General features: G+C 36.0%; 1 protein-coding gene across 1 annotated transcript; it reads left to right on the top strand.

The window, feature by feature from the left end:
- The first annotated feature begins 69,283 nt into the window (after positions 1-69,283).
- ANGPT1 (angiopoietin 1) lies at positions 69,284-219,374 on the top strand. Its single transcript, XM_058833639.1, has 9 exons — positions 69,284-69,855; positions 136,967-137,122; positions 138,013-138,134; positions 146,862-147,094; positions 163,364-163,491; positions 168,889-168,990; positions 183,274-183,440; positions 207,366-207,496; positions 217,058-219,374. Exons 1-9 carry the CDS (start codon positions 69,559-69,561, stop codon positions 217,216-217,218), a joined length of 1,497 nt encoding a protein of 498 aa, XP_058689622.1. The 5' UTR covers positions 69,284-69,558; the 3' UTR covers positions 217,219-219,374.
- The last annotated feature ends 572 nt before the right edge of the window (positions 219,375-219,946 follow it).

Genomic DNA, 219,946 nt, shown 5'->3' with positions numbered 1-219,946 from the left:
TTGAGCACAGATAAAGATTGCCCAGGGACCAGTGGAGTCTCCCTCCTTGGAGGTACTCAAAAGCTGTCTGCATGTGATCCCAAGCATCTATCTTATATCTAAGTGTAGAGGCTTGGCACCAAGGGGCGTTGCACCAGATGACCTCCAGTTTCCTTCCCACCCCAGCTATTCTCTTGATCTGTTATATATATTAGAAATGTCACTTGCAAAGGAGTTATGAAGGTTTACATAGACCATGATGCAAAGCTCCGTGTAGAGAAGGAGAAATTATTGTTTTGAGTACCTTGACTATTGCCAATATAGTTTAGATAAATATATATATATGTGAGACTAGATATTTGTGACATTTTATTTGAACCAATAATAGGATAAAAACCTTCTCTTTACTCAGTTTTTTTTCCAATTCATTTCTGAAAAAGATGAGCTAGATACCTGAAAAGAGAAAAAAAATATTTTGATTGTAGTTCACTTAGGTTTTAATGATTGACATGATTTGGGCTCAGCTTAGGTTTAGAAGGTTCAGTTTTGCTCTGAAACTCACTCTATGGCCTGTCTATGCTTCACAGCATATGAAAACGATAACTTACCATATGGTAAAACTTTATTTTATAGCTATTGTTGACCTTTCTTTCAACTCCCAGTGTTTGCTGCAGGACAATCCCACCACTCTTCACCAAGAGAGCAAGTACTGCAAGTTGGACCTGCTTAGTGCACTACGGATGTTTCACCTTAGCGTGTATAAACTATTTACAGTGTGTTTATACAGAGATTATGGAAGCTCTGTGATACAGACCATTCACACATTATGAGCAGATTCTGACGTGTTTCAACCCCAGCACTTCCTCAGTAGAAACACTCTCACTGAAATCAGTGGGGTTCCTCTGGTGTGATTGAGTGTGACTCGACATGAGGAAAGGCATTTGGGGCTGACCTTGTGGTTTTTTTATGCTGAAGCTAATTATTATCTCTATAGAACCTTTTGAGAATTTTTATTTTTTTTGGTTTCTCCTTTGGAAATGATGGTGATTTCAGTACAACCACAACTGCAGTATATTGAACAAGTATTAAAATTACCACAAGTACAGCAAAGGTAATTTACTTCTTGATACAGCCCTTCTACTAACCCCAGCACAGAGTGGCTTCTCTTTATTTTAGTGGAAAACATTACAACTCTTTTAACAGAAACAGAAAGCTGTTTAAATTAAGTAAGTAAAGTTACGTTAAGTAAGTAAAGTAAGTAAATCTTAAGCATATTCACAGACATATATGTCGAACTTTGATGAAAGTTTTTACAATTAAAAAAATCAATCACATAATTTCAATTCTTCTCTACATCAGCATCTTAGAAATTTATTTTCCTTCCTTTTAAATTAAATTCTTAACAAAATAGTAAATGCTTTAACTGCATCAGAAATATTTAATGTTATGTCTTTCTTTCTGAATATTTATTTCATTTATCTTTTTGCTGGAAAGTGATTACTACTGATACCTATCACTACAGAATGTCTATGATGTGCTCCCAGTCTTCAGGGGGATTTGAGGAGGCATATAACCTGGAGGGCTTCCCACTTTAAAGCATGCTCATTTATCATTCTGCTGTCTCCTACAGACAGAGATTTTGCAAGTTATCCAATTTAAACATCCCTTTAGAAGCAATCTAATTTTTATTCCTTGCTAACATCAGCACAGAGACTGCGATGAACTCCAGTAAAATGGTTGAAATTAAGAAGAGGTATTCAACAGGAGAGAGACAGAAGTGTAACGAGATTCCATTGCAGAAATAATTGTAGCAAATTTTGAATGCAAATTTACGGCTTTTTTGTTGCCATGACACAAAGTTTTATTGCAATGAGTTAAGGATGTCAATATTGCCTTTTAAAGCAGTTTTGGGAATTAAAAAAATAAATGAAAGGCTATGCACTAATTTGTCATTTTAATTTGCCAATAGGAATTAAATTTGACAAACAAATCTACTGCAAAATGAAAAGCAGTCATATCAGAACAAATTTCCACATTGCAACTTTAATAAATATTGTTTTGCCATAAAATTAGATAAAATGCTGCACTTCAATGTCAAACTAACATTTTGTCACTTGGTGTAATTAAACTTTGATGTCAAAGCAGTACACTGTTCTCATAGAGGAAAATTGAAATATTTTCATGGTCATACTTAGATTATTGTAGGAAGAGAGCTAGAATGACAAATATGTTGTGTCTTTCAAACATATAACACTCTCTTGAAAGCATGTGCTTTATTCTGAAATAACTTTATGGTAACTACTCTAGAGACATTGAAAGTGGATTTTGAATCAGTTTTGGACTTCATGCTTCTCTCAGGTTTTTAGGAGAATGGTGGGGTTTGGACTTTAGAGGCTAATTTCTTGCCATTTAATATGCTGAATAAATGACCAGGAAAGTTGCTTGAAAAAAGATGAAAGACACTTTCAGGAGTCATTTAGGAACCTTGGCATTCTGACCTCAACAGGTCTAGACAATACAATTTTAGATTTAATTCAGTAAATTGAATTCTCCATGTTCCCAAAAGTCAGATTTCATAGAACTTCTTGTAATTATTTTTTTAATGCAAAGGTGTTTGTAAGAGCTTTTTCAAGTAATCCTGTTCCTTTCATTAAATTCTACCATTTAAAATTGACACCCTCCCCATTCCTGCAGTTACTGGAAAAGCACTTCAGATTTATTTTATTTCCTCAGTTTAGTCTGTTTTCAGTTTCTGAAGTTCTCCCTAGAGAAACCCGAAACTTTCAGAAGGGTTTTGTTTCACTGAGACAAGCCTGCAATAACTTACATTCATGTTCAAACACACACACCGTGAGGCACTGAATTTATTAATCACATTGACTTTGAAGGCACTAATCCTAACACACAAAGCCCAGAACAAGTGCAAGTCTCTGCAGGACTGTGGCCACAGCAGTCACAGAAAATAGTGATTTTCTAATCATCGGAGCTCAGTAATTTCCTCTTGACAAATACACCACTCTTGATAACACTTCTGGAGCTGAATAAGTTGAGCTTTCTAAGAGATGTATCTGAAAGAAGCTTTTATTTGTTTATTGACATTTAAAACTGTGTTGATTGTTGAGAAAATGTAAACTGTTATATGCCATCCCATCTTCCACAACTATTTCTGGTCAAAGGCAAAGAAATAGAAGAGAGAAATAGATGTGTCTGCACAACACAGAATAGTGCTATAAATGGGAATTCAAAATATTCATGGAGCAGCTCTGAATTCCTCTTACTCTTTTCTGAAATATCTGTAGAAAAGACCTGCAGAGTGATCATCTCAGCTCTCAGTCAGAAAGATAGATACAGTGTTTAAATATCAAACAATAGACTTTTGTGAAGACTTTTTTTTACTTGGTGATTATTGTTGAATAGGATAATAGAATTTGGGTACTGTAAATGAAGTTAAGCCCTTTATGAGAATTTTATGTTCCTAATTTCAGGCAGCCAGATGCAAAAATATCTTAAATGGGTGCCTTATTTGCCCAGTCTGTGAGTATGTGTAGATACAGATGGTTTTACATGAAAAGTGATCAAAAAATTTGTTTCAAACATGAAAAGTACTGCTAAGAATGACATAATTGGTAAATCCACTTATTAGTCTCTCTGACATTAAAACAATAAAACACATAAAAATACACATAAGTATGTACCATTTTTAAATTTATGTTTTTAAATAACACATTAAGTTAACATAAACAGAAGAACTTGACAAATTTAGGTATTTTACATAACCTGTAGTTTATAAAGTTCAGGAGTTTTAACACACTGAAGGCTGGTTTTGTGGGGAGTTTTCTGGCTTGTTTTTTTTCTTTTAATATGCAGTCATAAATGGGGGGAAAATTTGACACATATATACACAGAGCAAGACTACAGCAGTTTCACCTTAAGGGGATACTAGAGTTTCCACAGTTGTGTGAATTGTATGTGTTAATGACATTTTTTAGACAGGGTTATACATTAAGTAATAGTGGACTCTATCTTTTCAGAGTTAAGTGGAATTTAATCACACAACCTTTGGATTTTGTGGGAGTTGAGCACTTAAATTCTATGAAGCTCTGAAAATTTAGGGTTAAAAGGGTCTGGCAGCCATAAAAATAAGGAAATTCATAATGATGTGTGACCCCCCAAAAGACTTGGAATTTGGGTAAGCCATGGACAAGTGTCTGAAGGTTCAGATGTTTATCTGATCCTCTGGAGCCTACAGAGTTGGGCTGCAAAGGCTTGTAGGAGGATAATTACTTTTAAGATTTCTAGCACTTCTGCTTCTGGTCATAGCTGAGTATAGACCCTAAATAGGTTTTTTTCTTAGTACATTCATTTTATTTGCTTTGGGAAAAGTGATTTGAAGGGAAAGCATTTTACAGTAGTGGTCATCTTTTCTAATTAAATCAGCATTTCTCAGGTAAAACTGCAGAAAATAGACCTTAAGATATAATCTAAGGTTATAATAATATAATCTAATATAAAGTCATTAATAAATACAAATAAAGTTAGAAATATTACAATATTAGTACCTTACATTCTGTCTCGTCAAAAAAGCTGACTCCAGGGTGTTGTGCTGAACAGGGACTTTGGTTGAGCTCTTAAGGACTAATTTGGGATTAATAATTTTAAATATTTCATTTATTGACCTGAACACAGTGGGTAGAAGTTTTGTAGTGAAAATCATTCATGTCACAAAACTGGCATTATTGGTATGATGAAGAATGACAGAAGAAAATTTCACTGTGATATGAAATAATAGATTGAGAAGGAAGATATATCCACAAACCTAATGTGCTATTTAACTAAAGGACAAAGCAGGAACAAGCGAAAATTAGCATGTGGATAAATCTAGAAAGGAAGCGAGAAAAATATCCTTAAGCATCAGAACAAGATTGTGTAACAACTCTTCTTCAGAACAGTGGAGGCAAGAAATGTAATTGCTTTCAAGATGGAGCCAGAATAAATATTACAGGAAATTATCAACTGTGATTACTTGCGATTGCAAATGGGAATCAATGGTCCCCAGAAAATGGAGTTACTTTCCATTTTTAAAAAACATTCCTGTTAATTCTTATAACACACATATATGTTTTAATATTTGAAAAGAGTTGATAGAGTTCAGATATAGTGGAGCATTGCAAGTCGACAATTAGAAAAATAATTAAACACACTGACCCTGTCTCCTTGATATTTGTCTTCACTAAGAAAGAAAATGTTGCTGACATTAGCTATAATATGTCAACGTACCAAAAGTTCATTAATAATTAATATAGAAATATAATCTGCCTCAGCTTACATGTCCTCTGCTTTTCTCATCTGACAATTGCTAAAATTTTTCAGACGTCTTCTGGGACTTGATTTGCCTCCTCAGAGCCTAGAAAATGCAGAACACAACAGACATAATCTAGAAGAGCATTTAAATCCAATTTTCAAAATATGAATTAATCCCCAAAAACTACACTGTGTCTGGAATGAAACCTGTTGTCCTGGGGTAAATTTATGGTCCTGGTCCCAAACCAGGACATGTGTGGATTAGGCCTAACCATTAACTGGGACTATACATTTCTCTGGCATGGGCAATTCAGGTTGTGGTCTTTTTTTGACTTTTTTTTTCCAGACAGATATATTTTCCAGCACTTCTCAACATAGGATCTGAGGATTGGCAGGAGAGACAGCTCAAAGCAATTCCAGCTTCAGGTAGGATAATTATCCTTTAAGTGAATATTTTTTGTCTGTTATTTGATGCTAAATTTTCTCTCTTTGCTATCTGAATGATCTATTTTGAAAAGCATAATAATCAAATATGATGACATTTATAGTATTGTTACCTGCTAGAAGAAAAACATAAGGACCCAAGAGATACAAAAAGTACTAAAATCTTCCTGTAGTAATTAGTGCTATCAACTAAAAAGAAGATATACTAGAAAAAACAGAATTAATTTTTTCAATTTTTAGTGCTTTGAAACAGCAACAGCCACACAGAAAACACTGATACGTGACAAAGGGTAGAAGAGTCTCTTTTTCTCTGCATATCTTGCTTTTCTTTTGGGATAAAAATGCACTGTCAGTTTCACAATACTCTGAATTTGATATACTAGAGCTCATTCAAAGGCAAAAATTATTCATATTGTCTATGGATGTTATAAGCTTATGATATCAAGTATTACTTCAGTTCTTAAGACAGATACAGATAAATATACTATCTTTATTTATGGTGTCATTTTACGAAATTCATCACCCCTTAGGTTCCTAGATGGGAAGCAGAATGTCTGTGGTGGGAGTAAATTATACCTGATACTGAGATCTTGAAAATTACAGTTCTTTGAAAGTAGCATGGTTGGAGTTTGATCTCTTTCTCATTTATTTTGGACTTTGTGCATTTCCTCTACAACGTACTAAGTGGTCTCAAATGTCAAGGTCTTTTAGATTTTGACCTTAAGTGCCTGCACTACTAGAGAAATTTTGGCCAAGAGAATGGTAGTGTCTTTTAGAGAAGGTGAGCAAGAGCCTGATGGAAGAAAAATTGACCTACTCGAATATTCTTTATTTATATTTATAATCTTGTGCTTCATGTAATTACCGTTCAGTGAGCTGGAATAGTGTGCAGAATGGAAAATAAGATGAAAAAAGTGCTATTGAGGTAGAAATTTTATATTTAAAAAGAAAAATTGGAATATTTCCTTGATTATTTGCAGAATATAGTTGGGTTTTTTTTACATAGTTCAAGGATCTGATCATTTATGTTAAAGCATAAATAAATATTATGTCACAGTGACCTTGCTGACACAAAAAACATTACCTAGATTTTGACTGCAACCCTCTCCTCAATAAGTGTATGAGGTTAAAGTTCAAAGCTATAAAAAGTTTTGTTTTTATGAGAATTATTGGGTGTATTAATTTAACAATTTTATTTGAGTCATAACAGTAGTCATTCATGTACAGATGAACACGGAAAAGAGTAATAACATTCATTAGAGACAAAATAATATATAACTTCTAATCCACAATTTCTGATAGAAAGCAAATGTCACTTTATCATGAGTGAACGATAAATGTAATTTTTGTAAAACTAATGCAGCTCAGTTTAGAGCCACTAAGACCATGAACTGGAATCTTAACTAAGAATTTAATTTATAGGCTAAATGTCAAGAAAAACATTGTGTTCAAAGAAATACTTTGATTCAATTATTTTTTTAAATGATAATTTATAATTGGTATTAGTGCAATTGTTGTTAGTCCCTTTATCAGTTTTTTTCTCATGTGGAAGAAATACCAAATAATGAGTTAGGAATGGGTGAAACATCATGCAGATTTGAATAGTTGTTTAAAATTGGAGCTCTTTTTATTTTTCAGCAACAAATAGTACAATCTTAATAAAATGTACATGGGTCTCCTTTTATTTCTTTTCTCTCTATCTATAGCCTTGTCTATATGACTTACAGCTGGTAAGGAGATCGAATATTGTGAGATTGTCTGAAAAGTCTAATACTTGCTAATACTGAGCAGGTATTAGAAAACTCAAAAGAAAAACCATCTTGCCTTCATCAGTGTTTTAAGGGTCATCTTAAGGGTCAGATGAGCCTTTCAAATGCAAACTCTTTACCTCTGGGACACTTTTTGCATTTCACTTGTGAATAACCTGTACAAGAGACTAGGGAATGTAGCCTTTGGTAGCTGACAGAACCCAAGTGAGTAGAGCTCATTTTTGAGACTGACAGAAAAATGTCTTCTCCATATGGGCTTTACGTTTTGGAAGATGAGAAAATAAAATCTCTTGGCAATCTTTTCTTGCATTTGTGCCAGACGTACAATATTTACATTAAATTGATGTTTATATGTTTTTGTGCAGGAAGATTCCTTCCTTGGTATCAAATCACTCTCTTTCAGACAACAACCAGGAAATGTTCAAACACATGATTAAATTAATGCATTTTTGCATACTCACAATGAGTTAATGGCATAACTTGCTAGGTACAATATTGCATCTTAACCTGGAGTCTTTGCAACTTTGTAGCCAAAGGTATTTTATACAACTTTAGTAGTTCTGTCAAAATATTTCAATTTTACAATTAAAAAAAGCAACAAACCCAAAATTTCACTTGGAAGTACAAAAAGAAGTGTTTTTCTGTGTGCTAATGATTATTTTATGTATCAGAAAGTTGTATAAAATTAATCTCAAGATGATACAATATAGTGTTTTATTCAGGCTATTCAGAATGGATTGGAAGACAAACATTTTCTGATCCCATGGATATTTATATTTTTATTATATTTAATTTTTATTATATTTTTATTTTTTTCTGCATTCAACACCTGAATTAAACAAACTCAATGATTAGTAAAAAGAAGATGAATTTACTCAGAATATGTGCTTTTCCATCAAATGCAAAAATTTTTGTTATCTTTAATTCTCTTTGTAAAAACAATGTACTCTGGACTTCAGACAGGATTCTATCAAATACTATCAAAAATGATGCAATTTAACAAAATATTTCAGTTTTGGCAAAACAACACATTTTAGGAAAACACATTTTTTCATGTTCGCCCACCAACTTTATTGGTGAAAAACATCTGTTTAAAAATGATTTCTGGAAATATCATATCCTTTCAAAGAGCTCAGGTTTTTTTTTCAGTTTTATGCACACTGCCTTTCCATTTTCAACTAAAATGATGCAGAAATAAATAGGCTGTGTTACAAAGAAGCCCTTGTTACAGTATATCAGTCTTGGAGCAGAAAGTGCTGGATTTATTGTGAAACAATTCTCAAGATTTCCAGCTTAATTTGGAGGCCCAAGGGGGGCCACATTGTTTAGATACACCATTTAAGGTTTGTCCAAAGCCAGCCTTGGGTCACTTAAGAGTTCAGGAGAAAACTTCTCTTACATGAGCAATTATTGTTGTACTCCTGCAATCTTATCTTCTACACAGAGACTTAGCTAGAGTGGTCAAAGATTAAAAATAAAAAATTCTAATGATAACATTTTTACCATGGCTGTACACAGTCTCTACCCTAAAGTACCCATGCAAAAAACCCTGTGAGTCTACAGGACAGAAAGGGGCTAAGACTTGCTATATGATAGATAAACAAGATCAGTCATTACAAAAGCCTAGCTGTTAATTTGCTTTCAGAAGTATCTGTACAACGCCTGATATATCCTCCTATTTATGCAGATGCTTCTTTTTTTAATGTTGCATAGTTTAGGGCAGTGTGGCTGACCCTTTAAGGCAGAAAATAGGCATCAGTGAAATACACTTTCTTTATCTTTTGGGAAATGTGGAGGGATGATTAGGAAATACCTCTGGAATGGCTTATATTTTGATCAGGTGCATTTGCAGACACATCTCTTATCCTTCCCCAAAATTACAGAAGGATTTACAAGTCTTACTGTGAAAGTGGTGTCAAAGACATCTCTAACTCAAGAAAGACATTCTTCAGAGCTTCAATCCATATGTTGAGAGCTTTCTTGGCAGGCAGCTCTCATCACAACAAGGTGTTCAAAGAGAGGGATTTGCTCTGAACTGGCAAGTTGTAATGATGCTTCACAGGCATCATATGAATTATATTTAAGTGTGTTGGGATTTAAAGGAAACTGCATTGCCTTTCTATGTAACTGGTAAATTTAGGCAATATGCTGTTTTTTAAATTCAAGAATATAAATGTCCACAGAGGAAACTTTTGCACACTACATTGAATATAATAAATTTCTGAATGATCTCAAGCTTACAAAAGAAGAGCTTATTTTAACCCACCTGTTTGCTTTTTTATTTTATCATGATGGCAGGATATTCATAGATAGAACATATATATATAATGGGATTTTTGCTGCTCCTACTGCTACTGGTATGTAATGCAGAAGTGTGAGAACTAGAACTGGATTATTCAGAGTATATTTTCAGCTCTGTGCTTTCTTGTTGTGTTGGGTATAGGAGGGGAAACATTTGTGAGATTTGTAGTGGGAATTGTCACAATGATCCACATCATCATGGAATGATCCAAAATTCAGGAATCCTGCTGCTGATCCTGATATGCTTTCAAAGAGGTGGATAAAACAGTTTTATCTGGGTAAAACAGTACATTGTAGTTTCAGCAGTTGATTTTGCCCTAAACCCTCACAGTCCTCCATCCTACAAGAATATTAAGGTGAAAAAATAAAAGATACTCAAAAGTCATGCTAGGCAAGAATCAGGATTAATGTATATCCTCAAGGAGTAAGAATTATCCAGGTTCAATATTACCCTTGGGTTATTGCAACCCAGGACAAAATTAAGAGCACATGGCGCTGCCATTCTCAGCAAAGTGGCTGAGGGTATTTGCGCTGTTGGCAAGGAAATGGGGTTGGCCTGCCAGCAGGAAACAGATCCAAATTTGGATGAGAGCTAAAAAAAGTGTTATTAATTGGTGCTGAACAGCAGTAACAGATGCCTTGAATTATTGCACTATTCCCCAGACATTTCAAGACAACTTTGCATAATTCAGGACCACTGTATTTCACCACCCACAGCTATTGCATGTGTTCAAAAGATTTTACTTCAGCTTTTAAGATTAGTCCCTGAGACATCATTTTTTTATGAACTGCATACATGGTGAATTTTACTGACATATTTCATCCCACTGAATTTTTCATCAGTTTTCAGTAGTCTAATATTTAGGAGGAATCATTTTGTCTTAATTTTGGTGATCTAGAGGTATAAGGAAAAAAATGATGTTGGGAGAATTCCAGCTAGAAACAGTTTAATTTGCAGATCCATTTTGGTTCCTTAAGTTAGACATATGCACCGAAGTTCTGCAGAGATGGGGTAGGATTCATAGAAATTTAAGAAATCTAAAAGATTATATAATTTGGAAGATTTTTAGAATTTTTCTGAATTCTGAGGGAATTATGTTCTCGTAGTTTCAGAAATGCTTTTGATATTTTTAACACCTAAAGCTGTATAAAACACCTTATTGATTAACTGTAGATTAAAAGAAGTAGCTTTTTGATAGAAATGTTGAAAAGGTTTTATGTAATTATTTTTAATTGTCAGTACAAACCACTTTTTAATAGAGCTTTTCAATTACACTTACATGTTACCATTGAATTTACTATGGTTGTATTTTGACTAACATTTTCTAGGTGGAACAGACCAGAATTTATTCTTTACAGATGAAAATCATGGAGGTAGTCCAGTTATTCAAAGGTACATTTTCATATAATTTACACAGTAAGATTTCTTATCTTGCCCCTCTCAAAACAGTCCTTTCCCCTCTGTTGGCATGTCATGACAAAATGTTCATCAAAGCAAAAATGTTTTACACTAAAATACTGTGTCTGGTTCCAATGAACCAAAAAAACCAAATTCCTTTACAGAGGTGAGGTTGTGTCTCTACCTTAGCTTAACTGTTGATGGAAAAATCTTGGGAAGGATGAGTTTATCAGAACATATAAAAAGTTGAGTTTATTTAATTTAAAAAAGCACTGCTATTGAATCCAAAACACATTGAATAATGTATCAGTTTGAAAGAGTTTCAGCATGGGTAGATCTTTAAGTCCAACTTTTTTTCTGGAAAAAATGCTAATTTATATACTAAGGCACTGTTTGCAAATGTGTCTTATGGGCTTTGTTTTCATACAAGTGCAAAGCAAAACCATATTTCACAGCCTCGAAATTTATCATGAAAGGCTTAATTTTTGTCCAGTTTTGTCCAAAGTTTGTCCATCTGTGAAGGAAAACTTATTTTATGGGTATTTGCGAAGAGGATAGTCTCCAAATTCCTTACCTCTTCTTGAAAATACTGGAATTACTTACCTTTTTAGTAAGTATTTTATTAGCAAAGTACAAACAAATAAAGACTTGTATTTCTCTGGAGAGAAAAATTGATCAGATGGGTAAAAATTGACATGAAGAAAAAGAGTGTTGTTCAAAACCCACAGCTGCTCCATTGCTGAAGAGCCCTGACACATTTTTCTCTACGTTTCCCCTAAATAGTGAACAGCCAACATATATAGATCCAGTTCTACAATACATGCTGTAATTATGTGGTGCTAAGATATGCACTGTAATTATAGTGTTATGGTAAATCCTTCTCTTATGCATAATGTGCAAGGAGGGTTTCTATAGCTTTTTGAATTTCTATGCTGATTTACAACTTAGGAATTTTTTTTCTTTTGTAAACTGCAGTATATAATTTTTTTAAGACTATGTATATTCTGCACTGATTGGTAAATTCCAGTTAATAGTTTTTCACATCACTGAGAAGATCTTAAAACTTATGCTACTTTGCTATTCTGCTACTTTTCCTTAATGCAAAATTCTTTAATTTGTTTCATTGTAGGTCATTGCTTTTTTTCCCCATAACTCCCTGCCTTCATTCAGCATTCTTTTTTAATAATTTTAATCTTAGTTTGGGGTTTTACATTTATTTTTGTTCCAAGTAGTCAGTTTACTTAAAGTAAGGGGAGAAGTAGAATCCTGTTTTCAGCTTTAAAAATGAAAAGAAACCTACAGGTTCAGTGGAGGTCTAAAGTCACACAAACTATGTTGCAAAGCACTTTCTCCCAGTTGGGGAATCTGTTTTCTGCATTCTTAGTTCTCACCATACCTGTAAGCTGACTTTTCGGTACTACTACCAGATACAATATCTGTCTATCAATCACTGTTTGCTTTGGTTAATTAAATGCAGATGGCAGGTGCTTAAAAAAAAAAAAAAAAAGAAAAAGAAAAAAAAAGGTATGTGGCTGTTGATGAAGTGGAAAGGAAAAAAGTCTATCTTGAACATGTTACATCAAATACACACCAGTTTATAGACTACAGCTTTTTGGAAAATACTCAGTTCTATTAAGTAAGAGTTAATGAAGTTGCTGTGTCCACAGAACATTCAGCTTTGTATAAAAAAGGGAAAAAAATGTTACTTGTGGTTTGAAATGAAAAGACTTCATTAAGTCAACTGAATTTTTTTTTTTGCTTTGTGTTAACCCTGGATTATCTCTATAAATCAAATCAGCCCAGGTTAAGACTTAACAGAGTCTACCTGTACCAGGTCAGGCCCCCTGGACAAATAAGACCTATTACATTCTCTGTTTGTTCTGCTGCCAGTAGAGCTTGTGGTGCATTTGGCTGATAATCTCCGTTCTTTCATCTATGAGGAAATTTTCTGCAACTATTTTCAGATTCTGTTGGACACAATCAGTATAAAATACTCAGATTGCAATCTTCTTCACTGGAATTCCAAACTGTGGATCAGGAGAGACAACTCCCTTAACTGCAGTGGCAGTGCTTCTACAAACAAGCATGCAGGTTCCTCACTGCATTGTGAAATGACACGTTCTCATATAAAAAGAACACTCTTCCAGCAGCCAGACTCGGAGTCAAATTAGAGTCATCCCTGCTCAAAGAAGGACTCTACATCAACATCCAAAGCTATGCAAAAGGACTTTGCTCAAACTAGATTCTTAACCATGCAGATCAAACGTTATCTCAACTTCCAGATCATATTTGCTCGGCTTTGAGCTTGAAATGCCTTTGGAAGCAACTGGAAATTCTGGTTTTCATCTGGCATCAGAGCTGAGTCATCCACATTTTAAAGTCTAATCTCAAGAGAATTTATTCAAGCTTTGAAATTAATAGTATTTCAGGCAGTTTGTATGAAGGTTGATAACTACCTAAAACCTCAAGTTGCTTCTCTTACTCCAATGCAAGCTCTAAAAACATGGTATTTGCTCTTATGCAAATTTTACTGCATGGGCAACATCAGCTTAGTTTTGAAAATTTTTTTTTTGGATTTTCAGATTTTTTTTGTACTATACTCTTGTTATCCTGGTTTAAAAATATAAGTCTATAACAATAATCTATTCTGCAGGAAACCAGAAAACTTTTCTAGGAATGTAATTGTCTTATTATACCTTTTTAAAGTGTAAGTATGTTACTATAAGCTGGAAAAGAAAAGTTTGTGAAGATTAAATAGCAGGATAGAATTTCAGGAATGAGAGGAAGGTAGGAAGAACAGTCTCTTTGTCTCATCCTATTTCATATTATTCCTGAGTGAAATTTGAAAATGTGCTGGTGGTATTTAAAATGCCTTAAAGGGATGAGAAAAAGTCTTAAATGAACATGGCCATACATGTTCATTTAAGTAGATGAGCTTAGTGTTGGGGTCACATTTTACTGGTGAGCCTGGGACATGGTAACTTTTATCTTTTGCCTAATGCAGAAAATATACATGAAGATGTACTGAAAAAAAATACAGAAAATGCTCTCCTTTGTGAATAATATCTCCTATTGAAAGTGTCAGCCACCTAGAAAAATTCAGGTATTTCATGTATATAAATTGTTGTCGTTAAGTAGTTCTTGCAGGGCAAAAAATAAAACAAGGGAAAATAAATCCATCAGTTTATCTTTATCTAGGCAGTTATTTTGAGCACATAGGAAATGCAAATGATCCTACCTGCTGCCCAACTTGCTAATTCCAGTTCAAAAGAGCCAAGTATCCATTTTATTTCTCTTGTGCACATTCAGACAGGCATAACACAAATACGCACATATGCACTTTATTTGCCTGTTAGTTGTACTTTTTAGAGAAATAAGTTGAAAAATTTCTCTTCTTCTCTCAGTGTGGGAAAACTCAAAAAAACCCTTCCAAAACACTTTTGAAATGCTGGCAGCCATGGATATAAGCCAGAATAGTCAGCTGGGCTTTATTTTTCTTTGAAGGGTGCAAAGATGTGCGCAAACTGCTGCACTGCCTCTTCTCATGCAGGCACTGAGTCCCACAGAGGGCCCAGCAGTGTCTAAATTGTCTTGCTGACCCTTACCCTCAGTAATGCTGTGACTACAGCACTTTATATTTGTAACTTTCCAAAGAGGGAGTGGGAGTACAGCTGGATTTTGAAGCAAACTATTTTTCCTGCAAGACCTTAATGTAGAGATACCAGTGAACTTTCTGGGCAGTACATTGGCTCTGGCAAGCAAGTGCTCAAGATGAAGTTGGAGCTTTCCCCTCGTGGTGCATGTTAGCTCTGCACCAAACTATCAGAGTTTGGACCCTGTGTATGAAGCCACCACCCATTCACAGGTAAATGACAAGAACACTGGGATCAGTGGCTTTTTGTCCTTCTCCCCGATGCTATTGAAAGTTCTTGGGTTCTTCCCAGTGGAAAGTGAAAAGCATTTATGAAACTTCAGTATTCTCTGGGATGAGAAAAATATTTCCTCCCTTAATGCAGGCTGAAAGTCTTCATGTTACTTCCTAAAGTACATCTTAAGGAATGGTGTGCTTTGAGGCTTGGGTTTGAAGCTATGCATGTATTGATTCAGACAACTGCTGCTTCAGGTCTCTTTTCAGTTATTTGCTCATTGTGGAGTGTATGACAATGTAATAAAATGTTAAATGGTAGTTTGAAAAACATTTAGATATAAATAAGTAGAAGGTACTTGAAGACAAAACTATTTTGTTTTATTTCCCATGTGATATAAATTTCCTGTGTGAATATATGAGACAAATGCTCTGTTAGATGTACAAACTCAAAGCCTGTCTCTGAGTAAAACAGAAAAAAAAAAAGTTCTTTAAGCTGTCCTCCATCTAGAAGGGGAAAAAAAAATTCTACTTCTCTTCCAAGATGAATCTCATGCTTCAGTGCATGCCCTACAGGAATGTACACTTAACATTTCATATCCAAGTCTTCCAAATCCACAACTGTGCAGGAATTTAAAAGGTATCTATAATAAAAAAGCTGATTGGATTTGTTCATGTAAAAGGCAATTAGTTAAAAAGCTACTGTTTTCCAGTTTCTCAAAATCCATGTGTTGAGGTGCTTGTGAATAACACTTTTTCTCCTTTTGAAAATCCTGTAAACTCAAGTCACTCAGGGCCATCAGGGGAAAAAAATTCTGCATATAATGTGATTTCACACCACATTAATCCATGTACAACAGATTTTTCCTTAGGAATTGCTTTTCTGTGTACACTTGGTCACTTTCAAGAGATGACCAGAAGACTGTAGAGGAACAATAGGTAAAGAATTGTATTATTAATCTAAGGCTGCCATATGGCATCCTTGCAGGTCTACTGGAAATAAAATGTAAGGTTTAAAAACAAACTGGTATGGTCTCTAATCTCCAAGATAAAGATTAAATGCTTCAAGGCTGGGCTGTATAGACAAGACCTGTTCTTGAAGACTCTGAGAGTTATCTCTTACAAGGAAGAAAAACAGCAAGTATTTTTATCACGTTTGTGAAAGCATGAAACAGTGGAGCTATGTGAAAGCCACAGACACTGAGAAAGAGTATGTGAAAATATGCTTCTTATTATAGATTTATAATAAACTGGGCACTAATTCTATTATTTTATAGGTGACATTCAGTTGTTTTCTACTTTCAGGGAGAATTGATGTGGGTTTTACTGCGGATTTTTCTAGAATTTCTCTGTTCAAATATACTGTTTTCAGCAAACCAAGCTTATAAAAATGAGTATTTATTTCTGGAAGGTTAAGGTGTTGTTTTCTACTAGGTGTTCTTTTCACACTGTTAATTGGTCACTGTTTTACTCCTCTTATTACTGTACTGGATCAAAAAATCCTCTTGCAAAGGAAAACACTGTCCAGTCATTTGGTGGAAAGACACATCGGTATAAAACTGCTTTCTTAAGGCCCATGGCTCAAAGTAGCACATAACTGTAAGATTGACTGACGAAGATGAGCTCAGGCGCCAACTCCTAGTTTCTGGCTAAGGTTGAATGTGGATGTTTTTAGGAATAAACTGTTCATAGCAGAGTTGTTGGAGAACAGTCAGAGCCATGCTAGATTACCAAGAGGTGGCTCAGAGACCATGGATCTCCTGGGCTCTTGAATGGGTCAGCAAACCCCTCAGCCTCCCAGCCTGCAGTGCTGGGTGGGCTCAGCTCAAATACCTTTCAGGATTTCACTGCTCACTGGGGGCTGCTGGGGGAGACAGTGGCTGTGATCCTTGTCAGCAGCACAGAGGTACCTGCCAAATTCACAGCACTGTTCACTTCACTGGGCTGCAGGCAATCATATGCTTTTTATCAGGCTAACACACACACCCTGCTGGTGGTGACACTTAATGTCCTCAGCACTTTAGAAGGTTTGTGTAGTTTGCAATGCACATGGCTTTTTATGAGAGGAGATCTTTGTTTATTTTCCACTGAACTGAGGCATACCCACACTTCTGTCTATAATTATGCCTCTAGTAAGTGTTGTTCACTCCTGGCAAGATTTACCTAGGTGGGAGTGCATTTTTGCTGACTGTAGGTTGTGTAGGATTTAGTAGCAAAGTTGAGTCCACGATATTCCATAGCTCACATTATTTTATCACTTGTCAAATACTTCTAGATTTACTCCAAAGTAAACATTATTCTTGTTGTAAGGTATTTCCCATACCTATGGCATTTCAGAGTGATTTATCCATATTGGAGAGAATGGGAGGCTTGGATTTGGACATTGTCAATCTGTAGCATCTTTATTAGCATTGTAGGAAAAGCAAATTTCTGACAGTAGCCATACACATTTTACCAAAATTTTGGGGAGCCATCTTCAAGGGGCTAATACTGCTGCTCAGGAGACAGTGTAACTGCCCTTCTTTTGATGTGAACTTCAAGCAGCAGATGTGCTTGTTTGTTTCAGAAAAAGGTTAGTGAAAGGACACAAATCATATTCAAGGTAGATTAAATCTTGTCAGTGAGTTGTGAAGAGGACCTCCTGAAAGTACAACAGAAAAGCAGAGGCTGCTCTATCAGGACACAGAATATCTTGCTGTGCCTCCTCAAGCTCAGCAGGAAGGAGAATAAAATAAGCAGCAGACGAAGTATGGCTGCAGGATACTTATTTCTTTCTCTTCCCAAAGTGTGGTCTTTGACAAAAAATGAAAGAATGCAATTATTCTTTTGTAGGCTGCAAATAACTTATTTTTTCCCCTTTTAGGTTCTTTGATGCATTTTCTTTGTCATTGGTGAGACAAAGCTCAATCTGTTTAAATTCTTCCTCCACTAATTCACCAGTCATTTTAATGGCTTTTTGATCTCGTCTTAATCCTGACTCTGACTCCACTGTGTGTGTATGCATGTGCATGCTTGAGCGCAGGTGGGAACCAAGAAAGCCAGTCCTGACTTCCCCTTTACCTGGGGTTAGGACAAGGGCCCGAGAGCATGGGCCTGAAAACAAGACTGCTCTAGTCCAGCACAGGCATTGTAGACTTTACAAGATGTGTACAGAAGAAAAACCTGAAGCATCACATTACTGCAGCTCTCAGCACTTAATTCCACTGCACTATTTTCACTCATCTGTTCCAGTCACCTTTGCCTGAAATTCAACTCTTTCTACTATATATATCTCAGGCACTTTATTTCTAACACTTGAAATATGTGTTGTTCAGGATATTAAAAATAAATATTATTTTAGAAAATGTAAAGATTTCTAATATCTCATTGCAAACCTCAGTCATTTTTGGCTATGCACAGTGTGGATGATTGATTATATTTGCCTACAATAAGTCAGAAATCAACAAATTTTATGTAAGGGATACCTGAAATGTATTTATTTAAAAATATATTTTTCATCCAAATTAATAACTTGAATGTTTAAAACAATTATTTGGCACTTTTACATAAGATGCTGAAAGGTCATCTTGGAAGTTTTTGTAAGCATTAATATTTTATGAAAAGATAATGGCTGATGTTTGTTGCTTAAGGCAGAAATAATGTCATCAGTGATTGATATAAAATGATATGGCAAATGGGATACCAGCATCAACTGATAGAGATAAAACCCAGCAAACTTTGTTCAGCTTTTAAACCCCTCTTCTAACTTTAATCCAATAAGGGACTCTGGAGAACCTTTGTTGAAATGATGGACTTGCTTATAATTCAGTTGACTTTATTATATGAAAAAACATGCAGATGAGTAAACTGATAAATTTTACTTATAAACCATAAAAGTAAACCTGACATATAAATGATGGAAAGTGCAACATTAAAAACAATCTAGGGAATGGGAGAATGATGGAGGCTGTGTTTGTGTGTGAGTTAAGGCAAACTTGTCTGCATGGAACAGCCACTAGGAGGGATTTTGCCCAGACACACATTCTGCTGTACAAGTCCAAGAGTTGAGACCAGAGAACAATAATAGTATTTTCTGGTGTAGAAATACTGATGTCCTTTCCTTAAGGATAGAGGTGGAGGGAGAGGGAAGGGAGAAGCAGCTGTAGGTGGGAGACCACAGTGAGGTTTCCAGGGCTGGACTGACACCCAGCCTTTAACAGACAAAAAATGTGTAAATGTGGTTTTTCAGCTAATTGTGCATGTAGAAGCGTGAGTTAAAGCATGAAGTCATAATCTTAGTGTTCTACCCAGTCATGTTTAAAGTCTACCATTTGGTAGGTCTTCGCCTCCTTTACAGAGTAACATGCCTCCCTGTGAGCAGCTGCTTAACCTAAATCATCCATTCTGTATTTTGTCTTCTGACTCCCTAATCAGTTCTTTTTTCTCTGTCCCTGCATTTACTTGTCATTTGTACATGGACTGCTACAAGGCCTCATCCCTTTTTGATCCCTCTCCAAGATGAATAAATTTAGACCTAGTATTTTGACGTATATGCAAGTCATGTTTATTTTTCTTTTTAGCAACTTTTAGTTGCCATAAAGTTCCAGATGATTTGCTGCACCCCAGCTGTCTACAGAAAGCCTGTCTCATCTTTGGTACCTCTTCAAAGCTACCATACAAAAATTGCTTTTACTTTTAGTCATTCATTCAGCTTCAGAAACATCACATAGTATTTTGTAAGATCATGTCTTTGTTGCTGTCAAAAGACTAATATGCTGTAATAATTTTCCTAGATTTCTTTCTACTTCTATAAAGCATGACATCAGTAAGTTTTCCCCTGGGATTTACAGTTCTTCAAAGAAAAAAAATCCTGCTCCTATTCCTCCACTTTCCAGATTGTACTGATGCCTTTTCCAATTCAGTGCTGTCTCAGAATTTCATCCACACTCCCCATACTACAACTTCCACATGGAGACATCCCAAAAGGCAAATTGCCAATCTTATGTGCCGTTTCTTCCAATGTGATAATACTTCTGTATTACAATCCTTTATTTGCTCCTTTAGCCAGTTCTAAACCTACATTTATATCTCTATTAATTTATATTGGTTTGGATAAATATGTCAAGCTAGATTTTTTGACATAGAATATCAAATATTTTATTAAAATTTAATTATAAAACACTACATATTCTGTGGGCCTTTAATATCTGGTAATCAGTTTATGGGGGAAAGGGTCCTTTTTCTTCACGGCTGATTATTTCTTATCAATTCTCCTTTATATATTTTCTCTCTGAAGCACACATTATTTTATTCCTTTTTAATTTATTAGCTGATAAACACTGCTATTCTTTCCTGTTATAAATCAGTATACATGTTTTGTGTTAGAACAGACATTGGATCTATGTTTCAGGGTCTTTGCAACTTGATTGATTAAATGGTGTCAGCATGTCCAAAATTTGCTGCTTTCATTACAGTTCTTTGCAAAGATTTAGAAAGATTTAAAAAGGCCTGAAGACAAGAAAATGAGGAAAAAAGGAGCACATGAAAAGTATAGTATTATTCAGGAGTGTATTTGTTAATTTAATTTAGTCAAAAATATAATCAATTTCTGGTATCTACTAGAAAAAAACCTTAAAATAGGCCTTTAAGTTTTTAACAGATTGAGACACACTTGGCAGAACTGCCCATTTTGAAAACACAAGATCTCATATTCACTCATGAAAATGTTTAATATTTCAATAGGAAAAGATAAAAAAACAACCCTGAAAGACAGGAAGGAAAGGAGAATGGAACATATTGGAAAATCTTCTGCTGTAAGTTTTTAAAATCAGACCTGGGCTACGAATTGGTTATGACAGGTAGCCAGTTTCTGCCACTTAGAGCTGCCACAGTAAAGTGTATTACGCTGACTGTGGGAACAATGAATGAATCCCTGCAAGCGAACACTGCCATTGCAGCCATCCCAAATCAGCTCAGCATTTCAGAGACAGTCTGTGTGAAGAACACATGCCTTCAGGAGAGAAGATAATGATGGGAAACAATGGCCGTTTAAGGGCATGCAAATCTATGTGTACCTTTAAACATGTCCTGCCTACCATATCTTTATAGGAGTTAGTTCAAAGTGCAGTGGTGACTGTTTCACATCTCCAGTCTTCTAGACTGGAATCAAACTAGGATAATAAAATTAAAACAATAGAAGCTTACATTGGATAAAAGAAGTGGGATATGCAAAACACCATCGTAAAAAAATAGTAGAGATATATTGCATGCAAAGATATCTGGAGGACAAACACAATTTTTTCAGTGAATGTCAAGGTTTAAAAGTTTGATTCTATTTTGGAAAAAACACAAACCCAAGGCTTTGGAAAATTTTTTTAAAATAAAATTGTGGAGAAATATGAGTTTTTGAGTCAAAACCAGAAATTGTTTTATATGAGAGGGTTCTTTTGACTTCACTGTGTATGTGTTTTTCTCTCTTGTGATCCCAACATCTGGACTAATGCAATGTGAGGATTAATCTTAATATTTCTCCTGTTTGCTGCCTAGAATAGTCAGAAGGACTTGGATTTTCGAAAGTGTTGTTGAAAAAGATACATTTATGGAAGACATTTGCTTCATCAAGACATTTGCTTCAACAAAACTTCACTTCTTAAAAAAATCTGTTTGGTTTTAAGCACTGTCTCTTTTTCCTCTTCTACTACTATGGCTATCTACCATTTACTAGGAGACGTAAGGACTTAAATGTTCAAATGTCATTTCAGTGCTGTGGGAGAGTTTTGAAAATGTCAGATATCCTTTCTTTATCAATTGAGTTTTTAGAGTGTCCTCTGACTGACTGTTTTCTGCTGTTTACCTACATGTTTATCTTGAGTACATACATGTCATAATTGTATTATTATTGAATTATTGTGCTCATGAAGAATTAATTGATAGAGCCTAATTCCTGCAGGCAAAGTTGTGCCCAGAGAAAGAAAGGCTTAATTGTAGACTGCCATGTAATTTCGCCAACTCCTGATGATTACTGTTCTTTTTTCTGATGTATATTTACTGCTATAACCATCTGCTGTGTGCAACAGATCAGAACAGAACTGAGCAAAGCAGAACCGAACAGCACAGGATAAAGTAGACTAGAATAGAGTAGAATATTTCAGTTGGAAGAGAACTATAATGATCATCTAGTCCAACTGCCAAACCCTGCATTGCAGGGTTGACCTAAAGTTAAAGAATATTAGTAAGGGTATTGTTCAAGTGCCTTTTAAGCACTGACAGGCTTGGGGATATCACCCACCCCTCTAGAAAGCCTGTTACAGTGTTTTTCTACCCTCTTGGTAAAGAAATGCTTCCTAATATCCAGTCTGAACCTCCTCTGATGCAGTTTCGAACCATTCCCATGTATCCTGTCACTGAATCCCATGGAGAAGAGATCAGCACCACCCTCCCCATCTCCCAGAGTGGTTTATGTTGAAAATGAAGCTTTGCATAAATAAATATTACGTAACATAACATAACATAACATAACATAACATAACATAACATAACATAAATGTTACAGAAAGCTGTAGTTTCTGAAACAAGAGGGCTATTGACATCACAGAAGGAAAAGGAAAGTGGAACACAAAAGAATAATCCAATGAGCATGATTCTCCCAAGAGCAATACATCTATTTGGTGTTATTTACCTTGACCCAGGTACCTTCTGAATCAAGGAAAGACATGAGGAAAGAAAGGTTACTTCTGAGATGTGGGAACATTTGCTCAAAGTCTCTAAAAAGTCTGCACTTTATTGGGACTGTCCATGGAAGAGTAAAGAATAACATTTGAAAACCAGTAGTTAAGACTTTAACTTGGCCAATTAAATAGGAGGAGCACAGGACAAGATTTATCTCAAGAGTGACAAGTCTAGACTGACTTTGGTCTCTGGTCTGTCTAGTGGCTTTCTTATGAATGACCTGTATTCACCTCTTCTTGTCCAGAGAGAGTTTTTTTCTTGGTCCAGAAATTTCATGAAATGAAATTGAGAAGTAAACCTGTGCTTTTTGTGAGTTACTTGAAAACATAAATATCTTAGGTCTTTGTAAGACTGCTTTATAGGGAGGTTCACTTGGCTTTCCTGACGTATATTTAGAGTCACATAATACAATACGACATAATCTTTCAAGTTGTACCTGTACTTCCCCAATATGCTGTGCATGATGTACAGTGTGACCTCTGAACCCACAACCTTGTATAGAAATAGCTTAGAGAGAACTATGAGAAACATAATGAATCCTCATGAATGAGAGGTTGTGACCAGTATTTTTTGAAGTCCTAGTGGGAGTTATTTTTCAGATGGGAGTAGCTGTATAGTTTTGTCCTCACAGAGTGACCAAAAAACCCCCCTTTTTCTTCCCTTTATTGATATTAGTGATAACACAAGAGTTGTCAACATTAAGGTTAAAATTTTGTTTCCATTATAAATCTTGTTTGTAGAGGTTTTCACATCTGGCTTATTTCAAGTTACATCAAGCTTCAAGAAATTTGGTGTCTAAACTGTCAGCATGAGTGTGATTTTTTTAAAAGCAAAAATGTTTAAATCCATTAAAATATTAGAGCTATGGAGTGGGAAAGTATAGCATGTGTTCCCATGAGATCAATGAGAGTTTTGCCTTTGACTTCAATGGAAACAGGAAGTGGGCTATAATGCACAATCAGTCTGAGAATTTACCAGCCCCATTCCATGCTCCAAACTTTAGCTAATATTTAAAAGAGGATTCTGAGGTGTGTAGGTGATGTGTCATTTCCCTTTGCCAACCTTTTAACAATATTTTTGTGGTGTTTTAACCTGAATTCACATCTGGTCACGGAGTCAATACACCTATACTGAAATAACACAGTCAGAACAACAGCAAACAAGCCACACAGTAATCTCCAGTGCCTTCAATGTGAGAGACTGGTATTTTGTTTAGAGTCCCCTGAAATGTGAAGTCACAGAGTGAGAGTAACTAGAGATGAAAAGCTGAGTATTAGGTTGCATGTTACTCTCCCCTGCCAGTCTAAAACTGTTCCCTGCAGCTTGCAATCTAGTTTTAAATGACCTGAGTATTAAGGGGCATCTCCATCTTTTCTCAGGAGTATGGACTATTAACAGGCCTTGATTTAGGAAACATATCCAGATAGCTACTAGATACTCCCTGAACTCAGTCTAAGGGCAACCTCTTTGACCACACATAAAATAATCATGTTGTCTTTGACGCCCTCGTTTTTCACTTCTTGCAGACAATGAGGTCTATTACTTCTCACCTCCTTCTTTACTTTACCTAGCTATTCACATATTCTTTTCATATGGCCTTATACTATTGTCTTTTTTATTTTTGAATATGTAAGTATTTTTTTTTCAGCAACCATAGATAATACAGGTATTTCAAAATGTGTGTGTGTGGATGTGTGTGTGTGTGTGTGTGTGTGTGTGTGTGTGTGTGTGTGCACCGCAGATTGTGGTATGGTAGAAATATCCACAGCCTATTTCTGAAACTGATAACATTTCACAGCCCACAAGAAATTGTCTTCTGTTTTCTATTTGTTCTTGCACAAACACTGTCTGTAAAACTTGATGTCCAAAAATATGCCTGGCAGCTGAAATAACACTCAGCTTTCCCCGCATTTGGGAATGCTGCATTTATATAATTTTAGGCTACATCATGCAGCATCTGATATATGTTACCTGAAATAATGCAGCTTAAACAGCAAGAGATTTTTGTGCTTTCATCTTTAGGATAAGATAGCTCAACTGATTATAAGATTATAAGAGAAAACGATTTACCAGAAATATGGTTTTAAGTTAGCTTGTTGCTCATGATAGGGTACTGCTGCTATTAATAATAAATCATATGCACATGATGTGCATCCCAGCTCATCCATTTCCAGACTGCAAAACATTCAGCTGTGTATCTGAGAGTCAGTAAAGACTGGTAGCAAACAAAATGTGGTAAAGTGAACAATCCAATTGATGTAATCCATGGGGAACTTGCTGGATATTTCCTGTATTTTAGAACAGACTATTTCACTTGGAAGTTACTTACTATGTTATCATTTGTCCAACTGCCTGAACAATTCAGGGCTGACCAATGTTAAAGCATGTTATTAAGGACATTGTCCAAATAACTCTTAAATACTGAAAGGCTTCAGACATCAACTACCTCTCTGTGAAACCTTCTCCAGGGTTTGAGCACCATCATGGTAAAGAAATGTGTCCTAATATCCAGACTGAAACCCTCCTTTTGCAGTTTTGAACCATTTCCATGCTTCCTGTCACTATGTCACTAGGCTATGAGGAAGGAGAGATCAGCAAGAGATCAGAGTGAGCCTGGTGAAGCCATGGCCCCACCATGATCGATGAAATTTCTCCCTTGATGTCAGTGAAATTAAGTATTTATAATATTTCAGTATAAAATCTGTATTTAGCTGTTATTGTGATAGATAAAAATAGATCCAAAGTGCCTAAGCTTATTTACAATAAAGGCAACTGCAGAACACAAAATGAGTATAAAGGAACGGTTCCCAACAATTCCCTCAAGAGCAGTACAGAAAACATGCAATAATTCAGACTCCTTTACAGTTATCCCCATTCATACTGGGCTGGTTGGCAGCTCAGATATTACCCTGTGAACATCTTTATTTCCACAGCTCTGGCCCAAACTTATTTGTTCTTCCAGCCCTTAGCATTCCAGGCCTGTCACCAGTAAAGAGAGTAAAGGAATATTAAATTAAACTGGGAACTATGCATTTATCAGCTTTGCTTCTGTCATGAAGAGGTCTGATCTGGCACCTCTGGAAGCCTCCTCTTTTTATGTTGTGAAAGCTGAAGTGGCCCATATAACACACAGCCAAATTCTCAGTCTTTTAGTTACTTTCAAACTAAGTTTTAACAGGACTGTCAAGCACCACATGCAGTATGTCAGTTAACACTGTAGAGTAAAATTGACAAAGAGCACTTTGTGTACCTTCAGAGCAAGTATATCTTTACCAACACTTTTGAGCTATTTTAGGTTTGTAAGCTGCAAGTATCTCCTATTCTCAGATTTGATAACAGAAGAACCAAGACTAGAGATGAGTAGCACCTGGCAATTAATAATCTAGCTAGTCTGCAGTCTTTAATAAGCAGAATGATAAAAGTTTAAATTTTCCTGACTCTGGCAATCCCTTCTCCAAATACTAAGATGTGTTTGTTTCACAGTTGAAGGCAGGCTTGCCCCTCTCTTTATTTCTATGTAAAGATCTCTTAGGAGCATGTGAAAAATCAGAGAGGGGTTAATACTGAGATAAAATACATAAAAGTAACAGAATTCTTTGTATCAGTTGCTAAAAATGAAAATCCTCTCATAATTTTGTGGAAGTATATGACTTTCAAAATGCTTTAATTGTTCCTTCCAACATCACTTTCTTCTCATTGTGTCCCAGAACAGCAAAGCCTCTGCATATACTGTGGTTAGCTTTTAAGAACCAATCACTGAAATGAAAGTGAAATGAGAAAAAGGGCATTCTAAGAATTTTCTAGCTTGTCTTGTAGTGTTTCCATTTAATAACATCTGCTACTTATAAATCATGAAAGAAACCCCTAACAGCCTGTTAATGCCAATACATGTTTGAAAGCAAGATTCTTTCATCTCTTGCAGGTAGGCAAATACTTCAATCTTACAGTGATTTAAGATTAAAAAAAAAATAATTTTAAAAAAAGGCAAAATATTTTGTCTCTTCCTGCCCATTTGGTAATGCAGTCTGGCCTCAGTGCTCTTGTCACCAGGGTCTGTCAGGTGGCCCACCCTGACTGTGGCCACACTGACCTGCAAGTCAGCACCACGTCCACGCTCAGCCTGCTGCACCTCACGTACCAAACGTTATCTGTGCTCGCCTTGCTCCACCAGCAGCCTGCAGACCAGCAGCTGCTGCCAGGACTGGGCCTATGGCACTGGGTGCTGGGCTGGGACTTCTCAAGTGCTTTCCACAATACATGAAAAAAAGTGCTCTTTTTTGAGCAGCACATGGGAAAGTTCTGCCCATCACCTTTTGTCTGTGGCTGAGTGACTTGCCTTGGCACACAGGTCTGTTAGGTGAAAGATGATTTTGTTTCACTCACCATCACGGTAATTCCAGCAGATATTTCTTTTCTTTTCTTTTCTTTTCTTTTCTTTTCTTTTCTTTTCTTTTCTTTTCTTTTCTTTTCTTTTCTTTTCTTTTCTTTTCTTTTCTTTTCTTTTCTTTTCTTTTCTTTTCTTTTCTTCTCTTCTTTTCTTTTCCTTTTCTTTTCTTTTCTTTTCTTTTCTTTTCTTTTCTTTTCTTTTCTTTTCTTTTCTTTTCTTTTCTTTTCTTTTCTTTTCTTTTCTTTTCTTTTCTTTTCTTTTCTTTCTTTTCTTTTCTTTTCTTTTCTTTTCTTTTCTTTTCTTTTCTTTTCTTTTCTTTTCTTTTCTTTTCTTTTCTTTTCTTTTCTTTTCTTTTCTTTTCTTTTCTTTTCTTTTCTTTTCTTTTCTTTTCTTTTCTTTTCTTTCTTTTCTTTCTTTCTTTCTTTCTTTCTTTCTTTCTTTCTTTCTTTCTTTCTTTCTTTCTTTCTTTCTTTCTTTCTTTCTTTCTTTCTTTCTTTCTTTCTTTCTTTCTTTCTTTCTTTCTTTCTTTCTTTCTTTCTTTCTTTCTTTCTTTCTTTCTTTCTTTCTTTCTTTCTTTCTTTCTTTCTTTCTTTCTTTCTTTCTTTCTTTCTTTCTTTCTTTCTTTCTTTCTTTCTTTCTTTCTTTCTTTCTTTCTTTCTTTCTTTCTTTCTTTCTTTCTTTCTTTCTTTCTTTCTTTCTTTCTTTCCTTCTTTCTTTCTTTCCTTCTTTCCTTCTTTCTTTTTCTTTCTTTTCTTTCTTTTCTTTCTTTTTCTTTCTTTCTTTCTTTCCATTATCTATCTATCTATCTATCTATCTATCTATCTATCTATCTATCTATCTATCTATCTATCTATCTATCTATCTATCTCTAGATAGGGAGAGCTAGCTAGCTAGCGAGATATAGATATGAAGAATATGAGAGTTGTGAATTTTAGAGCTTCTTATAACCTTACAGAGACCTTAATAATTTATTATATAATAGATTCAGATGTAGGTAGGCAAGACTGCATATCATCTCCGAAACAATCTTAGAATTTGGGGCATCATCACAAAAAAAGTGCATGAGAGGTAATAAAATATAAAAGGAAAGTCAGGTCCATGAAAATAAAATCATGACAAAAAAGATGAATAAATACAGACAAAGTAGTAATAATGACTTAAATTTCCATGGTTGCCCCAGGAAATTTTTTCAGAATTTTTTTTTTTAACCAAAGCACTAAGTTTGTCATTAATTTGACTCAGTTTTGATACATAAATTTAGGAGGAGCATTATTAGAAGTTCTGTGACCAATATAGCAGTAGTAGAGGAATCAGTTCCAGTGCCCCATACAGGCAGGTTACATAACAGCAGCTCAGGCAGGGCTGGTTTCCAGCTGCCCCTCCATGATTTGCACTCCTGGGCTGTTGTGTGGGCTTACCTTACCTTGGGTGCAAAACAGTCAGGCTGCAGCAAGGGCCGGGGGGCAGCAAGGGGGCTGGGACTGCAGGGACAGAGTCTGGCAGCCTGGGACTGTCCCACTCCCAGGCAGAAGCAGGGTAGCCTGGGGACACGGGGACAGCATCAGCCCTGACAATCAGGTACCTCTCTGGGGACAGGGGCAGGTGAAATCTGGGACAGAACACGAGCCCACATTTACAGGTCAGTATGAAAACCTTGTATTTGTCTGTCTTCATGTATTTTCTGTTGGCCCATTCCTCAAGTTCTCAAGAGAGTCTGAATTGAAGCTATATTGATTGGCATATCATTTTGTCCCCTTATTTCAATAAAATCCACAACACTGCAGAGGATGTGCTTTGACTCCTCATCCCAAAGATAAAGATACTGAGCAGCATCAGCATAGGCCTTGACTTCCTGACCAGCCACAATGTGGATGTGTCAAATTGCTGTCTTCTGAGCACAGTAGTTTTAGGCAGCTTTCAACATCTCCAAGTGTATCCATCCACCCCTTAAATATCCAGCTTCCATTTGAGAATGCTATGGGAGGTGGTGTCAAAGGCCATAATGAAGTAAAGTTATGACACAGCCATATACGTACCACCAATAGATGCTTTCCATCTGTTTTCACATATGGTCACTTCATCACAGAAGGTTATCAAGCTGATCAAACATGATTTATCCCTGATGGATTGCCACTAACTGGTCCTAACCACTTTGTCATCCATGATGACAATCAGTTCAGCATCTGGGTGAATCCTACTAATTTTAGGCTGACTGTATCCAAACCATATGGCATTCTTATTAAAACCTTTGAGTCTCAGAGACAGGTATCAGCCAGGCCAGAGCACTGCAGGTACCTGTCCTCACCATTTGGAGACACATTTAGGCTTCATCAAGTTTTATTTAAAGTTCACTGAGCCCATTAGGCATTTTTTAATTCTTGAACTGAAATTCCATTCTGACAGTAATTTCATTTCAGTACTTTTAATAAGATTTTCCTTGTTTACTATTTGTGTCTGTATTTTCCTTCCTCTGAAATTTCATTTACTGAAGAAGTCTCTAGAACAATCAATATTTTTGTAGTATAAGAGATGCCTTTTTTAAAACACCAGTAGCCTTGGAAGAAAAAACAAGATTGGTTTTCAGAAGAGCATGAAGTTCCCATTGCTAGGATCCACAAATACTAATTTACTCTACGACATTAAAATTCATAAGCTGCTGCTGCTGATGATCAAATTCCTGTTTTTATTAGAAATTTGGCTGACCAAAGTCCACTTAAAAAAATGTGACTTCCCATTAGAGGAATAGTTGTTTTATCAATTAAGTACAAAGGGTTTTATTGAAGAGAAACTGGTTGGTTTTATTGAAATTCCGGTTTTCATGAAGTTCTAATCTTTCAAAAGTGTTCCTTAATATTATTCTCCTGGTTTTTGCAAAGACACATCTGCTGCTTCTTTCCTTTGACAGCTGCATGTGGCACAAAAGAATGTTTAAAAAGAGTTTAATCAGCAAGAGAAAACAAAAAGATAAAAGGTTATCCGTGTTTATCATGCTGAAAATAAATTTAAATTAGCCCTTGCGTAATCCTTTAGCCAAATGTTCTGTTGATGGAAAAAAGAATTGATTTTATATGTCTTGTGCAACTTTTTTCTTTGAGACTCTGAAATCCATGCCTACCTATGTTCCTATAATACAATTTTCCTCATTAATCTGCAACTGTTAGCAAATCATATGCTGAGGTTCTTAATTCAGCAGGAATCCATACAATAATATGTGATATGTTGCCAAGGGACACTGTAATACTGAAAAAATTGGATGCAGAGATGGGTCCTGAAAAGGTTTTGGAGAGTGGATAGACTTGGTATCATTGGCCATGGGACCACAGGCTGCTGGATGGTAGTCAGTATATAATCTTGGAAGTTAGCAGCCAAGACGATAATAATATAGAATTCTAAAAGTTTTAAGGTTTCTCTTCGTAGAGTTATTCTTTCTCTGCTAGCTGCATGAAAAGCTTCTCAATTAGTAAAACAAAGGCAGCCAGTGCCTGGACTTAGGCAGAGACCTGGGGTTGCTCACACTGTATAGTTGTTGGCAATTAGCACCTGTCTGGACTGGCCCTGGGCCTGGTAGCAATCTCTCAAAAACTCCTTGACTTTAACCTCTAAGATGGGTCAGAAACTCTTCTGGGGAAATTTTGGTGCAACCACCCTCTTTTTAGAGGTACGAGAGTTTGGCTCTAAATATATAAAATCCCATGGTGGATGGCCTTGGGGTCTTAGCTGAGTCCTTTTACTAGCATATGATCTTTCATAATGATTTTATGCAAAATCTTATAAAAGATTCATTAGAGAAATCTCCACCATGAAGATTCTTTTTAGAGCTGTCATGATGTCCATATTGAAGGTCACTGGCACAATACAGCACCCTCATAACATGCCAGTCCTTGACACTGGACACACTTGGGCACTCCACTTATATCCCAAACCAGAGAAATATTACCAGCAAGGTTTTTTCTGCATTCCTCCTAGAGGCTACTTGTCTGCAGCCCAACTCAACCAGCCATGCTCCTCTGCTGTCTGAACTGGACAGTTCATCAATGAGTAGCAAATGTTTGGTATTTTTCACATTCAAGAACAACAGATTGACTGAATCATTTTTAATTACTGCCAGCTTGATGGAAGTCTGCAAATAGTCCAACATGTCTTATCACATATCACAGGCATTGTAGGATCAAATTGCCATCCATATGAGGGCAACTAACTTCCAGATGTTAAAGGAGCAACTCAAACTTTCATGACTATACTGGGATTTTTTTCCAAATTAAAAGTGACCTTTTTTTGTGTGGGCAGATAGCAGCAAATGATCAGTTGGGGTGAATGTGCGAAGCTCCCTTTAATTTGGTGAACCTGTGCCAAATTACACTAGAAAAGATTATGGCTTCAGGAGAGACAGAATAATTTTAAAGCAATCTCCACAGTTATAATTTGTTTGTTTTAAAAAGGAAAGCATTACTTCGTACTTGGTAGGGATCATTTGACATTATTATATTTTAACAGTAATGTTTTCCACTGTGACAAGCAGAGATAATTGGAAGTATCTTAAATACCCAGCTTGAAATGTCTTCTTGTTTTCCTTTTATGGGAAAAAAGAACCTTTTAGAAGAGAAATAGATAAACAGCTCTTCTTCTTTATAGGGGTATAGAATGAAATAACCCTGTAAGTAAACTAGTTAGATAATCTTTTAGAGCTTAATTAGAATATGGAATCAACTATTATTCTTACAAGCCAAGTAATGTAAAACATATGACTTCCCTAATTAAAAACATAGAGAAATAGAGCTATGACTGAAAAAATTAAAGGTAGAAAACTTAGTAAGAGTTTTTTGTGGAACTTTAGATGAAAACCCTGTTTTAACCCACATAAAAATAATGCTATATATCCTAAAATGTAGTTTATATAATATAAATAATGTTATAAGATTATTATAAACGCTTTGATTTATTATTGATGAATGCTGTATTATAAAATATAGAAGTGGGATTTTTATTTGATTTTATAAAATAAAAAATAAATAAATAGAGTTCGCAGTTTCTTAAGCACTGCTGTTTTATCCCATTTCCATCTTTATTTTTTTTGTATGTCAAATCATATCTTGTGCTTTCAAAACCAGGCATGCCACCAATGTGGTCTTTAAGCCTGCAGATAATGTCTTTATTTGAAAAATAGCACCAAAGATAATCTCTTATCTGCTGGCGGCAGAATTGCATTTTCACTTTACTAGAATTCAAAACTGCCTAAGAATACAAGAATGGCCACACTGGTTCTCATTAAAGCTCCATGTAGGCCAGGATTCTGCCCATAAGTGAACATCAAGGAAAAAAAAGGTATATACAAGCCTATTATATAGTATTTCCCTTTCAAATTTTTTCAGCCTCTCCCTACTTCCACTTCAGGGAATTTTTTTGTTTGTCTATTTTGTTTATCTCTACATGGATAATTTTACTTCACTGTGGAGCAGTCAGAGCTCCACGGAGCTAAACATATTTTAAAAAACATGTCTATTTGATCTTCTGATTATGAAGTTTTGCATGCGTTTGTCAAGACATATCTGCTTGTCATGCCTGTTAAATTCCTTTCATGTTGCATCAGATACAGCAAACCTGTCAATATCCCTGACTGGTGTGGCCCATAAACAAGTCAGAACTGAAACTCATATTGCTCTTTGAGCACGGAAGTGGATGATATGACTTGTAACAGATAAAAGTGATATAATTTACTTTTTTTTTTTTTTTTTACTTATACACATATGTAGCACAGTAACAAAAACACAGTCTCAATTATACTATATCTTCCCTTAGTATTTGTGCATATCTTCCCTTAGTATTTGTGCATTACAGTTGTGGTGAAGAAGGTAGGTCTTTCACAGTCATGATAAGAAACTTCATCTCTGAGGGAGAAAAAAAATACAGAATCCCTTACTGTGGTTTTTGTGATTGATCTTTTCAGGGTATTTCACTGAATAAAACTGAATAAAAACATTGACAATCTCAGCGAGGGGAAGGAAATTATGTTGATATTAGAGCAATTGACAGACTTCAGAAGTAGAAGAAAGTTAGATGGCTTAATTTTTATCATCTTCAACTGTCTTTTAACCTGCTCCTCTAGCTCCTTTGCATTTCGTTTCCATGAGCTGAAGTATTGCTACGCTCCAAGGCAATGTGCAGGGGTGAAGGTGGGGTATGGATTGTGTGGGTCTGTAGAACTAACAACCTGCCTTGGGGGATTTAAGATTTATAACATCAGCTTAGGGCACTCAGCCTGCAAAGAACAGCAAATCTTAAAGCTAGGCAACAGGAAATACCAAACAAAACACTAAAATACTAAACAGCTCCTAAACTCTGTTAAAACCTGATTTCACCTAGAACGAGAACCTAGAACCCTAAGCATAAATCCTTGATAGAAGAAGAAGAGAGGAGCTTTCGGGGGGAGCTTGGTGAGGGTGGTGACCTGAAGCCAAGGTGGAGCTTGTCCTCACTCTCCTGACTCTGCTTGTGCAGATCCAAGCTGGCTGCCTGGGAACTGGCTTGTCAGGCTCCACACCGGCCGAGTCACCATTGCAGAACACCAGGGTGGAGGAGTGGCCACTTGTTTAACCTCTGCAGGCTGGATTTTCCCTGTAAGCTGTAACTATAGGTTGGGGCTGTACCCTACAGGTATCAACACTAATTCCTTAGTGAAATTAAAAGTGGCAAGGAGTAAGAAAACTATGGAATTCATAGAGAAAAATGGCCAGTTATTTCAAATTGATTGGACAGCAGCTCAAAAGACAGATGTTTTTTTATTTATGTTGTTAAAGGTAGCTTAAACATTTACAAACTATTTTGCTCAGATACCGTGCTGTCATTTTCACACGAATTTTGTAAGATGATAAATTAGAATGCAGTTCTACAATAGGGCCATTTGCTGAATCCTGGGATATAACAGACTTAAAAAACAAATTTCAAAAACTGTTTCTCATCCAACTGCATCCATCATGAAGCAGACCTCATCTGGGTGTCAACTACAAGGAAATAGGAGAATTAATTAAATTACAGATCTGCACTACCTTATTATTGTAAAGAGGAGCTATATAGATATAATTAGATAAGACTAAGAGCAAAGTTGGTCAAAAAAAGAAGGGATATTTGATGAGAAAATCATAAGAATAAAATTTTTCTCTGAATGCTGGGAAAACTGTAAATTGTATGAGATTTTTATCTTTGATTAACAAATATTCTGGCCTAGCACCTCTTAAGTTTCCTAGACTTTCCCTGTATTTCTATGCTTTTTCTGTTAAAACTATTCAGGAAGCTAAAAGGAAAAGGAGGCTAGCATTACCTTTTTTTTCATTCCATTGCAGACAGAAATATTACTAAGACAGTAAAACTGTGCCTAACAATGGGGTGTAAAACTGGACACTTTTTTTGTAGATAGCAATAATGAGGAATAGGAGAGGCATTCATAACATTGACTAGATATTTTCTCCTTCTTCTCCTTCCTCTCCCATCTTCCTTGGAGAATGGTCCCCTGTTTTCCACTGAAATGTTGCTCTATCACATACTAAACTGCTCTAAAAGATAGAGTAAGTCTGCTATTACCTGGTTGTCTCAGTAATATGTAGTAAAGACATTTTAAAATTCTTTTAACTTTTAGTTGACATTAAAAAATTAATCTGGATTCTTGGCACATTTCTGTGCAAAAATTATATTCAGTTCCTTCTTTGACTTCTGTAGAAATATTCCAGATTTACAGTCAGCAGATGCAAGAAGAGAATCTGGCCGAGTATGTCAACACATCAGGGAAAAGAAACATCTGGACTCTAAGCTGATCTATAAGATCTTTTTCACAATGCCCAAGAAAGTGAGGAAACACTAGTAGCAGACACCCCCAGCCTGCCAAGATTCTGCAAAAAATGATGGAGTATTTGTTTCTCGGTGAAAAAGATTATGCAGTGGCTGTAGTGCAAAGTACATATTTTATTATCTAAATATGAATTTTCACATTAAAGAAAAAAAAGGAGCATGTGAAAACTGGCATGCTTTATCTTGCAGAGGAACAGATTGCTGTTTTGGCTCACTGCAAATTTAGCATTACAAATCACATTAAAGGCAAATTCATTATCAGCTGATTTGTGTACATAAAAACAAGGGCATCCATACTTTGCTGCAGGCATTTTTTACAGCTCTTAAACTAGAAGCAACCATGGATATAGCCACATACCTTCATTTTCTGTGTTCAAATTTAGAAATTGTAACCTTTCTTCCTCCTTTAAAACAAAACAAGAGACCTCCTGCAGCTCTCTTTCTGATAAAAGACAGAACAAACAGCAATTTGTCTGGATAAAATGTTTAGTAATTTGTAAAATCAGAATTGATTGAAAATTTTCACTCGATAATTGCTAAAAGAACATTGAACTCTTGAATATGTTCCTTGCATGTCAGGAGAATTGAATTAGCTGCAATTCGAAGGAGTCAGGCTAAAAAAGAAGCCATGTTTGCAGACAAAATGCTAGCAGCAGAATTTTTTCCTGAGTTCTGGTGAAATGCTTCATACTTTATATGAGATTGCCAACCTTGCTTGACTAAGAGTTTTGTCAAATAGCTGCATCACATCCTATTTGGACTTCATGTAACCAAATCAGGGATGATCAAATATATTCTATCAAATTTGGGTTTAGCAGAAAATTGAATTTTATAAGTAACATTTACATACTGCAATTGTCTGTTTTCAGTGGTAAACCTGACCTTTTGCCAAAGCTCCCAAACCAAAACCTTTGTTGACAACCCCCAATTCTTCTTTCTCAGGTGATAGCTGTCTGAGTTTTAAGTTCTTACACAAAGCTGATGTTTTCCAGAGATGTATTTTGCTTTTTGTTATGAGACTGACTATATTACAATTATTCCATTACATGTTTTTATCATGTCTCCTCTTATCTACCTCTTTCCTAAACAACTCCAAACTTTTCAGTCTCCCTCCACAGAAGTTTTCCATGGCCCCAGTCTCTCTCAGAATAGTGCACATGTTGATGCTAAGGGTAGGAGCAGTACAGTACATCTCATTGGCAAGGTAAATCAGCCAACTTGTGAAAGTTAGAATAACTTTTCTTTAGCATTCTCCAACGTTACCTCTTCAGGATTTTATCATCTCAACTGTCTGTTAACTTCTTTTCCACAGAGAGGTATCTCCTGAATACCTACATTCATCTCCTGAGTTTGACATTAACTCAGTAACACGTGCTGCAAGTAATTTTCCTTCAGTTTGCATTATTGCACTTGTCAGCACTGAATTGTTCTACATGTCAACGTGCTCATTCACAAAGCATGATTAAGACACAAGGAGAGTAAAGATTTTAGTTTGGGCTCAGTTTAACTCCCCCCGAAACATTTTGAAATGTGGCTGTATGTATTCAGTGTAAAACTACTTTAGTTTAGATGTCTTCTCTATGCTTGGATTTCTTGCCTGTCTTTCCAGACTGTAGTCCCTTTATGGGGACGATGTTTGTGTAACACTTTCACTGTAAAAGAAGTAATCATACTAAAAGCCTACTTTAAAAAATGTGGAAAGAAATACAGGAAGCAGCAACAGGAATGTTGTAGAGAAAAAAATTTTTATTTTAACACTAGGCAATTTTTGACAGATTGGACGGGGAATGTTTTTCAGGAGTGCTAAATAATGAGTAACCATTACTGGGTATGTAATACTTCACCCATTAATAATTTAATTGCTATTTATTTATTAATTATTTCTACAACTGAAACTTATTTCAAGCTAGGAATTGTATCAAAAGAAATAACAGATATAGTTTCTGGATTAAAGAATAAATTTTTAAAAGAAGGTTTTGAGGTTTTTGTGGCAAGAAGAGAGTGTAAAGCTGTTGGTAATTCCTCAAATGGACCCAAGAATGTCTGCAGTAGTGTTCCATTTCAACCAAATACTTAAAACTACAGAGAATAATTTACAGAGATTTTTTTAGCATTTTAATTAATACAATCATAAAAAGAAATCTTGTCTTAGCTTCAGATATCAAAATGTAAGACATTTTGTGATTTCTTTGATATTTCATATATCTTGTTTCATCTACAAAAGAGTCTGCTTAATAAAATTTTAATTGACATCTATAAGAAAGATATTTATAAGTTCTCCAACCATGTGTTATTAAACCCACCAATCTACTGATCTTCTCTATGCCACATCTTATGGCATTCAGTTCTGTTGTCAGCATCCATTATTCTTTTTTTAATAATGAGATGCAAAGTTTTACATTTCAGTTGCAGATGTCTGTATAAAAAAATTATGCTGAATTGTTGTGATATGAATTTGAAATAAAAATCTTTGTCTCTCTTCTTTCGGTTCCATGGATAATATTTTATCCAACACCCTTCTGATATTCATGGCACAGAAACTATGCCAAAGTCTGCTTTTTTTCCTTTTTGACTTCAGAAAGAAAGGGGTCTTTTGGTTCAATTGTTATTAAAGAGGTTTGACCATGACCATGACTGTGTACCAGCTGATGGCTGGTATCAGCTAAAACAAAAAAGTGATAAAGCACAAGGAGATACCAAAAAGCTTGGATTCCAGAATGATCTGGATTATACAATTTTGAGTGAACAACAGTAAGCTTACCTGATTAATTCTAGGATAATACATGTAAACTTAATATTTAAAGGTATAAAAAGTGACTTAATTATCAAAGATATTGCCAACATATATTTCAGTTCAATGGAAATTCTAGGCCTTTGGGCTAAATTCACAGAACACTCCTACCTTGTGATCAGGATACATCTGTACTGCACATTTGGCTGCCACAAGCAATCCAGCTGCTGAGGAGTTGGGCAAATTAGCCTGTGTGGGACACCCCACTAATGAAGCTATTTTGTGTCTGATAATCTGTAACACACCACAGCGTGAGGTGCAATGTTTATGTTCCCTGGCACTGCAGTGTACAGTTTTTAGGCTCCTGCCATCTCTTGGGATATCACAAGACATGAATTAGATATAGATTGTCAATGGAACATATGGAAAGAGAGAAGTGCCAGCACTCTACATAGATAATAAATAACCAGGCCAGCCAACAGGAAACATTACACAAAATCCCCTGCTAAGATTTAGACATTTTGGCTTTGCAACAGTGAGGGATTTCACTTCATATATGATTCATGGACATTCCTGCTATTGAGACCCTTTGCTTAAGGAATTAGTGAAGGATCAAGGTCAAAGGAGAGGTGTGGTTGTAGCTGACTGTTTCCATGTAGCCCATATTACAATATTCACTTACCATCGGGAGACTTGGCTACAGGTTCATATTCTCCCTAAATTGATTTAAATCCACATCACCTGTTTCATGGGAGTCTTTATGCTACTGCTAGAAGGTACATGCAATGGATAGGGACTGTTCATGCCTTACCAGGACTTATAAACACCACTGATGACACATGGCCCAAGTGGTTCAGTAGCTGATAGAAGCTAAAAGCAATTATCTAGATGTGAATTATAAAAGTTTTTCACCAAAAAGCTCCTAGTTTTCAATTTCTTACTGCTCATGACATTTGTGAGCAGACAAGATATCTACTGAAGCTATTTCTCTTTCTGGGAGTAATTAAGTCCTCATCAGGATGGGGCAGAAATAAAATGCACATATCTTCAGGGCTTTCTTAACCCACATTTCCTCTTTCTCAGCAAAGTCAGACTGCAGAGTGTATGAAAGACTAAGCTTCTTGTGTGACTGCTAGTGTGGAAGGAATAAGTCCATGCTCCCTGGGAGTAAATTAATTTGTTTGCTTATCTGTTGAGTAATGGTTTGTTTGATTGCAGTTTGTCAGATTTGTGGTTTGGCTGCAGTTTTGGGTTTGCAGAGTCTGTTTGGGGCTGTCTGTTGAGAGTAGGAAAAACATCTTGAAGCTTGAGGGGTGAAAAAGCCCTTCTGCTTTTAATCACTGCCAACAGTGTTAATATTTTTTCAGCTGTCAAAGCTCTGTGACAGGGTAAGGTTGACTAAGGTAGATGTTCCAGAAGCCAGAACTAGTAGAAATGAAGGGTGACTTGCACTGGAAAAGCATTGTCCTATCTATATTAAAGATGAGGGGAAAATCAAAGAAGGCAAGGTTGATAAACCAGCACAGAAACAAAAGTGTGAATAGAGTTTATAGTGTTGTAGATAGATTTTGAAAATCAAGTGTGTAACAATTTTTTTCCTTTGTTTAAAAAATTGTCATGGTATGTGTGGGGTCACATAATTGAATTTCACTCCCAGAGGCTGTTGTATTTTCTGAAAGCATATGGTTTGCATGTACCACAGTACATTCTGGAACACAGATGCTATCCAGTTGAAGGCACAGCAATGCACATGTCATTTAGGGAGCTCACATGACAGTGATTTTGTACCAATAAGAGATCAGGGTTTTATGTCTGAGAATCACATGTGATGCATCCACTTGCCCATTTTATGAGCTGTGGGCTGTGAATCTCAGTAAAATGTAGTAAGTTCATGGGCAGTTCTCTGGGATAACTCAGCTTTTCTTTTCAAAAACAGCCATGGTTTTTGGGGGATAATTTTACTTGAGAGTCTTGCTGAACCAGGCTGCACCTACGCCTCTCCTTGCATGACCAAGGTAACATCTTAGGCACCATCTAGGCAACTGGTAAAGCAGCTGAAATTTTTGGGTGCTGAACACATGCCTCAGTCCTGGTCTTGCAGACTTAGATCCTATCAGTGCACTTTCCACTGGATATGTGATGATCATCCATCCTCTGTACACACCAATGCATTCTGGGTGGACTTTTGACATGAACTAGCTAGATCCTCTGTGGTTTGGTTCTGAGGAAAAAGCCCTTCAGAAAGTTGTCCCAGTGATAGCGTATCATGTTTGCTTCTTTAAATACCCCTTCAGCCTTATTGTTGCAAGAATTTTTTTCAGGTATCTACTTGCTCTTGTGTAGCAGCTCAGTTTCATGACATGGAAACAGCCCCACAGTTGTCTGCCAATAATGAAACACAATGATAAAACTTCATTTTCCTTTTGTTTTTTACTTTTTGTTTTTCCCTGTGGTCCCCTTTGTCCTGCAGATTCTATCAGTATAGTTCTCACTACCATCTTTTTAATCCCAAATGAATGGCTTTCTCCATCCCAGCCCTGAGAAGGCTGACAGAAATAACAATACACTTTAGGGTTTGTCAAGGGAAACAGCAGAACAATTTTAAAACAAAGGATTTTGGAAAACAGATGCTCAAAACAACATGTAATAGGAACCAGTCAAATTTAGCTCCCAGGGTCACAGAACCAGACTTGATCCCAGCAGGCATTGCTTGCAACCTGCTTTTTTCCTACTGGGTTTTGGTCTCTGGAAGCTAATGGAAATTAAGTGGACTGTTCCTTAGGAAAGTGTATTAGTCATGGACTGGGGGAACTGTGTTCATGAAGGAGGTGATTGAGTATTCAGAGTGTGTGATGTGTTTCAGCAAGAACCAGGCAGCAGTGAAGATCTCCCTCATAGTGTGCTAGGTCTCATAGCCTACCTATGCTGTTTCGTGTCTTTTGTCCTGTTCAGAGCTAGTATGAAACTGTAGTTGAGTACAGCTGCAGCTGTTACTTGGCTCTGGCCCAGGACAATTACAGAGCAGTATACCTCCTCTGAGCCAAACCATGTTTGCTTGAGTACTCTCTTCATGGCTCCCATACTTTTAATTTCATAGATTACCCATCCACTTAGCCAAAAATCAGGCTCATGTGCCCAGGCAGCTGACTTTGACTGTAGATGCCCAAACAGAAAATAGAGATGGTTATTGTAGATGACCCAGCTAAATGAGCAACCTTTGCCCTAGCTGGATCCCAGCTGACATATTCTCTGTCTGCATCAGCCCTTGTAATGATAAGTTCTGTCAGTGTGTTCCTGTGTCTGGCCGGTGTCCCAGTGAGAATAGAGGAGGGAAGAGTTAGTAACTGCTGCATGCTCTCTCCAGATTATTCCACAACTGGGTCCAGTACATGGAGGACAAAGGCTCCACCAGACACATGGTGAATTGTGGGGACTGTCATATGCAGATGTTACCTCTGGCAGACAATCCTCCCTACTTCATTATGATAATCAACCATGTGACTGCAGGGGTATGCAAATATTTTTTCAACAGCATGCAACCTTTATATAAAGCACAAAATGCTCCAAAATATGGAAAGCATTGTGAAGAAAAAAATGTGGTCCATGGTGAAGCCTATTATCCCAGGAAACATCTGGCTATACTTACTGCCTATCTCAGGCCGAATTATAGCTCTGTAACTGCTGACACATTAGCTGCAAGGAGAATAGTAAGTGATGATGATGATGATGGGCAGAAGTGACATCAGTCCAGTCTCTTTTCCCTCCTCCAGATACTCTTGATGGGCAGGAAAAATCATCATTTTTGTTTTTCATGTATATATGTATCTACAGTTTGAATGCAATATGTCTTCCTATGCAGCTCCAGTAAAATGAGCCACTGAGGGCTTTTTGTGGAAAGAAACAGGCATGGGACTGTGATTCACATTTTCCTAGGGTGAAACAAATATAGACAGTAGACAAAGCCTCCAAATGTACCAGATACTAGGTCCTGGAGTAGGAAAGCTTTTTCTGAGATTGGAAACATTTAGGTAGCATAAGGCCAGTCCCCAGTCAGTGACAGAAGAGCAGGGACAGAATTGCCAGCAACACTAGACCGCTCTATTGGCAAAATGCCTAGGAGCTGGCTGTATGCTTAAAAAATTATAGGAAAAAAGAGAGGTCTCAAAGGCCTTCAAAAAGGTCCAGGGTTTGTCCTCAGATGCTCCCTTGTTTCCTCAAAGAGGGCAACACACAGGAGGCTTCAAATCTCAAACCTCTGCAGCTGAGTACGTTGCAGTTGCCAAGATTTTCATAGTTGCAGAATGTCTTCCCATCATCCATGCAGTCATTATTATCCTCAGTCCATATTAGTCCTCCTTCAGAACCTTTGCCTTAATCAAACACAGCTCATTGTTTAGTCCTATACCAACAAACAAAACAAAACCAGGGTCTCTCTCACAGCCCAGATCACAGGAGGTTTGGATGGCTAAAATTTTCCCTTCTCTACAAGAAAAAAAGGATAGCCTCAAGTGTGGTTCTGGACCAGTCTCTGGCCAACAATATTTTCACCAGTGGAAGAAGTTCAGCTGGCTTAGGCCAAATCCATGTCAAGGAGAGTGTGAACTGTTGAACAGCAGGGCAGGACTCAGTGGAACACTATGGTCCTGCAGAAGGCCACGTAAACAATGCACAACCATAGCAGAACACAAGGCCCCTTTTCATGTGCTGGCAAGAGCAGACCTGAGAAGAGTCTCCCTCTAGAGCTCTAGCAGCTGTTTTAGATATACCCACCTTCATTCTGGATTGGGATCAACATAGTGGTGGGGTTTGGGTTAGTGTAAATGAGGCACACATGGCCTTGATCTGGCTTAAATCCTGTCCCTGTCTCTGTGATGATAACCATGGTATTGTGGCTAACATTCAGTCATGTGGCACTGGCAAAGTCTGAGGCAGCTGGCCAACAGAGATCCACAATGCATGGCAGATCCACAGCTAGAGCCATGACTATAGATGGAAACCAAAGACCAAGAGAAATAAAGGGCCCTGTGCCTGCATATAAAAGATGCAAGGCTGCTTCCAAGGACAATGACTGTGGGCAAGTAGGCAGAAACAAAGCAAGACGGGGCTGTGAGAAGGCTCACAACCTATCTGTAGGAGGTTCACTAGCTGTGGGAGATCTGGCATGGTCAGACAGTCCTGACTTAGCATAAAGTTTGCTGGCACAAAGTCATCTCATCAACATTTTTGAAGTACTATAAACTTGCTTTGCTGGCTCAAGTGTAAGTTTATCAGCACTCTGCATCATGTAGGGGGAGTGTTCTTATTCCAGCAGAGTCTGGATTTAATCTACAGCCAAACCATAGACATAGCCAGTGAGAGCTGTAACAGAACAAGAAAATGGATACTTTTACTAATGGTAAAAATTAAGGGAAAATAGTCATTACAATATGGGGGAGCAAACTGGCAAATATAAGTGCTGAGAAGAGAAATGAAAAGTATCCAAAATACCAAGTGGTTATAGAGGCATGATGGAATACACAGCATATACAATTGCTATGGATATCAAGTGCAGAGCATGCTGTGAAAAATGTTTTGCAAATGGCCCAGTGGAAGTTGAAATATACAGGCTTCACAGTAGGACAGACAAGTGAAAAACACAGTGAATGAGCCTATGATATGCTCCCTGTGATCCTTAATGTTCACATATCACACCAACAATTTCCTGCAGGCCAGAGAAATTTCAGTTTCTAATTCTACTGGAATTCTCTCCTGCTTTCTTTCACTGTTGCTTCTTTATTACTACTGAGCCATGCAGCTAAGCAGAGGACCTAGTTTGGTGCCAGCCAAATCTTCTCAAAGGTATTCTGGAGACTAAAGTGCATGAAAAATTGTCCCATGCCCCAGTTTACAGATTCAGTTTTTCCTGTAGGTAAGAAACTTTTTATAGCTATTCAGATGTCTTAGACCATCTTAGACCAAGTTAAAACAGGCAAAGCCAAGTAGAAATTGCCAGTATTCATAACATCCCAGACAGACGACACAGTTGCTAGTGTTTATAAAGTTTTATTGAAAAAAAAAAACAAAAACAAAAACAAAAAAAAAAAAAAAAACCAAAAAAGGGAAAATCTATTTTATTTACTCTTACTACATGTATGTCAGAAAGGTCTCTGCAGTACGCAGGTGACTCCTGTTTCTGAAAAAGTTCCAGCCCCTTGATCACTGTTACACATCACTTGGAGAGGCAGTTTCAGGAGGTTCCCTACAGAAATACCCATCATCTCTACCCACCCTGAAGGATTTATCTTCAGATATATCACTGACTACACCATGATTTTTGATGTGTGGAGAATGTTAATGCTAGCAAACTCCCTTTAAATTCCCAGAGGAACTCAGATAAGAGTTCCCAGAGGAACTTCATCCTAATATTTTTTCTGTTCCTTTTTAAATTGTGATATATTTTGATAGCACCTGTCTGTTAAATAGAGCATTGTTTCATATTCTTGGACTATTAGATTATTGGTAATCTGGAAAATAAAGCGGCCTACACTTTCATCATGGTAAAACTTCTCCTTGCTTGGTGACTCCCTGACAAGTTTCAATGTGAAATGGACCTTACACTGGATCTTCTATATCAACTTCTGTGTTTAAAAAGAATACATACCATAATCTAATTAATGTGAACACATGCTGGAAGTACTGGCTTGAATGGGAAATTGTATTTATGTAAAATGGAAGAAAACGAGGTAGCTACAAAACATATCATAGTATGCTTTCTCAGTAAAGAAAGAACAACTAGAAATTTATAATCTCCACAATCCTTTTATACTGACTGACCTTTCTTCATATGTTAGACAATTCCCCTACAAGCAGAACAGCTGTCATAAAAATTTCAGATCATCTGAAAAAAATTAAACTTAATAAATTTCTTAGGATAACATTCTGGACTCAGAAGGTTTGTCCCAAGGTATAATCTCAAACTTGGTCATGCTGCTGATGACACAGCTTTCTGGAGAAGGTTTTCACCTTCCAAGGATTGAAAGTGCTGACAGCACAAACTCAATGAGCATAGAGTAGTGTATTGTACTGGAGGAGTAACCTGATCTCAAGTACAAGTGTACTGGAATTGTATAAAAAGCTATAACACAATGTTCAAAAATCAATGACAGTTTAGCACAGGTTGAAGACAAAGTTTCAATGAGGTGGCTAATTGTAATTTTATCCTAAAAAATCAGTTTAAACTTTTCTTAAAAAGTAAGATATGGTTGTACAGAAGACTACACATTGCTAAATTTGGCTGTCTAGTTGTTAGATGATAACTAATTTTTTAGATTGTTTAAATATTTTTTGTTCTGGTTTATTTTTTTATTTTTTTCTAGGATATAATGTTTTCTGAAATAGTACCATTTTGAATAATCTAATGAAGACAGATATTAGTTTTATAGCTGTCATGATTTAAAGAGATAAGTAATGCAAAGTTTGGAGAGAAATGTAATACCAGCTGCCAGATCAACTAGCAGAACTGGAGAAAAAAGTAAATCTTTGGATAGACTGCTTTTTTCAGTCACAAGAAATATTTGTTTGCATGAAAAACTGTGAATTTTCTATGCTATTTAAGTCTGTTTAAAGGCATATAGTTGAATGACTGATAAATAAACCAAAATAGAAACTAAGCATAGGTGACCAGACAGATTGTTGTATATATGGAAAGAAAGAGAAAACAACTGAGATAAAAATAAGGAATCCTTGTAGAAATATGTATTTTTTATGTTGCTTTATTTAAGGGAAGGTTATAATTGTGAAATATAAACCTGTCAACAAGCATTTTTAATGGTTTATTTTCATGATATTCTATGTGAACATATTGTTCACATATTTGTATATTCACATTGTTGTATAATGTGATTTATACAAAATGTTTTAAATAATTATTTGAAGACAAAAGTGTTTCAGATTAGGAAAGGGAGTCAAGAGTTATTAAGTTCATTAGAGAAATTTGATTCAGATTTCATTACATGAAAGTAAAATACTAAAGCAGTGAAACTTAGCAAAACTAGGCACTGCAAAAACAATATTTAGTTTTTCCTGTCATAGAAACAGCTATGAAAATCACCTGCTGTCGCAGGAATCAATGAGCTAACAGATGAACCTTTTCACAATTCTTTTCAGTTGTGATGTCAATCTTCAAGAGTACACTGATGTTTTCCCAATGAAATTGTCTCACAAACAATACCAAATTTAATTGAGTTATTGGCATGTTTATTAACACAAGCATCAAATGACTTTGTGTACATGAATTATTGGCTGGTCCAAACATTCCCAACATGTCTGTTTCCCCGAGCGAAATTCAAACACGGTTTGTCTTGTGTCTAACCATTACAGTGTTGGATAAAAGTGACAGGAGCCATGCTGCTTACAATAATATGCAGAAGGCAACTGTATGATGGCACTGGTTTAGTTTGCTCCCAACTCCTGGCTACAAAGACCATGGACATGGGTCCTCCAGCAGGACTGCAGCAGGCAGGGCAAGCTTGCTGCACTGCACTGGCTTGCAGATGACCAGAGTTAAGACCTGGAAGACTAACAGTGCCTGCTTTTTGCTGCCAAATAATTTAAAATCTCCAGTGTATATACTGGGAGGAAATATATATTGGGAGGAAAGGAGGGAAGAGCTGATCACCACCTATGACTGTTGGAGAGGCTGAGCTCTCCTCTATACTCCTGTCCAGTCAACACCCCATCTGCTTCCAAACTAATTAACACATATAAAACACTTCGTCGTAACATAACTAATTAATGTTTGTGGGTTAAACTACCTGTAGATGTACAGTGAAATTAAGACTGGGTGAAATAGACTGAGCTGTGTAATGCCTCTAGGAAAAAAAAAAAATCTTTATCAACATTAAGGTGCAAGAAGACTGGGAAAAAATTCCAACAATATCCAGGGCTGAATGAGAGCCATCACCTTATCCTTGTTGCTCAAGTTACATGGGAAAGGTCTTGGGAAATGTTCCTTAGGACAAAAGCTGGACGTAGACTTTGCATTATCTCTGTACTGAGCTCTTACGGAACTATGTAGGTGAGCTGAAGGTACAGAACTATGTAGGTGAGACACTATTTAAAACTGATATAATTTATTGATTTGTGATAAACACCTATCTTGTAATGGCCCTGTGATTATTATTTGATCCCAACTTTCTTGGTGTTTATTAATGCAAAAACAATATCCATAAATACACTCTTGAAAGAAAAAGTTTTTACCTAAAACAGAGCATATTATCACAGAATAATTAAGTTTGATGATGATGATGATGATGATGATGATGATGATGATGATGATGATAATTATTATTATTATTTTGCATCCTGATTAGCCAATACATTAATTTTAGGCATACACTGACCTCAGTTGAGTTACATTCCTAAACTGAGGCCATATAGGGAAGTAGAGGCCCTTTGTCTTCAGAATTCAGGTAGTAGGTAACTGCTAATATTATGGCAGCTTTATGGCAGATATATATGTATGCACAGTTGTACATTTTTACATTCGTAATTCCAATTTGTACACAAAACCATGGTTCATTGTATATAATTTCTCTCTGTAGTTGAATCATAAATATCTCCTCTAGCACAATCCAAACCCATGTATGCCTTCAGGAGAGAAGGGATATTGTTGTTTTATATATATTTATATTAATTTAATTAGTTAGATGTTATTTAAACATTTGAAAATATATATTTTTATAAAAATATTGTTATCTAGTGTGTTTTCCTGATTTTGAAAAATAATGGAAAAATTTGCTCATTCTAAAGACTTAATAATAGCTACTTTTCCACCAGGAAATTAATTCTTTGTTCCTTTGACTTTCCTAAAAGAAATGAAGGCACAAGGCCATAGATAATACGCAAATTTCTAAACAGTTTCAATTTCTAAGCTTTAAACTACCATAAAGCTATTTGATCCATGTGTATTTCAAACACTTATAATTATAGTGATTTATATTTACATCTGGCACTATGACAGAGTTATAACTAGCCTCTTTTAGATTCTATTGCCTAGAGCCCATCACACTGACTCTGCACTGGTAATGTAGAGGACTGGAGAATGCCATTAGTGACCCCTACTCCAGAGACAGACAGCTATAAATTGTATTTAGTGTCAGAGTTTAGAAAATACTTGTGTTATGTACTTAACAGATTTCCCAGGACCATGTGGAAACGAAAGCCATATATCTCTTGAAGAAAAAGATTTTCCATTAGGAAAGGTCTACTCTGTGTATGTAGCTCCTACACAACAGAGTTTGAACAGGACTGAAATATTTTTGCATTATCATAATGCAAAATATATAAAGTAATAACTTTTAATATCCCCACACAGTTTTCTGATGCTACTAGAGTTCTAAACTTATAAAATAAGACTTTTAGTATTATATGTAATAGATGCATTCAAGAATGTTAGGAAACAGACCTTCTCAAATCTTGAAGTGCAAGAAGTGTGTGTTTCCTGAACTGTGTATGGGCTGGGGAAAAGTGGCTGGGGTCAGCCTGTGGCCTTGGCTGACTCCTTGTAAGCCTTGTAAGGTTCTGAGAGCAAACCTTGTAAGGTTCTGAGAGCAAACCTTGCATTGCAAGTGATTTCTCATTCTCCCTCTACTATAGGGAAACAGAAATGGAAAAATTGTTACAGTGACTTTGAGTTCTCATCTAGAGTTGCCTGTAGGGAACAGCTACACTCAAAAATGTACAGTCATCCTCACATAGCTTACAGAAGATGTGATTATCCATGTGCACCTGTAAGAGTTGGGTCACACTAAATTCAGGTGTAATTTTTTAAAAAATTCTTTTCTTTTTCTTTTTTTTAAAAAAAGAAAAATTGGCGTTTGTTCAGAGAAGCAACCGCGAAAAATTGGCACATTTTGTGATAGAACACAGGAACTCTGCTGGAAAAACTCCCCAGGATTTCTGGAATAATCTGAAGTCAGACTGCAGTGATTTTTCTGTTTTCTTGAAGTTTTTTTGAAAGATATTAGGAAGATCCAAGGGACTGACTCTGCCACTAATGAACTCTATTGAAGAAGAGTCTAGGAGAACTGAAAAAGGAAATATCAAAGACTGGTTGATATGAGACAAGTCTTTATATATTTTTTTTTTTAAATTTTATACTTGAAATCTCTATGTGGCAATGGTCAGTTAAAATTCAGACACTGATTGAAGCAAGTATTTATTAGCTTCCATGCTTTTAAATACTTACTGAACAATAACTGATGCTCTATAAATTATCTAAGAAAAAATAGGTCTTCAGCTTATACTAAAGATTCATCCAAATGAAGGGTCCAAAAATTGTGCAAATGAAATGACTGGAGGAAACACTGCTTTTTTCTGTGTACAAAAGCAATATTGCAGGTATTTTAGACTCAAAAGGGTTTTCTCTAAGAAATGCACTTGATTGTTTTCAGCAGCTGTAGTCATAGGAGGGTGGCTGTAAAATTTCATTACAAAAATGCTGAAGATGTTGCACTCCACATTAGCTTTATTATGAAAACCCAGAAATTTTAAAGGGTAAGATGAATGGGCTGTCAGTCTGAAAGCACAGGGAAAGCTGAATTTAAAGTTGGATATAGTTGTGCAAGACAGTATTATGCCAGAAACTGTAATATTAGCACTGAAAGGAGAGCCACAAGCAGCAGAGGGTAAGGTGGTAAACTTCAGCCTTATGATAGGGAACTTATCCCCGCTAAGGGAGTTTGTGAACTAAATTCATAGGAAAAAAAAAACAACTGGAAAGGATTCAATTTGTAATTGGACCAGAGGTAAATGTATCCATTATAGGATTAGAGAGAGGTCGTGCTATGGCGTCGCTGTGCTGGTTCTCTCACTCTGCTCCAGGTCCCTCATATGACAACCTTAGAAGTTGGGAAAAGCTGCAGGACAGGGATGGGCAATTGGCTTTTCTCTCATATAGGATAGCTGTTCTCTTCCTGTGGTTGAGGCTAACTGAAGGGGTAGATAGGATTTGTGTGTGGGTGTAGGTGTGAGGGGGAATAGCAATTTTCCAAATGTGTTTGACTGTGTACACGTGAGAACTGATTCAGGATGGTTTATCTCTCAGTGTGAGCGACCTCCTGAGAGTGATTGGGAATGAAAATATGAAAAGATGCAGATAAAGAGATGCAATGTGCACTTTGATAATTATTACACAGTAGGGTTTTTGTCCCTTTATTTATTTTGTCCTTTTTACTTGTTTAGAAGAAGCAAATATGCAAACACCAGATACTGTTTATGATTATCTTTCCTGATTTACCAGTGTTTGAAGGGTAGGCTCCTCATCCTGCTAAATCTACCCTTGATTTTAGATTGCTTGTGATATCCAGAATGTGATAAGCCTTGTCTTTATTTGTGCTGATACAGTACTTCTAGTCCTTAAAACTTCATTCCTGCCTGGAACTGCTACACAGAAAAATTTCTCTATTCAGTACAGCCTCCCAGATCCTCCTTTCTGGAGTCCTGGAGCAGTACCTGGTTTGAGAAGGACAGACATTCAAATTCTGTGTTCCTATGCACAAGTTAAAAAATAAACTTGTGTTTTTTTACTTCAAAATTTCCATGTCTTTGTTTCAAGACTGAAAGCCTTTAAACACTTCATGGTGTGGAGAGAGAAACTGCATGTAGCTATTGTGTCCTGCTCAAGCTCCTGCTAAGGCTTATGTCTCCCATTAGCTGCACAGAAATAGTGAAGTTTTTTTCTGAAAGTATATATGTTATCAATTCTAAATAGTTTTCCTTGGTTTATTAGAGAGCTTATTGTTTTCTTCTAATAAGTAACATTGAAAAAAACATGAAGAAAAAGCCTCCTGCTTATTTACTTTCTTGAGGCCCTGGCAGAAAAGGCACAGGGTCCTTATTGCTGCTATAATCATAGAATGGCCAAAAGATCACAATAATTTGTCACAAGTAAATGTTTTCAGTGAGACACTAGGCCGAGGTCTGGTATATTTCTAAACTATATGTCAGGCCTTGAAAGTTTTCAATTAATCGACTTCAGGTTTAGTAAAGCGAAAATCTCCCTGGTAAGGGGTTATCACAAATGTACCAAGGCTCTGTAACTCAGAAGAGCAATACTCACACTGAGCACTTACATGTAGACCTCAAAGAGTTCTAATCACTGGATGCTTAACCAATTTTCAGCAGATATCTTAGCTAACAATTATAGCCTCCCTTAAATTCCAAAGTATTTGTGGGCAGACTAACTCTCTCAAACAATTCAGTCACTCAAAATTTTACAGAAATATCTCTTTAAGGAAGACTTTCAAGCTGCTACATATCAGTCCTTAAAAATAACTCACACATCAATTTATGCATTTATTTTAATATATATATAACTAATCTAGTAAGCATTTAGCACTTATTCTATTATTTAAAAATGTCATGCACATACACAATACTATAACATTGTTGGAAAATCTGATTATGATAAACTGTGCTGTTCACTAAAATAATGTCTTGTTAATTGTGTAGAAAAAATTCAATTTTTAATGTAATTATTTGAGATAATGCTATAGGTCTTTGACATTATATATTAAGGTGTCATTGTCACTGGTCCTGTTATCAATGGAAAGCCAGATATGTCTTCACTGACTATGTATACAATATATTTATAACAATTTAAACAAATTAAAATACTAAAACAAATTGCTCTTCATGCAAAAAAAAAAAAAAAAAAAAAAAAAATTCTGCCCTGAGTGAATTAAATATTAGTTCTGGAATTCCAACACCAGGAATATCCTTCTTTTACCAAGAGCCTCAATAAAGGAAACAAGAGAAAGCTGAACTGTTGGCTTCTATTGAAACTGCAAACAGTGCTTGCAGAATATTCCAAAATGAAGCAATTGCATGCTCTAAACTGGGTGCTAACTCATTCAGAATGCACAGTCTACAGGTGTTACCAGGCAGAATGAAGGGTTCTGTAGCTCCACTTGAGATTTGGTCTTCACTAAAGGCTGCTTCTGAAATGCATGTGAAACTGTCCCCTGCCTCCTGAGAGAGGTGTTCAAGGACGAGCTGCAGAAATCACAAGCAACAGGCTATGCAAATCCACAGAGATGCAAAGCCAAAGCACTTATATCTGTACCTCCATTGTACATAGGCAACTATATAAATAAAATACCATTATATATCATACCCCACTTTATTTAGATACATGTTTGCATATGTATATTTTAATGTTTGAATAAATGACAGATATAGACGTGTATATATATATATATAAAACCAGACTGTGTACTAGCTACTTCTCAGACCAAATGTGTTTGAAAGAATGTAATTAGAGAAGACAGTTTTGATGTTTGCTTTTGGATGCTTTAAAAAATACATATGGTACTTACCTCCCTTCTTTCAAATAAAAAAATTTCTGTGATGATCCAGGTGATCAGTTCTACCTCCCTAACAAAGAAACCGAGAAACAAAGTAACTATAGCAACATGCAAATAATCAAAGCTTTTTTTTTAGTAATTCAATCATTTATTTTACAAAACACCCCTGACTTTAACACAAGGGTGAAAATGAAAGTGAAGTTATCACTGACTTTTTGTTTTGTTCAAGTAGTTTCTCAGGGCTACTCTATATATTAATAGTTATTTCACAGAAGTCTGTTTGTCTGTGGTCTTACATGTATACATGACCACATGCATACAAGTGTTAGTAAAACATGAAAATTGGAAGCTTACAATTTAAATATTTAAACACTTTATATAATCTTTCCTTCATAAAAATATAAATAGTAAAATATAATGTGTAGTGAAACTAGTAAATATATATATATGTGATTTTCAAGGCTTATATTTAATGAGAAGAAGATACATTTTTAAAACCACTATATAATTTCTTTTGGTGTGACAGCTGTGTCCTACACACAAAATGACCATGAGGGAATCCATTCTTGCATTGTCATATACAATACATATATTTGACATAACCTAAACACGGTAACATTGAGGATTCAAGAAATCTTATAAAAATTAGTTGGAATTGAATTAAAATTTTAAAAATAATTCCTTGTTTCCTTTGCACTTTTTCTTTCTCTATTTCATACTTACAGTTTGTGGCTTTTTAATTGCCTTCATTATATCTTGAACTTCTAAAAAGCAGATTTTTTTCATGTTTGTCACATATGGAGGACTATGCTATTTTAGACTGCAAGAAGTAAACACACATTTAAATTATGATTATCTTCTAGTTCTGCTTTTTAAACTCTCTATATGTTGATCATATCACTAAAGTTGAGTAAATGCCTTGACTTTGCATTCTTTGTGCAGTTTTGGGTACCACAATATAAGAAAGACATTAAACTGTTAGGGAGTATCCAAAGGAGGGCTGCAAAAATGATGAAGGGTTGTGAGGGGAAGCTGTATGAGGAGAAGCTGAGATCACTTTGTCTGTTTAGCCTGGAGAAGATTGAGGGGAGACCTCACTGCAGTTACAGCTTCCTCATGAGGGGAAGAGAAGAGGCAGGTAGCAATCTCTTTATTCTTGAGACAAGTGACAGGACTCCAGGAAATGGCAGGAGGGTCAGCAGATTCTATGGTTCTATGATAAATGCACAGAACTAAGTGTCAGAAGAGCTGTAGCCTATACTACAGAAGTAGAGTTTCATTCTTCCTTATGAGTCCTTCATACTATATAGGTCCAAATTATTGTTTACTTTCTCTTCTAAGTTACTATGAAAGATTTGAAATCATTTGCCATGGAAGTGGACCTTGGTACTCATGTTTTGCATAGCAAATAATACTGGCATAGACTGAATCATATCCATACCCTTCAGACACACACTTCCTCTCTTGCTCGTATTTGTGAAGCTTTTGGTGGTGCAAATTTACATTGGCACCAGCACCACTGCTCACTCAAGCATTTCATTCAGTTTTAAAGCTACCAGGTCATAAATATCTAAATATAATTTACCCTGTTTCTGCTTTTGCTCTCAGCGACTAATTTTGTTTCATTTTGCACCTGATAGAAAATACAAACCATTGTAGATAAAAGGTTTTTGAATCTTTATGCAAGTTACAAGAATAAAGAAGCCACAGCAGAATGCTGTACAAATGTGCATGAATGCTGCCATTGTAAAACTGTAAGGACATTAAGAGTTCTCTGCTGTTGCTCAACTACTTTCAGCCAGTCTGAAGCAATCTGTCTGTTTGGGCCAGTTCTTGTTCGCAAACATCCCGCACCTCGTGTGCCTTCACTGGTGACCTGTGGAGGCGTATGGTGCCTCAGAACTGGACCTTGAGACCTTCCTTTCCTTAGGAAGGAGGGGACTGCATGTCTTTGTCACACACCACACACAGCAGTATGGGTTCTGAGTTTTGAGCACTCTGAAATGCTAATGTCGCTACACGGAGTTTAAGATTACATATAGGTCAGCGTTATGTGTAAAGGAGAGAATGACATTTCTCCAAGGACAGATAATATTATTTATAACAGATTTCTTGCACTTTTCAGTGATGGTATCAATTGTTTACAGCTGACTGAAACAAGAAGAATTAGTCTGATAAGGGATCGAGGCTTGGGTCCAAGCCCAGATCCTTTTACCAAGGCTGCAGTGGAGTGTGTTGTAAGATTGTACAGTCAGAGAATCACTGAAAAAGTAGCATAAATATTTTTAGGCAAAATCTTAGTTTAATGGAAAAATTTTCATTAACTTTAATGACTTCAAGATCTACCCCCTGCTGTGAAGCTAATTTATCATTTGTGCAGGGCATTTTTAACACAAAAGCCTTTGCTAATGCCAGAAAATATGACATCACCTGGACTTAGTGAGAAGCTTAGTTGTTTTTTTCTCTTCATTTATGAAGAATATGCCTATTAAAACAGCCTCAAATAATGTAATCACATTCTGATACAATGATTAATTTGAACTTTCAAAAAATTTTCTGTTTTGAATGTTGTGGAGGGAACAATAGCTGAAATACTTTTGATAATGAAGTATGTAATAGTGTGAAAATAATTGAAGAGGGAAACTTTACAGAATTTCAGAGAATCACAGATTGTGTTGAGAAGATTGGACCTAAAAGATCTTCTAGTTCCAACATCTCTTCCATGGTCAATGACACCTTTCACTAGATTAGGTTGCTCAAAGCCCCATCCAGACTGATCTGGAACAATTTCAGGGTTGGGGCATCTACAGCTTCTCGGGCGCCTTGTTCCAGGGTAGCAATTTCAATCAGTAGTATCTCTCAGTTGGAAATTACATGTAGAAAACTTCAATGATTTACAAGCCAACATGTAGGTTTCAGTGGCAACCTGAATATAAACCTCTATTCCTTTTTTTTAGCTTTGTTTAGAAAATGAGAGAAAATTAGGGAAAATATGCAGCAAAAGAAAGGATTAATTTCCTATGCACTCTTCAGGTCACTAACAGGATATACTTTTACCAGTGATTTGCTAGTGATACTTTCAGCTAGTCAGGAATTGGCTTCGTGAAAGTATACCCTTGGGCACACTTACTACATTTACTGAAGGAAGGCTTGAGCACGGGACGGGCCCTCTGCCTCCTTGCCCGCGGCCAGCCTGGCCTGTGCCCCGCCTTCTCACTCTCTTGCCGGCGCAGCTGCATTTGCAGGCGGCGGATGTGGTCAGCTGGACTGCAGAAACTGTGGGTTCTATGGAGCATCTCAAAACACCGTCAGCAAACCCTTTGCATTGAAACGCAGGGTCTCGCCACGGCGGCGATGAAGACTTAGCGCTGCCTGCCGTGGCTGTGCCGGGTCCGCCCTCACAGCCGGGCTCGGCCCCTCCTGTCCCCCGGCAGTGCGGGGCGCGGCCGGCAGGGGGCGCCCGCGCTCCGCCCTCAGCGCCGGGCTCGCTGGGGCCGCGGCGGGCCCGGGGGCGCGGGGGGAAAGGCGGCGGGTAACCAGCGTTATCGGGAAATAACCAGCTCTGTCGGCAAATAACCAGCGTTATCGACAAATAACCAGCGTTATCGGGAAATAATGGGCCCTATCGGCACCTCATAGGCCCTAGCAGCTGCTCACACCGTGGGAAGGAATCGCTCTGTCACTGTCCTTCCAACATCGCTAAACAAACCGACGAACACCCCCCGCTTCTTGGATCAGGGTATAACAGGAATTTCAAACATCTATTTCAGGTCTCATAGGGAGTGGCTGAGGGAGCTGGGGGTGTTTAGTCTGGAGAAAAGCAGGTTCAAAGGGGATCTTACTGCTCTCTACAACTACCTGAACGGAGGTTGCAGAGAGGTGGGGCTCAGTTTCTTCTCCTAGGTAACAAGAAACAGGATGAGAGGAAATGGTTTCATATTGCACCAGTGGAGGTTTAGATTGGATTCTAGGTAAACTTTCTGCACTGAAAGTACTGTCGAACATTGGAATAGGCTTCCCCGGGAAGTGGCTGAGCCGCCATCCCTGGCTGTGTACAAAAGACGTGTGGACAGGGCACTCAGGGACCTGCTTTACAGGTGGACTTGGCAGTGCGGGGATAATTTTGGGTTCCTAGAGGTTTTTTCCCAACCTAAACGATTCTATGATTCAAGTACATAGCAAAAACGTACTAGTGGCAGTGCTGTAGAGATCAAACTAGCTTCTGACAATATAGACTTTTTGCTGCAGTGACTGGGACTTCCTTTGGTTTGAAACATATTCCAAAATCCTGCATAGATAAGTGCATGGGTACCGAAATGAATGATTTTTGAAGTAGCCTCTCCTACAAGGATGGGTATTCTAGAGGGGATTTAATTCTGAGGGTTTTTGTTGTTTTTTTTAAGAGTAAAATTATAAATATGCCTGCACTGCATCACTTAAATCTTACATGAACATGAAAAATATTGTATGAGTATCTTGTTCAATTTTGTATCTGCTTAAATGCAGCTTACCTACCTTTATCCTTTTTGAACTACTTAATGACTTTTTTTACTAGTAGTAGAATCTGTGAAAGAGGTCCCATCATGGGTGATCTTCATCCTTTTCTTTGGTTAGCAGCACAGCAAAATCAATTTTATTAAATCAGAGCTGTCCCTAAATATAGAGCAGTATCATGAAGCTGAAGAGATAAACAGTGGACTGTACCTTTCTGTTATTGAATTTCTCTTTTTGTTTGCATTCAAATAATGATTTTGCCATCATAATCAATTAAGCTCAAAACTTCTGTTTATTGCTTAGAAAAGAGATAAGGTAGACTCTTGTATGACAAAACAACATGTTTTTTTTTCCTAGGCTAAACTACCCACAAGCATCATGTTGTCACTTCAGTTTTCTTTTACCCTTTTGAAAAAAAAGGGTGCTAGTGATTTAACAATAGTGAGAACTACTTTGCTGTAAGATTCATCTGCATATAGAGATGCTGATATGCACAGGCAGCATACTTCCACAAACCCTCTTCTGTTATAAACCCCCACCAGCAGAAGTCTCCCACCAATGGGAGATTAGACATGAATCTCACCCCAAGTTCCCAGTAGCTTCCTGACCTCCAATTCCATCTAACACTTCTATTTTTTGCTCATCTGAAGAAATATTTCTGTATATGAAAATACACTAGTTGATTATAACAGAACCTATCTCAAAATCACAGCCTAGTAATATTTCCTTTCTCTTAGCTGTTTCTTTCTCCTTTCTTAAGGCACGCTCCACATCATCTTAAAGCATGTTCCACATCATTGCTTGGACTGGGGAATCATGATACTTGTGTCCTGCCTGTGTGACATATAAGTAGCATTTGCACAGGGCTTTTGACAAATAAGTAGGTTTTAAAGCATAACAAGCAAACAAGAAAATGCCCCAAACCAACAAACAAAAAATTCTTCAACCCAAAGAAAATAAAACCAAAACGCAAAGAGAAGGGCCATGCATGTATTTATGTTGCTTAAATACTTTGTAGAGAAATGTGCTTTCCATCTGGAATCAGAAACTTGTTAGGTACATTACATCTGAACCCAAGCAACCAGCTTCTTTCCCTGAAAAGATGGTCTTTTTCTTTTGAGTTCCCTGACACTTGAAGACATTTATCACCCATGATCTTTAGTAGATCAATTAGATATCTTGGGTGATATTCATACAACACATTAGTCAAATGGACCAAGATCTTGAACTTTTCATGAAATTTTGTCAGTGTGCAGAGGAAGATCCAATTATTTGCAGCAGCCCATGTTGCCAAGGCATTCTGAACTATTTAGTACAGGCAGCTTCAAACTTGCTGCTCAAGTTCAAGTTCAAGTTCAAACTTGCTTGCATCACTATGGTTTGGCTGAAAAGTGACTCAGAGCAGATCGATAGCTGTCTGGATACCATATGGTTGTCTTTCTGAAAATGATGTGGATCACAGTCTGAACTGAGTTTTTTATATCGTGAAGCTGAAATATTCCCATCAGTACTGTTCTGTCTACTGATTTCAAATTTTCTTTCTTTTGTCTAATCTCTGATGCAAAAGTGAAGTCACTTCTCATCTTTGCATGATATTCTTAGCTAAATGTTTTAATCATGTAGTAGTTGAAAAAACACGATAAAAAGTATTAGAGGAAGAGCTTACTTTTTGGTTAAGAGTCTATAAGCAAATATTCCTGTGCTTCTTCAGGTTTTAGATTCATCCTTTCTTCTGAGGTCCTGTGCTTTTTGGAATTATATACTTCGTAGGACCTAATTCTGATAAATGCTATGACAGAAGGATAAACTGAGAAAGGCTGAGGAAAAGAAGTTTAGACTATGAAATTCTTCCAGAAAACAGAGATTGGGATAATGTTAAGTAACAATTTAATGAAAATACTAACTATGATGATGTCTTGTTTCCTTCACATTTTATGGATTGAGAGATTGCCTTGCTTTAGTGTATTTAATATCACTCCTGCTCTGACTTATATTTGCTTATGATCCCTTTCAAGTCTTCAGGACTTTTCTTATGCTCTTGAAAATAGAAAATCCTGCCTGTCACAGGTAGGATAGAAATAGAAAGCACAAAACAACTTTCAAAATATAATTTGTTGATAGCGCCTGCTACAGAAATTTTGGAAGAGTGATGTGGGTTTTCTTTCTCTCATGAACAGCACAGGGAAGAAAAAGTGGTACCTCCTAATGCTTATACCTCCCTCACACATTGACAGGCCCCAGCAGAGCATAACTGGTATGTGTAATTTATTTCAAAAAAGCAAGAACAGTATGATGGCAACAATAACAGTATGATGGTGACAATTACAACTTCCCCAGCATTCCTCAGTTCCTTTCTGAGTGCCTCTACTGTACTAGACAAAGCCTGACAGCCTCCCTGCCTCCAGAGGGGTGCACAGAGAGTGCCTTCAGATGTGCAGCTTTGCTTTGCATGTCCAACTGCCTTAAAGTATATTTTAGGAATGGTGAGTTTATACTTGCATATTGCCTATGGCAGCATTCGGAGCGCTGGTTCCATATTTATCAAAAAAGTTATTTAAAAATACCAAGTGAGCAATAGAGAACTTGCAGAAGCAGATAAATTAAGGATGGAATAGGCAGAGCCACATCAGATGTCACTGCACATTACACTTCATACCTAATTAGTGGTCCCAGCCACTTACATAGTGTCATGTTGGGTAGGGAATGAAGGGGACCTGAGTTCATGGCACTTCAGACTTGGATGTGAAACTAGGGCAGATGAAAAATCTGTATACGGGATATTTCTTTTATACACTTCAGAATCTAAGCAACAAGATTGTATCATGCAAAAAAATTCCACAGAGTCTGGCTTGCTTGTATCTGGTTTACATATTCAAAGATGTACTTAGAATTTTGATGGTTAAATTTGTCCTCATTTAGCCACTTGTTTTAAAATAATGATTTTCTATATCAAAAATATTATTGGCCAGATGGTGCTTTTTATAAGGCACAATAAAGTACAATAAATGTTCTATAAATTACTGAAATGACTGAATAGATGATGTTATATAAACACCTGATTTTTTTTACCTTTTATACAAGGAATTTAAAGTACTTTACCAACAGTAATACTTGGATACAGACCTGTATACTCTCCTGCTTACTGTGTTTCTTCTCTGCCTCCTCTCTTTTTCCAGCAGTTACAGCTCAGATCAACTCAGTGCCAAAAACCTGGCTCTTGCTCTGGGACCTACCTCGTCATGTATGGCTGATAAATGTTCAGTGGGTATCTGCTGATGCTCATCCTTTTAGAAGATACAGGTGTTGAGATGTTGTATAATTCTTAGAAGAATGATAGAATTAGAAGAAAAAAATGTCAAAAAGACTATTCTATTTTTAGCATTCTTGATGTAACCTTCTTACTCAGAATGTGGAGTTTTCTAACTTCTAACTCCACATTCTGAGTAAGAAGGTTACATCAAGAATGCTAAAAATAAAATAGTCTTTTTGACATTTTTTTTTTCTAAAAATTATACAACATCTCAATGGCAAACCAGGGGAGAAAACCCTAAACTACCAAGAGTGATCCCTTTCCAGGTCATGAGCCCAACACTCCATAAGAGCCAAGGTTAATATTTATCTATGCCCTGTGGCAGTAATTTTGAAGGTGTTGATCTTGGGGATTAATTACTGTTTTAAACAGGCAGTTAACAGTTTAAACAACATTTTTATTGGCATACAGAAGTTAAATGTCTAGTAGTGTGCTGATGGGTTTATGATGACCAAAGTGAACCAAGAGTTCATCTTTGAGTCACATATGATTGGAGGCGTGGGGTCATTTGAGTACCCTGGATTAATGTATGTGAGAGGTACAGTAAGTGCTGTACACAGAGAAGAAAAAACATTCATTTTTAAATATTTTACTTCAAACCATTTTGTGTTCTATTCACATAATATGAGCTGCAAGGTTCAAAGTTCAGGCTACTGGTTCTCCAGTGATGTGATGTCTAAGCAGACATGTTCCTGAGGACATAGTCCAGGCTCTGGTGCTCATTTTTCAGAGATGATTTTCCAAAGGACACATCAGCAGAAGAAGTATTTCTGGGGTGTCACAAGTGTCACTGTACTGTGCTCACAGAAGTGGCTGAAGAACTGGCTGCAAATCTCATAATACTTTTAGACATGTTTGTATTCAATACAGTTGCTACAGCATTTATATGTTGAGTGGCATTAGAGGAAATGAAAGATATTTGTAGTTCTATTTTCTCCATTTTTACAGCTATAGTGATTGGGCATTTTTGAGAATTTCAGTGTGAATAGAAGCATAGGACCTTTATTATGGCCACCTACTAATGGCTCTGCCTGCTTTCTGCAGGGAACCACAATGCTACAGCATCCTGTGGAGTGAGTTTTACACCCAATATTGGGCACATGTGCCAGAGCAGGTTGTACAAAAGAGCTAGAGAGAAGCTCTGATGGGAAGATAGCACTTCTTCCCTGTGGCTGCAGTGTGACATGGGGACATCTGCACCATAGGGCTGGGTAGAGATATGCAGTACAATGCCTGTGCCTCGGTACTAGGAGTACCCTTGTCCCCAGGACACGGATTCCTATCTCTGTTTTCCATCACTGTTCAAAAATACTGTCTCTGACTTCTATTAATGACTTGAGTCTAGCAGGCCAATTAATCAGAGCCAATTTTTGATAAATGCTTCTCCTACACAAAATTATGACAGCTTGCTGTCTAAGTATAGGATGAGTGTGTCCTATATTTCATCCAAGACATGTGACACGTGGATGAAGTGAGGCTATTTAGTGCGGTGCAGCTGGCGTGCCTTGCTGGTGCGATTCCACAGAAAGTGCTCACAAACCATAGCTAGCCTCTTGCCTCACTGCTATTTATTTGTGTTGTCTGGCTTCTTGTTTCCTAATTAAAAATGACATGTACAGTTGGGAAGAAGCTGACTGGTCTCTTAAAATAATTTTGACCGGTTGATTGAGGTTTCTAGTTAGTTAATGATGAATTTTGGTATTATGGCTGCCAGAATGTCGCACAGAAAGCCAAGTCTCTGCCTCATATACACATATGGAATGTGAAACCAGAAGCTGTTTGCAAAAATAAATAATAGGTGTGACGAGAAAAGTACACTATAAAATATAAAAGATATTTTATTTATAAATCACCTTCTTAAATAAGAAATACTTGCAATTCCTAATTCCAGACTGTCTCTCTGTGCCTCTCCCTTTCCATGGTTGCACTGCTGTTTATTTACCTCTTATACCTCAGATTCCTGGTGACTTATTCCTGCCTTTTTCTCTGCTATATCTGTCACCCAGTACCTAACTCTCAGCTACTGGGAATGAGTGAATAAATAGGCTGAATATAAGGAAGCTGCCATGGTTTTAGGGACTGCAAGGACCTAGATAGGTGGAAGTCAGATATGGCAGTCTTGCTATCAAAGTATTCCATCAGTATTTGACTTAATTCCTGAAAATACATGTAGTAATACAGATATATAATCAAATGGTCTGGTAGGAGAAAGAACTCAACATTCTGACTCTCTTTCAGAGGAAACAGTAAGATTTTAAGGATTTATTTTTTGCAAAATCTGAGCTTTTCAGACCTGTGATAGGTTGACATAGCCATGGAGAGATTATATTTCCTATAGTTTCAACTGAAATGCAACTTTACGTTGTCTTTCACCGGGTTTTAGAAGAACTTTGTCCATTTTTTTGGGTTTGTTCCATTTACTGCATTTAAAGTGTTTCCTCTCAGCTGGGAATTCTGTAGCTTCCAAGCTAGGTTGCCTATGCTATAAATCTTGCTATTGTCCATGTCAAAAGCATTTATATTGTTCATGTTCTGTTCTCTGCTTCCTTTCATAAAATTTGTCCTCTCCAGAACAAGTACCAGAGAGGTGATCCTGAATGCTGGAAAAGTGGGAAAACTGGGCTGCTTGCATTGGGTAGTTATCATTGCTAATGGCCTCTCCAGCTCCTGTAAGAGTCAAACTCTGGCCAATAAGTTAAGCTAAGTTGGATGAATGCTGAAAGAACACATGGAGTTGAATGTTGCCATTCATGAAAAATAAAATATGGGTGAGAATCCAAAAAGCTCAAAATTGAGATTGCTCACTCTTGGGACTCAATTTCTCATTTAAAATGAAATACGTTTTGGAAACATCATTACATTTGTCACAATTCTCCTTTTAAATAGACATCTAAAAAAACTGTTTTAAAGTTGAACTCGAACAAGGATAGCAATCCAAACTCTTAAACCTGTTTTCCCAGTTTACAGCTGAATCAAAAGATAGGTATTTCACCCACATAATTAACTATTAGCTTGTTGAAGGATGAGTGTCATTCTTTTGACCGAATGCAGAAGATGCAATATGATTGTTCTAGGAAAGCAATAATACCAGACTTTTCACAGAAACTTGTAAAATGAAGATTTGGTACATTCTCTGAAGCTTTTTTGTCTTTGCCTCTTGATGTATAGACTACATCTCTTCCAGGCCATTTTTTTTTTCTAGTCCCTTTGATTTGCAGGCTTTTTTCAAAAAGTATGTAGAAGTTAATCAGAGCTCCCCAAAATCTCAAGAGAAAAAGTTGATGCTCATAACTTCTACCACAGCATTATATCAAATAAAATTAATTTCCTGTGGATTATTTTATCTAAGTCTATTCTAGGTAAAAATTTTAGAAAAGCATTCTTATCAGAAAAACCTATCTATCTTTCAAGTAGTAGGTCTATATTCTTTCTACATGTACTTTAGCCAAGTAGTTAAATTCTTGTAGAACATAAATACTGAGAATTGACCTGGATTTACATCCTTTTCTATGTGAAAGAGAATGTTTTACATTTTAATTTTAAATATATCACAGAACAGCAGAGACTGACTTTTGCAGTTGGTGGCTCAGAGTGTCATTAAAGTTGATAGGGAGTCTGGCTGATATGTGTCAACCAGCAGAAGAAATCAGATTATGAACTCATGTTTTGCTATGAATATACAAACCCAAAAAGACCAGAGTCCGATTCCTGCCTGTCTCCATATCAGGCAGTAGAGGGATTTATATCTGGGGCTCACCTCCAAATGCTCTGACCATCCTTGTCAGTGGCATCATTTCTCTCTTTGCTCCAGTTGCTGAGTTCAAAGATCTGAGCTATAGAGAAGCCTATGAGGAAAAGACTTTCTGACAGGACAGAAAGATTGAGCTCACAAGAGCATTCCACTAAGGAAGGGTGGTTACATCTCCAATTTCTTCTATGAAAAATGTAAGAGATTTTGTAACCGATATTTTGTCCTGTGTCTCTAACAATTATATATCTAGTTCTCCTCAGAAATAAGGCTTTTTAAGAACCTGAATCAGAATATTGGTTTCCATTAGGGTTAGACTGTAATCTTAAGAATTTGAGTTAAGACTCCAAAGGAAAGATGTTAATTTGCTAGTCCATAGAGTCTGAAGAAATGTCAGTGTGTTTTTGTTATTAAGTGTTCAACTTTTACCAGTATTTGGAATAATCTTTTTCATTTACACTTGACTACGGGACTGCAATTCCTTTCATAGGCAGATCACACTATTGTGGTTCCTGCTTTGTGATTTCAAGAACAGATGCACATGTAGCACTGCACTTGAGGCTACATGTTAAATTAAGTCAGGAACTGAAGGTAACGCACCAATGGATTGCTGTTTGTCCCCTGTATTTTCTCTGGTAAGTATTAAGACACAGAGATAATTCATAGAATAAGTAAATCATTCAACCAAACAACAAAGCTGATAAATAATTTCCAGCAAAGTTCACTTTCAATTAATTTGCAACAGAAGGCACATTCACATGATAGGGCTGAAATTCCTGTAGGCATACAAAATATCTTTCTTTTAAAACCAGGCAGTTTTAGGATTTTGCCTAGGTTTTACACAGGAAGATCACTGTTGGTCTTTTCATCAGGCATTTTGATTATTTCTATCCTTTTGAATCAGAAACGTCATACCCACTGTGTTCCATTACTGTGTATCCTCCTCTTTGATAGTGTTGGGGGTTGGTCTTTGAAAATAACCCAAGTGTCCAGAAATGTTGAAAATAAGGGACAAAATTTACCCTAAACAGATAAGAAGAAGATGCTTGTAACATTACCTCCTTCCCCAGGGAATGAGACCAAATTCAACAGAAGTAATCTATGTGCTTTGTCTCTACATGCATAAACTCAGAGATTGCTTATGAATATAAGAACAACTTGATTTACCCACGTCATGAGAATAATATTTTAGGAAACATCTACCTCTCTCATCTGCTGTCATATTGGAAATAATCCAATAAACCTTCTGAGTGAGACAAAATTCATACAGGTTGTACAGCATAAGCCATAGCTCAGATGTTTCTGTAAACCATCATCTTCTTCTAAAAGCTGCTTTTTGCCAGTTTTAATGGTCACAGCTGTTTACTTGCTCTCAGGTGTGAAATTGAATGCTGGGAGAGCTGAGCTGGGCTGCAGCATGACTGGGCACCCATCACTGTGTTCCTTTGAAGGAAGAATCTGGCAAGCAGCATTTTGTGGGATCATGCCTTAAGTTTGCACATGTGAGTATACAAACTATAGTCCTGAGGAGAAATTTATCTGAGATGATTACTTGCTTTTTCCCTTGAGAGTAAGGAAATGAAACATACAGGTATTATGTGCTACGAATAAGTGGGGCCATCTCCTCTGAAGAAACTGGAGAAGCATTAGCACATAACCAGTCAGAGTTATGAGATTTTAGATCCCATTTCATTTGCTAGAATTTATATATGTAGAATGAGGTTTCTTGGAATGTGCTACACTAGGAATAAATATTTTGTGCTCTACTGTTTGTTTACTGAGAGAGAAAATCTTGCTCATTATACCTATACTCAGAAGCCATCCTGCACTGATTTCCCATACACACCAAGGAAGCTGAGTTGGAGAATTCCAGGTCCTGTGTGTGACATGATGAAACCTTATTGCAGCTCATCTGCAGCAATAACACGTATTGCAGCAGAAGTGTAAAGATAGAGAAATAGATTTTTGTTTCCCAGAATTTATAATTGAACTCTGAGCATACATATGTGTTGGCAGAAGCCACTAAATTGCATTAATTCTAGATATGTAGGAATCATGTGAATGTAACCTTTATCTGGATGTTGAATTCTCATTTATTTTGCCTTGTAAGATTGATTACATATTGAGCTATAGTATTTTGCATAGCTATTAAATAAATGATGGATTTGAGACTTTACATTGTCTGGGAAGGAAGCCTCTGGATCCATCCCTTCCCTGTTACACAGAAGGAAAAGTTCAAGGAATATGAAACTAATCATTGTGATGGAGGAAGTGGTCTTAGGAAAATAAAGAACCTTTTAAACACATCCCTACTCAGTTTCTAGTTGAGCAACTGTGCAATCCTGGGCAAATCATTTAGATTTTATCTCTAGGATATAATGTAAGATCCTGCAGAAATACCCACAGTGACTTTGACTGAACTGTGAGAACTAATTTTTTCCTCATCTCACAGAAAGTTTCAGCTCTTGCAAAGCTGGGACGTGTCACATAGATCACATGGTAGTGGAATAATAAACTGTACATTTATCAAATCAGGTATAAGACATCAAACCACTGAAACTCTTGAGCAAGATGTTTTGTTTGGCTGGTTGATTGGTTTGTTTTTGAAAATAAAAAGAAAACACTTTAATAGGAATTAGGAACTTCAGAAAATGAAAACTCTTATTTCTGAATCTGTTGTCCTTAGATAAAATGGAATTCTTTATAAAATTGCAGTGTGGAATTAAATGGAATAATCTGTACATCTGGAAAAAAGATTTTTTCAGTATTGGTTGTTGCACTTCTTTCTGTATATGCAGGAAAACACAAATGTGTCAGGGAGGAGTATAAACTCAACCTGGCCTGGTTGGTTCAGTGTGTTTATCAACATGACTTTGCTGTGTGTTTGGGAAAACAGCAAGCTGACCTTGCTGGTCCCTGTGTTACAGGACTGGGAATGTCTGCGATTCTAGTTAGGGACTCTGATGAATTGTTCTGACTCTGGGGTCAGCCAGAGCAGCCCTAAAGCTTGCTGAGTTTCTGTGTAGCCAACAGAGCTGCTGCCATTTCAAGGAGGCCTTGAAAATATTAAAGTGCATCCCATCACAATTCATGAGTCCCTGTGCTTCCCACCGGGCTAGAAAGGCTGCATACTAGGAGTGATAGAATGGATCCTGGGCTTCCACCAGGCTCCTGCCATCCCTTCCTTGCCTCTGCATGAGACCTCACGTGTTTGGACACACAAGATGTCCCAGAGGGACTGCTCCCACATCTCAGATGTGGATAGTGCATGGGTGGGGGGAGTTGATTCTCTTTAGTAGGGAAGCCTTAGTGCAGTGTGCTGGTTGGAGATGCTCTGCCACATCTCCCTGCTGTGCCACCTGACACACTGCCTCTAATCTAATCCTAATCCATTTGGGGCCTGGGGTAGGGGTCTGAGAGGCAGGTGCTGTGGTAGGGAACTAAGCTGGAGACAAACAAGCAAATGTCAAAGATGCCTGGTAACTCTGCATAGTTCTTAAAGGTCTTGATGGCTGTTAACCCTCAAGAAGAAGGGGACAGAAGGGGAAGGAGAAGCCACCTCAAGCCATCAGGAAGGGGCCACATAACAGCAACAAAGTGAGCCAGCTCTTCTGTGAAATCCTCATCTGAAAAACATCAGTTGTAAATTTGCAATTTCACTTTTCCACATTTGCATGTGAATAAATCTGATGCTTAAATGCTCTGCAGAACATGAATGAGGCATTTGTGTAAATGTGTGTTCATATTTGAAAATATCAACTAAAAACCTAGGAAGCCTTTGTACACCCACCTTTGCTATCCCTCTTTCAGCTTCTCTGAAGCCCTTTCATAAAGAACTCTTTTTTACTTACAAGAAAAGCATGTATTGTTGCTATGTTTGTGCTCTGGTATTTTTGCTTTCCCTCAGAGGGAATAGCTGCTTTTTTGCTAACCCTTCAGCTCAGTGTCTGATCCTAAAGGTTTCTTCCCTTTTCATCTCTGACCTTAGACGAGCATATATCTTAGAAATACATTTCATAATGTATTTCATTATTACACATAATGTAATGTGTAATAAACCACAGCAGCATTAGTTCTGGTGGTGGTGGTAGTGAATTATGGGAAGTCCTGTATGAGAGGAAGAAAATGAACTAAGAAGTTGGTTCTCAGAAACAGAAAAACAAATGCTGAGTTGGCCTGAACAGTGCAGAGGTAGAAGGATATTCTGATTTTGCTCAAAGCAACATTAGCATTGATGCTTTGCTTTTTTCTTTGTCCTCTTCCCTATTTTCTCTCTCTCTACACATTGGATATAAAAAAATATAGAGAGAAACATGAATTTCTCATTTTTTTCTATTTTATTGTAGGGAATATTACTTCTTGGTTCAAATGCAGTGGTTTCTTTCCTGATACAAGATGTTTTGTAGTTTGAGTAGGAATAGCTTGCATGGGAACAGGTCAGATGCCTGGCTAAATATTCCAGGCAGCTCTTTTAGAATGTCATCGTAGTTGTGATACAGGTCACAATTACATGAGCACTGAAGTTGTTTGCACTCAGTATTTGTGAAAGTAGGTCTTCTTGATGTTTTTTTAGTGATGCACTATTGCTATTTAGAGGACTACTTGCTTTCATGGGAAATATTGTGCAAAGTGCTCCACGTTAGTTTTGGCTGATATTTATTTAATAACAGCAAATACTAGTACAGGTACTCAGATCCAAATTCCTCTGAATTTCTTGAATATTCCAGTCCTGTTTATAATCTGTGCATTTTTTTTTTTATTTGTTTCTAGTAAATACCAAAGACATTATTTAAGATAGTTTCTTAAGCAGTTACCACAGTCATCTTATATTATTTCTCATTCTTATATGAGGAAGTTACCCCAGAGGAAGTTTCCACGTGTAACAAGGGGTGCCCGTATAGCCCATATAGACTTGCAAATTGTTGTTGTGTATGCGATAACAATGCAGTGGTACAGAAGATAATCTGGAATACTTCAGTCACCATCCCTCACTGGTTTTTAATTAGCTACCTTAGTTTAGATACCGAACACAGAAAATTATTATCCTTCTGAACAGCCTTTCGCAATTTCTATTTGGCAACTCTGATTTCAATATATGATGTAAAACAGCTCTCTGAAAACTGTAAAAGAAACACAACTGTCTTAGAAAATTAGATAAACGTAGTGAGGGTTAAACTTAATTTTTTTTCCTGTGTCATTCGCCCGACCTAGAATTCTTTAATAGATACAGAGCAGAGCAGAACTGAAAGTATTTTTAATTTCAGTGCTTTGTATATTTACAGAGGGATTACAACAAACTTCTACACTTTATCTACATTTTAATAGGTCAGTGCGAACATATGAAGTGTATTAAGGTGGACTGACTTACTTATTAAAGTGACGTGAATTCGCCCAAAGCCCCCAGCAGTTGTATGCAGCAGGGGCTGGGCAGACATGCATGATTGAGGTCATGCATCCAGGCAGTTTGTAAGATGATCCCTCTGTACTGAGCCATCAGCCATCCTTAGCATAGGGGCGCACTCATACACGCATTCCTGTCAAGTCATCTTGTGAAAGGCTGCTTGCTTCCAGCTTGGCTTGAAAGTGCAACCTTAATAAAACTCACTGAAGCCTAAGAGAAAATAGCAGTTCTGCAGCAGATAGTGTAGGGGAAAGAGACTGGGATATGCATATGCAGCTGACTAAAGCAGGCTACATGCTGGACTGTAACAGAGAGGAAACAATAAATCTTAGCTACTATGCAATAAATATTCCCAATTTTAACTAAGGAAGCTATCCTCACAGTGAAATTAAAAAAAAACAAACCAGTTTATCCAAGCTTGATTGTTAAAGTGCTGCTCCACTCTTTTTTCCAAAGACTTTAAGGGAAATTAAGAACAAATTTAAAGAAAGAGGAAGAAAAAGTTTTTCTTAAAGCAGGAAAGGAAAGTAATAATAACATGTCAGTTTTCTTTTCCTTTGCTTTCCTGGCAGTGATTCTTGCTCTTGTAGGCTGTACTAACCAGCGCCGGGGTCCAGAAGCCAGTGGGAGAAGATTTAACCGGGTTCAGCACGGGCAGTGCACCTATACTTTCATTCTGCCAGAACAGGATGGGAACTGTCGTGAAAGCACGACAGACCAGTACAACACAAATGCTCTTCAGAGAGATGCTCCTCACGTGGAACAGGATTTCTCTTCCCAGAAACTGCAACATCTGGAACATGTGATGGAAAATTACACTCAGTGGCTGCAAAAAGTAAGTGTTTCTTTTTTCATTTCTCACTAAATGTTTTTTTTGGGGGGGATGTTTATGCTGTTCAAAGTTTTCATTAGTTTCTATGAGAACAGAAGTAATAAGGATTGATATAGTTCTTGGCTGTGTAGGAGAGAAATATTTTAGCCAGAGTGCACCCTTCCTAGTGACATTGCTTTTGGGAGCTGAATTTTCTTCATTTTACTGAAAGATGTGATTTCTTAAAGCTTTTTTCAAATAACTGTGGATGCGTGTGAGTCAGAGAACACAAAAATCCTCCAGAGACTCTGCTGAGAGAACTTACCAAGTTCTTATAAGCTCTACTTATAGTTCACAGACTCAGCTCAGATGTCATGCAGGATACCTGCTACTGACAGCAAAAGGGAGCATTTTAAAAAATCAGCATTTAAGGGCACTGGGTTAAGAATATCATTGCTCCTCCATAAACAGATCCTATAATACTATTCTACCCAGCTGATTGCTGGAAAGAAGCAGGAAAATATATAGGCATTCACACTTGTGAAACTTCACAGTAAACATTTTTAACCATGTTGAATACACTGCTCTTGAAATAGCCTGCTTCAATTTGTGTTTATATATGTGCATTCTTTCCTAGAAAGGGGAAAATGGCTTTCAAGGTGTTGCAGTAACTTAATAGAAGCAATTATTTTAATGAAGTTTGGGTCTGACAGGCTTAAATATGTGAATAATTTCACTTATATGAGCAGTCCCAGTCACCTTAGCATGATTACTCATGTGTGTAAAATTACATACCTTGCACAGATGTAGTCCATACTTTGGTAAAGAAAATGCTTTGGGGTAGCTGACCAGTTAAAATAAATAAACAGTCTGGATGTAGTTATTGGTGATATTCCCATTCATATGCTGCCATTTTGACCTGGCAAAACTTAGAAAATTGCACAATTGAGTGATGCAATTAAGCATGTAATCTGGTACAAGAAAGCTGCTGTATGTATCCATTCCAGAGATACATCATTTAATTCCAACACAAGTTCATGCCAAGAATGAACATCAATAAAACACTAATGAAGACTCTACTCTCTGGACTAAAACTTCATATTTGCATAGCTGCTGCTAACCTATCTCATTTACAAGTTTTGTTTCATCCAGACAGTATATAAGACATGAATATGTTAAAAAGCATATCTACTAGAATTCTTAGAGAGGATTTCCTGATTTTTTTGTAAATTATTTTTCTCTTGCATATCTGGCCAAGCCAGAGAGAAAAGATTCTGTGTGGAAAATATAACCAAGCATTTAATTTTTTGACTACTTCCTTCATTTTTTAATGTCTTAATCTGCCTTGGGGAATATGGGGCTGGAAATAAGTGGATGTTTTATGTAGAGAAAAAGAAATTATTTTACTGTGCCTTGGCAGGCTGAGATAAGCAATAAAAAGAGGAAAGTTGTTTTCTGTTTTTATACACATATGATTTTACTTGAGGAAATTGCCTGCTGAATCATGTTTCTAAGACTTATTCTGTGTTTGTCCACTAGAGACTGAACTAAGATCACTGTTTCACTGAACATGAGGCAATATGAGTCTCTGGAGTGTGAAAGTCTGAGGGTTAGTCCTCTCACACTTTGGAGGGAAGTGATTAAACAGGTAGGAAGCCCAGTGAAAAGTGTTTATATTAGGACTATTTTCTTCTGCAATGATTTTAAAACTGGCTGAGAGCAGAGCTATTCCCCTCCTCCTTTCCCTCCCATCCCCCAATGCCCTGCTCCCAGGGGTTAGCATAAAACTGGGATTATGCATGTATCCCCATGTGTCAGTTTTCCTTGGAATGAAAGGACCTGTTTCTCTGTGTGAAGGACCATGTCTCACTCTGAACAAATGAGGCTGATGCAGCTCCTTTATAGCATCTCTGAATACTGAATTTGCTTTGTTGCTGTTGCCACTACAAAGCATCTCAGCCATAACCCATTTCCTTTCAAAACATGCATAATGCTCAAGTGTAATGAATATATTATGTAGGTATCTCACATCTCATTTTTGTACTCTGCATTTATATTCTCCCCCCCTCAAACTTTCTACACTAGACAGCATTTTACAATGCACCTGCTGTGAATGAACTAAAGAATAATTAACAGTTGCAGGTCTTTTATTGGAGGAGAGTACTTATAATTGAAATAATGTTTAAGAATTTTAGAAATAGTTTTACTTACATAAAGGAGTTATGTTTGTTGATTCAGGTAATATATATAGCTTTTAATAAAAAATTAAATAACCAATGTTTGTCAAAGTGAATTATTTTCTCAGTCCAAATGCTCTCCTGTGATAGTTAAAAAATACTTGCTGAATTTTGTAAGAATCATGGCTTGCTTAAATTTTAATTTAAAATTTTTATTTAATATCCAAACTATCAGATTTATAGAAGCAAAACAAGTATACTTTTCTGTAAAAAATTAGTTTTTTTTTCTTAATGCAAAATTGCTTCTTTGATGATCTGCAAGCTTGATTGTAAATAAAAATGCCTTTGCTTGGGGAGCCAGTTACAGGCAATTAAGCCCCAGCCTTGTCCATTATAATTTGCATATCTATAAGCAGTGTAACTAGGGCTGGTTGACAAACCAGGGACATGGCAAAATGCTCTGTTCAGAAACTATGCGGAAGAAGATGATTTGGTAAACATTTTTAGAGATTTTCCTAGAACTGTTTATTTTAATACCGGATAACTTTCCCCATTGTTTAAGCTTGGGTTTCATTTCTGCAATATGTTTATACTGAAGTTCAAAACAAACAGTTCATCACATTTTCTTTCTTGCAGTAACTGACTGGCTCACGTGACACTGTTTGGTATTTAGTTGCAGTGTCTAAGTATTGCCAAAGAGGAGTTACATGAAATGTTATCATCATGTCTTGCTTAGGAAGTTGCTGTTGGCTTGCTGAACTTAGAGTATCGATGCAGTCAGTGTACATTCAGGATAGCTCTATAGATGATATTCCATATACATTTCTTGACATCTAAATGATAGTAATAATTGTTTTAATAGTAATAAATTGGTTTTACATGATCCACTCTTTCTTTTCTTCTTGCTCATTATTTAAGCAGAGTACCATAAAAGTTTAAAAATATTGCTTAATGATTGTATAGTATTAGAAGCTAACACATACAAGTATTACAAGACAATAGATACAATTAAACAAAACAAAACAAACAAATAAAAGTAGATTTAACTTACTTCTTTTCCCTTCAAAGTGCCTGTGCTGTTATTTACCAGCTACAACTGAGGAAGTATGAAATTATGTCCTTTATTCAGTCATTAAAAAAAGAAATTATGAACATTTTTTCTGGAATATCTGTAACCATCTGATAGTCTAACATTTATTCTTAGAATAATTGTACTAAGTTATTTTTTGTGGCATTTTTTTTTATCTTTGTTGACTTCCTTATTTTGCAAGAGTAACAGCACAAGTGCTTACCTAGGTTTTAAGCAGGTAAGGGATCTAGGTTTTGAGGGGACCAGTCATTATGAAGAAACAAATGTCTTCTGGAAAGACCAGTGCCTAACATTCTGTGCTGTGGCTCCTCTGAAAGTCTGCCACTTTGTGCTTTCTGTACCATCAGGGCTTAACTACTGTTTTCTGCAATGAAATATAATAATATATATGTGTGTAGAGTGGCTGATTTTTGCCTTGGTTTTTATATGGTTTGTTGAAGATGGGAAAATCCCTTACATCACTCTTGCTGTGAAGCTGAGTGGAAATTTGACACAGCAAGCTGAGTGAAAATGTGACAGAGCCTACCCTGAGTAGGATAGATTTAAAGAGCTGTAATAATGCCCTATCAAGCAAATTTATATTAATATAAAGATGGAGATGGTCACTGTGTGTGAAAATATTTTCATATTAAGAAACCAATTTTCACTAGTTCAAGTATCACAAGAAATAGTAAAGTTCCATTTTATTTATAATTATGTTTCATTGGGCATTTTGTAATGTAACATGTGACCTAAAAGTTCACATGATATTTGGATGTTAAGTGCAATCAGGAGCTACATGTTGAACTTCTGCTAACTCTCACAAAGAAAGGTGGTCAGTGGATTTGGAATCCGCTATTCTGCATGCGTGAGCATTGCTAACAGGGCTGTGTAAAGAATAGCTTTCCAGTAAATCCTTCCTTTTTCAAGGTGGACCAGAGCTAAAAGAAAACAGTGAAAAAGTTTCATCCAAAACTGGGAACTACATTCCTATTTGGTATCCACCTCAAACCTGTATTTATTTTTTAGACACAGAGGCTGCTTATTAATCTGGGAGCTCCTTTCTGTTTTGGAGTCAGTGATTTCTCATATCCAAAGCAGAACCCTATCCTAGTGATATTTGAAGGGCAGTTCCCACAAATATGTTGTAAAAAAAAGTGTGGAATACGAATTAGTGGTATTTCTTAGTGTACTACTCAATGAGCAAGTATATATGTATAAAATTCAGATTTAAGGAGTAAAAATAACTTAATGGAAATTAACTGGCTCTGAGAAAATTCATGTTTGAGTGTAAATCCAAAATTGCTTATATGCCCCCAAAAATCTATTGGCCAAAAACATGCCTGCTTTTCAAAGCTTTATTAGTCAAATTTCTCCAGCCCACGGAATATTCTGGTGTACCCACAAGAAAGAGACAAGACTTCAAATGTGGAAATGCCTGAAAGCTTTACATTACTGGGGAATAATTTATTTGGCAATTAATTTTTTTAAGAAGCAGAAGAATCAGGGAATTAGACTGAAGAACAGTTTCACATGTTGCCGCATTTGGTAGCAAATTACTTAAAAAAATATTTCCCATGCTTGGAGTGAAGGCTTTATCATAATGTTCAGTAGGACCTGAATGTGTTTATTTGCAGTGATGACATCCATAATTAGGAAATTTCTGGTAATAATAAAATATTAAATTCATTAGTCATCAGATTTGTCCAACTGAGATCCCCATGGGAGATCTCATTTGGAGCACTGAGAACTTTTCTAAATGAAACTGATATACAGTAAATTGTATGTCATTTTGAGGGTGCTGAGAACTCACTGTTCCCATTCAACCAAGCAACCTACTCCACAGTGCTGTGTGCCGTGGAAAAAAACAAAACTAAAAGACTGCCACTGGGGCAAAAGTAATAAGATTGGGTATGTTAGGCCTGCATCATCTTACCCAAACTTAGAATTATAGAATCACAGGATCGTTAACATTAAAAAAGACTTCCAAGATCAAGTCCAACCTTTGACCAAACATCACCACGTCATCTAAGTCATTGCACTAAGTGCTACATCCAGTTATTTCTTTAACACCTTCCTGGACAGTGGCTCCACTGACTCCCTGTTACCATTCTTAACCACCCTTTCAGTGAAGAATTTTTCATGACATCCAACCTGAACCTCCCCTGGCAGAGCTTGAGACCATTTCCTCTTGTCCAGTCACTTGCTGCTTGGGGAGAAGAGAGCAATCACCACCTCACTATAACCTCCTTTCACGTAGTTGTAGAGATTGATAAGGTCAGCTTTGGCCTCCTTTTCTCCAGCTGCTCCTCATACAACTTACCTTTAAACTCTTTACTAGCTTTGTTGCCCTCCTCTGGACCTACTCCAGCCACTCACTGTCCTTTTTGAATTGACTGGCCTGAAACTGGACGCAGCACTCGAGGTGTGGCTTCACCAGTGCCCAGTACAGGGCAATCACTTTCCTAATTCTGCTGGCCGCACTGTTTGTGATACAGGCCAGAAGGCCATTGGCTGCCTTGGCCGCCTGGCCATGTGCTAGCTGACATTCAGCTGCTGTCAAACAGCACCCCCAGGTCCTTTGCCATTGGGCAGCTTTCCAGCCACTGTTCCCACTGCAGGGGGTTATTGTGACCCAAGGGCAGGACCCAGCACTTGGCCTTGTTTAACTTCATACCACTGGCCTTGGTCCATAGAGCCAGCCTGTCCAGATCCCCCTGCAGAAACTTCCTACCCTCCTGCAGATCAGCACTCCCACTCAGCTTAGTGTAGTCTGTGAACTTACTGAGGATGCACTTGATCCCCTCATCCAGTTCATTGAAAAAAAACATTGAATAGGACTGCCCCTAGTACATGAGCCTTGGGGACTGCACGAGTGACTGGCCACCAGCTGGAAGCAGCACCATTCATTATCACGCTCTAGGCCCGGTCTTAGAGCCGGTTTTTAACCCAGAAAAGAGTGCAACTGTCCAAGTCATTGGCTGCCAGCTTCTCCAGGAGAATGCCAGTTACCCAAATAGTTTTTTCTTTGCTGTGGAGAATCTCTTAGTGCTGTGTCATTAGACAGTTGCAAGCCCAGAGGAAGACTCAGCTGTCTGAACTGTTCTGTGGAAGTTCCTGTTTCTTTTCACTGACCCTAGGAAAATCTGGAGCAGCTCACTTCCTGATTCAAATGCCTCAGTTAAGTATGATGGATTTAAGCTTTACTTCTGTCCATGCCTGTAGCATGGACTTTGCTTGTGACTGTTAGGAAATTGTAAACTTGAAGTATTACAGTTTCCCTTTTGTAATACAGATATAGCACTACGACTCAATTTCACAAGGCTGTTGGGAGGCATATGTTATTTTTGTGTTGCTTTTGGGGTCCTTCTTGTGGAAGGTATTTTGTGCTCTTAACAGTGTATGTGTTATAATGTTTCCAATATTTACAAAAAATTGTGAGATTGAAAATCTTTTGGAAGGAAATTGTTTTTAATATGAGTAACTAAATTAACGCATAAAAAATTAGGAGATAAATACAATGAATGTACATCTATAAAACCAAGAATATCTTGAAGGTTGCAGTTAGCTAAATGGGTTGTCCTACTCACAGTCAGAATAGTCCTCATTCTTGCAGAGTTTTTAAAACCCATCAAGCAGCTGCTGCTCCAACCTGTATCCATCTGCAAGGGACTGAATCCTGTATGGATTCTCATGAAGACCAGTGCGGTATACCTTGTTATTCAGAGCTACCAAAAAAAAAATAACAATAACAAAAATTTTGGATAAACTCATTATCAAAACTGGGGTAATTTGCATGACCTATTGCAAGCAAAATCTGAAAGGTGAAGATACTTAACTGTCTGTTTGTATTAATCTCAGTTTACAGTTCAGCTTATTTCAGTCTTATTGTCTGTAACAGCAACAATTGCAGAAAAGGAGGAGCTAGTAAATGAAGACCTTCTAAAAGCAGTATCATGGTTTAAGTTTGCTGTGAACTCATCTTTAACACTAGCAGCTCAAGTGTCTTGAATAAACAGCCCTGGTGTAAAAGTCTTCCCAGTAGCATAAGAATTTCCTCTCTTGTTAAGGGGTTGAAGTTTGATCAGGAAAAGGAAATTGAAATAGTTTCATATTTCGTAGAAAAAAATTTTTTCTTATGAAACAAGCTGTACTTTAACACAGAGTTATTTTTGTTCAATCACATGTCCATATTTTAGACAGCATTATGAAACACCAGGGTGGTGAATGTTCACTTGGAAGGGTAACTTGGAAATGCCATAAATTGTTGCACATTTGCACTGCATTCTCATTAATATTTCTACACAAAGACCAAGATTCACTTTTCATTGCCTTAGTTAGCAATCAGGTTAATCTAAGACAGTAAGTGACAGTAAGTCACTACTCAACTGGGATAAAAATTCTAATCAAGTACTTGCACCAGTCTAGTTATCCCTGTTTAAAACTGATGCAAATAAAACTGGCATAACTTTCTTGTCTAAACAAGACCTAACAGTGAGTTACACTCAATGTTGAACAAGTATACGGTGCAGACTGTCAAAGCAAGACAGGTAAAGAGCCAGCAGGAAAGATGCTTAATTTACACTATATAAATAGTTTGCTTTCAGGTTTAACTGAACCAGCCCACCAAAAAAATTGTTTAAGACGATGCTGTAATTACTCAGAGGAGGTCATACAGAAAATCTGTATTCAAGGCCATGAAGCTACCTGATTGAAGGAAATTTCTTATACTTCCTTGACTAGCTTTTAAGAGGAGAAATGAAAAATAAACAGGAAAAAATACAGTAAGAAAAGAGTAAGAGAACTATGCTATTTTTACGGTGGAATAGGTGTATCTTTAGGAGAGTTACTTTAAAGGTCTGTTATATGATAGTATGTGATCAATCATATGATCTGTGTTACTAATCCTTTCTTAAAGGAGAGAGAAATAGGCTGAAAATCCATATAAAATCCAATGTTGCAGTTGGAAAATCTACGTAGGAGATCTATGAGTAACATGTGGCTGATGAAAAACTCAGTAAGAAGTCTGCAGAATTTTTTTCTTTTTAGCACCTCTAGTGCATGAGTGTGTGCACACATATATGCATTTTGATCTTTGTTATCCTCAAACTGACCTGTTGGCATAAAAAAAAATGTTAGCAAGATGAAACCTTGTTTGTTGTACATGCATTAATTCTGTGTGAATGATTCCCCAGCTGTATTGCTGAAAAAACATTTTACAGAAGCGCATTTGCTTTTGTCACTTCCAGAATGTATATGAAGCAGGAATTTTCATATATTCTGGAAAAAATACTGGACTTTTGTTCTCCCATCCCAGGCACATTTCTGTCCTTACATGTGCATATGTTGCAAGACAAACCAAATTGTGCTCTTTGTGGACATGACATCTGCTTCTTTAATACAAAATAAAGGTGCAGAGGTGTATAGCTATAATTTTTCTTCACTTCTTCTGGGGATTTTTATTTGTAAATTCTTGCCATTTGTCATGTTGTCTCTAGTTGTCTTGTTGCAAATAGAAGTACCAGTCATTACTTCTGACGTAGAAATGTATAGAAACAACAAAAATTCTCTTGTTCCAGTTAGCCCAATTTTCTTATGATTCTGTTCTGCCTGAGAGTTTGGGTACTGGTATTCTTTCTCCTTCTCTTTTACCAAAGACGCTTGAGAAATTACAGTAGAGATAGGATAAACTGCGCATTCCTGCCAGGATGAAATTAAGGCAAGATTAGGGAGCTGTGGGAGAAAATTTGGAGTATGAGCAGAAAACCTTAGAAGGTAATTTTTCTGTTTTTGACAGCATGGCTTCTTTCATGCTAGAACACAGATGATCAGATTAGTGCTAATCAATTTTGAATCTAAAAATTATTTCTGCTGCAGGCTGATGTGCTGTTTGTAGACTGATGTGCTATTTGTAGACTGATCCTGCCTTCTTTCACATCTGAACTTCCCTTAAAGGCTTTCTGTATGCAAGAGATTTTTCTTGAAAGATACTGTTTTAGTTACAAAATGTAATTCTTAGAGATAAAACTGTTAGCAGATCAGACTTTTAGTTTCCTGATCTGTGATCCACCAACCTAAAACTGCAGAAGGAACTTTCAAGGTTTCAAAGAGAAAAGCACTGAGTTTGAGGCAGGTGAGTCCTCCTGCCCACTATTTTAAATGTTGCAGTAAACTTTGAGTCATTACCAAAGGCTATTCATTCTTCAAAGTGGGATTCTTATGTCCTGATTGTACGTGAAAAAAAAATAGATCTTGATATGTAAATGTAATATTTTGAGATGTATTTTAATTCTTCACCTCCAAGACACTCCAAATCCACAGAACATATTGCAAATATGCGCAAAAATCAAAGAAGAAATCCTAGTACAATCTCTAGAGATGCTTTTTCATTTATCTTCAGGATTGTTGTGGACTTGCCTGCCCTCTGGATCATATTGTTTATGAATGTTTTAAAGTTGTCAGCCTCTGTTTATAGAAGTGTATTTTTCTTTTGGAATCTCTTGCCTGCAAATATGGTCTTGCGCAGTGGAGATTTAGGGAAAAATAATTTAGTTGTTGTTAAAATACAGGTTTTTTTTGTTTCCTATTTCTAGGCAAGCTATTGAATGAATGTTTGAATTTGTTTTAAACCACCCATGGTTCTATTTAATAGCACTTATTTTCACTTTCATACATTCAGCTTTGAGTAGCTTTAGTACTGTTCATTTTCTGGGAATTTTTGTTCTCATGCAGAAGTATTTTGAAGGAAAGAAAACTGTATTAAATATTTTTTTTTCTTTAAAACTCTGCCATCAGTTCACTGTGTGGGTAGCAGTGAGGGTGAATAAAAGGTTCACTTACATGTTTCTTCTTACTTCTGAGTCATGCGTTTGTGTCTCAAAAAGGCAAGTATCTTCAAATAATTATATCACTATCACTATTAGAGCACTACTCCTAAAAAAAAGTTGTTTGTTTTTTTTTATTGAAAATCCTGTGTAGAAATTAGTTTATATTTCTAAAATCTCAGAGAAACTTCATATAAAATGTTTCCCCAAAGTCTCCTCCAACACCAAAGAACTCAAAGAAGACTGCTGCAGCCTTTCAAAAATTGGGCATTCATATGCAGAAAAAAGTAACAAAAATGAAGATTTAGAATCACTGCCTTTATTATTTAAGTATATTTATTTGTGTCATAGTTAAATATTTACCCTTCCCAGCCTTAATTCATCAGGAAATTCCTGTAGCCTTCTAGGCCACATCAGCAAGTCAACACAGTAATGGGAAGCCCCCAAACCACAATGTCTTTGGTGCTGTGCCTGGAATTTTGAGGATCTGCTTAGAAGGAAAATTGCTCAAAGAGATGATCTAATCTCTTCCTGAATGAACTATTCCCCTTTGTTCCTTGGCTAAAATGTTGTTCTTCACTCTGTGTGTGACTTACCATAGTAGAGATAAATGGTCAAGGGCCACCTATCTTTCCTGCGTCACTTCTATCCTGTCAATGGGAAAGGCCATCAATGCTCTGCTAGAAGGTTTTTCTGTGTTACTATTTGTGTGTGGAGGAGATATGGACTGCAAAATTCTTTATCACTTTAGCCTGCGAAATACAGAGGTGATGATTAAGGTTGTTTCTCTTCACATTTTTCTTGAATGATCCAGTTTGATCTCTTGGCTTTTCTAAGAATTCTGGCTGATGCAATAAATATTCTTTTGTATATTCCTCTGACATCGTTGACCTCCATGACATCCCACAGCTCAACCATTACAGCCTCTGCTTTCATGTCAGTTGTTAAAAGAACTATTTGTACCTGTTCCAATACCAAAGTTTTATGCAGGGAAGCAGAAGCAAGACAACTGTATTTGCAGAGGCACACAGGGAAGAGGAGTTTGCCGTGTAGCACAGTGTTATTGTTAAAGGTAAAGGACGATTACAGCAGAATTAATTCAATAATAAATGGAAAAAAAAAAAAAAAGGCTTGATCTGCTTGATGACCCAGTTTCTAATTGGAATATCAGTCTGTGGAGGGTCATCTCAGAGAAAGTGTAAGGGACCCAGAGAGATATTGAAAAGGCTAAATATAAGGTGGGAGGTGAGGGTGATGCTTCAGAGCAAGAAGTCTGTCAATTTGAGGTCGATAGAAGATTTGGTTAAAAATTCCTGGGAAAGGTAAATGATAAAATCCACAAGTTTGTGGATTTTCCAAGGTACCAACCTATCACTAAAGCACACGCAATCGAATACCTTGTCCTGATGTGACAGAAAAGACTGAGAAATTACTTTGGTATACAGTACTGTGTTCAGTAAAGTGTCCTGAAACAATGTAGATGTAAACTGTTTACTGGTGTGTGGCCCTAGAAATGTCATAATACTGTGTATTTCAGCAGTAATACAGCCTGCTGAAGAAAAACTCATCATAGTTAAAATAAGATCTTCCTTTATTTAAAAGAACAGAAAAACTATTTTTCTAAATTTAAGAGTATAGGAGTGAGTAAAAGAAGATGCTCAGCAGCATGTTTTAGTGATGAATCCAGAAAGTCTCCAAATTTTGCTGGTTATCAAGATATATCTAAAATGCAGATAATCCCAGGCTGAAATGCTGGATGGAACCCAAATGCCATGTGGGGCATTATAGGTTGTAACTAATGTGTCACATTGCCACCAGGAATGCCTTTGCAGCTATCAGTGATAACCTCATAAGCAGTGCTAGTGTTTGCTGTTTATGACCATTAAGTGAAGAAATAATTTGGTAGCGTCAAGCAAGCACCTTGGACAGTTTGTGATGATGAGCTAGAGGTCAGGAATACTGGAAAGGCACTTGCCCAACTTTGCCAACTTTAAATATTGCAAGATCTAAGAACTTGACCCCAAGTGTGCCAAGGGTCCTTTTTCTGAGTTGATGTACTCAAATGTTTCATGAGGCAAGCTTTAACCAAATAAAATATTTTTTTAAAAAATTTCATCATTGGAGTGTTAGCACAAGGACATAGCTACTTTTTACAGACTTCAACAGGATGTACAACTTAGCTGGAATTCCTCTGTTACACTGAACAAGCACATCCAAGTTTTATTCTTTTTGATAAGTGTGTGAGAATGAGAAGTCCAAAGACTTTTTATAGAGAACATTGGCACAAAAGTTCAAAAAATAGATTTTTTTCCTTGCACAGTTTATCTAAAGAAACTTTTGTCATTAACTACCTTTTTTTTTGCCAATGCTTGATAACTATTATGGCAAATGCTGTACAAGCCACATACATACATACAGAACAGGAATAAATTTAGTATTTAACTGTTTATTCAACATATTTATATATTGACTTTTTAAGTGAAATGGATGTACCAGCATTAAAAATAGTTAGAAAATTTAGCACAGAGTGGAATAAAAGAACTTTGCAAGAATTTAGTTTTTAAAGCTAGGATTAATGATTGTATTTTTTTAGTGCTAAACCAGTAAGACAAACAAACCATTTGTTATGTTCTAATGTTCTACCTTAATACCTCCCACAAAAGCCCCTGCCTTACAAACCCTAGAAATAAGGGGAAAAAATGACAAAGAAAAAAGTTTGCTTGACCCAGGATTTAGTACTCCTACTCATCTTGGAAACATCTAGTAATTTGGCCACTCACCCCCTGGGGTATTTCCTAGAAGCAGAATTGAGCAAGACTGAAAATGTTTTTGTTGCACTGTTATGGGCATGAAGATAAGACATGAATTCTTGATCCATAAAATATGTACCAAGTGTGACATCTTTTTTCATGTGAGTTTTTAAAGACTACTTCAACATTTTTATTCATTACTTTCCTACCAAAATCATACAAAGCTCCTGAAATCATGATCAAAACTCTGGTTATTCATCACTAGAATTAGTCCTGTTTGTTTTTGTCTTTGTTTTTATTTGTTTGGTTTTTTTTTTTACTGGGCTATAATTCACCATGATGGGACACTGAAAATGTGTTTTAGGGTAAATTTCCCATATTCATTATTCTTAAGTTTCAAGATGACACCTCAGTGTTAGTTCTATCAGTTTGGATTTGAATGCTGTCATGTTTTCATTTCCATAGCAAAATCCTTCAGAAAGGCTATAAGAAAGCTGAAGCAAGACTATTTTTAGAATACTATTCACAAAGCAATACAAGCTTTATATTTTGGGACATCGTAAGTCAGAGTTGTTCAATGTTTTTTTTTATCATAACAAATACTAATTTTGGTTTTGCTTCTCTTAGGCTTAGCCTGGCATTGTTACTATATTTTCCAGGTGTTGCTATCATGAGATCTTACCAAAAAAGTCAACTAGAAAATCTAGTAATTTTTTATGGGAACAATAAGGAGGTTTTCAACACAGTCCACAAACCCAAACTATATAATGAAAGAATCTTGACAGAATTAGAAACAGAAAAAAAAGGTCTTGACTCTCACTTGGAATGTGATTTTAATGAATTAATATGGAGCCTGGCCTGATGCTGCTCACAGTGAACCAGCAGGAAAAACTAAGCTCAATTTCTCTTCCGAAAAGGGGTTTTCCCAGTCTCAGGCCCACCCAGCTTAATCTGACTCCTTCTTTTCTCCTTCTCCTGTCACTTTCAGAAGTGGCAGAGGTTCCAAGTCTGCATTTTGGCACCAGCTCTTGGGGTTCACCTACATCAAAATATTTCTGCCCTAGTATAAGGGAGTTATGTCTCTAGTAAGAGACAGACCTCAGCACCATTCAGGCAAACCTATTTGGCATAACAGGAAATTCCCAGATGGTCAGGAGGAATTTTAAAGGGTTGGAGAAATATGTTGCAAAACACTAGCCTGGCAAGCACAGAGACTGAAGTCTGTTATTTATAGAAAATCAGAGGCAAAAAAATGGATGATGTGCTTTGTCACAATATGCTCTACAATCATTGCATTGTGTCAACATGAATTTGTGGGGTACCACATCAAGATATGAAATGACAACATGATCTCTCTAGCCAGTTCTTCCCTCCACAGGCCTAGAAAGATACCTATTAAATCTGTGACCAGTGGCAGTTTTATAATAATGAAAATAAATTTAAAAAAAAGACCACCTTTAGAAAGCCCTGGAACAACAGTGTAAGCCAGAAATCGCTGGCATCAGTGGAACCATCCCAGTGTCCATCTGCTGTAGTTTAAAGAGGAGGACTCAAGTTCAGCCTGTGAGAAGCAGACAGTCTCAGACTCTTTTGTTTGAGGATAGGATTCAGTGTACAGCTTTTATTATGCATGCAGCCTACTCCAAGCACTCTCCAGGCCTGAAAGGAGGATCATGAGGTACAACTCATGAGAATAATTTTATAGAGATATTTTCAGTATTTCCTTTTTATTTCATGTCAAAAAGAACATAAAAGCAACTTTGCATACCTTTTTTCAGTATTCTTCTTTTCAGTCCTTTAAAAACCAAAGAGGAACTAAGATGCTTGTTGAAACAGAAGCACTCAAAATATACTTAATTATCTTAATTTAAATGTAGTCTTGGATTCTGTCTGGCATCTAGTTTTTGTGGACATTTGAGTAATTTTTTTGTGTTTCTTTTGCTGAAGCCAATCAGAAAATGGTTTAGGGCATTTTTTTTTTTTTTTCTTTAATACCTGAAAACAAAAAACTCTCCAAACTCTTAAAATAGAGACTCTCCAATCTGAGGTCTTGGTACCTCAGGTAACAACAGCCACATGGCACAGAGCAACTGTAAACCAAAATGCTATGGTTTCCAGCCAAGAGGTTAGAATTCTTAGTTAAATAATGTCATCCTTCTCTTTTTTATCTATTTATTTATAATTTAATCTTATTTTTTAAAAAAATTTGAGTTTTTTCAAGACCTAAAAAATGTAATTGGAAAACATTTTCCTGCCAATAAAATCAGCAGATTGATTTTTTCATTCCTTTCATATGAGCTAAATTAGCCAGCTAAAAGTTATTTTCCTTAATTAAACCAAAACCCAGGGCATTGGAAGAAAAGTTACAAATAGTTCTCTTTGAACTCAGATGCCTCTAGTTCAGTGAAGACAGTTTGCTTGATCTTTTCTACATCAACAACATTCCACATGCATATTCTTTCTATCTTCTTCGAGGAAAAAAAAAAAAAAGGAACTGCAGAAACAACTGTTACCAGATAAGCAGGAGGACACCTGCTTAACAGTACATCCCTTTTCTTGCTAGAAAATATATCCATATACTGTGGCTGTACACAACTATTGCATTTAGTAATTCTAATTGCTGCATGCACCATACACCATTCATACACCAAGACAATGCTAGAATCTGCTTCTACTCTCACTGTAGTTAGTCCTAAGGCAGTCACTTTGTAGAAGTCTGATGATTTTATCAATTGAACACATGATAATATTGCACTGTTTTGTTTAATGATATACTAGAAATGCATATCTAGATATCAGAATCATAGAATTTTTGATGTTAGAAAGGACCTCAAGGACCATCTAGTTCCAACCCTACAGCCACAGTCAGGTACATCTTCCACTAGACCAGGTTGCACAAAAGCCCATCCAACCTGGCCTTCAACACTTCCAGGATGGGGCAGCCACAATTTCTTTGGGCAGAAATGCCCTGAAAACCAGGGGCACTTTTCCTCCTGAACTTGCTGGAGCCTGTGTGTCTTGTTTGATAAGGTTATATGTAATCCCTCTGGCTTCTTCTGTCAAAGATACCTTTTAATTCCATATGCCAGTCACCAAGCCCATGTACACTCTGCTTTTGTCCTTCCACAATGCAGCACGCTGAGAAAAAATCATACTGTGAAGGTGACCAGATAAAATTTACAAAAAATCATAAGGGTTGCTTGAGTGTCCCTCCCATAAATGACCTCTCTGCTTGAATTTTTAACCTCCTCATGTTTTTCAGCTTGTACTATCTCTGATAGCAACTGAGGAAATTAATGCCTGTGATTTTTTTTGTGTAGGGATTCTTTGAAAAATTGTTTATTAAAGTTGTAGTTTCCAGACAAAATTTGATTGTTATTACCTTTTTTTGTGACATCTTTTGTGCATGGAGTAAAATAGTTTTCACAGTTCTTAAATCCAGAAATTATTGCATAGTATTACTACATGGAAGCAAGTCATGTAGTTTTTCAGTATTTTTTTTTTAATTACAGAATGTAGATAAAAATCACTTGTCCTTCATGATTTATGATAGCTGAATAATATGCATTAAATGCAACATAGTGGAGCAGGAACACCTCTTTTTTTAGCACAAATGGTATTCCATTGCAGTAAACATTCACATGATTTTTAACTTAGAACAAAGTTTACAAAATGATTGACAAAATTGAGAAGAAAATATTTTAATGATTATAGTTCAAATATATATATATTTTTTTTAATCACAGGCTAAGTATCATTCACTGCAGAAAAAAAACCTATGGAAATATGGATATTTAACTGATTTTTTGAATGAGTGACTCCATGTTGCCACTTATTTGCCTAAGCCCACATGGTGTGAATTTTCAGACACACCAAGGAAAGCCATGTGTTTTTATATATTGCTATTATGTGCATGTTTCAAAATTTACTATTCTGTGTACTATTTTAGCTGAATCTTCATGTATGTTCACATGTCTTCTACTTATGGTCTTAGAAAAGTTGTGTTCATATAAATATTTAGAATAGCATACTTTGCTTTGATTTAAAGTTTTTAAAATATCTTCTAGGTTAAAAGTTGTAGCTTTTTAGGTTAAGCCACTGTCATATCTGTTGCATGGCATGTAAGGGAATAATTTATTAAAATATGTAAAATTACATAAGAACAAGAAGGTTTGGTAAAAATGTAAGAAATGTCAACAGTGAAGACATTGCTGAACTCTTAAGTAGAAAACACATCAAATTTTTGGTAGGAAGAAAGAACAATAATAAAATTTCAAGGAACAATACTGTTATGTCTGAAAAATTGTAACTACATTTCAACTAAAAAAAATTAACAGGTTTACTACCAATACCTCAAATATTCTTTGCAACAAAAAAACCCAGTTTTTATGTGGATTTAAGGGATGATCTATATTTTTATAACCTTCTTTATGTCATCAGGGCTCTGAAATATTAATATTAGTTTGATTTTTATTAATTTCACTCTTTCTAGTGCAGCTTCCTGGAATATTCACTGCTCTTGTTCCGTTCCTGTTTCTGTTTACTGTAGATTAGTATGGCATCGCTGAGTTCAAGAGAATGTAACTAGAAGCAGAACAGGCATTGTTTTCTTTTGCATATGTACACATAATTTTGAACATATGGTTACAAACATATTTTCAAATTAAATTGTCACTAACTTCAATGGGTGTTTGTTTTTAATATTTTTCTACTTTTATGTTTTGCATTTGTTGCCCAAGATTCATAGCCAGCTGCAAGACCCCTTCTTTGGGCTACACCCTAAAGGGCATAAAAGAAGTCAGCTAGAAATGAGGCCACCCAAACATGATTAAGTTCCTTGGTACAAGGGACTATGCTGAGAAGTGAACCTAGGAGAGGTAAATACACTTTGACTTAACAATTGCTACCAGCAAAGGAGATTTTGGAAGTTACTGAAGATCAGTTTTCATCTGGAGGTAGTCTAATTTCTGGTGATATCACCTTTTTCTTTCAGATACTCACCATACTTGGGAGAGGCCGAAAAATTTACGTTTATTTCAACACATGATCCAAAGAAAGTTTGGCATCATTATGTGCCCCTTTGGCACAAGATAACACTTTAAATGTATATAATATTTTTCATCTTCCAGTTATGATCAAGAAATATCTAAATTGTATTAGCTGAGCACATTGTCTTGAGCAATATGATGCAAACAGGATTTTGTCCCCCACAGGAATTCACATGTTCTGTAAAAGAAAAATATTGAATGAAACTGAAAACATCTGCAATTTTGACAGACTTAAAATATATTTGGAAGAATCATTTTGCCACATTTTGTTTATTATTTATTGTCACAGAATCTCCTTATACTGACTTCAGAAAGAACATTAGCTAACTGCATTACGAATGTGAAAAGAAATCTGTCTTCAGCAAGGCTGGCTTGACTGAAAGTGGGTATGATGTTAAAGTAATTAGTAATAATATGTCAGAATGTGATGTTCAACTATCCTGTTAGAAAACGTATATTTTTTCCTAGTGATAGTGAAAATTGAGATATAACAGTAATTCTGATGAGAGCATTGACAATTTACATGTAATCATCTCACTAATACTCATCTCTTTTGCTTTGAGGGCAAAGTATAGCTCTAAGTAACAAAACTTTAAGAGGATTTTCTTTTTTCATTCAATACTATTCCAAATCTATCGGATTTGGTGAAATTAATAGAGTGATTTAAATCTTGAATTTCCTAATTAACATATCAACAGGTTATATAGCAGTAAGAAATGAACACACACTGAGCCTAAACATGTCTGTTTATTGGCTGAAAATTGGTAGATGAGGAAACTAGATTTTAAAGATAGGAAGGGAGGTAATTTATTATTGAAAAATCTTGATTTGATTTTTAAAAATTTATTTATTTATTTATTTATTTATTTACTTATTTATTTATTTGTCTATTTCTGTTTTCAAAGGAAAATAAGCTGATTACTTTTAGTTTGTGTCCAGTTTAGCACTCTGTACTTTCAGTCATCACAGTACCATGTTCTGCACTTATTTATATAGAATGAGAGAAGAATTTTACAGAGTCCTGTCTCTACTTTTTAATTATTTTTTAAACTTCAAATAATAAATACGATGTTTTATGACAGGAACTTCCATTCTAGATGCTAAATAGCCATCTGCCTCCACATTCCTCATACAAAATATTTATGAAAAGCTTATGGATTGCGTTTGATTTTCGACATCTACATCCCCACCTAATTCTCTTGTTTCTTTCTTTCTTGTACTCTTTTTATTTATTATAAATTGATAGTCTATGATCTAACTATTCAAGTGCCTTTGTTACTTATGGCATAATTTTATTTCCTCACTAATATGTTCTTCCTTTGGTCATTCATTGTAGGTAATTTTCCAGTTACTGTTCAATTATTCAGGTAGTTTCAGGAATTTTCCAAGATTTTAAAATCTTGTTTCAGTTTTGTCAGGATCTGTTCTTCATAGTTATCTGTGAAAGGAAATGCAATCCTGGCCCAGAAACAGCCAGTCTGATGAACTGGCTTTGTGCTGCAGGTCTTGGATTCCCTGAGATCCCAGGGTGTGGAGGAACTGGAGGGCCTAGGAATCAAAGCTGACCCAGAAACCTTGGCATCTGGATGTTATGGCTCCCATGAGCTTTGAAACTCCAGCTTTATGGCTGTCCAGGAAGAAATTCAGCCAAGAGCTTTCTAACCTTGGAGGACCTGGGAATCTGGGCCATTGCAGCTGGCAATCACAGAACTTTCTGTTTCACAAGGCCCTGCAAATCCCTTCAGTGGCTCTTTGGGAGCCTGGAAATCACTTTATGTTGGGCCACAAAGGAGCCTGGTAGTGCAGGTGACAAATCCTGCCTAAAAAGCAGTTTTCCTCTGCAATTTTTGTATTTGAACTTCTTTCATGAAATATTCTTACAACAATAGTTTGGAATTCTTTAAGGGGAAACAGTTCTGGTGCAGTGTTAAATATATCAGCTTGAAGAGCCTCTGTTTCTTAATGGTTTGGTCTTGGAAACACTGATATGTGGAACAAGAGCATCTGAGGTATCTTGCAATGGCTCCAGAATTAAGTCTTGCTCCAGATTTGCCATAGATAGGAAGGTGTGTCCTACATCATTGATGACCTCACACATAAGGGTCAATGCATTTCACATAAGGGTGTGCATAGTATGTGTTTATGTTGGAATTTGGCAATGATCATAATTCTACTTGCCCTAAAATCATCTGAAGTTTGGCAACGAATTTCAGTAAAAATAAACTAGATGTTCATTCAGAGATAAACACACTCTTTTGGTATGTTGAATTTGTATCTTTTCATAATGGTTGTGAGGCTTGTTGCTTTTAAAAATTGGAATGGGGTTTGTGTAATTTGTGGACGGAAACTGAAAAGAAGAAGAATTCCAAAGAAAGTGACAAGGTTCAGTTCCAGTAATTTGGATACTTACTGGTTTTAGTAATTATCTTTTTTCTAAAGGACATACATTTCCCAAAGGAAATACATCTTTAGTTTCTGGCTAGAGATGCAGAATATTACACTTCCCTAGTACTCTGGATTACCAGAACTTTGTGTGCGTCAAAGTCCCTTTTAGTTACAAGATCTGAATTCAAAATCACTTTGGACGAACATCCAAACATTCAGATGCATATTCTATCTTAATATTTCAATACTTACGGGTTAAGAAATGTATCAGCTTCCTCATTATAAAAAACCTGGGCTAAGAATTCCATAGGAAAATATTTTGTTTTTAAGATTTCCAGTACTTTTTTCTAAGGAGCTACAAACTTTGTGAAACAGTCTTTATCTTAGACTTTAGTTTTGTTTTACCAGGCTCTGAATTTTCTGAAATATCCAGTGCATGATCTAATATGACAGGGCAAAAAAGGCTGGATATTGTCCTACTTAGTCCAGTCTGTTTGGACTCTTGTGTTTTCTGATCAGCAGTGGTTGTTTGCCTAAAATCACATATTTTTACTTTATATGGCTGTCCTAGGTCTCCCAGAAAGTTTTGGCACTGCCACCCATTATCTAGGAAGAGCTCACTCATCATCCCATTCCTCTGCTCTCCCAGTCCTGAACTGGGAGAAAAGCTACAGCCTTGGCCTCTCAAATCATCTTCTGTGAAGTAGGAAAAGCTCTTGGAGAAGAAGTCTGTGTGACCAGAGTGGTCTGCTCTTCAAAATTATCAACTGCTGCATTTGGACTGGGCTCTGCTTTGTTTGACTATGCCAGTTAATCTTTGTTAGCTGAACTAATGCTTTTGGACAAGACAGTGCAGGAAAACAGCCTCTGAAACAAAGGTTTAGAATCACAATATTTATTTTCAGGCATATGTTTTGGTTTAGGAATGGTATTCTCCAATTTAGTACTCCCACTAAAACTGCTTGCTCCCCCTTCCCCTGTGGCAGGATGGAGAGGGGAATTGGAGGCAGGAAAGGCAAAGATCACAGGCTGAGATAAGAGCAATTTACTGGTAACACCAAGGAGATAAGAAACTGAGCAGTAACAGCAACAATACTAATGACAGAGGGTACAAGAAAAAGAACGATACACACAGAACCCCACTCTCACCCACCCCCAGACTCCCCAAGAAGAGCTAATAGCAGATGGCTCCCTCCAGACTGGAACCCTTTTTCCCTGGAAGAGACTCCCTTTCCATTCCCCTGGCAATGACTTGAAGAATAACCTCCAGGTCCCAGCCATGTTCCCTCCCAGGAACATGCAAAGTTTAATCCTGTCCTGGCAGGAACCAGGATATCATATTATTACAACTCAATGAGCAGAGAAGCAGTTAGAAATGGTGTGAACCACCAAAACCTATTCAAAGATACAACCTGATGCTTTAATACAAAGGTAGAAAAATATCTTGAGTTTCTATTGCAAACTTTTTTAGCTGTCAAAACAAGCAATATAGCCCATGTTTGGTACACCAAGGATAGAGGTATGTTTACTACTTAATATAGATCTCCAGAATTGAAAGTCACAGGATGCAATTACTAAGATGAATACGAAAAGAAAACATCAAATTAATATTTTTTTACAAAAGAGACGGTATTTTAAGTAGTCAAATGAAGTGTCTCAGAAAAAGCAGAAGCTATTACATTTATTACATTTTCTTTTCAGTCAAGATTCTGTTCAGCACCATTAATATAAAATTTAAAATTTAAAATATTTAATATAAAGTTTAAAATATGCTTGAGACACACTGTGGTTATCTCTTAAACACAAGTGCCTATGGAAGTTTGTTATTAGCTTTAAAATCACTTGTGATTATAGGATGTCTTAAACTACAGATTAACACATATGGCTTATTACATGTAACCAGCAACTATGCCTGTGACGATTGTAGTCGATTAAAGATTGCATACAAGAGTAAAAGGAAGGACCAATGATGGTGTGAAGGTCCTCCTCCTTTTAAACTGATTCTTAATGTTCTGACTGTGTTTCTCTTTAATAGGGAACTACATTCTTCTAATTAATTAAAAATACTCCTTCAAAGAGGTAACATCTCATGTTTCAGGATTTACTAATCAAAGACATCTACTACTTTGCAATCTTTCTAATGATTTAAAAAGGCCTGTTCAAGAACTTTGCTCAGTCTGACACTATGCTGATAAGGTGAGAGGTAAAAGACGGGGGACCAGAGGCTCTCCAGCTGAGAAGATACTCACAGGATGTTAGAGTGCTGTATTCATTAGGCTAATTTCTACAGATCAGAAAGGTGTCAACAAGGCTTTGGTATATAATAGAATACATAAAGCCTAATCATATCTTTTAAAGAATGTTTCTGTATGTCTTTGTGAAAAGAGTATATTTGGTCTTCTAACACGAAGAATATAAAGGTGCATTTTTCAACCCGTGATTCAGACTATGTAAACACCCCAAAGGCGTGAAACGCTGTATTGTACTCTTTCCTGATAAGCAATAAGTGCCCTGTCTCAAGGGCTACAAGACAGGCTCAGACTCTGGGTTTAAACATTATTCACAAGGTTATGTCCTTATTCCTTCACTGCTTAGGATACAAATGCCTAAGTGTCTTCTTAGATGTGAATCTAAATTAACAGCAGGCGTCATGGTTATGTATTAATCGGGAAGTTAGAGAAGAAAGAGACAAATAATGAGTGGAAAACAAAAAGAAGGAAATGATAGGCAGAGTAAGGTAAAGACTTGAAAAAGTATTAATATTACCACTTCTTAAATATTTTTTTAACTCTGTTCATTTGTTCTCCCTTATAAGAAATGTTATTTTGTTCAATTCAGATCTCACTTCTGCCTGCTTTATAGAACATATAATCAGCAAAAGTTATACAAATAAAATAATGATTCAAATAGTCCTAAAAGTTTACTTTGTGCTGAACGCCTGCATTAATAAATGTCAAACAATTTGATTATCATTAAATGGATTTTAGAGATGTTTACAATTTCAGAGGACCTGGCTAGGAATTGTTCACATTATTGACAAAGTTTGTATTCTGCTCTCTGTCAATTGAAATAAACAGCTAGAAAATGTGTTTCTCTCCAGCCATTTTCTCTATTATGTTAAAGAAGATTAAAGGGTGATCATTAATTTGAGATGATTCCTTTATAAAATTTGGTCAGTAAGTCACTGAAATCAGTTAAATCTGATTTTTTATTCTGATTGTATTAGTAAAAAAAGAATTCTCTAAAAAGTTTAATTTTTTTATCATGCTGATACAAATGGGAATTGAGATTATTTGATATAGATGACACATAAGCAACTAAGTCAAGTAAGGACATGAGTAACCATGAACAGATATGATTTCTACGGAAAATAAATGCAGGAAATTGGGTGAAGTAGTTTGTAGGGTTGTATATAAATAAACAGCATTAACAAACATCTATTTTTCAGAATTACTTAGATAAAAATATTTTATTTTGTATCAGTGGGAAATATTGTATTACAAAGAACTAGACACTAGCTGAATCTTTCTTAGAAGCTAATAGATGTCCGTGTTTTTATTATATAGACTATTTTTAAACATAAACCAACATGTTCTTATAAAAAGCTTTGTCTTTCAAAATGTATTTTATATCACTCATGATGGATTCAAACACAGAAATCACATGTTAAGTGATATAGTAGATGAATATACCACTTTAGGTCCCACAGATTGTCTGATATTAAACAGGGCACTAGTCAGACCCATCACTTAAGGAATCACAATATTTTCCATTATAACCCTCCCTTGGAGTTTCTCTTTCCTTTTCCTTTTGTAATTCACAAGATAATTCACATGCATCCCAGATATTTATATATTTTTATGTACATTTTTAAAAAATATTATTTATTTTAGATGCCACTCAATCCCCAGTGGGGCGTATGTTGGGTGCAGGGTGGCAGCGAGAAGGGTGGTATCCCTGGGCAGAGTGATCGGTGCTCACAAGATATGTGCAGTTATTGTGTCTTCTGGCTCCTCATTTGTTCCTGCTGTGGTATGACAAAAGAGACAGGCACAAACCACAGACGGTGCGTTAGTTCAAAAAGTAAAATGGTTCCAACAACTGTCTTGCTCTGGCAGGCTAACTGAGCTAAAATTCTCAAAAAGTCTTTTTCTAAAAAGACTTAAAGTCAATAAACCATTATAGTCACCCTGAATGGATTGTCTTTTCTTGGTTCTGTGAAAATAGGAAAATAAATATAAAGAATATTATAATGCAGTTGCAAACTATTATGCTGTCACTAGTAAATTCAGAATCTAGGTTAATTGACCAGAAATTCACCTTACATTGCTAATGTAAAGATTTATAGAAGATGGTGACTATTGGAGATGTTTGTTCAACACTGACCTGGAGAAAATAATGGAAGAGGGTAGTTTTGCCCTGACAACAGAGATTTAAAAGTCCATATTCCTTGATTTATAGCTAACAGTGGCATAGACATTCATGTGACTCATTCCCAGAAAATAAAGGAAAAAAGTGAAACAAAATTAATTAATCCCTATAAAATTATAGATCTAAATCTCAAAAATATCAAGGAAGTATAAAATACTAATTCCTTTATGTAATATTGTTGTATTCACCACTTGAGCTGGGCCAGAGCACCCACCATTCATCTTTGTGTAGCCAGAAAAAAAAATACTAGTTTTGGCCAAAGAGTGAAAAATTATAGTTTTAAAATAACAAAACCATGAAAACTTGTGAAACTTATATTTCAGCTATGAAATTTTAAAACTTGTGCACTGGACTGATTCTCCTTCTCCCCTAAGGGGTACCACAAGCTTTTACCTAGGCTTTGGATAACACAGAAATAATACAAATTCTTCTCACTGCTACCTAAGATTCAAATTCATATGAATTTAATGAAACTTGGAAGTAATAATTCATTCTGTACCACTTATGCAACCTGCATAGAATAGGGATTGAACATTTATCAGCTAAAGAGAAAAACTGTTTATATGTTAACATGTAACCAATGCCTGAATCACTTATCTCCTATTGTATTAAATATTATATTAAATCCATAATTTTGGCCAGCAACCCAAAATCACACCCACTTGCAAACTTCCACAGGATGTCATCCATAGGATGTCATATTCAATTGTCCATTTCATTTTTTTGTAAAGTAGAAGTATAAATCAGTACTTAAAATTGTTTTAATCAAAATTGCTACAGTTGAAACTGTATTCATTATCTCAAACTATTTCATTATATTAATTTTCCAAAATAAAGGAGTGCAAAACTTAAAAAAATTCTTCGTGTACTGTTGCTGATCTAAACACAAGTAAGAAATACTGTTCATACTATGATCTTAATTAACGATCCACAGCAAAGGAATGGGTTTTTAATGAATAAATAAAATCCAATATATAAAAGAAATACTTTTTATATGAGAAAACTGCAATCAATATTTTTGAACTCTGATCAGATATAGAGACAAATTTAATTATAATTCTTTATTTTCACAGATCAAGATATCAAAAACATTATTTTCACAATCTCTGGCATAGGGATGAAAAAAAGAATAAGATTTGATAGCAAATATGTCCAGATTTGCAATCACACTTTTTAGAATAAAAAGCAATAATTTAAATAATTTTGCCTATACTAATTTAAAGAGTTTTACAAGAATTCGGGAGTCTTTAACAGCAGAGGGCCTTCTAATTTTCTGGGACAGTAGTAAAAGGATATTTTAATTTATATAAGTATTGCAAAAGTTTATATACAACATATAAAAATATATATAAAACAATAAGAAAAATATAAATACAAGGAAAAATCACACAGTGAAATACTAAGACCTGCATACATTTTAAGAAGTTTGTCTTGACTGTATTATGTATTTTAGAATTAAAGGATACCAACTAATATTTCATTTTTTAGGGTCCAAATATTCATTCATATGGAATCTGCTTTAGATATATGTATGAATGTATGTACGCATTCATGCATTTGTTTATATATATGTTTATTCTGTGTTTCAATCCATTGTTTGTACAGATAAAGATTTGAAGCACTTGTTATGATAAATACAAATCTTATTAATGTGATGTTGAAAGGAGATATATATATATATATATATATATATATATGCACACAGTTAGTATAAATGTATTTCCTTTCAACTTCACAGTTATGAGATGCACAAGTGGCTACACCATTTTGAACTACCTGAATGACTTGCTAAATGTCTAAACTTTTTCTTTTATGGGGATAGTCCTGCCATCCTCTTTCAGGCAAAGTTCTCATTGAAATAAGGAGTTTAGTCTGAGCAAGTGTTTTAGGTTCAAGCTCTTTATCAAGAAATAGCTGCCACTAAACCCCATTTCAAAGAATATCTGTGCTCTGACAGAATTGCATTCTGATAATTTTTTTTAAACTTGAATTTAAAAAAAAACATTTATGGGCACATGATTTAGAATTAACATCTGGAAGCTCAGAACAGATGCAGTTTTAGAATAAGGAAGCTGCAGAAATGCTTCCCATCCTACTGGTGCTCAGGGTTATAAGGAATTTGCTTCCTGGAGCAGGAATGTGAGGCAGTGCAATGGCTTTCATATGTTTACAAATGGTGCATGACAAGCATCACCGTTCAGCATTGTTTGGGTAAGTTAGACCCACAGGTTGTACACTCAGCATGGATTTTTCCTGTCACAAGAGAGGATAAGCTCATCAGGTCCATTAGGTCAGAGGTTGAATAGGAAAGGAAAGAGACCATGCAAGAGTTCCCACCACTATGCCCGACTTGTAAATAAATAGAAGACTTCAGTCTCCACCACTATCAAGTCTTCTCTTTTCACAAACACTTAATTCAGCAGCACAAATAGACTTTTTTCTTTTTTTTTTCCCTTAAGAGATAGAAAGACACCTACACGTCTTATTCTGTTTGCCTGGTCCTGTCTGCCTTTCTTTACAATTTGTGTTGATTGATTGCTTCTGTGTTTCATCAATTAAAAATGTTTTAGAGTACAAAGTCTTCAGCATGTTTAATAGAGTCTGGTTAAGTAAACATCCTCCACCAAAGCAGCACAAGTAGAGCTTAAAATAAATATTGCTACTGTGCCAAGTTCATAATTGCTTGCACGTTTAGCACTTTACCATATCCTAATCATAGCCATAAAAAAAGAAAAAGCTTTGTGTACTTACTATAGTTGTCATGAAACTGTAGCCATTTAAATACTGCGGGGTGCTTACATTTTTAAAATATTTGGTTTTCCAGATTATTTTATATACAGAATTTGTTTCAAAGAACAAAAAGCTGAGCCTGAAGGTGAGAGGTGGTCAGGCTTAGTCAACAAACTAGCCATGTAAGTGCTTTCATACTAACTTCTTTCTGTCAACAGAATAAATTTGCAAGGATACAATGTGAAAGGATCCTATGGCTGTGTCACTCCTACTGTTAATCACTTTATTGGAAAGGAAAACTTTCATTTATTATTTTTACTGCAAGACAGATGAAACCTATTATAATTGGATGACAGATACCTGTTACAACCAAGAAAACTGATCTTAACAACTAGATTATGCAGAACAATTTATGCATTAAAATCAATGTGAATTAAAAAAAATAGCAAAGCAAAACAAAATATTTGTACTAGAAAAAATATAAATGGTTAATGTTATGTAAATATAATTTCTTCCAAATTTAAACTGACATTTTAAACTGCTCAGGTGATACATAAAATCTTTACAGCATATTTGTATGAAGACATACATTTCGGAAATAAAATATTTTTAAAAAAAGTTAATAATAAGCTTTGAAAAATAATAAAGGAACAGGATATAAATCTGATTCATTGTAATTAACACTGTTAAAGAGAAATGACAGTCCTGTTTTATAATAGCTGCTGGCTCTAGGAGGAAATGCTGCTCAAGATTTTGAAAAGCCGTTAATGTTTTGTTTGTATCTACTGCTGATAATGATTAATTCAGGCGTGTTAAGGAGAGCAGGTTTTCAGAGCAGAGATACTCAAGTTTTCCAGATAACCAAGCCTTAGCAGGAAAGATATGCTCAGACAGACTTTTCATGACCCTCTGGAGGAATCCAAGGTAAACTTGCTGCTGATCATGAAGTGAATCCTATATATGTAGTCTTAAAATGTGGTCTCTAGATCATATCCTCAATAACTAAGCCTTTCTAGGGTGTGTGTTTTACAAGTTAGATTCTATTTTATGCATCCATGGTATCTAGTTAAGTTGCATTAGGTGCAAAACTCCGGGTTTGTCTACCTCTAAATCTCCTGGAAATCTGAGGTTGGAAATAGGCATATAGAAATGAAATAGCTGTGTTTATGTGTTTCTAGAATATCTGCCAGGATGGTGCAACATTTTTCTTTCATCTGTCACTGACTTATTTTTCCTTAAATTTTTTTTCACATACTGTCTCTCTATCACTGCTGAAAACCTCATTTTCAGTCTCATTGTCTAGAGTGAGGATGAATTTTTTTCTACAATTGCTGACAAATTTGGTAAAGGAAGTAATGAGTTCTGAACAAAACAGTAATAATGCTTCCCTTCTAAATTCAGCTTGAGTTTAAATTCCAGTTTTTCTGTCTACAGCCTGTTCTACTTTCCATGTTTCTTTCATTTTTCCTTCAACACTCCTCTGGGCCCATGAATTTTGACGATATTATTTTTTTAAATAAGTGCTTTACACTGGAATTCAAAACACAAGATTGCTCTACATGTATGATTGAGAAATCAACTAATTAAAATACAAATTATTTTAGAATTTCTACTGATTATATTCACAGCTTCTTTGACCAAACCACTGTCAAGTAGTGCTCTTATTTGAGTTACAAACAAAAAGTTTGCTATATTAAGATCTGTTCTTTAAACACCTGAAATACTAAATTTTAGATTTGTTCAAGCATACAATAGCCATTCACTAAATTTAAAACTAGGTCAGGAAAAGTTTTCATGTTCCATGAGTCTTCATGCATTTGGTTGAAATGGTGTCACATTTCCAGGGAATTCTTACAATTGTATTGCATAAGTTAATGGAAGTTTGTATTGCTAAGAAAAAACAGATCTTTTAATTGACTATTTCAATTACGAGAATGCATAAGATGTTGCAATTTCATAGCTGTGCACTGATACAGTGCATTTGCTTGAAGACACCACAGCACTACATCTACTCCAATCGTGAATATCCCAACACACTATGCTGCTCATCCAACAGGAGAAACTGAAGCATTTGAGAAAGAAAACTGATAAACAGGTTTGCTTTCACTTAACAGTTCAGTTAGTCAATTTACTTTGATAGGAGGTTGAGAAGTATATTAAATTACATGCCATTTCACTCAGGAACATGAGAATGAATATCTGATCAAAAAGGGGAGTTTTTTGAAGAAAATGTTATCATTCTGTGAGGAGACTGATTGAAAAGTGTTCTATTTTCATAAGAAAGGTAGACTTACCCAAGTTAAGAAAGCAATCTCTTAGTGGATTTTTTCTCTCTGCATTTTTTTTTTGTTCCTTTGTTTAGTACTTCTTTTATTTCTCATCTCTTTTCATTCCAAAACATGTGTAAATATATGTTGTAGGATATTTAACAGGCACCCAAAGATGCTTTAGAAACTGTACTATAATGTATGGATCCAGAATGGATTATGTGGCAAAACTGAAGAAACAGGAAAAGTTTGCATTACAATATTGAAGACATTTTGAATTCAGAGGTAGATCATCATAAGAATTTCAGTTACTTTGTGTAGATGCCCAGATTACATGGTCTTTTTTCTGCTACCATGGATCTTCTGGAGGATTACTGCTCAGGTCTGCCTATGGCTTTCTTGTACTGGGGAACCTAAACTGGGATCAGGGTCCCAGGTGTGGTCTTGTGAGTTTTGAACAATCAAGGCTGTTTTCAGCAAAGTGCCAAGGAGGGAGGGAGCCTCTCAGCCCGCACACTGTGTTCATTTACTGTGTTTGTGGCTGGCCTTCGATCCTGCAAGGACACCCTCTCTTGTGGCTCCTCTGGGGTGCCCAGGGCCTGCAGATCAGCCCCATGGCCACTTGTCCCCACTCTGCACTCATGTCCTAGGCTGTCCCCTCAGGGTGAATGAGCTTGTGCCCACTGATGCTGCACTTTGTCAGGTTTCTGTCAGCCCATTTCTCTGACCTGCTGGAGTCATTCTGAACAGCAACCCAGCCCTCTCGCACACCAACTGCTCCCTGCAGTTCGGGGTCATCTGAGTATTTGCTAACTGAAATGTTTGGACGTTATCTGTTGCACACTTTGCCAATATTCAGCTTTAGGAAATAGTAGGCTGCACACCAATCATCTACAACATGCCACTGATATAATTTTGCTTCATTCAAGCACTTCCTTGAAGTTTGATAAAGTTCTTGGTCAAAATCCTCCAACTTTTAGGTCACTACAGTCTTTGATTCTGAAAATCCAACAGTTCTTGAAACCAAATCCAAAGTCAGTTCTGCTTTATTTGTCTAAAGTTCTGATGCATTATAATTGGGAGACTGAGTAGAAATGGGGACTTTTTAAAAATTTATTTAAGTGAAATTGTCAGTAATCTGGGGAGACAGAATATAACTTTCAAAGGGTGTCAGACCAGAACTTGTGTGTCCTTCCATCTGAAATCTTAGTGCCAGGATGCTTTTTAGGTTCAAAACATGACAGATTATGATGAACCAGAGTGAAGCAAAGCTGCCTTAAAAAACACTTTCATAACTAAAGAAGTTGGCTGAAGGGTACTTACAGATTTGTTTTACTTTCCACAGATAATTGCACACATACAGTTGCAACTATGTTGTATTTTTATTAGGGATTTATTCTGTGTTGAAGGACATATTCAGGATTTTTAATGACTTTTACATAAAAAGCTAACATAAAAATAAATTCACATAAAAATGAAATCTATAATAATTTAATCTCCTCCATGAGGAGACAAAATGGTCCTTTCTGTCCTTTACAGATGACTTTGTTACAATGAATGACCCAACTTTATCACTGAGTTTAAAAGGTTCCATTTTTCTGCCTATCTAAATGCCACAGTACCATACATTCTCCTCTGAGAGGGAGCAGAATTGTCCTGCCAACACCCTTGCTCAGGAAGAACAGCATCGTTTTCTCTGCGGTATTGAGGGAATAGTAGATTAAGTGACTTTCTCAAGGACACAGAAAATCTGTGGTAAAGCAGAAAAAGGAATCCCAGTATCATGAAACTCTAGACAGCAGTGTTAATCACCAGACCACCAAAGCTCAGGCCTGAGGCACACTCTGCTGAGGGAAAAAAAAAAAAAAGTCAAACTAAATAATTCAAATTGAAACTGGTGGGACTTCCAATCCCTTCCTTTACTTTCCAGCAGAGCTGGAAATGAAACCTCATGAATTGTCTGAGTGCAAAAACAAAAGCTCTAAAAGACACACAGTAAGGGGTGTTAGAGGGACAGCAAGGAGAGGACTTGGTGGACAGCACCGCGCAGTGTGACAGTTTTCACGCGTGTTGTCAGCACAGTTCTTGTGTCAGTGAGGGACCATGTAAAAAAAAAAACCCAAAACAGCTGCAAACCCCTCTAATTGGGCTTGCACTTCACATTTGCAGGCCACACCAGGGGAAACAAAGACAAAAAATGAACCTGAAAGTCTAAGATGGCTTTATTTAATATCCTGTGTGGCCTGTGGTTGTGGCACAGGTGGCAGAGAAGACACATGGACTCTTGAGCAGTTTCCAGCAATGACAAGAGAGGCAGTCATGGAATCACCTGAATACAGCACTGACCAGAGGCTGTGCCTGCACATCACACCTCCCACTCGCCTTCAATGGATGCCTGGGTAGGATGAACTCAGGATAAGGTGGAGACAAAAATGTAGAGGCTGTTCAGACGCACTAAGCTGACACAGGACAAGTGAGAAAGAGCAAGAGGCTCTTTTCAAGAGGTCCAAAGCTTCTCTGGTTGGGCAGGATTAGTCCATTTGTGGCCATGTATTGAATATGGATTTTGGGAAAAAGTCATAAGATAAATTCAGAAAATATGCCCTCACTAGTGCTCCAATGTCCAATCTTTCCTGGAAGACTTGTCCCCTATATCTGCAGCATCATACTGGAATTAATTTGTCTATCTGATATTTCAGTGCATTTCCAGATGGACCCTGATTACGATTTCACAACCCCATACACCACACACACACACACACACACACACACACACACACACGCAACTCCAGCTCTGCCCCCATTCTGTTTTCTTTGAAAATAAACTTCTAAAGTGGAGACTCTGATTCAGCAGGACAGTCACTGGTTAAATTGGACATACTCTTTGGAAAGAGAGGGTTATACCCATGGGTGGTCAAGCTGATATATTTTAGGGTGGAATTCAACAGTTGGAACAATTGGAAATACAGATAAAAGACAGCAATGAAACACTTAATTTTGACAGTGTTTTTACTCCCTTACAAGAAAGCAAAGTAGAAACTAATCCAAATATCAACAAGATAAATAATACTATCCCTTTCTCACCAAAAAAGTTTGATGGAGTCATAGTGAGAGATATGGTCAAAAGGTTTACTGAAATTCATTTCAATGCTGTAACACTGTCACCTGGAAAATTACACAGCTTTTGTGAAGTGCAGCTGCTAAAAGGTAGCAGAATAAAATCCAAAAATTACTCATTTCGATTACAGTCACAAGACATAATATGAAGTAATAGATTTACCTGTACTTCAGTGTTTAGCTGCGGTAGGTAAAAGCCAAGGGGAAAAAAATTCTTTGGTCTCAACATGAGCAAATACCTTGAAGAAAGAGTTTGCCATCTGATTCCATTTCATAGTTAGATCTTTTCTTTGGTCCTTTTTGTCATAAATATAGGGATAAAAGACCTCAAACTCCACAGATTTATTTGAATTTTTAAGCTTGGCATGCTTTCTGACAGTCACCAGCACCAGATGTTCCTGAAGACAGTCTTATTTATTTTTAAGTCTGTTGATAGGAGCCATCTGCTTCCCAAATATCTCATCTAAAGAATGACTGTAATGTATATTTAATAATTAACTGGTAATGAGCTGATCTGCGCAACTTTATAATCGAGTAAGCATTTATAAATCCTTTCTTTTCTTTTGCTTACCTAACAGGATTTTAAACTTTTGGGGTTTGCAAACAACAGTTTTCCAGTGTGATATGAGGGCCTTTTTAATATGAAGCAATCTTACTTTCCTTTGACACTTTTCATCAATCCTTAGAGGAAGGTTATGAACAAAAAAATCAGCTGAATATACCTTAAAAATACTGCCATAAGTGTACTCTGGACCAAAAGTACATTCAGTACAGATAAAATGGAAGCTAAATCTCGTAAAAGACAAAAATGGAGTGGAGAGAAAAAGAATCAAATTATACTTTGGTAAATTTACTTTCTAAGTTTCCCCTGTGCTCATTCATATAATTTTTGAGTTTTACTTATTTTATTAATGATAGAATAAGCCATTCCAAATTACAAATATTCCTGTTCAAAAGGATAATGGAAGTTTGTGAAATTTCTCATACAAATCTTAAGCAAGTCTCCTGATCCCAATTTTCCTTCTCTTGATTACAAAGATCCTTTTGCCTTTCATGCCTTTGATTCTTAGGGATTTTGGCCAGTACATCTCAATGCTAAGAATCACTGATGATCTGTGATTTATAGTTGAATGTCACCACCAACATTGAAAACATGAATGTTCTTTTCTTCAGAATTGCCCCGAAAATCCCCTGAGAAGAGATGTCTGGCCCTTCCATTTCCAATCTGAGCAGGAAGTTCAGGGGAACAAGAAAGCTAGAATAATACCAGAATATTTTTGCAAAGTTAAGACAGAATCTGGAGTGAAATCAATTGTATGCTGTCCTCTTTTTCTTTTTTTAATTAGGCGTGTAATGCTCATGAGCAGATGATTTTATCCCTGTGCTTTGGTCACATCTTAAGGTTTCCACAAAGGCCTCCTCTGTAATGAGAACATGACTCTTAATCTTTTCTGTCTTTATGGTCTGCACAACACAGAAATGTCATGTGGATTTATTGTACCCTGAGAAGACCACCGAGAAGCTGGGTTTGGGAGACACAGCCAGTGTCTGAGCTCCCAAGTGTGCTGGATCAGCCGCCCAAGCCACAGCACATACACTGACCCATGTCAGTTTCTCCTCCTTCTGTGCCCATCCTGGTCTCTTGTCTCCAGTCCTGATGCATGTGGAGAGTATGGATTTTGCTAGCTATGAAATACAGAGGCAGAAAGGCACTTTGTATGTCACCATTATTTTTAAACACCATACTGCCCCATATTTAGCTACATATGACCATAAGATATCTAAAGAAAATCACAAGCAGTGAAACTACTACTGTGCATAGCATCCCTCTTTTGTCTCTAGACTAGTCAGTGTCTAAGAGCACTGGTTTGTTGGGCTCATTATTATTATTTTCAGAAAGACCTTTCCATTACCTTTTAACTGACCTCAGATTTAATTTCCTGATTAAATATTTTGTGTTTTGTAACTTCAGCTTTAAGCAAGGACTAAACCACTCAAACTCCAGTGTTGTCTTTGAATTATGTAGGTTGAGAGATTTTTAAGGCTGTTTTCCTGCCTCTGCATGAAGGGTAACAGGGAGGGTGAGTGAGAATGAAAAATGGTGAAGTTGAATTTTGGAGGGGTGGGGGTGCAGCACAACTGACCAACTCTATACTGTAGGAAGAAAGAAATATATGGAGTGAAATCAAGGTAGACTTATCCACAAAACAATAAAACAGTGGCAAACAAGGAACTTCTCAGTGTGACATTTCTCTTTGCGAAGCTGGCTTTTAGGAGAGCTCTGCATGTGGCTCATTAAAATTACAGTCCACAAACAGAGCAAGACACACATTGAATAAATATCTCTACAAACATGGGAGTTACAGGGAAAAACAGTTTGTTTTGTTGTAATCTAATGGTTCAGTGTTAAAAACCATACTCTTGGTAGTATTTGTGTGAGCTTCAATAGGACAATGGAGGCCTCAGGACTGTCTAAAGATGAATCAACTCTGCAGACTCATCAAAAACCTCACCAGTCCAAATATTCACTCCTTCTCCACCCCGTTGCCTCAGTATGGCTAAGCATGTGTATTCTCATCTTTTACATGAAAGGGCATGTGAGGCCAATTCCACATGATATTATTTGCGATTTTTAAAGAAATAGGGAGGATTTTTTTACTCATAACTTGACAGTAGAACACTAAATTTTTCAAAAGCTAACAGATTTTAAGATCTGAGACAAACAGCTAGCCAGACCTCTTTTATAACATAAATAGGTCATCTACAAACTCACAGTCTGCACTTGATCTGGACCATATTTTCTAGAAGGTAATCAAAGTGAAATCTTGATTCTGCCTTCTCATAAACAGCTAGCAGGGAGGGAGAACTGAGTTCCATAATTTTTTAGTTTGATTTTGTATAATTCAGTGCAACATCTATCCTTAATTATAGTTTATGAACATGAATGTGCACAGTAAAATACTAAATGCTCTACAACACTGTTCTTTAAAAAAATTATATTTCCTTACTATCAACATAAACCAGTTGCTCCAGAAAGTCCAGTGCTGTCCTCCCTTCTGCTCTCCTGCTGTCCTCCTTTCTCAGGCAGCAACCCCCTTCCTTAGCTTCATCTGGATTTTATCTGAGTAAAGAGCATCACTATCTGCTTCTGTGGACTGTGGATGAAATAAATTCAACAGGATAACTTATTAAGAAAACAAGTCAAAAGGGATTTTTCTCTCTGTAGTGTGAGAGATGTTGACAGCAGCTAATCTTACAGGCAAGTTTGTTGCTTCAATGTAAACCTGTTCTCTTTCAGTTTTTTTGGGACATGTTGCCAAAGAATTTTGGCAGAGTCTACATTTGCCACTGCTGATCCCTTTTAATGAGGTTTGTGGGTCATTTGAAAGCTGCAAAGCAAAGTGAGACTTTTCTTTTTTGTGTTTTGCCAATTTCATTATGCTTTGGCTGGTAGTTAAGGGCTATTTCCAAAAGCCAATAGACGTTTTTATTAGGTTTCTACAGGGGTACAGCTAATATTCTTTTCCTGGCAGATTTCCATATTCTCTGTGACTAATGCAACCTCTATTGTTTTTTGACAAGGGAAAAAATAGACAATTTTTTATTCACCAAGGAGAGAAGCTGTCAGCTACCAGAAGAATAAAGACTTCCAGTGTTTACCTTTCCACTCAGCCCAATGACTACATAGGGGCAACACAGACTTTTAATTGCTAGTATGAAAGAATATGCAAAATGGCATGCATGGACAGAAAGTAAACAATTTGCATATTTATTCTTGTCAGTACACCTTTTCTTCAGTGTCATTTCACCATGGAAACAAGTAAAGATCACTTTAAGATGGCTATTAGCATGTTAGCCAAACCTTTTGGCTACTACTTGAAAGGTTGTTATGTCATCTGGATGCACCTAAAGTGAATGCCGAAGGGATTCAGAGAGCCATGAGTGCCTGGCTATTTATTGCTTTCAGGACTGACCTTATCTATGTGTGTAGACAGAATTGCCAGTGGAACCAAAAGGGCCTTTTGGATGAGTACAGAATGAGGGATGGTGTTGCTTGGAACCTGCTCAATGCCTGGTCTTAGGAACTAGCTTGACTGTCAGGCAGATGTATCTGAGTGGGAAACCCCAGCTCCCTGATTCCAGGATAGCTCTTGCCAGGAGGATCTTTTTCACTGAAAGCGAAAGGGGGGATTTTCAGGATGCTGGGATCCTTATTTACACTTTATTATTTTTTTGCCTGGAACTCTCCTTTTTTAGGAGAAGTGCAGAGAGCAAGACTTTCTTATTTACCTCTGTGCATTTCACATCCATCCTCAGACTGTCCCTCACTTTGGCAACAGCACATGGAAAGATCCTACTCTGCAGGATAGGATGCTCTGACTTACCACTCAGCTGGATGAGCTGGGATATACATTTTGCTTTTCTTGAAATGAATTGTGTTTTTGCTATGTATGTCTTTAGGGTACCAGATGCATAATTCATGAGATGAAGCAGGGCAGGGAGAGTGTGATATTCTTTACTTACATTCCAGTGAGAGTAGAATTATTGTAAGGATTTGACCCTAGCAATTGCTGAATATGCATGGCAAATGGAGGGTCAGAAGGCTTTCCCTTCCCATTGTTTCCCTACTACAGCAGCACAAATTCAACATTTATGGTCCCTTCAAGCATCCCTAATGTGGCCCAACCATTTACTCCTCGTTTGCATGGATTGTTGCTTGAAAGGATCGTGTGGCACATGCCAACTCATGCCATTGCAGACAGACTTTCTCTGCATGCTCTGGACCTCCTGTGGGCTGGTGGCCCCTGTTCCTTCTGCCAGCCTCTGCAGTGATCTGTCCCCACCACTCCACAGGAAGCAGAACTTTTCATCAGCTATTTTCTTCTTCAGAGAGGTTTTTCTCAGTGAAGATTTCTACAGTTCTCAAAGATGTTCTACACTATCATTCAACTGGAAGGAGGAGAACACTTCTTGTTCTCCTAACACCTTCAGCATCTTTCTGAAGTGTGTTTTGTGGTGGTGTTGTTCCAACATGGATGATTGATTGTATCAACTTTGTACCACCTTTTCTTGATCTTTATCACTTTACGTGGAGTCTTCTCCTTCCAGCCCCAGGGCATCATATCTGTTCCTTAGGAGCACATTGGTAGCAATGGGAAAGATCTCCTACTCTGAGCAGAGGCAAGAGTCCAGTCTCCCTTGTGAATCAGCCAAGCCTGTCAGATCAGGGTTGGATGCTAAATGAACATCCATGTCCAAGGCCTTAGGGCAGGACTGCTGCTTTTCATCTGTCAGTGTGCAACACTATGCATCAGCCTCTGCTCAGATTCCTGGACTGCACACTGCTTAATGAACTCTTTACCAGATTTCTATGTACCAATCTGCCTTCAGACTCTTCCCCATGATCACAAGGTGGGAAGTTTGTCTTAGCAAACTCTGTTAGGTTCAGCCTGCCATGCATGAGCGCTGCTGCCAAAACTGCTGCCCTGCACCACTGCCTACAGCACAGAGCCCCCAGGCTCACTAGGAGATAGTGTTCTCTCCTCCTCAGGCACTGAAAGAGTAAAGTTGGAGCACATTCAAAGCTTCCAAGGGTTCAAATACAGACTTGCTGGTGGTTCTTATAAGTATTAACACTCCTCTATATATACTCATATATGCTTTACATTTGCTGAGCTTCAGGAATATTATAATTTAATAACAAAACCTTGTTATTCCACCTTTCACTTAAATGCTTTTAGAATATGTCTTGATTTTTCAGTTAATCATGTTTTTTTCTCAGTGCCAGCAGCTAATATGTGCACTTTAAAATGCTCAAATTAGCCACTTTTAAAGGGATAAATATCATTGAATGTATTATTTTAGCTCAATAGATCATGTAAAATAGGTCTTTAAAATTATTTATCTAATTTTTCATACAAATTTATCCAAAACTAGTGTGTAAATTATGAAACTAATATTTAAAATGAAAGATATTTTGTGCATCTTCTTAATGTTGATATTGTTGCAACATCTAATATGTAACAGAAACCTGGTTAAACTTTTCATAATGGATTGATTTACTAAGTTTAGGAGGTCTCTGTGTCTACCTCATGATGTTTCAACACTCCAAGAGTTCCAGTACACTGTGGAAGTGAGAAGCAAAACTCTCCCAAGCACAGTGGCCTCCTGTGAGGACCAGAAGTGTCTTGATTTGTCACCTCTTTTGTACTTCTGACTATCCAGCTCTCTGCAACATGCTTATAGTATTAAGCTATGACACTCCCTTGGGTACTCCCTTTCTATGTGTTTGTTTCTTATATTTTAAAGTGAATACTATTTTGACAATATTTAGTTGTAGCTGTCAGGATAGTTTGAATCCTATGACAGAATGTGTGATAAGACTTGGTATCAGAGAGTCTGGAGTCCAGTGGTTTGATCCTCTGATAATTTGATTTGTAAACAGAACAAGTAATGCATCCTGAATATTTTTTGTTTTAATAAAACTGAAAAGTGGTGAAATAAATTTCATTAACTCAGTGCAACAGTCAGATTTCCCTGCCAGGTGTTGTGTTAATATTCCATAATTTCTGATGAGGAATCATATTTTTAGTGGCACATTATTAGTGCACTCTCATCACCATGGGACCATTAACTTACTGCTGTCACCTCTGCAGGATGGGCCTGTCTTAGCAGCATGTGATGAATCAGATAGGGCTGTGTACGAACTTCAGACCTCATGATTCAGGTTCCTCCTCTGCAAAATGGGAATAATTGCATTTTTTGCTTCTAAATAGTGTTGCATGGCTAAATATATTACAGAATAAGAGAGAAGAAAATTATGCAGCCATAATTAGAAAGGGAAAAGCTGATGGCATAGGAATAAGAGATCCATTTGGCTCTAAATAAACATAAAGGAGTTTGAATACCTTTTAATTTAAATATTACAGTAGAGCTTGACTGAAACTTTGTGACAAAATATTAAATAAAAGGTTTTTAAAACAATCCAATTTGCTTCAACTTTCCAAAAAAGAACCATGTATATTTCAGAGTGGTTGGTTTCACAAAGGCGTTTATGCACTCACCCTAATACCAGCACAGAGTCCTAGTGCCTTTCCAAAAATGTATAAACAATAATCAGTGGAAAGTTTCTATTAAAAAGTCATCTTTGTCTGCATCAATGAGGGATTTTATGCTACCTTCAATTGCATATCTAAGAGGTATGGCCCAGCATTCAGAATATTGAGTGGCTAAACCCTCTAATTCTCTACCACTGAAACAAACTTACTTCAGTTTGTTAACTGTAAAAAGAAACAAAACAAATTTTAAATTAATGGAACTCCCAAAATTAAAAATTGGTTTTCTGCACCATTTCCTGTGGGAGTGACTTTTTTTGTGTAATACTGTAATATTGCTCTGGTAGTGAGTTTCTGCAAATGAGAATTAAAACTACATCCAGACCAAAGTTTTTTGCAGCATATAAGGCAGAGAAATAGAGAGTTCTTGGGATCATCACTGTAGATCTAATGACTTACTGATGTCAGGTGTTTAAGTGATTATATTATTAACAGTGTTTACATGTGAGCCCTGCCTCTGAACTGTGCTGAGTTCAGTACACTACAGCGATGTTGTCTTTTTACTTTTCTGAGTAGGAGAAATTTTACTGTGTTTCAGGCACTATCAGTGTTAGAACACTGGACTGTCAGCTCACAATGTCTGTAACTTAGATATTAGTGAAATTAGTCCCCTCTGAGTAAGGAAATTAAATTAATTTTCTGGTACAAAAGCAGAGATGTGTCTACTTTGAGAACCTCTGCTTCTTTCATGGCTGTAACACCTAAGTGTCTCTGGACTATCAGCACAAATTTTATTTTATTTTATTTTATTTTATTTTATTTTATTTTATTTTATTTTATTTTATTTTATTTTATTTTATTTTATTTTATTTTATATTTGTGCTCTTAATAGACTAAATCTAAATGTTTTAGAAAATACAGGAAGAAAGGCACTGAAAGGTCTGAAATAAAAAGTGGGTTAAAGTTGATCTTGCCAGCCTTCACTGGTTAGGAAAATGTTATTGCTTTAAGTTGAAACATACCCCATTGCTTTTAGAACATTTTTATGAATGACCACAAATGTAGTTTGAACTTTTTATGACAACTGATGACTCATTTATAAGTCTTTTTTTGTTTTCTAGATCTATTGAGTTTTTGAGAGCTTGTTCTGTAACAATGATTATTTTTACAGACTTGTTCTACTAGATGCTTACTTCATTGTCCTTGGTTGTTAGAAATGTTTCAATAAGAGAGCTAGATAAAAAAAAAAAAAAACAACTATTGGGAACACTTAGAGCTCAGGATTTATTTTATTCACAAGTAAATGTAAGATAATCCCTTTTCTTGCAAAGAAAACTAAAGCATGGGGATGGCAAATGAAGATAGTGGCACAGTAAGACCTAGACCACAGGAGTTTCTAATTTGTACTGTGTCTATTCAGCTTGGGACTATAAAATGGACTTTTCCATTATGCCTGTTTATCCCAGAGAATCACATGCTATTTTTCAGTTTCCTTTCAAGGATCAGTGTGTCATGCAGCGATTGCTATTGACATGGGCATCCCCATGTCAAAGTTACCAGCACAGGATTACATTTTCTAATGCCTTCAATTAAAAGCTAGTTAAAATCACATCTATTTAAAACAAGAAAGGGGTTAGCAAAGCAAGCCAAAAATAAGCTGCAGCTACCTCAGCCCTGTTATTATTTTGTGGGACGTAGAGAATAGGAAAGGGAACCATACTATGTTTTCTGTTCAGCTCCAGGCACTTGAGCTGCTTGGGTATATGAGGAGTGTAGAAAATTTACATAAACAGTGAAGGAAGGAGGGATCTGTAAGGCAGATCAGCAATACTGTGAGTCAGCCTTTACACACCAGTGTGCCCTGCCTCGGGCAGGTGGTCTGAATAAGAGCTAGATTTGTGCTCTTTGAGCCTGTCACATATGCCATGCCCCTTTTGGCCTTAATGTTCACACATATTTACCACTACTGCATGTTAATAACTTGAAACTGAAGCTGAGATGCCATCTATTACTCTTCAAATACATTAGAAGAAATACTGCAGAGATAAGAAAGTTAAAAGGTGTCCCACTTCCTACATTTATACATTTTCCATACCACCTGAAGAGATTCCTGTTATCCAGTTACCTTAAAATAATACTTACTCTAAGTCAGCTTAAGGTGACAGTTAAATAAAATCATTGTGTTCAAAAGAGATAACACATTTATAGGAGCTTGTTGAATACATAAGTGAATTGGAAAGAAAGGACAGTAAACTGTTTTGTGAGGCTGTTCTGGTTGGTACTTCCAGGAAGGTGGTAATCATGACACAATGCTTTTTTAATCAGGAGACATAACCTGGAGCAATGTCAGTTGGAGGCCTCTGTTGGAAAACCCTGAGAACTTCTCATGTGAGGGGCCTTTCAGGAGTATGTCCTTTGAATATTGACTGTGCATTGGTGATGGAAGTTAACTTTGGCCCCTTGAAGTCTTCTTTGAAGTCCAAGTTTTGAAACCTCATCTTCAAACTAATCTCTTGACTTTCTAACTAAAAAAAATTACCCTCACTATGCTCCCAGCTGAAATAAGAATATCTTCACTTCGCTGAGGGTGACTTTTTTGTTTGATTAGCTGCTATCAATTGGTCTAGGCTAACTAATAAATATTTCCTTACATGTCTAAGGAATAAACTTCCTTATTTTTTCTTTTTCTTCAAGTTGGCATATTAGCATTTTTTGGCATATTTTAATTTGAAAGTTTTCTTTCATTGGACTTTGTATTTGTTTAGCTGCACTTATTTACAACTATTTCATGCTTTCCAGGTGCTCAGTTTCCTAAAATTTCTGGAAGCAGTAGCCATTTGTTGGAAACTTCCTTGCTCAATCAATTAATTGCAGTACTCGTATCTATTATTTACTGGAAGCTTGACATGCAGCCAAAAACTGCAGAGCTGGTATTTTTCACCTTCTACCATATATTGTAGTCTTCCTTCCCAAGCCTGAGAAAAGCCTCAAGAATCTCAGCCCTAGATAATTTAGGTAATCTAGGTAATTTAGTAAACACCATAGGCTTTTAAAGAAAAAGAATGCTTATGGATTATATTTGAAAAGGCCTGTTGATGCCTTCAGTCTGTAGTTGTGAAGTCCTTAGCTGTGAAGCCATACTTTATGTCTAAAAACACAGAATACTTTCCAGTTAAGTAATAACAATTTTCAAATTCTGTGGTTAGCAGTATTATAGTGTGATATTTTAGTCATTTGTGCACTGAAAAAGGAAGTACAATCCATTTGCTTTGTAGTTGATAGAAGAAATGTGGGAATAAGCTGAGAAGTGTTGAGTTTTTACTTTCTGTCTCTAGAAAGGGATAGTGTAAGGATATCAGGCTGTAACAGTCCATTAAGTCACAATCTCCAAAGTGGAAATTCATTACCAGCAGACTTACATGCATGTTTACCATATAAATGTGTATATTTTCAGCTCATTACAGGACCACTTCAGAAAGGACAAACCACAGCATATGAAAACATGCAGCTCGCCACACCGCAGGCTGTACTCTGGGCTGCCCTTAGGATCCATACAATTTCCTGTTCATGTATTTCTATAGCAGGCTGGGGGTGCCCAGTGCAGTGTAGAGGAGATAAAACCTTCTTTTCAGTCACTTACATTTCTCACTGGATATGTGCAGAAAAACATCTGGCATTGTTTTTGTAGCACACAGATATCCAAGACTCAAAAGAGTATTGACAAAATGAAAAACTCTTCTGCAAGGACTGCAAGTCTACAAGGACTTTTCTGCTTTCTCCTACTGCAAAATTTCAGCTCAGTCTTTGGACTGTGCTGTAACTCTCCTGCCTTCAGAGCCTTGGTCATAATCAGCACCCTCTTGTGCAGCTCTGCAAATATCTGCAAGTGTTACTGGTTACTGGGTAAATACAGCCCCTTTTTCATTTGTCCCTGGTTCCCTTAGGGACAAACAAACAAAAGGAAGAGTACTTTTTCTCATGATGTATAATAAAATTATGGAACTCTGCCACAGGATGTTGTGGAGACCAAAATTAGAAATGTTTTTTTTTTTAAATTGTATTAGATAAATACATGAGGATAGAGTCCAGAAGTGACCATAAAGTACAATTGTCTACGTAAGAATTTACCTCACAAAGTTCCTAAACTGAGGGTATCTTGGAGAATATACTGCCCTGGGCTTCTAGTATTGATTGTTGTCAGAAGCAAGATTCTGAGCAAGATAAACCTATGGCATGAATCTGTATAACCATTTTATGTCTTTCTGTTTTTGTCATTTTCAATTTCTTAACAAAATACTTTAATTAGTGCCAGTGTTAAAGTATGTACATTCTCTCAATATGTTTCTTATTTACCTTCTCCTTTAACCCACAAACTTATTTCCCAAGGTAATGAAGCAATAGAAAATGTTACTAAAATGTCAACTTGTTTCATAAAGTTATTCTCAGATTACCACAATAGATTTTTTTAGTCTAACAGAAGATGGAAGCCGTTTTGCTGAACCAGAGCAGTTTCACTGGATGTGTAACAAAAGCACAGCTTGCACACATTTTAACCAAAACAAATACTCCATTGCTCTTTAGGAAAAATAATTGCTTTTTAAAAATTGCTAAATATTGAACTGGTTTATACTTACACCGCTGCATTCCATCAAGAATCTTCAGGAACTGATCTGATACCTGTTTGCAGAGACTGCCCAGCGAAGGTTGTCCATTGTGCGGTTGGCTAAAGACTTATGAATATGAACTGTTGTTAAAGGTGTAGATCCTTATTCAGGACTAATCAACTTCACTATCTCCAGCTGAGTCAGACAGTTGAAGATAAGATCTGAAATTTAAATGAAAACAGAAACATTGTAGTTATATATTTTAAGAGCTTCTTCCTCATCAGTTGCTTTCTTCAAAGGTCATATTTTCCCTCTTAAAATAAGCTACTGCTCTTGATCTTAGAAATTCTTAATAACTTAACTGCTTGTGAAGTAAGATGGAATGAAGTAATACAAATCCAAATGATTGTAATTAAAGCAGAATCAGGCCTGTAGCTTCATTCTCATGTTGTATTGAAATGTTTTATTTCTTCCCACTCTCTCTCTAAGCACCATGCACTAGCCTTTTTCTATACAAATATAGAGTTCCCTCTAACATCAGTAGAAATTGTGTATGTGACCTATGGATGTTAACTATGTAATTTCAACTGGCAGTAATGGTATTTGCACAGTAGAACTGTACTCACAGGTGGGAAATAGTTCTTTTGTTAAGTACTTAATTCAGCTAGAAAACAATCCAAATCACCCCCAGGAGGCTCATACAGTAAAGACTATCTACTCTGTGATTATGCATTTCAATAAAAGCTTCTCAAAGTCATTCTTCCACTAAATACAATCTGTCTCAGTTTCACAGCATTAAAGTAAACTGGTTTTTAAGGAAATAAGTTAGGGTTTTGCTAAGACAGGGCTAAGAGATTTCTATGTAAAAAGATAATGATGTGATGAAAGATTGTGCTGAATGCTTTTGCTTAAACATATACACATAAGATACACAGTCAGATGGCCACAAAGAAAAGGAAAGCTTTAAACAAAGTGTGACAAGGAAAGAAAATTCTGTGATGTAAATAAGGAAATGTAAATTATGCAGGATTAGTTTATTCAGAGAGATTTCAAAATAGAACTGGGATCAATGAGGGTGGGTGTATTTGCAGACAAATCTCCATAATCCTGTGAAGTGTCATCACTTGTTAACAAAATGTCTTGGCAGCCAACAGCAGAGAAGAGGCAACCTCCATTTTACCAATGCCTACCCCCTTTTTCCAATAAATAGTTCTTGAAGATATCTCGAGTTGAATGTCTTAAGCTGAACCATACTACCTCAAGCCAAAGTCTGCCAATGTTGCATTTGTTAAAGTGTTTGAGCTCTCTAAACCCTCCTGCAGGTAAAAACAGGTATATTTGCAGCCACATCCTTAGGAAAGGGTTGTAAATGCTTCTAAATCTCCTAAGAAGCTAAGTACCAGCTAAGTACCAGCTAAAAAGCTAAGTAGCATCACTGTACAGCATCCCATACCATTTAAACTTCTGGAAAACCTGAAATTTTGTTAAGTGAAGTCAGAAACTTACTGTATTTGGGATCATGTCTTCATAAAAGAAGTAAAAGGAATGAATAAGCTCATAAGATGAATACTATAAATTCCACAACAAAAAACAGATAATGAAGCCAGTAGATAAAATTTTTGTGTTAAATATGAAGACAGTAAAGACACAGGGAATGAATGACAGATTGAGATTTCCGAGTTATTCAGAAATCCAGTTGTTGTCAGTTTGAGGGATCTGCTATGATTGTGCCAGCCCTGAATTTTCAATATTTTTTTCTGTACCCTAATAAATATTGGGCCAGTGGCCTTTGATTTTTCAAATTGTGCTTGCACTAAAGAGACCAATCAATATGTTTCCATGCTGCTCTGATAACTGAAAGAAGTTGATAGTCCTGTGAATTCCTTTTCACCTGGCATGAAAGACAGAAGAAATGTCTGGCCTTTCCTTATATCATAAAGGGAAGGAGAAAGCCAAAAAGAATAAGAGGAGGGGCAGGGGAAAGGAGAAAATTAAAGGGGGTGAAAAGGGGAATGAAATTTTCTACAGTTGCTTTAATGACTGATTATTTATGACTGGTGATTTATAAATTACTTCATCAATGAAAACTATGTATGTTTTAGAAGGAGGTGGTTATATATCTATGGGTTCTTTTGAAATCTGGAGATCCCAAATTCATTAATAATTCTCCTGATCCTTGATAGAAAATGCAGAGCTTTGTGGTACTGTGTAACACTTGAAGATGTGATCTTCTCTCCCCAAATCCTAACAGCCATACTTTAAAGCCTAAATGAGCGTATTCAGTGGTAATCAAGCTGTCACTACTGAAGGTGAAATCTTTAATTGCATTCTTGATATTTGATAGCGTGATATTCCCATATCTTTTGTTCCTTATCTGAATCACAGGAAACAAAAATCCTGTAACACAATGAACAGGACCCATTAGAAAGAACTAAATGGATTCTCTGGTAAAAAAATATTTTGCATGTAGAGTCTGATCAGTTTTGCTTCCACAGTCGTAACCTATGTAGGTAGTCAGAAACTGATAATAGTACTTTCAAGTGGAAATAATATCACAGATCACATTATTTGGGAAAAAAAGAAAGCCAGAAGCTCTATTTCATTTATGTGATGATTGATAAAAAGCAGTTCATTTGAAACCTGTTTTTATTGGCTGCGTCATGCTATTCCTTTCAATGCCACTTTCTTCTGAAAAAATGTTTTCTTAAAATAGCTGCTGGCTGTCTTCTAAGTATTAAACATGTCCACAGCACAAAACTGAATGGTTTTGCTGAGCATTTTAGGGTTGTTGTGTGTATACATCTACATAATAGGTAGTTTCAAAGAAATCTTATGGGGTACAAGTTTTTTTAAATATTTAATTTTTATAAGGATAACTAGTTCCGTCTCTAAAAACATCACAGGCTGGATCTCCAGTGTGTGTGTGTGTATAGCTGTCTATTCTGATTTCTTTGGAAGAGTCCTGTCAGAGTTGAATGCAGTTCAACTGTGGGGTGTGACAACTGGAATAAAAATATTTCAAGCCAAAGTTTTGTTTATGCAGAAAATTTGTAGAGCAATTGTCTGAATATTTTTCTACTTTTCAAATAAGAAATCAGTGGGAATTAGGTACAGAAATACAGTATGGGCCTAAACCACAGATTAAAGATTCTGATGCCTACAACAAATTTTTAATGATATGGAGGTACATAAACTTAAGCATTTTACTAATTTACAATGGATTTGGCAGGAATCACCCAACGTGGAAGCCCTCAGGCCGTTATGTTTTCACAAGTATATTCAAACACTGTCTCCAGAAACTGTGAATACCCATTGCATATCTGAAATCTTGAACTCACCATGAAGTACAGTGCCATCCTTTCTATAATTTAACAGTTTAAATACTGAGAGAAGTTAAATCATGTATTTATTTAATAATCCCTGCAAAATTCATAAACAATATTCAGAAAAGAGACAAGTTCTTAGATCTGACACATGTACTGATGGGCTGTCAGAGCACAGTAATACTTGAGCACTTCCTTTTTAGCATTATGAACATTGTGCTCTAAATGGCATAATGGTTCTGCTTTAGCCATTATGGATTAAATAGAGGAATAAAAAACTCATTTGACCCATCCTAGCCAATATTTCTGTGGACTAAACTCTTACTTTGAAGGGGATTTTTAGGCCTGTAATCCCACAGATTGAGGAGGAAATAGAAGCCGTGTTTTCTAGTCTCTCATGTCATGGTGTTTCAAATGAAATTAAACCCAGGTAAATCAGTTTGCTGTAACTGAGTAAGTGACAGCTAATTCATGAGGAAATATCTAACAGAGTGAGACTGCTTACTGTGTTTGTGTCCATGAATCATATTCCTTAGAGTTTAATCTTCTGTTTTATGAGAAATTCAGGTATTTATCTTTGTTCCAAACCTCTCTTTATAGATATAAACTTCGGCATCTTTGATATTCTTGTCCTAAAAGACTATCCTTAAAAATGTTTCTATACATCTTCATTTATATGAGATACAATCTTGAGACATAATGAATAGCTTTTATGCCATAGAGGAGTATTTTGTAGGAATAAGAGTGAAACTTTTGTAGCATGACAAATACAATCTATAGGAAGGCAAGTGAATGTTCTGTAGTCAGTGCTACAGTGTAGTTTGGCACTGTTAGTTCTCTGTGCAATTGTCAACATTTGGCTAAAAAGTACACTTTTTTTTTTGTTTTAGGTTGGCTACTTTAACAGTAAGGATTTCAACAATCATCTCTAAAACCATTAATCATATAACAGCTCCTGCCATGGCCGATTGGGGAGTATTAGTGAAATGACAGTATTAATGCCATTAATGCAGAATTGTTCTAGTACCCAGGGTAAAGGAAATAGTAAACCACAGTAGTAAAGCTGTACCCTCAACTTGTAAACCTAAAGGAATATCACTGTAAAAGAGGTGAACTGGGAAGGCTATTTCTGGCAAATTTGTTTGAGAGTCTCACACTTTTTCCTTGTTAAGAAATGCAAATGAAAAGGAAAAAAAAATCTACCTTTTATAAATGTAGTAAAACAGAGTTTAGAGCTGCTCCTTCGTATCTCCCATAGCACAATGAAGGTATACAATGAACCATCTATGAGATAGCATAAAGTCAGAAATGCCTTCAAGTTAGCAATAGTTTTCTGTTTTCCCAGAGTATAAAAGTAAAGAGCTGAATTATGCCAAATAACACAAAACGTCATTATTTTTAGCTCTGATTCAACAGATTTACAGACAGATTAGTGGTCACCAAAGAAGTATTTGCATCTGCTGTTTATGTTATGACATCTGAGATCAAAGTTAGGTTAGTTAAACTTTAACTTTCTGTTTTGCAAGTGGATAATAAAACTGGAAAAAAAGCTGAAGATGTGAGGAGGGAAAAGTGAGTATTAAAAACACTGAAGACAGTTTTGAAATGAGGGGGATGTGTGGGATGAAGCCCAGAGGTTGGATCCACCAGCCTTCTGAACACTGTGCTCCTCGTTCCTCAGATTAAGTACACATCGTGTGTGTTTCTGTGAATCATCCCAGTGATTGTGGAAACACTCCATGTTTAAACTGAGGCCTGGATTTGCCTCAGGCTTTGCTGAATGTCCAGCCTTTGCAGCACCATGTCCAGTGTGCTTAATTCTGTGTAGCCACGGAGATAAAACATTTCTGTGGCTGAACCTAACAAAGTACTGAGTTGCAGTGGCAGAAACAAGTCCAGTGAAAACACAGCGGTGGAAACTAAGCCAAAATAAGGTTTTTTTCTGAGGAGATGCTAAGGTTTTTTAAGTAAATATAAACCTCTGAGTAGCTAATTTTAAGTGAGTTGACGGTCTCTTTGAAGACGGTCTCTTTGCATAATTGATGTGCATTCCTACAGTCAAAGAAAGAACTACTAAATATCTTGCAAAGGAGTAGATCACCAAGAGGCAGAAAACCACCACAAAACCCCTACTTGAACCACTGTCTTTAATGAGATCATGAGTAGGCCTTTTATGCAGATAGCTAAGAATGAAAAAGAAGAGGGGCTCCTATGATTTAATTGCATAACTCAGAAATTTATTAATGGTCAGGACACCCTGTCATAATTGGCTCACTTGCAATCAAAGGCATTTCCATTTATCAGATTTTGGAGACTTTGATGAAGTAATTTACTGGCTTCTCTTCAGCTCTTATGGCCTGATTCTTTACTGAGATCTCTGTGAGAGCAGACCCTGTAATAACAAATGTTCACAATTTCAAGCATTACTCAAATGTACTAGTACAGCCATATACGCACTTTGGTCTATGCGCGTGTGCAAAGGCTGGGACTGAGAAGTCCTTCCTCTTTTTCAAAAAAAACTGAAGTAATAAATTATATCAGTTTGTCTCTGTCTGAAGTTGCCTGGCTGTGGTAAGTGTTGGGCTTATGTGCAGAGTGACATAGTCATATTTACATTATTTATGGCCCTTCTTGGGCACAGTTAAGTGAGTAGAAATTGAACAAAGTGTCATTAACTATGCAAACCAAACAAACTTAGCAGAAAGGCTTTCTTTCTCTCAGCACTCCTTTACATATAACTGTTGATATTACTTGGAAAGAGTAAATAAGGTAAAAAAGGTCTAAAAAAGGTTGACTTTAAGTTGGCATTGTCTTATAAAAATATTTCTAGTCACTGTGTGGATTTAGATTATTATGGAATGTTCTGTTCTCTTAACTGAACATCACATAAGATTTGTCTGGATAAAATATTTGGATTATTTATTTATGTTGGAAAAACTGTATGAATTTAAATTTAATTTAATGTTCTAACTAATTTGTCCTTTAATGTTATCAAAGTTTCATTAATCTGAGAAGCAAATGCAACTTTAAACAAAATTAGGAGGACAGTTGAAATATCTAATTTAATCTGATTTTGGAAGTTAGTATAAATAAAATATAGCAGTCATGTTGTGTCTGTTCTGATGTTCTGTTACAGGTTTTTCCTTTTTAAGTGGAATGGTCTATTTCTAGCAGAAAGGCTGGCCTGCACTTTGAAATTCAATGTATTTATCTCACACAGTTTTCTGAGTAGAAACCATACTGTTTTATTTTTAAATAAACCATAACTTCAAAATAATTTAAAATCTTTCAAGAGACAATAAAATATGTTTTTGTGTTTATATCTTGTTTTGCATGAAACTATTCTGGAAGATATTTATAGCAATTAAAAATCTACTCTATTTTTTATTAAATGATCATAATTAAACATTTTCAGTACCCGCAGGTGGTCTACAAGGGATCTGGAGAGGAGCTCTACATCAGGAACTGTAGTGATAACATGAGGAATGGCTTTAAAGTGGAAAAGTGGATGGGTTATATTGGATATTAGGAAGAAACTCTTTATTGTGAGGGTAGTGAAGCATTGGAACAGGTTGCCCAGAGAAGTTGTGGATATCTCATCTAAGTGTTGAAGGCCAAGGATGGATTGAGCTATGAGCAACCTGGTCTAGTGGGAGGTGTCCCTGCTCATGGCAGCGGGGGTAGAACTAGATGGTCTTTAAGGTCCCTTCAAACCCAAAATATTCTGTTTCTATAATTTTTTATTTAGCAACCTTTTTGCTGAACCAAAGGGCAACTATTCACAGCATCCCAGGAATTATAAATGGAATTAAACTACTTGGTCATCTATTTCCTTCCTTGAAAACTCAGGATTATTTCCTAAAGTATATCCCTCCAACTACTAAGTCTGCCATAGCTAATTATATACTGTATGTTCTGTTTTTATCATTCACCTCACTCTTCTCAATGAAAGCTTTACAGTTCATGCACAAGTAGAATAGGCTTCAAACATAAAAGAAATAAAATTAAATACCAATCTGATTAACTTTTCAGGTCTCAGAAAGCCAGTTTATATTAAAAATCCTTCTTAGCACACTGGCTTTGTGAACCACGTGCTAAAAGATGGGGATTATAAAGATCTATTGCGGCAAAGGATTCAAACATTCTTCAGCTGGTTCAGCGGATGTGCAGTGCAGTCTGTGCCAAGACTCTGCCATTCCTAAACATGTCAGAGAAACACATCCGCCACTAAGTTGTTCTTCATATTTGTGACTGCTCATTCAGGCTTTTACACGTCACTAAAAATTTGTCTGAAGCATCTTGACAATAAAAGGGCAAATGGGGCTGGCATCATGCTTTAATCAGACATGGTTCACATCTATGACAATATTTGTTTATTAACCAATACAAAACAGCACTGAAGTAAAAAACAACTGGTAGAAAGCCTTTTTCTCAGCAATTATGTGACATATAACTGCAGCTCTCTGATTTTGATAGTTCACACAGTGCTACCTTCAGAACTGTGGTGTTAACATATTTTCAAAATTACGCCTGCCTTATGAAGGACAATTACTAGGACAGCCCATGTTTTCGTGAGAAAACATGGTGTATCAGAGATTTCTTGTCAGACACGTTAGCAGCCCTGTGAAAAGCTCACAGAAGCCAGAAATCTGTGAGTTCAAACATCACTTGTTTTTTAGCCACTCCTTGTATTTCAATGTGCTTTTTAGTTGGTTACTAGACAGGGACTCACACTTTTAATTTTAGCAGTGGATGAGTTATCAGTGTGAGCCTTCTTTTTACCTGATAAATTCATGGACCCATCTGTTGAACATGATCTTTTCTGGGAGGATGGAAACAGAAGCTGCATCTATTATAGAGTTAACTGTCACATACATGAGTACACTGTCACCACCAGGAAAGTAGGGAATGGATTAAACCCTTGTTTTGTGTTTTGTAATCAGCTCCAACCACCAGTAATCCAGAATCCACATCCTTCTGCATAACATAAATAGAAACAGCAATATGAATGCATCACTTTCACATATAACTAGGTGAATCCCTGATCTGCACTGACTATCTGGGAGGTGATAACAAGATTAAAAAGCTAGACTACTTTTCTCCTTCATTTTTGTAGTATTGAAAAATAAATCTTTTGGGAATTTTGTTAGTCCAATTAGAGAGATTTCTTTATACTTCCTGCAAAAATCTGCTTTCACTCACAAAGGCAGGTGGTTCACCAGTGAAAAGCTGTTCAACCATCTTGGGTAAAGGGGGGCCTTGCAGTAACAGAGACTAACACAGATGTAAACAAGAGTGTGAAGGAGAACAAATAGAATCCCATTTTCTAAACACTCAGCTGCATGTTTGGATAAAGGATTTTCATCTAGAGCAGAGTTTGAGATTTTTTAAAGTATTTATTTTTGGCAAGTAGAAGAAGTCCTACCTGGAAAATTCATTCAAATCAGTCAAGCTATTGCAGTGCTCCAGCTGAGCCTCTACTCACACATGCCACAGATTTGGGGATGACAATGAGGAAGATGCTTTTATGCCACGACCTTCTCTCATGTGGCAGCAGTTGACTGCAGGTCTGCTTGGAATCCCCTTTTTTGTGATGCCATGAAAGCTGAGATCTTGCTTCTGTCTAGCTGTGAAAGATCTGCTCTTGAACGGCAAAGAGGCAAAAAGATAAGCTTCCAAAAAACCCCCAACACCTGACCTTTCAGGAAGTTCAGTTCTCAACTGGAACTCTGCAGCTCATTTTACATAATCCTTTCTCTATTCTTCCTTTTAAGGAAAATATCTTTGTGGTGGCCTTGCAATCCACTTGCAAAGAAAGAAGTGAAGTCCTGTTTTACTATTTTTTGTTCTTTACACTGACAAAAAGAACAGTGACACTATTTCCACTGTTATCACATAGAAATCCATTAAACTTTCTACACATTGTGAAGGAATTTACACCTCCCCTTCCCTTTTCCTGCTGGGAATTTGTGGTAGCATGGTAATTTATTTCAAGTGGAACAGAAGCATTTCTGTTTTAGTTTTCTTTTCATGTCTAGAAGTTAAAAGTCCAAATGTAATAATAGTCAATAATCCCTATGTCCACGCTTGCACTAATGTCAGCAGCATACTTTTCACAAAATAATCTTGAATAGCATGCTAATAGGTTTGCAATAAGGAAAAGCCCCAGTGCTTGTTTTTAGAGCAGATTAGAATTGTTGCCAGCTAATAAAAAAAATAAAATAAAAGCATTCCTGTTGGCTTTGGGAAGACATTTTTGCCTGTTATGGAGCTGAAAGTGAAAAAGGAAAGACTCAGGAATGAAATCCTAGCAAGTTTGTTAGTACCTGCAAAACCTCCCTTGACATTAATATGTCAGAATTCCAGACTTCCCCTCTGCCTGAAAAAAGCTTCCTGTGCCATCCCCTCTCCTCCAAAAAATCGGTGTCCTAAGCCCATATTATTTGACCTAATGGAAACTGAAAACATGGCATTACCTGAATGCAATGAATTGGATCCAGATGAGACAGGGATGCATTGGGGAATCAGGAATTTCCTGACCTGTTTCCCCCAGGTTTCTTGTATGACTCAGTTGGTTTTGGCACTCTTGCCCCCCCCGCATTGGATCAAAGGTTCAGACATGGCACAGAGTTAACCTGTTTCTATCAGCATCAAAACCAGGCATGGAAAACCTTTGTCTTGAAAAAGAGAATGCCTGTTTCAGAACATTTCTTTTTTGATGTTTTTATGGCTTATATTTAGATTTTCTGTGTTCTGAGCACAGGAGTTTGCAGGTGACATTTGAGTTCAAATGTACCCTTGCAGTAACCAACACAGTTTCTGTGGGTCCTCCAGGAGAAGCAGATATGACTTTGCTAGAGTCATAGTTACAGCATTTCTTTAGTACATGCCAGGATTTTTTTATCTCTTTCCAGTACTGAAGAATTCACTGTGTTGTAAAGTTTTGCCTACAGGGCAAATATAAACATTATTGCCAGCTATTGGGCAGAATGTATAACTATTAACATATTTGCAATCTACACTCAGTGAAACAGCTGCCAAACTTTCCTTGGGATTCATGAACACTTTGTTCTCTACTATTATAGTACAAAGTGTGATGGATATGAGCATTATTGATGTCAATTCTTCTTTCTGTCAAATAGCTGTAGTCATGGGAAATGTTATCCTAATTCATGTATGTTCTGCACATGTGGTTAAACTAATGACTTGAAAGGCTGCATTTATATACAGCAAGTACAAAGTCAGTAGAACAGATATTTTTCCTTACCCATGAGGGAGAAGAATAGTACCACATGGCTATCATTATGAAAATAAGATTGAAGTAAAATCCTGACTTGGAATACTTGAAAGTTTAACAATATCTATATTTGATTTTGAGCTCTGGTCATCTCTGATTCTGAAGAGTTACAGCTTGTTTGAAAGGCCTAGGATATTTTCCTTTTATTTAATAGTCCTGTTATTCTGATGAGTTGGTTTATTCAATGTATTTTTATTATATTGTAAATGCTTCTGAGTTATTACTAAACCACCCTTCTGACTGTGGTTTTACTTGGCAAGAAAACATTAGTCTTATTGTTATGCATGACCTACTTGGGATTTATTGTAAAATTAAAAGTATTGTAGAAGGAAGAGCAAGAGAGCAAAACCTGTAATAAATGTAAGAATTCATGTGAGATCTGAGTGAAGTACAGACTTGTAATAACTGGTGTGTCTCATCTTTGACTCATGGCTCTGTGTTTTCACTACATTAATCATGCCAGAAGGTTTGTCACTTCCTATTTTGAGCTGTGAAGGTCCGCCAGGGCAAGGGCCTCTACTTGTTCCTGGATTACAAATCGGAAATGACTGTGATAATTATCACTTTGGGCACAGGGACACTGTGTAGAAATTTGCAAACAAAAGTAGCAACTTAATCATTGACAGAGTGAGCCTGACAGCTACCCTGTCACTTCGCTGGGAATGTGGGAGCAGCACGGGTGCCAGGATTCCTGGATCACCAGAAGTATATTCATATTTAGATTGTCCAAAGGACATATCAAAGACATATGAACAGTTTCGTGCTACTAAAACATAATTAAAACCATTTCTTCTCACTATTAGTATAACAATTTGAATTTGTATTGAACTAGCATGAATCTTAAACAATTAATGTCTAATTGTGGCCATTAAGTATAACATTGACAAATATACGCTTGGTGGCTTCTGCTTTCCCATGTAAAACCAGATGTATTTTCAAATTTCTGTGTCCAAACTTCCCATCTCTTTGTCTACCAATCCATTTCTAGTATATGTCGCTGTTCCTCTATCATTTGTGATGCCTCTACTGCATGAGCGTTCATGGACAGACTTTGTAGTTCATCTGTGAATTTATTTATCCTATCTTTGTTAAGGGCAGTAGAAACTCTACATCATCCATAAAAAGAGAAAAACTGACAATGAGTTAGTGGACATGTAATTGAAGGCTGAAAGCTTCCCCACTTCAGCTCATGATTTCATGACTTACAAAAGAATGCATCACAAGAACATCTTCCAGGAAGAGCTGTGATTATGATAAACTGAAGTAGGAGGGAGTATTCTTGCCAGGTCCTATAAAAATAAATTGGAGAAACATGCTTCTCCTAAAGAAAGGTTTTAGGACAGAGACTCTGCCATCATTCCTTTTCATTTGTCTCTTCTTTACAGTGACTTAAATGCAGGAATATCTCTAAAAGATTTTTATTTTCATATTTTCCCTAAATTTAAACATTTTAAACGTCTTTTATTCTTAAGCGTTACATTAAAGTAGAGATTTTCAATCCAGTTTTCTTCTTATTACTGCTGAGTTCGTGCTCAGTGCTAAGCACAGAACAGCCCAATTCTGTTCCTTATTATTGCAATTCCAGTATGGTTATTCCTTTAGCAGTTAATGGAAATAAAAATGCTTTTCCCACTATATGAGCTCTCTAGAGAAACCCACGGTTCTACATTTTTCATTTAGAGATTGTGGCACTCAAGAAGTAAACTCAGGGCAAGGATTTGATCCCCGTAATCATACCCTGAATCTCACTCCAACAATGGGGAATGAAGGAAATTGTATTAGCACACGTTTACTAAAAGGAAATGTGACTGCTCTCCTTCAAAATCTCAAGAGGATTGAAATGAAAAGAGGGACCAGAATTGTCTTTGTATGCTTTGGCTGCTCTCATATTTCCTATAAAAAAGGGTCTTATCTTTCTATACAGTTATTAAAGGCATAAAAGGATATATATCTCAAACTATGTAATTTCAAATAAACCAAGGCACTTTTATCTTGTTTAGTTTCTTAGTCTTTCCTACTGGCTAATTTAAATACATTGTATTTCATTATATTTTTTAGTGACTTTCAGTTATTTCCAATGCTACTTGTAAAGCAGTTTTTATAATCTATTTGGTGGAATGAGCTCATGCTTATTTTATGTATCATACATGTATATGCATATGTAAATATATACACATGTACTGAATATGCAACAGTTTCGCTCGGAGATTTTTATGCATTATTCTGGTTTAAATACTTATTGGAAGGAAGTATTTGGCAAGACTTTTATTTATGTATTTTAATACACTGTTTGACGTGTATGAAGGCAATCGGATCCATCAACATGGGAAGAAATCAAACTTTTGAGAGCTGCACATATTTTGGCAGGACCATCTCCTGGTATGCAGTTTTTTATATTATAGGTATGTCTGAAGGCACTTAGAGATTGATGGGTATATATAGAATTCCAAGAATGGGAAGAAAAGGTGTTAGAGTTTGTACTAGCAGTTAACTTTTTTATAGTGCTGTGGGAAATTTAAGCTCTTAGCTTACTACTACAGATATTTCTGGAAATGTCATTTATTTGTATTTCTTATATGTATTTCTTAAAATTATAAAGTGATTCCAGTGGAGATGTATCAATTTTTTAATGTCTGTATTGAAACTAAGGTAAACATTGCCACGTATCCAGAACATCTATCATTAAATTGCTTGTTCCCAGGTTATTGTAATAAAAGTTGAGAACCATAAATATAGACAAAATTTATATGACAGAAATGAGCATTGCTGCCTACATAGATTAAACCCCATAATTTAAGAGATATTATTTAAGAGGTATTAAGTATATGCTCATGTAAATCTATGCACATAAATACTGTGCGTGAGAATATGTAAACGCTTGTCTATATTAATTCCTTATTGACTGAAGAAGTTCGGCAGATTTCAGGTTTTGCCTTCCTGGGCTCTGCAGGGGAATGGATTTTACAGCACATAGAGGTTTTGCTCTTTGCTACATTAGGTACCAGTGGACAAGAACAACTTTCTTCAATATTAACTAGAATCATGGTTTTGAAGCCAAATGCTGAATGCAAGATGTAAAACATAACAAAATAAAACCCCTCATTATTAGGCGATGGAAAGGAAAAGGACAGGGTTCTTGATTAAACTGTTAGCATTCTTTGTGGTCTAGATATGATTTTTATAAACATCTTTTGCTAAATAAGATATGTTGAGATGAGGAATCTCATTTGATTACAAACACCTTGTCCACCCAGCAGCTATAGCTTGTTAGAGGTTTCATCAAGTCAGAAGTTGGTAGCAGGATTCTTTGCTCTCAAGCAGACCATGAACCATTTTGTCTATGAGGATTGACTCTAATTTTCCATGTGTTTTGAGGTAAACTTAGCTGCATAAACACTAATTGTGGACACACAGTGTTCCTGCACTTTATCCATTTTTTGAGCAAAGCAAAGCTCCATGATGATTCAGACCTTACCAGGTGCCAATGAGACATCATATGACAGGGAGTGTACAGTAAGATTTACACTTCCCATAACAATGAAACTCGAGGAAGTCTTCATTACTCCCTATCACCTAGGAAAGATCTGAGATAGGCTTCAGTTCTCCTGACCAGTAGGTGATTTATGATAGAAGCACACACAGAGGATGTGAACATGTAGTGTTCATGAGTTCTGGATAGTGTTATAAGATTGACGGAATGCCTAGAGTGGAAGTTTTGTCGACCTCTCTGGGATGAAAGTGAAAATAAGTATTGCCTGGAAGAGTGAGGAAGTTGTTTTCTAGACCAGGGGATGCCCTTGAATTTCTATAGGCCTAAGTGTACTGAAATTGCAGTATTTTCAGTGGTTTCAGTGCATCTAAACCTATCATTTATGCCATCTAAACTTCTAATTTAAGCCTTCCAAAAGGATTAAGAATCGAAACTTTTTAGCAGTTGATATAATGAACTGCGTCTTCAGTTGACTTTGAGACTTCATATCAGGTAAACGAAAGGCAGAACAGTAATCTGCAACCTGCATAGGAAAGAGAGAAAAACAACAATAAAGAATTTGTGATCTTTTCATCAGGAATATCCTAAGACAGAATTGAAGAGCTAAAGGCAGAGCACATGGCAATGAATAAAGAGATTCAGCTTCTGTGAGATATATATAAAAATACAGAAAAACAAAACTTGTTGAAAGACTAGAGTATAAAACCATTGAGTCTTAATTTCACAGCCTTTCTCGGAAAAGTGTGCCCATATGTCATAGTGATGAGTGTCAGAAACCAAGCAGAATTAAAAATAGATTAAGTACAATGTTAAATCATTATACTATCTCCTATAACACATATAGATTCCAAAATACATTCCAGCTTCCCAGGTTCATTGAAAGTTTAGCTATAAGCTGGCAGAGCAATGTAGCAACCAGAACTATTTATGCAGTTTAAGATTACATTTTTCAAGAACCATATGCAATGCAGTAAGGAGATATTTCAGTGGAACTAATTTTGATTATGTTGCATGTGCATAAGCTAGGAATGAGCCCAAAGGTGTTTAAATATTCTACTACATAGAAGTTGTACCAAAATCAGTGTTTCTGAAAAGTAGACCTCACCAAAAGTATATTTGCTAAAGAAAATTAATTAGTTCCATACTTTAATAGAAAATTATTTTTTAATTATTTTAATTATTTTTAAAAAAATAATTTCCACAGATATTAATGTTTCTAGTGTGATATGACAGATGTTGCATTTTCATAAATATGTCTTCCTTGTCAGTGTATATTGAGGATGGTTCATATTTTCAGTCAACCGTAAAACCAAATGAATTTCGTTTATAGATTTAAGTGGTTTAGAAAATGATCGTGAAATAAATATATCATTCACACAGTAACAAAATTTATAAATCTTAACATTCAATTATTTGAACCACAAATATTACTAATCAGTAGAAAAGGAGAACATATTGTTATGATTAAATGTTATCAGAAGATTCCTTGTGGGACCCATTTAATCACATTTGATGTGATTCTCAGTTATGCTGCTTATTGACTTTATTAAGCCTTAACGTTAAAAAATTTGTTGTATGAACTAATATTCATACAAAAGTAATTTAAATTTATTCCTATATGTTTTGTATGCTTTTGTAGAACAGATAATTAATGGCATTTCAAGTGACAAATTTCATTTATATAGATTTTTTGATTTTAGGTCTAGAAATGGCTAAGCTTTTAGAATGACATAAAAGTTCAAAAACAAATTGGAAATATTTCTTGCCATATACTTAACGAGGAACTGAAATTCATATTTTAATATAACCCTATTGGGTAAACCTAGCTGGGGATATCTTTAAATCTTGAAACAAAGAACTATATGTTGCCCATATCTTGTATTTCTATTCATAATAAAGTACAGTAATTAATAAAAAAAATACTTCCCATTCCATTTTCCTAAGATTGTAGTGGGATGCCACACAGCATGTTCTTCCACCATCATTATCTGTTACTGCCTGTTACATTTTATGTACTTTACTGAATAACATAAAATGGTACAAAGATGCCAAGACATCACAGACACAAGCTTGGTTATCTGCAAATTGATTGATTTTGTAGAAATTGCAGTTTTTAAAGTATCCCAATAAAAGTAACTCGAGTTTAAGAGATTTCTGCCAGTTTTTAATTGCCAAGGTAGTTCATGAAATAATTTCTCAGATGGTTCTGCAGAATGCCCCTCTGTGGAGGAATATTCATACATTAAGAAACTTCCTCAATGAATGTCCTAATTTGATTGATTTGTTTTATCCAGAGCAGTTCCTTTTATTTATATCATTATGTGTGGCTCGTTTTTCTTGGTTTGGTCTTTTGTTTCTTTGTTTAGTTGTTTGGTTTTTTTAAATTTTTGTGGTTTTAACTCAGGAGACTCCTCCGTTTTCTCGACTTCCTTCAAAAAGTCTCATTAGGAGATGGGTCTTCCAAACCTCTTCTCAGTTCAGTGGAGATTTTACTATACAGTTGATTCCAAATATTGATCCTGCAAGCTAAGTTCTGAAGCATAATAATAAAGAAAACCCTATGAATAATGAAATCAATATAACTAGAATGAACTATAAAATGACATAATTTGTCTGATCTTTAGCTGAAGTGTTCTCCACAGCAATGGACTTTTCACAGTTTGCTCACAGAAGAATCCCTACCAGTATTTTATTACCTGTACTGAACTGTTAGAAAACTTTTCACCTTATGTGTAAAAATTAAACTTCCAATACTGAAGCTTCATGAATGTGGGAAACAGGTGATTCACATTCCCTTTGCATTTTTGTATTTTCTTGTTAGCCTTCCTATCAAGCTAAGCATTTCTAAATCTTTCAGTTTTTCAGATTTATGACAACTATAGGTCTTTCTTCTGTACACTTTTCCAGATAATATATATCTTTCTTGAATTGCAGCACACAGAACTGAAAGCAAAACTTCTGCAGACACTATACTGATGCTGAATGCAGCAGAAAGATTACTTCATGTGTTTTGGAATAATCTCATGCATGTGTTATTACTGATATCTTCTAACAAAAAGATGTCTGGTCTTTATCTGAAGAGGAAGACCTGCTTGATTTGGGGTTTTGGCTTGTTTGTTTTTGTAGCTAGCTGAAAGATTCTTCTACATTTATAGCACAATTTTATTTCACTGAAGGTTGCTATAAACCCAAGCTCAGCTTCTATGAGGACAAGTGTCATTAGTATACTGAAAATCAACCAGACAAGAAATCTCAGTATCACTCAGCTGGGGCTGAATCAAACAGTGTTTAGTCATTGTGTGACGAGAATGCAGCTGTGGTTTCACTGGTCACAGTGGAATTGCATCTGTTGAATTATGCCTTATAGCCAGACAGTAAACATATGGTATGCCAAAGATTCAGACATTCAAGAAATCAAGGATTTAAGTATAACTTTTGTGTTTGGAACATTTGGTTTGGAAAGAAACAGTTCAATGTTTCAGTTCAGAAATGAACATACATTCCCTGCAAGTCATTGTTTGTTTCTCTGTCAGGAACAGAATTTGGAAAACCACACTATTGTGACTGAGGGTTGAGATATAAAAAAAATATCTGAGCAAGAAGTCAAAATAATGAGTTGCAATATACAGAAAATTATGAAAATGCAAAAACAATTAAAGAATAATTGTGCAAGTGTCATGCTAATATTTACTTTTACTAAGGTGCATTTGAAAAACTAACAGGCTTATTTTCTTGTTGCTTTAAGGCTAGAAATCTGGGTACATTGAATTAAAAATAAAAAGAAATACAGTCTTTACAGCCAGCTTTACTCATATATGTTTGTTTGACTTCATATGGAGTTGGTAGATTAGTTTTCTGATTCCTCTTAGAATTGAAACCCACAAAAGTATTTCATAACCAATGTATTTCATAACCACTATATTTCATAACCAGTGATTTTGTGAAAGCTCCATATACCACATATCCCAAAATGCCTTTCTATGATTCAAATTTGCATAGCAGTCACTTAAGATTTTTCACTTCAGCTTGAAAGGTTTTTTTTACTGATGTTATCCATATGATTCTGTATCATCTTAATGCAGGTAATCAGATAAGGTTGTTTCAAAAGTGGTACAGGTTATAGTTTTAACATTTGTGTATTATTCATTGCATTTATGTGCCATCCATGTTCATCGTCCTTGATTCCTAGTAATAATTTACCAACAGAAATTGTGCAAGGATTGTTATCTACTCATTGGATTTATAATACAAGCAGGTTGAATCTTTGTATCAATCTTTCCTCATTGAAAAGTAGCCTATAGAATATAAATATATAAAATAAATGAAATATTGGCCTTTTCAATACATGAAGAAAATAACTTTTCTCAGTGATAAAGTCTTTCCTAAACCCTTTCTGATTCTTCAGAACTCAAAGAAGTTCTAAGGTATTCTATATATTTCTATTTCTTCCAGCTTATTCCCACTAAAGCTGTTTGTGTATTTTTAAAACACAAATCACATCAAAAGTCATTTTTATATCTCACTCCCCAAGGCAGTTTGTCACTGTGGGGAGGTATGACCTTCCCTCAAACAGAAAAATAAAGAAAGAAGAGTTGAACTTTCTGTTGTGGTGTAGCATTACTAGTACTTATTCATGTTTGCAGAGCAGGACAACACAAAACCACTCTTACAAAATAACACTGGTCATTGTCTTTCTATATTTCCAAATGATGTGCAGTCTATGGTAGGCGGAGAACAGTCTATTGTTATTTTAACTTGTAGTCTTGTTGTAAGGCACTGTATGAAAATGTCTTCCGTAAATCATACCAATTCTTAACATATAGTTATTACCTGGGACCAACGTTATTTGATCAAAGTAAAAGCAAAAGCTCCTATTTTATTTATAAACCATCTGCTGCAAACACTTATCATTGCATAGATCCTAAGTTACAATTTCTATTTTAAGAGTTCTATTAGTGTTTGGGTGGTTTCTATGAAGGTTATTCAATAGATATTGTCCAGAAAAGGTTAGATACTTTTAATGTATAATCCTCTGGAATGTTTATTAACCAATAACACTGAAACTCCTGACAGTTTTATTTCTGAGAATGTTACAATGTTCTTATGCATCCCACTGGTAATTCAGCATTACCCACAACTCCTCTGCAATGTAATGAGTCTTACTGAAAGCAGATGCAGCCAAATTAATAACAAGGGCATCAATTTACTGTGGAAACCCATATAGTTGGAGGGGTGGGAATGAGGAGAAAAGAATGCAGAATATAATTATTTTTCACTTTTGCAAAAAGAGTAGCTGAAATATGTAGACACAGTAATTTAAGGACTTGTTTAATTCAGAGTCTCTGGAGGAATTGAATTTAACTTAATTATAGGATGAAGGAGTTCTATAAAATTAATTAAACCTCTAAATGTTCTTTAATTTGCTCTGTGAATAGGTTTCCATGTGTCAAATCTTCTGTGAGGCCACCCTGCAAGGATCCTTTTATCACCTAGTAAATAGATGCTATTGCTCTAAACTAACCACAAAGAAAGCTCAGCTCATACACTTAATACCAGGCCTCCAGAGAAGGGAAGGCTTCAGATGGAATTCCATGCTTGGTCATAATGAACCCGGTAAATTGTTGGCTTCCTGCAATAAAAATAATAGGTGAAATCTTGGCTTAGTGAAGCCAATGGGGATTTTGGCATTGATTTTAGCAGGGCCAGTATTGCATCCAATAAATCTACTGAGCAAACTAAAAGAAGTAGGTGAAGGGAGGAAGGAAGGGGAATTAATGTAACAAAACCTCTATATTATTTCAGTCCTTGTTCAACCCCCCCTTGGCCTGAGTGAACAGCTCTTGATACTCCAGAGATGTACTCACAGAAACTATTGTGGTAGTTTTCTGAACATCAAATATTTACAAAAGCATTTAATGAGTAATTCTGAAACAGGAAAGTCAGCTTTGTTGTTATAATGAATCAGTCTCACATTGAATCTGAGGCTGTTTTAGGGGTGAGTAACCAAGGGCAATTGCCAAAGACTGGATACCATGGGGACAGTATTAGACTGGAATAATTAGACTGGAAAAAGTATGAGTTCTACAATATGGCTCAATATGTGATGTCAAAACTGCTGTAGCTCCACACAGATGCAATCACAATCCTCTCTGTAATGTGACTAAAGTAACAGGTGAAGAAAATCACCTAAAAATATACATTTTTTTTAAATATTTATATCCCTACCTGTGGGCATTTTATTTATATGTAGAAACATCTAATTTCTCATTTCTGATGTGTAATAAATGCAGCTACCCTTTTTGCAGGGGTTTTCAGAGGCATCCATTGCACGTATGCACCACATTCCTCATGTACAGTGAGGCAGTTTCAGAAAGCTCCAGGGTAGCAAGTCAAGCACGGTACAGCTACAGCACAGATATGCTATATTCCTGTCTGGAAACAAGACATTGGATATGAGGAAATGTGTGTGTTGGTAACCTGTCATGAGCAGTACCATGACTGGAGAACCCTGTGTATCATTAGGAAGAGAAATTCATCAGAGAAATTGAACTTCTTGTTCAGGTGCTCCAGGATCAGTCTCCATATTCTGGACCTGAATATGGAAAAGGACAATCACCCAGTTTATGGGGCCCATTCACAAGGACTATTTGCAATCAAGAGATAGTTTGGGGGGAAAATCCAAAACTGTTTAGAAAAACAAGAAGCAAAGCATGACTAAAAATATATTATCTTTTGAAAAAGAGTTATACAGGCAAAATATCTCTGAAAATAAAATAATGTTATAGAAATGCAATAGCTCAATAAACTCTCCCTTGAACCAGCTTAATATCTGTAAAATATATAAAAATATAAAAAACACCAATAAACTATATGAAGGCATTAAACTTAGACTGAGAGTAGAAAATGGTGACATCCATTGTAGACACTACTTCTCAATACACACTTCTCTTTGGCTGTTAAATCTCATTTAAATACTTATCAAAGTATTATAAAATAAATTTTACCAACCCTTTAAAACACTCTCCAGGTTTTCAGCCCAGAGTGGTTACCTGGCAATTCAAGCAAACTTTTTGTTTTCTGAAACTGTAGCACATCCACTTTAGTTTAGACCATGATGGTTATTGTTTCTTCAGACTGGGATAAACAAACAAATAAAAAATCAACAACTGTCTTAAGCAGAAAATATTTTACATTGTGTCAGCGCCCTGTTTTTGTAATAATGTTCTTAAAACTGAAAGGTGCACATCAATGATCAAGCTTGTAATAAACATTTTGTGAGCTCAACTGAAATGACTCATTAGAATATCTAATAGTTTTGGCCCCTAGGCACCTGTAGAAAGAATGAAAGCAGCCATTCTTATAAATCACACTCTAAATCAGACTACCACTCTTTTTTGCAGTATTTAAATCAACTCTATCTGGTTATTACTATTTAATTGTGCAAATTATCTTTCACAGTGAAATACTCTTACTGCTACAGAAGCAGGTCCAATGTGAATAACAGTATTAGGTTAAACAGCTGTTTCTTAGGGCTGAAATCAGCTAACCACAAAGAACATCAGTGATAAAAAAAAACTAAGGACAAAATATTCACTGGTTCTAAATCAGCTGGACTCCAACTGGTTATTTCAGTGGAAGGTATTGAAAACTATGTTCTGGGCCACCTATCTTTATGTTATGCTTTATGTTAAAGCTTTAGGGAGGACATCAAGCCAGAAAAATGCTTACATAAGTAAGTAACAATCTCATCACACTGTAGACTAGCCCTGGGTTTATGGCCTGCTGTGGCAGACCAAGGACACTGTCAGCTAGAAGGGAATGATTCTGCCTACATAGACTAAAACAAACTGTAACAAAAAGCACCTCACTCTGGGGTACTCAATTTATTTAGAGGCTTGTTGTTCAGATTCTGTTCAACAATTTGCCAAGTCAAACCAAATATCAAGACCAAAAAAGCAAAGGAGAAAACCAGCTTTCTATGATTTTTGGCTAACTATTTCCTTCTTTTATTGACATGACAGTGATGAAAGAAGATTCCTTTACAAATTTTTCATCTGAATTAAACTAAGATGTTTTTATTGCTGAGTTTGTGAAAAGATCTTTCTGGGGATTCAACTGAATAAAAAATCATATTCCTAACTGAATGAATGACAGACATAAACCAGGGGATGTGGGATATGGTAGGATCTCTTCCATGAAAGACTCACATGTAAGTTATGACGTACAAATAGGATTTGATGCTTTCCTCTGGTGTGCTCTGCTCTTTTAGGGTTTCAGTTTGAAGCTGCTGTGATATCTCCATGACAAAAGTTCAACCTTGACACAGATAAAGGCAGGCCTGCTCCAGCTCATGCCAGCAGACCTTGATACTTGGAAAAATCTTGAGACTCTGACTGACAGAGGATGATAGTCAGATCCCTATCCCAATAGTCACACGGTCAACTGAGACTTAGGATCCCCCTGAAAAAATTTCTGCTTTTGACAAAAATGCCAGCTGTGCACCCTTTATGACAAAAGAATGCTTAAACAGGTAAAAATACTACAGCTACAACCTTTTCTCTTTTACAGCTTGAGAACTACATTGTGGAAAACATGAAATCAGAGATGGTGCAGCTGCAGCAGAACGCTGTGCAGAACCACACTGCTACCATGCTCGAGATAGGGACCAGCCTCCTCAGCCAGACAGCAGAGCAGACAAGAAAACTCACGGATGTTGAAACCCAGGTATGTTCCCAGCATAGTTTTCAAAAAACTGTTAATTGCAGAGAACATTTCTCAAACTCTTTCCCTTCTAATGCATTACCACACAAAACATTTCAACACAGGGGTTCAGGAAACACTTTTTTTCTTGTTAATAACAGCATTGGTGATTGACACTTGTTTTGTGTCTTTCTTCTGATTTCATTTGGTTAGTATACTTAGCTCTGTGTATGTAACAAAGGTAGGACTGCCCAGGAAGCTAATGATCAGCATTTGACTGTCAATAAACAGCTACCTATTGGCAATGGTACAAGTGTCAGGCTAAATGAGAAACAGGCTGAATCATAGCTTTTTATCTTCATTGTTGTTGCTGTTTATCAATCATTTCCCAATTTTTTAAGCTCTGTAGGACAACAAAAAAGAACAATTCAGACTTCTCTGTGAATGTCAACAATTTCAAACAAAAATAAGACACTGAACTGCCAACACCACGAAACAGAGAATGTAGGGGAAAGCTGAAGTAGGAGCTTTATTTACAAAATTGCAGATGCAACATTTTGACTTAATTCCAAGTACTCTTGCACTTTTCTGGTTAAAGTATGCTTTGTAAGAATGCATGTTTGAGGCATGTCTCTTGTTCTTTCCATTGAAATGAAGCTTATTTGGCAGTCACCTTGCCTTTTTTTTGCTGATCTACTACTATTCTACAGTAAACAGAGTGCCAGAATATCAGCTGGTACATATCAGTGTAGCTTGATTGAGTTCATCTGCACCAGCTGAGCAGCTGAGGTTAAAAAAGGATTTAGAAACAATTTTTGACAAATCATCAAATCAGAATGAAATTTTTATATTATGCTGCTAAAACAAAGTATCTAGGACAATATAAACATTAATGTTTTTAATTTATCCTCAAGGTGCTAAATCAAACATCCAGGCTTGAAATTCAGCTACTGGAAAATTCCCTGTCAACATACAAGCTGGAAAAACAGCTGCTACAACAGACACACGAAATCCTAAAAATTCATGAGAAAAACAGGTAAGACTGTCTCTTTGTCTCTTCATTACAAAGTGGTCCGTGTATACATTGTTTCAAGCAACTGATGAAAAGAGCAAATATGGTAAGTGGACAGCACAGGTAATATTTATGAGGTAACTAAAATACCTGGGGTGTGAACTTACACTATATTATGTCCTGTGTGATTAGTGTAAACTGATTTTTACCACTTTTCATGTTCACTGTAAATTTCTCTTACTCTGTTTAAAACTGTCATATGACCACAGTTCATGAACCTAAAAGCATAGGGACAACTTTTAAGAGCATTTTCAATAGAAAAATATTAACATTAAATTGTGATATTTTCAACTACCTTAAAGTGTATCAGGAACAGAAAATCTTCATTAGTTCATCTTTCTAATTTTAATGGATTCAAAGATGAGGCATATAGAAGCACCTCTCTCTCTCTCTAATTTTGTACTCAGTTATCTATAGCATACCTGTAGCCATGCTCAGTTTTAAGAAGTCAATGGTAAATATTTGGGGTTTATGTTTAAGCTGATGAAAAAATTATTTAGCAACAGACCTTTTTTAAGCAGTGAATTGAGAGTTGGGAAGCAGTTGCAGTGTTCCCTTTCTGTGACAGAGGGGCTCAGCAGCTGAAGTCACTGGACTTAGCAATTCAGTATGTCAGAGAGCATGGGTGGTAAGCTGACCTTGTCTGGGAGGCCAGACGCCCACCCAGACACTCTCTCATTCCCCCTCATCATCAGAACAGGGAGAAAGTATGATGAAAAACTCATGGTTGAGATAAAGACATGGAGATCACTCATCAGTTACTGTCATGGGCAAAACAACCTTATTTACTACCAATTAATAACAGTGTAGGATGGTGAGAAACAGAAACAAACCCAAAAAGACCTTTCACCTCTACCTCCCCTTCTTCCCAGGGTCAACTTCACTCCTGGTTCTTCTATATGCCCCCTGAGCTGTGCAAGGGGATGAGGAATTTGGGTTGTAGACAGTGTACAACATTTTGCCTCGCCTTCTTCCTCATGTTTTTCCCTTCTCCAGCATGGTTCTTTCCCACTGGCTTGAGTCCTTCAGGGTAAGAATGTTCCACCTGGGTTCTCCACAGGTGTCAGCTTCCTTCTGGACGTATCTGCTCCAGTATGGGGTCCTCCATGAGAAATATCTGCTCCGCCATGGTGTCTCCTACAAGCTGCAGGGCTGTGATTGCTCCCATGTCTCCTTCCTTCCCCTTCCCTGACCTTGTCTGCAGCATTGCTTCTCTCCCTTTTTCCCTCCCTCCTTGCACTGTACAGCTGGCTGGAACAGCGTGGGGCAGCTCTGGCCTTTCCCCGCAGCAGCTGCAGCTGGGCGCTGGCACCCAGGGCAGTGGGAAAAGCTGCTCCCCTTCCTGAGTTTCTCTGAAACAGCCCTTAGACTCCTGCCCCTGTAATGGGCAGGTGTGAGCAGGGAGGGCAGGGAGTGCCCTGACTCCTCTGCCTCACTCTCAGCTCCCTTCTGGAAAGAACAACAGTGAGGTCAGTCTGACTAGGACTAAGGTTTCAGCCTCCTCTGTCTACAATGGAAATTGAAGTGAGGCATACAGCTTTTAAGATGAGGCAGACACTGAAGCAAGCTGTAGAGGACTGCTTTAATTGAGAGCAGTCAGTTTTCCAAGGAGAGCAGTGTGACCCTGTGCTGCTGACAGGAATCGCCAGCTGAGGCAGAAACACCTTGCCCAGGGCTCTGCATAAGGCAGACTAGTACCATAGTGGGCAAGAGGCTACAGGGGTAAAGAAGAGAAAATACAGGTAATGGTGAGAAACAGAAAATACTGTTACGAAGAAATGTGTTTGTTAAATGTGTCTAGTTGCAAAACTGGTTAAAATATATCATTATTGCTACTGATTATGAAACCCAATTTAAGGTGTTAAATCTAAAAACTGTAACCAGTAATTCCAGAAAATGTTATTCTGAAATTGTATTATATTGAAAACTCTTGAACTCCACAGTTGTCCCTTAACCAAATAGAAATACGAATAAATTAGTATGGGATTAATTTGTCTTCTTCAATCTCAAAAATAGGTAATTCACCTAAACTGTTTGTGTGGTCTCTCCCTGTAATCTACATACAAATTGGGTATGGGCAAGGGACAGTTCATTCTACATATTTTACAAATTTATTTCAAAATGGACTTAATTTAAGCAATTGGTAAGTATATAAGTACTTGTACTTTTATCTGCTGCAATATGGTTAGCAACAAAATTTTGTGGGCTGCTTAAGAGACTGCATCTTGCAAACTTAATCATTTGGATTTATTTATTTACATTAGGAATGAATCAGAGTAAAAAGTCTTCATGTCAGTAAACAAATAAGCCCTACTTGAACTGACCTTTGACTTGGCTGATATTATGATGAAATGTTTTTTTTTGAAAAAGGAGGAAGAAAAGGAGGGCTATTTTTAAAGGCACATTTTTTGCTGTTTGTCTCAGAGGTATAGGTATTTGTGGATAGATGGAAAAGCACGCAGGATTCTATCTTGTAGCAAAGCAAGGACCCGGCATGCATTGTGTGGGTTCTTTCAAAGTCTCCTCAGGACTGATAAAATTAGGGAGAAGGAGGTGTTATAATTGCACTAAAATATGGATCATCCACTCTTGTATCATCATCTATTCCTCACAAACAACGGTGTAGTCTTGGCCTTGCAGGTTCTAGACTTGAAATCAATTATGTTTGTGTAAGGTTGACTGTAGGACAAATCTTGGTGATCTCAGCAGATATTAGGCTTCTGGGCATGCCAACGATTTTAACTTGCTTAATTTAAACAACATTTGCAGACTACTCATCAGGCCCTATTTAGCAGGTATTTGCAGTTAGGTCCTCATAATCCTTCTCTGTATCACTTTCACACCAGTAAACAGAGAAAATCCTTTTTATCCACATTACCCATATGGACTGTAAGCTTTTTTGGAAAGGATCTTTCTTTTGTGGTAAGTTTACAGTGCAGTGGGAACTAGTGTAGGAGCTATTGTCTTTGCAAAAAGAATCAAGAGATAGTATACTGTGGGCTGATAAATTCTTTCTCTGTGCTAAAATTTCCTCTATATAAACTGAAAATTAAGATATTTTTCACATTCAGAGAACTGAGTTTTGGATGAAAGAAATGCAAAATCTTATGGTAACAATAACAGTTCATTGATGTACTATAGTAACTTGCATATTATCCTTAAATAAAACTAACACTGGGTATCAACAAGGGAGCAGTGCATGTTCTTTAGACTAGAAATATGTCTGTTCTTGGCCTTTCTCTTTACTGCCTGTCTCTTCTGGGAAGAGGGGCCAATTTTTTTCTTTGTATTCCACTGAAATGGAAGATATTCCATGGTGTAAGTAGAGCACATTTGCCTTAGAATCATGTGTCTGTTGAGTGTTCTCATGCCATAAATAATTTGGTTTTGTGGGTTCCCACCCACTATAATGTAAATGGTGGTTTCTTCCACTGCCATTTTTTTTTCCCACAAGAGCTTTCTAAATGCTATTTTGATTTATTCTTGAAAGATTTTCCTTCTTAAGTGCCTTTTGAACGTTTTGGGTTTTTTTTTTTTTTTTCCCCTAGAGTATACCAGCTGCATTTAATTTATAATGTGCCATTTGTTTCAATATGCAAGTGTAAAAAACCTTTCTCTTTGCTAAAAGGAAACAAATGAGAGAAAATAAAATGGAATTCTGGATCTTCCATCAACAAATAGTGGAAGTGAAATTTAAACATAAAATCTTTTCTGACTTTGCATAAAATAATACTGGATTAGCACATTCAGCGCAAGAATTGTTGTATGTTATGAAAAGTAAGGACTTAAATATGGTTCTTGAATGTCTGTCTGATTGTGTGAAAGATGAGGAAACACAACATGTCTGACAAGTTTTATTTGAAGGTTGTACATATACTAAAAAGATAAATCCCAATTTTACACTTCACTTATGTGATTTCAATGGAATTATCTTGTCACTGGTATAAAAAGTAGGCTTACTGGTGCTAAGTGACTTGTTACTTTACTGGCCCTGAGAAATATGGGGACACATGTTTTATATTTCCTTAGATTGATCAGACAGCACCAGACTCCCAAGGTAGTATGAGTGGTCAGCCCCTAAAAACATAGGGAAAATTTCACTCGCCTAAAAGGAAGTACAAAGAAGCTGTCTCAGACTTTCTTTGCTAAAGTAATGTTCTTGCACTCAAAAGTAAGCATTGAAATCCTCTACCCATTTGTCTTCCTATATATATATATATATATATATATATAATAAAAGATAGGTACATATACATGGCCAAATAACTTTTTTTCTAGTGTGACATTACTTGTCTTTAATTATTGAATAGCTCAAGAAGTATATGTTTTATCTCTTTATTTAATAAATCATAATTTTTTTAAAGATTATTTTAATGCAAAAGATATCCATCTCCAAGGTCTGGTCTATATCCTGTTCGCATGTGTCTAAACTGAGGATTCTGAAAACAAAGATTAAAAAAAAAATCTCTTAAACTTCTGTGGTCTGGAATGGATTTGTGATTAAACTACCTTATACCTGTCTAAACCAGGCTTTCCTTCCCCCTTCTACAGCTACCAGAGTGTTTCCTACATATTCTACTTCTTCACCTTTCAAAATGAAAACTGTTTTCACTAGAAGTCATTCTTTGACTTCTGTGTGGGTACCCTCTCCAGCACTTGTGGAGGATTTTCCTGAATCAGCTGGACATAGCACAGTTGAAATGAGGCATTGCACAGGGTCTATTCCATGGACTTGTATCCTGACAAACATCAAGGCATCATTTTTACCACTGGAAATAGATTCCTAGCCCCACCAAAACCACTACATTAGACATGGAGACATAGCTAACCTTTAGAAAAAAATTAAAATTGTCTGGGTTTGGGATCCCCTTGTGTGGGATTGTGTTTGGTTTTAAATTAATATTCTCCTAGATGACTCCAAACTGTCATTGTCCATGGGTATCATTGGTATTTATTAATGTTAACAATACTTGTTTATTCGCAACTTTATTCTGTTCCTCAAATTCCTGATTTATTTTCCCAAATTGAAGAATCCAATTATAAAAAACACATATATATGTGTTTATGTGTGCATCTTTATAAATAAATATATGTATATTTATATTATTCTTTTGGAAAATGGTGCTTATTTTTATTGTGTTGTAGTTTCCATGAATGTTTCAGATGTCTAGATTAGTAGTATTTTCAAAAATTTAGAAATTCCAAACATATGGGAATTGTATAAAAATTTAAAATGTATAGGAAATTAATACAGGAAACTTACTGCAAAAGGAGCCATAACATTTTACTGGAAAGTTTTATAAGAGTGTTTAAGTCAGCCTTTTGAGGATGTTGTACTGATTTGTATAGATAGCCTTCTTTCTGTTTTTGTTAATATTTTGTGTTGGCAATAGCCATTAATGAAAATTATTAAAAATATTTTAACTTTGTGTTCACGATGCTTCTTTAAAAACTTGAGAAAATATCTTTATCAAGCACTCAGCAAAGTTATTTCTTAATGGTATTTGTCTGTTAGAGGTTGACTGATGTTACAAAAAAGAGGCAACAGAGTGGTCTTGTCACAGTTAAAGAAACCCTAAATATCTTTTTAATCACTTTCAATCTCTTTCAAAGTTTTTTTAAACTTCCTAGCACTTATTTTTATTTTTTTTTAAATTTAAATTATCTATAACAAATATTAATATAGTAATACAAATAATTCTGGCCATATTGGAGTCAAAAGCCATAAGAGCAGCTTTTCTCACGCTATTGAAGAATTTCTTCCTTTTGGAACAGACCTGCTCAGAGATCCCCAATCTGTGTGAAGACTTTGCTTTTGTACATTTGGAGATGTGACCAAAGTTCTCTCACTGTTTCACAGTAAAACAAAAATGAATGTTTTGGACTTCTCCCAGGAATGCAGGGAGTTGTCCTGTCCTCAGGACTTTTATCTGACATAGATTTATGGATATAGAAAGCTAATTGCATAAATATATATATGCATTCCTGAAAATAGCATAGTTTTTCCATTTATAATTACAGAACTTTTAATCTACGTAGAAAACTAAAGGAAGCAAGTGCTATGACACTTCCATCTTTCCACCACATGTTGACACACCACTCAGAAATATTAGGATGTATTATTATTAAAGCCATAAAACATCTGCTTCCTGTCTGTCTCTGTGGATGCCAGACCGTGGAGCTCTGAACATTGTCAGCTTCTCTTTTCTTGCTTGACATGGCCAATGCTGCCACAAATAAGATTGTCATCCCCTGGATTCATTTATTATGGCCTGAGGAAGGCCAGAGTGGGAAACAAATAATGCAATACACAAATTGTGGCTGTCAAAGGTTTTTTCTTTGACATGAAATCATTCAGATATGTAAATTATTTAGTTGTGGACATGCAAATAGGATACTGTGGAATTAAGGAAATACATTGTACTGTACTATATGGATAAAGATGAAGGGAACTTTTTTGTCTTTACTTACTATATAACTATAAAGCTGTATTTTATCTTCCCTGATGACATCTTCTCTTGCATTGAAAATACACAACATTTTGGGAGACTGTAAGATGTCAGATTGGGATGTGGTCCCACCTAGCACCCATTCTATTATAGACTGTGACCAGGCCACCTTTTTCCTATCCCAAGTGCATTGATGTAACTACTCTATCAGAAAAGTTAAATCTAGAGTCCAAACCAGGATTTCAATAATTTCTGTGAAAAATTATCAGTGACTAGAATTATTCTGTGGAGAGAATTGATAAATTTCAAAAGGAAGTGTGTTTCTTTGACAATATTTTATGACTAGAACCAAATCTATCTGAAGATTTTTCAACTTTTGCCAAACTAAACTACATCTGCCTTACTGCATAAGAAAGTTCAAAGGCTACATATTCTCAAAAAATCCATGTGAATCTATACCATGATATTTAATGTTAGCATTCAAGTGATGAAAAATCAGCTACAGGTCCGATAAGGTCTTAAAACCATTTATAGTCTTTGTCTTCAAAATCCATATTTTTTCAGGGTGTACCTTCTACCATCTTATTTCAGTCCACTAAATTTTTTAATTTTGTTTCTAATTAATGAGTCTTTTAAAATGAGATATATTCTCCTTTGTGTTTGGGACCCTATGAAATTGTTTTTTCCCTCACATCTATTATTTTTTACCCAGATGCTTCCAGTTTTCACTGAAAACATATTAATATTACAAAGTATGTTTTCTTCAGGATCTTTGTAAATTCCACATTTATAAAATTTCAGGAAAAAAAATTGCACTTTAAAAAAATATAAATTTGTTCTCACTGTAGCTTGCAAAGCAAATTTTGGTGCTTGAGTTTAATCTTTGCATTGTTATCATCTCTAACAGCTCATATTAAGGCTCCATGATGTAGAGTAGAAGCAACTCCATATGGATTTTATTACATTCCTCTGTTAGGTTAAGTGGCCTAAAATTCTAAAATTATGCAGGCATTTTGCCACTGATCTATTATCCAGAAGTAAAAACAAAGGTAGAGGGAGAGTGCAAATAAATAAAACCTAAGACTGACTTGAGCAGGAAGCAGTTTGTTGGCAAGTTTTTAACCAGCACTTGGTTTGTGGGCATGAGAAACACAGCTTTTGGTGTATAGAGCAGAAACCCCAAAGAGAAAGTAGCAGTGAGATTGAATTAATTTCTTTATCTAATTCTAATACATTATTTCTGTTAAATTCCCACCAGACCATCAAAGCACTGTCCTGGAAAAGCTTCTTGTTCATGGCTGACAGATATTAGCTGTCCTTTAAGTCTACAGCACCACTATTTTTCTAGATGTAACCTGATATGCCTTTGATCTTGCTAAATTGAACACTTCCAGCACAGGACAGGAAAGGGTACTAGAAAAAGAATATTAATCCAGTGAAAAAGGGCTTCTAACATCTGCAAAATTCTTTATAAAATTTGGTGTTAAGCAGGCACATAGCATGATGCCCAACAGTTTTCTGCCTGAGGAGCCTTTTGTGGAAAAATCAAATACAGCTGGGGCATGTTAGTGGGATATGTATGTAGTCTCAAGGAAAACAAGAGAATCCTACATTAAAATGCAAGTTTCTGATTTACCTTTTGGGAAAACAGTACTGTTCTTAATGTGAAAGCAGGTACTGCTCATCTGATGTGAAATTCTTATCCCAGCTTCACAGACCAAATTTAAAAGTACATTTATTGAGGGTTCCATGCACCTTGATGGTCTTCCATAGCTTATAATGCTTATCTTCCACTCAGAGACAAGGCCTTTCACGAGCTCTTTTGCAGTTTGCTCTCATTTTTGTCTCATCATATTACCAACCATGTCCTCTTCAATTCCCTGCTCTTCTCCCTCCTCTGCCTGCCTCAGGCTTTTCTGCCTGGGCTTTTATATTCAAATTTTTTACTGGCCCTATGCTTGTGCATAGGGATATTTGTAGATCAGAGTAATACCTACATATGAAATTCCATGCCCTTTAAGCACTATAACATGCAAACATCACAAAATGCAGTCTTAGAGATCAGTTATGATTGACTACTTGACAGAGGAGCTCAGTGTTTGAATTTTTGAATTAGATGTGACATATTTTAGCATTATTGATTTAGGTAGTGAATTATACACTGAAAATAATGTTCTGGTTTCTGTATTATTAACTGTGTTGACATGAAATAATATCTACTAATTGTTTTATTTCATTTTAGTTTACTTGAGCATAGAATTCTTGAAATGGAAGAAAGGCACAAGGAGGAGCTGGCCACTTTGAAGGAGGAAAAAGAGAACCTGCAAAGCTTAGTCACACGACAAAGCTACATAATCCAGGAACTAGAGAAGCAGTTAAACAAGGCAACAAGCAATAACAGTGTCCTGCAGAAACAGCAGCTTGAATTGATGGACACAGTTCACACCCTGATCACCCTCTGCTCCAAGGAAGGAGGTAAGAAAAACATTAGAACTACTAGGAAGTTTCTTGTGAATTAATTCCTGAATTTTTGGAAAACCAAAACTTAGTGGTCTTATTCCAAGAAAGAAAAAGACATTATAATTCAAGAGGAAAGAGCTGATGAGAACCTACAAATCAAGTAAAGTTCAGACAGTGCTGCAGCTGACCCTTGTACCAACAGCCATATTTGATTCTTTGAATTAAATATCATTGAGTTTTTATATCTTGACCACAGTTTATATAAGCCAAAATTACGTTGCCATTGCACTAGCAATACTGATTTGTTTTCTGAGTATCTGTCTCCTTCTGCTGGAATTAAGCCAACCAACCATGGATCTTTACAGATGTCTGTACATCATCTACTCTTGACTTCCCCTTCAGTCAGTGGAGAGAACAGGCTACTAACCAAAGGAAAGTAATTCAGAGTTTTTACATGTGTAGGGGTTTTAATATTGATGATTTTGGATATAGGCTCTTATGACACTATATGTAGACATCTGAAAAATTAATCTCTTCTCTTAAATTAGATTTTATTTATAATTAGGGATAAATTTGAATTTCTTCTCTCTTGTATTTTGTTTGTTTCTGGGTACCCCCCCTCAAAAAAAATAGAATTAACATGCTTTGAAATAAGGGCTCAACAAAGACACTATAGAACAATTTTCTTTAGGTACGTTTTTCTTAATAAACAGTTTTCTTACAGAAACAGAAATTCAGATGGAATTTTAATTTTCAAATGCTAAAGACACTGCAGAATGTTCTTAAGAAAGAAATTTCTTTCACCAGAATTCATTGAGGGAGATGGGTGGAGACCACTGTGAAATATGGAAGTTGTACACTTGGAGGAATACATTAGTAGCTATGAAAAACAAGGCAATGTCATACAGAAATGGCAACAAAAATTCTTCTGAGAAAGGTACAGGATAAACACAGAGAGAAACTGTAGATGCATGAGTTGTAATAGCAATTGTGGAATTATGAATTTAAATGGTTCTCTGAGAGGTATCAGAAGTCTGAAGAGTCCAGCATAATAGATTATTGTCATTCTAGAACTCTAAATGCATTGCATTTAGAATAAATAGAAAATACCAAAATAAAAAGAAAAATACCAAAATGAAACCAGCAAACAACTATCCCATCCCCCCAGCTGAAAACTTTTCACCTGCATCATTATTCAGTGCTCTGTCTAAAAGGCAGAAGACATCCTAGATCAATCAAACTATTCAGCTCAAGGCAATGTGGGTTTTCTCTCTGCTATATATTCCCAGGCAACTTGTGTGGTTTAAATATACACTGCTCCAGTCATGAGGATTATATCTCTTACTTTGGAAGTGTTGCCTGCTTGGATGTGTATTAGACTACTTTTTTTTAAAAAAAAGTTTTTCCCCCTCTCATGTTCATTCTAAATGTTCCCTTCTGCTCATTCTGTTATATAGTTCCCTAGAATTTTGAATTAAATAACATGTTTCATAGTAGATTGTTCCCATATCAGTAGAGAACTGGGATGCAATGCAAATCCTTTTTTATGTTTTATGGCCTTTTGGCAAAGAAACCTGGCAAGGCTGTGTCCAGAGTGTTCTAGTAAAGCTCAGGAGTATTTTAAAATCAATATCAAAATGAAAGATATATTATTCTCATACAGAGATATATAGCAAGTTCTTTTACGTTTAAAAAGATTTTTCTAACAGGCTTGTTAGACTTTGAATATGATTCAAAGAAAAAAAAAAACAACAAGCAAACCAACATCTTCCCTTAACTTAGTTTCCTCAGCTGCTTATAAAAACTTTGAATGAGGAATATAGAAGTGGGTGTTTCAAATTGGTCTCCTGGGTACAAATTCAGGTGCCTGAAAACCTGAGTTTTCAACAGTCCTTTTAATTTCTGAGGAGCTGTGGAAGTAAATGATGCTTAGCACATTTAAAGGCCTAAATATAACTTTAATAGCCTTTCTAACCCCTTGATTTTAGACTCCATTACCTTTTGTGCATTATCATGTTCAGAATTTTCCTTAGATACATTTGTTGTTGTAGGAGGATAACTTAACAAGAAATGTTAAAATGAATAAATGTTTCTTATTGTCTGATTAAGTCTAACTGAGGAATATTTTTGGTAGGTACATTCACACCTGAAGAAGTAGCCAAATATCTTAAGTTAAAACAATATTTTCCTGGAGCACAAGACCATTCTAAAGAAGGCTAAGTACTAAAGGTTGTGCCAAAAATTAATGCCAACTTCAATCTGTGAAAAATATATGTTGAAGGTGGAAATGTGTGCATGTTAGGAAGTACCACTGGAGATACTATAAATTCACACCAAAACATGAAGTTTGGGTAGTCTCACACAAATATTGATGTGTGCACTAATGATCAGAACAAAAAATGCAGTGTGAGAACTCCGTTTCCTGGGAAATGGAGAATAACAAAAAGTGATACATAAATCAGTGGCACCTTTTCTGTCTTCCACTTTGGTAAATCTCAGTCATCTAATTTCATGAGGGATATAGCAGAAATGGAAATGGTTCAGAAAAGAATAGGACAATGGAAAATTTAGAGTCCTGGAATAATTTTCATATGAGGAGAGAGAGCTGTAACTTACAAAACCATTAGGTGGGAAAGAAGATATGTGGAATGCTGTTATGGAAATGCACAAAATGATTAATGATAAGGAGAAAAGGAACAGCCAGTAAACATTAAGAAGTATTTTCCATTGATAAAAGAGAGGACTCGAATAATTCATGTAAAGGTTACTAAATATAATCGAGATTGATAAATATTTTTAATTATTAGAAATCTGTAAAGATAGAAAAGCATGGATCCTCTTAAGAACTTTGAGTCTTTAATAGGGACACTCATCTTTGACAGAAAGCACAACCTAAGAGAAGCATCAAGTCTAGAAAGCCAGATTGTCAGAGATTAGTTACTTTATCAGCATGAAGAACAGAGTTGAGAGGAATTGCAAAGTATGTCTAAATCCTGTGGTATTTTGAGAATGAACTTTGTCAGATTTTCCTAAATTAAAAATTTGGGTTTTTTAATTTTTTTTAATTTCCTAAAAATGTAAGTCACTATATTTTATCTTACATTTATGCTGTGATATTTTAAAAATTGTCTCTCCATCCATCCATCCATCCATCCATCCATCCATCCATCCATGTGCAAATTCTCTTCCAGGATAAGTCACAGATAGAAAAATTACTGTCTTTTTCTCCTAAGTCGTAGTATTGAGGATTTTCCCATTTGTGAAAGTGAAAAATATAATATAGCAAAACCAATTAATTTGAAACCAACCTTGTGATAATCACTGGATTTTGATTACAGAACATGAAATACATTTACTCTGGTAATGACATAAATATATCAGAAGACTTCTTTTTAGATTAATTTAAATAAATGGGACACTATCTGAAGTCTTCTTGCTAAGAGCCTATGAATAATATAGCTGGGTACTAAAACGGTTTTTGTTCAGTTAAACAGTCTAAGGAGCTAACAAAGTCCCTAGAACTGGATGAAAACCCTAAGAAATCTGCTTTGGTGCTTCCACTGTGCCTAGGCATGAATTAGGAAAATTTCTAAAGAATATAAAGAAAAATGAGAGAGAGAGAGAAAAATAAACCAAACCATCCAAACTAAAAAAACCCTCAAAAAAACAACTGAAAAGGTAAAAGCAACACAAATGAAAAAAATTTAAAATATAAGTGGACCTAAATAGGAAACCAGATCTCATTTTCAGTGTCAGTTTTGGTACAGACCAGTTTGGGATGAGGGCCACCTGTAAAACTTGGAATTGTTTGTGACTTCAGTTTCCAAAATACCACCCACCTCTCTCCCAGTGTGAGCAACTCTAGAGTTTCAGTTGCATGCAATCTTTCAAATAGGCACTCTAATAGGTCACAAAGCCTACAGAGAGTCAAATAAATGCTGGGTACCATGGGGACTCACATGTCTATTTTGGCCTGTGTCTGTGGCTGAACACACTTGTCACATTTTCTGTATTTATTTGTATATTTTAAGCAGGTGCAAAAACCTTGGCAACATCTGCCAGTAAATTTCTACAGAAGAAATTCTAAAATAGAAGCAGCTTCAGACACTAGCCTTGTAAAGGAAATGGTTATTCATTATGGTGAATATTAAAATAACTATTTAAAGATTAAATAATCCTCAAATTAAAATGTAGATAAATGGATGAAACTTTTACCTTTCCCCAACAAAAGATGAAGAAATAAAAGCATAAAGTGAAGCCTGATTAATCACAGAGATATTGCATGATTATCTTCAAGTCTGTAAAAGTGCTTCACCTGTAGCAGATAACAGAGATCAAATTACAGATGGATAGAGATGAAATTATTCTTAGAAAAGTTCATAAAGGTTTTGTGCCTATTGTTTTCTTTAAAGTGTCACTTCTCTTGCTAGAGTATTATTTGTCTTAGAGTGTTATTTATAAAACACATTGCTGTAACTGTCAAACAACACAGTAAATAGTACTGTAACAGTACTGTAACACAGTAAATAGTATCGTGAAGTACTTTCTAAGCTGCCACGTCAGAAAAATTTTTTATGGAGAAGACCAGTAGTATGTAGTGCTAAGACAGACAGTCACATAAATATTACTCAAAAAACTCCTCAACCCCAGAACACGGCATATACTACCAATTATGTTAAGCAATAGATAATACAATGAAAGATGTGTAGGCAAGTTCAAATTGGTCCACTGGGAAATTGTTTCATGCCAAATGTCACAAAAAGTGCCAAATCAAAAATACATTGTCTTTTATTACAGTATTAAAGAATTATTGAATTTCTATTGTGTTAAAATAATTTGCATAACTTGTGAGAACTTCCTAGTAGTGCTACCCACAGGACAAAGGAATGTAAAATTCAGTGAGAAAATATTTTTTTGCCTATTAATTTTTTTCTTTGGCTGTTTTCCAGACTGCATAAAAATATACCTTGCTAAAATGTTTGGCTTAAACTTACTTACCTTAGAAAAGTAATGGAACAGAAGAGAAAGTTCTGTCATGAATGTCTGGTTTTGTGACCTCTTAGTAAAAGAGAAATGAAGAATTATCATCCTCTTGAATGCTGACAAGATGCTAAGCTTAATTTTCAAAATAATACATGTATATGCTAAGGATTTTTCCTCCCCAGAAGTGCCTATTGATGTCATAAAGTAAATAGCATGGTTAGTGGGTCTGGCATTTCAGGAAAGGTACAACTCTTGTAGTTTATGGGTAGGAAAAGTAAATACACTCAAAAGTTTATTTGAATAGAATTCATACTTTTTAAAGGATAGCAATTAATTTTTATTTTTTTTTAATTAAATAGTAATCAATCTATTCCACTTCTTAGTCCAAAGCTGATGTGATGTAAAAATTTATTCTGAAGTGGAAAGAGTGAAAATAGACTGAGAATGTCAAAGAAATGGCCTGAAGGTTACAGGCTCAGGGGAATCTCCATTGACAGAAGCAGAATTGCCTCAGCAGTGATGTTGGCCTTCATTAGACAGACTTCAAAGAAACCTTTTATAATACGGGCTATAATTTAAAAAAACCCAACCCCCCAAAATAAAAAACAAAAACCAAAAAAACAACCAAAACTACAAAAAGCTAAAACCAAACCAAAATGCTGGTGGGAACACAGGACAGAAAAAGAGAATAGTTATTTTAAATATTAGTATTTTTACAGTGCTAGATAAGACAGACTTTCTGTATTACATTGATTCAGCCATACATTGGAATACAATAGTGAGGATATTTAAATCCACTAAATTTTAGTAGCGTAGAAGAGCAAGGTTTTATGATACAGGTCTTGATAATTTTTCTCCTGTTTATGGGAAGAATAGTATCGGTACTCATCTGAGATATATTTTGAGGTGACAGCTTTTTTTTTCTGATACCATTTCCATATAAATATTGCATTCTTTAAGCCCATGCCTTCTCTTGGTACCTCATCATTGACATTTTTTTCCTACATGCTGAGAAATAATTGGTGAGGCAGAAACTTAGAATGTGTCACATCAAGCGCTTCATTATTTTTCTTTTGAAACATAGTAGAATCTTTTGTGCCGGGTGCAAGATTCTGACCAGCTTAGGCTGAAAGCTGTAGGCTTGAGGTGGATCAGGGTTGTGCTTGAAACATCATTTAAGAAATGGGTTCATGAATGAAGTGACAGACATATTTTTCTTATACCAGAAATTGAATTTTAATTATGAATGTGTTCTAATATATTGCAGTGTAATAGCAAAGGATGATGCTTTCAATATACTAATTAATTTTTAAAATTTTTATTGGTCAAGAATAAATTAAAAATCTTGACAAGTTAGCCTACTCCAAAGCTTTAAACAAAATCCAGTTTAATGCACTGAAATTATCTGGTATTCCACACTTTTTAACATCCCCAAAGATGTCAAAGCAGATAACTTCAGCTAAGGTTGACATTATGTGTTCAAGGTTATGGAAATAATAAATTTTCTCAGTTTCTCTCTACTTCCTCCATCTTTAGAAGTTTTATGATCGTGAGGTTTTAATTTTTATTAAGATATCTTAAAGCATAACAGAAATGCTTTTAACTTAAAAAGAGATCAGAAGATCAGAAAATCTTCAATGGCAATTCACAAAGGTCACTATTAGAAAGATACATTCCATTATGTGATCTGCTCTTATTTGTATTTTCAAAGCTGGAGAAAAACTGAATCTTTCTTTTGCCCTCAGTGTTAGGGAAGAGGGGTCCCCTTACTCTTACTGTGGCTGGATCCCATTGAGCAAATGAGCTGGAAAGTGCTGCAGGGCTGCAGTCAGAGGCTGGTCTGATTGTGTATAGGTGTTCAGTTAAACATACCCATCAGCACCACATTTTGTGTTTCTTGTTTTTTCTGTTCAGGTGCCATACAACTCCTGTTTTTGTTAAAGACACTCTTTATTGATATGCAATTTTCAGAGGTGCTCAGAAAACTCTGCTGGAGAGTTTTTGGGGTCAGTCTTATCAGACTCACTTAACATTTTCAGAGTTTGGGTTGGACTTCTTTTAGATCCACGAAGTCACTTCTGTCCAAGTGAGTTATTTCATGGGAAGGTGATTTACAAGTAACCTTTTTCTCCATATTATCTATTAAAATGTTAGTGCTGATATTTATACAATCACTACCTGTGTTGTTTTTTCTAAAACTAAAATAATATCAATTCCAAATCATCATATTTTAAAAATAAAAATATTTTCATACCCTGCCTGGGCAAGAATACCTTAATTTCAAAGTTATGCTTTATAATAGAGTACAACAAATTATATTAGGTAGTAGCAACTTAGGCTGTACTTTAATAGACATTCAGTTCTGAAACAAGTAGATTTGAATGTATAGCATTTGAAATTTGTGTCAGTAGAAAAATATTTAAATTCTTGAAAACAGAATTGTGGATTCAGATATTTTATATCTTGTTGATGATCACAGCAGGAGATCAGTATTTATTTGTACTGAAAACTTAATACTGGAAGTGAATATAAATTCTTGATTGTTGATATTAAAATCAATTACCCACCCTCATTCCTATAGTATAGGTCAGTGCCAAATCCCTCTTCACTCAGTTTTGTGAAACTGGCATTATTCACTCACGCCAAAGATATTACAGAGAATATCAGCATATATAAACCAACAGCACTCTCAGTGTCACCCAAATGGCTTGTTAGTAAAAACTTTCTTTGTATGCATACCATTGTTCAGATGGAAACATCAAATGCACATTAGGGTGTCTGTGTGGAAAAATATAAATCAATTAAAGAAATATGGACACTAGAAGTATTAAACAATGCCAGCAGCTTAATCTCCTTGTACAGTTAGTGAAAGACTTCTTTAGTTCTCCTCTCAGTGAATAGCTAGTTACTCACAAAATTGCTGTCTCAAGCAGAAACTCTTAAGGAACTATATTGCAGCAGGATAATTAAGTGTCTTTATCTTTTTGTAAATGGGCCATAAGGCATTCTATTGCAGATCACTAATGAGGACCATTTTATGGTATTCTTAAGTGATTTCTTTCAAATGCACAGTGATTTGAAGTATTATTGTGTTTGCCAGTCACTGAGGCTGGATTTATTGGGAAACAAACTTGATAACTGTAGATAATTTATTAGGTACTGAATAATTATACCCTGGAGAGGGTGAAAGCTCTCTACGTTAATGTCATTTTCCAAGACCAAGTTAATTCCTGCAGCTCTACAGGAGGGAAACTCTGCTTTAAATGATTTATTTAATAAGTAGTTGGATAGCTTGAGTGTTCTCACTATGCAATTGTTTGCCTTTCTTACTGCAGACTCTTAGAGGCTGTGTGGGAGGGCAAAGTAACATTGTAGTAGCTGCTAAAATATTTCTATAAATGTTAACCTGAGACATCTAATTGACTACACCTTTTCTCTTTCCTCCTCATGTTAAAAGTATAGATCTCAAATTCTTCCATGTAATGAACTTTAGTGCGCCTAACAAATCTGGTACTGGACTAATGGCTAGGCTGGTAGAATCATTGTAGCTCTGCTAATTGCATTTCAGCATGGCCTGGTAGTTACTCTGGATTGTACTTCAGCGAGGTTCACACACCTCTTTGGGCCTCCCACATGCAGTGAGGGTGATGCACGTAGCCATTAAGGGCTAGAGGTTTAGAGCAAAGGGGCTGTTTTTGCTTTTGTCATTTTTCCTTGGAAACAAAATACTTCCACTTCTCCATCCTGTCCAGAGACTGTAGGGTCATGGGGTGAATCAAAATCATTGAGCTGCTTCAGCAGAATAAACAACTAGTATAACCAACAAAGAAACAAAACAACCAAGCAACCAAACAAAATCCCTAACCTTGCATCCCCATTTCACCCCTACAAGAAACCCAAACACTTTCTGCAAGATCTTCTGTTAGCTGATTCATTCTGTGGCAATGGAATCTGTCCACAGCCAGATACAACCAGAGCAGTGCTGCTCCTGGAAGTGATGTTCTGTGATTGCACCACGTTTGGGGTTAGAACCAAGTACTCCCTTAGACATTCAAAATGTGCATGTGCATTATACACACACTTAAAGAGTCTGAACATTTTAATGAAGGCCAGCATTTTCTGTTGTCATCATTCAGCAAATGAATGTGCCTAAGGAAGAAATTCTAGAGTTTTATTTTCTCTTACTTTCTAAAACACCCATATGAATTCAAGGTAAGCTCCCAGGGAGATTTTGAATGAAAGATGAAGGAGGTGTTACTTGCCAGTTAATGGCCAAATGAAAATATGATTTTTAAAATTGTTACAAAGGAATAGACAGGAAATCAGAAAAAAAAAATTGTACCACATAATCCATGGTGTGTTCAAATACTATATAATGTATTGGAAACCACATTGCATAAAAAAAATCTACAATGACAGAAGACTGAGTATGTGAACTATCAATAATTAAACCTATGGCAGATACTTCAAGCCGTGCAAAAGGTAATAGAAGGAGACTGCAGTAGAAATTGTAGATGGCTTGTAGAGCATGGGTGCAGACTTACTTTCAGCTAGGAATGTTGTGTCACCAGCTGGAACACTCTTGTTAAAAGCTAACAGTGGGAAATCGTCCACGTACATGTATGGAGTTCCCTGGTATGGGACACTGAATGACGAAAATTAAGTGGCTTCAAAAACCTTTACTGGAGAAATTAGTGGAAGAGAATTCTTTAAAAATCTATTAAAGATGCAGATGTTGCATCTGGTGGAGGAAGAACTTATACTGTGAATTTCTGGATATGCTTTCCTGTGCTTATGATGTTCTCTAGTTGTCTGCTTTGAACATCTATTCAATTGAAGACTTTTTTCAGGCCAGGTGTTAGCCAAGCTCTTGCAAAATCTTTGGGCCCTCCTGAGGAGAGAAGTCCTAAAGGAAAAGAAAAATAAGAAGAAAATAAGTAATTATGAGAGTATAAGAAGAAAAAACCAGAAGATGATGGTTGAGAGATTAAGTCTAGTGGAGAAGCCCCATGACTTCTAGGGCCATGACTTCTAGATGGGACACTGGAGGGGCTGAAGCAGCAATTTAACTTGGGATATTCAGTCTTATAACCTCGGCTGGGAATAATGGGGGCCTTGACAATACAGTTTTATATACTAGAATCTGAAAATTTGTAATCTATAAACTTGATTATGGAGCAATAATTCCTAGAACAGAAATATTTTATTCCAGTATGTCAAAATGAACTTTCCAAGTTGCCAATGGCCTGCTCTTTTTGTCAGATTCAGAGCAATGTCACAAGGAAATATTAGCTTTAAAAGAATTTTGGTGAACGAATATTTTGTTGAAAGGAAAATGCATGTCCAAACTCTAGCCCTAAACTGCCTTTCACCTCCCTAGTAAACAAACGTGGGTACACAAGCATGCACAATGACATATCTGAGAAGACTGCTGGACTCCAAGACATACAGAAGCAGCTTTCATACTAATATTCCCTTATTTTGTTTTGCTTTTTAAGATTTTTAGACTGGATGAAGATGAAAATAATACAGAATAAAGTAGGAATTAGAGTTGACACTGGAGAAAGTTTTGAATCAGTTGGTGATTGCTTGTTTTATAACAATTAGAATTGGATAATAACAACATATAAAATCACATTTAAAACTTTTAGTTGACTAGCTAGATGCATAAAAAGCTCCTGATACTTCATCAAGTATAAGTAACTGCAATATTTTTTTTTATTTTATACATCTCAAGGGATTGTAATTTTCTGGGTTTTTTTTATTGGTTATATTGAGTGACAACTGTAGCTTTAATAATTTAGAAACATATTTTGTGGAAGGAAAACAGATAGTATGTAATATGTATTTGAATGAAAATGTGCTTTCAAGTGCATTTTAAGAGGACCCAAGTGTGCTCTTGCATAGCTATCATTTCAGTTTGTAGGCACCACTGCAATTTTCTGGAAAGCATACCTGAGCTGAAATCAGCCTTCAGGTTTGTGCTTTTCCTTTGGTTTGTGTAACATTTGCAACAAAATGATTTTGTCACAGGGCTGTCTTGTTTCAGGCAATATTGTGTGTCACAGTCAGCCATTAGGTTGCAGCTTAATGTTTGCTCTCAGGTGGGGGTGGGTATACGCAAGATGAGGACACTGAAACAGCAGACTATACCTCTGGCTGTAAGTCAGCAAAAAGTGTAAGTCTTTCCATATTTTCCCTCCTCAAAACAAAAAAAAAATCTTCACCTTATTCTGTCAGATCTGTTTGTGGTTGCTGCTGCTGAGTCAGGGAATGTGGGCAGTGTTGCAGGCCAGTTCCACTGCATTACAGTTTGAGTTATTTGGATAACATTAACAAAATGTTCTGGATTTGATCCTTCACTTGCCATCATAACAGGAATTTTGTTGGTGCACAGCAGCTGCATCCAAATGGCTGGGAAAGAGACATGGGGTCACCTACAGAAATGCAGGAACAATGACAAGATCATAGCAAAATTTATTTGCAGTCAGAATCTAGACAGAAACCATCATTTGGCTGTCCTTGTATGACCCTGTCCTGGAATGTAGCAGCTTTAGGTAAAAACTATCACTACAACTTTCTCCTTTTCGATTTTTTAGAGTTGATCAACAGGGGACATAAATTTTTACTTCAGGTACTTTTGGTAGCACAGCTAAAATTTAGGTCAATTATATATGCCAATAAGATATAGAGAAAGACTTTTCCTTTCTGACTTCAAAAGCAGGAATGACTTTTTTAAGTACCTTTTTGGTACTTCTATAAGAAAATTAGATTTACATAAATAGAACATTGAAACAATGAAAATGTAATCATTCACTCAGACACTAAAGAAATTTGCATGTCTGCCCAAATAAGTCACTATCATGCAGAAAAACAAACAGCTGTTTTTCATTTGTTGTCAGTATCACTAAAGGACATAAGAGTCTAGTGATTAACTCAGTCTGAACTGATTTCACAAACACAGCAGTTCAGATCTCAAATAATTAGGAAGTATGACTGTGATTTATTGATTCAGTCAATATAATGAACTGCATTTGAACATTCTTTATTGCTTGTAGACAAGTTGTGCTATTCACCAGATATCTGATGGAGACCTGAAAAGCAATGAGACAATTTTCTCAAAAACAACCAGAAATCACAGTTAAAAAAAAAATAAAATCAAGTAGATTATATTTATTTTTTTTCCTATTTGAGATGAAATTAGATAACTTTCATTCACCTAGGAAAAACGGATATTATATGCTTTCAATTTCATATTCCTAGAGGAGAATACTACATTACTAAATATTTCAGAAGCCACTTATTCTTAGTAGTTGGTTGGTATTTCTTTAAAGCTGGCCAGAAAAGCAAGCATCCTCCATTCGTGATACCTGTTAGGAAATAAACTAATTAACTATTGATTTAATTTTACAACTGATAGCAGAAAAATTATCTCACACTACACAGGGCACACATAATTATCAATCAGTTAAATTTCCCTAACTACTGTTTTGGGAAAAAGCCCTGTATATCAAAGCTCTCTCTCTTGCAAGCACTGGGAAGACATCCTAATGAAACTGGAGGGGCTACAGCCTCAGGTGCTGACCCCAGCTTTCTGCTGAGGGTCAATATCCTGGGAGCAGGTGCAGCAGAACATCTTCTCAGCCCTGGTGCTGCACAGACCTCATTGATTTGGGTTCCTGTTCCTCCACAAGGCCTGGGCAGTTATGGATGGCACTGTCTGGACTCCAGTCCTTGTCCAGGGCACTGAGGAAAAGGAACAGCTGAAGGACTGATAACTGAAATAAATAATTCCCATAAAGTAGGGAAAAACAGATAGCCTAGCCCAAAGAGAAAGTTATTGGACTAAAAGTTACCCAGAAGGCTTTTGGAAGAGAAGTGAAAAAATTACTGTAGGTTCTCCTGTTCAGAGAAACAGGACTTTCCAGACAGATATCATTGCTTTAAAGGAGCATGATTTCCTTACCAGTTTATTCATCCAGAGAAGGCAATCAAGAAAACCTCCAGAGTTCCAAATCTTGGCTAAGCATTCAGGATTAAAACATGATAATATTATTTTGCTTAACATAGACTTACCTTTTCCTTCAGGTACATAAAACTCTGAAATAAGCATTGTATTTGAAAACAGCTAAACTAACATGACAAGTTTGTGTAAAGTCAGTATGTTGAAGCTGACAAAGGAATTTAATGGTTATATATTTGGTTTTAGAACTAATTTATTTGAACTTTCTTCCTTTTAAAAAAATTACTTTCACATCTACCATATGTGAGCCAATAAGTCATTCAGGGACTTTACTTGGGACTTTACTTAACATATGAAGGATTCAAAGTCTATGTAATGTTGTAGAAAAAAATAGTCTAGAGCTATAGTACGTAGAAGTAATTTGGAAAATGTATGGAATATTAAGTTAGAAAAACAACAGCAAACCTTAGAGAAAACATATTTTATGCTATAAGCACATTACCAGTAACATTCCTCAGTATTAATTTTCTGTCAAGTTTGGTCTGTTCTTGCAAATTACAGTGTGATTTATTACGAAAACCTAAACTTTAGCTAGTCATGCTTAATATACTGTGCTGCAATCTGTAACAGGACGGGTCCTTGTGAAGGAGCTGTGCTTTTCTTCCAGTGGGAGCACCAGCTCATGGGAGAGAGAGGGGTGAGAGGCACCCAAGGAAAGCCATCTTCTCCTGGCTACAGTGGAATAAAACCCCTGGTGCAAAAAAAACCCAAATGGGTATTGAATTGCCTAGTTTTTAGAAATTACACATTTGCTCTCTGTGTGATCTCAGGTACTTCAACTGATTCTAAGAGGAAAAATGGACATATCTATGACATTTATCTGTCTTTTTCAACTTAATCTCTCACACAAACATCCCTTTTATTGTGTTCCTTTTAGTTTTTAAGTATGACAAGATAATTTATTTCTAAGGATGATTCCTAGAGATACATCTTTTTAGAAAATTACCAAACATATTTGCTCTGATATTAAAATTTTACCCTGCATAAAATTGTAATGGCATAAACTTTAGAACACCCTCATGATTTCCTTGTCTAAGTTTCAGTTACGAAGGACCCAAATTCAAATTTCCTTTACTGAATCTTAGCAGTTATTTCCAAGTGGTTTTCAATGTGTGTATAACACTCATGTAAGATGTAAGATAATCTTGCTGCATACAGCTAATAAAATATAAGAGTTTTAAGACTGAAGGAAATGAGAAGTGCCTCTGCACCACTAAATATAATTTTTAGACAGGAGAGACTGATGTCTCCAGTTGGAACAACAGCATTGGCTGTTCAGGTCAGAAAGAATGGATCTATTCTAAAGCCCTCTGAAATCAATGAGAGGCTTTGCTTTAGCTCCTCTAGGCTTTGGCTCCAGCCCCAGGTAATTATTCAGGCTGGACTTTGGCCACAGATGCTAACACCATCTGCTTACAGCAAGTACCATGAAGTCTTTAATTAACACAAATCATGAGGGCCTCAGTTCTATGTCTTTTCTAAAAAATGTCACTTTTGAGAGAGTGCACAATTGATGTGCACCTTGCTAAGCACCTCACTCCCTGCCATCACACAGGAAAGTGTGTAACCTACAGCATTGCCACCACTACCTTTTCCAAATATGGCTAAGTTTCAAAGTCATTGATTTCCTAATCAAATTTCACATGCAAATATATAAATTAGGTTTTATTTTTGTTGATGGCATTGACTAAAAATAATAAACATGAAGCAAATACATGTAAGGGAAGAAGCGAGAGATTTTTTTTTTCTTAAAATAAAATTTTAAAATAATAATATGAAACACATAAAAGGGAAAGAATAATACCATTTTTGTGCAAAATGCTTACCTAGAGAGCAGTAGTCTTACAATCAGGATTGTATTTCTCACTATTTTTCTATTTTCACCTTTTCACGGAATGACTGAGGTAAAATTTTTAATCTCTTTTTTATCTCAATTTCCCCCTCTGTGAAATGGTATTAGTACCAAGTGCTCTGCCAGGAATGTGCCATCCTAAGAAACTGCTTTGTGGTGTTCAAAGGTAAGGTGGCATTTCCAGGTGCACATCCTTGGCATTATTCTCACCATCCATGGCCCATGTAGTCCTGCATGCTGAGCAAGGCCGTTGCCTTGTTGTGCATCAGCACCAGTTTAGCAGCAGAGGCCACTTCATGCAAAGTGAGTTAGATGTAGTCCCTTCTGTATCTTTAACTCACACTTTCAAGCCAAAAATGGAAAAGAAGAATCTGTCACCAGAGAACGAGTGTGTCTGGAAGACTTAAATATTGTATCCTTATTGTAATGATTAATGAAGTGCTGGCCCAAACCCTGCACATCACTTAAGGACATGTTTAAGAATCTGAGTCGATGGATGGATTTCCATGGGAATACTGATGTGCTTAAAATATGTGTTGTTGGAATGAAATTGTATCCTTCACTATTGTGTGGGGTCGTGCTACTTTTGTTTGTGAAAGTGAAGAACACTCTCAGATGTTACTCCTTCTACAGGGAATTTCCTGGCTGTTCAAGACTGGGATTCTCAACATCTTGCACTCCTGATTTCTCAGCCCAGACTCATATATATATATGGTCTGTCTGTAATATACAGGATCAAGATCTGCACTGGTCTTATAACATTAACTGTTTCCCTGTGCTGAGCCAAAATGAATTCTATAAATCTTTCCTCTAGACACCTGACTTCAGTAGCACTGTTTTTTCTTTTATTGTACTTAGCAACCTTCATGAAAGTAGATATGAAAAAAATTAAATTATTCTCTTCCAAAAAATAAATTTAAACAAGCAGCTGCCTTGCCCCAAGCTCATATGCTGCTCAAAAGTCATTACTTCATAACACCACAATCTCTCTCCTTCCAGCATTGCTGTCCTAGGTGAGCATGTGTGTCACATCACAACACTGAACATGTTTTCCACCTTTGTGTGCCATCTCTGCGGCATTCTTTGGCAACCACCCAGGTACAGCTTTAGTCGGAGACAACACCTGCAGCAGCACAGACCTTTGCACTCAGAAGGAACATGCTGTGTTACCTCCCAGCAGACAGGATGCTCTGTTTAGCTATTTGTATCGTGACTTTTTCTGGTGCTGATTCTGCCATTTGTCCGAAAGCTCCATACTAGTTCTTGACTAGAATTTGCCAAATGCATGAACTGTGCAAGAAACACAGTACAATTATTACTGTGTTTTTTTTGAAGAGGGGTGCAGTGTGCAAAAGTGGACTTCCTAGGTACAGAAATGCTTAAGACTGTTGTTGTAACTTATATTATCATGTGTTTTGTTTTGCAGTTTTACTAAAGAATGCAAAAAAGGAAGAAGAAAAGCCATTCAGAGACTGTGCAGATGTATACCAATCTGGTTTTAACAAAAGTGGGGTCTACACTATTTATATTAACAATGTGTCAGATCCTAAAAAGGTAAAGACTGGGTTTATTTTCTTGTTTCTTAATATGATATTGCTCTGAACTGAAAGGAGGGTTTTGAGCCTTTATTGAAGTTATTACTCCACAAAATATTGTACTGGTATAAAAAGGTTGTCTTATATTTAGTCTTTAAAAAGTACAATAGACTGAGAAAATGATAAACTGTATTATTCCAGACATTCTTCTTTCCCGCTGACAGAAAATCCTTCCTAAGTTCCAACGTACACTCAATAGTTGACTCACTTCCTCCCACTTGGCAAGCTCAGTTGAATCAGACTATGGCTGCAAATAAATCTGTGATAAAATTTAAAAGTGAATTTGTAAAGTGTGATAATGAGGAAGCTGATCTAGGGGATTATCTGGTAGCATGAGGAAAGAAAGAGCAGAATGAGTAGTCTGTAAAGATAAGGATTTAAAATAATTTGATTCTCTTGTAGGGGAAAAGGAAAAGTGGCTGTAAAGAACACAACATGTTCTGTGCTAGCAGTGCTTGAAATTATGAAGCGTGTATAATCCTTCTCAAAAAAGAGACTTGGGAGGTTTTTTTTAATGCAAATGAAACATTAGTCTGCATAAGAGACTATTTTTTTTTGCAAGGCTTTTGTTGCTAAGGTGCCTGAGCTAGCTGAGTCTAGGAATATGAGAGAATAACCTAACCCAAACTTATCTATGGAGGAATGTTGGCTGTCCCTCTGACAGGGCACTGTTGGGAGCAGCCACCAAGACTAAGGGCTGATTACCTGTGAAATACAGTGGTGGCCATAAAGTGGGCCAGACAAGAGGAAAGGAACCACTTCTGTCTGGTGAATTTATTCTTACTGCAGTAAAATGGTGGCCCTGCAAACAGAAAAAAACTGTAAAAAATATTACCAATATTAATGTTTATAGTAATATAATGATTATATGAAGATATGCCAACCTTATTCCTAAGTGGGGTTTGGTGTTTCAAAAGGCCTTTGGAAGCCTGTAAACATCAAGATGTTATAGTTTAGGAGTTAGAGTTCATTAAGCCATGAGTGGAATTGGGGTGGGAGAGCTTTATGGGCCAAGATCAACATAATTGTGGTGAATGTGAATGGGAAAATAATTGACATGACAAAAAAGGCAGATATGCCTGAGAGCATTACTGAGGAGTACAAGAATAATTCTGCTCCACTCAAAAAGAGATGTAACATCTCTGTCTAAGTCACACGTACCAACTGGCAGTAGCTTTCTTACCCTTACTGGAGCTCATAAACCATGACCAGAAGCTGGAATGCAATTAAAAGCAATGTTTGCTTGAAAACACTGTGATACTGATGCTTCCGGTATATTTACCTTAAACCCACTTCACCAGCACTATAAGGACAATGGAAGCCATTCTGTGTTTCCACTATATCCCTGATTACAGACTCTGCTATCAATCAACACAGGTATCACAACTCAGCTGATATCATTGCATTATGTTTTCCTGGAGGCTTCCTGTTTTAGTAACGAATGGCAGGAGTGTGTGTTTCTGTATTTTGAGGGCATTTCTGGTACACCAGTTTCTGTCTTGCCCTAGCAATAACACAGCAAGAGCTGATCCCAGGCATGTTCATGTTAATCAAGTGAGGAGTGTGATTGCATTAACAGGTGTTTTTTTAGACATGAAGGTCATTAAAACAAGCTGTAAGGTAGTGCTGTGCAGATAGCTGAACCAGCTCCAGCTGAGATAGCTTCAAAATCACATCAATGCAACGCTGTGCCAGCACTAATTAGCCCAGAGGTAACACCATGCAGACACAGTCAGATTGCTCTAATATCTGATAGGTACTCCATGGAGACAGGGCTGTTCTTTAAAACCAACTTAAAGCGAACTGGATTATCACAATGCAATGCATGGTTCTGACATGTCTTAGGAGCCCTAATATATTATTATCTTCTGTATTACTCACGGTCACGGGCAGTTATCTCACTCATAACAACTTTATACATCAGGTTACAAAATATATCTTCATTTTATTTTGTATTTTCTAAGGGATACTTAATAGAATCCTGATATTCAATGGAAAATACCTTTGTCATATATACAAACATTACTCTTAGTTTTAGTGTTTTGTTGGTTTCACATTCATATATTCATAAAAACATTATCCTTCATGCTTACAGCTCCATATGCCTCATTTTAATATGCAATTTTTGTTTCTTGTTCCCAGCTTCAACAGTTCACTAAGATAGTTCATTAGTCTTCAAGCCCTTCATCAAAAATTAGTGTTTGATATCGGTTTAAAAGGATCTTAATAATATTTCATATTTTTTAATATAAAAAGATAGAATTAAACTATTAAGCTAATTAATTGGCTTATTCTGGCATGTGTATGTGCAATGATAATGAGGATAGATGATTATTCCATAATCATAACCTGATAATGTGGACAGATGATTATTCCAAGTGAAAGAAAAGGCAAGAGGACTCCTCTCAGTCCCCAGCAAAGTCAGGGTGAGCTACAGGGGAAGCAAGGCTTCTGATGAGCAAGGGAGCAGTGAAAGCGAGGTGACTGTCCCCCTTTTGGAATTGAAAGAGTCAAGTCGCCTTTGGAAGCCAAGGTAGGCCAGGTGTGATTGGCCTGGCTGCAAACAGGACGTCTGCATGTCCCCTTGGACCAATGTATTGACTCACCCACTGTCTCCTCTAATGCCCTCACAAATGTGGCTGTCACCAACCTCTGGTGCACTACACGGAAAATGTAACGTTATCCACTGCTGCTGGGCTCTTGTCTGTGCCTTTATGGTTCTGCAAAAGCAATTGCTATGGCTCTGGTCTTCACTCCTCCCTCTTTACTTTTTTCTTGTGGACTTCCCACTAAATTGGTGCTGATGCTCTCTCTGAGCACATCTGGCAGAATTTTAACCCATTTTAAATGTAGGCTATCCCTCTGTACTGTGCAAACTGTTCTCCAACATGGCAGTCATCAGACCATTTCTAAATAGCAGAGACACATTCCCTGAATCTCAAAGGTCTGGTTTTGAGCTTGTTGCTCCATGCCAACAAGGTAGACTTGTGGGGTCTTAGTGAGCATGCACCTAAAATACAATTTGTAGAAATTTCATAACTTCTGTTTACTTTAAAATTGAGGTTAACTCTGAATGCTAATTATAAAATTTTTAATAATTAAGTCCATAAAGCTAAAATAGGTAGAAATAATCCCATCTTTGCCTTTTATGAGGTTGAGAATTTTTACCCATGCATGTAAGGAAGAGCAAGAGTGCAATATTTTGGATAGTCTTTTATTCTAAGTCAGGTTATTTTATTAATTATAAAATCAGAATCTATAATGCATACAAATTCAGTCACTTTTTTTCATTGTTTTCTTTTCTAATAGGGGCTTAACTATCAGAACACATTAAGTGGTGTTAAACACCTGGCTGCCTTAATCTTTTCTGGGACAGACAAGGCTAAAGTTATGCACAGTAACATCTACAATCACCTTGAACTCCTGTTAATATGGCAGGTGTTTGTGTCTACCGCTATGGAAAGTGCCAGACCATACAATGATGGCAAGTGAAAAATGTGCTGCTGGCCAATCTTTTTTTCACTTTGTAGTTTTCTCTTTCAATTTGATTTATTATTCAGAAAACTTCAGTCTTTTTATAGGTATTTCATTATATTGTAGTATGAAAATCCCAAAATTTGCGTGTGTCTTTAAAATGAGTAGTCTTAATACGGTCGAGGATTTAATGCTTTAGAAATTGGCAGTGGATTCATGGGAGCTTGAAGTGACTTATAAGGAAAGTAAATCCATCTTTTAGAAATTCTCACCGTAAATCAGACTAACGACATTAAATCCTGTAGATAAATGTTTTGACTCACAGTGGCTGCCCTAAAAAAGGAATAGTGCCAAAATATTTGTCTAGAAAATTGTGGGTTTTCTTGTGGTTACCCTGAATCAAGTTCATGTTTGTCCTGGTATTCTATTTCCTTCCTGCACTTTCACAGGGACTCCACTTGGCAAGCCTGGTGCAAATTAAAACAAAAACACTTGCATATTGTTACTATGACAGTTCTTATGAGTAGGAGAAATTTAGAATGGCTTTTCCTGAGGGTAGAATATGGTCCTCTAGTCAACTGCAGGACAAATTTTTATTTAACCGTGTTGGATAGTAACCTCCAATTTGTCAAAGCTACATAAAACTTTAAATTGCCATCCAGTGCTTAATGGATTGAGTCACTGATGTGAGTGCCAAAAGCTAAACCTCTTCAACACTCTTACACACCAACTTTTTACTTAAAGGGCAGAATACAGCTTTTAAAAGCACAGACGAACAAAATTTAGGATAGTTGCAGTGTCAATATGACATGGATGAGTACAGGAGAATGAAATCAGGAATATTTGCTTGAATGAGTAACCCTCAGAAACTTTGATCTTAAAATTAAGTTTTGTTCTACAAAAACAGGAACAAAACTTATTGCTGCTTGTCACATACCAAGAAAAGCAAATGCACAAGCAGTATTTTAATTTTTTCATAGTTTATCTTCTATATTTTTGCAAGGATAATGAAAAGGAGTGTAGTGAATAAAAGTTAATATCCATTTTTATTATTATATGGTTTATTTCAGATTGGTAACAGATTTCAGTTTACACAATATTCTAAAATCAAGCATCAACAAAATTGTCAAATTGTTTCATTATCCTTTATACACAGAATCTTCAGTATCTAGGTTATTATTTTCTTAGTGCAATGGTGACAGGATATAACCTTACATATTCAGTAACTTATGAGCTTGTCTCACAGACCTCATCTCTTGAGCCTGTTTCTATCTATGTTCTCTGTTAGTATAAGGCAGTTTGCTCTGAGGTCACCTGTCCCATTTTGGGACACTGCCTGGAACACTGTAGGTAATATTACAATTCAAAGGAAGTTATTCACAGGTGAATAACCTCATCTGTGCTACTTTTCAGACTCAGGATTAAATTCTTGATTCTGCAAGAATCTCAAGATTCTCTCTGAGACCAAATGACACTCTGCTAAAAGCTATATGAAGAATTATTATCACTGAAAGAATTACTCTTGTTTATTAAGAGGAAGGAAGTGGTTTCAGGAGCACTGCAGAGAAAATAGAAAAAAGAGCATGGAGGGAATGTGAAGGGGAAAGCTGAGGATGCTGAGGGGGATGATGGGGAGATGTTCTTGGTGATGTACTGAAAGGAGACATGGCTGGGAGAATTACACTAAACATAAGAGAACTGGTTGTCATCAAATGACTGAGGATGTCCTTGAGGGAATAGTGCATGAGTGCATAGGAAAACACTCTTCCTTAATACTGTTACTCACAAATACTTTCCCCCACAAAGATGCCAGAATTCCAATGGAAACATGTTTTATTATTTGTTTGGGTTTTGAAATTTTTCTTTTTTATTTACTGTGTAGGTCTTTTGCAACATGGAAATTGCTGGAGGAGGATGGACAGTTATACAACACCGAGAAGATGGAAGTCTGGATTTTCAGAAAAGCTGGAAAGAGTACAAAATGGTAAGGTGAAAAATGTGCAATAGCTGTACAATTCATACAAGTGTCAGATTTCAGTTACTACTTCCTATTGATGTAAATAGATGGTCCTGCACTCTTTTATGAACTACCTTTCATCATGTCTGTTACTTTTGAAAATACTTTTTACTCAGTTAGTTGAGCATTATTTCCCCTGGTTTAGAGTTTCTTCCAGATCAGTTACTGAGATTCAAATGAGATGAAGCCAGAATGCTGCTGTCTGTCCCTCTGAAGTTTTGGCTTGATGTGATGTTAAGAGGTAATAGGCATGTGACAATGTTTCTAAGGCATGAATGTTTTCAGCTGAGAGGAACTCATTCAAAATTTGGACCACCTCAGATAGGAATAAAAATTTTTACTGGGTTTATCCCAAATCATACAGCACATCTGCCAGTCAAGTCAATGTACTGGAAATGTTGATACTTCAAATAGGATTACAAGAAAATAAATAACTTACCAAATTAAAGATGACATGGCTTCAAGCAGGCTATTTTCCCTTTGCCAACTCAAAAAAAATTACTCCAATCTAAATAACTTCTTTTTTTTTTAAATTCTCTGCCTGATCAAACTTCGTGATGGAGATCCTTTCTCTGAGTCCCTGGGGACCTGCTTGGATTTCAATGACATTCCTAGTGAAGTTTTCCGCACTGTTTTATCTGCCTGGCAGAGAAAGGCTCTTTTTACAATTTTCGAAAAACACTAAAAAACTCTCTGAAAAGAGAATTTTAAATATAAAAATAAAAGCAAGTTCAGTTTAGTAAAAATTTCTATGGGAAAAAGTTCTATTGTAGAACTTACAATTTCAGAAATAAACATAATATCATATTATTGAACTGAAATCTAATTTTGGATTCTATTGATATTTTATTTTCAATACTTTTATGTTGTTTCAAAATATAAATAATCATTTGGGTCAGACTCCTGCTCCTATGGATAACTAGAGGATGTAATCTATTTTGTAATAAATATTAGCAAAAGTGATATTAAAATGACAGAATATATTTTTAATAGCTACAAAAATGGAAATTTCTTTAAGAATTCATATTGTTTTAATTTACAAGAAAACTTTAAAATTGTTTTGTTTGATTTTGGTTCAGAATGAAATAAAATATAAAGCATCACGTTGTTTTTGGGGAACCAAAATTTGGAGATTCTACCAGTTTGACTAGTGAGGAAATTAGAATTTGTATGTACAACTTCTATATGGATTTTTTAAAATGTATACATATCACAATAATGAATTTCTCAGTTTTTATCTCCTGATATTTTCTTAGGCAATGTAATAAATACAGACCTTTGTAGAATTTTCCCATGTGGCCTTTTTTTATATATAGCCCTTCACTTAGTCATCTTCCTCCACTTTTCCTTCACAATAGTGTGAATCTGTACAAGATTAGATTCTGTTGGTTTTGCCTAGTTCAAGCAGTTTTAATTAATGTGGCTTCTTTTTAGGAATGATATAATATTCTAAGGGATCATTTACTTCTACCAAATAAATAGGATCGCTTTTGGACTTTTATTGACCATTTACCCTATATGTCATGAAACAAGATGGGATTCAGGCTTGCTCTGCTTCTATGAACCTTTTCACCAAAGTAAGAATCTCAGGCTCCCTTCTGTGGTTATTGTATAACGCCAGGTGGTGAATGTAGAATGGTAGAGGCTGGTGGACTCTGTGTATTACTGGGATATCTGAAAGTGTTTGAGCTTCAAGCCAATAACACCACTAACTTCATTCTTTGTTTGTTCAGAGAGGGTGTGTGGTATCTGCTGGACCACACCCCCTCTCCTTCCTGAGACTTATCCTGTGTGTTTCTTCCAGTGGAAGCTGGGTAGTGTGGGGGAGCATGATAGCACTCAGGCTTACTTGGAGCAGTTGAATTTAATGTGTGTTTTTTCAGCCCATTGGTCAGATAGAGATTTCCAGTTTTGTTAAGATATTATTCATGTGCTTATATCTCATTGGGGTCCTGAAACTAATGGAAATAATATCATAATATAATAACAGCAACCATAAGTCTCTGGGGTTTCATTTATTTTCTGTGCATTTAGTTCTTATTGGAAAGAAATCTGGAAAACTGTTGAAGATTTTAAGCTATAAGCAAGTACTGACTGCCAGCTTCTGAGCTGGACAGGAATTCAGGCCACCAGCTTGCACTACTGCTAAAGCCCTCCCAAGTTATTGGATATTACAGAGTTAGGAGGCTGCTGCACCTATACTCTGGCTCTAAACAGATCCTTGCAGCAGCCTGCTTGGGAAGGGTGCACACGGAGCAGTCTCTGCAAGGCTGGCAGCACTGCTGGGTTACAGGACTCACCTGACAGCAATAAGGTGCTCATTGTCTTTGATGCAGTTTCATGCTGGTGCCTGTAGCTTACGTGGAAGTGCTTCAATTCTGTCCTAGACACCAATACAGTAGGTTAAGTGAGGGATAGGGTAGTCATAAATCTTTAGAGTAGGAAGTATACAATTCCATTCATACATAAATTGCCACACAGTCAGTGATAGTGCAATAGCAGTACTAATTTTTCCTCCTCTCTTTTTTTTTCATCTCCACTTGCATTTAGCCTCCATTCTGTAAGTAAAGTAATGCTTTCTTTGGTATCTGAAACAACAGCTAATGAGTACAAAAATCTACAGATTCACTGTTTTGCAAGACTGCTTATCTTCTTCCTTAGGAGCATATGTTTCCAGTATCCTTCGGTTTTCTTCTTAGTCTTATAGTGTGCAGTGTAATGTATACCTTTGCTTCTAAGAACTCATTTCTGACTAAGAAATCTCTTGGACCATTTGAGTTTTGTTCATTCAGTAGTCATTGGAATAAATTCAGAGAAAACCCCTTAAGTTCATCCTTCCATCCTTTCCTTATCAGTGTCTACTACATCTGTTCTTTTGCATTTTGCAATGGGTTTTCTGTCATCCTGTTTGTTGTTTATCAGAAAAAAAATTGAAGTGGAATAACAAATAATTTCAGGTTTGAGTTTGAAGTTTGAAACAAGCTTCAAGCATTTTTCATATTTGTCTGAGTAAATGTAAGTTAAAACACTATTAAAAGTTTTGATCTCTAGAGTGAAATATCGCTTGAAAAACTATTGCTTGCCATCTGCAAACCCAAGACCCTTTAGAAGGGGGTTTTTCATAAGCTCGTTGTCCAAGACACAGTTTCTGGCATTTATTAGGCAGTTATTAGCAATAATCAAATCTGAGTAAATGGTTAGCTCATGTGCTAACTTGGCTGTTGAAACTTCTTGATCATTTTCCAGTTTTCAGTTCTTGGATGAATGCACCTTTTGCAGTGACTGTCTTCATTTTTGCCAAATTAGGTGATGGAGTATTGGGTTCCCTATTCTCTAGCCTTTTAGCATGTCTAGTTTAATAATTCCCATGAAATTCTCTGAATTTATTCCACACTTGATAGTCCTACATTCACTATGAGTTTCCTAGGGGACTCTCTTTGGGGTCAAGTCTGTTGGGAATTTCCTCAGACATTTAAAATTATTTTCTTGCTTTCTCTGATTCGAGAAAAACTCTCAATAGGTATTTGAAATTGCGTGCCATAGCCAGCTCACAGCAATCTTTTTCCTAGCCAGTTTTTTTCCTGCATGTTAGTATTTAATTGTACTCTATGCCTTAATTGCTACTTTCTATTCTCCGAAGAAAAAACCTATCACTTCTTTTAATCATTCATAATGTCATGAGCCAGATTATGATCACTTGTACACTTTGAGTGCACTCAAAGATGAATTTCTTTGACCACTTCCTACCTTCCTGACCAGCAGCTGCTTTTTTTTTGGTTTCTTTGTGGCAAGAATGACGTTCAGCGCTAAATTCCACATTCCTTTAATTTCATGTTCCTGATTAATATCTAAGAGTCCAACAACAGTTCAGCGCTTAGAACAAGTCTGCTGCCAATTGTTTCAGAAGTCATCAGTAGCATTTGTGTGTGCCTGAAGAGCACATCTGCAAAATCACTTCAATTTCTGTTACAGTTTCTTCTTTTTCTCTTCTCCTTAAAGCTGTTGGCTTTAAGGAGAAGCAAATTGATGGCTATCTCCATAGTGCCGATATGGTATGACACCAGAGCAGGATAATTTATGTTCTTCTGTGGCTTAAATTCTTCACACACTGAGAGCCAGACCATGGAGGTAGCCACCAGAGCTTTCTCAGGAAGTATTTTTGGATGCAATTCTAGTGGGAATTTACGCTGTGTTATCTGGAATAGTCTGACTTTCCTCTGAGCCTCAGCAAATTTAAGCTATTATAACAAGTCTGGTGATCTGTGTATTCTGCTTACTTAAAAAACAGCTGAAGACATCTTTAGACTCTAAGTCTCTGATCTTGTTCTAGACACAATGGTTTTTACACATCTTTATATACTCCCTACAGTTCACCTCCGTGAGTAAGCTTTGGTTTAGATAGAGGTAATACCTATTTCCTGGAAGACTTTCTTGTTTTGAAGACTTGTCGTGACAGTAAGGTTGCTGGTCACCTCATGTTTTTGCAAGTCTTTGCAAGTTCTACAAGCTTGAATTATACATAAGATCTAATATTCCAATAAAGACTTTCTTTTCCACTGCCTTTTCAGTTCATTCTGAAAACTTCCTGATGTTACATTCAATTTTTATTTCCAAACTGTTCAGCTCCTGTTTCAGAATATGGACTCCTAATTCCTTTTATGGGCTCCACCTGCTGTAAGCCTTTAAGCCTGAAAATTTTAATTTCTCTTCTGAAAGTTTCAGTTCAAGTTTCAAGTTCTGTTAAAATTCTCCCTGCCCGCCTTTCTTGTCTTTAAACTCTGATATTTCTTTTTTTACCATAATGCTTCAGTAGCAATGTTAACTTGCACATTTTTCTCATTCAAAATTGGTATTTGCCACCATTCATATTGTATTTGTCTTGAACAAAGAGGCAAAAACTCTAGCTGATGTAATTTCCTCTTGGAGCATTAACTGATGATGGATAATTCTCTGTTGTACTTGTATCCATTTACAAATAGTGTTCGGCTATATTTTATCCCCAAATACTTGAAGAATCAAACAGCTACAGACAGAGCTCCAACCCATTTCAATAATTACAACATTATGTTCATCACTTTTTTTCAAATGAGACAATAACTGCATAAAAATACATAAAGCACCTTTTAGAATTGTTTGCATAGGCTTATTGGTTCTGGTTCCAGTATCTTAGTGCAAAATAGCTTCAGATGTGGGTGGGATTTTAAACAAAAATTACATAAACCATATGGCTTGGCTGAGGAAAATGTTCTTGACAGGAAAAAAAAAAAATGCTCATAATTTAAAAGCCCATACTGTGGGAACAATATCTTCCATAATTCTCAGTTTTTCTAAAGCTAGATATTCTGAATGAATTTTCATTCCTTTTCCAGGGTTATAACTATTTAAGGTATGTTATGCATTGTTACAGTCATGAAATCTTCACACTTCTTGCATTGATAGATATACCCCTGTGTTCTTTGAAAGAGGAGTCAAATATGTTTTGTGAAAAAAGATCCTCATGACTAAATTTTAGAGTAGTTTTGGCCTGACTGAAATAACATGCATAGATAATGCCCAAGCAGTGACAGGTAATGGGGCCATTCTCAAATGACAGCTGGCGTAGGGCTGCTTTGGTGTTAGATCTGAGACAGTTTCACTGTTAGCACAGAAAATTTTCAGAGCACTTTTCACAGATTGTTCTTCCCCCTGTGTCTTAGAGAAACACTTGAGAGGGAAAGGATTACTGGGTCAAAGAACCTGGGCAAGCATTTTTGAAGATAACCTTGGAATAGCAAAGGAATACAAAAAATTTTATGGAAGGAAGCGAGCCTTCATAAAGCTATCTGTACATCTATCCATCTAGCTACTAGCTGGAGATGAATCCCATAATTTCTTCAGCAGAGATGGCTTTATGGTTTTTTCCCTATCAGTAGCATGAATCTGTTTATAAAGTGCCTTGTAATACCAGCATGGTCCCTTCTGAAAAATGAAGGATTTGAGAACAGGATGGACCTGTGAGAAAAGCAAAAACTAGGGAATACATGACCTTGGAAAAGTTAGTAATGCAAACAAACCAGACAGGTTGAGAGTAGTGGTGGTCTTGAATTAATATGCTGGATGAATGACTTATAAGAGTGAGTTATGATTACAAGGGGATAAAAAAAGTCACACTCAAGACATGAATAATTTTGTAACACACAGTGACAAATTCGTTACTTATAGTATGCTTCAAAGTCACAATTTCATACATCTGAAAATAAACTATTTTCTTCAAGGGACTGGTATAGATGACATGGAAATTATTTGTTCTTTTGCACATTTACCAAGTAAGTTGGATATAAGGAAATTATTTTTGGTGACTGGAATGTGTATTAAGATATTATGTGAATAATACCTTTCACAGAGACCCACCCTTCTAAAGAGTGGCATGTCGGTTGTTTGATAAAAAGTCTGTTCTGACTCCAACAGTTACTCAGATAATTGTTACTTTCATCAGTGCTATAAAAACAGACAGCATTTTCTCTGCTTCTCCTGAGATCTAAATCCAGTGTGTCAAGTAGAGATAGACATGATATTGAAGTGGTTTTCATTTTATGAAAACATACTCATGAAGCTCTTCTGGTCCTGAACAAGGCTTAATCTACAGAGTTAGCTTCAACAGAATTATGTAAGGGAGCAAGAATGAAACAATATTTGCCTCAGAGAGGGCTGGATCACTATATTGGGCACCATACTACAAAAGGAGTCATCCTCTTTATTTTGGAGAATATTTTTGGATGTGAAATTAAACACAATTTTTTGTTGGAGCACAGTTGTGTTTTAAATGTGTTATACTCAGTACGGTCTTTCCTAAGCAAATATTTTGGGATAACATCAGTTTCAAGAGCTGTGTTGACACATGGATATATTCTTGTGCCTGCTTTGCCACCAGTGCTTCAATTTAACAGCATTAATTTATATTGATAAAACTCAGGTGGTATTCCAAAGACTTTTACTTAATAAATTTTATATAATGATATTAAGATTTAGATTAATTATGCTAACATCCTCTAGTAGAGCACCATGAGAAAGATTACAGTCATTAAAGAACTGCTTTAACCACAAGATGAAAATTCTATATTAGAAGAGTCAGATGAGATTCTGTGAGGTTGGTTTTAAAATCTAATAGTAGAATTGTAGCAGAGGTCTTCCCAAATAGCAGTTGTGTGCTCTTATCGTGGAACAACATTTCTCTTCAGAGAGGAGAATCTTCTGTGTGATCTGCTCTGTTTGGAATTTACTGGAGCAGCTCTTCACTTTGGGGCTCAGGTCAAATTAGAAGTATAACTTTTTGACTTTGATGTAATCAACTTCTATTCTTGTTCAGCTGTTTAGACTACCAGCTGAGCCCAAGCATGAGATTCAAAAACAATCCATAAATTTGATGCTTGCTGTATTTAGACTGATTCTGGGGCTGAAACTCAAGTCCCTTCTCAAACTGACTAACTTTTAGTCTTTACTGTAGCATCTATGCTCCTATTCATGCTCAGTTTTGCTACTTGGGATTGGAGAAGAGAATGAAGACCTACATCCCAAAAGTTGAGTTTTTTTCCTGAAATGACCAAACCCACATTTTTTATATTTTTTTCTTACATTTTGCATAGCCCTAAGACTTAACATTTATTTCCTTGCAAATAATGAATCAGAAATTAATCTGAATCTTAAAATTTGTTTTTCTTAGAGCACAAAAAATAAGTTTCATACATACCAATGTTCCTGAGATGCTCCTACTAGAAGCCACACTAAGTGTCTGTGCATTCCTAACATTCACTTGTCCTAGAGTAAAAATGGTGGTTTGGGATAGAGGCTCTCAATGTCATTTGTCTCAATAATACTCTCCTATTTTCAGTTACATGGTAAAAAGTTAGATTGAAATCCAGGCCTGAGGAAGATGTACTGGTTGTTTTATTTGTAGGAAATATATGTTGGCAGCTGGGGTGTTTTGGGCCCTTGCCCAGCCAGAGGTAACCTTTGTGTAAGGTTTGCCCTTCATTCTGTCACCGTGACTTTCATTCATTGGAAATTTTGCTGCTACCGATACTGTGTGTGTTTGAGAAGGAAAAAGTAAAAAGTGAACCTCATTTCTGTATGTCTACTAATATATTTAGTCTAGAATGAAGTGCAACAGACTGAATTGCTGCAGATTCCGAACAAGATTTTCAGGCAGACTATACAGATATTTAGTCCTTCATTTAAACTGACAATAGCTTAGTTTTCTTTTTAGCCTTTTGAGAAGGTATCTCTGGCTTCAATCTAAATATATTTTTTGAACTTGCCAACAAATTTGCATTTCCTAGGAAAAAATCTGAATATTTAGAATTGTTTTTCAATATTCTTTTAAGTTAACATTAATTAACACATATGTTGTCTGAGGATACTGAAGTAATTTCTATAAACCAAATCTTTATTTCAAATATTCACAGAATGAATACATTGGGATGGAAATGAAAATACACAAGTATACAAAAAAAGTATACAAACATTTTTTAGAAATAATCTTCTTGAACCATATCCTTTCCACATTTTCAGCTAAGGCAAAACGAGCTGAATATTCTTTATGTATTCTGGGAAGTCACTGCTGCTGTAAAACACTGAATTATTATCTGCTTTATTCACTGAATTGTCTGATGGAAGATGAACCCATAGGATATATTGGCTGTGTCTGGTTTCAATTTGTTTTGTCTATAAAAAGTCAAAGCTTCCTGTAAGCATTATCAGACAAAATAAATAAAGTAAGAGAGATAATTGTTTAATGAACTCGGAGCAACATGATTCAGGCAGAATACCGTCACAGATTTTGCCAAAGCTAATAAAATTCTTTTTCACCCTACTTATTATTTTTGAATAAGTATCAACTTTGTAAATTTTTAAGGGCATTTTTAAAAGCAATACTGAATGCTGTTTCTTTGTACTTATGACTGCTTTAGTAATTTGGGCTCTGTTAATAACCTAATTGAAATTTAAAATGAGCTGATGTAGAACTCAGATGTCATCTAGAATAAATATTATACAATCATTTTATTTAGTCTCTGAATCCCTAGTTCTAAATACTTTTATCCATACAAAAGACCAATAAAATTTATTTTTTTTTTTTTTTTTTGTGGCATAGCAGTTGAACATTATGTCAGAATTTACGGAATTTATGATGTAGTCATATAGAAACAGCAAACACCTTTGCTTCATCTGACGACAAAAATGGATTTACAATTGTCAGTAAGGTTCCATATTGTTTTATTTCTTTACTCTGAAAACAAATTCTATCATGTTGACAAGAACAATCTGCTCTAATGTATTATAAAACATCACTTTATTATTCCTCAATGACAAAACCTGGATAAAAGAATTTACTCATTGTTTGTGATTTTTATATCTTATTTCAGATCAGCAAAAACATGATCTTAATGCAATTTTCAGCAGCAAAAATATAATTTTTTTTGTTTGTGAGGAATAAAATGAAACATTATAGTAACCTATGCTGGGTCAATGCAAATATTTGTGTATCCTTTTTGTGACTAATAGTGGAGAGATAAGAAAACGTATTATGAAAATGTAAGCATATTTCCCTGCTATGTTCTCCCGGCTTCCATAGAGTGCTAGTGAGGAAAATGAAGGAGAACTCTGAGAACCTTTGGAAATTAGTGACCTCTTCCTATTACATTAAGCACTATTTTGGGAACTTAAGGTCTCTGATTTTCCAACCATCTCAAAATATGCAAATTTTTATGGAAAAGCAAATTTGACTATTTTTGGAATAAAATGTAGGGTTTGGAGAATTGCTCTATTTGGAAACATAATGAACAAAATATAGAAAGATAATTACCAAATAGTGTCTCTTAGTTATTTTAAATGCAATTTTGGAACAGTGTTTAAGGCCCATTGGGTTTCAAGAGTCTTAAAATGTAGTTAACTGCAAACACATTCATGAAATACAGCTGTTCCTTTTTCTGGTGGATTGATAGCTGAGGATGATTTGGATCACCTCATGAAATTCATTGAGTTTAGGCACAAAACTTTAACACAGTTATGAAAACATTTGCTATAACTATTTAAAAGCAAAAACTGAAGTGTTTGTTGACAGTGTATATATGTACTGGGAAACAAATATATTTAATAACAACTATGGGCCTGAAATAGGTCACTCCTAATGTTAACTTTTAACATTGCCCTAAGGCATTCTCAAAACCAAATTTCTTGTCCTAAATCTTAGGCATCAGTCCATAAATGACAAGCATGGTCTTAGGAAAGGCTTTAGGCATCTTATCACTTGGGGCCCCACAGATTTGAGTAGCAGTATAAACCCAAATGGTCTGCTAACTAAACTGCTTATTTTTCATTACTGAATTTTAATTTCTGGACAATTACTGAATTCTCTCATGAACATCAAAATTAATGAGGTCTTCTTTTCGGTGGACTTTTTACCTGTGTCCCACATAGAAGTCCCATTCTTATTACTTGAAATAATCTTCTGAAACCCTATTATTTTCTAGGATCCTCTGTGGTAAAACTTGAGTTCCCCTTTTATGTCCCTCAATCTCTCCCAGATGTCTAAGAACCTCTGAGGGTATATTTATTCAGCATCTGCACTTGGCTGGCTGCTCTGTGTCTGCTTGTAGCAATTGGAATAGGCAAGTTCTGAGCTTCTCCTTCAGCATTTCTGCCAGCAGCAACTCATCACAAACACCAGTTCTCTGAAACCTTGTTGAACTTCAAGTTTGTGTGAAACCTCAAAAGTGTTCAAAAAGTATTTTACAAATACAAGGGACAGGTGGATGTAACAATTACCCAAGTTTGTTTTCTGAGATAAGAAAAAAAAAAAAGTACTTGAAGGTAAAATTCTGAAATGTTCTTTGAAAGCTAAGGATTCTGAAGGTAAATCAAAAGAACCAGGCACAACCATTTTTTTGACAGCCTCAGGGTTGGGAATGAAAACACAAAATTAAATCATGTTTTTCAGTTTTTGTTTTTTTTTTTTCTAATATCATGTCATTTTCTTCACACAAAAGTTTGCGTATCCCATCAAAATAATAGTGTTCTTGCAGTAGAGACAGTCTAAGTAAGATATAAACAAGAAGAGCTGTAGAGTTATTAAGTCAGCCAAAGTATCTGGGAAAAACAGTATGCACGCAAGTCTTTCTTCAGCTCTGAAATATAGGCAGTAAACTGCAGACTAAATACAGGTTGGAAACAGTTGAGTTTGGCATAATAAAATTATACTTGAAGAAATTGCTGCCAACTCTGTGCTTAACAGAAATGTACTGCTCCTCTCTGGTTTACATCCATGAAAACTTTGAGTGCCTGTTTGCTTGTTTATATCTTTCTAGCCATATTAGGTGTTTAATAAAGTACACTGCTTCTCCTTTGGAACATTCCTTGCTTCAGAGAAATGTTTTATATCCCACTTACTTCCTTGGCTTTCTTTTCATAAAAGCAAGCAGTTTGTTTAAAAAGAAGTTATTTCTGTCAAGGAAAAAGAAAATCTTATTCTAGGCATTTTTTATCTGAGTTTCAGTATTGTAACCCCTGATAGTAGGATTCCCTTTTTCATTACTAATGTGGTGGATTTCCTCATAATTTTTAATATTTCTTTTTATATAATTCTTTTGCTCCCTGTTTCTGCAGCTTCATTTCCTCTGGTCGAGAGAGCAAACCGCTTAGTGATAGATTTTCATCTTAGTGCAATAACACATGTCAAAAGGGAGATGGAGGTGCAAATTTGAAGAATAAAAATCATTACTTCAGAATAATTATATATGGTGTCTGGAGTTTCTATAAAACACATAAGGGATCATACAATGTTAAAACACTACATATATTACATCCTGAATAGGCTGTAATCTGAATGAGATAAGATATATGTAATTCAGTAGACAACAGTTCAAAGGGGAGTCCCCTCAGCTTTCCTGCAGTGGGAAAAGGGAGGAAGAATTTCCTGGTAATCTTCTCTTAAAGATGATGATGATGATGAAATAATAATAATAATAATAATAATAATAATAATAATAATAATAATAATAATAATAATAATAATAATAATAATAATAGCTCTGTGAATAAGAAACCATGTAAACTCCAAGAAAGCCCAATTTGACTGATACCTGATATTTGAATGATACGCTCCACTTTCTGGATTTTAGGGATACAAAGTTCTTGGTAGGTAGTCAATACTGAGCACATTCTGCCTTACTCCGAGGTGAGTGGCAGTTGGAAGATGTCAGAGACAAAACATGAACTGCTCTGGTATGACACTGCCACAGCTACTAAACAGGAGACACCATGTGGGACAGTCAAGGGTAGAAAGACAAGGCAAGATGGAAAGAATCAAAGACACAGACAGAAAACAGTGATAACTAAAGAAGGGTGTGCCAGCTGTAGACAGGGTTCATACAGGTGAGGAACAAGTATTTTTGTGTTTTAGGAGGAATGTATGAAGCCAAATATGAATGTGAATGCCATCAAAGTAGCAAGTGAAAAGTAGCAGAAAGCCTCATAATGGGAAAACTTGAGGAGCAGCAGCTTTGGATGGGTTCAAAGCAGGGTATCACTGGTATTGCCTACAAGCAGTATTTACAGGGACTTTGTAGGAAATACTGGAGAAAGAGGATATAATGAAATAACACGCAGGAAAGAAAAAGCCAACTAATAGTATGCTCCCACATTTCAGTCAGTCTTAGAGACTTGCCACAGACCACTGGATTGCAGCTCTTGCAGATGAAACACTTTGTCCAGGGGAATCTCTTGATGGTCTCTGAACCAAAAGGCAGACATGTTTTTTCAAAATATAAGTTAGTGTACTCAGCTCACCATATTCAAACATGGCAGGACTTCTCAGCTTCTGCTATCAGTGAGTCTCCAAATATATCCTCAGGTAGGGTCGTGTAAACAAAAATCAGTCCTGAGTAAAGTACTTTTTACTGTAATTCTCTCTAGGAACAACAAAAAAAAATCCTTCATTTTTATTTTTTGAACCAGTCAAACTTTTAACTTCTAAATTTTTAAAATCAATTTTCCTTAGAAGTCTGCAGCTGATACACCTATGCATTGCCTGAGTATTATCTGTGCTACCACATGGCCTCTGGGGAGGCAGGATTTCATCCTCCAGAGACACAACTAATCAGGGCTGGAGCCACAGCAATAAAATAAAGAAAAAGAGAGAGAGAGAGAGAGAGAGCTCTATTTTCAATGTTTTCATCTCATATTCAGACTGACTGAAACATTATATAGAGAAGATCGATGTCTTGCCAATGTGTCTCACAGACACATTTCTCATTATCTAACCTTTAGTCCCAAGGAAGTCTCTTGATTTTAACCCCTTTGAAAGATATGTGCTTTCTGGAAATAATCCAATCTTTCATTTAATTTTACTAGGAAATTTTCACAGGACCTTCTAAAACAACCCCATTACACCATTGTAAGCAAATCAGATTTCTGGTTCCCATTTTTCCTGTCTTAAGAAATATGAATAAGCGTAGTCATGTTGGAGTAGTTCTTCACAAGTAAATATTATAGTTGAAAATAATTTTTACTGTTTAAAGAAGAAAAAGAGAAAAATGTAAAATGGACCAAAGAGTTCTCAGGTATGAACTAATAGTTTAAATAGAACAATTATTCTAATATACAGTCAATAAGCTAATGATATTAAATAAAATCTTAAATTTAATGTAGTAGAATAAATGTAGTAGAACATTCACTACAATTTAAACAACTTTAAAACTGGAAGATGTATGAAGACATATGTCTAGGAACTGGTTTTGATAATTAATTATACTTTTTCTTTCATAATTATTTTTCCATGTTTGAAAATGATATCGCTTGCTTAACCAGAAATAAGATCATCTGAACATATGAAATGTGAGGAGAGCAAGGTGCCTAGGAGAAGAGCTAGGTAACAAGGTTTAACACCATATTAAATGCATTGTAGAATAATACTGACTAGAATATGTCAAGTATTCCCACTGAACCACGTGCAAATACAGTCTCACGCTATTAATATCATGGGCCTGGAAAATGATTTCCAATTGACCTCAGCTACCCTTTCAAACACCAGTTGAAGTGAATGACATTCCTACGTCATACATACTAGTAGAATCATTTTAGAGACAGTCAAACTGGAGCAAACAAAGCTATGAGCAGTAATTAGAATGCACAGGTAAAATATAATGATGGTTTTATTATTGTATAAAGGCTCTACCAATTACAATAATCACATCTAGTTATTTTGCCAATTTTTTCTAGGGTTTTGGTAGCCCATCAGGTGAACATTGGCTGGGAAATGAATTTATCTTTGCAATAACAAGTCAGAGGCAATATTCTCTAAGAATTGAATTAATGGACTGGGAAGGAAACCGGGCATATTCACAATATGACAGATTTCACATAGGAAATGAAAAACAGAATTACAGGTAAGAATCTATTGAAATTCTTTTGACTCTGCTGAGTGATAAATATTGTTCATTGTTTGCTTGTCAAATATGAGAAAGGACAATAATATGATGCTGATTTTCATCAAAAATGGATAAAGATTGTAAAAATAAAACAGAAATCAGATTTCTCAATGATGGAAGGATAGAGTAAACCCAACATATCTGAGAACAAGATAATATTGTCTTGTAGAACTGCTAAAAACTATAACTTTTATAATCAGATCTCAAAATTGATTGACTATAAAAGAGATTTGGATTCTTCATTAAAACCTGAAGGCTATCTACTTCAGAAGCAGAGATTGAAACAATGGACATGGGAATAAAATACCAAAAATGCTGTTAAACCATCTGATATTTCTAAACTGAAAATTTAGTGTAAATGAAGAGGAGAAACAGAATGCTGGATCTTATTTTAAGGAAATTAAATAAAAAAAAAATTAATAATATTTTTATCCCATATTTTGTTTTAAGATAAAAGCTCATTAAAAAAAAAAAAAAGAAAAAACTTTAAGACACAAGAAATGTGGATAACTTAAGCAGTTATTTTTATGACTTTTTAATCCTTGTTTGATCTGAGCAGACAGTACAATGCTAGAAAATGAAATCCATAAAAATATCCAATTATTTATTACAGCACATCTAATTAGCATAAAACTCAGTAGAGAAACAAGTATATTGTAAACTCAAACATTTAAGGCATGTGAAACTAGGTTTGTATTCTGATCTTTAAATTCAAGTAACATGATTCTCAAAAATGCTGGCTGCCTGCCTCCCCAGGCTCCCCAGCTAAATGGAGGAGAGCAGTTTGCTCTTCCTGCTGGAGAGCTGTGCCCAGGTGTGACACAGAGTGATGCCCCTGCCCTCTGGGGTTTGTGGGGCAGCAGCCAAAGGTGTACAAGTGCAGAGGATACCTTTAGAAGCAATCAGTATGAATTTAGCTGCTGTGTAAAGCAAGGACTGTCCCTCTGCACACAAAGGACAGCTCTATCCCCTACTGCTTCCAGCAGTGCTGTGCCTGGCACTGCCCATGGAAAGCCATTTCCCCCAATCAGGAAAGGAGGAGCACCTATTCTGAGGTAGTTTTAGGCAAAGAATAAATATAAGTAAAGGAAATTTCTCAAAAGAGAGGATAGAAAGAGTTACAAAAAACATAAAAAGAACAGTGTAAAAGTGGAATCTTAAACATTAAAAGAAGTTCAAAAGGAAAAGATGAGACAAATCCTTGTCAAGTGAAGAAAAATTTTGAAGGGCAGTTATATATAGCTAAAAAATTTATGATGAATCATAGGAAACAAGTGTTACTCAGGGGGATGAATTTAAATGATTGAATTTGCTAACAAAAACAGGGACTTTTTGCTCATCTTTATTCTGAACTAAGGACAACATATATTGTTGAGCAACTGGGAGGCTGTTGAAAATTTAACATGTTGCAACTCATCTTTAGAGAGGATTTCTTTTTCAGGACTCCTCTGTGTTCATTCATGGCAAAACAGCAAGAGAATGTCTTGTTACATTTCAAAATGAAGGGAAGGGAAGGGAAGGGAAGGGAAGGGAAGGGAAGGGAAGGGAAGGGAAGGGAAGGGAAGGGAAGGGAAGGGAAGGGAAGGGAAGGGAAGGGAAGGGAAGGGAAGGGAAGGGAAGGGAAGGGAAGGGAAGGGAAGGGAAGGGAAGGGAAGGGAAGGGAAGGGAAGGGAAGGGAAGGGAAGGGAAGGGAAGGGAAGGGAAGGGAAGGGAAGGGAAGGGAAGGGAAGGGAAGGGAAAAGGAGATCCACTTTCATTATAAAAAAGGGAGATCTTACGTAATGTAAATAATACTTTCTGAATTTGGAAAAAATTGTAAAAATTGATCCATGCAAATTCTTCTTGCTGGTCAAGAAAACCAAAAGAACTATAAGACCTTTTCTAGACCTGTAGAAATTAAAACAGAGGGAGCATACAGGCCTCAAAGAGTACAATGTTGAGTAACAGGCATAAATTCTGCTCCCCATGTCCAAGTCACTTTTCCACAAAAATCAAAGGGAATTCGACTGGAGGCTGTTGACTGCACTTTTGGTTCCTGCTCTATCCCATAGTATAAATGAAGGCCAGAATGAGATCTTCTCACACTCTCTGGTCTCCTTATGGGACAACTGAAGCTCTTCTGTTGAGTAAATGGGGCATCAGTTTCATTCATGCTGTTCTGGAATAAGCAAAGAAGAAAACATGAAGAAGTTAAAAAGTCCATGTCTGTTGGCCCTTTGGGTTTCAAATTAATTACTCTATTATTTTTACTTCAGTATATTTGAATATTTAAAGAAAATAACTGGGTAGCATGATGACAGTTCTGGAAATAATGATGTGTAAGCCACATGTAAGTCTAAACTGTGTTTCATGCTTGAAAAATACACTACTGTCTAGTCCAGAAAAATATATGCCCAATAGAAACTTTGCAAACCAAAATTATGTTGGGCTATTTTATAAATTTTTACAGGAATGCATCCCATGACATAAAAACTCTTTATTTTGCTTGCCAGCATCACTATCTGTGATAGCAGCAATTCCAGAAGGCTGGCTGAATAAAAGCTTAATTATTGAGTACTAAACAGCTGGCCAACCTTCAGAGAATGCTGTTCTCCCTTTATCTGAGGAGTTGCCATTAAGGATTTAAATGATTCCTCTGAAGCTGAAAACCACAATTCCCAAACTCCTGCTCTCAGTGCCTTTCCTTCACAACTTTCGGGCATTTGCCATGTTTGCTTTCAATACCTCAAACACAGAACAGCACACCTTTTCAAAACTTTAGTTACTCTTATTCGAAATAATTTTGCCAAACAAAACAGATGCTGTCTTATTTTGGAAGCTTGTTTCTTACAATGACCCACATTAAAAGTTGTTTCTGTTAGCAGAAATATGCAATTGTACATTGGCTATGTTCACATTAGTTTCCAATAACATAAGTTCACTAAGTAACAGCAAACCAGTAAAGAGACAAGTTTCTAAGCTGGTCTGGGAAATGGATCAAGAAAATTTGAAAAAGAAAAGGGGCATTGAGATGAAAAGAAAAGCTCAAGAAGAAGAACATCTTTAATTTTGCTATGGCAGTACCTTGTATATTTGGAAGACATGAAAAAAGTAAGGTTCCAGTTCTTATGCTCAAATAGAGTTAAAAAATAAAAGGAGAAAAGAAAAAAGAAAAGAAAAGAAAAGAAAAGAAAAGAAAAGAAAAGAAAAGAAAAGAAAAGAAAAGAAAAGAAAAGAAAAGAAAAGAAAAGAAAAGAAAAGAAAAGAAAAGAAAAGAAAAGAAAAGAAAAGAAAAGAAAAGAAAAGAAAAGAAAAGAAAAGACCATGAATTGATGAAATCTGCTTCAGAAATATCAAAAATCATTTTCATGTTGTATTTCCAAAATCCAGCCTCAACATTACGCAAAGTTCAATTCAGTCTGGATAACTCCCAGTTGGTGATTTCAGAAGGGTTCTGTTTTTTCTCTGGGCTTTTTGTATTCTCTTTACTACTTTTTATTAGTCTAAAGAATCTATTATTTAAAAGAGTAATGCTGAACACATGTAAGTTCAAATATACTTGTTTCTCTTTCAAAATGAGACAGCTCCAAGAGGTTTTCTGGGAAATCAGAATAAAATCCATTTATCCCAGATGACAACTGGGAAGAAGGTTGAGATGAGAAGGTGGTTATTGAATCAATAAATGTATAATGATAAATGATAACAGAAACAGAAAATCAAGTGTTCACCCATATGTGAAATCTTTAATAGCAGTATCTAAGTGATTTACATATTTTAGAACATCCTTAGGTCTCTTATCTACACAAGATGATTAAACAGAGACTATCTGTAAATATTATGAAAATATCTCTGTCAGACTCTTTGCGACTTACACTGGCAAGTAAAATCTCCATGCAGTAAGAAGAGCCAGATCTTGCAAATCTCCCATTTAGTGCAGTTTCTTAATGTAATTAGGAATTGTTTATAGAACTATAAAAACATGAGTTGAAAGAGAATCCTAAAAGACACATGACCTCTCCTGTTTTCCTGTGTAGGCTCTGCCTAGCCCACTTGACACTGTTTGATGTTCTTAGGAGCTGTACAACTATGATACACTGCTGCTCTGACCCATGTCCTCAGATCCTCCAAAACTGAACAGGAAAAATAATCGTGTGTTGGGATTTCAGGCATCACAATTCATAATCCTACATATTAGCTTATGAAAACAGATATATTGATGCTGAATTTTGAACAGTAGTAATTTCAGCCTGCAGATATATCTTTTTTTTCTACTTGTGATATAGGAGAAGCACTTCCAAACAAAGCAAGGGGTGAAGAATGAGGGAATGACATTTTTCAATTGACTGAGCTTTTTTTACTTCAGAACTGTTAGAGAGGTTTAAGACACTCATCTCCCTGTGACAATATACTCTGGTATTTAATCATTACTTTAGTTAGAAAAGTTTGCCATTGCTGCAATGATCCACTAACTTTGGTCCTATCCATGGAGAAATATGATTAAATGATCAAACAGTGCTGCTTAGGTGAGCAAGGCTTTGGGATTGGTGTAGACATAGATGAAAACTGATGACGGACAGAGAACATCCTAACTTCCCTGAATCAGATTGGGCATAAGGTGGTGGCTGACCTTTGGTAGTTGAAATGAAGAAGAGACTTTATATTGGAACAAGAATGAGAAAGTGATTACAAAATCTCATGAAAATGTGAAAGAGAACATAGATCCATTAGCAGTGGAGCACTTGCTGACAGGGCAATAATCATCATGTAGGGAAGAGTCAGGTGTGTGGGTCCTCAAAGACAACAAGTTGATGAAATTTGTTGGAAACAGGAGAGGTAGTCATTAAAATTATTCAAATCACTTCAAACTACTGACTTGATCTTCCAAGTCTTGCAAATCTAGGTGACAGTTTCCAAGCTCTCTGATATCCTGTGTCTCTCCAGGCTTTGCTTTGGGAAGCAAGATCTGTTGTTGAATGTAAGCCAAGAACTGGTAAACTCTGTGGGACCTGATAGCAGAAAGTTTTCAATTCACTGAGTAGAATATTGGACTTTTAACCCTAGTTTGATTAAAAGTTTGTACATTTAGTAATGATAATAGTATTATTTCTCTCTGTTTTCTAGACAGATCAGGTAGGTACTCTGCTACCAGAAGCCTTGATGTAATGTTCATCTTAGATTGTTTTTTTTAAGGTTGAGTCTATTTATATCATCACCATTGTCAAACTAATGATGGAATTTCTTGCAAAAAAATCACACTTATCTTTCTGTAAAATAGAGAAAAATATACTTTTCTTATAAGTGACTTATAAAACTTAAAAGATTACAGTCTTTTTACTTTTACTGCTGAAAATTCTGTAATAGGTAATAAAATAAGTATTATTTGAGACTATAAATTTTATGGGGACAGACGGTTTTATGTATCTTTAATTAAAAACCATATTCCACATAATATTGCTGTTTCAGAAACAGGACACAAATAGGCTATTGTCCCTTCCTCAGTGTACAAAATATCATTTTTAAATATGAGTGTTGTTACCCAGGCTTTTCAATAACATTTTCTTGTGTTAGTTGAGCTTTTTAGTCAAAATAAGGGATCAATCTGACTTGTAAGTTTTTTGAGCCATCTGCTTAGCTTCTTCTGTGTGATTTGTGTCACAGTAAAGTAAAAGTAAAAGTAAAAGCAAAGTAAAAGTAAACAGCATAGTAAAAGTAAAAAAATCACCACATTTGAAGGATCTATTCAGTCTTTTCTTAAGTGGAGAAGGAAAGGTACAGTGGAAGACACCTAGGAATTCTGTAGCAAAGTGAAAAAATAAACACAGAACCTCTTGGGACCTGGTTCTGTGCCCAAACCCCAGTACTTTTCTTGCCAAATATGAAAAATACAGAATAATTTAAAAAAGTAGTCATGATGCAAAAATCCAAAAAGCCTGTAGTAATTAACTTTTCTTTGGAAGCTGAAATTCAATTTGCAAGTCTACTTCAGAGGAAATATCCATGTAAAATCCTATTAACAGACAGAATAGTATCAGTGGTATGCATAATTTATAAGTTTTGAAAATGTTTTCACCAAATAGTGGTATAAAATCAATAATTTGAAAATAAAAATTAACATCTTTATGTATAGATAAATATCTGGTTTAAACAATTTTTTTTTTATTTAACAATACTGTCAGTCTAATAATATTCCATGAAGCCTAAATACTGGAAGTGCAAGGATTCAATCCAATGCCCATTAACCAGAGGTCTTTCTGGAAACATGCCAGTGTTGCTATATCATATCAGTGACTAAAACTCACTAGCAGCTCATGCAGTATCTTCAAATGTAAGCAGAAATTAAATATAACAATTTCTCTGACTGAAACTTGATATAAATATACTAATGGAATTTCTGAATTTAAAAACTAACTTAATCCACATAAATTCCAATATACACTATCCACCCACAGCTAATCATTTCCCACTTCTAACTTCATTAAAGTTATTTATTGTTTAATATACAATAGCTGTGACTACCATGGTGCAGGAACAGAGGTTTCCTTCTTTGTTATGGAATTCAATGAGAATGCATTGAGACACGCTGGCTGCAGTGCAGTACAGTTGAAGTCTTCAGAAGATGGTCCAGGGGGTCCTGAGGTAACAGAAGCCGAGAGAGACCACTGAAATATCACAAAAGAATCAAGGGTTATTCCTCTAAAGAGGGTGGCACAGCTGACAGCCCAGTGCACATAGAATAGGCAGCAGACAGGAGTTGGAAGCCACTGTGCCAGTAGAAAACTAAGACCTACTTGCCATTTCTGAAACTTGGTGGGATGAATCCCCTGGGTAGAGTGTGGCTGTCAGTGGCCACAGGCTGTTCAGAAGGGACAAGCAAAGAAGGAGGGGTTGAGGCATCACCCTCTGCATCAATAAATGGATACATGCGAAGAGTTGTTTCTGAAGAACAGCCACAAACAGGTTGAAAGCTTACAGGTAAGAACTGGAGACTGAGGCAACAAAGGGAGCCTGGTTGTTGGTAGCTGCTCAAGGCCACTTGATCAAAGAGAGCCTATTGACAAAGCCTTCTTGCTCTAGCTATGGAAAGCATTGCACTTACAGGCTCTTGTCCTGCTGGAGAACTTCAGTCACTCCAACACCTGAAAAATTATCATAGCAAGCTGTAGACAATCCAGGAGACTCATAAAGTGCATGGAGGAATAAGTTCTTAAGCCAGGTAATAAGCAGCCCTATCAGGGAGGATGGATCTGATGGTCACCAACAGAAGTGAGCTAGCTGATCACTGACATCAAGACTGAAAGAGGCCTGCACTTCAGTGGTCTTAGAATCACAGAATCATAGAATGGTTTAGGTTGGAAGAAACCTTAAAGATCATCTAGTTCCAACCCCCTGTCAAAGACAGGGACACTTCCCACTAGACCAGGCTGCTCATGCATTGGTGGAGTTCACAGTCCTGAGGGGTATGGGTCAGACAAAGAGTAAAAATGAGACTCTGAATTTTAAAAAAAACAAACCTCCAGGCAAGGAATTAATTAATAGGAGCCCCTGGGAATGTGTCCTCAGGGACAAGGGAGCAGAACCACTGTTGGTGGTACAGCAGCCTTGTTTTCTAGGAGGAGGGCAAAGTCTCCAGTGTAAGTCCCATTCAGAATTTGATGTAACAATGGCCTAACCATTTTGGTACCCACTTACTCAATAATATGCAAATATCTGTTATCTATTCTCATTATTAGATCTTCCAAGTTATCTCTAAATTGATAGTGTCTTCAGTATTGATTTTATCTCTCCTTTGCCTTTAACAGATTAATTTTCAATTACCTTCTCCAAATTGATATATTTCCTTCATCAGTACTGGATAACTCTCCATATATTCAGTTTGCTGCAGAAACTTACCTTCCAGTAGTTTTTTATAGGATATTAGTAACAGACTTTCAGTAATTAAGTTTCATTTTGCTCAAATGATTCTAGAAGCTTTTATTCTCTTTGGCATTTTAGGGCTTTTCAGCCACTTAGCTGGAGAGAAGCTTGTTTTCCAGTATGTTCCACCACAGCTATCACTATGTAGCATAGTGGGCATGACATTATCTCCTCCTCCAGACTCCTAAACTTGTTTTTTAAGAAATGGAAATATATGAGCAAGAACAAATTATCTTATTTTCCCATAAAGCTTATCTACAATAAAATAAACTTAAATTCAAACTTGAGGCAATGAAAACAAAAAATTTGTAACAATTTTCTAGTCTTAGACATCATCCTGGATTTAATGAATTTAAGTGATTATTCACATGTTTTTGTACAGGTAGGTGAGATAAGAATTTTTTCAGTGCTAACATTAAAGCTGTTGAGCCCTAGGAACAGACTGCAGGACCCTATCTGAGACACTCGATTCTCTGTGCATGCCTGGGGAGAGATAAGCCCCTTAGACAGAAGCCAAATCAGGCAACATGCAGAGCAGAGAGCTGCCTAGAGTTAACCATTAGGAAATTCTGAAAATAGCAAGGCGTCCATTTATATCCCCTGACAGTTCACAGCCCACTGCCTGAAGGTAGGAGACAATGTCTTGTCTTACTCACCAAAGAATTGAAAGGCCTTGGGTTAATGCATTCATTTGCCAGAGGGTATCCAGACTGTAGTTACTGTTTCCCAGGGGGAAGCAGCAGTCCCTGCTGCCAGGGAACAGGCTCCTCAGTGAATCTCTGACACTGTGCAGGGATGAATTGACTGCTCAGGGAATGAATAGGTACCGAGTCAGTTGTCGATGAAGTGGGAGAGGGATTTATAAGATCATGGTCCCTGCTCCATGTCTTGTTTTGAATTAAATAGGTTTTTATTATATTATGTTATGAAGTAGTGGGTGCTATTCTGCTACACACATTTGTACTCCCTTTGAGGCTCAGTGAATCTTATTTGTAGCAGGACACATGTTGCTGGTTATGGTATGCTGAGGGAAGTTTTGTGGTTTTAAACCTGTCTCTTGCTGAGTCCATAAAAACCTAACTCCTACCTGGTGGGTAGTAGTCACTCAGTTTAGTAAATTTGTACAAAAAAAGTTGAGACTGACAGCAGCTAGTAGCTCAACCACTTACTGCCTAGTGAAGAAAAAGTAGATTTCTGTGAGGATAATGTAATTCTAGATAGAACAGTGTTGTGAAATCCTTGTTGAGGTCTACTGCACAGGTACACAAGTCTGATGTCTCAGAGAACTCTTTAATGAATGTAACTATTGGCAGAAGAATTATCAATTATCAAACTCAGTAGTGATCTCCTTTTTACATGTTTTAGTTCAGAGGAGATTTCATAAGGTCTGAGCCAGCTAACAGAGGTACAGCCTGTTGTGGCACCTAAAAGAAAGCTGCACAGACTTTCATATAATATTGTCCTTTTTTTTTTTTTCTTCTCCAATTTAAAATGGCTATTTTCCTTCTGTTTTTATTATCTTCACTATCGACATTGTCAGTCTTCTTGTACAGTGTTACTCTCTTCTAAGCTGTTATTGCTTCATGCCACCTCTACATTTACATAATGAAAGACTTTCAAACAAGTATTTTAACAAAATTTATGAAATACTGTGCTGAATGGACTTCACTGACCCTAAGGTAAGAGCTCCCAATTCTACCAGTAATAACACCAAAAAGGAGCTACATTTCTTTAAACTATTTCAATCATCAAAATCATCAAAGCACCTACAAAGATGCCAGACAAAAAGTTCTGGATTTATTAGTGTAGATTTTGATATAGAAGTCACTAACATAGTTTCCTCATCTCCAGTGGGCTTTGACATGAAACAGCTCCTGAATAAAAGGATCTTGTATAGCTGGGACACTTCTGGATATTTTCCACCCATGAGGAATTTTTTAATGTCAAAACTTCTCTTTGTAGAATATTCAGACTTCTCCAAGATCATGTGGTTTTTAAATTCAGATTATCCATCACAGGGACATAAGTGATGTGATATTTCTATTAAAAAATGAATAATATAATAATTTTTATTGTTATAATAATTTTCTTAATTAGAAGTTGTTTGCTTTTGTAACTCTTCATTGTTTGAATTAGCTTAATTCTTTTATAATGTGTTAAAATGTTCTAATAATACTTATTACAAACTTTTAATAATTTTCAGAATATAGATTAGCGTAGTGAAAATTTGTGTACAAAGTGTAACAAATATATGTAAGGACATGCCAAATGTTACAGGATCACAGTGTGAAAATTTAGAGTTTCATTAATGTTTGCTAATCGCTCATATGCAGAAAATTTAGTACTGCAGTATAATGCATCTATTGTAATTGTGCAGAAAAACTAACGCAAAAGTAAAATGCAGAATGAGGAAAAAATCTCACCATAAAATTCACAAATAGAAAACATTTCTGTACTGGAAAAGTTTCTTTAATGAAGATTCCCTGGTTGCATCATTCTCTTCACTATGTTCTGTGCAAGTGTAAAATACAGTACATTTTCAGGATCTAATTCAGGTCCAGCTCAAAATATTTAACCTGGACATTATTCTTCCCATAACTTCGATCAAAACTGAAAAAAATGACACTTCCAAATGCCAGTTCTGAAAAGGTAGAAAGTCTGAGTACAAAAAATGAGATGTGTCTCTGATTTCAATGAGAAAAATTCTTTTCTTCCTGTGGATGACCAAGATCTCCATCAAAGTGAAGTTGACCACTACAAGATTATGATGAATTTATTTAGGATTACTGACAAGATCTCCAGATTAAAAAAATAAAAAGTAAAAGAAATACTGCTTGCAGAGTTTTCTGAAATGTCCACAACTTTCATCATGAGCCAAACATTCAAACTTAGACCTCCACAATGCAGAAGCAATGAATGGGACCTGGAGGCCCCCTCAGAGAGTGTGGGCTGTGTGAGCCCCCATAGCTGCTGACTCTCTGCCCACTCTCTGAGCTAAACAGAAGCTTGGTAGAGCTGTCAATGTGGCACTGAGCCCAGGTTAAAATATCCTGCCTCTGAGTAGGTTCAATGTCGTGCTTATTGTGACAGTTCAGCTTCCAGCCAGGGCAGAGTGTGGGCAGAATGAGCTCATGTCTGCTCAGAGAACTGACAGAGCAAGCTTTCATCTGCTTGAAAAACACAAGCAGAAATTCTTAGAGTGACCCCTATTTAATCTAGAATGTACATGGTTAAAGTCTCTGAAATCTGTTACCAGCTTCCCAGCAAACCAATGCCAGCGGTTTTCCCCTGTTCTTTTATCATTACCAGTTCTGCTGGCAAGGTTTCTAGAGCCTGAACCTGAGAACACTTTCTGCACTGATTCACTGTATTTTCAACAAATTTTCAACAAAAGGTGGTGTGGTATTTTTTTGTGATCATAAATCAAAAGGTAAAGTGTGCCTGCGGGGCCTGAAGAAAATCTGGCAAAGGGATCACCCCAGATTTTTCAGTAGTCATTTATTGCACCAATTTTTAAGAGTTTCTTGTTCTCTTAGGTTTGAGTTTTGGGATTTTTTATTTTTTTTTCTTATCAAATGAGTACTTGATTTAGCTGTCTCTATCTCTAAGGTAATGGTAATAAAAAAGTGATATTATTCATTATTTGGTCCACAGCAGCAATGCAGCAAATGAGTTAGACCACAAACCAGAGGTATACACCATGTCTAAAGAGCTTCTAATTTACATAAACTTTCAAACAGATAACAGCTTTGAATGTCAGAGCATAAACTTATTGTGATATCCAATACACTGAAGTTTTTGTTGTTTGGTTGGTCTGCAAAGATCTGCAAGAAGCAGGTACTCAGTCACAATAAAAGCCTAATTAGAAAAAGAAAAGGGTCTGGTACCATAAAGAGTCTGGTCTCTCATCTTCTGTTTCATCAGATCCTAAGAGGCTGAAGTGTTTTCAATTTTAAATCAGTGCTGGAACAGCTCAACAGATTTGACCCAAGTGCATGTGCACTGTTCATGCCTTGTTTTCTTTTATTTAGAATTATTATTCAGTTGCACTGAAGTAAAACCTCTTTGCACCTACCTCAATGCCGTTTGAACCAAAGGAGTCGTTATTGTGAACCACAGCTCTCATTAGGTCATGACCTGGGTTTTAAGGGGGGAAAAGGCATGTAAAACATGCTGATCTCTGTCAGCCTGGTCAGTGTGGCACCAGGAAAGGACTTGGATCATAAATGGGTGACAGTCAGTTAACCTTTCACTCATAGATGACTGCTTGTTGGCCACAAATGACGCCAAGGGAGATGAAATATGTTTTAATAGTCTGTTTATATTTTTCTACCAAGGTCTTAGTGCCACATAACTCATTTTGGCATTTTTTAAACTTAATTTTGCATTAAGAAAACCAAGGAAACAGTGAAGCCAATATTTATTTTTCAAATAGTTATAAACATTTCACAGAAACTCTCTCTGCATCAGTCACTTATAAAACTTGTTACCTTTTCCTAGATGCTTGCTCTTATAATGAAAGCCTAACCTTAGTGTGATAATGGAGGTAAAAGCCAGAGGCTAAGTGTAGCTTGTACAATACAGACACTAATGAGTGAAGGGATCAAGCCAGACCTGTTGCACACTATTCAGACTGAAGGTGGGATGTGCTTGTGTATAAAAATACTTTTATTCTGCATCCTGTTTCCAATTTAATAAATCTTTAATCAAAAAATGAATAATGTTGGTATGAATGATTCTATATGAATAAGACAAGCCTTGGCTTTCTCTTCTCCTCCTCATTTTCTTCTTCTCCTTCCTTTTCTCCCTCTCCTCCATTTTTCTTTTTTTTTACACAGACTTAGGTGCTCATTCTGCAATGTAGTCAAGTAATTTAAGTATATAGTAAGTACTTTGTTGAGACAGGACCACCAGAGCTCTCACTGAAGGTCAAGTCACTGTTGTTTCATTATGATTGCACACTCTTTAAGATGACATAAAACAGTAAAAAAAAAGTTAAAATATGAGGGTCAGAAAGAGATCATGATAATTATGTTGTCATTAATACTACCTTATATTGTTTCCATCTTTGGAAATTATTGCTTTTCCTGTCACCTCTGCAAAGTGATTCTTCAATATCTCTTGCTGTTTACTGATGCATGACTCTGAGTACGTAGCCACCAGATAAAGCCCTTTAATCTGATTAGAGGAAATTCATAAACTGTGAACTGGCTTATTCATCACGACTGAATAAGTTCAAACACAGGTAAGAGAAAGAAAATTCTGATTAACATTTTGTTTTGAAAATAATATCCCCCAAAACATCCTTACATTTTCCTTTGGGATTCTTGCAGTGGGAAGCACACATTTCTTGATACGAATCCCAGCATAAATCTTGAAAATCTCATGCAGAACCCAAAATATTTATTTTAATGTGTTATTCATTAAGTTATTTCTTTACATTTTAGTCTGTTGGCAGCTGCAAACTCATTCCATTCCATCTACATTAAAACAATGCTGTCGTAAGATTTGATAGGGTTATTAGGTCATTAACAACTGGAAAAATTTCTAAAACAGAATCTGCAAATGCCCAAAGGGGCACAATTGTAGAATAAGATTGCACTGCTAACACAGAATAAAGAAAGAATGATCAAAACAAATTGATGAAAAATTAATTTCAGACTATTTCCATCATTATCAATAATTATTAATTTCCTTATATCCAAGCTCTTCGTGAGGGGAAAAAAACCAACCAACAAACCCCCTAGAGATTTCTAAAGCATGTCCTGACAACAGAGCCAGGGAAACACCTGGAGCACAGGTCTCATGGGGAGTAGCTGAGGGAGCTTGGGGTGTTCCATCTGGAGAAAAGGAGGCTCAGGGGGGACCTTATTACTCTCTACAGCTATCTGAGAAGAGGCTGTAGCCAGGTGATGGTCAGCCTCTTCTCCCAGGTAACAAATGACAAGAGGAAAGAGACTCAAACTGCATAAGGGGATTTTTCAGATTGGATATTAGGAAAAAATATTCTCAGAAAGAGTTGTCAAGCATTAGAACAGGCTACCCAGAGAGGTGGTTTTGTCAGCATCCCTGGAGGTATTATAACCTGTGGAGATGTGGTGCATAGCAATGTGGTTTAGTGTGGACTTGGCAGTGCTGGATTAATGATTGAACTCAATGAACCTAAAGGTCTTTTCCAACATAATTTTTCTATCATTCTGTGGTATTTGAAAGATACCTTTCACAGTTTTAATTAACTGTTGTGTCAGTGGAAATATGAGGAAAAAATGTTCTTCAACAAAGGTATTTTGTCAAATTCAGTATTTAAATAATTTCTTAATGGTGATTGCATGTTGCACCTTATTCAACATCCAATCTGATTTTAAAAATGTAAGTTCAGTAGTCATATTTCAGTCAGGAATTCTGTTAGCTGATGTGCCTCACATTGCTGTTTTAGCTAACTGCTTGGATTCTACACACAACTTGAAGCAATATAAGCTTATGTGCAGTGGGGCATGATTCTTGAAAAGAATGACAGCATCCTACTTTTATTACATAGAAGGGTAGATATTTCCCTAAAGTGAATCACAAAGCTGACTCATTAGAGGAGATACTTGAATCTGACATTTTTGGAACAGGTTTTTCAATGACACTGCCTCATTTTGGCTTATGCAAAATATTTGGAATCTAAAGACATTATCTAATGCTAGTCTTTAGGTTTTCTCTTATTTTTCTGCTCCTCACTTACCTGATTCTTACCACTTGCTCTCCTAGAAAAGTCAATATTTTGTGGCACTAGATGCAGGTCTTCATCTGTTTCTCCTGCAGGACAGGGGTGCTTAAGGCTCAATTTTCTCTGCCTGGTTTGTGACCTGAAATATCACCATAACCATGGAACTTCAGGGAAACCGTCTAATATTAAGGAGGGGCCAATATCAATTAAACTACCATGTCAATTCCTTCCCTGAAATGTACTGTGAATCCTTGGGATAGTGTCTTGTTGCAGGTAGACTGCAGCTCTCTGCTGAGCTGTATAAACTTTTAATTGAATCTCCACAATTAAATAAGAGTCACGATCCAGTATCCAGGTAAAATAGAAAAGCATTTCCATCCAGAAAGTTACTAATATTTTTTTTTTTAATTAATTAAAAGAAATATAAAACCTATGGCATTTCAAAAACTAGGCATGTATATATGTACATATTCTTTTGTATCTCTGTAAATAGAAATGACACATTTAAGTGTCATCTTCATAGATTTCTTCTTCTAATTGCAAACACCAAGAAAGCAAAATTTTAATTAACATAATTGATCAGTAAAGATGGATTTAGGGAACTTAACGTTCTTAGACCACAACTGTAGATAATTTCAGGCAAAATTCCAGCACACACTTTACAAAGAAAAAAAAGCAACCAAAAACCCCACAAGAAACCCAAAATCCAAAACCTAGCACCCCTTCCCCCAACCTACATTGGCTATATGTTCTTTAGACACATTAATTTCCAAACACTAACTTATCTCTCTAAGATTAATATAAATTTTTAACATGTCTATCTATGATATTAGTAACTTTTGTAGTTGCTTATGATTAATGACTTTCAATTAAGTACACTGTGTGATAAATATTTTACTGTGGCCTGTAAATGATATTTCTCAATGACACTGCTTGGTAAGAAAAACCCAGTATCTCTACAGTAGCCATCAGGGTAAAAGTAAGCATGAACAGCATGCTGATACATGAAGTTTTCTATTTCCATTTTATCTAAAACAGTTAATTAGGATAATGTATAACCTATGTGGATGACAGTGTATAATTAATGTCACCCTCAGTACAACTAAAGCATAGATTTATGAAATCCACTATTACGATATATCTGCATGGATTTCAACAAACTATATTTATGAGACTTTTGGAACTTCCAAGCATATTTTGGAAGAAGTATTAAGTTTAAATTTTACTGTAGTTGTGTGGGTCTCTTTTACTGGATTTTCAAACATGATTAATCAGTTTAAAGATAAATCAAATTTCTAACAAATGTTCACTGAACTTTTCCACTAACTTCAATGTCTGTTAAATAGATCCTTAAATAAAGATATACAAACACCACAAGCTTCAGCAATTCAGTAAAGATAAGCATCAGAAGGTCTGATTACTTATATAAACCTTAAAAACTTTTAAAATATTACTTTCTCTGTGGAGTCCCTGTATTTCTGTGCTGAAAAAATCCCTTAAGAATCAGTTTTGGCATTTCTGCTGTTGGCTGCAGCCAAACCCAGGAAGTATGTTTGAGTAGGGACAAAAATATTTTTTTATTTTAGGGTACATTTTGAATTAAGCAAATTTCTCTACTCTTGGCTTTTTCCATGTGCTGGGAAAAAGTTCAGATAACTTCTAACTTTGTATTTTATTTTTTAAGAGGTTCATCAGTCTTCAATGATATAAAAATAATTTGCATTATCATTTAGCAAAGTTCAGTGTTTATATGTCCATTTAAAACATCAATCATCTCTAGTTACTTCAAGTTTGAAATTAATTCAACATTTTATAAATTAACATTATGTTGTATAGAGCTATGAATCATGACAAAAGTGGTAGATTCTGTAAAAACAGGAAATCTTAGCATTTATATAGCTGGAGAAAGAGTGAAATTTTTTTTTCGGTAGCAAGAATTGAACTTTCATTTAATAAAAAACATAATAAATCTAATAACTGAAAAGTTTCATTTCAGATTTCCATAAGAAAAACATTGGTGGGTGATTTTGTTTTAATAAGTATTGTGTTGAAAAATAGTTTTAACAGAAAATGGTAGTAGCAGATTAATGTATCTCTTCTGTGCTGTGTTTGGTGAGAGATTAGAGTAGAGGGAATTATTTCTGTTCAACACATCGTTGTGATAGTAGCTTTAAATATGTTTCTGTTTCTGTCATCACCACTATGCTACTGACATCGGCTGCAAACCTAGCAGCTCACACTGCCACAGTGACTTCCTGTGGCTTCTGTAGCATGTATTTCAAGTAATAGAAGCATATGTTTGCCTGTTCACTGTCCAGAATAAACATATTTTCAAGCACTTGTTGTAAAGCGTGACAAAGCCACATTTGTCTGCACACTGCAGTATGACAGGCTGTTTGCTCTGTGTTAGGAAAAATTTCTATGACAGTAGATCCTGATGACTTTTAATTATCCCTACCCAGTATACTTTTACTCAGTAAGTACAGTGCTTTACTTAATTATTAATCAATTTAATATAGAAAAAGCAAATTTTTTTCATTTTATGTAAAAATTCACATTCAGTACAAAATCCGGGCTTACTAGACTATTTAATATTTTGCTGTAATGTGTAGATGTGTTTTTTATTCATGGCTGAGTTGTTTGCTTGTTCACTGTCCAGAATAAACATATTTTTCTCCTTTGACCTGTCAGGTCTGAAGTTCAAACACAAGCTAAAATTACCATGGGCTTTTAGAGAGAAAACAAGTTTTTCTGTTAACAGTGTGCAAGTCCAGGGAAGGATCCCTCTACTATGAAGAATTAGTTTTCCTTTAGACAGGTTGTACTGAAACAATTCAAAAGGAAAACTGATCAAATTCATTTTTAACTGTATTTTATATTAACATTTTATCTTTAAAATTGGAAGATGTATGTTCTTACTCTGGATATATTGAATTCATATTTTTTTGGCTGGCACATTTCACTTGTCTCAACAGGAGAATGGGCAAGGAGCTGCAGTGATGTCAGACAATAGTTAGAGCAGTGAGTCATTGCTACAGAGCAACCTAGGAGAAACACAGGGATTATTTTGTCTTACACTTTTCCAAAGCAAATGTAGAAGGAAATTATTTTCATCTGCAGGCAGAAAGAATATTAAGAGACAAATTAAAAATCTGTTCAAGTTGTCAAAATTACTTACTGCATTATTCAGGTTTTCAACATTTTGCAGAGCCATCATTCCTACTGTTTGAAGTTACAAATTCTATTAGGAATATAATAAAGTTAAATAAAAAGTCCATGAAGTTACCAAGTACACTGTTTCTCAAGTTTGTACTAAATATAGGAGTGCGAAAAACATAGTATTCTTATGTTTTATTGTTGATATTTCTGGTTTTCCTCAATCACCAACTGTGATACTCCCTTTCTGCTTCTCTTTGGTACTTTTACACTAGTTATTTATTCAAACACAGGCAGCAATCAAGGCGGTGAATTGTTCTTGCAACTTGATTAAATGAGTTAGCAAGAGCTCAAAATTTTGTGAGTAGAGGTGACTAAGTTGTCATCTTCCACCCTATCTCATTTCTCCAATTTCTCCAAAATATTTTCCTTTCTTTTAGGGTTGCTTTTAGTTTACTTCTAGTAATTTCTAATAACTTCTAAACACCTCATTTGGTGTTACATTCATGCTAGCTAGTTAATCTTGATTCATGATAAAAAAAATATTGTGGGTTGATTTAATTTAATTTGTTTTTGTGAGGGGAGAATGCACTGCCCTAATGAAATCTAAATATTTCGAAGAAAAAAAAAATGCTCAAAGGAAAAAAATAAATGTTATGTTTAATAAGAAGTTTTATTTCCTAAAGAAGAAAAAGGATTCAAATGGGTGCCCAGGCAATCTATCTGTAATCTGGACAAGGGCACTGACTAAGATGCCTTTTACTCTACATCTGGCAGAGTTCAAACTCACAGGGATATTCCCGGTCACCACAGAGGGCTTGTGCTCTATCTCCAGCAGGTAGATGATCTTTCCACTGATTTTAAAACTTAGCAGGCACAAGGGATGTTTTCCTTTATCCTTTAGTGGGAGTACTAAATGATGAAATAATTAGGAAATATTGGTAAAATACCAGGCTTAGGATCCCCAGTATATATAACTGTATTATAACCCCCATTATATTTAGTTCCATGTTTAGCTGGCTTTTGGCAGACATTTTAGTTTCAACCTCAGTGACAGCAGTATTTCTCTAGATTGATTATTTAGATTTTCTTTTCTCCTGTTCACAAAATGTGGTCTATCATTGAATATTGTAAGATGTGTCTATTACAGAGATGATTTTGCTATTCATGGACAACTGTTGCTGTTGGGAGACTTGGTGTGATTTTGCAATATGTTCAGGAAAAGGTGCTTTGGCAAGAATTCTAAGAAACTAACAATATTTAATGTAGACATGATTATTTATTAATTGATAAAAAGGGGGTTTGATTACCAAATAATAGATCAAAGCATTTTTGAGGGAAAACAACCCCCAAACCTGAACTTAAAATGAAGCTGTTTTCTGGTTTGGCCTTCTTTTATTTCTTACTTAGTATTCCAATTAAAATCTAGAATTAAGAGTATCCTAAGTATAATTTCATACTGGGTCCACCTAAGTGGTTGCAGTCCAGTGGGATTTGGTTCACAAAGGGACTTAATCACCTAAATTCCATTATGAATGGGATTATTTGACACAACATTTCATGAAACTCTACCAAGTTCAGCATCTTTACAAGTGGGTTTCATTTCAGAAACTGAAGCAATCTAAAATTTAGATTCAGCTGTGAACCAGATGGATGATCCAAGTTAAAACCTTCCTCAACCTCAAACATTTCTAAACTAGAAGGCAAAGTAATGTCAGTCCCATGGCTTTTAAAAACAAAGATATCTTTCACATGCCTAACAAGCAGGACATACCTAATTGGTGACCAGTAGGTTAGAAGGACTGAGTTGTAGGTGCCCTCTGTTCCTGTCAACATTAGATAAAAATAAAAACCAGTGTGGAGAGAGCTCAGAAAACTCTGGGGACTGGATTCTGATGCCCATGCAACTATTTTTTTTTTCCATGAACATTTCCATCAAAATTAACAACCCCTTGTTTGAGAAGGGATCAGAATCTGGGGTTCCCCCCTGCCATGTAGAATGAGCAGGCTGGAAAAAAGACATTTTAGGCCACAGAGACAAAACTGAGGTGTGAATTGGGAGGCATCCCCTTAAAGTATTTCCCAAAGGCAAGCTTTGATGTGATCCTTTCCATTCATCATGCTGAATATTTTAAATCCTGCTTCAAGCATCCTGGTTCTCTCTATTTAGTTATTAAGGATATTAGGCCATTACTCATGTTTATGAATTCCAGTCATGGATATCTCTGCTCAAATTTTTAGTAGTATGGCAATGGTGAAATTTGCTCTTAACCCAGCATATTCAAGAGATGCACGCTGAGGTAGTTGAGATAGTTCTCTACATCTCTTAATGATGGTTGTTCATGTTTGCAGTAAGCTATTACCTTGTTTGTTTGCTTACAGACAAAGTAGCTGCTACTTACCAACAAAGCTGGATGTGACTTAGCTGCTTCATTGAGACACCGTTATAAATAAAGAACTGAGTCATCTGTAGCAATTCTAACAGAAAAAAAAAATAGAGAAAATCTAGCTAGTATTAAATTCTGGGAGTCCTGCTGAACTCATTCTAGTAAAAATAAATAAATAAATACAAAATCTAAATTCAGATGCTTGATATGTAAAGCACTGCATCAGAAACTATTTCCTACACTTATAGTGATATTTAGCATACAGGTTTTTCACATGGATTTATGATTGAATTTATTTTTTAGAATTTTTTGTGTCTCATTCTGTATGTTGCAATTTTCACAGCTATATGTTGCAGAACAAATTTAAATTTTTTTTATTATTATTTATTTAAAATTTCCCAAGTTTATCTTTTAATTTTTTAAAACATGGTATGAAGACAGTTAAGCTGCATATATTTGAAAGAATTTGAGGTCCTCTAATCACTGCAAAAGCAAAAATTTATGATGTAAATTTATAATGTCTTTGCAGGCTGCCTTGCATTTTTTTATGTAGTATTTTTATATATACTCTTTGCAGACAATATACTTTTGTTTCAAGGGACTAATGATATTTAAGTTGTGTCACACAGTAAGGATGATGAAAAGCAAAACATGCTTAAAAGCTCTCCCTCACCATCTGAGAAGTGAGATCTCAAGCTGTCATTGTTATAATGTCACCAGAAAAAAATGCAGAATGTTTCTAACATCCATGCTACATAACATGAAACAGTTGAAATATTTTTAAAAATCTGTTTCTTCTTAAGTATATCAACCATGAAAATTGCTAGTTTCTAAATGAGGGCTGCTCTGTTCCTCATAGTGAATTTAGAATTTCATTAAAAAATCATCAGAAGTCCTCAAAATTTAATATAAAAACGCAGTATTTCTCTTACTCCTGTTTACTGATGATTTAATTGCTATGGCTTATTTGTTGCTTTTACAGTTTCACTGTATGCAGATAAAGTAGATTTGTTCTTGCTTATATGACCACAAATTTATTTTTCCTGCCTACTGTGTAAATTGGAATAGCATTTCCCCTTCTTTCCTTGATCTGAATTTCCTGTCTGTGAGCAAGTAGAAGGACTGGAGATGTACTTCTAAAAATGTTCTTTGACTTTTAATCAGTAATGAGTTGCTTTTTATTCTTAACTTTGCTTTTTCTTGAAGAACAGCCAAGAAGAGCTATACCCTGAATCGCCATTTTTTCCTAAGGAAGGGAAATTGTGTCCTGGGAGTTATTTGAAATTTGTTTTAAAGGTTCAATCCTACCAATCTGGTTCTGAGAATTAAGTAGTAAGATGTCTATTGCCCCTGGGAGATAACAAGCTCGTCAGCTGGCCTACTGCTGTGCAGACTTACTGTCTCAAGCCAGACTAGTTTGGGCCTGTATGGCTTGAACTGAAGCTCCTGATTGCTTCAGGACCAGTTCTGGGTTTTGATTGAGATCTGAATTTGGTGTAAAGTAGTGCCAACTTTGCAGTGTCATTTTTTCCTAACACTTGGGCAATGCCAGTTGAGGGAAAAGAGCCCAAACAGAATTATTGTTTCACCCTGTGGTTCATCTGCACATGGCTGCAGTATGATAAGCACACTAGAGTTAACAGCCAAGTTAAGCTTTATTCTTCTAAAGTCACTGGAGACCTACTAGACAAATTGTGTTGAGGAATAGTCAAATATAACTGGCAAGATCTACATCTGTGATGAGTGGAATGTTTGTAAAATATCAGGGAAAGTAAGGAGTACTTACTCTTTATTTACTAGTGTAAATAATCCTAATGCCCTCACCCTTTTTGGGAAAACATGGAATACCAAGTAGTATTTATTTCTTTATGTTTTATGTTTTCTTAGATTGTATTTTTTTTTTTTTTAATTGGAGCTAAGTGGGTTTGATAGTGTCAATTGCTAATAAAAAGGTCTGGCTAACCTTGTCTTTCTTATTTAAGTAAACAGCATTTGCTTTTTATACTGACTTTATGAGACTTCTGTGAGCTTTGGTGTGGCTGATTTAATGAGGATATACGGCCATTTAAACTCAGATCATAGATATCATGTGACAAAATAATTTTTCTATCAACACAACCTTGGGGAAGTTTATTTTGTTCTGCAAAATATTACACACAGCCTGAAAAACAAGGCAAAAGTCCAATGAATGAAGATGGGATCAATTCCAGCCTTTCATTTGTATGAAACAAAGAAATGGACATGGGCAAAGACAGACCTTAGGTTAATCTTGTCTAAAGCAAACATCTTTTGATAGATTAACATGGTCATTACAGGCTAATTTCAACCTTGATTGGGAATAGAATAATGCAATGACCTCTCTGAATTCCTGTTCCTAGGTTGTTTCTTGTTAAATTAGAAAGGATTTTCACAGTCTTTTATTGAGGCTTACACTTGGCCTTATCTGTTTTTGTGCTATCAGAAGGTATTTGACTACACATGATACTTGTATTTAATCCAAAATGTTTTGTATGTTTATGTGTTTGTAGTTATCTATCTATATATACAAAATTTGCTCTAAGGATTGAGTCCCAAGGTACTTAATCATCAGCCTCAGCCACGTAACATTCAAAATTGAAATCAAATTAACATAGGCAGTGTAGCTACTTTGAAAGGATAAACCTGAAAATTCCTTTTTATAATTTTCTTCTTATTTTAAAATATTCATGCTTAACATCTACTGTTTCCATTTTTAGAGTTGTACAAGGGACAGATAGGAAGGAATTCACTGAAAATTAGGTGAAATTCACATTAGTCTACAAGTGTGACACTCTGTAGGTTGCAAAGTTCTGGTTCTATGCCTTCACATTTCGAGTAACCTTAGTGGATATCCTGACAAGGCTTTTCTATAATGAGTTTCTGTGACAAGTTTAATCCAATTGGCTTTGTTTGGACCTAATATCCACCAGATGCATGCAAAACAAAACAAAAAAAACAAACCCAAAACAAAACCAATGAAAACCAGCAGCCATACACTTGATTAAGGAGAGCATGTCATATAAGGAAAGCCCTTGCTCTCATAAGCAGAATTCAGCTCCAGAGTTCTGTGGTAGACCTGGGTTTTATTTAAATATCAGTCTTGGGACAGAGTCCCCTCATCTCAGAAAAATGCCAATGGCTTAAGTACTGCTACTACTGTAGACTAGAAAGGTTAGGGATGTTCTCTACTCCTGCTGTTAATACTGTGAACACTGAAGCAATGTCTTCCATCTAAACAAATGGATGAATGACACTCTGGTAAAGTCACATAAATTCTAAAGCTGCTAAAATCCTCTTCCAAGCCCAAGCATTAATAACATGACTCCTGTTAGCTGGGGCTGCTGTTTCTGTGCGGTAAAGAAACAGTAAAGAAACCAGCTACTTGAGTAGTGAGTTATTCTGTTAAGTATTCCAGATATCTGGGCATCTCTTCTCACTCCTCCTCTCTCACTCCCTTTACTTTGTTGTATTTCCAGTTCTGGTTCCTTGAGCTCAGTTGTGCTCTGGAGGAAGGACTATGTACTACAGATACACTGAAAAACCCTAAATGTTTTCTTTTCACATCTGAAACAACAGAGAGATTGAGCAAAAGCACAAGAGATTCACAAATTTTCTGGGTGCACTTCATATAATGCCAACCTGATGTGGAAAATATCTGAATCTCTTATCTTTCTTTTCTATTTTGGTGACCCTGATTGTTTTCTCTTGTTGTTTCAGGCTTTATTTAAAAGGTCACAGTGGTACTGCTGGAAAACAGAGTAGCCTGATTTTGCATGGTGCTGAATTCAGCACAAAAGATGCTGACAATGACAACTGCATGTGTAAATGTGCTCTCATGTTGACTGGAGGTGAGTACAGCTGACTCTGAAAATATGGTACATTAATAAGAATCTATTGTGTTTTCCTAAAGCAACCATGGATAAAGTTGAATCAAGGATGTAGAAGTCCTGAGTGAAAACTTTTATTTTTTTAATTATTATTATTATTATTATTATTACTATAATAATAATTATTATTACCATTATTATCACTATAACATTATCAATATTAATATTAACAATATATAATATATAATAAATAGTAAATAATAATATAAATAATAATAAATAGATAAATAGATAATATATATTTATATATAAATATATATTTATATTAAAATATAAATAATAAATAAATAATAAATAATAAATAATAGTAATAACACCATTAATATTAAATAATATTTATGCTATATATAATAATATATAATATAACATATATTAATAGTATTAACATTACTGTTGATGTTAATATTAATATTTTATTACTATTAAGGTTAATATTATTATTAGTATTAATAATAGTAGTAATAATTACTTTTTTCTATACATATATTGTCATCAAGCCAATACCTCTAGATTTCTATCAGCAAAGAAAGGATTATTCAGAGATGCAGTCAGTATACTTCTGCACTGAAGCTGTTGCAATAATGTCAAAGAGGAAAACATAAATTACTGTAATTTTTTTAGGCCAGAAAGTCAACATAAAAAATAAAAATATAAAAGATTAAAAAGGTGGAAAGAAGTTTGTGAGAAACTGGACAATCAACCAGCAAAAGAAGAGATAAATGGCCAGATATTAGATATTAAATATTAAATATTAAGTATTAGATTAGGTAAAGTTTAGAAACAAAGTCTAGAGTTGTAATATATTATCTATTTCACTTAAGGATGTGGTTCCATTATTAAGATATTTATAATGGTTAAACTTTCTCTGTTAGATGAGCATAATGCATAAACACACTAAATGACTAATTCACTCACCTGTGAGAGTGTTGGAAGGTTTAAGCTGATATCCTTTGTGAGCTGAGTCAAACTACAGAAGGAAAGAAGGAAGAGTTGGGGTGGGGAAGAGCACCGACAAGTTACACTGGGACAGTTTAAAGCCCCGAGTCAATCTGACTGCCAGCAAGTACAGTGTATATGATTAGTGTTCAGTGCAGAGAATGAATATCTGAGATTATCTCTCCATTCAGACTCCTAATGATCCTAAGAAAGAGAATTTTCTCTGGCAAATGATACTGATTCCTAGTCCTTACAAAGACAAGCTCATTTTTATCTCTAGAATACCACATTATAGCAGAAAGCTTAAATTGGGATTCTTTGGTTTGCTGACTGTATGACCAAGAAAGGCCCTTTCTTATCTTCACATCTGATCTCATTTGGAGACTCTCTCTCAGTGATTTCTAACTTTCCTGGAAAAAATCCTATAGCATGTAAATTTTTCAGTATTTTGGATCAGACTGTTAAACCTGTATTATTTGTGGTTACTGGCACTCTGATTGAATTCAGTTCAGGCCACATCCAGGCACATATGAGCCTCTCAAGCAATCATCTGCTAACAGAAGATGGTTTCCCATCACTGAGAATTTATATAAGATGCACAAACAACTCCTCATTCTCTTTTGCCAGTTGGAAGTGACCCAGCTGGGAGAGTCTTTAAAGAGCCAATTTTTCAAGCTCCCCAAACTTCCTCTAGGGATATCATATTAGAAGTTATCATGGGAAGCTTCTTCCAGTGGACAGGTGATCAGACAATACCTTTCCATTTCTATAAAAATAGAAGTTAGCCAGATAGATCTGGAGACGGAAAGTGGATAAGAAGTCAGTAGTTTATTTTAATGAAAGCTGCTGACCTTTCCCTTTAGAGAGCATGCTAAATTAAAGTGTTGTTGCTTCCAGGGCAGGCCAGAGTCCAGTGAGAAGCTCCTGAGTGTGAGCTGTGTCTGTGCTGAAGTGCAGACTCATTCATGTATCTGAGCTGCCTGGAAACACCTCTGTTCCCAGGCAACTCTACTGAGGGCTTTGTTCATTTTCCTGCTCTGAGTTCTATGACAGGTCAGTACCTTGCTAAGGTCAGTCTGCTGCTGAATAACCATTCCACAAGGTTCACATATATTGCTGCAACATTCCAGTAAATCAACAGCATAACCACATATTTGAATTTACTGGTACCAAATGAAATTAATAGGGAGGAAGGGAGAGAATTACCAAAGGCTGAGGAAACCATAAATTTAGCAAATCACCACACAGTAAAACGAGGTGCAATTAGCCTTAGGAGATAGATGAGTCTACTCTTTTGGACTAGACTCTGAGTACTGTTCCTTTGGAGACAGGTTGTACAGCACTGTAATTTGTAGTTCCTCAAAAAAGACTTTAATCATGCTAGAGTTCTCCTCAAACACTCTGGTATGCTTTTCTACTTGAAACAACTTTCTCATTCCTTGAGAAATATCAGAATTGAATTAAATACCAAAACATCTTTTTAGGGAGTCTATTTCAGTTTTGTACTAGACAAAGACTAATTTAGAAAAGTAGCAATGATAACAGGTTTTGGAAAATGGCTTTTGATTTTATTTTTTTTTCCAAAAAGATATCAGACTGTTAGTTTTGGCAACATCACAGAGAGCTCTTTAATGATGAATGGTACAAAATCTGCTAGCAAGTTTCTAGCTATCTTGACAGTTTGGGTGAGTCTGTTATCTCTATGAGGTGAACTGAATATATTTATGTCAGGAATAAAGGCTAAGATAAGACAAAGCTCAAGATTGTGATATGGTTATAATCAAGGCTGAAAATAAAAATGTAAGGAAAACACACATTTCTCCCTGTGATCTTGCTAGTTGTCAGTTTTATTTGGTCTATATCATAACTATTATTCTCTCCTCCTATATCTCATTCCTTTTCCCTAGAATGAGAAATTAAATACTGGGAGAATAATACAGAAGCACCAACAGTGTATTGTGTGTGTGTCTTTCTTGTCTTTTCAAGAGCCATGCTATGCTACTTGGCTCTATCTTTATGTGGATTTTAGGGAATGCCTTCAAAATTATGTGCACTACCTGGATTCTTAACACCTCTAAACTGTCATCATATTTAAATATTTTAGCTGTTTTTTGTGACTTAGAAACTTTAAACCAAGCATGCTTGCTTTGCTTTAAAGGGGAGACAAACCGTATTCATTCAAATAATTTCTTCATTGTTTCAGTATCTCAGACCAGTAAATTATGAGAAAAAGGGTTATATATCCACGTATTATTTCAAACCTTAGTCTGAAGAGTGCCCCAATGAGTTACATACACAGCTTTTAAGCAGGAAACAGCACTAAAAATGAAAAAAACTGCCACCAGAATAAGCCTATGAGTAGAAGTTCAAAATGCTTGGACTTTCAATACAGTTAGTATTTAACATCTCTGGTTCAGATTCCTGGGTCAAATTCCCATCTGTTCTGCCAGATACCACCTGTCAGCTGAGCCCCAAACTGTTTGTGAAATTGTTTTCAGTCACTGGAAAGTGACTTATGGTATCTTGGCTCACTGAGAAAGAGTTTCAAGGTGATTTTCTTTGTCTGGCTGCAGTCTGAGGTGTTCATAAAAGCATTTACCTTGCTTCAAGTGCAAAGTGAAAATATTGCTAAACCTCTGATCCGTAAAATAATTTTGTAAAGACAGGGAGACTTTCTAGATGTCTTTCCAGGTTTGGAGCAGCATAGATGACTGAAATAAATTATTTGCTTGTTTTGTTTTACTGGAAGCAGAAATCCATCCAGCTGGAGTCTCCTGTCTCTGACAGAAGTCAATACGAGCATAACAGTGTAAAAAGTTATACCTCCCTTGAGTATTTTCTCAGTATCTTTTGAATTTCAGGGGCTTCCTGAGTCAGAGAAATATATATTTATTAAACACATATTTATTGAACCTCAATAGATTTCTCATCTATTAAGTCAGAGTAAGTTAGCTCAATGACTCCAAAACTGTGTTGCACTCGTTGCCTGTTTCACTGTTTTTTTCTCCAAGGGGTGAATTTTATAAATCTCTGGCAAGAAGAGTATTGAGGATTCTTGTCATGACTTGGAAGAAAGTTCTTGGCTGAGTATAGAAATCTGCCCATACACTCCAATCAGAAAAGACATGGTTTTTCTTATATTCTCCTTGAACAAAATATATGAAAGAAGCAATACACTCAAGAGTATCCAACCTGAACCCCTGGATATACAACTGATTACATAAAAAAGCACCACTTTTTAATTTTAATGCATATTTCTGGTTTCATAAAGGAATTGCTCAGAAAGCACCATTAATGAAGTACCATTTATATTGCCAAATATTTTAATGAAAAATTATAATTATAAAATTGTAAATTGTTAGAATATTATTTGGGTTTTTTTGCTTGAAATTTTAAAAATATTTAATTAGATATATGACTATGCAGCATTTTTAACAAAAACATTACTACATTGGTATGTTTATCAAGGTTAAATATGGGCAACTGTAATACAGTGTTGGGAGACCTTCAGGAAGTGACTAACTTTTGATATATTAGAACATAGTCACCAGTCTGCAAGCTTCATGTTATTTTTACCTCATAAAAAGGTCCCTATGAAAGGGACTGCATTATCCAGTTGATGTGAAAAGCTAATGCCTTTTCATCTTGTATCCTGACAGCTAAATTCTAATTTAATCTTCAGATTGTCAAGTGGTAGTCTGGTCAATCCAATACTCTGAGGAATAAAAGAACACAGAAATTGCTTCCAGAGGTCATTTAGTCCCTTTCCAAGAAAGATTCTTCTCTACCTCTTAGTTTCTGTTTTTCTGTTCATCTTCAGGATTTCTGTTGGTGTTCACTCTCATGTTAAAATCTGTTACTGAGTTTGTCTACACTTAATATAAGAAAGCTTTGCATGTTGACTAACTAATTCTATGATAATTTAAATGTGTTCCATCCTGCCATATCCTCCACCATTAGGAAGAATAAACACCATTCCTTTCCATTTCTTTGAAAGATTTTAAGTTAATTTGAATTTGTTGGCAATTTGTCTTTCAAATTCTGACTAAACAATCCTAAGTCTTTCCCGTTACATTCACTCTTTTGGACTCTGTCCAGTGGCTCCAATGATAGTTTGAAGTGTCATCCAAAACTTCATCCAAGAGAAATTACCAGTGCAAAATCAAGCAGATCCTAAGTATTGCCATCTAACTTCTTTAAAATACAGAATGTCAGAAACACTGAAATCTTTCCTAAAATAAGTCTACATTTCTTTTGAACATTGAGGACTATTTCAATATTTTTGGATAAGAATTTTTTCTTATTGGCTTTGTTGCCAAATGCACTAAATTTGATGGACAAACCCAGAAGGCTAGAAATAAATATTAGGTTTCCACAGGATCCATTTATACTGTAAATCCATACAAATGTACTATTCAGACATACTTAGGAACTTATTGAATGTCCTGCACTGATCCTGCTGCCTTTGGAGACATTCTGTGTCCCCAGGAGGGAGGACAGGGTGTTTGAGGAAAGGGTCTGGCATCAAACGTGCAGTGTTTAAATGCCTATTGTTTTAGAATGTAAAAGTCAACCAAGAACCTCCCATCAAACCTGAGCGATCATTACCATTCCCTAAGCACACCAGCCTTACAGTGCACTCATGAATTGATGAGCATTAGGTCACTGAAAAAGAATTTTACATGCACACATGCTTAATTGCAATTTATACAAAGAAGCAAATCTGTTAGCTTTGGCATACAAAAGCCTTTTCTTAATATTGCTTTTGACAAAGAAGATTCTATCATGCAAAAATTATACTTGTCACTTCAGAAAACCATTACAACAGATGCTTGTGGATTTTTTTCTTTTATTATTGTTACTCATTTGAGAAATGCCCCTGTATTAGGTAATTTTTTCCCAGAATTTGTGGAAATTATTTCAATATGCATTCATATTCAGTCAAAGATATAGTACAGTGTAGATATAGTATAGTCTGGAGTTCAACTATCTGGGATAGGTAGCTTAAGCATAAAAAAATATATTTATTAATGAAAAGAGCTGACATGAAATTTAACAACTTCCCATTGGTTATAGCAACATGAATTAAAGACCAAAGCACAGCCATACACAATATGTGAACCTACTTTAACTCTTTCAGAAGAACAGCCATCTACAGTGAGGATTCATTTCTATTTGTATAGCTGAACTTTCAAACAACTTATCTATGCATTATTTAATTTACATTTTGTCTGGAAAATCTATTTAATGACCTAGGTTTTTTTCTTACAGAGATGGTAGTGCTGCTTTTACTGTACAGAATATTAGAAGGGGGCAAACTTAAAAAATTGAATTTGCCCTCAGTTCAAATACAAAATTAGTGACTTTGTGTTCACAACAGCTTGAAGAAACTACTTCTCTTTCTGAATAAAATCTCTGTTAATCTTCTCATGAAAGCCTTTTTTGAACCATCTTCTCATGAAAGCCTTTTTTGAACCACTTCACCTTAAAATCCTATTTCTTATATCAGTTCTTATGATGCCCACTCCTCATCATTCTCATGCCTGATTCAAATATCCCATGGAAATTATTGCTTAAAGTTATGTCCAAAATTAAAATCATACTGTGGTTCAAAGATTACCTTATATTTATCCAAATAAGTATAATTAGCCATTACCTTGGAGAGAAAAATAAACAAAATTATTCATAAAAAAATCCTGTGGACTCCAGGTATTTGGACAACATCTGGCTACTGAGTGTCTTTCCTAGGGTCAGACTGTGTCAGAGCTCTGGAGCTGCTTTATTTTGTGTTTTCTGTAATGGCAGTGCTGCAGGTATATCTTTCAGAAACCTCTAGTTTATGTTCCTCCACTTCCTCATAGCTACCAAGAAAATCACTGCTTGCATTTCTCTTTCCCTCAACATTTCCTTTGCTTCCACTCAAAGAGGTGACTTTTGGTATAGGGACATGCAGTAGTCTTGTGATAATCTGAGGCTCTACAGGCAGTGAAGGCCTTTCAGAGGACTGCAGGGAGTTTGGAGAGAAATAACCATAGGAGAAAAAAGAGAATTAATCAAAACAAACAAACAAAAAAAAACAAAAAACAACCCACATCACTTAAAAAAGTGAGAAACTAACCCCAAAGTTTTAATGCAATATTAGGAAACATCTTTAAAACATGTGTTCATTAATTATCACTAACAAGAACAGCACAATAGAAAAATGTTTAGATCATTAAAACATGTTTTGAAAGAAGTGTTTATTTAGAAGAAATCTATGATGAGACGTTGGAGCAAATCCTCACAAATGTTTTGTAAAATTTTGCATTCCTTTGGCTTATTCCAGTTTTTACATTGATTTTTTTATGGAATCGCTGAAAACCTTCACCTCAAAAAATTACCATTTATGCATCTGTTCCTGTTCCTTTATTATGAAATGGTAACTAAGTCAGCTTGCCATGTCTTCATCCCAACACCATAAACAGGACCCAGCTGCATCTGAGTTCCGGCTTTGAAAAATGAGGATTAGGATTTCTCTGTTTAACTTCATCTTAAATTTATACAAGATTATACTCTGGTTACAGTGAAACATCAGCTGTGCAGCTTTCCTTTCTTTTGGTTATTGTCCCCTTAGGCATAACATTGAAATCAAAGGGAGGTCAGCTGTACCAAAATAGAAGATTGTCAGAATTTGTCTGGCACAGATTCATCCCTCAAGATTTCATTATGAGGTGTTACTTTTTTAAAAAAAAAACCAACTACTAAGTATTTTCCAAAATCATAGGAATTACAAGACTAGAAGCATAAATTATGTGGCTCTGAATACAAAGAACAGAGAAAGCACTGGTTCTGAGGGCTAAACAAAATCAATATCATATTGGTGGTAATAGTAAACTAGATTTAATATATACTTTAATATAATGAATTCATGCGAGGTAGATAAAAGTCTAACCACTAAATATGATGGAACTGGAGGATTCTCTGGGACAGTGAATATTATCTAAAAGGAGTTTGTCACAGTTTAATTCCTTTTCCAGAATTCAGAGTGAAGAACACACTGAAAATTTTAAATTTTGCATTCTAGTCCACAGTGATACCTGCAGATTCAGTATGCACTCACTGGATGATCAGTTTGCCACTACCAATATTATTAGAAAATGCTTTACAAGGGGTCCTTAGAAGATTGCAATGCTGTGTGTGATGTGCAGGCTGAAATAACTTTTTTTTAAAATTAAAGTAGTGTTTAATTATCAAAAGCAAAAGTCATTACCTGATCTTTATGATTTTATTTGCCTCATGATGTAAATGTTCAGTGCAACCATATTCTATGGAAAGATGCATAAAAACTGTGCTAAAGATTTATAAAATTATAGGTCTCACTATGAAAAAAAGCCCAAATCTTTCTGACAAATAAAACTCCTAGCCACAGAAGTTAATGCATTTTTGACTTTGGGGATATTTGCTTTTTGCAGTCTGGGAATTCATTCTGCTTTTCTCAGTCTGAACTAAGCGTCTTTCTCTTACTATACATAGATACTCTGCAAGGTGCTGGAGAGAAAATTCTATTCTCATCAAGGTATCCAGCAAAACTCCCTCTACTTTCAGCAGAGTCAGCATGTCACCTAGTTTGTCTTTGTCAGTTAGTGTTCTGTAGTCTTGGAGTTGCCAAGTTTCCTGTTATTTGGAATTTTTCTTAAAACTCTAGCTCCCATGGCAATCTAAAATTCACCTTAACAAGTAAAGATCTTGGAGAGATAAACAAGAGAGTTCACTATTAATTTCATCTCAAAGCAACAATTTAAAATAGGCCAATGCATCACTACAATTCTCATAATCCAGTTGCTAAAAACATCTATTCTGGAAACAAAAATAACTGAGCAGTTGAACAATCACAGTTAAAGCAACAGAAAAGGGCTGGTAAATAAAATCAAATCACACTTATACGCAAAATAACAAATGAAATTATGCAAAATATTTTTCAATTATAATCTTCTTTTGAGGTTTAACTGAAAAATGCAACACTGCCTTGTCACCCTGAAAACTCAGCTTCTGAGCTTGCTGACATGGTTTTCTAAAGACTTTCCCAGGACAGTAACTGTAAACATAGAGATGTGTACATTCTTTCTGTTACACGTCTTGTGATGGGCATCTCTCATGGCCAGCGCAGTGAGAAAGTGTTATCCTGACCACCCAATCCCTGGCTGTGGTCAGGAGCCTATAAATCCTGGGGGGAAAAATAAACTTTCTCTTTCCTTCACCACACCTCGACCTGTGTCCGTGTGATCTATTCATCTTCAGCGGCAACACTGCATAAATATGGAAACCAGTTAATTTGTCTTTCATGTTCTTGCTTTTACTTCACATGCTGCATATAAAAGTAGAATGGGTTGGGACATAATTACTTTTGCCATTCTGTAAACACACATGTGTGTTCTCCAGTACTGCTGACTATGAGTAGCACAAAAGAGAAAAAAAGGAAAATATGAAAATACCACACCAGCATTACATATGAGATATTTACCAGAATTTCCTAATCATCTAAAGCTAATACAACAAATTAAATATTAAATGCACTTGTAGTTTAAGATTTTATCTTAATGATTTCAGGGTGGTGGTTTGATGCTTGTGGCCCCTCCAATCTCAATGGGATGTTCTACACAGCTGGACAGAACCACGGAAAGCTCAATGGCATCAAATGGCATTACTTCAAAGGCCCCAGCTACTCCTTGCGCTCCACCACCATGATGATTCGGCCTTTGGACTTTTAAAGGAATCCACAGTGGATCCCAGGAGAAGCCAGGCTGGCCCTGCCCTCAGCAGCAGCTCTATCACAGTCTGAAGGTAAAAGGCGAAGGGCTTGTTGAAAGCAACGCGTAGGGATGACGCAAAGTCGCTTCGCTGCCACTCCATAACCTGCAAACATTTCCCAACAGTCACCCCGTGCTTTGATTACTACAGAGAGCTTTGTTTAGAAGAAGGTGGCTGAAATTATTTTCTAAAGAACTGGATTTGGCTATTCTACCCAAACTTGGTGCTTGCCAGTGGATTTTTCTTTTTTTATTCAGCAACAGGATCACAGTTTGAAGAACTGAAACATGTCAGCCATGGTCTATTGAGTAGAATGCTATTCAGCAGTGAAATGACAACATTATACCCATGAAAAAGGATTACAGAGACACTTTCATTAAAACTTGTCTTAAAGCATCCAAGTGACCACTAAAAATATTGTTTTTCTTAAATGAACTGAATTTGAATAGTGGATGGATTAATGTTAATCCCAGATAAAAGTTATTTGTGCAAATATTATTTTTCATTAAATACTTACGGACAGGTTTCTAATTAATAAACTGAGTCAAACATATGAATAATGATAAGGATAATAAGCATAAATTCCTCAGTTGCTCTATAGAGGTAAATCAGGTAATTGGCATAATCCCTGAGCTAGGATTTATAGTGTGATAACAAAAGTAGCTGTGTTTTTAGACTTTTACTTTCTTTCATTAAAGGCAGTCTGAATGTCATGTAGAATAATTAATGGAAGGTTTAAAGAATGTGAAATATTATCCAAGAAAAAATACAGGAATTTGCATGGACTTTTTCCACCAAAAGAATTCAGGAAGGCAAACTCTTAGGGTATAAAAAAATTAAATAAATGCATAGCTTAAGGCAATGGATTAATTTTACATTATCCTTGCATGTGCACAATTTATCCTTAATTATTTTACTTTTTTATTACATTTTTGTGAATATCAGAAGCATGCCAATTCTACACAGTGCTTAGGCAACAACTATAAAAAAATACTCATCAGAACTGTATAAAAAATAAAGAAGTGTTAACTTGTAAATATCATGTTTATATTTCCTGCAACAGTCATTTATTTTGTACAGGTAACCCTGAACCAATGCAAAGGGTGAAAAGCCTCAAAAGGATATATATATATTAAATAGCATTTGATGACTGCTTACAGATTGATAACAAGTAATTTTGTTCTATTAAAATGGTGCAGAAGTGTGGTACTATTGTAAAAGTCTTTTAATAACAAGCAATTAAGTCATGGGTGGCCTATGAGGGTATAGAGACAACTCTTTCCATTTACAGCCATTTTGATTAAGTCCCATGAATGAAGTCCATTTGGGAAAGTAGTTTGCAGACATTCTACTTCTGCTAGAAATGAAATGAAAAAGTCTCCCCTGCTCCCACTGAAATCAAAAATAACATTCTCAATTAAATTGGGACCAACATGGCCCACAGAATCTGCATGTGGTGAGGTGTTTGCTCATCTCTTTTTGCTTTGTTCCATTTATTAAATTGTTCCTGAGATAAGGGACAACAAGGATCTGTTTTTATTTAAAGGGTAATGATAAGTTTTTTCCCCTTACTTTTTCACTTCCCCTCCCCCCCCCCCACCCCCCCCATTTAGCAGTTTATTTCTATGGAATAGAGGAAAAAGTACTCAGATATTTTTAAACACCTCTTCCTAAAAATCACAAGGTCATAGTACCACTGAGGGCTATTGCAGCTCCTAAGGGTTCTCTGATTTTGTTACAATTTCATGTTTGTTTCATTTTAAGTGGGAAGTTTTGTGGGTTTTTTGTGTAGTTGTATATATTTATATATATATTTGAAATAATCTTGACTAAGGGTTAATTTGAAGTTTTCTGCTGAATAAGTTACCAAACTACTCTTTACTCAGCACTTTCTTCACAGACATGTTTTGGCCCAGTTTCCAGCAGGTTTTTTTTAATGGTCCTCATTAATGTGCAAAATATCCAGTCTGTCTGCCACCATATTCTCGAAAGATAGAGTTTTGCAGGTCTCCAAGTTAAGAATGCCTTTTTTGCAGATCCTATTGCAAAACGCAAAACATGTTTAAAATTAAAAGCATGATATTTACTGTTTATTTATCTGGGTTTGAAAAAAATGTGGATTTGGTTTCCTATCCTTTATAATAAAATGTTTTAAAAAATTGTGGAGTCTATGATTTGCTTTGTTCTAATTATAACTTTCTGTGACAGGCTGATAATATTTCAAAAGCCTCTACCTCTGTGTAAGGAATAGTAATAAGCTTAGACAGACTGTAGGAAGGGAGGAACTCTAATTTAAGTTTATACAGTAATTAATATTTCTTAACCTTTCATACCCATACTTCAGTGTTTTTATTGAATTTCCTTGATTAAAATCATGGGAATACATTTTTCTTATCTTAGGTTCAAATCATACAACTCTATCAATCTTTAAAATGCAAGATTTCTTTAATTCAACAGGCAAAGATACAAATTGAAGTGTGATGTTTCCTTGCCTTATGATGTGTTCTTCTATCATCCATTCAATTATATTGCATGGCAGTGACAAATCTCCTCTGATCTCTTACCCTGAAATTCCTTCTGCTCCATTTGTATGTCTTTTAACACTACAGTGATCTGTTTCAACATCTCTTTGTAGTCAATTTTTCCTCATTTTCTCAGGAATTTTTTCTTAATTGATTTGTTTGTTAT

The sequence above is a fragment of the Poecile atricapillus genome, chromosome 2, assembly GCF_030490865.1.
Source record: "Poecile atricapillus isolate bPoeAtr1 chromosome 2, bPoeAtr1.hap1, whole genome shotgun sequence".
Taxonomy (NCBI): Eukaryota; Metazoa; Chordata; class Aves; order Passeriformes; family Paridae; genus Poecile; species Poecile atricapillus.
The sequence above is the reverse complement of the archived record's forward strand: the minus strand, read 5'-3'. Positions and strand labels throughout refer to the sequence as shown.

Excerpts from the sequence above, each read along its gene's own strand:
- ANGPT1 (XM_058833639.1), top strand. The coding sequence starts at position 69,559 with ATGTCAGTTTTCTTTTCCTTTGCTTTCCTGGCAGTGATTCTTGCTCTT. Across the intron at positions 168,991-183,273 it reads GCTGGAAAGAGTACAAAATG|GGTTTTGGTAGCCCATCAGG; the intron begins GTAAGGTGAAAA and ends AATTTTTTCTAG. Across the intron at positions 207,497-217,057 it reads TGCTCTCATGTTGACTGGAG|GGTGGTGGTTTGATGCTTGT; the intron begins GTGAGTACAGCT and ends TAATGATTTCAG.